The 288,358-nt window shown below is 46.2% G+C and overlaps 2 protein-coding genes, 1 long non-coding RNA gene and 1 other non-coding gene across 7 annotated transcripts; 2 read left to right on the top strand and 2 right to left on the bottom strand.

Annotated features, from left to right (window-relative positions):
* Positions 1-2,168: 2,168 nt before the first annotated feature.
* Positions 2,169-2,275, top strand: LOC121490327. Its single transcript, XR_005987632.1, has one exon. It is a non-coding gene; the product is annotated as a U6 spliceosomal RNA (small nuclear RNA).
* Positions 2,276-131,767: 129,492 nt separating this feature from the next.
* Positions 131,768-132,913, bottom strand: LOC121489817. Its single transcript, XR_005987431.1, has 2 exons — positions 132,397-132,913; positions 131,768-132,032 (listed from the first exon to the last, which is right to left on the bottom strand). It is a non-coding gene; the product is annotated as an uncharacterized LOC121489817 (long non-coding RNA).
* A 100-nt stretch (positions 132,914-133,013) lies between these two features.
* On the top strand, positions 133,014-258,822 carry STX18 (syntaxin 18). 4 transcript variants are annotated; one of them, XM_041753174.1, is made up of 12 exons: positions 133,142-133,276; positions 147,662-147,763; positions 211,468-211,535; positions 222,791-222,906; positions 224,642-224,719; positions 224,883-224,949; positions 236,855-236,970; positions 244,235-244,323; positions 253,869-253,927; positions 255,313-255,382; positions 256,956-257,036; positions 257,809-258,822. In XM_041753174.1, the coding sequence occupies exons 4-12, from the start codon at positions 222,798-222,800 to the stop codon at positions 257,902-257,904; spliced, it is 765 nt and encodes a 254-aa protein (XP_041609108.1). In that variant the 5' UTR covers positions 133,142-133,276; positions 147,662-147,763; positions 211,468-211,535; positions 222,791-222,797; the 3' UTR covers positions 257,905-258,822. The 4 variants fall into 4 exon arrangements, with proteins under 4 accessions (XP_041609105.1, XP_041609108.1, XP_041609106.1 ...); XM_041753171.1 differs by lacking the exon at positions 147,662-147,763 and having other exon boundaries at positions 133,014-133,276; XM_041753172.1 differs by lacking the exons at positions 133,142-133,276; positions 147,662-147,763 and adding an exon at positions 133,284-133,454.
* A 213-nt stretch (positions 258,823-259,035) lies between these two features.
* Positions 259,036-287,996, bottom strand: NSG1 (neuronal vesicle trafficking associated 1). The gene is made up of 5 exons (XM_041753176.1): positions 287,833-287,996; positions 287,388-287,540; positions 284,157-284,273; positions 267,250-267,360; positions 259,036-260,522 (listed from the first exon to the last, which is right to left on the bottom strand). The coding sequence occupies exons 2-5, from the start codon at positions 287,514-287,516 to the stop codon at positions 260,319-260,321; spliced, it is 561 nt and encodes a 186-aa protein (XP_041609110.1). The 5' UTR covers positions 287,517-287,540; positions 287,833-287,996; the 3' UTR covers positions 259,036-260,318.
* Positions 287,997-288,358: the final 362 nt, after the last annotated feature.

Below are 288,358 nucleotides of genomic sequence, written 5' to 3'. Positions count from 1 at the left end.
GCATGTTTTTCTCTTTCTCTTTTTAAGTAATCTCTCTGCCCAACATGGGGCTTGAACTCAGGACCGGGAGATCAAGAGTCTCATGTTCTATAGACCAAGCCAGCCGGGGGCCCTGGAATGTTTCTCTTTTAATGATGCCAAAGCTCAGCAAATCACAGTAGGCCAGCCCAGCACCTGTTTTTGTAAATAGTATGTGTGGGGACACAGCCACCCATTTGTTTACATATTGTCTCTGGTAGCTTTTGCAAAGAAGACCAGATGACCCACAAAACCTAAAATATTTACTCTCTGTCCCTTTATTTACTTTCTGCCCAGAAAGAGCTTGCCAACTCCTGAACTATGCTATGAGCCCTTTGAAGAATTAGAACATCTTATTTATTTCCGTACCCTGTAAAGCCTGTGCGGTGCAGGTACTCTGTAGGTGTGGCATACATGTTTGCTGAGTCAACCGATGAACCCAAACTGCTAAACAGGCAGTGGTTCTCACAAGTGTATGTGCATCATATCTACCCTGGGCATTTGTTAAAATGTATGTTCCCTGCCAAATTTCTACTAGTCTGATTTGATCAATGTGGGAATGAAACTAGGGAATACACATTTATTCATAACACATTCCCGAGGTGACTCTGATTCAAAAAAACTTTAAACTAGCACTGTCAAAAGACGCTGATGGTAATCAGGCAGGTTTCTTGCAATGTGGTAGACTAGATAACCTGAACCCTCTGCTACTTGCTGGAAAGAAGCCTACAGAACTTCCCTGAAATGCAGAGCCAATTCATAAAAACCAATAAGGGAAATGTCCAGGGCACACACACACACACACACACACACACAAAGGCAGGAACTGACAACCAGAGCAATTGCACAGGTGCCCCGTGGCCACCCTGAGTGGACGAGGTGCAGAGTCTGGGCAATTAGAGTCTTGGGTGTTAGTAGGTAGCTGTCCACCAGACAGCTGGACTAACACCCAAAGGTTAGCCCCATGGGTGACAGCAAATGAGAATTGAAGGCCCCATCAGAAAGCAAGGACCCTTGACAGACTAAACTTCAGTGAAGGATCAGAAAAGCCCTCCCACCAGCACAGAGGAGCTGACCGACCTGCTGGTCTCTCTCATATCATCCTTTAAGAACTCATGCCTGTAGCTTGTCTGCACTCATACTCACTGCTAGCAGTTATGCTCCTCACAAGCTTGGAGAACCCAAAGTGGGAAAATTAACCAAAAAGGACAGGCTAGCTATGATTATGAGTCGGTATTTGTTGGTTGTTTTAGAAATTAAGTTGGTAGCCTAGTGTTAGTGGGGGTGGGTGTCTGGGGAACCTGGAAGCATCACACAAAGAATCCGCTTGGAAGGCATCCCTCAAGCCTGGTTGCAAATCTTGTCCACTGAAAATGAGCTCACACTCCACAATTACAAACCCACGAAAGTCACTCGGCAGACACAACCAAGTGCAAATAATAGGAGCACCAAATTCTGCTGTTTCTCATCACCTTCCCGACCCCACCAGTTCCCAAACCCCATGCTGCTTTGACCCCGTCCTCACTGCAGTATGTTGCCAACCCTGGCAATCAGGGTGAGCTTGTTAAAACATAATCTGATCATGTCTTTCCTCTGCTCAAAATCCTCCAGAGCTTCTTTCTCCATTTCATGCCAAATTAAAAGGTGAGGCTTAACATTTCTAGTCCCTTGCTGCTGTTTTTTGTTTTGTTTTGGTTTGGTTTGGTATTTTTTTATTCATGAGAGACACAGAGAGAGAGAGAGAGGCAGAGGGAAAAGCAGGCTCCATGCAGAGAGCCCAATGTGGGACTCGATACCAGGACTCCAGGATCACGCCTCGGTGGACAGCAGGCACTAAACCCCTGAGTCACCCAGGATTCCCCCGCCTTTGCTGCCTTTTAGATTTCTGCTCCTCCCCTCACTCTGGGCCCAAAGGCATTGTGAGTTCCTCAAACACACCCCCTAAATACTATGTATTTTACTTCTTCAACTTGTCTGTTGTATCTCGTCCTTGCTATACCGTAAGCATTAGACAGAAGTTTGTCTGTTTGGTTCCTATGTTCCTGGTGCCTAAAATAGTGCCTGGCCCATACTAGTTACTCAATATGTTTTGAATGAATGAATGATCAGTGAATGAATGAATGAATGAATACAATAGAAAAAAACTGTTGGTGCTCGCTTCGGCAGCACATATACTAAAATTGGAACGATACAGAGAAGATTAGCATGGCCCCTGCGCAGGGATGACACGCAAATTCGTGAAGCATTCCATATTTTTAGAAGTCTAACTCAATTTTGAAGGTCGATTTCAGATAATTTTCTCTTGGGCAACAAAACACACCTCTCTAAATGCCTTGTAATATATTTGGATCTGATTGTTTATTCCTCAATTTATGTAAAGAAAATAAAATTAATATATCATCTAATGCTAACACAAAATTTGTAAAAAAAAGAAAAAAAGAAAAACACTGTTGAATTTTAATAAAAGGAGTAATTTGATCATATTAATGTTTAGAAAAATCATTCTTCACATGAAAACCATGATTATCATTCCCCACCTATCATCCATGTGTATTGCTTTAGAGGCCATGGTTTCTTCCCCTTGTGAGGTCAAGGGAAAGGGAACCATTGTTATCACTACTTTGTAGATGAGTAGACTGAGGTCTGGAGACCTTATTGTCTTTCCCAGCTTCACACAACCAGCAGCCCCCACTGGACCCAGGCTTCAAGATACCTCAGTCGCCTTTCTTACCTGCCAGTCTTCTCCTAGTTTCAAGTTCCGGTGTGAAATCTCTCTTGACACATGAGGGATTTTAGAGCTAAAAACCCAAAATCAAGAGTTCTTAAAGAATAGTCCCAGAGATGAAATGTCATTTAATGAGGGGGTCTCATGGCAGGATTATTTGTGTAGACATTTGATCCAGGAAGGGTATGAAGTGGCTCTAAGTTATTAGTCAGAGGGAGAAGAGTTTCAACTGACTGCGCCAGTCAGGTGCCTCTACCCATCCATGCTAATATGGTTCAGTTGAGGTAGAAAGTCCACCGGACAGGATCAAGAAATCCTAGACTCCAGCCCCACCTCACCCCTAACCTCACCCCCCATTCGCTGACCATTCTGGGCATGTTTCCTCATCAACAAAGAAGCAGAAACTCAGACTGAAGAGACACTGTGTCCACTCCAGCTCCACAATCCTATATGTAAGGAGTTGATGGTTGAGCTTGAGAGACCCAAGGACTGGCTCCCTTTATCTAGTGGACACTCTTCTGACCATATCCATCTCTGTAGCATGAACCCAAACACAGCTTTTGGCCTCCTTGGTGATCCTGGTAACTCCCAGAAGCCAAAGCCTGCTGTCACTGGAAGATGTGCTAAGGTAATACCTTAGGAATGACTTGCCATTTACTGACCTAGCATAGAGGACCTGCTTAAAGCTCAGTGTCTAAGGTCTGAGTTTGAATCTTGGCTCTACTTCTCACTGGCTGGGCACCTTCCACAGGTCAGCCTTCTACCTCTACTCTCTCATCTGCAGTCACAACCAGGTAGTGTCACAAAGGGGGCTCAGTGAGACCAGCACCAAAAAGCACCAGGGACCCAGAGAGGGCAAAGTCTCTCTATGAAACGAGCATCATTGAGATTATCTAGGAACTCACAAGGGCTTCAAAAAGACCTTCACTGGCTCACCCTCTGTTGTGCCCTTGCTCACAGTCTTTGCCACCTGGCCAGAGCCCACCAGGACCACAACACATCTGTGCTTTTGGCACAAGATATCACAACACAGACTGCAGAGAAATGAAAGGACAATTTGCAAACACCCACATCCAAAGTCCCAAGGGGATATTGCCAGCCACACCCATCAGAATAAACAGTTTTGGGTTTTATTGGGGAAATGTGGTTTATAAACAGAGACCTATCCTGAGAATGCTTCCTAAGGTCTGTCATGCAGCACAAAGGCCCTGCCCACCTGCCCTGCTCTCCCTCAGCCCCTGCTCCCTGTCACCCATCTCTCAGGGCCTGGCACAGTCTGACCACCCTCTGCTGGGTACCTCTACCCTGTCAGTGCCAAACTCCCCTCAACATCCAGGTCGGTCTCTGCTTAAATATGACTTTCTTGGGGTACCTGGGTGGCTCAGTTAAGCAACTACCTCTTGATCTCAGCTCAGGTCTTGATCTCAGGGTCATGAATTCCATCCCCATATTGGGCTCCATACTAGGCATAGAGCCTACTTTTAAAAAAAACAACTGACCTTCTTAAGGAGGCCCTCCCCCAGAGGAATTCCCCATAAGGCAAGTTCCTCAGGTTTGCTTTCTCAGTCCCCTAATAGTACTTATCATACTGGCAACTACTAAATAATTAGTGTAATTTCTTTTTTTAAGATTTATTTATTCATTTGAAGGGGGAGGGTCAGAGAGAGAAGGAGAGTTTCAAGTAGACTCCCCACTGAGTGTGGAGTGTGACTTGGGGCTCGCTCTCACGACCCTGAGATCATGACCATAGCCAAAACCAAGAGTTGGACACTTAACTGACTATACCAGTCAGGCACTCCCTAAATTATTAGTTTATTTTAGTTTCTGTCTTTCCAACTCACTGCTCAGCTGCCAGGCCTGGCATCTAGCAATTTCCAAACTCTTGAATGAATGAATGAATGAATGAACGAATGAATGAGTGAGAAAGAGGGGAACCAACATTTTCTGAGCTCCTACTATGTGCCATCCTCTCATCTCCTGCTTCTTACTCTTGGGGGTGGGGTTGCGGATGAGAAAGCATAGACAGGAAAACTGCACAGGGTCTCCTGAACGAAGGAGTGGGGGCCACAGCCCAAACACAAGGCTCCTCTGTGACCTCTTGCTGCTCCATCCCCTGGGGTCCCAGCAGAGCCCCTGAAGTCTCTAGGGTCACCCTGAAAGGGGTCCCCACATGGCAGCCAAAGGATAAACTCTGGTGGGAATAAAGTTGTTGGCACATGGGGACATTTATGGAACATGAGTTCCCTTTCTGTCTTGACTCTGTGTGGCTTAAGTGTTCAGCGCACTTACCAGTGTCTTGGAGGTTGTGGGGTGCAGGGTGGGGAACCTCATTCCACTTCGCCAGACCTGAGTGAGGCTGGAGGAGGCCAATAGGGGCAAGGCATGTCTGGCCAGGCCTGAGCACAGAGGTGATTTGCGGGGCTCTCATGCGAGCAGACAGGGCTTAGGCATGTGAGGGCCCCCGCCTGGTGCAGGGAATTTGATGGAGTTACTAGGCTTCAGTGTGAGCACAATGGCGTCCCAGGAAGCCAGCTGAAGGGAAAACAAGATTACACAAATCCTGCCGGCTCATGGACTCATCGGGTTAATGAGGCTTGATGCCTGCCACTCTGCAGTAAAAGAAATTAACTGTGGTCCCAGTGCTCACCTCACATGACGGGAGATGGAGCCTCAGACTGCACATTTGTGGACCAGCTCTTAACACACTGGCCTTGACTGTGGCCTTGAGGGGGAGCCCTCCTCCTTCCTTCTGTCCATCCCTCCCATCAAATACTGAGCAGTCAGTCCTCTCCTTAAAATTGACCTAGGACCTGTCTGGCCTTGACAGGTAGTATATGATAGGTAAACTAACCATGATAACTGATAGTTGAGTGCTTTATGTGTCACTCACTTGTTTTACACCAGATAACACCCATACAGTCTTTAAGATGGGGACTAATTATTATTCCTTTTCATAGAAGAGGGCAGGAGGGTGCAGAGCCAGGATCTGAACCCAGTGTGAGGCTCTCTGTGCAGGGCCCAGAAGGGCAGAGGCCAGCTCTGTGAGAAGGCACTGGGACAGATATCACAGAGGAGGCTCTGGGATAGCTCTTCACCTCTCTGAGCTTCAGTCCTCTGCCCAGTTAACAAGTATATGAAGCCCTGCCTCACAAGAGTGAATAAGGATGAGAAGTGGAAATGCATGTGGGATAGGGACCCCAGCACATGACAAAGAGCAGAGCAGAAGAATGGTGAGAACCCACAGCCATTGTCTGAGGGCCCAGGAAGGCAGAAAGGACCACAAGGTCAAGTTACAGTGAGGCTAGTGACTCTGAGAATCAGATAGCCCTGGGATTGGAAATCTGGCCCACCGACCAATTGTGGAAAGTTGGACCCAACTATAAACTAACTTCTCAATAGTAGGGCCATGGCTATAGGCCCCTTCATCTGTTTAGTAATGCCCAGCCAGGGCCTGCATATAGGATGTTGGATGGAGGGTGGATGGATGAGTGGATAGATGACAGATTGATAGTGGATGGGTGGGTGAATGGATGGATGATGGATGAATGAATGAGTGGGTAAATGGATTAATGGATGCACACATGCATGAGTGGGTAGATGAGTGGGTAGATGAATGGATGTTGGATGGAAGAATGGATAGATGATAGGTAGATGGGTGGATGGATGGATGGATATGTGGATGGATGCTGGATGCACAGGTGGTTGGATGCACAGGTGGTTGGATGCTGGATGGATGGGTGGATGGACAGATGATGGATGAATGGATAGATGAATGATGGATGGTTGATGGGTGAATGAATGGATGGATGGACGGATGGATGGATGGATGGATGGATGACAAATGGATGGATGATGGATGATGGCTGGATGGACAGGTGGATCAATGGATACTGGATGAAAGGGGAGTGGGCAGATGGGAAGCATGGACACAGGATAGGATTGGGTGGATGGGAGATGCCTGGGTGTTTTCTTGGATAGACATGGATAGAAGGATAGGTGGGTGGATGAAAGGGTGGATGGACAGAATTTCAGAACTAAGAGGGACTGATCAGCTCAATGCACCTTTTCTTCTTCAAGTGAACAAAGCCCTGAAGTGAGGAGACGACTTGCTCAAGTTAGTTAAGCCCTCAGTGTTTCCATCCTGCTCCTCCTCTCTTCAAGTTTCCTGGGGTTGTTTATCACTGGGTTGTGACTTAACTTGTAGCAGAGAATGTGGATCATACCACCCATGGTCCCTGGCCTGTGCCATCATGGTCCTGTCTTGTTTAGCCTTCATGGGTATATTCTCACCAACTCTGAAGGCCACACTCTCCCATCTCCTCTGGGACAGCCACCCCACCTGGGGGACCAGGAAGCCAGTTCCAGGTTTAATATTGCTATGGGCAAGAATAATCATCATTATTATCAGTATTGAGCCTCTACTTGATGTCACCTATAACTGAAACTTCATGGAGATGTCAAATAACAATGATGACAATGTCTGTAATGGCCACAGCTAACATTTACCTAGGACTTAGGTGGCCCAGACATTGTGTTTAGCATCAACTCAGTGGGGTGACCATCATTCTTTTACAGATGAGGAAACGGAGGCAACAATGGCTAAGTAACTTACCTAATGCCATGCAACTTGAAACTCAAGAAACTTGGATTGGAACCCTTCCGACGGCAGGCTTGTACACCTCACCTTTCTCACACCGGCTCACACTGGCTCCCAGATTCCACAGACAAATAAAGCCCCTGATCACAGTCAGCTGCACCTCTGTGGGAGATTTCACAGCATTTTCTACTCAACTCCTCATGAATCCTCACAAAGGTGGGAGAGTGGGTGCACGTGAGTCCTGCCCTCCCCTGGACCCTAAAGCTCTCTCACACCCCTTGGTCCTGGAGGACTTGAAGTCAGCAAGCTTGGGTTCTCCTCCCCTGAGTTCTGCAACTAACTACACAACATAAGGAAAGACACTGAGTTTCTCTGAGCCTCCTAAATAACAGGTAAGGCTCACTCTGTCTTTTAAGGTTATGTTGCTGGGGAGAGAGACCAAATCCCAGGGCCAAGGTTTTTCAAAGTCACCCTGGGGGCTCGGGTCCCTTAACACCTAAGTGTCAAGGAAAGGCCATTTAAAAAGGAGCCGCCTGCATAAAAAGGAGGAGAGTGGGAAAGCTTGAAGTCTGCTGGAAGATTCCTCACCTATAAAGCTTCTGCGTGCGCTGAGAGGAACTTTACAGGCAGCTCCGGATGCTGGGCGGCCCATCCGCCAGCCACAGAAGAGGAGGCGAAGCAGAGATGCAATCCCACTGAGGCTCTTATTCAAACAGCAGAAGAAACTGTCTAAACATTGGCCAGGCCGCCAAGGCCACCAGAGCCTCCTGCAAGCTTGTCATTCCAGGAGCTGCGAGGAGAGAGCCACCCGGCCCCACAATAGCAGGGAGCTCTGCCAGCCAGGGCACTTCAAAGACGCTGACGTGTCCTTGTCTGGGGGCCACTGTGACTCCTACAGCCTGTGCAGAACAGATGTTGCACCCTGAAAGAGCCGCTGGGGACAAGGAAGTGCACGCAGTGTAGCAGGAGCCGGGAACTGGGGGAAGCCCCCAGGCCAAGGTCAGGGTCCCACTGCAGGAAAATCAGTGAAGCAGCAGAACCCACCAATCTTGCCTGTCGGACTCAGAGCCGGTGAGCTCTTTCCTTAGTTCTGCTGTTTCTGCTGCTGGCTGCTCAGTGCCCCTCACTGCTCACCAGATGGGGCGGGTAGGTAGGTTACCTCAGGCTGCTTGCACCAAAGGGGAGTCTAGCCTTTGAGACACCAGAGACAGCCCCTGGCACAAATGACATCGGTGCCCCACCGGAAAACCTGGCAGCCCAGAGGCCACTACAGACATTCTCAAAACACCACAAAGAACATCCATCTCTCCGCTGCAGGGCTCGACTGGCTTGGCACATGGGACAAGCCAGGAGCACTGGAAAGTGACATTCTAGGAGCCACCCTCAGCCAGTGAGGACAAAAGATGGAGGATAAATCCCCTGGGGCCCTGCCCACAGTGGGGCAACTCTGGGGTGCCTTGTGCATGCTCTCAGAAGTGCTGGGGAACGGAGTCCTAGTTTCCCACAATGGGCTCCTTCCTGCTCACTTCACTCTCTGCATCACTTCCCTTTCTCTTCTGCTTTCACTGCCCTCCCCTGGGATCACCGTCCACATGAAATACTGGAATCGGGTCTTCATCTCAGGATCTGCTTTGGGGGAACCTGTGCTTAGGAACAACCTTGTAAGTAAAGGATGCCATGCCAAAGGGGAACCCCAAGATACCCCTGTCCATAATGCCCATTTTCAGCTCGTCCTGTCCCTGGATTCCGCCTTGTTTTAATTATCTGAATACTCACCTGGTAATACTGCTGTCCAGTTCCAGCCTTGCCTGATAGTGGAGATTAGAGCTTGGGCTCATTTTCCAGGCTCCCTATGTCAAGTTCTCTGCCTGGAGTCACTCTGATGGATGCTGTTCTCTGGGCCCTGGATGCAGGTAACTCCTCCTCTGAAGCCACCCTTCTTGTGACAGAATCACCAGTGTGACTCGTTCTCATTTATCTTGCATACTGTCATGAATTTTCTACAGCACATCAGTCCCATGAATGAGGTAGGACCACAAAAGGAGAGTCAGTGATGACCCCATGTGTCTGGATTGGGCCAGTGGGTGGATGGTGATGTCATTCAACCAAAGATGGCCCCTAGAGTGAAGAGAAGGTTAAGTTTAAAGTGCCAGAAGATGGGACAGCTGGGTGACTCAGTGGTTGAGCACCTGTCTTTGGCTCAGGCTGTGATCCTGGGGTCCTGGGATCGAGTCCTGCATCAGGATCCCAACAGGGAGCCTGCTTCTCCCACTGCCTATGTCTCTGCCTCTCTGTGTGTCTCTCATGACTAAATAAATAAAATCTTAAAAAAATAATAATAAAGTGCCAGAAGACAACCTAGAAGTGATGTCCAAGAAGTGGGTAGAGCTTTGGAGCTCAGAGATTTCTATCACAAGGTTGGTGGGCTAAACTATAAAGTGGATGGGATTCCCCAAAGCCAGGGCCTACATCTAGGTTTCAAGGGGCCAGGAACTTGTACAATTTCTGAGGAGGTGCTGATTAAAAAAACAAACAAACAAACAAACAAACAAACAAACCAGGGTGCCTGAGTGGCTCAGTTGGTTAACTTTGTTAACTGTCTGACTCTTAACTTCTGCTCAGATCATGATCTCAGGGTAATGAGACCAAGCCCCATGTCAGGCTCTGTGCTTAGTGTGGAGTCTGCTTGAGATTCTCTCTCCCTCTCCGTCTGCTCACATGTTCTAAATAATTAATTAAATAAAGTCTTTAAAAAATTTTTTTCAAAATATATGTGTTAAGAAAAGGACAAAACACCCCACAAAATTATGAAAACAAAATCACAAGCCTTCTCTTAGAACCTTGGAAGGGACCCATGCAAGTGAAAGATGCTCCATCACTAGCATGTGGGCATATTGAGGTCTGGAATTATGTCAGGTTCACCTGTGGCCCCAGAGCCTTGAACAGTGAATGATTATATCAGCCAAGTTCAATGTAGGGAGCAGAAATATGTCTAAATATTTTTTGTGGGAAGGTTTTCAATATGAGGACATGGATGCTTATAAAACCGTTGGATGAGCTGCAGGTGTAGAAGTAATGGGCTGTTGCTGGAATTTTGGCCTCAAGGTCACATCACCATTGCTTTGATTCTGAACTCAAGAAACTGCAGGAAATCTCTGCTGATGCCCCAGCATCCCCACACCCTGGAACTGAGAAGCAGAGAATGGGACACAGAGTGTGGCCATGGCAAAAGTTCAAGTCTGCCAGAGCCTGCCCATCAACTGCCATTGCCACAGAAAAAAAATCGGCTTTCTAAATTTTTTTTAAGATTTTATTTATTTATTCATGAGAGACACAGAAAGAGAGGCAGAGACACAGACAGAGGAGAAGCAGGCTCCATGCAAGAAGCCTGAATTGGGATTCAATCCTGAGAATCCAGGATCATGCCCTGAGCCAAAGGCAGACGCTCAATCACTGAGCCACCCAGGCATCCCTGCTTTTTTTTTTTTTTTTTAATTAATTTTTATTGGTGTTCAACTTACCAACATACAGAAAAACACCCAGTGCTCATCCCGTCAAGTGTCCACCTCAGTGCCCGTCACCCATTCCCCTCCACCCCCCACCCTCCTCCCCTTCCACCACCCCTAGTCGTTTCCCAGAGTTAGGAGTCTTTATGTTCTGTCTCCCTTCCTGATTTTTCCCAACATTTCTTTTCCCTTCCTTTATATTCCCTTTCACTATTATTTATATTCCCCAAATGAATGAGAACATACACTGTTTGTCCTTCTCCGATTGACTTATTTCACTCAGCATAATACCCTCCAGGCATCCCTGCTTTTTAAATTTTGCACAGGTTCATGTTGTTTGCAGAACCTAAATTACCTCCAGAATCCTGGAAGCAAGGGAGTTTGGGAAGTGTAGTCTTTATCCATCTATCCCCTGGAAGTAGCTGGGTGGGGAAGATCATGAAAAGGAGCACCAAGTGATATAAGGTGCCTGCAGAAAACATTGAAGGCAATGGCATAGAATGGGCGCTATCTTAGCTATGATTGCTACTTAGCAAATTACCCCAAGGCTCAGTACCTTAAAACAGCATTTATAATCTCATGGTTTCTGTGGGTCAGGAATTCAGGCACAGCTAAGCTGGATGCTCTGCTCCATGGTTTCCGACTAGATGCTATCAAGGTACTGGCCCAGGGACTGTGGTCTCATCTGAAGGCTCCACCAGGGAAGGGTCTGCTCACTCAGAGAGTGTTGGCCACACTCAGGTCCTTGTGGCTGTTGACAGAGGCCTCGAATCCTCATTGGTTCTTGGCTGGAAGTCAGCTTCTTTCTTGCCAGATGGGCCTCTCCCATGTGCTAGTCAATGTCATCAAAGGCTGCAAGCCAGGAAGTTAGTAGAAATAATCCACTGGCAAAATGAAAATCAGCCTAACAGCAGAAGTAACATCACATCATTTTTATCATATTCTTTTTAAAAAAATATTTTTTATTTGTTTGAAAGAAAGAGAGTGAGCAGGGTAGGGGTGGAGGGAAGGAGAGAGAGAATCTCAAGCAGACTTCCACTGAGTGCAGAGCCCGACTCAAGGCTCAGTCTCATGACACTGAGATCATGACCTGAGCCAAAATTAAGAGTCAGATGTTCAACCAACTGAGCCAACCAGGTGCCCCCATGTTTATCATATTCTAATGTTGTCAGTGAGTCACTAGGTCCAGCTCCCACTCAAGTGGAGGGTCTTACACAGCACACAAACACTAGGAGGTGAGGGTCACCAGAGGCTGGGTTTGGAAGCTGGCTACTATGGGTGCTAGGCAAACACTGGTCCCAGAGGGAGGCCGTCTGGCTGCCCATGCACCATCCCACCTGGTCATGGTATCCTGATGGAATAGTCCAGCTCAAGGCTCTCAAAGGAGATCAGCCTGGGTGTGGCCAGAGGACAGACTGGGGACCACTTCACTGACACCAACACATATGATATGGGTGGATAAACCACAGGCAAGTGTCCTTTACGGTAAGAAAGCTAACTGCCACGTGGGCCAGGAGTCCAAATTGGTTGGATACATTGGCATACTTACCATTGTCTCACTTTGACTTCATTTTGCCTTCTCCTCTCCTAAAATATCTGCCTCCTTTTGTCTCTTTTTCCATTTTATGGCCCCCAGATCCACGCGGTAGACAGTTGTGACCATGGAGATTTATTCATTCTGACATGCCTACTACGTGCCTACTATGTCTCAGGCACTGTGCTTGGCAAGCACAGTACAGTGGTGAGAAAGACACAGCAGACAGGGGTCGGGACATGAGCGCACGCACTGACAATCAAATATGATCAGAGACCAGCATGGGGAAGGGGCTCTGGACTCCAACCTGGGGACACAGAAAGGTTTCCCACTCCTAAGATGTGTCTCAGAGCTTGAGTAAGGATTTAGTCCAAGGAGGAGGGAGCAAGACTCTCCAGGCAGAGGAGACAGTGTGGCAAGGTCTAGGGGGTGAGACACAGAGACAGAGCAAGTGGAAACACACAGAGAGATTCTGAAGGGAGCTACGTGTCTACAGCCTGTTCCCCAGCCTGTCCCCCTGGGATGTTTTGCATAAAGAATATAGTGGTTTGAGCACCTTATTTAATTTAGGCACTTGCTCTTAATGAAAGTTTGGTAGAGGAGGACATCAGCCAGTGGAAAGAAAAGAGTCGGTTCCTACCACTTTCCAAAATCAGAATGCAGTCTTCACCCTGGGAGAAGCAAACTGCCTCTCTGCACCTCAGTGTTTCCATCTGTAAATGGGGCTGACTCTATTTTACTCCTACTCACTCACCAGGGATTAATAAAAACTTGATTCCCAGGCACAGTCACTTTCTGAGAGGTGACCCCCCTCCTTTCAAGGGCTTTGAGTTCCTAGGGATGAAAGAAAACGCACACATAAAATTCTATGATTCTCTAAGAACAAAGTGCCCTGACCAGTTTGAGCTCTTATAGAATCGGTGGCTCATCACTCAAGGGGAAAGCAGAGCGGAGCCAGAAAGGAGGTTTATAAAGGCAGGAATAAGGGTGGGAAAAGATATAACACCACACACACTGGAATATATGGCTGTCAATGAAATTGGTGTTGACAAAGCAACTTTCACGATGTGAAACTATGCTCCGTGGAATATAGAAAAAGAGAAAAATAACAAGATACAAAATTGCATGCATAGAGTCATGAGAATTAGCCCAAAAATATATATATGCAGAGGGAAAGAAGTGCAAGGAACTTTGCTTAGAGAGACATCCAGGTCCTGCAATCACAGTTTTGTATTTTACCTGGGATTCTTCAAATTTGTGAAATTTTCTAGGGATGGTATCTTACGCTCTGAAGTCAGAAAAGAGAAATGTTTTGGGGGTCCCTGGGTGGCTCAGTCAGTGAAGTGTCTGCCTTCAGCTCTGATCCTGGGGTCCTGGGATCCAGCCCCGCATCGTATCACATTGCATCCATCTCATCTGGCCCCCTGCTCAGCAGGGAGCCTGCTACTCCTTCTCCCTCTGCTGCTCCCCCTGCTGATGTGCTCTCTGTCTCTCTCTCTCTTTCCCCCTCCATCAGATAAATAAAATCTTTTTAAAAAGAAAAGAAAAAGGTTTTGAAATGACAATAGAAGAGGAAATGGAGGAGGAGGGGGCAAAAGGAGGGAAGCTGGAAGAGAGGAATGAAAGACTAGAGTGAGACAGAACATGGAAGACTCCTAACTCTGGGAAACGAACTAGGGGTGGTGGAAGGGGAGGTGGGCGGGGGGTGGGGGTGACTGGGTGACGGGCACTGAGGTGGGCACTCGATGGGATGAGCACTGGGTGTTATTCTATATGTTGGAAAATTGAACATCAATAAAAAATAAATTTATAAAAATAAATAAATAAATAAATCTTAAAAAAAAATGTAAGGAAGCCAACAGAAAATAATAAGATGGACATACCACCCACGGAGTCTCAGTCTAGGGACAGGCAGCAAGGTAGCAGCCTATCTGAGTACCTGTGCTGTGTGCCAGAGCCAAAGGGAACACAGGGGCTGTGGGGAGATGAGGTCTAGGGAGATCCAGGAAGGCTTCCTGTAGGAGGCAACACTTGTGCTGACTCTTGATTGAGTTCTAGAAGATAGCCTGATACACGGAGAATGATGGGAAGGAGTGAGCAAGACGAGACAGGCGTCCCTGGGAAGGCTATTTGTTGATGTTTGTCACAAGAGACGGTTAAAAAGAGTGTCTCTTTAACTAGGCCAGCCAACGCATGGTCCCAGACCTCAGCCTGCACAGCCTCATCTCTGTCGGTTATAAGGTTTATTTTGTAATATCCTCATATTCAAACAGTGTTCTGTATTTTTTAAAAGATGTTATTTATTTATTCACGAGAGACACAGAAAGAGAGAGGCAGGGACACAGGCAGAGGGAGAAGCAGGTTCCCTGCGGGGGAACCTGAGGTGGGACTCGATCCCAGGACCCTGGGATCATACCCTGAGCCAAAGTCAGACGCTCAACCACTGAGCCACCAGGCGTCTCGGTGTTCTGTATTTTTATACATCCTCTCATCCTGTGCTCTCATACAGATAACATTACAGTTATCACTTTATATAGGATAAAATTGAGATTGAGGAAAGTGCCATGGGGTGGGGAAGGGGGATGTGGAACCCTGGAATCTGGAGCATGCAGTGGGGGCTGCTGTGGACCAGTTCATGTCCCCCAAATTCATATGGAGAAGCCCTAACCCCCAACATGACTGTATTTGGAGATGGGGCACTTCAGGGCTCATTAAGGTTAAATGAGGTTGTAAGAGGACTGGTGTCCTTAAAAGAAGAGGAAGAGATCCCAGCAGCCAGGGTGCTCAGAGAAAGGCCAGTGAGGACACAGGGAGAGAGCAGCCACCTGCACCCCAAGGAGAGAGGCCTCAGGAGAAACCAGCCCTGCCCACACCTCGGTCTTGGGCGTGCAGCCTCCAGAACAGTGAAGAAACACATTTCCGGCATGCGAGCCCCCTGGGTCGGTGGCAGTTTGCTGGGGTGCCCCAGCCGACCAGCACGGGTTCCTAGACCAGCTCCCCCACTGCTCACTGTGTGGCCTCAGGCAAGGCGCGGAACCCCTCTGTGCCTTGTGTCCTTGACGGTAAAACAGGAAGGGATAGTCGAGGGCTGTCGTGAAGATGACACGAGTTAATATATGGAAAGCATTAGATCACCTCTGGCACACGGTAGGCACTCCGGGAGGGTCACTGTTTTAGTGACCGGTCGGTGGTCAATCTCCGGTCCCTCAGCAGAAATTACGGACCTAACCCCCAGGTGCACCACTGCTCTCTACCCCCTCCCCTCCCGCCCTCCCCGAGGTAGAGGTCACTAAACCTTTTTGTCTTACAAATACAGAGGCTGAGTCAGACCGGGGAGGTGTCTGGAGGCGTCCCACCTGCCTGAGTGAGGAAGCACACCTGTGCCCCGAGGCAGGTCCTACCTGAAGGCAGGTCCTGACCAATGGGCACCAGGAAATAAATTCTCAGGCAGCAGAACATTTGGAGAGCTACCAGTGTCTCATCCATTTTCTCAGCAAATATGGAGCATCTGTTGTGTGCCAGTCCTGGGAAGACAAAACTGTGAGCAAGGGAGACGCAGCCCTGCCCTCACGGAGCAGAGGGTGTAATGAGTGGCGTGCACGTTCATTCAAGAATGATGCCTGGTTGTGCAAAATCATGTCACCAGAGTGTCGTGTGGACTCATGGGCTCCATCAGCAAGGTGGTCGTGGTTCTGTTTCTCACACTCCCTCCTGCCCACCTGCCCTTTATCCGCTGCCGGCGAGAACCCCCACCGTCCATACAGGGCTTCCCTGCTCCCTCCCATGAGGCAGGAAGTTCCAGAGCCCCCATACGTCACCACCACGGCCTCAGTTCGACACGGAGATGGAATCCCGGGGAATAACCAAACTTCAGAACTCACTTTCAAATTGGCCTTCCCTGCTCCCCAGCCTGGGCGGGCTCCAGACCCCGCACCTGCCCCGGGAAGGCGGGGCTCGTAATCACTTCTCTCCCTCACTCACTGACGCCCCTACTTGCTGGCTGCGTGTCCTGCCCCCACCAGAGCTGTTGCACAGTGAGGAAGAAAGCTGAGGGACAGGAGAACCTCCTTCATCACGGTTACTGCTGTCTCTGCCCTCTGCGTGCACCTGGCCAGGATGCTCTGCTCTGTTGCCCCAGGTCCCTTCAGCTTCCTCCAGGGGAGCAGGTGCTGATGCTCTGTGTCCAAGCGACCGGCACAAGCCCTCCGGTGATCCTTTGGCTGCCCTTTACCAGGTTTGGAATTTGAAGGCAGCATTCCCCAATCTCCAGCCCTCGGAGCCAACATCTCTCTCCAAAGACATCTTCCGATTTCTACTCTCTTGACACTTTTAATGTCCTTGCCTTGGAGTAAGGGTCCCAATAATCGTATGACCCATTCTTGAATAGTTCCTTTGAATGTGGTGGTGGCAGTGGTCGTGGCGGGGGGGTGGTTATCTTACGAATTCTATGACTATCTGATAAGCTCTGTCTTGGTGCCTCAGATATGAAATGGGACTACGGGGCCTACCTCAGTGCCCAACACAGAGCAGGTGATCAAGAATTACTTTTGAGGGCCCCTGGGTGGCTCAGTGGTAGAGCATCTGCCTTTGGCTCAGGGTATAATCCTGGGGTCCTGGGATCGAGTCCCACATCGGGCCCTCCACAGGGAGCCTGCCTCTTCCTCTTTCAGTGTCTCTGCCCCCCTCTCTCTGTCTCTCATGAATAAATAAAATTTTTTTGAAAAAATTACTTCTGAATGAATGAATGAAAAACATGATAACATGTCCGACCAGCCTAATGGTTCATTTCTTTTTGTCCATCAATTCACTGATAGCAGCACAGCGCGCTTTCAATTATGATTTTGGTGAAGGGAAGGACAAGGCATTATAACACCACATAGCTGGGCCACCTGAGGACCAGGTGATGGATCAGAGGAGAAGGGAAAGGGGAACAGCATGAGCAGGAATTGGGAGCAGCACACATGTGAGCTTTGCATACTAGTGAATAAATGAATGAAACTGGAATAAGGAGAAGAGGATGGTGATGAAAAAGCCCCCCTTTACAACGAGTATGTGCCCAAAAATTATCTTGTGCTGGGCTCTGTTCTAAATTCTTCACTGATGAGGAAACTGAGGCAGACAGAGGTAAAGTGTCTGGCCCTGGCATTAGAAACAGCCTACACATTCACCAACAGGGGGCCGATGATAAACTGCAGCGTAGCCAGCGCCGGCATCTGATGATGGGACTGCAGCAGCCAGAATGCAGAGGCTCATGCACTGGTATCTCTCGACGTCCGTGGTGGAGAGCAAAGTGCACAGGCCAAGGGGTGAGGGGTAAAGAGCACGCGGGCGCCTCTGCTGTGTGCACAGAAGGTGTCCCTGCAATGACCACACGAGAAGCTGGGAACACTGGGAGCCTTCCGGGAGAGGCTGGAGGGGCTGCAGAGGAAGTCCCAGGGAGTTTTCTCCGAATGTTTGTTTAGACCTTATGAGTTTTTGGGATCCCTGGGTGGCGCAGCGGTTTGGCGCCTGCCTTTGGCCCAGGGTGCGATCCTGGAGACCCGGGATCGAATCCCACGTCGGGCTCCCTGTGTATGGAGCCTGCTTCTCCCTCTGCCTGTGTCTCTGCCTCTCTCTCTCTCTCTGTGTGACTATCATAAAAAAAAAAAAAAAAAAAAAAAGACCTTATGAGTTTTGATTCATGTGACTCTGTTAGCTATTTCCACTAAAAACTTCAGGTTGAGGGGCACCTGGGTGGCTTAGTTGGTGAAGCATCTGCCTTCAGCTCAGGTCATGATCTCAGAGTCCGTGGATCGAATCCTGCTTCAGGCTCCCTGCTCAGTGGGGAGCCTGCTTCACCCTCTCACACTCCCCCTGCTGTGCTTGCTCTCAGTCTCTCTCTCCCTCTCTCTCTCTCTCTCTTTGAAATAAATAAATAGTCTTTTTTAAAAAGTTCAGGTTGAAAGAAAGGAATAAAAAACATAGAGGTCCTTGCCCCGTCTGTGGGGCGAGAGCAGAGCTGGGAGTGAGGTGTGGGTGATCAGGTCCTGCAGCCTGGGCCCCTCGCTCTCAGCCCTCCCGCCTTCCATTCTGTCGGGGGCTGGAGCAGGCAGGGCTGGTGGGGCCGGGCCAGGGAGGAGAACGCTAGCTGCCCGGATGGCTCACAGGAGAAGGGCAGGTCAGCACTCCCACTTGTCACCTCGTCATCCGACCGGAGGCCAGGGGCCCTTCTGTCCTGAGCGTGCAGGAAAGATGGCCCCAGATGATGGAGAAAGGACAGCTGGCCTTTCCGCCCCCAGCAATGAGCTGCCTGAAGGATATTCCCTGTTCTTCTCAAGGCACCAACCAGCACATGCCCTTCTCTGTTGCTCGTCTCCTGGGGGCTCCAAAGATCAATCCCACCTTTCTGATAGGGAAACGGGGTGCCAGCAGCAGAAAGGGACTTGTTCGAGGACACGTGGCTGATAGTGGCCTGGCGTCCTGGAGTCCTTCAGGCCTACTGTTAATGGGCTGAATCGTGTCCCCTGACACCTCCATATGCTGAAATCCTAACACCCGGGACCTCAGCTAGACCCCATTTGGAGGGAGGGTCTCTAAAGAGGCACTTAAGTTAAAATGAGCTCATGTGGGTGCTCATACCCAATCTGACTGGTGACCTTGCAAGAAGAGATCCGGCCACAGACACGCGCAAAGGGATGAGCCTGTGGGGACATGGAGAGAAGACGGCCGTCTTCTGGCCAAAGAAGAGGCCTCAGAAGGAACCCAGCCCTGCCCACATCCTGCTCTCAGACTTCAGCCTCTACAAACTTGACAAAATAAATTTCCATTGTTTAAACCCCCAGTGCGTGCTACTTTGTTACGGCAGCCTGAGCAGACTACGGAGCTCACCCTGCACGGGGCACACACGGGGCACACACTGTACTCTCTTATGTACCTTCGCCACAGGCTCGCAGGGTGGGCATGTTCTCCCCATTCTGTGGCTGGGCCAACTGAGGCAGAGTGAATTGTCAAGTTATCTTCACCAGCGCGGCCGTGGCTTTTGAGAGAGACAATCAGGAGAAATAGAGGGAAAGGAAAGTGTAAAACTTTAAGGAAATAAAGTGCTTCATCCTATTGTTAAGGTCACCCTGTCAATTGATGCCACACGTGCATGAGATTAGCACCAGGTGCTCAAGTCTGCAGGACTTTCGCAGCCACTGAGTCAATCAAATTTCTCGGCACCGTAACAGCCGTGCCGTCTGCCGGACTCAGTAAAGGGTAAAGAGATTTAGATCCCAAAGACCCTGCCCCTCTCCGCCCGCCCTGCTCGGAGGAGCCTGGCTACTGGCACGCCCATTTTACAGAAGCATAGACACCCATCAATATAGGTATGTCACACCTCCAGCCACCCCATCCTGGATGCCTCTCCGAGGGTCATGCTCCACCTAAGCAAAGCAGCATGATGGAATGTCCTACAGCATTGAGTCCCACAGACAGGGTGTGCGTCTGGGCTCTGGCGGTCCCTGGCCCTGCCACCTTGGTCAGGCCCCTTGCTAGGCTACGGATGAGGTCTGAAGGTGTACCCCGTGCTTCCACTTGCTTCCTGAGTACTTCTGCCAGCACCCTGAGGAGACAGTCCCTGAGGAGTGGCTGTTCCTTCAGAAACCACCAAAAATTAAGACACAAGAGGCAGAGCCCTTCCAGCCCAGCCCAGCTGCACTTATCACTGGAAGCAGGACCAGCTAGCTGAGTCTAGCCCGAGGGCACTGCCCAGATAACCCACACGCCCATGGGAAATAAATGTTGATTGCCAGCTGCCATGGTATTTCGTGGTTGGTTGTTACACAGCATCATCAGGCAATAGTTGACTTATACAAAATATCAGAGGACCCTAAAAAGTCACAAGAGTGCGTCTGATTCTTGGTTTCAGCTCAGGTCATGATCTCAGGGTCCTGGGTTCGAACCCCTAGTCAGGCTTCCTGCTCAGCCAGGAGTCTGTCTCTCTCTCTCTCCCTCTGCCCCCTTCCCTGCTTGTCCTCTCTTGCCCTTGTGTTCTCTCGTTCTCAAATAAATAAAAAAATATTTTTAAAAAATGTCATTGTGCCTCATCATACACAGGGCTTTCGCCTGGTGGCAAGTTATTCCTCGTAGAGCTTGGGGGTGGGGACGAGAGCCCCTTCCCTTTATGACTAAAACCACAGTAATAACAACAGTAGCAGCTGAAAAGCGGGGATGCACAATCACTAAAAATGCAGCACCTGAATTCAAATCCAGCTTTTACCACTCACTAGCTGGGTGATCTCAGGTAAGCTACTTGACCTCTCTGTGCCCCAACCACTAGGTAATAAAGGTACCTAAAATGGGGCATGTGGGTGACTCAGCCAGTTGAGCGTCTGCCTCTTGATTTCGGCTCAGGTCATGATCTCAGAGTCATGAGATTGAGCCCAATGTCAGGCTCCTCACTCAGCAGGGAGTCTGCTTGAAAATCTCTTTCCTCTGCCCCTCCTCCTTCCACTCACTCTCTCTCTCAAATAAAGAAATAAATCTTAAAAAAAATAAATAAATAATGGTACCTAAGTCATAGGATGGTGTGAGGATCAGGTCAGTTCATATACACAAACCCCTTAGTGCATGGATAAGTGTCAGCTATTACTATACCCTGAGCACCTACTGCATGCCAGGCTCTGAGCTGGGTGCCCTCCCTCTGCAACTGCTTCCCCTCTCAACAAATGTATCAGCCCCATTTTGTCAACTAGCTCAGAGAGATTAATCCCCCCAATTCTCTCCATCTACATTTCTACCCCCCCGTCCAAAGCCTCAAATGCTTTTCATCCAGGACCCTTCCTTATCTTCCTCAGCCCACAGCTCAGATATATCTTCAGAGACATTCTCCTAACTTCCTGCCCTCCTCTACCCAGCCCATTCCCCTATTACTCATCTTTAGGGCACCACATACCTATCTACCAGAGCTCTATCAGCCAGGATAGGCCAGGCTCTGCTGCAGCAAAAAGCAAGCCCCAAATCCCTGTGGTTTCTCAGAGCTTTATTTCTCTCTCACCCTGCATATTCACTGGCAGGAGGGTAAGAGGCAGGACTAGCTCATTGTGGTCACCTGAGGGCCAGGCCTCACAGAAACTTCATCCCAGACACATGCTCCCAGGTGGACCAAAGCAGTGGGGAGGGAACGTAGCAGATGGTGCACCAGCTTTTGAAGCTCCCACTCATCATCACTCAGATGCGTGACTCAGGCTCACATCTCATTGGCCAAAGCAACTCACGGCCACGTGTAACCTCAAAAGGGATGAGAAAGTGCAGTCCTATTATGTGTCTGACGATGGATGTGGGGACAGACTCTGGAGAGTATCATGGTAGCACTTACCTGAGGTGTGAATTTACCCGCATTTCTGTGACTGATTTACCTCTCTCTCCCTCTCTCACTATAGTTCCTGGGAAGAGGGTCCCTCTCTGGTTTTGCTTGTTATTGTACCCCTGATGCCTTGCACATAGTAGGCACCTGATAAATATTTACTGAGTATATTATTGAAAAGTGTCCCAATGTATGTCACCCTATGATAAGATCTAGATTTGATCCTACAGCTATTAAACATAAAGACTTGTATCCAAACCGATGTTTGAATTCTATTAACGATAGCCTAAATCTGGCACCTTCTCTGGAACTAAGTGTTGTTCTTTTGTTTTGTTTTTAATTCTAAAAGGCTTAAGGAAGGAACAATGCGATTAATTCATGTCTCGATGGGAATGAATTCAATCAGATTGTTTTTTTCTCTCAAAGCCTGGCTCAGCTCTACCTCAGAAACCGAGTCTGGGGCATAGGGTGGGAGTGGACATGGTTTTAATGAGATAAGAATGAACAGGAAGGAGGCAGGGCTGACTTTGGAATCTTTACCATCTGGTCATACGTTGAGATGGGATGACAATCTCGAGCTATTTCCTAGTTTTGTCCACAGTGGACTCTGGCTGTGCACATGATCCAACTCTGCTGGACAACACTGATTCCTTCCTTAGAAGGCACTAGCTCAGGGATGCCTGGGTGGCTCAGTGGTTGAGCATCTGCCTTTGGCTCAGGTCCTGAACCTGGGGTCCTGGTTTCGAGTCCTGCAACAGGCTCCCTGAAGGCCTGCTTCTCCCTCTGCCTATGTCTCTGTCTCTCTCTGTGTGTATCTCATGAATAAATAAATAAGATCTTAAAAAAAATGAAGATGCTAGCTCTAGGAAACTAAGCCCATAAAAGATGACCATATAAGTCACACAAGGAACGTGCAGGAATATAACTTTCTCTTTTCTGAACTGTGGTCCTAAGTAATTTTGCCAAGAATAAGCAGGCCTGGATATGAGATACTTGTACTAAAATTTACCCCCAACACCACCCTGTAATCCTGTTTGTGCAATGGGGTCCCAAAGCGCCCTCTTGTGTAGAACCTGAGAACTACCAGCTCGCCGAGGACCTCGCTGGCCAAACGCACCCCTTACATCTTGCACAGGGAATTAAGTGTTTTGCAAAGAATGTTTCCTAAGACTTTTTCTTTTGTTGTCAGCCACACACATAGCAAACTCCATGCGAAATGGCTGAGAGACTGACATCCGCAGTGGACTTCTAGAAGGGTAGGAAGAGTGAGAAGAGATTGCTGTAAATAGCTATGGGGCTGAGAATCCTATGTCCCCAGTAGCGAAGCTATTCTGATACTTTCAGTAATTACAGCTTTTCCTAATTGCCAGCTTGAGTCACACGAATGGAAGGGGAGGAGGAACCTCTTGTTTTTAGAGAAAAGTGTAGACATACTTGAGAAGTGACCAAACTTCGGGGCAGTGGTAGGGGTGGGAGTGTTAATGCAGCACAGACATTTTTGCTTGGAGAATCTAAAGAATTCAGCAAAGACTTTTTTTTTCCCTGGGAGTAATAAGCGTGTGTTAAAGTGATCTGCGATTTCCTCTCACATCTCGGTTCTCAAAAGCCTGAGCGAGAAGTACACTCAGGTAGGGCGTTTAACTTTTAGCCTGGGGATTTCCTGCCTGTGAAAATATATTTCTGCAGACTTTACTACTTGTGGCTCAGCAGCGCTAATATCAATGCAAGAGGTTTTTAACCTCAAAGGCAAAATATCCTTGGCACTTCTACTGGCTTCATCCTTGCGGCCGATTTAAACTTAAATATTCCCCCAGGAAAGCGCCTGCACCCCAAGCAGAGAGGGACCTCCTCTCCTGCCAAGGGGATCTACTGAAGGAGGTTCCAGCTCAAAATGCCAAGGAAATTCTTATCAAGCCAGAGCTTCTTTCTGTGGAGAGGGAGGCCAGACACTTGGAAAGACTTAAGACACACAGATATGATCCTACCTACAAGGAATCCACAGTTCCAAGTCACATTTATTTAAGAATAAGAAAAGAGAGAAAGAAAGTGGGAATTAAAAAGAACACTAAAGAATAGAACACTCTAGAGTTAAATTGCGAAAGAGATGAAAGAGACCAATGTGAAAAGTATGACCATAATGTGTAAGCGTGTTCACAAAGTTGCCTTTCTTGGCACGAGGCCACTGTTCAGGAGGTTGCATTCCTGAAGACAACTGTGACATTCGTCACCCGTGGAAGGCTGATAACTCCAGCTCTGGGAGAGAAGTTTCGTCCCCTGGAGAAGCAGTTGTTCGAAGAATTTCTGAAGGGTTAGCTGGGGGCCTTTCCAGAAAATTCTGGAAATGTTCTGCTGTGGTGGCCTGTCCCCAGTGGGATCAGGGAAAGATGTGGGTCTCAGAGGGCAAGCACTATCCCATCTCAGACCCCTAGGGTCTGAGTCAAATGACTCAGAGTTTATTTGAAAAAAGAAAATCCAAGTCAACTAAATTTGTTTTCCTTTTTTTTTTTTTTTTGATCATTGCCTACAGAAGACTGAAACAGCTCCAGGAAAGCCGGGCAAGAGCTTAGCAAAGGGAGCCTTGGGAGGCAGTAAAGTAGTGTTTCTAAAATATACACGCCCTGTGTGCAGCCTCCCGAAGCCAGGCGGGGCCCCACGCTCCAGGGCCACCAGTGCCTGCTTGTCACCAACAGAGGTAGGAGCCGGGATCTCCCTGCGCCAAGTGGAAGCTGAGAGGCAGTGCGGGCGCACGGCCAGTGTCTCCCAGGCCGAACCTCTCTAGTGCTATTTTCATCCTGGTCCTGAGCTAGATCTGAGGAAAGGACTTCTCTCCGACTGATACGCCTCCAAGTAAGCAACCAGCCAAGCGGCAGGGCTCCTCTTAGGTGGTGGACCCATGCACCCAAAGCCCGAGAACCCAGTCTCTGCAGGGAAGTCAGAATCCAGCAGCCGGGACCCACCAACCTCCCTGGGTCTCTGAAAGTGGCTGATCTCTAAGATGTGAACATCAGCTCAATAACCGCAAATATTTTTAGCAGAAAAACTCATTTTTTAAAACATCTAATTATTGGGGAACCTGGGTGGCTCAGTTGGTTGAGCATCTGCCTTTGACTCAGGTTGTGATCCGGACCCCTGGGATCGCGCTAGAGCTCCAGAGTTGGGCTCTCTGCTCAGCAGGCAGCCTGCGGCTCCCTCCACCCCCACCCCCACCTCATGCTTTCTCTTGCTCTCTCTCTCTTCCAAATAAGCAAAATCTTTTTAAAAAAAAAATGTCTAATTATTTGTTAAGCCAACGTTAGGATCTCGCTGTGATTGCTGACTTCATTTCAGATACCAATTAGACCTAACTCCAAAATGCTTTTTTTCTCATTACTTAACTCATTTATTTGGGAGGAGCTCTCTCTCTTCCTGTGTCTATTTTATTTTTTTTTAATTTTTTATTTATTTATGATAGTCACAGAGAGAGAGAGAGAGGCAGAGACACAGGCGGAGGGAGAAGCAGGCTCCATGCACCGGGAGCCTGATGTGGGATTCGATCCCGGGTCTCCAGGATCGCGCCCTGGGCCAAAGGCAGGCGCCAAACCGCTGCCCCACCCAGGGATCCCTTCCTGTGTCTATTTTAGAGTGGTTTCTAGGGAATTGATAGAGCTCTAAATATTACGGTTCTATATTCTTTTCATGGAAATGCCCCCCATGCAATACGGCTGTCATTTACATTTAGATGAAAACACACACAAACACCCTCTCTCCAATTCCCCTTACAAAGAGGGAACACTGCAGGATGTAAAACTAGCCTTAAGTCATTGTGAAATGCCTCCTAATTCTCTTAGTTCGAGGCCCAAGGTGTTGTGTGCCAAGGGGAGATATTTCGGGCTCAGGAACTCTTCTTGCAACATGCCCCCTCAAAGCCACCCAGGACCACAGGCAGCTGCCTCGTCACCCCTGCCCCCCAGCCTGATAAAGAACACAGGTAGGCCTGCACCTTGGTGAAGCTGAAAGTCCACGTTAACAAGCGAACATAGTTTCATAATGTGCTGGAAGCTGGGTATTGCAGGAGGGAGGGACGTTTAACTTCCACGGAAAAGATCCAGTGGAGTAATTTTGAAAAGACTGGAGGCCAGCGGTAAGGAGCGAGGGGGTGACTTAGAGCCTGATATGCATTATCTTTCAGGTGCCTCCGGAGGAATAAAGGACAGAAGACAGATCCTTACGTATTCTCCGGCTATTCTGTTGTATTATAAAAAGGACACGAGAGTCCCAGGAAGTCAGAACTGAAATAATAAATAGAATGGATGGGGAGGTGGAGGGATGGACAGGTGGGTGAGTGGGGTGGATAGGCGAGTGGATGGACCAAAGGACAGGTGGATAAGTGGATGGACAGATGGATGCGTGGGTGAGTAGATAGATGGAGGGAAGAAGACTGCATATGGCAAAGGAGTGGACAGGCCAGTAAGTAGATAAAAGCCTTTTCCTATTTTGATGTTAATTCCAGCACCCCCTTCAGCATTCACAGGTCTTTCATTTTAAAAATTGCCATCATGGGCGCCTGGGTGGCTGGGTGGTGGAGCATCTGCCTTCAGCTCAGGGTGGGGTCTGGGTGGGATCTGATTGAGTCTTGCGTCAGACTCCCCATGGGGAGCCTGCTTCTCCCTCTGCCTGTGTCTCTGCCTCTCTCTCTCTCTCTCTCTCTCTCTGTGTGTGTGTGTCTCTCATGAATAAGTGAATAAAATCTTTTTTAAAAAAGTTAAAAATAAAAATACTTTTTGATCTAGCAATCTCACTCCTGGGTATTTACCCAAAGAATACAAGAACACTAATTCAAAGGGATACACACACCCCTATGTTTACTGCAGCATTGTTTACAATAGCCAAGATATGGAAACAGCCCAAGTGACTGTATATTCACGATGACATGGATAGAGCTGGATAGTATAATGCTGAACGAGATAAGTCAGAGAAACATACATGTTATGTGTATGTTAACTAACTCGAATGAAAATAAAAACTTAAGAACAGGGCGCCTGGGTGGCTCAATGGTTGAACGTCTGCTTTTGGCTCAGGTCATGATCCCGGGGTCTGGGTATCGAGTCCTGCATCAGGCTCCCTGCATGGAGCCTGCTTCTCCCTCTGCCTGTGTCTCTGCCTCTCTCTCTCTGTGTCTCTCAAGAATAAATAAATAAATAAAATCTTTTTAAAAATTGCCATCAAATGCTGAATGTAGTAACATAGGTACGACATGCCCACGGTAAGAGGACAGGCACATTGGTATAACTTTTCCAGATGGTAAAGCTTATCATGAATGTTTAAAAGATTGGTGTGCACACAGTGTTCCCAGCAGCACAGCTCACAGGAGCCAAGAAGTGAACACAGCCCACACGTCCATGGATGCATGAATGGATAAACAAAATGTGGTCTATACGTACAATGGAATAGTCAGCCTTAAAAAGGAGGGAACTTCTTTTTTTTAAACAATTTTTTAATAGTTCAACTAGAAACAAGAATATTGATCAGCTACTGACCTAATGCTGACTGCTGGTCTTCCACATGTGAACACAGCAAAGCTGACAAAATTTTTTCCCCAGGAATGGGACTAGATTGATCCTTATCATTCCTCCTTGTTATCAAGACGTTGCTTTCAGTTTGTTTTGTGTTGTTTTGCTTTGTCTCTCCAGCTTCATCAAAGTATAATTAACAAATAAAATTGTATACATTTAATGGCTACAATGTAACAATTTGATATATTTGGCAAAATTCTTCCCACAATCAAGTTAATGAACACATCCGTCACCTCACATAGATACTGTGTGTGTGTGTGTGTGTGTGGTGAGAACACTCAAGTTCTACTCTTAGCAAATTTCAAGTACACGGTACCGTATTGTTATTTTTTTATTTTTTATTTTATTTTATTTTTTTCGGTACCATATTATTAACTCTAGTCACCATGCTGTGTTTTGGACCTCAGACTTTATTTATCTTATAACTGGAAGTTTGTACGCTTTGACCAACATCTCCCCCATTTCCCTAACCCCCAGCCCCTCGCAACCACCATTCTACTCTTTCTTTCTATGAGTTTGACTTTTTTTTCCCCTTTAAAACTTCACATTAAGTAATACAGACAGTATTGTTTTTCTCTGACTTATTTCACTTAGCAGAATCACTCTGAGTTCATCCACGTTATCATAAATGGCAGGATTCCTTCTTTTTTATGGGTGGAAAATATTCCATTAGATATACGTATATATATTTATATATATAAATCACATCTTCCTTATCCATTCATCTGTCTTGGGCACTGAGGCTGTTTTCATGCCTTGGGTACTGTGAATAATGCTGCAATGAACCTAGGCATGCAGATAGCTGATACTCACAGATTTCATTTCCTTCAGATACCTACCTAAACGTGGGATCTCTGGATCGGATGGGAGTTCTATTTTTAATTTTTTGAGGAATCTCCATACTGTCTTCCATAACAGCTGCACCAATCACACTCCACCCAATAGCCTACAAGGCCTTCCATTTTCTCCCCATAAAAGGGAGGAAATTCTAACACATGCTATGACGTGAATAAACCTTGAAGATATAATGCTAAGTGAATTAAGCCAGCACAGAAGGACAGTGTATGATTCCACTTACATGAGGTCTCTGGAGTAAACTCATACAGACAGAAGGTAGACTAGTGGGTGCCATGAGTGAGGAATAGAAATAGCATTCGATATTTAATGGATACAAAGTTTGAGTTTGGGAAGGTGAAAAAGTTCTGGATCATGGTAATGACTGCACAACAATGTGAATGCACCTAATGCCACGGGAGTGGACATTTAAAAACAGTTAAAACGGCAACTCTCATATATATTTGACCACTACTGAAACATAAAAAGACTGGTGATCTCTCACCTTTTGTAAGGCTGCTTAGAGCAATCAATCCTTAGGGAATCTTTCAAAACTCAGGCGAAGAATTATGCACAGTTACATCATCACCCCAGTGTTTATTGGAAACAAATCTCCAAAAATTGAGAACTAGTTAAGAAATGATGGAACATCCACACTATGGATTATTATGCATCCAATAAGAATGAGATTTACAAAATTGTTATAAAAATGGATAATGTGTAAGATCATTTATTACAGAAACAGGACACAAGGGGTGCCTGGGTGGCTCAATCAGTTAAGCCTCCAACTCTCAGTTATGGCTCAGGTCATGATCTCAGGGTCCTCGGATTGAGCTTCGCCTCTGGCTCTCCACTCAACCGGGAACCTGCCTGTCTCCCCTCCCTCTGCCCACCACCCCACCTCCAGACACTCTCTATCTCAAATAAATAAATAAAATTTATTTGAGACAGAATTATATATGTAAACTACTACTAAGCTCATAAAGAAAAAGAATAGACTATTATAAAGAAATAAGCCAAGGTGTCTTGGTGGCTGAGCCTACCCAACTCTTGGTCTCAGCTCAGGTGGTGATCTCAGGCTGGTGGGAGTGAGCTCCACTGGGGCTCCATGCTCAGTGAGGAGTCTGTTTGTGATTCTCTCTCTCCCTTTCCTTCTGTTCCTCCCCTCCAAACTCTCTCTCTATATATAAAATAGAATAATAAATCTTTTTAAAAAAGAAGAAAAGGAAGAAGGAAGGAAGGAAGGAAGGAAGGAAGGAAGGAAGGAAGGAAGGAAGGAAAGGAGGAAGAAGAGCACCAAGCCAACTCAGTCCATAGAGCATAGGACTCTTGATCGTTGAGCTGTGAGTTATAGCTCCACCTTGGGTATAGAGATTACTTAAATTAAAACTTTAAAAAATAATAATAAGGAGATAAGCCAAAATATTACCTTCAGCCCTCTGAGTAGTGAAATGCTACATAAGACCTGTTTGGCGTTTTATATTTTTATGTTCTCTCCCAGTTTCCTACATTATGCATGTGTTCCTTTGATGATGGTGGGTGGAATGAGGTAATGATGACAGCAAGAAGTATGGGGAATCTAGTGTCTCCTTGGGCAAGCCGTTTGCAGATTTATTTGATGGTAAGGGAACTTGGTCTAAACGGGCATGAGGATTCTGTGTGCAGAGAAATCAATCAAATGTCCATGCAGGGAGTTGGGAGCCAGTGAGCCCCCCAACACCCTCCTCAAGAGGAAATGGGCATGGCCATGAAGCAGGTGTGGGGATGGCACGAAAGAGCAGATGTGCGTGGTCAACACAGGACTTCCCAGCAGGTGAACCAGGGGTTCTCTAAACCATATTCCCTAAATATTTAGGGATAGTTGAAAGGGCTCAGAGAGGGGGTGGAGTCAATTAAGAGCTTTCCAGGACATGAATTACCAGTGGGGCTTTTTATGCTGTAGAGATGGGGTTGGGACGAAGAGCAGATTTTCCAGGGACCGTTGAAAATGAGAGGGGCTGACATAAACGTTCTGGCCATGAAAGCTGCTCTAGAGTTACTATTAATTTTACCTATTCATTCGACAAATATTTATCGAGCGCCTGCTATGTTGGCGCTGCTCTAGACTCTGCAGACACATTCGTGAGCAAAACAGACATTGCTGGAGCTTACATCAGTGGGAACAAATGACAGTAAACATAAAGACCGTGTCTGAAGGGGGCCGCACCCGGCTTGCCAGGCAGGCACCATCCCAAGGTTGGGATTCAGGAAACTCGGATGTTTGTCTTCTCATGCTCGGCTCTGCCTCCCCACCTGTCGATCCTGTCCTCACTAGGGTCAAAGCACAGCATTCAAATGATTCAAATGATAAAAAAAAAAAAAAAGGGCCTAACACTTGGAATATTGTCCACGGACTGATGGAGCAGCAGCACGGGGCAGGTGCATGGTACACTTTTGCTGAATAAATCAATGCACTAAGTGACGAATGAATGCATCTACTAGTTGCTGATGAACAACAACATTCACTTGGAGGGTGGCAGGAGGAGGGTTCTAGAAAGAAAACTGTACCAGGAGGAGGGGCTTATCATATGAGGACCTACTGGGTTCACATAAGACCCCACCCCCACCCCTGAACACTCAGAGGCACAGCCAAGGGTAACTGTCCTGCCCACTGTCCGCCACCTGTGTGTAGGGAACCAGGGCTCATAGCTGGGTCTCTCTGCTCCTTCCACTCCCCTTCTCAGGGGTCCTGGCGGCTCTCCTGAGCTGCCCTAAGTAACTGAACCTGCAGAATTTTCCCAGGAATCCAGACATCTCTGCGGCAACCGTGGCTAACAGCGGTGCCTCAGACTGGCCTTTTGTGCTTTTTTTTTTTTTTTTTTAAGATTCCATTTATTTATTCATGAGAGAACCAGAGTGAGAGGCAGAGGCAGAGACAGAGGGAGAAGCCGGCTCCCTACGGGGAGCCCGATGTGGGACTCGATCCCGGGACCCCAGGATCATGACCTGAGCCAAAGGCAGACACTCAGTCACTGAGCCACCCAGGCAACCCCTGTGCATCTTTATCTAACGAGATAGAAGTCCCTTCTAATTGGGTTTGTTTATGGGTTTGTACCAGGGCCTACAAATTACTGTCAGTAAATTCGAGGGCCTGCTGCAATCCTGGGGGCTATGTTTAAATCCCATCTTGGGTGGAAGTTGATTAAGAGCAGCCTCAGGTCCCCTGGAGGGGCCTGGAAGGTAACTGGCAGCACAGCAGACCCTCCCCTCACCCCTACCCTTAAGATGCCCCACCCTCTCCCTGCCCAGCCGACAGCAGGTATTTATGCTCTGGGACCTGGAGACGCTGTTCTGCTTATAATGACCCGAATGGCTGCTGAGCCGGTGCTGCTCAGGGGAGCCATAAATTAGGCCTGGAATTCTCAGGATAAATGTCTTCAGGATTTATGCCTGAAGCTGCTCTCATGAGGGCTGGTTTCAGAGTAATCACAAATGCACTTTTTTTTTTTTTTCCGCAGCCAGGGTGCTGGAGGAACCTACAGGCACCCTCCCCAAAGCTCACCGGAGAGAAAGGCACCCGCCCGAAAGGATGGAGACTTCCACTCTGGGAGTTTGCTGGCTGTGAGGAGGTGGGTGTGTCGAGTGTTCTCCTGGTCAAGCTCCCTGGCAAAGCCATTACCCTGCCTGCTTCTGCTTCAGGACCCAGCTCTAGCCGTGACCGATGCAATGCAAAGGGCCTGGGGGTTGGGAGCTGGATGGGGCTTGGAAGCCAGTGGGGGGATCACTGAGCAGTTCGCTCATCTCTCCGAACCACAGCACCTTCATTTGTAAAATGGCAGCTCAATAAATAGGAAGTCAGCCCACTCATGTTTGTGGCTCGTACCAGGGTGCTCAGGTGACCATATCAAAATCCCAGACTGGAGGCTTAAACAAAGACATTTCTCCTCTCATAGACTGAAGGCTGGAAGTCCAGGATCCAGGTGTGGGCAGGTTGGATTCTCCTGAGGCCTGTGTCCTTGGCATGTAGACAACCATCTTCTCCCCATGTCCTCATGTGGGATGTGTGTGTGTGTGTGTCCTGATCTCCCCCTATAAGGACACCAGTCAGATGGGATTACGCTCACACTACTGACCTCATTTAACCTTAAATACCTCTTTAAACACCCTATCTGCAAATATAATCACACTTTAAGCTGCCGGGGGTTAGGGCTTTAATATATGGATTTAGGGGGACACACTCAGCCTGTAGCAGGTGCTCACTGAATTGCCTCATTGGCGGTCTCAAGGGCCTTAGACCATTCTTCCTTAGCAGTCGAGCCCAGCAGATGCATTTCCCAGGGGAAGGAAAGATGATCCATGTTTTTGAGCACCTGCTATGTGTCACGGTGCCACACGCTGTATGTTGGTGAATGGGACACCCGGTGTGTTAAGGGGCTTCTCCCTTATGTATTTTGTGTCCCAGTGGGAGAGCTGAGCAAGACTCAAGGCAGGGAGGGAGTTAGCCAAGCAGATATTCAAAGAAAGAGAATTCCTGGCATAGGAAACAGTCAATGCAAAGGCCCTGTGGCCAAGGCATGCCTGGTATGATCCAGGCAATGGCAGAGAGGGCAGTGTGGCTGGACAAATGGAGCAAAGCTGAGTCATGGGAGGAGGGTTTAGGGAGGTAGTGAGGCCCTCCGGAGGTCAGGCTCTAGCAGGCCTTTTTACCTTTCCCCTGGGAAGCATTGGAGGGTGAGGATTTATTTTTTTTTTTAAGATTTTATTTATTAACGAGATACAGAGAGATGCAGAGACATAGGCAGAGGGAGAAGCAGGCTCCTCACAGGGAGCCCGTTGCAGGACTTGATCCCAGATTCCAGGATCACACCCTGAGCCAAAGACAGATGCTCAACCGCTGAGCCACCCAGGCGTCCCTGGAGGGTGAAAATTAATGAGAGGAGGAGTCAGAGTTGGTGAAATTCAGAAAAACAGGATGAGAAGTCATGTCAAGAGCAACACAGATCTGCTGGCAGATCACCGAGCACTAACTGCGTACAATGTTAGGTCTCTAGCCCATTCCTGGGGAAGCCAGAAGCCAGTTTAAAAACTGGAATACCAGCATTTAAGATCTTTTCCAACATAAAATAGAGTATTGGGGCACCTGGGCAGCTCAGGTCATGACCCAGGGGGTCCTGGGATGGAGCCCTGCATCAGCTCCCTGCTCAGAGGGGAGTCTGCTTCTCCTTCTCATGCTGCTCCTCCCCTCGGCTCGTGCTCTCTCTCTTGCTCTGAAATAAATACAAATCTTTTTTAAAAATAAATAATACATAAAATAAAATAAAATAAAATAAAATAAAATAAAATAAAATAAAATAGTATCGACCAATAAGAATGGTGGTATCAGTGTGGATTAACACAAAGAGTCCTGATAAATTGTTTACAAAAAAAAAAAAAGAAAGAAAGAAAAAAAAAGTCACAAAATAGCAAATGGGAAGCAGTGCAGTAGTGGTTAATGTTGGGTTCCAGAGGCAGACTACTGGAATCCCAAGGCTGCTGCTTGCCATGTAACCTCATGCCATGTAGCTTTGAACACACGATCTTATTCTTGTCTCTAAAAGTGAATTTAGGGGCAGCCCAGGTTGCTCAGCGGTTTAGTGCTGCCTTCAACCCAGGGTGTGATCCTGGAGACCCGGGATCGAGTCCCACGTCGGGCTCCCTGCATGGAGCCTGCTTCTCCCTCTGCCTGGGTCTCTGCCTCTGTCTGTATCTCTGTGTCTCTTATGAATAAATAAATAAAATATTTTAAAAAAATAAAAGTGGATTTATACACGTATGTACACCTCTGGGCATAGAACTAATGGTCAGGAAGGATGCTCACCAAACCAGGAAGGTGGTCGTGTGGGGCGGAGGGTAACAGGACCTTGTTGCCCTTGGGCCCCCTCTCTGTGGACTCCAGAGCCTTGAGACTAAGAGCCTCCCCACTTCTAGACACACTCCCACCCCCACCCCTCACCCCCAGCCCATCCTCTGCAGACAGATAAGGAGACTGTGTTCTCCCAGAGAGCAGTGGGCAGTAAACTGAAGATTTACAGGAACTCCTCGAGCTACTCACCCCTGAGATCCACACAGGACTTTTTCAGATGACTTAATGAAGGTGCTTGACCCAAAGGCTGTGGAATAATAGGGGTGAGCAGATACAGGCACTGAGGTGAGGCAGCCAGACATGCAAGAGGTGGGGTAGGCGGCCTCCATCAAGGCCTCCACGCACAGCCTAGAAAGCCCTGGGGGAATGGAAGGCTGCTCTCCTGCCAGGCAGCCGATTGCACCCACAGCAGGACCCAGCAAACAGCACCTTCGGCACCCCCCAGATTCTGACTTTTAGGACAAAGTGCAAATTGGACAGGAGAATCAGCTCACAAGAACTAGCCGATTTTCCATGTCTGGACCTCAGGACCCAGACAAACATGTTTCCAAGGACTCACTTCAGACAGGAGCCACGGATCCTGATGTGTGGTTCAGGCTGGGTTTCCATGACCATTTGCATTATGGACCATTAAGGGCTGAATTATGCTCCCCAAGTTCACATACTGAAGTCTTAACTCTCAGTACCTCAAAGTGAGACTATATTTGAAGATAGGATTTTTGAAGAGGTATTTAAGGTTCAGTAAGTTTATCGGGGTGGGCCCTAATCCCATAGGACCAGTATTTTGTTATGGCAGCCAGTATTTTGTTATACCAAACTCATATCGTGGCTAATTTTTTAAAATGTGGGAATTGCAGGTAGAACTCTAGATTTCCATTTTCTCTTTAAAAATTGGAAGTGGTGGGAGCTACCAACTCTTGGTTTTGGCTCAGGTCATGATCTCAGGGTCCGGGAATTGAGCCTCAAGTCAGGCTCCGTGTTCAGCAGGGAGTCTGCTTGAAGATTCTCCTCCTCTGTTCCTCCCCCTACTCTGTTTCTCTCTCTCTCTCTCTCTCTCTCCCTCAAATAATAAATAAATACATGTTTTAAAAAATAAAAATTGGAAGTTGTAAAAAAAATAATTGGGGAGGTATCCCTGGGTGGCTCAGAGGTTTAGTGCCTGCCTTCGGCCCAGGGCGTGGCCCTGGGATCCCAGGATCAAGTCCCAGGAATAAATAAGACTCTTATTTTCTGGCCACAATCTGTCCATGAGTCTGCAACCCTAAATAGAAGACTGCTGATCCTGGGTGCAACCTTTAGGACAGAGATTTTATTAGACATAGATGCCCCAGACCATTCAGCTAGTGAGACATGAGACCTAATGGCACCATTTCCTGCCTACCCAAGAGAGTTATCACCGATAATAATAATAATGTCTCTTAGGGTTCCTACTAACACTTGCTATATGCCCACCCGTGTTAAGTACTTTGTACAGATTGTCTTATTTCATCCTCAAAACTACCCAATAAAGGCTTAATATGATCTCCGTTTTCATAGATGATGACCAGATCTGAGCGGCAACCTGCCAAGCCGGCATCACACAGCCCCAAAGTGGAAGAACAGCTACCCAAGGCCATGTCATTTGACTTTCCTGCTGTGTTCTCATCTATAAAGAGATGGGCCTTTGATCTAAGGAAGCGGCCTGAGATGGGAGGCAGGAGTCAGGAACCCTCTATCTCAGAGAGGCCTTGACTCTAAATTAATATAGATGCCCACAGGGTCCCCACCATGTATAAATGGACACACAAGGGCCTTGAGCGTCCCCTTGCACGTTGATTGGGAGGATCAGACACCACCAGATATTTCCAACAGGAAAAGAGATCTTTTCCTAAAGAAAGAGATGTGATTCTGCAGCCCCCAAGTAAGCAAAACATCAACAGTAGGAAAAACCAGCATTAAAAAAAATGGGGGAAGGTTTAAGCCCTTAACACTGGGGCTTCTGTCTCCAGAAACCAGGCTCCCGTCTCCCTCCCTCTGGATCTTATGGACTAGCCCTGTAGATTTTCTGTGCAAATCTACAGAAGGGGAAGGGTGGGGTGAGAAAACCCGAGCCTGGGCATGACCTGGGTGTGCCTCTCCCTGAGCCTCTGCCTCTCGCCTGCGAAACGGAGCTGGAAGCTCGTGCCTCCCACTGCTCAGACAAGATGCGCCCTCATACTGCCACCCCTGAGGCCCACGTGAGCCAAGATACTGTGGTTTCTCTCGTGTTCAAAGAGCCAAAAGGGAGGGTTTTGGAAGGACTGGGAGCCAAATGTCCCTGTGGGCAACCAGGTGCAAGACACAGCATCCACTCCTGGTGGATGAGCAGGGTTCCCATGACGAATCGAGAGGGCCTTCCGCTCATCTCTCAGAGGGAGGGTCCTTCTGTGGTTTGGCAGGACCACCTGGGTCCCAGGCTCACCCTCCACCCAGCATAAGCTCTACAGGGTCAGCTCCCTGCGGTCCCTGGAGCCCACTACCACTTGTCTATACTTCCTCCCTTCACCCACGATGATAACAATGAAGACAAGAGCTAACATTCACTGTGCGCTTGCTAGACTGAACCCCATGTTATAAATCGGGACCCTGAGGCACAGCAAGTGTAAGTGACGTGCCCAAAGCCACCTGTCGGTGGCCCAGGATTTGAACCCAGGCACTCAGGCTATAGGGCTGCTCTCTTCTTCATCTGTCTGCAGACCCTTTAAATTCAAATTCAAGCTCCATCTCCTCTCAGAAGCCTCTCACGGCCACTTCTAACCATGGCAAAATTTGAATCTATCCGTCTCTGTGCCTCTTCTGTAGCTCCCAAGCATCAAGCGTCTCTACCACACACCAGGCACTTTACACAGCAGGTCACAACCCACCACCCAGAGTCACCATTAGTATCTTCCCTGTGTAGTGGTGGGGACCTGAGACTTGAGGATATTTAAGTGACTTGCCCAAGGCTGCAGTGCTAACCTATGCTGCAGCCAGGATTTGAACTCGGGTTCACCTGAGTCCAAAGCCCTGGGTCTGCCACCGTTATATGCAGCGTGCTTCTCAAATGCTGCAGTCATCACTTGTCATGAGGAGGTGCAGCTTGCATTTACAGGGCTGCTTCTGGGGTGGGCTCGTGCCTGACCCATCCCGGATGCCAGGGGCCAGCCCTGGGCCTGGGAAGAGCCAGCCCTGGGGGTCTGGGTGCCATATGCCCATGGCAAGAACGCTGAGTGAGACTCACCTGGCCAGCTTCGTTCGTTAGTTCGTTCATTCATTCATTCTTTCATTCCACTGACAAATGTTTATGGAGTGCCTGCAGGAGGAGGTCAAGCCCTGTCCTGGACACCAGGACAAGAGTAGAGAACAAAATAGAAATATCCCTGCCCGCACAGAGCATGTATTCCACTGGGCAAAGTCAGTCATCCAAACAAGGGACAGCTATGCCAGCTGGGTGGTGGGGAGCTCTGGGAAGGGGAAGAAGGAGGTGATGTGATGGGTACAGGGGTCAGGGAAGGCCTTCTACTCAGGGTGTGTTTGAGTAGAGACTTGAAGGCAGTGAGAAATGGGGGGGAATGGGCGAATTCTGGCCAGGGAGCCCCAGCAAAAGGACATTTGAAGACGGAGCAGAAACAGGCCACTGCAGACAGGACAGAGCAGAGGCAGTTCCCAGGGACGCGCATTATCATGGTGGGGGGGGGATGCCCCCCAGAACTCAGCCTGGAAAAAACTGAGCCCAGGGCGAGAGAGTCCCTCCTTCACCCAGGGATGCTCGGGGTCCCTCATGGGCTGGTGCAGCCATGGTGCTCGCCTGTGTGCCTGACGCCTGAACTTCAGGAGGAGAAGCACCAGCGGGGAGAAAGCAATGGAAGGATGGAAAAGCGATTGTCTGCAGGAGCTGTTTTCTTTCTTTTTAAAAAATTATTTATTTATTTATTCATGAGAGGCACAGAGAGAGAGGCAGAGACACAGGCAGAGAGGGAGAAGCAGGCTCCCTGTGGGGGCCCGATGCAGGACTCGATCCCAGGACCCAGATCACGCCCTGAGCCAAAGGCAGATGCTCAACTGCTGAGCCACCCAGCCTCCCCAGAAGCTGTTTTCTGAGCTAGAAAGGAGGAGATGGCCTCAAACCCGAGAGCTGTGGTCCTGGGGAAATCAGACCCGGTCCGCAGGTAGGGACACTTCCCGGCCTCCCGAGCGGCTGCCCTCAGAGGCAAAACAATGCCTGTGAGCTCGACCAAGTACCTGGGCCTCCCCAAGCCCCAGCTCCAGGGCGCTTCCTCCACTGGTGAGGCTTCAGTGACTCAACCAGGGGGAGACTCTAGTTGCTGAGCGAGTATGAGTCAGTCTCGACTCTTATTAAGACATTAACTTTCTCAAAATACATATACATGTTAACAGGGCACCTGGAAAGGCAAAACCTTCATCGCAGGAGTGACTTTAAGGATTAAAAAAAACAACCCAAAGGCAATAATAATGATGAATAATAAAAACATCAAAAACAACAAATGTGGGGCCCCTGACTAGTCCCTAGTCACCTAGGGAAATCACCTAGTTGTGATTTCAAGTGCCATGTTGGGCACAGAGATTACTAAACAAACTTTTTTTCTTAAGTGGCTCTTCACTTACCAGTAGTCTGCCTGGCATGTTTTCAAATATTATGTCCATTAGCAGCGACCCTGCAGGGCAGACATTAGCATCTTTATGTTACAGATGGGGAAACCAAGCCTCAGAGAGGTTAAGCAACCTGTCCAAGGACACACAGCAGGCAAGCACGCCCCTGGGAAGATATTCATTCATTTGGGCAGCATCTGCTTCCTGCCTTCCCTATCCTGTCCCCTGAGGTCCCCCAGAGGCCGTGCCATCACTGCAGGGATGGCGTGACACCGAGATGCAGAAGGTGCTGGCAGACCAGACTTGAGCCCAAGGGAAAGGAAGGCTGCCTGGAGGAGGCAATCTTGATGCTGAGCTTTGAAAATGAGCGACTCAGGAGGAGAGGGAAATGGGAAACGGCTTGATACAGCAGCCTAGGTGCTTCGAGTCACACCTGTCTTCTGTCCTAGAGCTCGCCCATTGCTGGTGCCTGCACAGCGAGGGGTCCCCGGAGGAAAATGAGCTCACTCTTCTCCCTTTGAAAATGGATAGAAAGGCGAGTGCTGGACCAGAGTGCAGGCTCTGCCACCCAGGAGCTGTGTGACATCAGGAGGGAAAAAAAAAAAATCCCCCTGTGCCTCAGTTTCCCCAGAGACGGCTTGGTTTTTGGACAGTGTTTTTCAAGGTGCGGTCCCCAATCCAGCAGCATCACCTGGGAACTTACCTGAGATGCACATTGTCAGGCCTCCCCTTGGGTCAGGAACTCTGTTTTAACAAACCCTGGGGGGGGGGTCGGTTTCTGATGTTTGAGTGTTTGAGAGAGGAGAGCTACCACGAAGAGCCAAGGAGCGGGGGCCTTGGGACGAGCAGCAGCCGCCAGGCCAGGGAGCCTGTGAGAAATGCAGAGTCCCAGGCCCCCATCCCGGGTGGAGCCCGGCTCCCCAGCTCCCAGAATGGGAATCTGCCTCTCCCCAGAGCCCCGGGGGCTCGCGTGCCTATTAACATTTGAAAAGCGAGTCCCGGATGACACCTCTTCGCAGCTGTAAAACCCTATCAGGCCCTCCTGGGAAAATCTCCCAACCTTTTATTTCTCTTTCTGCAAAAACTTCCAGGCGGGAGGGAAGCCGTCGGGCTCAATTAGGGCCTCGGGTCCCTTTGATCCTTTCCAATCTCCTGATAAGAACCGGGGTGGAGGGGGACAAGGGGCGCGGGGGCAGGAGGGAGGCGGCCAGCCCTCCCGCGGCCGGGCGAGCGCTTTCCTCCAGGAGGCAGGAAGCCCCACCGAACTCTTCTGCAGCTCGGCCCAGGAATGTCCCCTCACCGAGCTCTGGAATTGGGAAGAAATTCTCTGCGAATTCCACGGCCATCCCAGGCCAGTGCGAGAACGCGAGAGCGGCCCAGTGTGGTGCGGCCCGGCTCGAAAGCGAGTTCAAAACAATTACCAGCCAACATGTGTTTCCTATGAATGGTGCAAGTGTTAAAACGGATTTAATTTTCTTTTGTAAATAAAGAGGCCCATCCAGACCAGCCAGTTTATCTCCCTGGGAGAGATGAAAGTGTTTCATGTGCCAGTAGCCCCTGCCCGCTTTGGAGGTGGGGGGCAGCTATCTGGACCCCATGTGTTCTCTATCTTGTAATCCAAAATCATCTTTCCCATGTGGGACTGTTTGGGCACCATGGGGTCCTTTCTCCAAGCCTTCGTCCTAGTTATCTAAAATGCTACTCCCTTTCTTGCTTTCTTTCTTTTTTTTTTTTTTCTTCAACATATTAGTGATTCATAAACAGTAAAATTAGTCTGCTAGGGGCTAGTGGAGGTATTCATCCTGGTGGCGCCTGCTTTCCTGGGTTAGTAGTTAAAATAAATCATTGCTGTCACAATGGAATTCAGGCCTAAAAATCACCTGTAGGAATCCCCACCCCCTCCTGCTCCACCTCCCCCAGGCCCCCAGAGCATCCAGGATCAAAGCTACCTTCCCCACTCCAGCTGAGGGGGTAAAGGGGAGAGGGGGAGGGAGGGAAGGAGGGGAAGGGGAGGAGGAGGAGGAGACACAAGGGAAGAAAAGCCCCAGAAGTTACACCAAACCAGGAAATTAATGTCTCTGCTCTATTGTTGAAGCTGGAAGCACAAAAGTATGAGGCCAATTCATGATATTAGGGTTTCTAAAGCGAAATATGATTAACCACTTCATTATGTAAAGTTATGTTTCCACTTAACCTCCTCGTGCTGGCATCCAGAACTCTGTTCTTGGTTGGGTTTTTTTGTTTTTTGTTTTTTGTTTTAACTGCAAATTTAATAAATTCCGACATGCCCGAACTTCCTGACTTCCACTGTCCACCGCTGGTATCTCTGGAAACCTCAAGAGTGGGAGATAACTCGTCCAGGCTGCTCGGCCCACCTTGGCGACCCATGCCATAATCCGGGATCAGGCAAATAAGCTTTCATCTTCGGAGCACTTAAGTTAATTACATGGAGGCTGGTGGACGCCCCGAGCCGGTTCTGCGCACAGCCCTCCTGAAGCCAAACATCATAGGATCCAGATGCAAACCCTTGGCAGCTTAAGCCCAACAAATTTCCTTTGTCAAGAAATGCAAACAGCCAAACACTGCAGCAGAGGCTACTTCAGTGAGTGGGCCTGCTTCTGGGGCGCGAGGCCTGCAGTACAGAGGCCAGAAGCACCGACCAGGACCCGTTAGAGAGAGAGAGCGAGAGCGGTCAGGGCCGAACTGGTTCCCAGGCGTATGAGGAGTTGCTTCATTTTGTTTGGGATCAAAATGACTTGTGCATCCTTGAATCGAGTCCACGGTTATTTTGATGACTTGGGGGATCCTTCGCAGGAGCATGCATGGGGGTTTCCTCCCACCCCACTGACTTTCCCAAGTCAGCTTCTGTACCCATCTCCCCTTTCTGGCTCCTTCCAAACTCTCCTAGCGTTTGTAGCTGCTTCAGATACATGCCTCCCACCCTCGTATCCCGTGCTCTCTCCTCTCTGGGCACCACACATCCCGCCCTTATCACGTGGGATCTTCATCGTGGGGCAGTCTTCTTCCCTGGCCTCATGTTCTATGTTCCACCAGAGAGACATTTGTGGTGCTCTCCATGCCCCCTTCTCTGCAAGCTGGCTTGGATGGGGGAGGAGGGGCATGATTCAGAGGGGCAACCCCCTGGGCAGCATGAGCAAGATATGTTCTCAAACACCACTTTTATAAGCCATAAAGCTGGCGGATTCAGAGCTCAGGTGCAGAGCAGAGAGGTGAGCTTGAATGGCTTCGTGTTGTGGGTTGCACTGTAGTCCCCAGGAAGCTGTGTTCAAATCCCAACCCCCAGGACCTGTGACCGTGACCTCACTGACTTAGAAATGAGGCATATGCAGATGTAATCAAGGTAAAATAGGAGCATACGGCATTAGAGGGGGCTCTAACCCCAGTGACCAGTGTCCTCGGAAGAGGAGAGAGATTTGGACACGGAGGAAGAAGACCACGTGAAGATGGAGGCGGAGAGCAGGCTGTAGCAGCGACAAGCTGGGAACACCGAAGATTGCCAACAACCATCACAGCGGGAAGGGGCAGGGAGCATCCTCCCCTGGAGCCTTCGGAGGGAGCAGACCTCCCCACCTCCCACCCCCGACCACACCTTGGCTTTGAACTTCCAGCCTCCAGAATAAGGAAAAAATGTCTGTTGTTTCAAGCCACCGACTTTATGGTCATTTGTGACAGTAGCTCCAGGAAACTGGGACGCCTCCTAAAACTTCAGCACAAGGCACACTTGAGTGGCTCAGTGGCTGAGCGTCTGCCTGTCGTCCCGGGTCCAGAGATCGAGTCCCGCATTGGGCTCCCCAAGGGGAGCCTGCTTCTCCCTCTGCCTATGTCTCTGCGTCTCTCTCCACATCTCTCATGAATAAATAAATAAAACCTAAAAAAAAAAAAAAGACCTCAGCACAATCGCCCGTCTGTGCTCCCACCCGGACTCAGCGCTCCTGCAGCTTGGCCGGCTCTCTTCCCCCGCACAGTAAGGCTCCCGTAGGAGCAGTGACGCCTGAAGCACTCAGCTTGTCGCATGGTTACAGCCCTGCCTGGCCACCCTGCCGGCCTCCCTCCCCTGTTCGCTGGCCGCACGGTTCCCTTCTCTGTGCCTCTCCACCCGGGGTCTCTGCAGCTCCCTAAACTGGCTCTGGTTCTGCTCTGCCAGCCTCCAGGCCTCTTCTGTCCCTGCTGTCCCTCCCTCCAGCCTGTCCCTTTTCAGGCCTGACTAGCTCCCACCAACTTTCAAGACACAACCCGAAGCTCCCTTCTCCAAGGCTCCGAGAGAGATCCCCCGACGCCCTGCAGCCTGGCTCCAGGTGGGGGGACCTCCCTCTGTGTCCCCACAGCTCCTTGCTACAGTGCCTGTCACTTGACTGTCATTGCCAACCTGAAGGCAGGCATCGAGAATCACGCACCTCCGCACCTCCGCGCACCGTCACTGCATGTCACATGAATACAACAGGTGGATGCAACACACTCTGCAAGCATGTGCTGCCCACAAAACACAACTTACCCTCAAAAACCACAGCCCCCCCACCCAGGGACAGTAATAGGAAGGGAAACCGCAGCATGGCCTGCTCTCCCCTAAAAGGGAACAGATAAGTAAAGACGATACCCTCTGAATTCCTTAGGTTGGCCCATGTAAGACAAACTTGAAACATATTGCTTGAGCCCTTGCGCTGGGTGTGCGTGTTTTAAGAAGTCATACTTCGTCTGTTTGGAGAACATTTCCTCTCTTTATGGGTTCCCAAAGCCACCTTATCAGCCTGTATTTTTGATTGTTTGCTTTCTTCTGAGGGAATATTGCTGCTGGCAGAAACAGAGATACGATTAATTAATTCCTTGAAGGCAATTAGCTTGCGAGGACCAAAGGAGACGCGTGCACTGGGGAATGTCACAGCGCTGACACCAGGAGGGAAGTTCCAGATGCAGGTTGGCGTTTCGTTTACAGAAGGCGATCTCGGAACCCTGAATCTAAGAACTTTCTAAAATTTCAACAGCCACTCACTTAACATTTTCCTGATGAGCACAAGCCGTCAGAAGGGGAGTCAAATAAGCTGTCTTTCCTCCTTGTGAAAGTCCCACTTTCACACTAAACTGCTGGGCCTCAGATATGCTGCTTTCTATTGTTCCTTCTGCCTGAAACCCCACCCGATCTGCCTTGGCCCTACTGCTTCTTGCAGGTCTCAGCCTAAATAGCACCTCCTCAGGGAAGCCTTTGATCCCATCCCAGCTAGCAACCCCTACAGGCTCATGTGTATGAGGGTCCCTAGCAGAAATTAGTATATCCGCCCTGGCCACACTGTACCCCAGCACCTGGCACAGAGGGGGCCCTTAATATCCCAAAAGATAAATGGCTTGGCCAGCTCCCCACCGTTCCTGTTTTAGTAAGGGGCACAAATATAAGCAACCTTTCAGGTGTGCAAGCTGCAACAGAAATCCAGAATAATAGAATCTTCACAATAGAGATTCCTCTATTATCAGGGATCCAAGCTCCCTCTTCTTGCTCTGCCTTAACAGGAAACTTCCACCTCATGGCCGAATATGGCACTCCTTGCTCCTGCCCTCACATCCACTCTCCAGCCAGTGAGAAGAAAGGGGACAGAGGAGGGTATGCTCCCACATTTAAGGGCATGCACGCCCTGGTAGTTGTACACATCACCTCTGCTTGCATCTGATTGGACAGAACTTGAGCCTATGGCCACACTTGTCAGCAAGGGAGACTGGGAAAGTAGTTATTATATGGTCACAGGCCCAGCTAAGAACTCATTTACTATAGAAGAAGGCCAGAGTGCATATAAGGGGACAGTGGGCCAATTCTTCCTCCCCTGGAATCATCCTGAGCCACCTCCCCGTCCTTGCCTCACAGAGAGTCCTCTACCCCTCACCGAATCCTTGACTTTGGTTTTCACTTGCCGGATGTATTGTGCTCCCTGCCCCCTACTGTGGCCTCCATCTGGCCACCTGCATCCCTCAAGTGGAATGCAACAGGGGCCTCCTCCCCTTTCTGGTCCCACCACCTCTCTGTGGCCACACCTCCCTCCCCAATCTACCTCTGGATCTGAGTGTCTGTCTGGCAAATTCTGTGATGGGCAGCCTGGAAGGATCTATCAAAAGTGAAAATTCATACCGTCTTTTACCCCGCACTTCTCTGAGAATTAACCCTACCATGGTCTTCCTCCGTGCTTGCTGCTGCAACTGAATACCATAAACGGGGGGGCTTCTAAGCCATAGATACCTACTGCTCCCCATTCTGGAGGCTCAAACCACAATCAGGGTGCCAGCACTGTCGGTTCTGGTGAGGACCCTCTTGGGACCTGCAGACAGCCCACTTCTCTCTGTGTCCTCACATGGTGCAAGGGGGGGAGCTGTGAGGGGCTCCCTTTGTGAGGCACTAACCTCAGTCATGGGGGCTCCACCCTCCTGAACTGATAATCACCTCCTGAAGGCCCCACCTCCTAATACTGTCACCTGGGAACCCCCTGGAGGGTTAAGATTTCCACTAACAAACTTTGAGAGGGACACTTTGAGACCATAGCAACCATGTTGCTTGTGAATTGATCCCACAGGGTTGCTTGGGTGCAGGCAAAATGCTGTTACACATTGCAGGACAATGTTATTCACAGCGGTGCCCTTTCTAACACGGAATGATGGAAAGACCCCAACTCCACTGATGGGGGATTGTGAATTAATCGTGGCAGGAAGGCCTGGGAGTGACGGCTAACTGGTATGGGATTTCTTTTGCAGTGACAAAAGTCTTCTAGAATTAGACACTGGTGATGGTTCCACAATTAGGTTAGTACAGCTGACTCTTGAACAACACAGGTTTGAAGAGTACAGGTCCACTTAGCCACTTTTTTCAATAAACACAGTACTGTAAATGTATTTTCTCTTCCTTATAGTTTTCTTTTTTAAATTTTCTCACTAACATCTTTTCTCTAGCTCACTTTATTGAAAGAATACAGCACATAACACATACAACATACAAGATATGTATTAATAGATGTGTTTATGTTACCAGTAAGGCTTCTGGCCAACAGTAGGCTATTAGTGACTTAAGTTTTTGGGGGGAGTCAAAAGTCATATGCAAATTTTCAACTGCATGGAGGATCAGTGCCCCTCATCCCTGAGTTGTTCGAGGGTCAGCTGTATGCTAAAGACTCACTGAACTGTACACTTTGTTTTTTGTTTTTTTTTAAGTAGGCTCCACGTTCAGCATGGAGGCCAACACGGGGCTTGAACTCCAACCCTGAGATCAAGACCTGAGCCAAGATCAAGAGTAAGATGCTTAACTGACTAAGCCACCCAGGTGCCCCCAAACTATATACTCTACTTTTTTTTAAGATTTTATTTATTTATTTGAGAGAGAGAGAGAGAGAGAGAGAGCGCACACGAGTTGGGGGAGGGGCAGAGGGAGAAGGACAAGCAAACTCCCCACTGATTCTGGAGCCCAGATGTGGGGCTCAATCCCAGGACCCCTGAGATCATGACCTGAGACGAAATCAAAAGTCAGACACCTAACCAACGAATCCACCCAGGTGCCCCCAAACTATATACTTTAGAAGAGCGAATTGTTCAGTCTCAAATGAAAAAAAAGCCAGGTACAGTAGAGTGCCAGAATATTTTGTGTGAAGAAGGGAAACAAGAATCTTTGCTCACAGTTGTTTGCCTGCCCCTAAACTCTGCAAGGCTGCACAAAACCTAACTGGGGAGAAGGCTGGGGAAGCGATGGGATGCCTTGGCCTTGGACTTTGGAGCTGATGTTGGAACATGTCAAGACATCTTTGGGATCTGGGTCCTTTGGGATGGAATGAATGCATTTGGCATGAGGGCAGGACATGGGTTTTGAGGGGCTGGTATAATGCTGTGGTCTGAATGTCTGTGTCCCCCAAAGTTCACATGTTGGAACCTCTTCCCAGGAGATGGTATTAAGAGATGGGGGCCTGGGGGAAGTGATTAGGTCATGACGGTGGAGCCCACATAATTGAGATCGGCGCCTTCGAAAGAGGCCCCCCAGAGCTCCCTCTCTTCCACATGAGGGCACAGCTAGAAGTCTAGTCTGCAGCCCAGAAGAGGGTCCTCGCCCGACCAGCCCTGCTGGCACCCTGATCTCGGAATTCCAGCCAGTACAACTGTGAACAATACGATCCCGCTGCTAAGCCCCCCAGTTTATGATATGCTGTGAGAGCAGCCCCAACAGACGAAGACAGGCAGTGACTGCACGAAGGTATGGGGGGTCCTGGGGTGCTGGGTACACGGATGTGCTCAAGTAGTGAAAATCTAGCACACTATATACTTAGGATCTGTGCACCTTTCAGCGTATATTTTAGTGAAATTCAAAAAAATAAAAATAAAGCCTGCATGTATAACATGGTTACAAGTACTAAAAACATAAGGTCGACATGGAGATAGGAAGACAAGGAAAGGAAGTGGATGTGATGGGGTGACGAAGTCATGGGGGCTGGGTTTCTTTTCACTACCCTTTTATGCCATGAATTTCTCCGTTCCTTTTGGAGAAGTAGCAGGGCTAGAAGCCTGAGGGGCAGTGAGGGATGAGCCAACTCTCCTGCCACAGAGCCGTGGAGCAGAGGGAGGGGACGTCTGCTGGCATATGAGGTTCAGCAGTCAGTTTGCTCACCTGATCATGTCCTGTCCACGACACTATAAAATTTGGTTAGCCCCATTTTACAGATGAGGACATTGAGGCTCAGAGAGAGAAAATGATTTTCCCCAGTTACGCAGCAAATGAGTGCGGCTATCAGACTTCAAACCCATCTGTCTGGCCCCCAGGCTGCGGCGTGCTCCTCTAATAGAGAGCGAGCCCACTAATCCACCTCAGCCCATCTCCTGTGCCCCTTATTCTGTGCAAGACAGAGAAGGGAATGGGACTTCTGGGGGTCACACAGCCCATCATCAGCCAATGGCCACTCAGAGAACCCAGAGCCAGGAGCTTTCATTTGCTCCTCACCCAACAGCAAATGTTTCTCATTCAGCAAAGGTGTTGTGAGCATCTGTTCTAGGCGCTGCTGTGGGCACTGGAGGTGTCAGATTAAATCATGCAGACAGGGCCCTGCCCCTGGGAGGCTGCCATTCTAGCGGAGAGAGATCAACAGTGGACCGGTGAGTGACCAGGACGGGGAGCAAGGGAAACAGAATGAGTGCTCTGATGTAAAATGGAGCAGGATTGGGAGGGATGCGGTGTGGCTGCGTCTGTCAGGTGGCCAGGGAAGGCTCCTCTATGGCTGTGACTTAGAGCAGGGGCCACCCCCGCTGTAAGCAATGTGGGTCTCTGGGAATGATCATTCCAGGCAGCTGGAATAGCATGTGCAAAGGCCCTGAGGTGAGGGTGCATTTGGGGTCTGTGTGTCTTCCCCTTCTTCTCTATGGATACTTTTCATCAGCTTTGGGGTACACCTACATGATCTCATCTCAAGATCCTTAATTTTTTTTTTTTACTTTAAGTAGGCTCCACACCCAATATGGGGCTTGAACTTATAACCTCAAGATCAAGGGTTGCGTGTTCTACCAACTGAGCCAGCCAAGTGTCCCTCAAGATCCTCAACTTAATTACATTTGCAAAGGGCCCTTTTTACAAATAAGACCACATCTTAGATTCTGGGTGGACACCTCTTTTGGGGGGTACCATTCAATCCACTGCCAGGGGCCAGAGTGGACACAGGGAGACCACGTAGGAGCAGTGACGGTGGCCAGGACTGGTCTGGGGAAGCGGAGTGGTGGCAGGTTGAAGATGTATCAGGAGCTGGAATCCAAAGCACGTAAGGAACGACCAGGTGCAAGCTTGAGGAGCAGGAGGTGTCAAGGGGGACCATCAGGTTTTGGCTTACACAACTGAGTGGGTCATGATAAAAAGACATCTTATCCAATACCATACTTTTCCCCAGACCCAATCACCCCAGTTCCAAAAGGGAATGAACTCAATCTCTTTAAAGCCAGGTCTTGTCCCAAAGACATTTTTTAAGGCTATAGAGCTTCGGGAAACACAAGAAGACCTCCATGTGATTGCTAAGTAATTGCTTTCCAACTATAAAAGTAATTAAGAAATGGCACCAATTTCCCTAAGTGTAATGTAATTAAATCCACTGGCTTGGAAAATCATCTGCGATAAACTGAAACAGCAAAAGATCAGACCATGGGGAATTAGGGAAACATCTGACACGAGGGACAGAGTGTTCTCTGGGGCTTCTCCCCCGGAGGGGTGGCCTTGGTAGGCTCCGCGTGTGGCTGGCCAAGGAGGGCAGGTGGAGGATGGGCAAGCCAGGCACAGGGCTCTTTTTAAATGATTCTACCTGCAGGTAAGGAGTCTGATGGTTATGGGAGTGGGGAGGGCCCCATAGACAGATTTCTTTTTTTTTTTTTAAGATTTTATTTATTTATTCATGAGAGACACACAAAGAGAGGAAGAGGCATAGGCAGAGGGAGACACAGGCTCCTCGCAGGAAGCCCGATGCGGGACTCGATCCCAGGACCAGGATCATGCCCTGAGCCAAAGGCAGACGCTCTAACCGCTGAGCCAGCCAGGCGTCCCACAGATTTCTGATATACACTGAAACTAGCACGCTGTTCTGGCGATGGGAGAGAAGTTAGCAAGGAATTTTGAGTCAGGCAGAGAGCTCTGGGTTCCGGTCCTCACTTTGTTATCCTGAGCAGCTTGTTAAGCTCTGAGCCCCTGTTTCCTTTCCCGTAGGAGAATAGTCATCATTTCTAAGAGCGTGCTGTTAGGAAAGTGTGTACGTAACGCACACGGTGTGCTGTAGAAACCCTCAGGCCCGGACAAGGTCCATGGGGATTACTGACAGAGGGCCCACCCGCCCCGCTCCCTGAGACCTCCCTCCAGCTGGCTCGTCCCCTCCCTCACCATATCACCCTCCTCCATCCACTGGCTCCCTCCCCTTGACCTTTGACTGAGGCCCATACACTGGGACCCTCAGTTTCTTCAAATATAAAAAGAAGAAGAATTAAAGTCCCTCCCCTATGGGAGGGATGGGGTATTGTTAATACCCCCATGGGGTATTATGAGGATCCAAAGAGCTAATGCATAACTAAGTGTTAGGATGAAGCCTGGCACAGGCTCTAGGAGTCTGAGGTAGTGCATAGCTATTATTACGATTATGAATGGCAGGGGCCTGGGTGGCTCAGTTGGTTGAGCATCCAACTCTTGATTTTGTCTCACGTCATGATCTCAGGGTCCTATTATAGAGCCCCACATCAAGCTCCTGCTCAGCAGAGTCTGCTTGGAATTCTTTCTCTCTCCCTCTGCCTGCCCCCCACCCGGTTCCCTCTCTCTCGAATCAGCAAATAAATCTTTAAAAAATATATTTATAAATAAAATCGAAAAAGAATCATAAATAAATATAAAAAATATTTATTTCTAAAAGAAATCTTTTTAAAAGATTTATTTCTAAATAGAACAAACATAAAAAGATTTATTTATTTATTTATTTGTTTGTTTGTTTGTTTGTTTATTTGTTTATTTATTTATTTGAGAGACACAGAAAGAGAACAGAGCAGGGGTGGGCGGAGGGAGAGAGAGAGAGAGAGAGAGAATCCCAAGCAGACTCCCTGCTGAGCACAAAGCCTGATCTGGGGCTCCATCCCAGGACCCTGAGATCATGACCTGAGCCGAAATCAAGAGTCAGATGGATCCCCAACCAAATGAGCCACCTAGGTGCCCCTAATTAAATCTTTAAAAAAAAGAAAAGAACAAGCAAAAAGAAGAAAAAAAAATCACCCCTATATGCTCTCACCTAGCAATAACTATTGTTAACAATTGGAGAATAATCCTTCTAAAAAATACATATATTTATAAAATATAAAAAATACATATATTTTTTTAATTTTTAGGAACTGCTTGTATTGTGCACACTGTTTGGGGGACCGATTTTTGTCAGATAACAGTATGCCAGGAGCAGCTTTACATACTACCACGCCTTCTCGTCCACCATCCTTTCACTGACTACCGTTGCCCCTGGTGTCATCACACCACTGTCCATCGGTGAGCTATTCAGGGTTCCTCTCCAGCCAGCCCCTTCCCCCCCGTAACTCTGGCCCCAGCTCCCCCTCTCCTGTTCTCTGTACAGATCTCCAAGAGAGTAAAATACAGTCGTGAGGACATCACATCACTTTTGCACTCACAGCCATTCACAACTGAAATTGTATCTTCTTCTCTCCCTGGCATTCAAAGCTCTTTACGACATGTCACCACAACTCTGCTTAGCTCCTACATCTCCTTGTCATATGTCACATGCCGCCTCATCCTCACCCGTGCTGTCCCGGCCCCCCGTGCCTCAGGTCTGCCTCTTTCCAAACCCAACCCAAGCTGGTTCCCTTCCTCAAAGTGTTGTCTGCTGTTCCCGCAGTGTCACTCAGGATCACGTCCAGCTGGGAGGGAACAAAACTCAGTGTAAATAACAGTGACCTGACCAAGATAGAAGCTCAGTCTCTGTGGCACAGAAGATGAGCTGAACTGGATGATCCAGGAGTGGCCCCAGAGCTCTTCAGTCTTCTGGGTGGTCCCAATCCTGGGGTGTATGCTCCATCCTCAGGCTCTGAAGTGGTGACTGGAGTCCCGGGCATTCTGTGCATGTTCCCAACAGAAGGCCTCTGTAGCAGATGGGGGAAGAGTGCCCACTCTCTTTCAGGAGGGCTTTTCTAGAAGTACCACACAAGACGTCCTGTATCTCTGTGGCCAGAACGTGTTCGCTTGGTCGCCTACAGCAAAAGAGGCTGTAGAATGTAGTAACATGACTGTTCCGAAGAAGGGGGAATGGTCACAGACAACCCAGCCTCCTACACCCAGAACAGACAGCCCTCCCCCTACCCCCGAGCTCCCCCTGCATCCCACGAGAGGCCCCCAGAACATCCAGTACTTAGCCCACGAGGCAGCAGGTGATAACGAAAGATGAAAGACACAGGGTTTGGAGTCAAACAGACCTGGATTTAGATCCTGGCTAGTGCTCTCTAGCTGGATGATTTAGGACAGTCGCTTAAACGTTCTCAATTTCTGTGCCTTGGAAAGAGAGGAAGGAAGGGAGGGAGGAGAGAGAAAACCCTCCTAAGAAGGTTGTAGAAAAGTAAGAGCCGATTAATTGTCCCAAATTCCTGGCCCTTCTGGTTTACACGGTCACCTACATCCGTGCATCCTATCTTCTGCGAGACGGTGAGGGCTTCCAAGCCCAAAACCTGGCCTATGCAAAGGGCTATTATTAATATTTGCTGCATTCAGCTGAGTCCACCTGGGCTGTCCCTTCTCTGGGGTTCAGTCTTACCCTGCCTTGGCTCGTCAACTCATGACCATCAGGGTTCTGGGTGTGAGGCTAACTCAGCTGGTTTGGGAGTGGGATTTTTCATCTCCCCTGGGGAGAGAACGACTGGTCCAGAAATAAAGCCCCTTCCACACCAGACTATAAGCTCTTCACCCAGCATTAAGCATACAGCAAGGGCTGCATAAATACTAGCTTATATTCCCACGGTTGTTGTTGCTCTAGCTACTGTTGGTGGAGTCACAGATGAACTCTAAAATGTAGCGGCATCAACCAACTATCTTCCTAGATCCATGGTTCTGTGGGTGGGGAATTTGGGCACGGTTTGTCTGTTCCCCCCACCTGGGTCTGAAGGAGGAGGCTCAAACAATGAGGGCTTGAAAGCTGGAATTATCTTTCAGAGTCTTCACTCCATGTTTGGCAGCGATGCTGCCTGCCTGCCACTGAGCTATGGGACACAAGTGGCCTCTACCTGTGGGGCTGGGTTGAGCTTCCTGACAGCATGGCAGCTGGTTCCAAGAGACAGTGACCCAGGACAGCGCAGCAGATGCCCACGTATTCTCATGATCTAATGATCTAGCCTGGGAAGGCACATGGTGTCACTTGCACCCTGGTCACCAGCCCACCCAGGGTCAAAGCGAGGAAACAGAGACCCTACCACTCAGTGGGAGGAGCATCAGTCACATAGCCAAGATTGTTCCCTAATACTAGGCATCATCACAACAGCCACAATACAACAATGACTATAACAACCACCAACAACCACCACAACCATGACAGTTGTAAGTAGTGGTGACAGTTCATCCCTCCCAAGACTGCCGTGTGTCCAAGTGAGAGAGCACACAGAGCTCCCCAGGCCTGGGCTGGCTGGCTCGCCCCACGGGGAGGTACAGATTTTCTGTTCAATCCTGCATCTCAGGGCTGGACAGGGGCCGCCCTCCATGCTGCGGACACTTCTGCGGCCCCAGGAGGCACTTGGTCAGGGTCTGAGACCATGGAAGCCAGAGCAGCAATCTGTCTGGATCACCTTTTTCTTTTCTTTTCTTAAAGATTTTATTTATTTATTCATGAAAGACACAGAGAAAGAGAGGCAGAGACACAGGCAGAGGTAGAAGCAGGCTCCCTGTGGGGAGCCCGATGTGAGGTTCCATCCCAGGACCCCAGGATCACACCCTGAGCCAGAGGCAGATGCTCAACCGCTGAGCCACCCAGGTGCCCCTCTGGGTCACCTTTTTAAATGGACTTGTCATGGGCCTTTTAAACTGCAGCTTCCTGGATGACTTTCCTTTGAAGCTGCCCACGCCGGTTTGAGTCTCTCTGGGAGACCATTTCGACTCGCCCCAGTGAGGTTTTGGTTGGTGATAGGGCTGGAAAGATCCGCAGGAGAGTCATGTAGTATCTTTCTTCCCTAACTTCCCAGTCCTCGAAGGAAAGGCCATGTTTGGTTTGAAAACACAGCAGCTTTATCACCAACCAGGACCCTGGATGAAATCTTTCCCCCTAAAGCTGAATAAACAGCCCTGGGCTCTGCTCACACCCTGCTCTCATCTCAAAACCCACTGGGCTTATCTAGGCCCTGCCTTCTACCCTGGGCCTGCCGGGAGCCCCAGAACAACCCCAGGGGCTGGGGGACATGCATTCTGCTCCATTTCCTCCTTATTGGAGGAAAAGAGGACCAGATTCAAGTATCTTCCTCCCCCGAGGTTCAGTCTTCTTGTCTGCAAAGTGGGGATGCCATTGCTGGCCTCACCTCACTGTGCCAGGGTCAAATGAGATTATTTGAAAAGAAAGTGCAGGCATGCTAGGTGCTCAGGGAGCCCTGCTTCAGTCTGAAGAGAATAGGGCGGAGTGGGATCCAGAGTCAAGCTTGGTTCAAAACCCATGACCACCACCGTAGCCAAGTACATGCTGGGTGACCTTGGGCAAGTTCATCAACCTCTCTGAGGCACAGCCTCTTTAGCTTATAAATGATCTTGTGATAATGAAGTTGCCATGGAGACTAACACAGAACTGAGCATTGCGCCTGATGTGCAGACACTTACAATTAATAGTGGTTATTTGTTTTTATTATTTATTAATCCATCACATTTCTAGGCAAAGACAAAGTCTTTTAACTCATAGATTCCCCACATTTCATATATACCCAATGAAGCTCCTCAAAGTGATAGATGAAAGTCTATCATTGTTTCTGTTCATTTAAATTTTTTATTTGAAATTTTGAATGTGATCATAGTAGGCTCACATGCAGTTGTGCGGAATAACACAGATCTCTCGTACGCTTCTGCCCCCCATTTTACAAAACTGTAGTACAGTATCACAACCAGGACGTTGTCACTGACGCCATCCACCAATCTTATTCCGGTTTTCCAGTTTTACTTGTACTCATTTGAGTGAGTGAGTGTGTGTGTCAAGCTTTATAAAATTTTATTTACCTTGTAGCTATGTGTATCCACCACCACAGCCAAGATAAAGACCACAAACCCCACTTGTGTAGGAATCCTCTTATTTTAAAGCTAGGAAAGCCCCTAGTTTGAATTTATGAGTTAACATAGCATGTAGATTTGGGGGCCCAGTGATCTGCCCACCTGGGTTCAAATCCCAGCCTCTGAATGGCTGTGTGACCCTGGGCAGGGGAGGGAAAAAGAGGAGAAGGGGAGGGGAGTGGTGCACTTCTGCCTCAGTTTCCTCGTCTGCAAAATGGGAAAATCACACCTCGCAGCACGCAACAAAACATTCTGTGACTGCAAGCTGTACTAACAGCTTGGCTGGTGACAGAGTCCCCAGAAGCAGAACTACTTGCCCAAGATCACACACCAAGCTGGAGGCATAGCTGAGAGGGGGACCTGGGCAGCCAGATTACAGCAATTACAGCCGTATCCTTCCACTGGACCAGGTGAACAAGAGGGCAAGCTTGCATGGTCTGCAGGCGTACCAGAGCCTTCCTTCCAGGGTTGACCACGCAGGCGGGCCGCCGCCGAGCCCAGAGGCCAAGCAGCGGGCCCTGGAGACGGCATGCCAGGCCAGGGATCCCAGCTAGGGCATCTGCCTGCGACAAGCGGCCTCAGTCTCCCCAGATTCACTTGAGCCTCATCTGCAGAGTGGGACTGGCAGCCCGGCCTGCTGAGGCCTTCAGGGATGAAGAGGTTAACAGACTCAGAGCCAGGAAGTGTCAGGCTGTGAATGTTCAGCCAGTGGCTTTCCTAGGTAGCAGCATTGTGTTAACCAAGGTTTAAAATCAGAATGATCGCACAGGGCTAGGATGGTAGCAGAAACGTGTCGAATCACAAGATCAGATAAGGGAGTCGAGGAACAGGACTGCAGAACCCGAGTATCTTGTCTTAGAACCTCGGTTATTTTTTTTTAATTTTATTTATTTATTCATGAGACACAGAGAGAGAGGCAGAGACACAGGCAGAAGGAGAAGCAGGCTCCATGCAGGGAGCCTGATGTAGGACTCGAACCCAGGACCCCAGGATGACGCCCTGGAGCCGAAGGCAGATGCTTGACCGCTGAGCCCCCCAGGGATCCCTTAAAACCTCAGTTAACACTTGAAACTGAAGACCTTACCCAAGGGAACAGGCTGATCCTCTCTAGCCGTTCACAGGGAGGCTCACATCTCATTCCTCCCAGCAGAAAGCAGAATGTCCTTTTTTGTGGCTGGATTAGCTGCTCAATACCAGAAACTTCTGATCCTGTGCTCTGAGCCTGTTGTGAATATGTCATTCCCAAACAAACACAGGTTACCATCTTTTCTTCTTTCTCTCTCTCTCCCTCTCTCTCTCACTCTCTCTCTCTTTCTTTCTTCTCCCCAAGATCAAAGAAGGCATTTGGGCCTTTAAGATAACATTCATCCAGAGAGATGGTAATATGCGAGATTAATGAAAATTAACATAATCCCTCTGAATAGTGGAGAGCTTGCGTTCAATCGTTTGTCCTGCTGTTAATTATGCGTTAGGTGGTGATAAATGCTTTAAATCAAGTGATGCCTTGAAAACCATTTAAATGATTTTCACCTAATTAGTTTCCCTGCCTTGTTCTGAGACTGGAGGACCCCTCCCCAGCCTGTCCCCCCTCCTTGGGATCTGTAATGTGCCGGGGGATCAAGGAACCCTGAGCTCCAGAGGAACGTTTCCTGGCTTCCATCGGCTCTGACCCACCCCGGTGGGCCCCGGGTTGAGATTTATTTTTTTCTTATTGGCTTTGCAGATCCAAGATCAAAAGGAAATTTATCAGTTTCTGTCTTCCTTCAGCCTACTCCAGCCAGCCTTCATGACAAGACCCTATCAGCCTTAGAGTTGCAGAGGCCCTCGGAGGGGAGCAGAGGGAAGGCCCCACAAACGGTCACCGTCAGAGTAGGGGGCGGAAATTGCTGCGTGGCACCCAGCCGGCCTCCGGAGGGTGGCGCAGAGGCTGGACAGGAGGAATGCTGGTCTGTGCAACTCAGAGCCCCAGGGGGCAGATTCAGAAAGGCTTCCCCACTCTGCTGCCCCCTCTGAAGTTGAAATAGCATCTGAGTCCCTTAAAGAACCTGGTTAAAGGTGAACTGGGCAGGGTGCCTGGGTGGCTCCGTGAATGAGCATCTGACTTTGGCTCAGGGCATGATCCCAGGGTCCTGTGGTGGAGTCCCTGCAGGGAGCCTGCTTCTCCCTCTGCCTGTGTCTCTGCCTCTCTCTCTGAGTCTCTCATGAATAAATAAATAAAATCTTTTAAAAAAAGAAAAGAAAAGAAAAAGGGTGAACTGGAAGCCCTAGGGAGGAAGGGTTGGATGGGCCTGGAGGAAGAGAAAACCTTCCCGGAGAATGGGAACCTGTCACTGGAGGCTTATGTGTGAACCCAGAACTCTTGCCACCACAGCAGGAGTTTGGCAATCAAATGGCCTCCTCCTCCTAGAAGCCCCCAGGATTGGAATCCAGCCCCCTTCCAGCTCTGGGGGGGGCCCATGTCTCCTCAGTCACCACCCCTCTCTCTTGCCAGGAAATACAACATTAGGTCACAAATCCTGTGGAGGCCTGGCTCTCAGCAGCAGGGCAGCACAGGGTAGGCCCCTGGACCTCCCGGAGCTCCTTTCCTCCGCAAGGCAGGAGGAGGAGCGCCCCTGGGAGATGCTGCCCTGCTCTCCCGCCTGGCGGCCTGGTGGCCTGGCGTGAGTCTCTGATCCCAAGAGCATCGTGATCAAGGCCAGTATCCGCCCCACGTCCCCAAGGCCCTGGTATCCTTCCTTCTGTGTCCAACGGGCCGAAAAACCACAGGGCAGCCGCTCCCCCTGGATCATAACCCCTTGCCCCTGACTCGGAAGCCAGAAGATACAAAAAGGAAAATGAAACAAAGTACCTCCAATTGATCCCTCTTCTGCCTTAAAACAAAACAAAACAAAAAAAGGCGGAGGGGGGCGGGGGGGGGGGGCGGGGAGCCGGTTCACATTTGAAGTTAGAATCCTGGTGGGGCTCTCCCTGCTTTCATCCCGAACCGTCCTCCCTACTTTGCAGAGGGCTTCAGAACCCCTGGAGTTGCAATTATGTGGACATTTTTGGAACATGTCTGTTAATGATTTGTGATCCTGAGGACTTATTTTGAATTAATTCCTTTTTTAAAGGGCAGTTTGGTCTCCCAATAAGGGGCAGACCCCAAATGCCACAGCCTCTGCCTTTGTGCTAAATGAACTTTTTAGAGGTTCCAGATGACGCCTGGCACCGGACAGAAGGGAGCCAGCCAGAGAGGTCAATTCTCTGGGACAAGTTCCCTGGACGATCCCGCCTTGTCCCTGCGGCAGGAAGTGGTGCCCTCCCGAGCAAGGCATTTCAGAAATGCCTTTGAGACAACAGGCCAGCCGGAGCTGGGCCCCGTGGGCTCCCAGCAGGAGAGAGACAGGAGAAGACGTCCCAGGGCAGCCGCGGTGTCCCTCCTGCTTGTCAGACCCCACCCTCCACGGCCTCACAAACTCCGTGCTGCAAAGGGCAGCACGGCCTTTCCAAAGGCTCTTCCTTCATCATTCTCCACTCCCTTCTTTATGACGGCCAATTATACATAAAATAAAATTTACCATTTGAAACTATGATCAAGGGCAGCCTGGGTGGCTCAGCGGTTTAGCGCTGCCTTCAGCCCGGGGTGTGATCCTAGAGACGGAGGATCGAGTCCCACGTCGGGCTCCCTGCATGGAGCCTGCTTCTCCCTCTGCCTGTGTTTCTGCTTCTCTCTCTCTGTTTCCCATGAATAAATAAATAAAATATTTTTTTAAAAAATAAACTATGATCAAGTGGCATTAAGTACATTCACATTGCTGTGCAACCATCATCACCATCCATCGCCAGAACTCATGGCCTTGGCAAAGCTGGAACCCTGACCCCATGAAATAGCTCCTGGCCCCTGCTCCCCCCAGCCTTGGCGATCACCATTCAATTTCCTGTCTCTACGAATTTGACAACGCTCGAGACCTTATATACACAGAATCATACAGTGTTTGTCTTCTTGCGACTGGCTTATTGCACTTAGCGTGACGTCTTCAGGGGTCATCTACGTTACAGCATGTGACAGGATTTACTTCCTTCCTGAGGCTGAACAACCGTCCACTGTATGGACGGACCACATTGTGTTTATCCGGTCATCCATCCATGGACACTCGGGTCACTTCCACCCGTTGGCTGTTGCTAATCATGCTGCTAGAGACATGGTGTCCAAATACTCATTCAAGTCCCCACTTTCAGTTCCCTGGGGAGTGTACCCAGAAGTAGAGTTCCTGGATCATCTAGTAATTCTGTTTATAATTTTTTGAGCAGTCACCATACCATATAACACAGTGGCGATACCATTCTGCATTCCCACCAGACATGCATGGGGATCCAAATCCTCCACATTCTTGCCGACACGTGTTCCCTGTGTTTTTGGCAGCAGTCATCCTAACAGGAGCAAAATGATCTTCAGTGTGGTTTTGATTTGCATTTCTCTGATGATCGGTGACATTGAGCATCTTTTCTTGTGCTTATTGACTCTTTATCTTTGGAGAAGTGTCTACACAAGTTCTTTGCCCACTTTTTAATCGACTTGTTTGTGTTGTTGTTGTTGAGCCATACACACTCTATATATTTGGATACGATCACATACGTGCTTGCAAATACTTTCTTCTGTTCATGGGTTACCTTTTCACTCTATTGATCGTGTCCTTTGATGCACAGAAGTTTCCCATTTTTATGCAGTCCAATTTATCTGTTTTTCTCCTGCTGTGTTCCTTACTCATTCTTGCCTCTAAGTCTTAGGGAAAAAGGTAGTTTCGTCCACCTAGCATGCATTTCTGTCATCTCTTAGCTGGGCTCATTCCACCTGACTGTCGTGTCTCAATTCGGGTGCCACCTTCTCCAGGGTCGCCAAGTCACCAGTAGCAGGAGAGCACTAGCGTGTGACACCAACTAGGACATGTCTGCACTGGGTCAAACCCCTAAGATTTCTGGTTAATTTGTCACCGTGGCACCACTCAGCCTCTCCTGACCAATGCGATGCCCCATGACTGAGTGTGTCTGGCTAGGAAAGTGCCTCACATGCTGGGAAGTTTCAGACTCCCAATCCAGTGCTCTTCACAAGCACATGACTTCTCCCAAGTTTATCCAATATACTTAAATGGGAGGCAGGGATGAGTGACACCTTGCCCGGTCCCTGAGGGCTTCATAGTGTGCAATTCAGGAAAGTGACAAGCAAAGCAATTTCCAGCAGGGGACATGGGTAAAAGGTCCAAGTTAGTGACACGTGTTGGAATGCGAGGGGAGTTAGCAGGACCCACTCTCTTTATGAGGCAGGTAACTCATGAGTGCCGAACCGGCAGGAGAAAATGCTGAAGATAACTTGGTTTCTGGAGTCAGACAAATCTGTGTTTGATTTCTCCCTTGGCCATCCGAACAAGTCACTTCACTTCTCTGGGCTTTAGTTTCTTCACTTGTAAAAGCAGGAAACTAATAACTACCAAAAATGAGTGAATGAACCAACTTGCTGGGAATGACAGAATGAAACATCACACACCCACGATCATGGATGCAGTGCACATGGCTCTTATTATTACCACTATTATTATAAAAAGGCTTTGCAAAATCTGAAGTTCTGTACGTAACCATCTTAGTCCATGTAAGCTGCTACAACGAAATACTGTCCACTGGTCGGCTTATAAATAATAAACATCTATTTCTCACAGTTCTGGAGGCTGGTAAGGACAAGATCAAGGCCCCAGCAGATTGAGTGTGTGGTGAGACCCTTTCCCTGGTTTCTCCTTGTGTCCTCATGTGGCAGAAGGGGGGCTCTCTACCCCTCACCTACCTCCTATACAGCACATCGTGGTGGTTTTGGTTTCTGCTTTCGTTTCCTGCCATTTCAATATAAGCACTGTTGAGAATTCTGGTGCGTTATAGTCACTGTCTCCCTAATATTCAGAACAGCTCACGACATGTGGTAGACATGCAGTAAATATTTTATGAATGATGAATGGATGAAATAAAGATGAATGAACCATTAGAGAAAGACTCTTGTCATCAGGCAGGTCCTGAGCTGGCTTCACAGGTAAGCAATGACACAGAAAAGCTATGGATTGACTCAGTGGAGCCTGTCTCTGTTCAAAAGGACACTAGAAATCCATCCTCTGGGTGTGGTGAGTACATTGGATCTTCCAGCACGCTCTACCCCACTTCCTGTGGCTGGTGAGCTTGGGTCCTAGGTCCATCGGACGGCTCATCCCCAAAGGACCTACTTAAGGCTCATCTTTTACGGCATGAAAATAACGTCCCCAAAGTGCTGAGTTGTCTCGTGGCAAGCAAACTAGGTGGGCGTTGTATTTGGACAGGAATATTGCTTAGAGGCATTATTTTACACTACCTGCTACCTAAAAGGAAAAGAATGAGATGCAAGAATCCAATACTTTCTGAGAAGAACGTGCACATGGGTACAGAAGTTGATTCGAGGCTGGGGAGTCTCTTTACAATGTAAGTAAACAAGCTACATCTCCTACAATAAAATATTAGCCTCATGTGCAAATAAAATACTTAATAACTTAATGTGTAGTGGTGGGCATGCTTCTAGACTGACAGTGACATCATGGAGAGATTTAGTAGGAATTCTAAATTTAAGGATGATGAAAATCCAGAAAGAACTTGTAGTTCATTTTCTCACTAGGAAGTTTTTGCTGCATCTCAAAACACATGGACAGGAGGGCTCCACTGGCCTTTTCCCTTCCTGTCTGGGAAAACTCTATTTTCTGGCTTTCTTTGGCTGTTGGAATGTAAACAGCCTCACCTTTCAAAGCAAGACACTGTGAAATTGTAAAGCGCTCATCAACATCGAATTCTTCTGTCCCAGATTTGTTCAATTAAATTATGACACAGTTCCATTTCGTTTTAACCTAAGCTGAATCAAAGTGTTCCTAATTTCAATTTCTGCCTTTGAGAAGATCATTGTCACGTGTGCTGCAGAGTACAAAGTCAATCCTTAACCGAGCCCAAGGGACAGGCTCCCTTAGCAACAGCACATGGTTACAAAGCCTTTGTGATAGTCCCAGGCATCATAATTCTCAGACAACTTGACCAGCGGCACAGAGCTCTCTCCTGCAATACTGCATGCGATCCCTGTACACTAACTACAAGGGAAGCCAGGCAAGAGGTGGTTCTGCCCATTTTGCAATGATTAATTCAAGCCAATTCATATTTACTGGGCACCTACTACATGCTAGGTCTCTGCCTAAAGTGATTCACTCATGGTTTAGAGCAAATAATAGTGATGCGGTGCCAAGCTGGTATTTGCCAAGCACTTGTCTGTGCAGGCACTGTTCCAAGTGCCATACACATGTTATCTCATTTAATCCTCATGACAGATTTGAAAGCTGGGTTCTATTAGGACCATCTCCATCTGGCAGCCTAGAAAAGAGACTTAGTGAAGCCCCTTGAAGTCACTACCCAAGCTCTAGTAGTCATACACACCATAGAGGGAGAGGAAGAAGATTTATTTTGAGAAATTGCCATAGGAGGCTGAGAAGTCCTACCATCTCCCATCTGTGAGCTGGAGACCCTGGAAAGCTAGTGGTGTAATTCAGTTCTTGTCCAAAGGCATGAGAAGCAGGCGATCAATGGCATGAATCCTAATCCAAAGGTTGAAGAACATGAGATGAGATGTCCTAAGCTCAATGAGCCAGGAGAAAAAGAAGGGGGTGAATTCCTTTCCCCTCTGCCTTTCGGTCTATTCAAGCCCTCAAGGGATTAGACGATGCCCACTCACAGCGGGGAGAGCAATCTGCTTCTGGAGAGCCCACCAATGCACATGCTAACCTCATCTGGAAACACCCTCATAGACTCACCCAGAAACAAGGCTTAATCTAGGCACCTGGTGGTCCTCTCAAGTTGATACTGCAAGTAACCATCACAGGGGTGCCTGGGTGGCTCAGTCGGTTGAGCATCCCACTCTTGGTTTCAGCTCAGGTCATGATCTCAGGGTCATGAGATCAAGCCTGGCATTGTAGGGCTCTGCACTCAGCAGGGAATCTGCTTGGGACTTTCTCTCTCTCTCTCTCTCTCTCTCTCTGTCCATCTGCCTCTCTCTCCACCCCCAGCTTGCAGGTGTTCTCTCTCTCTCTCTCAAAAAATATAAATCAGTCAATCAATCAATCAATTAATCCTGTGTCCAGAAGACATAAAGAGCTCTTCCAACTCAACAATGAAAAACAATTTAAAAATGGGCCAAGTATCCGAGCAGGGAGTTTTTCAAAGAAGATATACAACGGCCACTAAGTTCAAGAAAAGATGCTCAACATCACTCATTACTAGAAAATGCGAATCAAACCTCAATGAGGTTTCACATCCACTTCACACCCACCAGGATGCCTATGCTCAAAAAGACAGACAGTCACAGAGTGGCTGAGGACGTGGTAAATCAGCAGCCTCCTCACCCAGCATGGGGAACGCTGAAGGCTGAAGGCACAGCATCAGTTTCATCAGGTGAAACACAGGGTAGCCATGTGATTCGAGAATACCACTCCTAAGTCTATACCCGAGAGAACTGAAAACGTATGTCTGTAGAGAAACTTGTATTTGAATATCCATTGCAGCATTATTCACAACAGCCCCAAGGTGAAATAGCCCAAGTGTCCACTAGCGGATGAATGGATAGACCAAATACCACATATATGGATAATGGATACAATGGATAAACAAAATATCATCTATATCATATATATATACACATATATAAATCCACACAATGGAATATTACTCAGCCATAAAAAAGGAATGAAAATCTGATTCTACAGCGTGGATGAACCTTGAAGCCATACTAAGCGAAAGAAACCAGTCACAGAAAGTCACATATTGGGACTCCTGGGTGGCTCAGCGCTTGAGGATCTACCTTCAGCTCAGGTTGTGATCCTAGGGTCCTGGGATCAAGTCCCGCATCAGGATCCCCGCAGAAAGCCTGCTTCTCCCTCTGCCTGTGTCTCTGCCTCTCTCTCTGTCTCTGTGTATCATGAATAAATCAATAAAATCTTAAAAAAAAAAAAAAAGAAAGTCACATGTAGTACAATAGGAATTATAGGAAATGTCCAAAATAGGCAGATCGGCAAACACAGAAAGTCATTCTTGGGGGGTAGAAGGGGGAGAAATTGGGAGGGACTACAGGTAAAGGGGTTCTCTCTGGGGTGATGGAAATGTTCCAAATTAGTGCTAACGCGGGTACACAACGTGGTAAATAAACTAGTAAGTACAGATTGAGTCATGGGACAGCCTGACCCTCAAACTCAGGAAACTTCTAGCAGAAGCTTCTGCCTACCTGTCAATCTTACCTTTTAGAAACAAGCTAATGGACTGCTGGGACAGGAAAAGACACATTTGAGGAAGACTGCTCAGATGAATCAGAAAGTGTCAGAAGTACCTGACAATTACCTGGGCCTCGTTATAATGCTAAATCCCCGTCTGAATATTCATCCCAGGCCTTATTGGGCATCAAGGCTCTGGAGATCATTCCTCTTAATCTTATTTGCGAGGCAACTGCCCAGTGTAGTCTCTTGTCTATAACTCACCAGGGAGCAGATCCACTGTGGTCCAGTAACAACTGTACACTTTTTTTTTTTTTTAGGATTTTCTTTATTTGAGTGAGAGGGAGTGAGCACAAGCAGGGGGAGGGGTGGAGGGAGAGGGAGAAGCAGACTCTTTGCTGAGCACGGAGCCCAACATGGGGCTCGAACCCAGAATTCTGGGATCATGACCTAAATCACCCAGGCGCCCCCAAAACTGTACACTTTAAAATGGTGAAGTTCCTGTTTTATGAATTCTATCTCAATAAAACTTATTCTAAAAACAAACATGAGAAGCTAATGAGAGAGACAGAGGATAAACAGGTCAGTTATGATACAGTGTAATCAGCGCAATGGCAGTCACACGGGGGAAGGGACAGCAAAGTGTAGCAGCAAGAGGGCAGGATGCATGTCCTGAGCCGGAGATACCTGGGGTGAAGGCTGACGGCTGCGCAGGCGGTTGTCCTGCAGTGAGAGCAGCCCAAGCCAAGATGTGGCCAGCTGTTTAGTGTGATCGAAACGGGGAGTGTACACCAGGGGAGCCACAATGAGGCCAGCAAGGACTGTCCTGCATTTCTGAGACCAGAAATGTATCATGCAGCCACTGGCCTAGCCTCTTACTTGTGACTTGCATTTAATTATTTGGGTAACTCTGCAATCGGGGGGCTTCCTGCTTGACCGTCCGCTCCAGGAGGGCAGTGGATGGGGCTGCCTTGCTCAGCGCCCATGGCCCAGGAGCCAGGCCAGTACGTGCCGCGCCGGGAGGAGGCCTCTGGAGCTCACATTCACTGTCTGCATAAACGACATTTCGGCTCGGCCAGTGGCCCTGCAGCCCAGGGCACCACGCACAGCGGGTCTGGACGTGCCAGACGGAGCATCATAAAAGGACGCTCATTCAAATGCAGGAATCCAGCCACAGATGCCCAGGGCTTCCAAACGTAGAGGCAGGAAGTGAAATTCAAATGAGATGCAATCACAATGCAGATGCAGAATTCTCTAATTCAAGCCGACTGCCTCTCCAAGGTCAAGATTCCACTGTCCCCAGACTCTGCAGCCACCTCCTGTTGAGCCAGAGTGGAAGGGGGTGTTCAAATACCCCAGACTTGTTCATGCAGAACAGATCTGCCTCCTAAACAAATACCAATCAGCAGAACAGCCCAAAGTCAAGTAGACTGACCTCACAATAAACTTAAATAAATTGTTATGTTTGCGCGCATGGATGGGGGGCACTCCCCAAGCTATTTCTTTCTGGAGGAAGAAGAGAGGGCCCCAGAAGGTCCTGCCTTGATGGATGTTTTGCCAAGGTCACCGTCCACACCCTGAACTTCTGGCTGAGAGGCCTGGTGGGCTGACAACTCAGGAGGCCCCCACCTCCTGGGGCAGCCCAGAGCACTGGGCTCGGCTCAGGGAAATGGAGCACTTTCACCTGCTTCAGTCCTCCGCCTCCTGCTCAGGTGTCTTCGAGCTGCCCAGTGCATCAGCTGTCCGAGCTCCCCAGGATCTGGTCCTGCTCCGGTAGCTTTCAGCCCTTGTTGGGGGCAGGTCCCGAGTGTGGTCCAGGGGAGAGTGCCCATGGGGGAGCCTGGCCCACGCTGCGCTGAGGTGGGGTTTATAAACAGAAGCATCTCAGGAATGAGGTGGAAGGGACTAGGGGTGTCTCCTCAGGGGCCCCCGGCACCCCACAGAGACTTCTTCACATAATGACAGTAACAGTGATGCAGGAAGGATGTTAGGGTTCCAAGCTGATGGTCAAGAAGGAATTCTTGAGACGTCTTTGGTGCAAAAAAGGTGGTTTTATTCAAGCATGGGGACAGAACTCATGGGCAGAAGGGCAGTACTGGGGTGGTGAGGAGGGGCCCATTATATACTTTCAAGTTGGGAGGGGGTTAGGGGTAGCACAAGTCTATAAGGAATTTGGAAGCAAGGTTTTCAGAACCTTGAGAGGGCTAGCGGCAGTTAGGAAAAGGTCATTTATGACCGTCTAGGAAAACCCTAGTCACGAGACCCTTCAGATGCACGTCAGGGGGTCATTCGCTTGGGGGGTGATTGCCAATATATATCTTGGGGGGTAGAGATGAAGGAAGCTCCCAAAGGAATATTTATTTATTTATTTATTTATTTATTTATTTATTTATTTTTTAAAGATTCTATTTATTCATTTGTGAGAGACCCACAGAGAGAGAGAGACAGAGAGGCACAGACACAGGCAGAGGGAGAAGCAGGCTCCATGCAGGGAGCCTGACATGGGACCCATCCCGGGTCTCCAGGATCACGCCCTGGGCTGAAGGCGGCGCTAAACCACCCGGGCTGCCCTCAAAGGAATTTTTATATATTCTAGTAGAGTCACAGGATCCGGGGGTCAGGCTAGGATTGCCTTTTGCCCTCAGCACAGTATTAACATGGAGGCAGTTGAGTCCCTAGAGGAAGATCACTCTGCCTGTTTCAAGGACTTGTCACTGGGTTATAGGTAGTAAGGAAATTTAGTTTTACTTTGTTTCACACGTCAACAGTACCACTATTCCACACATTTTTGTATTTAATCCTCTTACCAACCCTCCAAGGTACTTGTAAGTGGCTGCAAAGAGATTCCAGCCCCGGTCTGTCTAACCCCCATAGCCCCTCTACTAACAATTGACATGATGCCACCTGCTTGCATGGCCAACAAGCCAGTCTGCCTGGGCCCGGGGGGATTTCCAGGGGGGACCTTCAGTGCTAAAACTGGTTGTCCCAGGCAAACTGGATGGCAGGTGAACTCCCTCCACCCAAAGGTGTCAGCGTCCTAATCCCGGGAACCTATGAATGGCCAAAGGGATTTTGCAGGTGTGATTAAGTTAAGGACCTTGAGATGGGGAGATTGTCCCAGATTTTTAGGGTGGACCCAATGGCATCACAAGTGTCTTTATCATTGGGAGGCAAGAGGGTTGGTCAGAACAAGGAGAAGCAGAGTGTCAGGAGAAGCAGAGTGTCATCGCTGACTTTGATGGAGGAGGGCCCCAAGTCAAGGAATGGGGGTGAGCTCCAGAAACTGGAAACAGCAATGAATGGATTCTCCCCTAGAACCTCCAGAAAGGAACCAGGCCTGCCATCACCTTGACTTTAACCCACTGAGACTCACAGCAGACTTCTGACATCCAGAACTATGAAAGAATAAGCTTGTGGTCACCTGTTTCAGTAGTAATAGGAAGCCAACAGTCACCCGGCTGCCTCCAGGCACTGGCAACCATATTTTATTTTCTGTTTCTAGGAGAAGGGACAAATGTTTGCTAGCATGTACAGTGTCAGGCCCTGGGAGAGCCCGCACTTGCTTATAAGCTTCTCTGGACAATAGGTAGGGCACGTCTTACTGTCACGATTCTCCATTTACAGATGGAGAAATGAGGCAGGAGCCATCCAAGTGAGTCTCAGAGCCTTATGTGGCTGAATTAGACAGTCTGCCCACTTCACTTTGCTCAGCTGACCCAGGCCCAGCTCCTGAATTCCACCCCTGAGCCTAACCCTAGACCTCAGGTCCTGTTATTCATGGATCTGACTCATTCATTTGTTCATTCATTCATTCATTCAGCAAACTCCAAGTGAGCAACTTTTTGGTGTCAGAACAGCCCGAGACACTAGGGATTCAGAGATGAACAGGACTTAAGTTTTGTCCACAAGAAGCTCACAGCTCAGAGCCTGCTGATCTCCAAAGTGGCAAAGATGCATGTCAGGAGATATGCAAGATGATGCACTGGGTGTAAGAAAATGCATAAAGTGGTGCACCTGGGTGGCTCAGTCGGTTAAGTGTCTACCTTTGGCTCAGGTTATGATCCCAGGGTCCTGGGATCCAGCCCTGCATCAAGCTCCCTGCTTAGTGAGCAGTCTGTCTCTCTCTCTCCCTCTGTTGCTCCCCCCACCCCCCACCACTTGTGCTCTCTCTCTCTGTCAAATAAATAAATAAAATCTTAAAAAAAATGCATAAAAATTTCTGTTTCTATTTGTTCTTACCTCACAATTAGCAGGAGTTGGGAAATCAAGCTAGCCTATGTCTAACGCATGGGTTAATACTGGTGCCCAGGGGAATCCCTGGGTGGCTCAGCGATTTAGCGCCTGCCTTTGGCACAGGGCGTGATCCTGGAGTTCCGGGATCGAGTCCCACATCAGGCTCCCTGCATGGAGCCTGCTTCTCCCTCTGCCTGTGTCTCTGCCTCTCTCTCTCTGTGTCTTTCATGAATAAATAAATAAATAAAATCTTAAAAAAAAATAAAAGTTCACAAAAAAAATACTGGTGCCCAGGAGCTCACTGAGTCTGGTAAGTCCATGTGAGCATCTGGCTGGAGGAGAGAGAGTCCTCACACGGTGGGAGCAGCAGGGGTGCCCACTCCTCCCTTAGCTTGTTCACTGTGGTGCATTTATTTCTCCCCTGCCAAGTACTTATCTCTCCTCCATAAAGTGGGTTTACAACTTTATGTTACCTCACTAGTTATGCAAACTCTTGCAGACACACAGTTGAACAAAATTCCTGCAAAGAATCCACGGATTGAAGATAATACCAAAGGCATAAACCCAAAGGAGCAAAAAACCCAGCAAATTTGACACATCTCCTCCTCCAATTACAAGCTCTTTGTCATCTGTTGGGTAAGAACCCTGACATCCATCACAATTGCAATGGCAATAGGAGAGAGAGACAGATAGAGAATTCATCAAGAAAATGAGCTAAGTATGGATTCACACCCACTACCATTAACAACAAACTTCCCTGAATGATTATATATTGTGCCTGGAGATATTAGTTACAGATCATATGAAGTAAGATACATTTTTTAAGCCCTTAAAAGATTACTAATAATTTTTGTCTCAGTACTGTGAATGAATAAAATAATCTTGTTTGATATTTTTAAAAACCCATTTTGGAGTTTCTATTTTGTATCAGGTTTATAGCATTCTCAATATACTTATGATTTTTATACACATATAACTTATAAATACATATATGGAGCACATGCTGTATGCCAGTAGGGTACATTCTTTAGGGGATAAACAGTAAAAAAAAAAAAAAAAAAAAAGATACAACAGTGATAGGAGATTAAAGACTTGTCAATCACGAAGTTGATAGAACCTTACGGTTGGCTACTCTCTACCTGTTCTTTTCTTCTTTACTAAAAGAATCCGTTTTCTCTTTCCAGGTGACAATGTGCCTGCTAAAGACACACACGGCCTATTTTGCAGTTAGAGATGACCATGTGACACCCTCCTGGCCAGTGGCATGTGTTCTGGCCATCTATTACAGAGAAAAGACCAATCTCAAACCTAGTGACTTACACATCCATTATCTATCTCCTCTATGATCTGAATGCAGGCCGGGCTCATCTAGTTCTACGATGGTATCACTGGGGCAGCTCAGTGGAGCTGGGGGATCCATTTCCAGGATGGCGCACTCCCATGGCTGGCAAGCTGGTGCTGGCTGTGGCTCGAGCCTTCTCTACAAGGTGACTTGCCTCCTCGCAGCACGGCGGCTAGGTTCTAAGAGCAAAGGTTTTTGCTAGAGAAAGGGAATAGAAGCCTTCACTTCCTTAACACCTCAATCTGGAAACTAGCCCAGCACCACTTCTGCTGTATGGTGTTGCTCAAGCAGCCCTGAGGCCACTCAGAGTCAAGGTGCGAGGACACAGACCCTGCCCCTCGATGACAGCGAGTGCCAAAGAATTCCTGGCCATCTGTTATCTGCCATCATGTGTGAAGAGAGCTGGCTAGGGATTGCTGGGAACGCTTCTACATCCTTCTCTACTGATGCTTCTTCCTTCTTCTTCCTTTACCTGCACCTCAGGTGGGAGACTGGCCTGTAACCAGGAAGTGACCTTGTGAATGACAGGTGGCCACACGCTATAGATGTGGAGCAGGAAGACAAAAGGAGCCGGAGTGCCTGGGAGCATCACTGAGCCACTGTACCGGCTGAGACCTCCGTTTCTAGACTCTCTGTGATTTGAAGAAACATAAACCACTCCTTGGTGAGGCCCCTCTAGTGCCATTCTGTTACAGACGGCCAGAGCCAGTTCCTAAATCAGTACTCGGGGCTCGAGAGGTGCAGAAAGGGAGGGGATGTGCGAGTCTAGGGAGGTGGCAGGAGTGGCAGCGATTTCCAGAGTGAGAATCTCCACAGCCAGAGTTTCCACACCTGAGGGTGGTGTGATGGCCACTCAACCTGGACCCCTCACATCTCAGACCCCGGACACCAAGAGTCTGCACGCCCACTGACAAAATGAAGCATCCTCACCTTTACTCCTTGGCCTCCTCACCTACTTCTCCTCATACCCAGGCTATTTGAATGGAATTTGTTCTGGACAAGGAGGTACTAGCACAAGGGAAAGAATAGAAACTAGGCATCTACTAGGAACCAGGCCTTGGGATCTGTGTTTCATGCTTGTTAACTCTTGAAACGGCCCTGAGATAAGGACACATCTCCCCATTTCACAGGGCCGGGGGTAGGGGCAGGGGTGGGAACTGAGGCTCAGAGAGGTGAGCAACGTAACCAGGGTCACACAGCTTGCGAGGCTGGTAGCTTGGCATGGAGTTCAGCCCTGCCTATGTCCCTTCAAAACATGTGGTCAGTCCAGTCCCCCAATCTGCATCCAGGGGCCTTGAATTCAACTCCCAAGCCAGATGCCCACACTCTAGGTGGCTTAAAGAATTTATTTCACTTCCCCGGGCCTCAGTTAATGCATCCTTAAGATGAGAGGTGCTGAGGGATGAAGAGGAGCTCTCAAAGGAGACTTCCATCTTCAGTATCCTTTGATCTTACATAACTTTGGATAACATCAAGGTTTATAAAAACAAAACATCATCAAATGAGCTTGTAATAAAATTGCAAAGCAATATGTCGGGGGCAAGGGCTATAAATCCACAGGATGTCAGTTCCAAGTTGAATACAATTTACAAGAATATGGTTCAAATATCACAAGGTCAAAACAATTTTGAGCTTTCCAGTATTTACAAACATACCTCACTTCATAAACCTTTCCAATACACACTGCACAATATATACAGGACCGCTTTAAAATGACTCTATCTAATTTGATGTGGCTTTAAGTGAGCTCTGTTAGAAATGTGCTACTAATTTTGGACTTTTGTGTTTAGGGGAAAATGCGATTGAAGCTTAATCCAATTTTCTAACACCCGAAAACAGCTACAAGGAAATAGACAGGCATGAAGGAACAATGGCAGATTTTGCCTCAGAAAAGTCTTGACTTGCCACTAACTTGCCCTGCTGGAATGTTCCATACCAATAAAAGGCTAGCCTTGCAGGCACGAGGGAAAGTCAAGCCATGAAGATAGCACATAATGAGGCAGGGAGCTTACGAAGAAAAGTCAGCTTGGCTTGTATAACTCCATCAGGCTCCTGCCCTGCTTGCCAGCCAGAGCCAGAGCCAGAGGAGGCTGCAAGCTTCTAGACGAAACTACACATTGCACGTGGTGCCGCATCCAACATAGCGGCCAAGGGCAACAGTGAAGCATAGACAGAGGAAATGTCTAGATATGCGATGCTAAGGAGGCACTGCTCATTCTCCACAACCAGCAGAGCATTCAAACGTTCCCACCTGGGGGAACATTCCCAGCAAGAGGGAAGAGACCAAAAGAATGACTGGAAGCCCATGTCAGAAGGAAGGAGACACACAATGCAGGATCTTTGAGAACAGAATGAAATAGGCAAGGTCATTTGCCATGAGTGCCCAGACGGTGCCAGAAGGCCAGCATGGCCCAGCTGCCCCTCATTAGATCTCACACAGGGGCCAGGGACCAGGGACCAGATCAGACCCAAGTGAACATGCCACCAGAGCCAAGCATGGGGTTATGGAAGCCTTACCTGGCCCTCATGGATGCCAAGAGAGAAAGAGGAACCCTGAAAATTTGAGCACTTACTTGAAAAAGACTCTGTGACCCCTAAGGAGACTTTAAAAAAAAAGATTTATTTATTTGAGGGAGTAGTAGGGGGAGGGCAGAGGGAGAGGGAGTCTCAGACTCCCCATTGAGCACAGAGCCCAGTGTGGGGCTTGATCCCATGACCCTGAGATCATGACCTGAGGTGAAACCAAGAGTCAGATGCTTAACCCACTGAGCCACCAAGATGCCCCCCCAAGAAGACTTTTAATTATGGGAGAGGTTGATTTGTCATGACCATCAAGCTGTAGGTTCCTTTCTCCTTTGGGTTGGTGCCCAACCACACAGGTCAGGCCATTCACAGAAAACGCAGAAGCTACATTCTGTTACCTGGTTGAGGGGTAGGGCATAAATATGCAATCCTACTCTGCTTCTTATTGTTCCATTTTCTTATCTCTGTTCTGTTAAAAAAGTCCTCTCTCCAAAAGGAGGACTCCTAAGAAAACTCATTATTTAAATTCATTTAGTTACTTATTTATTTTTAAGTAGGCTCCATACCTAGCATGGAGCCCAATGTGGGGCTTGAACTCACAACTGTGAAATTATGATCTGAGCAGAGATTGAGAGTCAGACACTTAACTGACTGAGCCATCCAGGTGCCCCAGAAAACTTATTTTTCTTTATTTTAGTTTTTAAAAGATTTTATTTTTAAGTAACCTCTCCACCCAGCATAGGGCTGGAACTTACAACCCCCAGATCAAGAATCGCGTGCTTTAGGGACTGAGCCAGGCAGGCTCCCCCCAGAAAATTCATTCTTTTTTTTTTTTAAGTTTATTTTATTTATTTTTTTTTTATTATTTATTTATGAGAGTCATAGAGAGAGAGAGAGAGAGAGAGGCAGAGACACAGGCAGAGGGAGAAGCAGGCTCCATGCACCAGGAGCTCGATGTGGGATTCGATCCCGGGTCTCCAGGATCGCGCCCTGAGCCAAAGGCAGGCGCCAAACCGCTGCGCCACCCAGGGATCCCAGAAAATTCATTCTTAAATGGAGGAAAGAAGGATAGCTGACAAGCTGAATTCTCTTCTGAGACCAGTGGAGACTCATTGGTGTTTTAAGCAGGGGAATGGCTGTGGGGATTTGTGATTTAGGAAAACCTAGAGGTGTCCAGGTGAAGGAAGAAGAACTGAAGCCCAGAGTCCAGGATGTAGAATGGTCCAGAAGAGTGATGACCAAGATGAGGCCTCAGGCAGTGGCCCTCAGAGAGCAGTGAAGGAGGGCAAGGAGCAGTCAGACACAAGTCCTGCCTCTGTCACTTACATACGCCTGCCCTGGGGCAGGAACCGTACCCTCTCTTCTTCTGTCCAATGAGGGTAGTAGTCCTATGCAGCGGAGCTGTCGGGAGCGTTGATGAGATCATAGCTAGCGTACCTGGCATGATGTGTCCCCTGCCACGACCACTATTTTCCCCCATGACATAAGGACCCTCTTTCAAACAGCAGTGGATGTGGCAAAGAGAGGTACACCTGTCTCTACTCCTGTTAGGAAAACAAGCAAAAAGCCGCCGACCTCCAGTTGGAGGGGGAAGGGGGGGTCATCTCTGAAAGGGCAGGCTGGTATCTACAAAGCACAAGAGAATTTCATCACAAGCCTATAAAAAGGCACTCTAAACGAGAACCCTCCCCACGTGGGGCCGTGGCCAACCATATCCAGATGTGTCATGAGAACGCGCCCTGCGGGGTTAGGCGAGACCCGACATCACCACTGTCTCCTTCCACTTTCCGTGAGAAGTCAGGCAGGCTCTTCTCCTGGGAGGGGAATAAACACCCCCCACCCCCCCCACCACCACGTGACAGGGTTGCCACAAAGCCTATCCGGCGGCAAGAGGAAGAGGAGAAATCCTGGCGTGGAGTCGCCCAGATGACCTTGGCGGATCATCGTCCAAAGCCTCCAGCGTCTCTCCCGGTAAATGGGCATAGTGATCCCTGCCTCACAGAATCTGTTCATTCCTTCCAAGTCTGAAGAATGGAGCTGGTCCCTGCCAGGTATGAGGCTCAGCGCTAGCTCGCAGGAGTGCCACTAAGGCCAACAGACGCAGTGGCTCCTGTCATGGGGCTTACAAACGAGGCTAGGGCATCCATGAGAAAAGTGCTTACCACCATCCGATGGTAAGAACTCATTGGAATAAAATGTGGAAGGCTCTTTGAACAGGTATCTATGTGTCCTTTCTCGGGATCTTACTTCTTAGTTGCAGGGGACGGGGGCGGGGGGAGGGCTGGGCTCTATAGAACCTGGCCCCTGCCTCGCTTCCCAATATTTCCTCACCATGTACAGTTACCCCAAGTCTAGCAACACCGAGCTAGTCCCGGGTTCCAACTCTACCAACGTCTTGGTCTCACTTGGTCTCACGCTTCGAGCCTCCAAAACTGTGAGAAAGTACATTTCTGTTCCTTAAGCCTCCCGGACTGTGGTACTTTGTTATGGCAGTCCAGGCAAATTAATAAAAATCCACATATAGAACTTTTTAATTATTTTTTATGGCATTGCATAATTCACATTACTGGCCAACTTGGAGGCGGTTTTTTGCGTATTTGGTTTTTGTTTTCTTACTTAGCAATGAATGTATCGAGGACAGCCCTCCAGATAATTACGTAGACATCTAATTTTTAGAAGGCTGATGTTCCCAAAAGGCATGTATCATAACGTACTCAACCTTATTCCAGTCCTGATGGATTTTCAGATTGCTTCCAGGTTTTTGCCACCACAAACATGCGACAATAAACATCCTGTTCCTATGGCCTTACATTCTAGGGTTTTCATTTCTGTGGGATAGCTTCCCAGAAGTGGGATTGCAGGATCAAAGGGAATGTGTGTTTCCACATGTTAATAGATACTTACAGATTACATTCCCAAGAGGCTTTGGCAATTCACAGGGACCCAAATGTAAACTTCTGGCCCAAAAAACAAAATACAGTATCGGAAAAGATTTTCCTCCTCCCTTTCCCTACTTAGGGAGGTAGCCTGCCGTCTGGAGAGGAACCCTCCTCCTCAGAGGCCAGCTGGTCAGGTTTCCAGACAATTCGAGAGGAGGCTGACAGGGCCCGATTCTCAGCTGAGAGCCACCAGCAGGTCACCTAACCTGAGCCTGGTTCCTCGTCTATAAAGGACCAAATCCTTCCCAACTCATTCTGTGAGCACTTGGCTGGGGAGGCCCAGGACGGAAGGGCCATGTCCTGTGTCAGGAACAATCGTCCCACCCACTGAGTAGGTCTGCCTGGCCAGACTGCTCTAGAAGGCCGCAGAAGCCGTGCCTTGGGCCACCTGAGGGCCAGGCGCTGTAGGCCCCCCCTTCCCCCCCCATCTGCCCTTCCACCCTCCCACTCACCAGGCACACCCTGCTCTTCCTGCAAGGCCAAGCTCTTCTGAGTCCTCCTGGTCCTTCCCTTCCCCTGCTTCCTCCCCACCCACCCCTTGTGGAATCCTCCTGAAGCCTGGACTGCCATGCTGGGCATGGGTCTATATTTACAAGTAAAACAGCTTTCCTCCAGGATACAAAGTTAGAGATTCTGAGCACCTGGGTGGCTCAGCAGTTGAGCATCTGCCTTTGGCTCAGGTTGTGATCCTGGGGTCCTGGGATGGAGTCCTGCATCCAGCTCCCCACAGGGAGCCTGTTTCTCCCTCTGCCTGTGTCTCTGCCTCTCTCTGTGTGTCTCATGAATAAATAAATAAAATCTTTTTAAAAATTAGAGATTCCTCTTCATTTGTTCAGCAAAATAATGATAATAATGGCTCATATTTGTTCAATGCTTACCAGGTGCCAGGCGCTGTGCTAGGCACTCGAGTTGGTGTGTATTTCTTATGTTCCCCCACGATAACCATTGGTATCCTCTTTTATAGGTGGAGAAACTGGGCCTTAGCAACAGGCTTGGGGTCCTTTGTCTCCTGCTGCCTTGGTTAACGTCCTGTGGAATTCTCCAGACTCGGGACCTGCTAAATTCAGTATCCATGTGCCTGGGGACTCACCTTGGTTCACATGGTGAGGCCTGATGTTCCTGGTGACCAGGGGGGCTTGCTCCTTCGGTCCCAGGTGGTTCCTCTCTGGCCCCCAAGTTCCAAACAGAATCAGTCAGCTGCAAGTTTGGCCACATCAGATGCCTCCAGCGAAACATCCATGTGCCCACTCGTCTGTGCATAGATTTGGCCACCCCCAGGAATGCCAACGATAGATATGGTGGGTGGCAGAGGCGGAGTTAAGCTAGTGCCTGCCCCCAAGGGAGTCCAGAGATCAGCGCTTCAGGAGCTCAGAGGGGCCCTGGCCTTGCCCAGGAGCAGTCGGGGACAACTTCCAAGGAAAGTGAGGCTCAAGAGACAAGGTAGCAGGAACGTTGTTCCTGGAAGAAGGTGGCAAGAGCAAAGGCCCGGAGGTCCTCGGGAGAGGCCCCCGTCCATGCGGCTGCCCGGCACACACCAGGAAGCCCCAGGTTCTGAGGAGGTCGCCGTGATTCCTCGGTCCTGGACACTTCCCACTCCCGGAGCCTCGAATTAGAATTACGGTCACGGCTGCATCTGACATCTGCTCAAGCCAATTCATTATCATTAGGAAATGAATCCCTAATGAATTTCTGCAGCCATTAAGTCTGATTTACAGTAACGGTAATCACCCTTGGAAGCACACGCTTTATCCCTTTAATTAATAATCCCCACTTATCAGCAAACCTAATGATCACGGGACAAAAATATGGAGGAAAGCCTCCCAGCTCCAGCCCAGCTTCCCCACGGCACCTTTGGGAAGGGGTGAAGGGTCAGGTCCCAGGAGAGGGCCTGGGAACCACGTCGCCTGCCTGTGAGGGTATTAACAACCCCCGAGACCCCGATCCTTAGCTGAAACTTTGCAGTCATCTCGGCCAGCGTTCACCAGCCAGGCTCCCCGTTTCTCTGCAGGCTCCCCCACGCTGGGAAATGTCCCTGCTGCATTCAGGGCTCCTGCCTAGACTTTAGCAAATCTGAACCAGCCTCTCTGCTCAAAACCTTGCAGGGGGACACACGTGTGCCTGGGACAGTGCCCAGCTCTCTGCACCCCCTGCTCCTTCCAGCACAAACGGCACCCCTCCCCGCCCTCTTCCTCTCCTCCCAGACACCCCGGGCACCGTTGTGCAACCTGTCAGCCTCTTTCTGAAATGACTTTCCTTCCTTCTGTCACCTGACATGTACCTACAGCCCTTGCCCCATCCCTCAGCTTCAACTAGAAGCAGTGTGTACCCAAAGGATCCATCCGTGAATCTGGAGGCAGGTGGACAAGTCAGCAAGTAGTTTGAACCTAACTGGAGAAGGAGCCCCCATCAACACGGGTGACAGACAGAGGGGATTGAGGGGAAGAGCTTCCAAGATGAGGGGAGGCCTGAACTAAGTATCGAAACGGGAATTTTTATTAACATGATACCCACCATATATTAAGTATTCACAGGCTCTGGGCCTAGGATATCCCATGGAAATGTCACATCAATGGTGACAGGTAAGTATTCTTACCCCCCCTTGTACAGTGAGAAGATCGAGGTCCAGGGACTTCTGATATGCCTGAGACTATAGAGTCTGTAAGAGGCAGAGCTGGGTCTGGTCCCTGAGCATCTGTGACACGGTGCACACTTTTGACAGGACTATGTGTCATGGGATATTAACCCTTCATTCCAAAGCAGGACACGGTGCAGCACCGCCCCTGTCTTGCTGTGGCTTACACGCACACAGATCACATCAGATGGCTCCTGGGGACCGCAAGTAAGCCAGAAGCAAGGGTGCCTGGGTGGCTCAGGTGGTTAAGCATCTGTCTTCGGCTCAGCTCATGATCCCAGAATCCTGGGATTGAGCCCCTTGTCGGGGTCCCTGCTCAGCTTCCTCTGCTTCTTCCCTGGCTTGTGCATGTTCTCTCACTTTCTCTCAAATAAATGAATAAAGTCTTAGGGGTATCTGGGTGGCTCAGTGGGTTAGGCATTTTCCTTCAGCTTGGGTCATGATCTCAGGGTACCAGGATTGAGCCCCGCATTGCTGAGCAGGAACTCTGCTTCTCCTTTTCCCTCTACTACTCACCCCCCCCACCCCTGCCTATGTTCTCACTCTCAAACAAATAAGTAAACTTAAAAATAAATAAACAGGGCAGCCCTGGTGGCTCAGTGGTTTAGTGTTGCCTTCAGCCAGGGGCGTGATCCTGGAGACCCAGGATGAGTCCCACGTCAGGCTCCCTGTGTGGAGCCTGCTTCTCCCTCTGCCTGTGTCTCTGCCTCTGTGTGTGTGTGTGTGTGTGTGTGTGTGTGTCTCATGAATGAATGAATGAATAAATAAATAAATAAATAAAATTATTTAAAATTAATTAAATCTTTAAAAAACAAAAAAGCCAGAAGCAGCCAGCAGGTGTGCATCTCTACCCACCCTGATGGCTATTAGATTCAATATCTCGGCTGACCCTGTCTTAGTTTGCTCTGGCTGCCATGAAAGATATCCATAGTCTGTAGCCCTTAAGCAACAAACTCTTATTTCTCACAGTTCTGGAAGGTAGAAGTCTGAGATTAAGGTGCCATCACGGTCAGATTTTTGGTAAGGACTCTTCTTGGCTTGCATAGACAGCCTCCTTCTCCCTCATTCCTCCCGTGGCAGAGAAAGAGGGGGAGTGAACTGTCTGGGGCTCCTTTAATAAAGATACTCATCTGACCCTAGTTACTTCCAAAGGCCCTATCCCCAAATACCATCACATTGTGGTAAGGGCTTCAACATATGAATATGGGGGAGGGGGCACGCAGTTCTGTCCAGAGCCCACCTGAGGCCAGTGACAATAACCCATTTCCCGTGGCAATAATCCATTCATTAAAGAATGGTGGGCTTGGATTATAGAGCCATTTGCCTGGTTCAAATCCTGGTTTGACCCCTTCCAGGGCCAATGTGCAGAGGAAACTCCCTGTGCCTCAGACTGGCCTATCTGACAATGGGGCACCAATAGTGTCTACCTCGTTGAGTCCTGGTGAGGACTAGAAGAATCAAAACATGTAAGATCTTAGCAGTGATGTTTGGTGCACAAGAAGCATTCAGGTGCGCAGGCTGTTACAGGCTGTTACTGTTATGGCAGCACGAACACCCTGCTTTCAGCAAAACACTGGTAAGATTCAAACTTTTGGGGTTGACACCTGAAATAGATACAAATATATCTTTTTTTACAAAAGGACTTTATTTGGGATGCCTGGGTGGCTCAGTGGTTGAGCATCTGCCTTTGGCTCAAGGCGTGATCCTGGGGTCCCGGGATCGAGTCCCACATCGGGCTCCCCACAGAGAGCCTGCTTCTCCCCCTGCCTGTGTCTCTGCCCCTCTCTCTGTCTCTGTCTCTGTGTCTCATGAATAAATAAATAAAATCTTAAAAAAAAAAAAAGAAGCATCCACATTGCTCCTCATGCTGACCCCTGCCCACTTCTCTGGATGAGTCTCTGGATGCTCTTACCCACGATGCGGGTCCAGCAACACCCAACACAGGCACATGGGTGCACATGGGTGCACACACAGAGCCATTTCGAAGCTCAGGGATGGCGCTCTCTGGTCCTCTCTCTCTTTCACCAGACTTTGCCCCAGTTCCCTGTAAGGATGCTCTTCCAAGAAGCCATCCCTGGCCTTCCCAGACCATGCAGAGGTGGCACTCCTCTGCTGACCTATCGTACTGAACTTAGCCACTGCACTCTACCTACCTCCCAGGACAGGGGATGTGACCCCTGACTTTCTCCCTGCTGGCTGCAGGATGGTGGGCAAATGATTTGGACCTCACCATACCTCTGATGTCCCATCTGTAAGTGGGGGACCCTGTTAGGTCATGTGAGTATGCAAAGCGCTTAGATTGGCACTCCACATGCACCTGGCTGAGAGATCACTATTAACTTATGACACTGTACCCCCACCAATGTTATCCTTAGATCCCCACTGTCCAGCACAGTGACTGAGACCTAGTAGGCACTCAATAAATACTTGTTGAGCTGAATTACCCCACAAAATGGAAACAGAGCTTGGCTCACGAAGGAGGCAATCACTCATATTACATATTAGGCGATTTTTCCAGAGTGCATTATGCCAAATATTGTACATTCTTTATTATAGTGAGGGTGGTGATGTTCATTAAAGGGTAGCGCGGTTTCATTAGAAACCCTTACTTTCAAAAAAAAAAAAAAGAAAGAAAGAAAAGAAACTCTTACTTTCAGAATTTTATAACTCAGCCACAAAAATTCACCCCAGGCAAAATGCTAACTTTCGTCTGGAAGTAAATGGGTTTATTTTATAAATTTTTATGCATTTTCCACACATAAACAAATGGCCAGATAAACCATTCTTTAAGGGAAGGATTGCAAGAGGAAAACTTGATATTCTGGCAAATAAAAGACAAAGATTCAAAAAGACTGGCAGGGCGGGGGTTTGGGGGGACGCCTTGCTTGGCCAGGACTTGTGCTTCGTTGGGCATTTACATATGATCTTTCCTCTGAGTCTTTTCAAATGCCCCTTGCGTTATAATGACAACGAACAAGGGGTGGTGGAAAGGGAGGTGAGGGGGGGTGGGGGGGTGACTGGGTGACAGGCACTGAGGGGGCACTTGATAGGATGAGCACTGGGTGTTATGCTATATGTTGGCAAATTGAATTCCAATTTAAAAAATATGTAAAAAAAAAATTAAAATTAAAAAAAAAATGACCACAACTAGGGGGACTTAATTGGACCCGCTGCTTTTCTAAGTATTTTACTTTACTAAGTCCCCAAATTACATCTCCACCTGGAGGAGTGTATTGGGTTGAGTAAGTGTCCCCCAAAATGTATGTCCACTCAGAACCTCAGATCAAGACCTTATTAGGAAATGGGGTCTTGGTAGATGTAATCAAGGTCAGATGAGGCTGTATTAGATTGGGGGGGGGGGGGTCGGCGCCAGGATGGAGATGCACGGAGGGAAGAAAGCCACATGGAGAGACACAGCGGAAGCCCAGGGACGCTGAGGATTCCCGGCCACCCCTGGGGAGCTGGGAGAGGCAGGGAAGAATTCTTCCCTAGAAACGCAGGAGGGAGCACTTTGATTTGGGACTTCTATCCTCCAGAACCGCGAGGGAAGAAATGTCTGTTGTTTCAAGACAGCCAGGTTTTTGGTAATTTGTCACAGCAACCCTGGAAACCCAAGGCGGACAGAGATGGGGAAACTTGCCTAGTGTATTCATCCAAGTGGGCAGAGCTGAGAGTTCAGTCTAGGCCGTGGGCTCCAGGGTCAGGGGCCTGCCCACCGCCCTGCCTGCTCATCAGCACATCAGGCACAAGCAATGTTTGGAGCCTGCTCGACAGTAAGCAACAGGCTTACCTATGACTGAACGCTTCCCCAGGCTCCTGCAGGAAAAAATGGGGGAACGAGCACCCACCCTCCCTACATGGTGCATTTCAGGACATTTAACTCATAATCCAGAGTTTTATCTAATGGCCTAAAAACTACCCCTTATTTTTTTCTGCAACACCGTCGTGAGATCTGATTCGGGCAACAATATAGATCCTTTCATGCGTTTAACATCTAGGAAAATGAAGTCTCAAAGGAAAGCAATTTCAGGGCAGCCTGGGTGGCTCAGCGGTTTAGCACTGCCTTCAGCCCAGGCTGTGATCCTGGAAACCCGGGACCGAGTCCCACGTCAGGCTCCCTGCATGGAGCCTGCTTCTCCCTCTGCCTGTGCCTCTGCCTCTTTCTCTGTGTGTCTCTCATGAATAAACAAATACAATCTTTTAAAAAAGAAAGAATTATATCTTCAAGCTAGGACATGGGTCTTCTGCCTTTGGATTTAGACTCCTATGGGAACTTATACGATCAATTCTCCTGGTTTTCAGGTCTTCAGATTTGGACTGGAACTCCACCATGGGCTCTCCTAGGTCTGGACTTCTCAACCTCCATGGCTGGGTGAGCTAATCCATATCTATATCTCTATATGTATATAGATATCAGTAGATAGGTAGATGATAGATAGATAGATAGATAGATAGATAGATAGATAGATAGATAGATAGATGATAGATAGATCATATTAGTTCTGTTTCTCTGAAGAACCCTGGTTAATAAACTCCAACAGGGGAGAGACAGTCAGAGGCCATTGTCAAAGAACAAAGGCAAAAATAAGACTTAAAATAGAGAAGAAGAGAGATAAAAACCTATAGAAAACTTGGGCACAGTGATTCTTGTTTGCACATTTTTGGGGTAAACGGATTGGCTGGCTTCTAACAAAGAAGACAGTCCTGGGGCACCTTGGTGGCTGAGTTGGTTAAGTGACTGATTCGGTTTTGGCTTAGGTCATGGTCTCAGGGTTGTGAGATCAAGCCCTGTATTGGGGTCTGTGCTGGGCATGGAACCTGCTTAAGGTTCTCTCCCTCTCCCTCTGCCTCTGCTCCCCACTCCCAAAAAGGAAGCCAGTCCCAGCAATCTGGGCCTAAGTAGACAGACTAGGGGTGCCCAGCAAACCACCACATCAGTGGGGATCCAGAGGTTTGGCTGGGTAGCACATGTGTTGGGCTATCCTGTATGTGGCCTCCTGCTCTGTCCTTCTGCCTGAGTTGGATGAGCCCGTTCTTTTCACGGACTAGTTTCTAGTCTATGACAGGCCAGGTGCTTGGAACACGCAGCACAGCCCGGCCAGCCTTGGGCACCTACCTTCTCGTGTCTGGATGACACACACTCAGTCACCTAAAGAATAGATTCTTGTCCCAAGTTAACAGCCTTAGGAGGCCAGGTCGCCTGCTGAGTCACCCCTGGCATCCTCCTCTCCTCCTGCACATCCTTTGACGTGTGTGGTAGAAGCAGAGTGTCTGGCCTTTGGCACCAGACTGAGTTGGCTCTGGCACCTGCAGTTGTGGGAAGGTTCCCTGAGAAGCGGCCCGAGATGAGGTTAGCACACGGAGATGCCCAACTCATCCCGCCTGGACGTTCTGGTTTTAGCACCGAAAGTCTCGTGTCCCAGGAAAGCTGTCAGTGCAGCTGTGCATGGTGCTTGCTGCGGGGGAAGGGGACAGAATCAGGACTGGGCAGGATGGGAAGCTGAACAGCCATGCGGGCCCATCATGGCCTCAGATGACCCCCAGGGGCATCTTCAAATTTACTTTAAAGGTTTCCCTTTATTTCAAGTGATAGAACCTAGGCCAAAGCACACGACTTAAAAGAATAAAAGTCAGACAGCAGGGACACCTGGGTGGCTCAGCGGTTGAGCATCTGCCTTCAGCTCAGGGCGTGATCCCAGGGTCCCAGTATCGAGTCCCACATCGGGCTCCCTGTGAGGAGCCTGCTTCTCCCTCTGCCTATGTCTCTGCCTCTCTCTGTGTCTCTCATGAATAAATAAATAAAATCTTTAAAAAAAAAAAGTCACACAGCATCCAGAATATGTAAAGAGCCCTTAACAACTCAATAATAAAAAGACACGCAATCTAATTTAAAAATGAGCAAAGAGGGGCCCCTGGGTAGCTCAGTTGGTTAAGTATCTTTTTTTTTTATTTTTATTTATTTATGATAGTCACAGAGAGAGAGAGAGAGGCAGAGACACAGGCAGAGGGAGAAGCAGGCTCCATGCGCCGAGAGCCTGATGTGGGATTCGATCCCGGGTCTCCAGGATCGCGCCCTGGGCCAAAGGCAGGCGCTAAACCGCTGCACCACCCAGGGATCCCGGTTAAGTATCTTGATTTTGGATCAGGTCCTGGGATCAAGCCTGCATTAGGCTCTGAGCTCGTTGGAGAGTCTGCTTGAGATTCTCTCTCCATCTCCCTCTGCCCCTCTCCCCACTTACACATGCATGCTCTCTCCTTCTCTCTCTCTCTCTCTCTCTAAAATAAGTAAATAAACGTTAAAATAATAAAATAAAAATGAGCAAAGAACTTGAGTAGACATTTCTCCGAAGATCTACGAAAGGCCAACAGAAACATGAAAATATGCAGTGTCATTAGTTATCAAGGACATGCAAATCAAAACCACAATGAGATACTACTTCACATCCACCGAGGATGGCTTTAAGTTTTAAAAAAGAGGAAATAGCAAGCATAGGCCGGGACGTGGGGAAATCCGAACCCTCATACACTGCTGATGGGAATGCAAAATGGCTGTGAAATGTGGCTGGCAAAAACAGTTTAGCAGTTCCTTGAAAGCTAAGCATTGCATTCCACTCCCAGGTATACCCCAAAGAACTGAACACAAACAAGAATTGTTCGGACAAAATCTTGCACATGCGCATTTACAGCAGCACTATTCACAATAGTCAAAAGATGGAAAAACCCATGTTTCTTTCAACAGGCAAATGGATAAACAAAATGCTCCTTGCCCAGACATGGGATTTTGAGCCACTGAAAAGAACACTGTACTCATACACAGAAGAGCACGTACTGTTCGATTCTGCTTATATAAAATGTCCAGAATAGGTAAATCCACAGAGATAGGAAACAGATTAGCAGTTTCCAGGTGCTAGAGGACAGGGAATGGGGCAAGGCTGCCTGATGGGTACAAGGTTTCCTGGGGGCGCGATGAAATGTGTTGGAACAAGCTCGGGGTCGTGGTTGCACCACACCGAATGCCCCCGAACTATACATTTTTAAATAGTTAACTTTAAGTTAAGGGAATTTGATCTTAATGAAAAAATAAAAGTCAGGCAGCAGACACCAACTCCAGCTGTGACCCTGGGTGTCCCCACTCCCACCCCATGGGACTATAGGTGAATTAGAGGTGCCTTGCATGGGGGACCATTGGGAAGCCAGGAATTAAACTGCGAAGAGAAAAGCATCTGGCTAACACAAAGCCTCTCAGCCAGGGCCCATCATGGTTGTCCAGGCTGTGCACTGCACAATAGGAACCCCTCAGGAGACCGCAATCCAGCCTACATACCATCCCCAAGCCATATGCCCTGAGGTAAGGCTGCATTGGCCCAGAGCAGTCTCCTTTCCTAATTCTCACAGAACCACCCTCCCATCTGTGGCAGCCCTTCTCAAAGCTAACCAGACCTTCTCTGCCTCCCCCACCAGCCCAACAGAAAGACCCCTGGTGACCTCCAAAGTGAATAGCCTGTGTTCTGAGCCCTTTGGCCTCTTCCACCTCCCACTCTTTATTTATCCAACCAGCTGTTCTGTGCCTCCCCCTGGCCTTTTAGATCTGACAAATGGTCTTGCTCTCCTCAACAAGGCCCCTGGCTCACCTCCACGCTTACCTTCCACACTGCCTCTCAGCCTTTGCCAGCCACCTGCTCCTCAGGAGTGGCACCTCGTTGGGACCCAGCCCAGCTCTCGGCCAGCTCCTCATGCAACACGGGCAGGAAGCCCACTGCTGCTTTATTTTCATTTTATTTTTTTTTTAAAGAAAGGTTTTAGAGAGGGACCCATACTTTCATTTCTAGTGGTTTTTTTTAAAATTTTTTTTTTATTTATTTATGATAGTCACAGAGAGAGAGAGAGAGAGGCAGAGACATAGGCAGAGGGAGAAGCAGGCTCCATGCACCAGGAGCCTGACGTGGGATTCGATCCCGGGTCTCCAGGATCGCGCCCTAGGCCAAAGGCAGGCGCCAAACCGCTGCGCCACCCAGGGATCCCCCACTGCTGCTTTAATGCAACCTTTAGTCCATCCTGGCAAAGGCAAAGTGTGTTTGAGTCCATGGTTTAAAAGTGGGTTGGGAGGGGGCACCTGGGTGCCTCAGTTGGTGGGGCATCTGCCTTCACCTCAGGTCATGGTCTCAGGGTCCTGGCATGGAGCCCTACGTTGGGCTCTCTTCTCAGCAGGGGGTCTGCTTCCCCTTCTGCCTCAGTCACTCCTCCTACTCATGCTCTCTCTCTCTTTGTCTCTGAAATAAAGAAATAAAATCTTAAAATAAATAAATGAAATAAAAGTGGATTGAGGGACCAGCAGGGTCTGGACAGGAGGAGCAAAAGACCAACACGAGGTTGCTTCTGCTTTTTCATTTTACTTAGGGGGCTCCTTGGCCAGAGTGGGATTTGATCACTGTCTTGTTCCTCCCAGACCTCTGTGGCTACCATGTGGCTCTTCTTTTGCCTTTGCTGGCTGTGTGTGTGGCACCTGAATTCCGAGGGCATGCACGCACAACCGGTGAGGTCCCTTCAACGTCTAAAGTATGTGACGTTAGGGGAGTTGCTTCAATACTGTCAGCACTTTTTGACTGTCTACTCTGTGACATTCATTTGTCAAACATTTATTGAGCAGCTATTGCATGCCTGAGCCAGTGCTTAGTGCTGGGGGCAGTGGGACGGTAGAGAATTCAAAAGGGTCTTTTATTTATTTATTTTTTAAATTTTTTTTTTCTCATCAGGGTCTTTTAATTCCCTGGCGGGGTGAGCATACAGAGTTACAGGATTTTACAACTTGGCATCATGGGCACACAAAGGGTTCTTGATTAATTAAATAAATAGCTCCACCAGGCTTCCGATTACTACCCAAGCCAGAGCTTGAATCCCAACATACTAATTTTGGGGTAACAATTTTATTGAGATACACTACACAGAACCATACAATTCACCTATTTTCAAGTGTACAATCCAGTGGTTTTTAGTGCATTCGCAGAGTATCACAAGACAATTTTAGAATGTTTTAATCATCCCTAAGAAGATACTGAGGAAGGGAGATGAAGTATGTATATATCTGACCCTTAGGAACCCTCTGGAGACCCCAAAGAAATTCTCATTTGAAACTAAAGGGACAAGGGATTCTTTGAAGCATCACTTGTGGTAGGGGAATTGGAGGGGATCTAAGTATCCACCCATCGCTGGGAGGATGGATGAATGAAATGTGGCAGGAACACACTTTGGAGTAGATGGGTGCTAGATGAACCAAATGAGATATAGAGCAACATCCATATTTAGTTCAATAACTTCCATGAAAATAAAAAATGTATAAATGCACAAAACAACACTACATATTTTCCAAATATGAGTGAAAGTACAAGGATATCTGTTGTTTTAGACTGAATGTCTGTGTCCCCCCAAAGTCAGTATGTTGAAGCCCTAACCCTCAATGTGATAGAATTTGGAGGTGGGACCTTTGAGAGGTGATTAGGTTTGGATGAGGTCATGAGGATGGGGTCCCACGATGGGATTAGTGTCCTTATAAGAAGAGGAAGAAGACCCAGAGCTCTGTCTCTCTCACTCTGCCCTGTGAGGTCTGCCCCTGTGTTGTCATTCCCCATACTAAATCACAGATGGCCCTTTGTGACCAATAAGCTATCAATGACATAGAAATGTATGGCTCCTGATGTTAGACAGAAGGCACTCCAGCTTCTGCAATGATCGCTTCCTCTACGGAAAGCCAGCTGCCATGCTCTGAGGATGCTCAAGGAGTCCTGTGGAGAGGCCTTCTGGCAGAGGAGCTGAGACCCCCAGCCAATACCCAGAAATAACTTGCCAGGCATGTGTGTGGACCCTTGGAAGTGGACCCTCCAGCCCCAGTCAAGCCTTCAAATGATGCAGCTGTCCCCCACCCCCTCCCCAGGCATAAGTGCAGCCACATGAGATCTCAAGTGAGAGCTTCCCATCGAAGGGTCTCCTGAGTATAATAAGTGTTGGAGTTATGCCACCATGTCTGGAGGTCATCTGTCACACAAAGATAATTCATACAGCTCTTCCCAGTTCAGCCCTTGCAAGTTGTTTACTTTCTCTGGTCTCACTGCACTTAGATCACTTGTGTTCTTCCTTGCAGGGAGCCACATACTGCGAAAGTTTCTCATCTCAGCTTAGGAAAACCAAGGAAAAGGGATTTGTTTGCAGTTAGGTCAGAGATTTGCAAGAGAAACAGGCTCCCAAAGGAGAGGGAGCGAGAATGCCACAGAAAAGAAAACCCAGACAGAGGCCATGTGGCAGTTATTGTTATTGGACTAAATATGGATGTTGCTCCATATTCTACTAGGAAGTTCTCCTGTCACTGCCGACCTGGGAAACTCTTGGTTTTATTTGATCAAGTGGGCGATAGCGTTGCTTCCCCTGTATCTTTGGGCTTAATACTATAGCAATTGCAGGACTAGATAAAGCAACTCCAGGAAGACGGGGTTTCCAGTGAGCAGAAGCAGAGAGCTGAGCCCTGGGAAAGGGTGGCGATCAAGGATTTAACTTTGGAAAAGGATCCGGGGAAGAACGTAGGGCAGGCCAGGAGGTAGGAGCAGAGCCAGGGCTCCAGAGGCTCTGGGAAACAAAGGGGAAAGTTTTAAGAAGGAACACTCTGTGTAACAAACAGACCAATGAGGAAGAGAACATATTTTCTTTTAAAAAGATGATAAGGGGGATCCCTGGGTGGCGCAGTGGTTTAGCGCCTGCCTTTGGCCCAGGGCGCGATCCTGGAGACCCGGGATCGAATCCCACATCAGGCTCCCGGTGCATGGAGCCTGCTTCTCCCTCTGCCTGTGTCTCTGCCTCTCTCTCTCACTGTGTGCCTATCATAAATAAATAAAAATTAAAAAAAAAAAAGATGATAAGGAAGGTGTGTAGAAGATGACAGACATGTCCAGGGTCCCAGTGAGACCCTCCACAGAGCATCTCCTCTGGACCCAAGTGACTGGGACCAGCGCCACCACACATCCTGTGAGCACCTGAAACAAGGTAGTAATTTCCCCGTGTGTGTTTCTCGTCTTCAGACAAGGCGCATCCCTCAAAATTGCTACGTACATGGTTCCAGCAGAAAGATGGGTTCTGTCTGTGGCCACCATTTTCCCAATTGATGTTCCCTTTTGTTTCTGCCCACTCCGTCTTTGTGTGAACGCTGAAATCTCATTGAACATCCCCAAAAGAGGGATTGCAGAGCGACTCAGCACTGTGTGCTGAAATGTCCCCGGAGGCAATACACAATCATCGTCAGTGAGTAGAGGACAATGAGGAGGTGTCCTGTTACATAATTGAGGAGACAATGTCTTTTATACTCAGTCTGGTTCACTTTTCACACTAAATTAATCTCAATAAGCATCTGCTTTGAGTAAAGGAAGTTTTGTGATAATTCAACCATGACCTCTGTAAAAAGTCCAAATGATTCCACGTTCGTCCCTCAGTCCCGAGTATCCTATTGAAAGGGTCGGTCTTTATTTCATGATCATCAGCATGTTAACATGAGCTGATTAATCCCATCAACTTAACTACACAGATCGGACACAGCCCAGGGCAATGACATCATTAGCTTTGGGATGTGAGCACACAGGATCGCAGGCTGGGCCGGTCCACTGGTCCCACAGGTCATTTGATCCAGTCTCCTTGTTCCTGAGAATTAAAAGCAGATACTCCCTCCAGCTTGTTCTCTTGCTCCAAAATCCAGGTAAGCTCGTCTCAAGGGCATTGCTGAGACCCCGTCCACAGGGGCCCACTGAGCCTGCATCTCCCTGGGAGTGCCTGTGGCCAGCCACGGACACTCAGCCAGGACTTAGGACCCAGCACCTGTGGGTCTCCGTGACCAGCGTGATCTCTGCCGCTCCCCTTTATCCTCAGGTACTTCTGAACATACTATTCTCGTGGACTGCATCACACACTTTCTCCAGAGCAGGAGGCCCTGACTAACAACCTGGACACGTGTGCCCCTGCCACCAGGCAGCCACCTCCCCCAGCTCCTGGATCCCAATGACCTTTCAGGAACTTACTCTTCCCATCAGACAGAGACAGGGTGAGGAAGGTCAATAAATCTGGCCTTCTCTTAGCCCAGTGGCTCTTAAAGTATGATTCTGGGGCCAGCAGCATCCACATCACCTTAGAATTCGTAAGAAATGCAGATTCCAAGGCCCCTCCCCAGGCCTGCTGCTGAGAGAACAGCAAAGTCAGAAGAGCAGCAAAGTTAGAATCGGCACTCTCAGCCTCACTGAGAAGGTTCAGGAAGCTTTCCTGGCAAGTTTAATCACCAGTTGGAGATCTCTTTTTCCATGGAAAGTCATTAGCTTTGTGGCACTATTGTTCTTCTATCCTGGAAACCAAAATACTTTTTTTTTTTTAACATTTTAAGAAACATTTCACTTTTTTTATTTTAAATTATAATTTGGATATGAAGACATGAACTAATTTGGCTTTCCTTTCATTTGGGATGAGGGCCGGAAAATTGTAGCATTAGATGCAGAGACACAGTCCAATTTTCCAAGTTTACACTCACACACACACATATGTGCACTTGCACGCGCGGGCGCACACCCACACACCCACACACCAATGTCACAAGATGAGGTTGTGGTTGGTGGTAGAAAATCAGGAGGATGAGCAGATCAGGCTTCCCCAGGGCGACCCTGTCTCCTGGCCTCAGCCCCACTACCTACCCAGCCCTTTCAGAGCGCTGTGAGCCCACTACACACACATGGCTTAGATTTCTCTTCCTCTGCTTGGCACAGAGATTTAAACACAAATATCCTGTGAGAGGAAATGAGTTGGTGCCTACTCCCCAACTCACAGATTTGCTCCCTTTTCTCTGATTCTAGCAGGGAGTGAGGGAGTGGAAGAGGCCTGCCTGGGTATGGGGAGAAAACACTGGGCATGGAGGTAGGAGACCTGGGCTGTAGCCACCAACTTGCTGTGTGATCATGGGCAAGCCATTAACCCTCTCTGGGCCTCAGTTTTTACATGAAGGAAGGGAAAACTATACTGTACTGATAGGATATCGCACTTAGAACTGCTAAGTTTGCTTCATAAGATATTCATTGGGTATCACCACGTGAGATCCAGAGGCCTGAGACAGGACAGGACATGTTCTTACAATGAGGACTCATGACTGGGGGGTCCAGGGAGGCACCAGGGGATGTCTCAACTTCAGTTTCAGTTTTATCAAAGACTGTAATCTTGGGGAGCCCTGTTAGGGCTGATATGTATGACTCCCCTAAATTCCTATGTTGAAGTCCTCATTCCCAGTGCCTCAGAATGGGATTGTACTTGGAGATAGGGCCTTTCAGAATGTAATCAAGGTTAAATGAGGTTATACGGGTGGGGCCCTAATCCGGTAGCACTGGTGTGTCCCTATAAGAAGAGAAAGGGATGCCAGAGAATTCACTCTCTCCATGCACAGACAGGAAAGGCCAGGTGATGATGTAGCAATGAGACAACTGCCTGGAAGCCTGGAGTAGAGGTCTCACCTGAAGCCAACCTTGATGGCACCTTGATCTCAGACTTCCAGCTTCCAGACCCGTGAGAAAATAGATTTCTGTTGTTTACACTCCCAGTATGTGGCCCTTTGTTATGGCAGCTGAGCAGACTAATACATCTTCCTCTCTGGAGCTGCCTCGGTTCCTCAGATTAGATTATTAGATATTTTCCCTTTTGTCTCCAGGTCCCTGGAGGAACTGAATGAAAGCACACTTGCTGGTAGACACGATCATTGCTTGCAATTTCCCCTACTGACTAAGGAACAACCATGAGAGGGTTCCTGAACCCTAGCTGCTCTCCATACTTCCTGCCCATCTTAATGCTTGCACGGCCTGGGCTTTCTGCGCTGACATGGGACAGAGACTCTCCCCTCTTCGTTCTCAAATGTCAGTATCCTTTCAGGGCAATTAGAACGATTGCATGTCTTAAAAAAAAAAATCAAAGAATACTGGAGTCTACTCCTTACTGTTCAGACAAACCATTAACCCTTTTTCATCTGGGAAGAGAGCCCACACTGAGTTAGAAATTTCCTATATGCAAGTCCTATACAAAACTTAACTCGGACATCTGCTGCTGGCTGTACAAAAGTAGCTGGTATTATATTAAGCATTTCACTGAGAACAACTACGAAAGCCAAAAAAAAAAAAAAATCTCTTTAATGCTGTTTGAAGGTATGAAAAAAAAATACCCAAAGCAGTCCAGGCTTGAGGGATCAAAACCCCAGAGAAATGCACTGAAGTGTGTGTTGCATCGTCTGCTGATTTTAGCTGTTGGTATATTTTTCACAGTGTGGGTCACAGAGCCCAAATGGAAAGTAGTGATCTAAAGCATCAAGCAGCATATTCCTGAAATTAGAAGGATAAAGAAAAAAAGCTAGAGATCAGGGGTAATAAGCACCTATGACTGAGAAAGACAAGATGCCAAGGAATGGGGATCCAGAGAGAATATGCAGTTCTGAGGAGAGGTACAGAGACCCCAACTAGAACGCAACTGCTAGGAGGTGAATCATATCACTCAGCAGTCCCATGGAACTTGGGAAGCAAAAATTGGAGTTCAGGGAAAATCAAGGATGAAGGTTCCTAATAAACACCTCAGGCTTTTAGGTGAGAACCTAAAAGAACAATGTTCTAAGAATATGTGTAAATGGGAAATGGGCGCCATTAAAGATGAGCAGCTGTTCTTTATCTGCCAATTAGAAGAAAATCAAACTTTCTAAAAGACTATGATGTCATCAGAAGCTCTACAATTTTTTATTTGTAATTTTCAGCAGCAATAAAAGTTACTAGGGACGTCAGGCAACCAGAAGAAATACTAATCAGGAGAAAAATAAAGAGTAAAACCAGACCACAGAGAAACCAGATATTGGAGTTTTCAGACATAGACTCTAAAGTAACTATAATTAATATGTCCCCAAAATAGAGGAAATGATGGAGAAAAAATGCTAGAAGGTGGCATCTATCTTAAAAAGAATCAATTGGATATATTAAAATTGAAATATATATATATATATATATAACAGAAAATAAAATTCCAATAGGTTAATAAATCTATCAAAAGACAGAAGTGGTGAACTGAAAAATAGGAGTATAAAAATATTCAAACTAAAGCTGAAAAAAAAGAGAATAAATAATGTAGAAAATTAGCTGTGTAGGAGACCAAGCAGAAAATATTGAACAACTTGTAATTGGAGTCCCAAGAATAGAGAAGAGAAATAAAAGGGCATCCGATGGTAAATTTATGTGTCAATTTGAGTAAACTACAGCAACTCACTATTTGGCCACTGTCCAGGTATTTTAACAATTGTAGTCAGTTGACTTTGAGGAAAGCTGATCTGATTGCCCTATGTAGTGTGGGTGGGCCTCATCCAATCAGTAGAAGGCCTTAAGAGCAGAGAGTGGCATATACTGAATAAGAAGGAATTATGCCTCAAGATTGCAACAAAGAAATTCTACCTGAGTTTTCAGCCTTTGGACTCAAGACTGCAACATCAACTCTTACCTGAATCTCTAGTCTGCTGGTTTGCTCTACAAATTTTGGACTTGTCAGCCCTCACAACCATGTAAACTAATTTCTTAAAACAAATCCCTCTAAATAAAACTCTATCATCTATCTATCTATCTATCTATCTATCTATCTATCTATCTATCTATCTAAGATAACAAACATATATATGAAAGACAACACATTTTCTCTAATCAAAAAAAAAAATCCAAAGAGGATTTTCATTTTTATGAAAAAGATATTATCATACTAATGTAGGTCTTTCCTAAAAGTGAGTGATGTAATACGAACTTTCAAAAGACATACAATTCACTTTATGCCATTTTGGCTTATAAAGGCTTTCGTAGAAACACTCTACTTTCCGAATTTGGGGAGACCTGTACATAACTAGGTATGTTGTGTTCACCCTACAGATGTGAATGGACCCCCCATGATCTTAAGTACCCATGTACTTAAGATTTGGTTCTGATGCCGAGACTAATGATGTTACACATGCACCAATAGGATAGGAAAGTATTTATTGCTCACATAATGAGGCTTTTTGGGGATAGCAGGGCCAGCTCCCCCTAGCAGGTCCAAAAAGAGATGGAGAGAGCCAGGAAAAAAGACTGGTTTGCATTTTTATGGCTATTAGGGGGCAGAGCTGGGATGAGGATTCCCACACATGACTCAGGCTTGTGTGGTTTGAATTTCCCACTGGCACCAATGCAGGGAGCAGCCAGACTTTCTTAAGTTGCCCAGAGGTGGGGCAACAGGGGCAGGAGGGGGGCAGGGCTTGAAGGCTGTCACCATCAAACATCAAAATAAGGAGGCAGACTCCAGTACAGCAAATTACAGTCAAACTGAAAACTAAAGCCAAAGAGCATAAACCAAATAAATAAAATAAACTTCTGAAAACTAAGGGACAAGAAAAGAAACTTTATCTTCAAAGGAGAAAGAGTAAGACCCACACCAGATTTCTCAAGAGAAATGATGGAAGCCAGATAGTGGAATGACATTTAAATAGCCAACTAGAATTCCACACTCAATGAAAATACCACTTTTTTTCACTTTCTTTCCTTTTTTAAATTTTTATTTACTTGAGATAGAACGAGAGAGAGAGCACAAGCTTGAGTGGGAGGAAGGACAGAGGGAGAGGGAGAAGCAGACTCCTCGCTGAGCAGGGAACCCAATGTGAGGCTCGATTCCAGGACTCTGAGTTCATGAACCAAGCTAAAGGCAGATGCTTAAGCAACTGAGACATGCAAGTGCCCCACTTTTCTTCCTTAAAGACTTTATTTATATATTTATTTTGGAGAAAGAGAGAGAGCATAAGCAGGGGGAGGGATTAGAAGAGGGACAAGCAGACTCTGCACTGAGTGCAAGCCCATTGAGGGGCTTGATCTCATGATCCTGAGACCAAGACTAAAGCCAAAATCAAGTCAGCCACCCAAATGTCTGAATCACCCAGGCACCCCAAAAATAGCACTTTTAAAATGAAGGTAGAAGAGGGGCATCTGGATGGCTCAGTCAGTTAAGCATTTGATTCTCGATTTCAGCTCAGGTCATGATCTCAGGGTCATGAGATCAAGCCCCACATAGGGCTCCATGCTGAGTGTGGAGCCTGCTAAGATTTTCCCTCTCCCTCTGTCCCTTGCTCATATGCTCTATAATAAAATAAAACAAAATAAACATGGAAGAAACACATTCTATCCAAACAAAAACTCAGAAAATTTGTGGCCAGAAGACCATCACTACAAGAAATATTCAAGGAAAATGATCTGAAATCAAAACACAAAAATGTTCGATACAGTTACTTCTTCATTACAATAATGGTGCCCCCCACCCTGCTGTGTTTAGGGTTAAGGTATTGTTATCTTTTCTTCGAATTATTTGAATATTCCCAAAACAAACCCTTAGTGCTTCATAGAATAATACTTAGTTTTCTCTGGAAAATACTAGATGAAAGGTTTAATGTAGGGCAGAGCAGATATACAAAGGCAATGTAAATTTTAACAGGGCATGGCAGATCAAGATTAAAATGAATTAGTGACATTTACTATCCTGCATGGCCAGCCCTCTGGCCCACCTGAGTCACAGCACCTAATCCCTGTAACAACCTCAGGCTAGGATTTGTTACTCTGCATGCATCAGTCTCCATGCTCAGTGGGGAGTCTGCTTGAGGGTTCTCTCTGTCCTCTCCCTTTGCCCCTCCCCCTGCTCACACACACACACACACACACACACTCTCTCTCTCTTTCTCTCTCTCTCTCTCAAACAAATAAATCTTTAAAAAGAAGAAAGATAAATCAGACAAAAATTCAATAAAGCTAGAGAAAATTTGGACAACATGATTGATGAATATGAACCAACAAAAATATACAAAACACTTCAACCAACAACTTCCTGGTACATATTCTTTTCAAGAATACATAGCATGTTTATAGAAATAAACCATACTGTGCAATAAAGCAAGTCTCAATGAATTTGAAAGGATTATCATCATGCAGATATATTCTCTGACCACAGTGAAATTAAGGTAGAAATCAATAATAGCATAACTGGGAAATCCTTAAATGTTTGGAAATTAAGATACACTCTTCTAAACAATTCGTGAGTCAAAACACAATGGAAATTTTAAAGTATATTGAGGTGAATGATAATAAAAATGACACATTAAAAACTTACAGGATACAACAAACGCAGAATTTACAGAGAAGTTACAGGGAAATTTATAAACTTAAGTACAAATAGTAGAAAAGGAAAAAAGCACTAAAAATCAATGATCTGATCCAGGAAACAATTAGCAAACTTCAGTCCATCAGCCAAATCTATCTGCCTCCCCAGTTTGGCTTTATAAATAAAATTTTGTTGGAATAGAGCAATATCATTTGTTTCTGTGTTATCTATGGCTGCTTTTTACCGTAATGCTAGAATTGAATGATTATAATGGAGACAGTATAGCCTTCAAAGTCTAAAATACTATTTGGCTGAAAAAAAATTTGCTGACCTTTAATCTGAATTTTCAGATCCAAACCTGGAAAATAAACAGAAAAATAAGCCCAAAGAAATTAAAAGAAAGAAAACAACAAAGACAGAGTAGAAACCAATTAAATGGAAAGCAAACTTAAAGGAGAAATTGCAAATCCTAAAGTTGATTTTTTTAAGATTAATAACTGATATATGTTGATGAGAAAAAAGAAGACACATTTCTAATATCAAAGAGATAACAAGTCACCACTATGAGAGTATAAGGCAAGCTGCAGCATGGTAAGAAATACAGATAATCTGTAAAATGTTCATCTTCAAAATATATAGATAACATAAATTATTAAGAAAAATATAGTTCCACTTCTTTTAAATGGATAAAAACTTAAATAGACATTTAGGAAGACATCCAAATGGCCAGTTGGTTGAGCATCCAACCCTTGATTTCAGCTCGGGTTGTGATCAGGGTTGTGAGATTGAGCATCATATTGAGCTCTGCACTGAGCTTGGAGCCTGCTTGGGATTCCTTCTCTCCCTCTCCCCCTCCCCCTGCTTGCATATGTTTGTGCTCTCTCTCTCTCATTCTCTCTCCCAAATAAGTAAATAAAATCTTTAAAAAACAGTTTGGGAAACTGTTTAATAGAATCTATGAAAGCACACCCTAATACCCAGCTGTTCTACTCCTGAGTGTCTACCCAACAGGAATGTGTACATAAGTGCACCAATAGACACCGTCAGAGTATTTATGGAAGCATTAACCATAACAGCCCCAAATGGAAAAAAAAAACCACACATCTTTCAAGTGGAGAAGAGATAGACAAGTGGTAGTATATCCAAGCAATGGAAAACAGCACATTAGGAAGAAAGAACCAACTCCTGCTCTATACAGTAGTAAAGGAAGCCAGGTGCAAAAAGGGAACACACTGTGTGTTTTCATTGAAAAGCTAGCAGAACTAAATCTATGGTGACAGAAAAGCTAGCAGAACTAAATCTACGGTAAATCACTCCAAAGAGTGATTCCCTTTAGTGGGAGATAATGATTGGGCGTAGGCATAAGGGAGACTTCAGGATCAATCATGCTCTGTGTCTCAGTAAGAGTGGTGGTCCCAAAAGGGTAGTCATCATTTTGTAAGAATTCATAGAGCCATACACTTAAAGTATGTGAAAGTTGCTGGATATATGTTTTTCTTCCAAAAAAAGAAAAAAGAAACTTAATTCCTAGAAAGGCAGAGTAGTGCTTAAAGAGACAGACCTGGAGTGACACCACCTGTGTTAAAATTCTGGCATGGACATTACTAAGCTGTGTGTCCTTAGACTATGTAGCCTCTCTGCACCTCAGTTTCCTTATCTGTAAAATGGGAACAATACTAGTAAGCCTAAGGTTGTTCTGAGGACTCATGAGTTGATCCATGCCAAATATTTATGGTAGTGCCAAATATAAAGCAAGATCTCAATAAATGTTGCTTTTTTGTTGGAGGTGGTGTTTTTGTCTTTGCATCTAATCTGGAGGGCCACACAAGTTGGAGGTAAGAGCAAGGACTTTATACCCTAGGGCATTTGTCCCAGAAAATGAAAACTTCAGTTTACATGATCATCTGTACACAAATGTTCATAGCAGCTTTATTCCTGATAGAATCTAGAAACCAGAAGAAAGCACATCTACCTTCAGTGGATGAATTGTGGAGTCATGGTACCTCCATACCACAGAATGCCACTCTGCAGTGAACAGGAAAAAATGGTGGATACACACAACAACATGGGTGAATCTCAAGGAAACCGAGCTGAGTGAAAAAAGCCAACCCCCAAAGTGTATAAATGTATGCTTCTATTTACAGAACATTCTTGAAATGACAAAACCAGAGAGATGGAGAACAGGATTAGTGGTTGCAGGGATGAGAGCTGTAGGGTGGGAGGGGAGAGAAGGTGTGGTTATATTTGGACAACACAGTGGTCATTCTGGCGATGGAGCTCTTTTTTATCTTGACTGGTGGTAAATGCACACACCTGCACATATGCTAAAATTGTATAGAACTACACACACACACACACACACAAGTACGAGTAAAACTGAGGAAATCTAAATAAAATTGGTGGATTGTATCAACATCAATATCCTGGTTGCAACACCATACAATACCTTTGCAAGATGTTACCACTGGGGAAGACTGGATAAAAGGGGCACGAGATCTCTCTGTATCATTTTTTACAACTGTATATGAATCTACAATGATTTCTGATGTTCACCAGCCAAGATTTGATGTCCTGACTTTATCACCGACCGGCTGGGTGGCTTTGGGCAGGTAAGCTCCATAAAGTCTCAGTTTTCCCATCTGCTACTTTCTCACTTTATGGCAAGGATGGAGTCATGAGCACAGTGTTCCAAACAATATGAATCCTCAATGAATGCCACCTTCAGGAAGATGATCATTGTTATAAACGAGATGAGTAGGACTGATGAGGTGATGTGCCCTGGGTCACCCCAAAAATGGGCCAGGATTCCACCCCTGAAGCTGAGTGCTATTTGGTCAGAGAGGAGAGGATCAAAAGTGGGAAATCTGGGGGTGGACACACTGGTTTTCTCCCCCTGACACTGTGTGCGTGTGTTGGGGGAGTAGAGAATTAGGACAGGGAGGAGGTGTAGCAGGAGACAAAAGAGGAAGGGGTCAGAGAGCAGGCACCAAAAAATTGCTAAGAAAATCAAAGGGCCACTGGGAAACAATAGCTTAGGGTCTATTGTTCTCTTGCCCAAATCCTCTGGCTAGGACTGAATAGATTCCCCAGCCATGTCCTCCTCTCGCACCAGGGTGCACGCAGGGGTCAACTGAGTTCAAGGATGTGACAGCTGCTCTGGACAGCAAAAAAAGCACGGCACAAATGTTTGTTGCTGTTGATGATGATGATGATGATGAAGACCATGATTTTTGTAACCACTGGTTGAAATGACGCCTTGGAATCATTTCATATTCTGTATCGCCCTCACTGGCCCAGATCTGGGCAACACTTTCTTTGGCATTCTTCTTGTGCCTGCTGCCTGAGTTCAAGGTCTGGCACATCAGAGCAAGGGGTGATCCCAGAAATCCTCTAGGTCCTTGCTACTCAAAGGGGGTCTAATGTCTGGCAGGAGCCACACAACACCTGAGAGCTGGTTAGAAACGCAGATTCTCTGTGCCCCAGACATCCTGAATCAGATGGCATTTTAGCAGGATTCTCAGCGGATGTGTTCAAAAAGCCCTCCTTTAATCCATACTTTTGCTTGACTACCAAGGAAACAAAGGTGCAGAGAGGAGTGGGACTACTCGGAGCTGCAAACCATGCTTGCACCAGAGCTGGAACCGGAACATAGGCTCCAGGGCTCCCAGACTACTGCTTTGGCCCGAAAGCTTCAGTGAAGATGGGTTGATGTGAAATGGGGGATGGTCTTCCTAAGTAAGGCGGAAAGTTCTCTGTCTTTTCTCCTGAAAGCTGTCCTGATGAGAAAGCAGTGCCCCTCGCTGACCTCTTCAGTTTGTGGTTTGGGTACAGTTAAAGAAGAAAGTCTTCAAATTTGCAAACATATAAGACCCTTCTTCTTGCAGGGAAAGTTGTGTAGATACATCACAGCAGGGGTGCTTGGGTGGCACAGTCATTTGAGCATCCGACTCTTTGTTTCAGCTCAGGTCATGATCTCGGTATCATGGGATCAAGCCCTGTATCTAGCTGCACACGCAGCATGGAGTCTGCTTGAGGTTCTCTCTTTCCATCTACCCTTTTCCACCTCACTCTCTCTCTAGAATTAATAAATCTTAAAAAAAAACAAAAGGAAAGAAAGAAATATAGCAACAGCTGCTTGTTTTCAAGATAGCTGCTTCCTGTCCACCTCTTTGTGCCTCAGCTTCTCTCATCTGGAGAAGACAGTCTTCCCTGACAACCATGCATTGAGTACCTGCCATGCATCAGGCTTGGCACCAGGATTTCAGTAAAAACTCACATGTGCTTACAGCCTGGTGGTTGCACGTGCTATAAGATACAGGAAGGCTGGCCAATGTTTGCTACAGATTTGAGGAAAGGAGGGGGCAATAGAGTGATTTCTGCACCCAGAAAACAATGCAGATAATAACAAGCCACCACTGTTGGAACATCTATGGAACCCATTTGCCAAAGCCAACCTGTAGAGCCTTACCTTCTCATAATGCTCATTCAGATGAAATCAAAATGTGTCTTCCATGAACCCATATCTGCTTGGAGATATGATAGTCCCGAAAGGGGCAACAGAATAGAAATCTCTTAGTCCATCTTCATTTCCCAGAACAGAGAACCAGAGAGGGGCAGAGACGTCCTTGGGGACACACAGCATTACTAGTAGCAAACAGGGCTCTCCAGCCCTTTCCTGGTATACTCTCTGCACAACCTTCCCCAATATCTATAATAAAGTCACAATTCAACCAATATTGACAGGTGCCCTCCCTCCATCTCATAGGAGGGTAATTGAAACATGGTTACAGTTAGAATCTGCTCTGGAGCAGCTCACAGCTTAGCAGGAGCTTGACCAAAGGAGGTTCTGCTTCCTTAAAAGTCACAACACTAGAATGATGGGAGGTAAACTCCCAGGTAAGCCCCCAGGTAAACCCCCTAGCGCAGGGGCTGGTGGAGGGGGGTGGGAACCATTCTAGGAGCTAGCTACCCTAGGGGAAGTACAAGGAATCATGAGCTGCTAGGAAGGCTTTCCAACAAAAATGCTGGAGACTTGGAAAAGTAATTTTTGGCTTCACCATGAGAAACGCAAACTGCAAAGTCAAAGCTAATAAATGTATAATTAAATGTCTACAGAAGGTAGCACCATGTCAACATCATTAAATTGCTAAATTAATTATTCCTAAAATTTTCATTACATGTGAAAATGATTTAGATTTTCTCACTTTGCAAGAATTTCCCGTTGTGCCCAGTCAGCCCTAAGAAAGAGCAACCATTGTAAATTAGAGGCAGCCAAATAAAAGCAAAATTAAAATTATAAAAAATCCTTCCAAAATAATGTAATAAAAAGGCTATATGTAATGTATGTGATGTTGCTTTTCTTAAGAATTTGCTATGACGAGGGCTGAGCCCACCAAAACAGAGGCAGCTAACCCAACTGCCCACAACTTACCATAACCTGGTACCTTAACCAGCTCAGGGCTGGTGTCAGACTTGCCTGCCAGAAATCTTTGGACAAGTCACTTAGCAGCTTTGAGCTTCAGCTTTTCCCCTTCTGAAATATCCTGGGGAGTCAGTAATCCCAATTGCTGGGAGCTGAGAGAATGCAAACACCTCCAATGCCAGGCAGAGAGGAGTGGGCATTGGCTGGGCAGGATCTTACTAGGCTGGCACACAAAATTTACAAGGGTGCAAAAAACCCTTCAGTATCCAAGATAAATAATATTTTAACGCAATTTTTTTAAGTTAAAAAGAAAAGATAGATGAGCAAAACACCAAATTAAAAGGATGATCTGTCAGGGACGCTGGAGCCAGCCAGCCTGGGGCACCGCTTCTACCTGTGTAATCTGGAGCCTCAGTCCCAGCCTGGTTCCTGGATCTGGGCCATGAGGCTGACCATCCCACCCACCCTGCAGAGTTACAGGAGCCAGAAACCGGTTAATAGGAGCTAAAGGATTTAGAAGAGCGCCTAGCCACTGGGCGCTTTAAGTCATCATTACAGTGCAAGGAGACTGGGAGCTTCGTACGTTGTAGGAAAAAACCAATTTTGTCATAAACAAAATTTCTCTGGGGCTAGGGCTGCGCAAGGGCGCGTCCGGGTATGGCCTGCGCTGCAGTTTGCGGGGCAGCGGAAGGGCTCGGGGGACTGGGAGCCGGCCGCGGCGCGGAGCACCGGGACACTGGGGACCAGGCTGGGGGCGGGAAGCCGGGGCTTGGGGGTGGGCAGGGGCACGGGGGACCAGGCGGGACGCAGGGGACCAGGCTGGGCTCGGGAAGCCAGCGCACCGGGTTGGGGGCGCAGGGGCACGGGGGTCCAGGCGGGGCACAGGGGGCCAGGGTGCAGGGGACCAGGCTGGGCTCGGGAAGCCAGCGCACCGGGTTGGGGGCGCAGGGGCACGGGGGTCCAGGCGGGGCGCAGGCGGCCAGGGTGCAGGGGACCAGGCTGGGCTCGGGAAGCCAGCGCACCGGGTTGGGGGCGCAGGGGCACGGGGGTCCAGGCGGGGCGCAGGGGGCCAGGGTGCAGGGGACCAGGCTGGGCTCGGGAAGCCAGCGCACCGGGTTGGGGGCGCAGGGGCACGGGGGTCCAGGCGGGGCGCAGGGGGCCAGGGTGCAGGGGACCAGGCTGGGCTCGGGAAGCCAGCGCACCGGGTTGGGGGCGCAGGGGCACGGGGGTCCAGGCGGGGCGCAGGGGGCCAGGGTGCAGGGGACCAGGCTGGGCTCGGGAAGCCAGCGCACCGGGTTGGGGGCGCAGGGGCACGGGGGGCCAGGCGGGGCGCAGGGGGCCAGGGTGCAGGGGACCAGGCTGGGCTCGGGAAGCCAGCGCACCGGGTTGGGGGTGCAGGGGCACGGGGGGGTTGCCGGGGCACGGGGCAGGCGGGGCACGAGAAGCCGGGGTACGCGTGGGGGGTGCGGAGGCCAGGAGGAGACCGGGCGGGCTCCGGGCGCGAGGCTGCAGCGGCTGCCCGAGACCCCGCCGCGCGCGGTCGCCGCCTTTGTCGCGGCCCGCGCCGGGAGGTGGCCGGGAGGTGGCCGAGCGCCCTTTGTGTGCCCCCGGGTCTCGGGGCGGCGCTGCCCCTTGATCCCCGGCCCCCGCCGCACTTCAAAGTCCGTCCCCGCCCGGCCGCGCCCCACGCCGAGGGGCCACGGTTGACAGCGCGGCGGTGGTGGGAGATGGGGGGACGCCTTCCCCGGAGCCGCCAGCACCGAAGCGCTCCCGGGCCACTGCGGTCAAGCTGGGTGCGGGATTGGCCTCGGTCTCCTCTTTTCGGAAATCAAAATAGGCCCTGGGCGCCCTGGCTGCTTGCGAGACCAGAGGAATCCCCGGGCGCCCTGGGAGAAGTGACATAATGGGAGTAAATCACTGCACAGACGCTTGTCTGGGCCTGGCTGGATTGGCAGGGGCTCACAGCTTCAGGACAGCGATGTGTGTATGCCTGTGGGGCTGTGGGTGTGGTGTATGTGTGGCATGTGTGCTGTGTGTGCATGGTGTGTGTACGGTGTGTGTGTGGGTGTGGTCTGTGCGTGTGTGTTGTGTGGGGTATGTGTATAGTATGGTGTGTGTGGTGTGGGGTATATATATGGAGATGTGTGTGATATGTGTGTATGTTGTATGGATGTTATATGTGTGGGATGTGCACAGTGTATATGATGTGTTGGGTGTGGGATGTTTGTCATGTATGGTATGTGTCTGAGGTGTGTGTGTGATGTGGGGGTGTGTGGGGTGTAGCATGTGTGTATGTTATGTGTGTGGGATGTGCGTGGTGTGTGTGATGTGTGTTGTGTGTGGTATGTAGGGGGGAGATGCATGTGTATAGTATGATGTGTGTAGTGTGTGTGTAGCATGTGTATGTGGGCATGGAGGAGGCGGTCTCTCTCAGCAGAGGCATGATGGAGGAAGATGGGAGGCCCAAGCCAGCACCCTCACACTTCACCTTTTCCAGCCTTTTCCTGACATGCCCACTGTCTCTATGTTCCTGGATCTCTTACATCAGCCCCAGTACTATTCCCTCCTCTGGAAAGGCTCTTCTTGCATTGTCCACCTTGTGAATCCTAGTCTCCCCGGAAGCCCTGCCGGACTCACCCGAGGTCTGCTGCCTTCGGCCCTCCCGGTTCGGCACAGCAGTACTGAGCCACCCTCGGCTGCCTGGAGTCCCGGCTGGCCCCTGGCCCTGGCCCTGTGTGCAAGGCCCAAGGAAGAAGCATAGGGCCTGGGGAAGCAGTGTGCCGGATCAGCTTCCCAGACACCCACCCTAGGAAGAGAGTTCACCAGCTAGGGATTTAAGAAGAAAGTGGTCCCAGGAGAAAGCAGCAGGGGAATAGAGGAAGCAGAGCAGAGCAGGGGAGGAGGGCGTGCAGGACACCATGGCAGGTGAAGGCCCAGCTTCAGTCTGATCCTGCCAGGAGGGGAGAAAGATGAACCCTTCTACTCTCAAACCTGTCAATCTCAAGCTTCTGGGGGCAGGAGGGACAGGGTGGAGAGAGACATATCCTCTCGGATCCATTTGCTGACTGTCACTGCTGGTGTAGGAGTGGCTTCGGCAGCTCAGGATAGTCCTCTGCAGGTGTGAGTCTTTCCGAGCAAAGCATGCAGAAACTTGGCTGGTGGGCACTCAGAGCCAACAGAGTACCCGCCACATGCACCGCAGGAGCTCATAGCAGGTGAGCTACATCATGGCTGGAAAACACTCTGTTCTCTTTGGATATGTGTCTCCATCCAGTGAACAAACAGCTCGGTGAGGGCAAGGGCAGTGCCTTAGTCCTCATAGCATCCCAGGCACCTGCACATAGTAGGTACTCAGGAAAGACTGTTGAGTGCTACGTGAATGATACTAGACGGCAATGAGAAAGATTGGAAGGCAGAGTCGTGTTTGAGGGCTCGGTTCTGGGGTTAGACTGCCCCCATGGGAATCGGTCCTACTGAGTGACCCAGGCACCCCTTCAAAGCATTTTGGATTTGAGATTTATAGTAGGGTATTAAAGGCTTAATTGAGAGGGGGTTATAAAGATTATTTGAGAAAGTCCATAGCAAGCATTTTAGCCTGAGGCTCAATATACAACAACTCTTGGATAGATATTATTAGATGTTGCTGGTAATAGTATTATCACCGGGGGAAAAAAGACTCATTGGAAAGAAAAGCTGCTAGAGGACCATATTCTATACTCTTCAGCATGCCAGTCTTAAGAAATTTCAGTACACATTCATTGAACATCTACCATGCATCAGGCTCTGTGCCATTATGGACTATGATTGCTTGATTACTCACTGAGGTCTCCTGTTAGACTACAAGCTCTTTGAGGGAAAGAGCTGATTCTTTCTCCTGTTTCTTTCCTAGTACCTAGCACAGAGCCTCAATAGATATTTGATGAATGGATGAAGAATGACTTATCTCAGGAAGGTGGAGTTCACAACTTAATAGGAGAAGTGGACAATATATTAAATAATTTTAAAAAACAGCTAAGTATGAAAATAGTAGCAGAGAAAAAAATGATTAATTAAATTTGGGATCATGTTTAGGGATCAAAGAAAGTTTTACATAGTCAAACCCCTTTGAAATGGAGGGATTTATCAAGCCTTGGGAAAGCATTCCAACCAGAAAGATCAGCATGTGCAAAAACAGAGTGGTGTGAAAGAACCAGGCAGGTTCTGGGAATGGGGTCCTTCGGGCTTCAATGTCAAATAATAACTTAATTAATTAATAATTAAGAAAATTAATAATGATATAATGATTTCAAGGAGGACCAGAGAAATGGGTGCTTTTTGTTTTCTGCTCAGATTTCACTGTAGCTCTTGAAAAAGGCAGAGCTACAGACTATGAAAATAGGTACAACTTTCCAAAGGGAGGGGCCTGCACTGCCCCTGACAACTCTGAGCCACATTCCTGGTTTTCAGTTGGTTAGTATAGCACACATTGCTGCAGAGGTCAGAATGAGCCTATATGGTGGGTCCAGCCCCTGCACTCTGGAGCCCTCAGCAGAAGGAACATGTGCTAGAGTCCAGGCTCCAGCTCTTACTGGCGGTGTGCCCTTGGATAGGCACCTGACTCTGAGCCTCAGCATCCTAACAATATTTACTGAGCATTGCCTGCATGCTGACCTTTCATTTCTAGGCACTTGGGATATTGTAGTAAATGGAACAAAGATCCTTGTCCTCAAGAACCTGAGAAAAAAATAAGTATTATAAATAAGTAAAGTACATAGCAAGCAAAAAAGCAATACATTAGGATAGACTACTGCAAAAAAGGTGGAAAAAAGAAACCGAAAATAAGAAGTGTTAGAGAGGGTGTAGGGTAATTGGAACCCTCATGCACTGTTGGAAGGAACATAAAGTGGTGCTGGGCAAAACAGTCTGGTGGTTCCTCAAAAAGATAAACATAGACTTACCATCTGGTCTAGCAATTTCATTTTGGCATAAATACCTAAAATAATCCAAAGAAGGGACTCAAACATATTTGCACAACCATGTTCACAGCATTATTACTCATAATGCCCACAAGATGGAGGAAACCAAATGTCCATAAACATATGAATGGATAAACAAGACCTGGACCATCCATATAATGGAATATTATTCAGGTATAAAAAAGGACATTCTGACACATGCTACAACATGGTGAACCTTGAAGACAGTGTGCTGAGTGAGTTAAGTCAGTCATAAGAGGACAAATTCTGCATGATTCCACTTATGTGAGGTACCTAGAGTAATCAAACATATAGAGACAGAAAGTAGAATGATGATTGCCAGGGGCTAAGGGAGAGGGGAATGGGCAATTAGTGTTTAATAGATTTGGCAAGATGAAGAGATGGATGGTGGTGATGGTTGCACAACAATGTGAATGTTGTTCACTTAATGCTACGGTAGTGATAGATTTCACAGCACCGCTGCCAGGTTGTTGTCTCTTACACGGGTGTACTTGAAGGTCGTAAGGCTCGTTTTCAAGGCTGCCACACATTCCTTAGAATGCAGTAAGGGGTGGCCCAGTGTGGGGTATGGCGACCCAAGAACAGCACCATGTATGAAGGCTGCCCAGTGTGAGTAGTTAGAGCTCTGGCTAGATGGGAAAAGCCTCCATCAAAAGGGGCGGCTTAGAGCTAAGTGTTGGATCCAGGTGTGGCGGGTAACCCTGGAGAGATGTCAGAATCCAAGCAGGATAAGGAGACCATCCATGCAAGGAGAATGCCTGGCACCAGGTAGCAGAGCCTCGGTGTAGTAAGAAACATCCTTGTAAGGAGAAGGTGGCCATGGAGAGCAGGATTAGATACACACCAGGGGATTGATCAGATAAGCAAACATATTAAAGGGAGAAAGATTTCTCATTGTTGGAGAATCAAGTTATAAATATGGGAAGATTCCTGTAGGTTAGATTGTAATTAGAAGTGTTGATATGAAGTTATGGTTTTCAATAACTACATAGATACAGAAATAATTACAGTTGACTTTTGAACAACACAGGGGTTAGGGGCACTAACCTCCCCCCACCTTGCCTGGTTGAAGATCTGTATGTAACTTTTGACTCCTCCCAAACTTAATTACTAATAGCCTAGTGTTGACTGGAAGCCTTACCAACAATGTAAGCAGTCAATTAACACATATGCTGTATGTTGGATGTATTATATATTTCATTCTTAAAATAAAATAAGCTAGAGAAAAGAAAATCACAAGAAAAATTCATTTATGAGTATTGTACTATATTTAACAAAAAAAAAAAATCTGCCATAAGTGGACCCTGACAGTTCAAACCCATGTTGCTCAAGGGTCAATAGTAAACATATGTGTGCATATATGTGTGTTTGTTCCACATATATATTCGACATCACTAAGAACATGAGAGTAATGATATTTCAAAAGCAATAGGCACTCAAAGCACTCAGATTTTGGCTTCTAAATACCATTTTCAACAAAAAGGAAGCAGGGACTCACAGAGAAATGGTTAATTTCAGGGCTGTGGAAGGTTTAAGTCTGGATTATCTTGGTACTCAGAAGTTAAGAGCTCAAACAATGATGGGGACACATCAGAACACAGAAGTCATATCAGGCTATATCTAAAACAATGTAAACATTACAAAATAATGGTAAGGAATTATAGCCCATAGAATAAATAGGAAACCAGGAGGCCCTACTGCTATAAATAACTGAAGTAACTTGAAAGTTTGGTGAGAAACAGGACATTTACATACAAAACCGATCAATTACAGAAGGAAAAGGTAACAATAGTACAATGGAGAGGCCCAGTGGACACCATCTGAACCAGGTGATCCAAGTGAATGAACATTGTCAGTTGCGGGATACACTGAATTCTTGTGCTATCTCATGGGAAGCAACAACAAGAAAGCAAAGTCATTTCTGTGATATATCTACCAAAGATGGATGTCCTCAATTTAACAGGATAAAACATCAGACAAATCCAGACTTTCTATAAAACAATTGGCTTACAATCTTCAAAAGGGTCAAGGTCATAAAAATGAAGACTGAAGGAGTCTTCCACACTGAAGGAGACAGAAGGACTTGATATCTAAAGACAACATGTTATGTCTAAACTGGATCCTTTTCTACAAAAGACATTATTGGGACAAAGGGTGAAAACACTTGAGTGTGGCCTGAGGACTGGATGCGGGGATGCATGGTATGAACTTCCTAATTCTGATGATTGTTCTCTCTGCTTGTTAGAAATATACACTGAAGTATTCATGAGTGCCTGGGTATCGTACTGGCCATTTACTTTTAGATGGTTCAGGAATAGATTACTTGCACGATATTTCAAGTTTCTGTAAATTTGAGAATATTTAGAACACATACGCACATATGAATAATCAGATCACATCACACTACTGCCCAGCCCCCCCCCCTTTTTAAATATTTTATTTATTTATTCATGAGAGACACAGAAAGAGGCAGAGACACAGGCAGAGGGAGGAGAAGCAGGCTCCACACAGAGAGCCCAATGTGGGACTCGATCCCGGAACTCCTGGATCACGCTCTGAGCTAAAGGCAGATACTCAACCCCTGAGCCACCCAGGCATCCCCTGCTCAGACCCTTTATTGCTTCCCTCTCATCTTTGGAATAAAAATAGAGTCCTGACCCTGGTCAGTGAGCCCTACATGTCCTGGCCCACCTCCCACCCATGTCCTCATGCTTCATTGTGCTTCAGCCACATTGGGGAATGTGTTTCTCCCAAATCCATATGGTTCTCTCCTCACTATATCCAGGATCTCTGCTCACATGTGTCCCAGGAGAGGCCTTTGAAAATAGCTCCTGGTCCAGGCCAGTCACCTGTGTCCTTTACCTGTTTCTTTTTTTTCATAGTACTTTTCACTAGGTGAAAATTTAATATAGGTTTCCCTGTTTATTGTCCATTTTCTCACTAGAATGTAAAGTTTTCTGTGTACAGGGACTCTGTTTTGTTTTTCCTTACACCCTAGGACCCGGAAGTATTCTAGTGGTTGGTCAGTATGGAGAGTTTTGTAAACTCCCCAGCACAGTGTGTGGTCAATAAGTGGAAAGATTTTTAAAAATTGATCATCGAGGGGCAGCCGGGTGGCTCAGCGGTTTAGCGCCTCCTTCAGCCCAGGGTGTGATCCTGGACACCTGGGATCCAGTCCCAAGTTGGGCTCCCTGCATGGAGCCTGCTTCTCCCTCTGCCTGTGTCTCTGCTTCTCTGTCTGTGTCTCTCATGAATAAATAAATAAATAAATAAATAAATAAATAAATAAATAAATAAATAAAATCTTTAAAGAAAATTGATCATCGAGGGGCACCTGGGTGGCTCTGCTAGTTAATCATCCAACTCTTGATTTCGGCTCACGTCATGATCTCAGGGTCTTAAGACTGAGCACCCTGTTAGGCTCCATGCTCAGTGCAGAGTCTGCATGGGATCCTTTCCTTCCCTCTCTTCCCCTCTCCCTGTTTGCGCGCTCTCTCTCTCTCTCTCTCTCTCCCAAATAAAATAAAAATAAATAAATAAATAAATAAATAAATAAATACAAACCATATCATTGACCAGGTTATGCAATTGTTCGCCCACATTTAGGAGCCAAAGATTCCAAGTGGTGAAAGATCGGGAAGAAAGAAAACAGCCTCTGCCTTGAAGCCCAGAGAGAGAAGCCCCTGATGATGGAGGCTTGGATTCCCAAGTGCTTCCTCTCTGCTTTTAGTGCCAGTCCCTGTGGTGTTTTATATCTAGGATTTCTCCCCAGCCCCTGGGGACGGTGCCAAGTCTCACAGGGTTGGTGTGTCTCCCTCCTGCTCAGGCTCAGCCATGGCTTCATATGACTTCCTAGAGACCAGCTTTCTCATAGGGTAGCTCTATTTTTAACTTTTTGAGGACCCTTCATACTGTTTTCCAGAGTGGCTGTACCAGTTTGCATTCCCACCAATAGTGTAAGAGGGTTTTCCTTTCTCCACATCCTTACCAATACCTATTGTTTCTTGTGTTCTTAATTTTAGCCATTCTGACAGGTGTGAGGTGGCATCTCATCATGGTTTTGGTTTGTATTTTCCTGATGATGAGTGATGTTGAGCATCTTTTCACGTGTCTGTTGGCCATCTGGATGTCTTCCTTAGAAAAGTGTCTATTCAAGTCTTTTGTCCATTTCTAAACTGGATTATCTGGTTTTTGAGTTTGATAAATTATTTTTCTTTTTAAAGATTTTATTTATTCATGAGAGACAGACAGAGAGAGAGAGAGAGAGAGAGAGAGAGAGGCAGAGACACAGGCAGAGGGAGAAGCAGGCTCCATGCAGGGAGCCTGACATGTGACTTGATCCCAGGTCTCCAGGATCAGGCCCTGGGCTGAAGGCAGCGCTAAACCGCTGAGCCACCCGGGATGCCCAGAGTTTGATAAATTCTTTATAGATTTTTGATACTAACCCTTTATCAGATATGTCGTTCACAAATATCTTCTCCCATCCCATAGGCTGCCTTTTAGTTTTGTTGATTGTTTCCTTTGCTGTGCAGAAGCTTTTTATCTTGATGAAGTCCCCGTAGTTCACTTTTGCTTTTGTTTTCCTTGCATTTGGTGACATGTCTAGTAAGAAGTTGCTACAGCCAAGGTCAAAAAGGTTTCTGCTTGCGTTCTCCTCTAGGATATTGATGGTTTCCTATCTCACATTTAGATCTTTCTTCCATTTTGAATTTATGTTTGTGTATGATCTGAGAAAGTGGTCCAATTTCATTCTCCTACATGTTGCTGTCCAGTTTCCCCAACACCATTTGTTAAAGAGACTGCCTTTCTCCATTGGGTATTCTTTCCTGTTTTATCAAAGATTAGTTGACCATATAGTTGTGGGCTCATTTCTGGGTTCTCTATTCCATTCCATCTATTTCTGTGTCTGTTTTTGTGCCAGTACCATACTGTCTTGATGACTACAGCTTTGTAATATAGCTTGAAATCTGGACATGATGCCACCAGCTTTGCTTTGCTTTTCTAGGATTACTTTGGCTATTCCATACAAATAGCCAAAGCTATTTGTATTTGTGGTTCCATACAAATTTTTAGGATGGTTTGTTCTAGCTCTGTGAAAAATGCTGGTTGTATTTTGACAGAGGTCGCATGAAATGCGTAGATTTCTTTTTTTAAATTTTTATTTATTTATGAGAGAGAGAGAGAGAGCGAGAGAGAGAGAGAGAGAGGCTCCGTGCGTGCGGGGAGCCCGACATGGGACTTGATCCCGGGTCTCCAGGATCATGCCCTGGGCTGACGGTGGCGCTAAACCGCTAAGCCACTGGGGCTGCCCAAAATGTGTAGATTTCTTTAGGTAGTATAGACATTTTAACAATTTTGTTCTTCTAATCCATGAGCATGGAATATTTTTCCATTTCTTTGTGTCCTCTTCAATTTCTTTCATAAGTGTTCCATATTTTACAGATCTTTTACCTATTTGGTTGGCTTATTCCAAGGTATGTTATTGTTTTTGGTACAATTGCAAATGGGATCAATGCCTTGAATTCTTTTTCTGCTGCTTCATTATTGGTATATAGAAATACAACAGATTTCTGTATGTTGACTTTGTATCCTGTGACTTTACTGAATTCATATATTAGTTCTAGCAATTTTTTGGTGGTGGCTTTCAGGTTTTCTTTTTTCTTCTTCTTCCTTTTTAAGATTTTATTTATTTATTCATGAGAGACACACACACACAGAGAGGCAGAGACACAGGCAGAGGGAGAAGCAGGCTCTATGCAGGGAGCCTGACCTAGGACTCAATCCCTGGTCTCCAGGATCAGGCCCTGGGCTGAAGGCGGCATTAAACTACTTAACTACCCGGGCTGCCCACAGGTTTTCTACATAGAGTATCACGTCATCTGCAAATAGTGAAAGCTTGACTTCTTCCTTGCCAATTTGGATGCCTTTTATTTCTTTTTGTTGTGTGATTGCTGAGGTAAGGGCTTCCAGTACTATGTTGAAAAGTAATGGTGAGAGTGGACATCCCTGTCTTGTTCCTGACCATAGAGGGAAAAGCTCTCAGTTTTTCCCCATTGAGGATGATGTTAGCTGTGGGTCTTCCATATATGGCCTTTATGATGTTGAGGTGTGTTCCCTCTGTCCTTACTTTGTTGACGGTTTTTATCAAAAATAGATGCTGTATTTTGTTAAATGGTTTTCCTGAAGATGCATTATTATTAACTAAAGTCCATAGTTAATACATTTAATGGGCTTGGACAAGTGTATAATGACATGTGTCTACCATTACAATATCACACAGAGTAGTTTCACTGCCCTAAACACCCACTGTGCTCCATCTATTCACTCCCCCCTCCTCCTAACCCCTGTCCACCACTAATCATTTTACTGTCTTCATAGTTTTATCATTCCCAGGATCTCCTATAGCTGAAATCCTAATGGTGTACCCTTTTCAGATTGACTTCTTTCACTTAGGAATATGCATGTAAGGTTCCTCTATGTCTTTTCATGCCTTGCTGGTTCATTTCTTTTTAGTCCTGAATAATATTCCATTGTCTGGAATGGACCGTTTCTTTTTTTACTCACCTCCTGAAAGACATCTTGGTTGCTTCCACATTTTAGCATTTATGAAAAAAGCTGCTATAAATATTTGCAGGCTTTTGTGTGGACATAAGTTTTCAATGTCTTTGGATAAATACCAAGAAGTAAGATTGCTGAATCATATGGTAAGAGTATGTGTAGGTTTGTGAGAAACTGCCAAAATGAGGGCTTAAATGGCTGTACCATTTTATATTCCCACCAATGCTAAACAAGAATTTCATTTTGCTCCTTTTATTTCATCTGTTAACTCTTTTGTTCCCCACCACTTTTCCCCTGAGACCAGGAGCTACCTGATCATCTTTGTCCGTGTCCTCCAGTGCTTGGCACTGGAATGTTCATTAAACAAATTATTGGTTAAGCTTAGAACTATTTAATTACAGAGAAATTCCTCAAAATAAGAGCACAGAGCCCTGGATGCTACTTTGGCAGCGGGGAGGGGACTTAAAGACATGATGTTGTAGCACACAGAAGACACAGTCTGTGTTCTATATTCTGTTGGTACGTTGTTATCTACAGCATGCTAAAATTCAGGGTTTTTTTTTTAAGATTTTATTTGTTTATTTGAGAGAGAGAAAGTGCACAAGTGGGGGAAGGTGGGCAGAGAGAGAAGGAGGAACAGACTCCTCACCGAGCATGAAGCCTGATGAGGGGCTCTATTTCAGACCCCAGGATCATGGCCTGAGCCAAAGGCAGACACCCAACCGACTGAGCCACCCAGGCACCCCTAAAATTAAGTTGTAATGTTGAGAACTAGAGTCTGATCATAGTGTTCAAGTAACTTATTCTTCATGTTCTTTTTTTTTCTCTTAACTTTAGGTCATTATTATTTTACTGATAAGATATTAAATAATTGACCACCATGACCATGACAATCATGATTACCACCTCACCTGGACGAGACCACAACAGTTTTCCAACACATTATGGTACAAGGAATCCTTTTGCAACCCAAATCTGCTCCCGTTATACCCCCATGCCAGGGTTCCCTTGCTGCCTCCCAAATCAAGTCCAAACCAGTGTCATACAAGGCCCTACCATAGTCTGACTTCTTTCAAGTCTCTGAAGGTGACACTCAGCAACACCCTCTGCCAGGAACTTGGTCCATGTTGCTTCCTCCCACCCTTATCCCCAGGAATGTGGGGACACAGAGATGAGTAAGACAAACCTCCAGTCCTCTGATAGTTCTGTCTAGATAAACAACTGAACAGATAAGTTCAGCAAAGACAAATAAGCTGGAACAGAAAGGTATACTGAGGACCACAGGTGTCTGAGGAAGACTTCTAACCCACTTTTGAATGGGGAAGACATAATAGATTAGATCCTTAATCAGCAAATATTGGCTTTTCCTTCACTCTCTGTGGAAGGAATAATCTTCCCTGTCAGACTTGGCCTTCTGACTGACAATGGGGTATGAGCAGTTGTAATGCAAGCAGAAGCCTTAAATATGCTCATGCAGTTTGGTCTTGCATTCTCCTGCTCTGCTATGAGGAGAACATCCTTCAGGTAGCTGCTGCTCCTTCATGCAGGGGCCTGGAATGAGAAACATAAGCAGACCTGAACTCGCATCCTAGACCAGAGCCACTTCAGCTGATTTGCAGGCTATAAATGTTATTGACATTTAGGGGTTTGTATTACTCAGGGTTATCCAGAGACCAGAATTAATAGGATAGATATATATAGAGAGAGACACACATACATAAGAGGAGATTTATTTTATTATAGGAATTGGCTCATGTGAAAAGAGACTGAGAAGTCCCACAATTTGCTATCTGCAAGCGAGAGAACCAAGAAAGCTGGTTATGTCATTCAGTCCAGGTCCAAAGGACTGAGAAGTTGGGAGCTACTGGTATAAGTTTCAGAGTTTAAAAACCCAAGAATTAGGAGCTCCAATTTTTAACAGCAGGAAATATGGACATCCCAACTCAAGAAGAGAGGGTGAGAATTCATTCTTCCTTTGCCTTTTTGTTCTATTCAGACCTTCAATGGATTGGATGGTGCCTCCCCACATTGATGAGGACAGATCCTTAACCAATCAATTGGTAATTTCTTCTAGAGACATCTTCACAGACACATCAGAAATAATGTTTTACCAGCTATCTGACATCCTGAGCCCAGCCAAGTTGATGCATAAAATTAGCCATCCAGGGTGTTTGTTACACAGCATAATCAGCCACTGTGACTGATACAGAAAACTTCCTAGGGAATGAGGATGTCAGGAAGCAATATCCAATTGAAAGAAGGAGAAGGAGTAAGTAAGGAGGTTAGGAGAAAACCTGGTTCAGAGCAAAGAGCTGCAACTATAATGGAAAATATTCATAATTGGCACAAGGCCATCCAATAATTCACTACAAATGAAGAGTACTTGGATGGAGAGGCAGACTCAAACTAGTAATGATCACTGGGGGTAATCACTTTTAGTATCTAAACCCCCTACTTCCTCCTGGCAATGGCTTATTGCTGGTATGTCAGTCATGATTATCCTTTTCCTTAGATTTACAGTAGCTAGGGTGTTGCCATGTGATCCAGTCCTGGCACGGGTAACCTAAATAGAAGCCTTCTCGTGGGTTTCTGACAGCAGCTTTCTATTCCTCAACAAGAGATCAGATGTGGTTAGCATAGTGTTTCTCTTTTTTCCTGGCTTGAAGAAGGATACAACTGCTGGAGTTACAGCAGCCCTCTTGCATCCATGAAGGAATGGCCCAAACATTTCAGGGACTTTGGCCCCATCATCTTTGAGTTGCTGAACCATTGTCTGTGACTACTCTAGACATCCTACTGTATGAAGAGTATAAGTCCCCTCTCTGTTTAAGCTACCATAAGGAGGTTTTGTGTTAAGCATTGTATTCTGAATTCGGTTTCTTAGCTAGTAAATAGCTATAGAGGCTTACCATAAGCCTGGCACTGTACTAAGCATTTTACAGCCTTTAGGCACCTTAATCTTTGTAATAATCCCATGAGAAAGTGGTATTATTACCACATTAGAATTTTCCCAAAGTCTGGATCTGCTAAAGCTCTACTATCCAATTCTACTGAGACTCCTGAGGCACAAAACCTATCCATTTGCTTTTATCCTAACACAGAAAAACAGGAGTTTTACTCTAACTGTGTATGGTCTGGACTCAAGAAAGTCCTTTGCAAAACTACTTTGAAACCAAGTCCACCATCTTCCCCCAATAACAAGGAAGAAAGTTGTGAGTTGAAGCTGGAGAAAGATCTGAGGATGTTGGGGTTCTGAAGTTGCCATTACATTACTTTTTTTCCTTTCTTTCAAGATTTTATTTAAATTCAAGTTAGTTCAGTGGTGCCTGGGTGGCTCAGTGGTTGAGTGTCTACCTTTGGCTCAGGCTGTGATCCCAGGGTCCTGGGATTGAGTCCTGCATCAGCCTCCCCGCAGGGAGTCTGCTTCTCCTTCTGCCCATGTCTCTGACTATCCCTCTGTGTCTCTCATGAATAAATAAATAAAATATTTTAAAAAAATAAATAAATTCAAGTTAGTTCACATATAATGTGGTGTTAGTTTCAGGGGTAGAATCTAGTGATTCATCTGTCGTAAATAACATCCAGTGCTCATGATGTCAAGTGCCCTCCTTGATGCCCATCACCCAATTTCACCACTGCATTTCTGAGTTCAATGCAGTTTACAGGTGGGTAACTGGGATGAGCAGAAGGCACATTGATGATTCTCTGAACATTTCTAGAACCTGAGGGTAGCCAGCCTCCTTCTCTAGAAGCTCTGACAGAGAGGGTTAGGTGTTGTATTGAAAGGTATCTTTGTCACAGTTAGCTAAATGACATAATTTAAAAAAAAAACTCCACTTGTTCCTATTACCATGTGCTATTTCACCAATAAGGTTTTCACCTGTGTTAACAAGAAGACACTTCAGGGGTAGTTAGGAGGGTAAACACTCTCAATCATTCACTCCCTAATATAGATTAATTTGCTTCCATTTTCTTTGTAACACCTAGGCAAAAAATTCTCAAAGAACGATAGTTTAATTAGGGGATGTTGAACATATGTTGTAGAGTGAATAAATCTGGGTATGAATGAGCTGTATTCATGGAGGAGTGTTCTGAATCCTATGGGTGGGCTTCTCAGAGCTGTATACAGGTGTGTGCATGCAAACACACACACACTTTAATAGGAGATGCAGAGCTTTTGAAGTCTTCTTGGGTACCAGAAACAAGATTCAAAAGTTCAAGGGGCTAGAACAAGGGGACTAATGTAATAAGACCAAGTTTAATAAGGGCAGGTATTGGACACTGAACATCTGTCCAAAACTGCCCCACACAGGGAGGTGAAGGGGGAGGCGTGGCCTAATAGCAGCACATGAGACAAAGACAGAGCACCTGTGGCTGCCAGCTCCTGTGAGTCAGGAGTAGGGTCTGGCTGCCAAAAACATTAACGAGCTTCTGAGCCACTTTAATACAAGAACAGTCTTTAGCATGGGAGACCTGAGAGGTGCATGAGCCAGACCACACCTGAAGTCTGGGGCTCAGTTCTGTGAAGAAACATGGGTGTATGGTGACCAAACAAAAAGCCACGCAATAGGAAAGGGAACAGGGGAAAAGCACGGCAGAGGCAGTGGCCTCAAGGAAGCAAGAAGGCAGGGCTCCTGGGTGGTTCAGTCACTGAAGAGTCTGCCTTCAGGGTCCTGGGATCGAGCCCCGTGTCAAGCCCGTGTCGGGCACCCTGTTAAGTGGGGAGTTTGCTTCTCCCTCTGACTCTCCCCAACTCCCACCCTGCTCCTGCTCTTTCTTTCTCTCTCAAATAAATAAATAAATAAATAAATAAAATCAGAAGAAGGAGGAGGAGGAGGAGGAGGAGGAGGAGGAGGAGGAGGAGGAGGAGGAGGAGGAGGCTGGCAGCAGAGAACAGTGATCCCATCTGATTTATCTCAGTATTCTTGGTGCCTGGTACAGAACCAGGGCCACCTGGGAGGCTCTGTAAACATTCGCTGAAGGAACACATTGGAGCATCCCCAAATCCAAAGGGCTTTCCCAGAAAAGACAGGGCTCCTCACTCACGGGATTATTTTTGTCCAATACAGTCTCTTGCTGGAGATTTTCTAACAGATACCCAAGAACTCAATGAAGGCTTAGGGACAAATGCTAAATTCTAAGTCCTGAGAATTTTATTCCATCACTCTACATACTAAAGCCCTCACCATATCTACCTTTTAGACATTTATTCTCTTTTATTACTGACTGCCAAGGAGAAAGGAGAGAGAATGAGCAGAAAGAAGAAGGAAGGAGATATGGAAAAAAAAAAAAAAAAAGAATAGCCACTGCAAGGCTCATTAGCTCCTAAAGCCTTATTTCCTTCTCCTCCCACCTAAGGAGAAGCCCCACTGCCTGCCTCTGCTCGTCACATCTTCACAGTGGTCATACTTCTATAACAGACATGTTTACTGTCTCCATGTGTCTCTTCCCTGACACTTGTGCCCATTCTTTTGTACCATTTTGTCCGTAATATTTACAGAGTACTTGTTGAATGGTACCTATCAATACACATTTGTAGCATAAATGAATGAAAGAATCCTGTGTCTTTAGGCTTGGGTGGGGCTGCGTTTTCTATGTTGGCACATATTTCATTCCATATTCATAGGTAGGGTTTGTGTATATTATTCCATTGGAGTTAAAAGGAAGGCAGACGAGGGTGGGAGGGGGGACAATCTGGAGAAGTAAAAACTATCCTTGTGGGTTTCAGAAATGTCTGGGATATTATGCCTGAAGCTGAAACATCAGGTCCTATTTACTTTTTTTTCTTTTCTATAAACAGCCATAGATTTCTTAAAAAATGAACAACAAACACCAAAACCTCTTGTTATTTTTGTGTGTGATGAAGTCACATGAGCATGTGTCTGAGATTCTGGGTTTTGATACCTTTTCTTTTACTTGCTTTGGTTTCCAAGACTTAAGTGAGGGCAGGGCTGTCCTATTCTCCATCACAGCTCCTCCAGCTAGAGCAGCACCTGACATGTAGTAAATGCTCAGTAAACACATAGAGAGTGAATAAAACAGTTGCTGCCTGCTTTGATGACAGACATCACGTAATGAGCATATTTTTTTACAGGACTACTTCATATACTAAAAACCCAGTAGTGAAAGCGTGATTCTGATCTTAAAGACAAAGAAATAAAATGAAGGCACTCATCCGTGGGGGTAATGGTGTCAGGATGCCAAACCAGCAGTGCCTAACTCCAAAGCCAGTGCTCAGTCTTTGTCACAGGCTACTCAGGGGACAGTGGCCCCTGGTCCTAGGGAAGCTCATCTTGGGTATTTCCTACTGCCTGCCCAACCCGTTCTTCCCTTAGTTGTTCTTGCCTCCAGATCTCTGGATACCTTTTTCAAATGCTTTTGCAAATACAAGGTACACTATGAGTATTAAATAGTTGGGTGGAAAGAGAGTTAGCTAAGTGATACATGGATGGTGGGCAGTAAAATTAGCGGGTGGATAGCTAGTGATGTACAAAAATCGGGTCCTCCTTCCTGTCTGTACCTACAGTATCAGCCTGACAGTTTTAGGCTGGCGACACTTCTTAACAAAGCAGATTGGCCTCTAACTGCCAATTCCACCCCCACTGCCTGCCCTATCTGGGATGATAAATGCCCTGAAGTCTTGAAAGTGGAGTATGCTTTTGCACTACAGTTTTTGCCCAGACCTCATTAATTCAGGAAGATGATACTTCAAGTCAGTGGAAAGATATCGAATGTGTGCAAAAACTCCTTAATTGCGGGTTTCCTTTTGCTGTTTGCTCCCTTAATAAATTTGGAAACTATTTTATGTAAATTATACATAATTTAAGTGGGGCTATCGCATTTTCCTGCTCCATGAGCAGGAGCAGGAATGAGGCTGAACAGAACAGAGGAAAACAATCACCTGGTGAAGATGCTCCTTCTATTATAACTACGTCTGCTTTTTTACTCTACACCAAATCCCTCTTAAGGATGCTGTATATAAATGTGAGCTTTAGGATGCTGATGTGAAAAGAAGCCAGGAGTTTCATGGGCAGGCAATAGAACAATGGTGAGGCAGGACTCTTGGCGCTGGAGTAACTCTAATGGCGGAAAGTGTAAACTGAGCCTAGAGATGCTAGGGTGGGATTGGGTGGCTAAAAAGAAGAGCGCGTGGGAGAGAGTGAGTGAAATGGAGAAAAGGAGTGGATGTTGATCTAGCCTGCAAGGCAGAGCTGGCAAAGCAGCCCAGTGGAGAGGTCTAGCCAGGCCAGGAACCCAAGGGGGGAGATGGCCCCTAAATCTGCCTCTGGGTCCACCTCTGATCTCAAAACCAGACTTCCTACTGCTGCTATACATTTCCAGCTGGCTGGCCCACAGATGCTTCCAAAAAGACGTTCTTTCCGTGGGAGGCATTTCAGACAATGGGGTTGGGCTGCCTGGATTCCGCTCTTGCTCTACTATTTGTTAGCTGTGTGACCTTAGGCAAGTGTCTTAACTATTCTGTATCTTGATTTTTCATATCTATAAAATGGGAATGATAAAATTACATACCTCATAGGATTGTGTGACTTATTGTCCCTAGAGCACTTAAAATAGCTTTTGTAAGTAAGGAAGCCGGTAAGTACTGTGTAAGGACTTGCTATTCTTGTCATCATCATCCTCTGTGTCTAATAATGACAATTAGTCAAGCCAGAAACTTCAGCTAATCTACTTGTGAGGAATGAATGTTCTCCTCCACTCCCACCCTCCATTTCCTGGAACCTGTACTCGCCAAAGCTAAGATAATTAAAGGGACTACAGCTTCATGCAAAGCAGGAGGGAGACATGATGCAGAAGAGGTAGCAGAGCGGTACCCAGGTGGGGTAGTCGGTTGGTGTCCAACTCTTGGTTTCAGTTCAGGTCTTAACCTCAGGGTCCTGGGATGGAGCCCTGCATTGAGCTCCAGGAGACTCTTTCTCCCTTTTCCTCTGCCCCCACCCTTTGCCCCCTATGCACTCTCTCTCCCTTTCTAAAAAATAAATAAACAAATCTTTTTAAAAAGAGAGGCAACTGACTCATTTACACAATCAACAATCCTCCCCTTGGACCTAGTATGAGGAGTAGGAGGCAATATGAATGACAATTCAAGAAAGGGTAGGGCCCCAGGGAACCTCCAGGGCTGGCTTCACTACACCAAGGAGTGGGGAGGGAAGGAGAGAAGGAAAGTCTAAGGGAAGACGTCTCTCTGCAGATCAGAAGGGCAGCCACCGTGGGAGCCAGGGAAGGGGAGGGCTAAGGTCCTGCTTCATCCATGAAGTGGCTGCCTCTGCCTCTCCTCCTTTTGTCAGCCCTGTGTGGGTAAGAACCGGAAGGAAAGACTACTTGCGCGTTTTTCTGAACTCTGTGGGGGATTGACTGGATAAAAATATGTTCAGTTATGGAAATCATGACTCATCTATAACAAGGGATGGAGTGCTGGACTGGGCTTATTCGTAATCATCAATGGTGTTTGTGGGTCCACAAGAGGCATCTGACATATGAAAGCCCTTTGGTTACAATTAGGGATCTCATAAGTTAAATTAATGGATTGTTATAATGTATTTGACATTTCCAACGAAACACGTTGGGGTCTTTGGGGGCATATTTGGTAGCTGCTGAATGATTGATGTACAGATTCTTTGTTAAAAACCTGGTTTAAGTTCTAGCCACTCAACTTTAAATCTATTTTAAAAAACAAACCTAACCCACCACAGGCTACTTTTCAGGGGGGAAACTCAAAACTATTCCCACTGATGCTCACAACGAGACTTGCATGTTCAAGTTTGAACTTAGAGTTATAATTTGCCTGCCCTTTTAATGAACAATTATTAAAACCAGTGACTGGCTTAAAGGATTCCTAAATTAACCACGAGAAACTTGGCTTTCTCGGGAGAGTTGGGTAGAACTCCAGCAGTGCAGCCAATTCCTGGTTATTGATAACTTTTGGAATCCTGCTACGTTGGCCTGCCTTGTGTCTGCACAGCAAAGAAAGGTGAAGACAAGTAATAATGGAGACCTAAAAATATATCAACAAGAATAAATGTGTTGTGGGGAAATTCCAAGCTTTATTAAATGCACTTTTGGTGAAAGAAGCCCTACAGAGAATTTCTTAATAAATTTTCAAAGAGGGGAGGTGCTTGGTCACTGGAGTAGCCTACATAAGCAATTGTGGTATTTGTGGAATGTCAAACTGCAGATTGCCAGAGGTAATCATCCAGCTAGTATCACCATTGTTTCTTATGATAGACCAGAGTCTAGGACCATGGTTTGGGGTTGGCTGAGACTCATGTCCTTGTGTTGAAGGATTGTGTTGGTGTCATGGACTCTCCAGTTTGGAAGTAGCTTGAGCGTGTAGCCACCCCTCCATGCAGCCAATGCTCCCACGCTCAAAGATTTGTGGCCAGAAGAGACACTTGCTATTAAACACCTTAGTAACTCATTCCAAATCCAGTAACACCCACATCCAGGAAATTCTTCTTAAAGTTTAGCCTAAATCCCTCATGCTTCAACGTAAGCTCATTTCCTCTCATTCTGTCCAAAACAGAAATAGGGAACAGCTGTTCTCCATCCACTGGTTCATACACTTGAGGACTTTATTTCAACCATCCCCCTAAATCTCCTTCTCTTCTCCAGAATAAATACCCCAGCTCCCAGAAACATTCTCTGAGACTGACCCAAACCATGGTAGCCAATTATTTTCTAAGTGCTTCCTTTAATTCCAACATTGATCCAAGGTACTGTCTCAGCTTTCAGTCTTGAACAGCACACATTTAGTGGGTGATGCAGAGACCCAAAAGTGAAGCAAGGCTCCTACCAATATTTGAAGACTCTTTACCACCTACTGCTATCCCAGCGCCACCAGCTGTGAAGTTTAATCTATCATCAACCTCAACATCCTCATTGCTACAATAGCTTTATTTTCATTACTAGTTCTACACCAGATGCTGTGTTACACGTTTTATATAAGTCATTTCATTTAATGCTTATAATGCTGTTGGATGGAAAATTTAATCTTTGATTCCTAGATGTGGAAATATCTTCTAAAAACCTCACTACTAATAAGTGCCTGGGACTTGAACCTGACAGACAGCTGTCTGACTCAGAGCCTAATTCATGTTGATCTTGTCTTGTCCCCAGGGAGTAGGCTAGTAATACATAAGGTTTTAAAATTTTCATTCTTCAGTGATATCATTTAAAAACAAAAAACTTCATTATTACATTTATTATGTTTAATTGTAATTATCAATGTAAAGATATGTCAGCCCCATTAGGCTTTGACCTGTTCCAGGGTGGGGACCTCAGCTTTGTTTGCATATTTTCAGCACTAAACACAGTGCCATTTATTGAGTAGACACTCAAAATTTGTTTGGAATATGGCTGAAAGAATGGGTGGATGGATGGATGATGGATGGATGGATAAAACAAACACATATGAATCCACACTTATTGAGTACCCCAATTCTCAAATGCAAAAGTACTTACAGATTCATATGTATCCCTTTGTATAAATGTCAGTCTCCTATCTCTACCCCTACTTTCACAACAGAATTGGCTTGGGGTCATGAGATAGTTGGAAGATAAAGAATCTAGTCTCATTTTTCCCAGTACGTCAATGTGTGATCTTGGACAAGTCACTTGTTTTCTCATCTGAAATATGAGGAGAGTTGGCCTGGATAATATTTGAGGCCCATTCCAGTCCTACATTTCCATAATTCTATAGCTATCTACCTACCTTAATCAGGCTTATCTAAATAATCACAAAAACAGCACTTCATGCTGAAGAAACACAGTCATAATAAACTAAGCAAAACCAAATGCCCTTCAATATCCTGTTGTGAACTATAAAATGTCCCCCTAAAATCACATTTTCCCCTTGAAACAGGATGTAGGAAAAATATTTTCCTATTAAATCCTTTTAAAGTGCAAGGGAAAGCATTTATTCTGTGATTTGCTGTCCAACTCAATAAAAAGTAGAGGATTGCCCTTCTTAATTACAGAAGATACTGTCAGAAAAGCAAAGATGGTAGAAATTCAGGTTGGAAACCAAGATGCCATGCCAACAAAATGATGCATACATTTTCTGGAGGGAGTTTCCAAGTGCGCATCAAGCAGTTTATTTTTGCCATTATGTTGGGGAAGCCAGTAAATGAGTTTTTATGAGGTGCTTTATGAAACTTCTGGGGTGCATAAAGTGAGGGTGGGGAAGAAGTGGCACCAACTTCCAAACCTGTGGGGTGAGGGCAAAGTGGACTTGAACACCGGTGAATGTTGGTTACATTGCTGCAAGTCGAATCCTGGCAATAGGTTTAGCAGAAAGGGCTAGAAGATTTCAGAGGAACTTTACCTTGACTTAGGATATCTGAAAGCCTCCTGCTAGAGTCTATCCCTTAAGAGTGGCAGTCTTCTTTTCCTTATTTCTGTAGAGCCTGGGAGGGTTGCAAGGAGCAGACCTAGAAACATTGTTTGAGAAATGGAAAAGAACAGGTTGGTCTCTCTGTTCATCTAGGAAGACAACAAGGGGCACCTGCCCAGTTCATCATCATCCTACCTTTCTGTCACCATCCTACCCCTCTGGGGAGGGTAAGATAATGGTCCCCCAAAGATGTCTAATTTTGGCCCAGTGAGACCTGTTTTGGAATTTGACCTCCAGAACTGTAACCCAGCAAATTTGCATTTTTTTCAAGTGATTGTGTTTGTAGGTAATTTGTTACAGCAGCTACAGGAAACTGTTATACCCCCCAAAACCTCCAACCAGCAGAGTGTGTCCTGATTGCCATGTGTGAACCATGTGATTCTGGATGTTGAGCCTTAGATGATTGGGCAGGAAGTAGATGTGTGTCCCAAGCTGGACTAATTTTTGTCTGCATGTTCAGAATTTGACCTTGGTACAGCTATGACTATATAGCAGCATGACATATAAAATCAGCTGAGGGCAGGGGAGACTCATGTTCAGTCACATAAATAAATAAGTAGAGAAAGCTGGTTTGCAGAGATAATTATACTGCAAGAGAAAGAGGCAGGAAAGGATGGAGAGGTCTGATAGCACTCTAATTTCTAGCTCCCATCTGAGGTGAGGTACAAGTTGGCAGAAGAGACCTCTCACCCAGTTACTGCACACCACAGACATTTGTAAAAGAGCCAATGTCCTCAGTTCAGAAACATTGATAGATTAGCTCCAACCAAATAAAAAAATGTACACTGGTGGCTGTTGCCCATCAGCCAGATGACTAATACTGGCTCCATGGGGAGGTAGAAAGGGGGCTTAAGGGGAAATCCCTGCTCACAGAATCAGCAGTGGTTAGTAGGTGTGGTGTTCCTCCATTTTTCAGACGAGGCTCAGAGAGGTGAAGTAACTTGCCCCCAAATCACACAGCTCGTGAGTAGGGTAGCTGCAATTCAAACAACTCCAGTCTTTTAATTTCCAAATCTCATATACTTTTCTTTGTTCATTTGCTTTTCAACTATTACTTGTCCTCTGCTAACTAGTCCCTGGATTTCTTCTTCTTCTTCTTCTTCTTCTTTTTTTAAATTAGAAATAACTCCGAGATCTGATAAATGTCCCTTATGTACCCTATAAAAATTCCTTGGGTATTAAAACACTCACAGTTACCACTGTCCAGAGAGGAGAACAATGAGTATGTGATATAGCTGAGGCTGGTCCAGGCCTTACAGTGTCCAGGGGCCACAGGTCAGATACCAACGAGGGTTAAGAGAGCAGCAACTTCCCAGTCTTTCTTCCGAAGCTTTTTCTCACTGGGGTCCACATCTGTGTGCTTCCTGGAGAGTGCACACCAGCAGCCACTAGATATTGGCAGGCCATGGGCCTCTGTCTCTGCCTGATGTCCAGGCTTGCGAACCCGAACCAGACTGACTCTCAGCTTCAATGATCCTTCAGGACCATCCTGAAGAAACAGAGTAAAGGGGTACTGATGGAGTAGTCTTAACTCAGGGAGCTCACTGCCTTCAAAGACTCTCAGGTTGTGTTTGTCATGCTCAGCCTCCCTGCCAGCTGGACTTAGTACTCCCTTTTTTTTTTTTATTGAAGATTTTATTTATTTATTCATGAGAGACACAGAGACAGAGGCAGAGACACAGGCAGAGGGAGAAGCAGGCTCCCTACAGGGAGCCAGATGTGGGACTCGATCCCAGGACCCTGAGATCATGCCCTGAGCCAAAGGCAGACGCTCAACCACTGAGCCACCCGGGTGCCCCTGGGCTTGGTACTCCTGAAGATTTTTTGGTACCAGGAAACCATGAGAGTCTCCTGGGAGTTTGGAAGGTAAGGGGGTCTTTCTCAAGACCATTGCTGCTGATGAGAAAGACTATGAACTGAAAACCACTTAGTTAACCCTTGTATTTCACTACCCCCTTATACACACACGCACACACACACACACACACACACACACACACACACACACACCTTGTCTTCCTATATAAAAATCAACAGAAGGACTTAGTCTGAGATAATTTTCTGAAGAAGGCAAGCTCTTCTTGGTGACCATCTGAGAAGTTGGTCAGAAGTTCAAACCACAAAAATGCTCTACCATCCTTTTACTCTTTGCAACCTTGTCTCTTGAAATGTAGTCACACGGATGTGGTGGGAGAGGATTTTGGGAGCCTGCCTTATCTGCCTTCTCTCTGTGCCAGGCCCCTTATCAAGTGGTTCTTGTTCTTTTGCCATATGCTCCTTTCTTAGGATTGACGTCCTTCCAAACCACTGGGTTCTGGTGGCATCTTGTCATTTGTTGACCACCCCCCCCCCCCCCCCCCCCCGCTGGCTGATATGGCTGTGTGGGAAAGTGTCTCTTTCTCTTTCTGCGCTAATTTGAACTGCTCGAAGTTGAATGCTTTCACAGATTGAGAACTGGGCATGAACATTCCAGATGTTCTGAGCTGCTGCTAGATCCTCCAAACCAGCTCTCTCTCACATTCTGCATTCATATAGCTCCCTGGTATGAAGTTGGAAGTATGAGTTGAATGTATCTACCTTCTTCTCTGTGCCATATATTGAAGGTGAAGCATCTGCCCCAACCCGAGGACCCAATGGGCACCCATTTCACTGCAAATTTAGCATGAGGAAACTTTTGGTTGTTGTTTTTGTCAAATTCAGCTCGTTTTGGCCTCCAGCCCTCTGTGGGTGTGTGTGTGTGCACGCATGCACGCAGATGTTACTGTCCAAGAGTGGAGGACGGTGGTAGTTGAAAGAAGAGGCAACAGCACAAAAGTAAGTGGTTGCAAGACAATTAACATCAGGAAAGACATGGATGCACAGTATCTGAAGCATCCAAACAGTGACTTAGAACCAAGAGGATCAAATCGAAGGGGAAAGGCTCAGAGAATGGGTAATAAAGGACAGGAGGAAGTAGTCAGGGTATATCCTGTGGCTACAATAACAAATTACCGTAAACTTTGCGGTTTATAGTAATAGAAGTTTATTTCTCACAGTTCTGGAGGGTAGAAGTCCAAAATCAAGGTGTCAGCAGAGCCAAGCTCCCCAAGAAGCTGTAGGGGGAGTCCTTCTTTGAGCCTTCCAGCTTCTGATGGCAGTCAGCTTTCCAGGGCTTGTGGCTGCCTCATATCTCTGCCTCCATTTTTGTGTGTCTTATAAGGACACTTGTTGTTAGGTTTGGGGCTGGCCTGAATAATTTAGGATGATATCCTCATCTCAAATCCTCAATGACACCTGCAAAGATCTTTTTTCCAGATAATGTAAAATGCAGGGGTTCTAAAAATTAGGATGTGGACCTATCTCTTGGAGGCCAACATTTAGCTCATCACAGGGTGAGGATTGATAGAAAGTAGGAGGAAATAGGCCAGTAGGTCAGGACAAGGGGCTCAGAACCCAAGTCAGTAACTGGGTAAGAATGATGTGGCCACTCCTCTTTTATATACTCTGGTGGGGGAGTGGCGGGACCAAGGTAGCCCCTGGAACCGCTGGGCCACAACAGCTTTGTTTTCCTCCTGCCCCCTCCCCCTTTTTTTCTCCTGGGAGAGTGTAGAGAGCAAGATGGAGTCACTTGTGTCAAGCAGGGGCCTGTGTCAAGCAATGATGCAAGCAGCCAAGGGCATTGCCAGTACCAGATATGGCCGAGAACAGCACCAGCTGTTGACACACTCAGAATTGATAACCAGCAGACAGAGGAGGTCTGCAAAGGCCCAAGACTGATTAAATCCCTTTTAAAAGAGAGGATTTTTGGGATCCCTGGGTGGCGCAGCGGTTTAGCGCCTGCCTTTGGCCCAGGGCGCGATCCTGGAGATTCGGGATTGAATCCCACGTCGGGCTCCCGGTGCATGGAGCCTGTTTCTCCCTCTGCCTGTGTCTCTGCCTCTCTCTCTCTCTCTCTGTGACTATCATAAATAAATATATAAAAATACCTTTAAAAAAAAAAAAAGAGGATTTTTGCAGCAAACTGTCAGACTCCTCAGACACTGACCCCTCTATGTCTGACCACTTCAAAAAGTCAGCTGCCCCAGAAGGCTCTGCCCTACTGATCTCTGAAAATAACAGAGGTCCTTCACTGCTGGGACATAATACAGTAACTGAGGCCAGCTGACCCGGACCAGACGGAGGCCTCATTCAACGGCACGCTTATGGTCTAACTTCCTACCCCTGTTCTATCTTGTATGTTGTGTGACGTTTAAGAAGCCAAATCAAACACATGGTGAAATGCCATTGAGTTTGGAATCCTGAACCTGCTTTATGATCATGTTACCCTTGCTTTATGATGAAATAAAGCTGGCATTGTAGAAAGACATAACTCGTGTGTGTGCCTTCATAGCATGCTCATGACAGAGAACTTCTGGAAGAAAAAAGTGTTCATTTTATTGTGGTAAGAACACTTAGCATGAGATTTATCCTCTTAACAGATTCTTTTTTTTTAAAATTTTATTTATTTATTCATGATAGAGAGAGAGAGAGAGAGGCAGAGACACAGGCAGAGGGAGAAGTAGGCTCCATGCACTGGGAGCCCGATGTGGGATTCGATCCCCGGTCTCCAGGATCGTGCCCTGGGCCAAAGGCAGGCGCCAAACCGCTGCGCCACCCAGGGATCCCCTCTTAACAGATTCTTAAGTGTAAACACAGTATTGTTAGCCTTAGCAGTTTTGTACATTCATTTTGCTTAACTGAAACTTTATATCCATCAGCCAGCAACTCCTCATTCCCAAATTCCTTGCCCTTGGCAACCATTATTCTACTCTCTCCTTTTTGACTATTTTAGATACTTCATATAAGTCAAATCATGCAGTATTTGTCCTGCAAATGGCTCATTTCACACAGTATGATGTCCTCCAGGTTCATCCACTTTCTTGCATATTGCAGGTTGTCCTTCTTGTTTAAGGATAATATTTCATTGTACATATTTACTACAATTTTTAATCCATTCATTTGTCAATGGCCATTTAGGTTGCTTCCAAGTCTGGGCTACTTGTAAATAATGCTGCTATGAATATGGAAGTACAGCTCTCTCTTTGAGCTCCTGATTTCAATTCTTTTGGATATATACCCAGAAATGGGACTGCTGGATTATATGGTAGTTCTTTTTTTTTTTTTTTTAAGATTTTATTTAATTATTTGAGAGAAAGAGATAATGAGATCATGAGTGGGGTGGTGGGTTGTGCAGAGGAAGAGGGAGAAGCAGACTCTCGCGGAGCAGGGTACCCGACACTTAACAGACTGTGCCATCCAGGTGCTGGCCTCCCCCTTTCTGAGATTTTATTTATTTATTTTAGAAAGAGAGTGAGTGAGCAGGGGATGAATCAGAGAGAGAGGGTAAGGGAGATAATCTTCAACAGACTCCATGCTGAGAGCAGAGCCTGACACTGGACTTGATCCCAAGACCCTGAGATCATGACCTGAGCTGAAACCAAGAGTTGGACGTTAAGCGACTGAGCCACCCAAGCTCCTTTATGGTAGTTCTATTTTTATTATTATTATTATTTGATTTTTTTTAATTTTTGGTAGTTCTATGTTTAATTTTTTGAGGAACCTCCATACTGTTTTCCATAGTGGTTCCACCAATTTACATTCCCAACACCACAGCACCATACAAGGGTTCCATCTTCTCCATCACCCTGATTTTTTTTTTTTTTTTTAGCTACATTCCTTCTTAAGAACAAAAGTTTATTATTTGAGCTTCCCATCCTTACAATCATGGTCTATGAGAAAAAATTTTTTTCAAGAAATTTCTTTTAAAGTTCACTTCCTAATTTGAATATATGTTCTCCAAGTCCTCTCCTCTTTCAGGAGAACCATGGCTGGGTCTATCCTCCAGGGCCTCTGTTACTCTAACACTTTTGATTAGATCTAGATGTGAACTAATAGTCCTTCCTCTCCACACTTTACCCACTGGGAGACAACACTGTAATGAAGGTAAGTGAACAAAGAATGCATTCAGTAGACTTGTTTGGGCAGATATCTGGAGATGGGTTGTATCAATCAGAATAGGCTAATTTGCTACAGTAACAACAAGCCACAAATCTCCATAGACAGTAAGAACAAAGGCTGACTTAATGCCAGCATACATCCTTGATTGGCTGTGCTCCACGTCATCTTTACTCAGGGACCTAGCCTCATGAAACACCGGAACACTATGGATTGTCATGGCACAGGGAAAAGAGAGCACAGTGAACCACACGTTATCTCCTAAATTTGTAACATGTCACTTTTCATGGGGACGAATTACCTGGCCAAAATAGTCATCAATAGGTCAAGGAACTATTATCCTTTCCTAGAGAGGGGCCATGAATATGAGACAAATAATAAAACAAACTTCCACAGAGGGTCTTCAGTTACTATATTATTGTGGCAGGTCCATGATCCCATGGACCCAAAAACTCTGGTCTCCCTACACTGTCCTGCAAGAATTCATGCTGCATACAACAAATGCCTACTTACCATCTTTCCTCACTTAGTGGGGCTATAAAACCAACCTCTCTAGAGGATGTAACAATGACAAAAATCTCAGTGGCTAACAACCAGATTTTTTTTTCTCACACACAGCATGTCTGTCATGGGCTGAGCATTTGGATGTGCAATATATCCTCTATTTGATGGAGGCTGCATTTAATGATTTCTATGAGTCCCCAAATGATTCTAAAATGTCTACATCTATCCTGATTTCATGGACTGTGCTGTTCTAGGGAGCTACATTCAGGGACTCTAATATGGCTTATTTGATTTTTTTTTTTTTTTTTCTTTTTAAAGAGAAAAGCACCTGGCCTAATGAATGAAACATTATTGCTTATGAAACATAATGTATGCACTACATCAAACTGGAAAGTTTGTAGTTCACTCCCATGACATTCTGTTCTTCCTCCTTCTTCGCCACAGTGCCTCTCAGGTTTATGGGGTTTTAAATAGCTATTATCAACCTGAAGTCATTTTGCTCTTTGAGGTTAAAAGAGCAAAAAACACCCAAACACCAAAACCAAAAAACCCCAGTGAAATATCATAGTCCGGGGTCTGTGGGAAGCCTGAAAGCCTCCTCAAGATCTCTGTGACTTTTCTAGTAATTTAATGCACTTGTAGTCACTTGTGGTTTTAGTGCCTGATGTTTTGAGCTCACTTGGGTGTCATCTCTAGTCTTCTTTGCTCTTGCAGATGCAGACAGAAAACTTAGACCTTTGTCCCCACCTTTTTACCCCCCCAAAATCAACTGCCCCCAACACAAGATTCATACAAGGCACTACTGGTCTCTGAAGGTCTAGTATAGCTCAGCCCCCTCCCACTGGAAAACCTTTCCCAAGCAGCTACTTTTTCCTTTCCTGGCCTCCCTCTAGGATTCTGGTTTCCCCAGCTTTCCCCTAATTCAATCCCGTTCACTTTATTATGCAGAGAGATTTAATTCTCTTTCCTTCCACTCTGCCCCAGGCTTGCCTTTGCATAGCCAAAGATTCATTAATGTCTCCATAAAACAAAGGGCCATTTATGCAATACAGAATCACTGGCAGAGAGTAGTAATTTCTTTCTCATTTTCTCTTACTACGTGGGTGTAAGAAAGCTGTATGGACATTTATTTTCCTTGTACAGGAAGGCTGAAGTGACTACGGTTTGGGTTTTAAATAACATTTTCCCTCCTCCTTTCAGGTACATATGACATCTATTTATCATACTACTGGTCTCAGAACTCCTTTACACTCTTAAAAATAGTTGAGAACCCTAAACAAACTTTGTATATATGGGTTTCCTCTACTGATATTCGCCATATCAGAAATTAAAACCCAACCTAAAATATTCATTTAAAAAACAAAAATAATTCCATTACTTATTAACATAAATTAGATCCTTTTGTGGTGGGGAAAAAAAAAATATCTCAGAAACAAACCTAGTGCGAATGGCACGGTTTTACATTTTTTGCAAACCTCTTTAAAGTCTGGCTTAATGGAAGACAGCTGTTCTGCATTCGGCGTATTTGCAATGTCACAAGTCGCTCGGCTCCCGGAAAACTCAGGCTCCCAGAAAACTCGACCGTGTACAACTTGTGGGAAAAGGATAGTGGAAGGCAGAGAGCATCTTGGTGTCTGGAAGTTAATTTCTGTCTTGCTTACCCGGCTTCCACCAGCACTGTTTTAATGCATTCTCGTTGCGCATCCTCTTTGAAAAGAAAAACAAAGCAAGGAGTAGGTGGATTATAAATTGGAGCCTTGGGTTGAAATGTAAAAAGAATTCATTGGCTGACCTGCAGTTAAATTACTACAATTTGAGGGGTGGGGGGTGTCTCTAAGAACCCAACATCAGGAGCACCTGGGTGCCCCGGTGGTTGCGGGGCTGCCTTTGGCTCAGGTTGTGATCCCGGGGTCCTGGGATCGAGTCCCCCATTGGGCAACTAGCAGGGAGCCTGCTTCTGTCTCTCTTATGAATAAATAAATAAAATCTTAAAAAAAAAAAAAAAAGGAGAACGCAACATCCAGGATGAGCCTGGGGACAGACGCTCTTCTGCGCTTGTGTGCCTCCTCACCTTTCAGATCCGCCGTGTCTGGGAGATACCTCCGCGATAGCGCTCGTCCCCACCATAAATAACCTCCAGAACGAGTGTTCTCATTAACGGCAGCAACTGTTGCTGGCCACTGGGAGCCAAGCAACGCCAAGCCTGTACGTGTTACCTCCAGCTGTCACAACACCACCGCGGAAGGTGCTGCCTCGGTGGTGCAGACCAGGCGGCTGCAGGCCGACCTTGCACACCTGTGCGCCCCAGCGCCTGGTGCAGCCAGGTGGTCGCCGCCCACGTGCCTCCGTCCAGCCCGGCGGGAGTCCCTGAGGTCAGGGGTCACCTCCAGCGCCCCGCACTGCCGCTCCCGGCGCCGGGTCACGGGGTGAGCCCCGCGGGGGGGGGGGGGAGGCCGCCCGCTGGCTTCCGGATCCTCCCGCTGCCCGGGTCCGCACGCCCCCCCTCCCCTCCTACCCCCCCGCAAGGGCGACCCCTCCCCGAGGCCGGGCCCTCCGAGGCTTGCCGGAAGGAGAAAGAGGCTGAGGCCGGAACCTTTCTCCTGTCGCCCGGTCGCCCCGCGGAGGCCGGAACCTTTCTTCTCGCGTCGCGTTGGCGTGGGGGGGGGGGGGGCGTGCGGAAGCCGGAACGGTCCTCCCGCGGTCGGACGCACGCCGCGGCGGTCGCAAGCTGCTGACGTGGGCCGGCCGGGAAGGGGGCCGGGAGGGGGGTGTGGGTCGCCATGGCGGTGGATATCACGCTGCTGTTCCGGGCCAGCGTCAAGACCGTGAAGACGCGCAACAAAGCGCTGGGAGTGGCGGTGGGCGGCGGCGGGGTCGATGGCAGCCGCGACGAGCTGTTCCGCCGGAGCCCCCGGCCCAAGGGCGACTTCTCCAGCCGGGCGCGGGAAGTGGTGAGCGGAGCTGGTTGCTATGGAAACGGCGGACCCCGTAACCGGCGCGGGGAGGCAGAGCTCGGAGGGCGCAGTGGCCCGGGGTGGTCCCGGGGAGTCGCCAGCTGACTTGGGAAAGGAACAGCCTTGTTTCGGGGAACGGGAACTCGTCCGCCACGTTCTTGGGCTGCTTGGCGAGGTAGTGAGGTCGCCGTCACCGCAGACTTGAAACTCCCTGCCCCCCCCCCCCCCCCCGCAGGCCTTTGCTTTCTCTGTCTCGGCAGAGCCCGCGGGGCCCCTGGGCTTGCCTCCCTCCCCCTTCCCCGGTCCTGGCTCCACGGGAGCAAAGGTGACGTTCACTGACCCCTCCCTTCCGCTCGCCCGCCTCCTGCCGCGGTTTCGGGGCTCCTGCTGGGATCAGCAGGTCCCGAGGCCGTTTCGCACCGTCTTTCTCGGCCGCCGCGTGTTACATACAGCCGCCTAACCTGCTTTTCCCTTCCCTGAACGCAGGAGGCTTTGGTTCAGGAGAGCAGGGAGCGGCGCTGGTGCCCGACTCCTAGCGCTGCCACGGGGTGTGTTTTGAATGAATGAGTGAACGCGCAGGTCGGCTGGCCTCGTCCCCACTGAAGGGAGAGAATGTTTGTCTTGTTCACCTTTGTATCCTTGCCGCCCTCTCCGCCCCCAGGGTGGATCTAGTATTTGAAGAGCTCGAAGCTTTATCCGGTTCTCTCTGTCCTTTTTAAGAAGAGGAAACATAGAATCACAAGAAGAGGTTCAGAGCTTTGGAAGGGACAAGTGAGGGGCCCCGAAACTTAAACTCTTGTTAATTTTGTGGCAGATCCACTTCTCTTTGGCATGCAGGCCAGTGCCTGGTACTTTGTAGGCATTCAGGTAGCTTTAAAATGACTCTTTGTATGCGTGAATTAAGGTGTGGCAGTTTGCAGAGGAGGGTGTGCGATGATACCCTCTATCCTCGGGATTGGGCCAGCTGAAGACATTCAGTCCATCAATGAATATTGTCTAGCACCTTGTTAGAATAACACAGGATGTTTTGAACTTTTTTTAAAAAATATTTTATTTATTCATGATAGACACACACACACAGAGGCAGAGACACAGGCAGAGGGAGAAGCAGGCTCCTTGCAGGGAGCCGGACGTGGGACTCGATCCCGGGTCTCCAGGATCACACCCTGGGCCAAAGGCAGCGCTAGGCCTGGACCTTCCCCGGGCTGCCCAGAATAACACAGGATTTAAAAGGATTGGTGGAGGGGCGCCTGGGTGGCTCAGTGGTTGAACATCTGCCTTTGGCTCAGGTGGTGATCCCTGGGGTCCTGGTTTTAGTATATGCACTGCGGAAGTGAGCCCTCCCGAGGGTCCTGCAGGGAGCGGTCTTCTCCCTCTGCCTGTGTCTCTGCCTCTTTCTGAGTCTCTCATAAATAAATAAATAAATAACATCTTAAGAAAAAAAAAAAAAAGAAAAGGAATGGTGAGAGAGATAGTAACAAAAGTTACTATCAAAAGTTATCATACAGTCTCCTATACAGCGTTTCGGGTACACAGGTGAATGTGGTCAGTTCTGAGGGCCAAGAAAGGCCTTTCAGAGGCAATGATGCCTGAGACAAATCTTAAAAGAGGAGTAGTTGAGAGATGCCTGGGTGGCTCAGTGGTTTAGTGCCTTTGGCCCAGGGCATGATCCTGCAGTCCCAGGATCAAGTCCCACATCAGGCTCCCTGCATGGAGCCTGCTCCTGCCTCTGCCTGTGTCTCTGCCTGTGTCTCTGCCTCTCTCTCTCTCTCTCTCTCTCTCTCTCTGTGTGTGTCTCTCATGAATAAATAAATAAAATCTTAAAAAAAAAAAAAAGAGGAGTAGTTGATTCCAGTGCAGAGAGGGTGGAGCAAGGCATCTTGGCCTTAGAGAAGGGTGTGCATGAAATGGATCACTTTTATGCTCAATTTATGTATACTCCGTGCATGTCTGCCCATTAAATTGCAAACAAATTAGTAATGGTGTTTAAGATTTTTTTTGGAGGAACTTATGTTTTCTGAACCATTTCAAGTAATGATAAATATGCCACTTTGCAATGTTACTGAAATGTTTCCATAAGCATGGGAGTGTGGCTGGAATGTGGGAGAGCTTTGCTGTCTGCAAGCAGATGAATGTTATGTGGTCAAGAGACCAGGTTGTTGTCTTCATCCTGCACTTATTAGCTGTATGATGTTATTAGGCAAGTTTTATGGCCTTACTTTATTTAAGTGTTCTCTTTTTTCCCCCTTCAAACAGCAGAAGACTTTTAAACTGCATTGAGACCCTATTTATAGCAGATCAAAGGAGGAGCTTCTTAGGATGAAATGAGAGGAAAGGAAACTAGGACATTCCCCCTCCACCTGCCCCTAGTTTGGCCCAGGCTTTTCATGAGGTTCCTCCTGTGGAATTGTGGGGTGTGAAGGTTACAGTTTTGGTTTTGGGAGGTCCCTTTCTAACTCTGAAATCGCTGATTATTAGCACTGTGCTCATTTTGGGTCCTGTTCTGGAGTGGGGGATATGCAAGTAGTAGAGACAAGAAGCGGAACTGGGATGGCAAGCTGTGTGGAAGTTTAAGCCTTAGGCTTTTCCCTGAGTGTTAAGAATGTGCTTTAGGCTTTTGAATCAGTGAGCCTCAGGGGCACTAACTGGACCTTGGGGTGCTGAATTTCCTATCATTGGAGGTAATTAAACAGGGATGACTGCTTGGCAGAGATGTTTGAGAACTTTGCGCTTTAGCCAGAGGGTTAGATGGCAGGCCATTGAATATTCCAATTCTGATATTTGATGATGTGGGTACATGCTAAGGCTTGGAGAGTCTGTTGAGTAGGGACATAGGCTGCGTTGTTTAGGACCACTGCCCCTCCTGACATAGGGAAAACATGCCTTCTTTTGAGAAATTTTGATTTAATGTTGTAATTACTTTGTGTATTACTTCCTGTTCTTGCAACCATTCTCTCCACATACCCCTCTCCCCCGAAAATTTAGTATAGAGCTGGGGAGGGGTGGCCTGTACTCTTGCCATGATCACATGTGTCAGAATGCTGGCTGAATCTGTTATTGGCCTGGATTTCTTTTCATAAAAGTCTGGCCAGTACTAGGAGCACAGGGTCTGGTTCGGGGTTAGTTCTGGTCATTAGACCTAAGGAAATGTAGCAGGTTATAGGCCTTTGCTTGGATGTATTCCCTGAGGCTCTGTCATTTCTAGGACACACATTACCTAATTCGATTCTAGTTCTTCTCATTCCTTAGTTTGGACAAAGCATATTCCTGATGTCAGTGTTTCATCTCACTGAATTGTTGTAGAGGTTTTATTAAGATTAATAAAACTGTGTTGAAACTAGATTTTTAATTTTCCCTCATAGGTTGGTTTCTTTGGTGTCATTTCTTTAAATATTTTAACTTTTATGCTCAATTTTGCTGAATTCATGTGTATTCAGTGCAGGTGTACCCGTTACATTACAGACAGTAACAACGGTTCCTCTCTTGGGATGAGGAGCTTACTGTATCTGAAAAATACGCCTTTTTGCAATGGGAACTTGATTAGTTAACTCATTTAGACTGTGAGGTGAATGGGGACCTTGGGAGTAGGCAGAGCCTGGGGACTTGGATATAGAAGACATGGACTCAGGGCAGCCCGGGTGGCTCAGTGGTTTAGCACCGCTTTCGGCCCAGGGCCTGATACTGGAGACCCAGTATCCAGTCCCAGGTCAGACTCCCTGCACGGAGCCTGCTTCTCCCTCTGCCTTTGCCTCTGCCTCTCTGTGTGTCTCTCATGAATGAATACGTAAAATCTTAAAAAAAAAAAAAAAAAAAAGACATGGATTCAGATCTGGGCTCTGCTACCTAGAAGTGGGTAACTTGGGCAGGTCCTCTTACCTGAGTCTCATTTTCCACTTCTGTCACATGGGCGTGATCATATCCTACTGAACTCGTAGGCTAATTATCAGCATCTTCGGAGACTATGTATGTTAGAGAACCACACTGATTGTTATTGTTCCCTTCACCCCATGTAGGCCATTCAGACATTTTCATCAGTGGCTCTCAGCCATATTCCCCAAACCATTTAGCTTTCCTGTATTTTCCATCCTTTCTTGCAAAGGGGAACCAAGGAAGTGCACAAAGGAACTGGTGAAAATACCGTGCAGGTACTAGTAGCATCAGTAGTACAGAGCACAGCATTCCTCTGCGAAGGTGAAGCTCTTAATCAGCAATGATAGATATGTGGCAGCATGCAGCTGTTCCTCTCTTTTCTTCCCATGACAATGGAAGTCAGTGCTAATTTTCCTAGATCTAATTTCCTCAGAATCCTTTGCAGCATTTGTGGTCTAGGCAGCCATTTATTGGGCCTGTCAAGTTGAAATCTGCTTGACATCCTGCCTGCCATAGAGTAAAAACAGATCTGCATGCTTAAAGCAGAACCATGGACTTTTTTTGTTGAGTACTTAAAAGGATCATCTCAAGTTCATGTTGTTCAGGCTTCTCATTTTGTAGATAGGAAAATAGACATTCAGGTAGGTGAAATGACTTGCTCAGAGTCTTAATAGCTGAGTCACAGGACAGAGCCAGAGGGAGAAGCCAGGTCCTTTGACCCTAGTTAGGGCTGTTTATTTCCCATACTACATCCTCGTACCTTAAATTTCCACTAAAATTTTAAGCCAGGAATTCTTTGTCTTTTGAATGGCAGTGAGTTTCCTCTTGAGTGAATATGGATACTGAATGGGTTTAGAACAGAAGGACCTGAGTTTGAATGCTTTTTACTGTATGAATTTGAATGCCCATATTGGACTTGGGCAAGTTATTGACCTGTTTCCTCACTTCTAACATAGAATAATAATAGTCTTAAAAGGTTATACAGATGAAATGACAAAAGTATGAATGTGCCTACAGGAGTATGAGCTCTTTGGGTTGCAAGTAACAGTAACCTAATGTAAACTAACCTGAGCAAAATGGGACTGTGTTGGCTCATGGAACTGGGAAATGGGGGGATAGAGCTTCCTTCTTTAGCTCTTATCCATAAAACCCAGGAAAGGACTCTAGTTGGCTCTACTTGGATCCTGCCCCTGCATGATGGCCTTAGGGGGATAAGGTTCCTCATAGGGCCAAGTCCTATGTCCACCCCAACATGTGTCCAGACGTGGGTTGGATACGATGATTGTCACCTCTCTAGGACCTTGGAGGAGGGAATGCTCTGTGGAGGAGTAGGCAGTAAAGGCAGGCAGGCAATGCCAACTGAAATGTTTCTCACAGAGCCTGGCACAGGGCCCAGCCTGCCTTCTCCTTGGCTGCCTGGTTGTCTTCAGCAATGTGGGGAAGGGAAAACTAGAATTTTGAAAATTTGTAGTGACAGGCTTTCGGTGTGGGAGTCTGCGTGGAGGTGCCTTATGGTGTTAGCTCTTTGTTTTCTTATTGCTTTATAGAGGTTGCCGGGGCCAGGGAGAGCGCCATGTGGGAAACCAGGACACTGTGAGCAGCCAGGCTGGGCCCAGAGCGGCAGGAGCTCTGAACAGACTATCAGGAAACTTGTGCTGTAGTGCACAGCCTGTCACGAAGCCGCAGGCCACAGAATCTCTCTGGGCCTCAGTTTCCACTCTGGTCACACTGAGAGCTTAGACTATGGAACTAGAGTGATTTCTTATAAAACAAAGATGCTTATTCCCTATCCGGTGATAGTGACCCTGGGCTCTGGAAATCCTATTTTCAGGTAAGGCACACAGATGAAGTTTTCTTTGCTTATTACAGAGTGCTTTTATGAAAGCTGAATGTCTATTTTGAGTTTCTGGCTAAAACTCAAAGTTCTTTTTTCTTTTTTTTAAAGATTTTTATTCATTTATTTGTGAGAGACAGAGAGAGAGAGAGAGAGAGCGCGCGAGAGAGAGGCAGAGACACAGGCAGAGGGAGAAGCAGGCTCCATGCAAGGAGCCTGACGCGGGACTTGATCCTGGGACTCCAGGATCACGCCCTGGGCCGAAGGCAGGAGCCAAACCGCTGAGCCACCCAAGTGTCCCCAATTCAGAGTTCTTATAGTGGCCCAAAACCACATGCTCTGGTCTTTGCTCCCTGTCTGACCTCACCTCCTGTCACCTTCCTTTTGCTTACTCTGTTCCAGCTGCCCTACCCCTTTGCTTTTCTCACGTGAACGGATGGGTTCCTACCTTAGCTCCTTTGTCATTCCCTCTACGTGAGACACTTCTCTTCCAGATTCCTTGTGGTTTGATCTTCAGGTCTCTGCTCAAATATTCCCTCAGTGAGACCTTCCGTGGCTGCCCTGTATAAAGTAGCATCCTTTTCCTGTCCCTCATCCTGCTTTATTCTTTTCATTATCTGACATATTGTGTATCCATTTATTTGTTGTGTATCCACTGGAATATGTGCTTTGTGAAGACAAAGACTTTGTGTTGTCTACCACTGAATCCATAGGTTCTAGACAGTGCAAGGGACCTAGGTAGTTGATAAATATTTCTTGAACTAATGAATAAGTGTTAATCAGCTATGGTACTTTGCTTTCAGTTTTGGAGCTAGTTGATCTCTGTGCAAGGCTCCTTCCAGTTCTAGAAATGTGTGATCCTAATACGATTCCTTAATACTACACAATATATGTTTATACTTAATCCAGTATCTGGGGTAAACATTAAATAGTATGTTTTATTATATTATTAAGATTCGGTTCCTACCTCAAGAAGTTTAGTCTAGAGGAGAAGCAGACACATAGATGGTAACAACTTTTGAATTGACAACTATGAGTGACATTAATAATCTTCTTAGCATTGATTCCCCAGGTCCTCCTTGATTCCTTTGAAATCACATAATTGACATTATGTGCCAGTGTAGGGATCCAGAAGTTGAGCTGGGAGGGACCACCTGGATTATTATCCAGAGTAGCTGGAAATAAATCTTAATTCCAAGGACTGAGTATAATACTTCCTAAACTGGGGATTTCAGTTGAGGGAGCATGCTTCTAAGAAGCAGTATTAGGCATCAGGTGCCAGGTGTCAGTGAGAAGCTGGAGATAGAGCCACATGGGATAGGAATAGATCAGGAAACAGTGTAGGTTTAGGATGCAGACTGCAAACAGCATGAGTTTGTTGAATCATTTAGATTTTTTTCTTATTCAATACAGAGACCTTATTGCAAATAAAATAAGCAGCTTTGGCTAAGGCTGGAGTGCGGGGGCTGGAAAGAAAGATGTTCATTAGCCAGTCTGTCCCTCCGTCACCCTTCCCCCTTTCTCTTTGAGAAGTTCCTTGGGCATCAAACATAGGCCTCAGTGACACACATGTTAAAAACCACTACATTAATGTTTTCCAAGGCCTCTTTTTAGCTACACAATACTATGTTTTTATGGATCTTACTGTGTACTGTAGGCAGAACTCAGTGCTAGAGACTTCTGTGGTATTAACAGCCCTCTATATAGTTTGCACTTCTGAGGTTTTTTTCCAGAACTTATGAGGACTCCAGCTTTTGAAATTCTATTTATTTAAGAATTCATTGATTCCATCATTCTAAGAGCATTGAACAACCAATATGTGCCTGGCATTGTGAGGATGTCTCAGCTCTTGGAAACACAAATAAAGCATAAATTTCCTTGAGGGAGTCAGTGGAAGGTCATCCTGGACCTTGAAGGACAAAAACTGTGTCACCAGACAAAGGAAAGGTGATAAATGACATTCCTAGCAGAGGGAAGATTGTGAACAGAGGCCCTGATGCATGACAGCAGGGTGATGGAGTCAAGGTAGGACTGTGGCAGATGAGACCTTTTCTGGACAAGAACTCGGTGAGGGTCAGATGCCAAGAGAGAGGCCTTTGCATGACTGGTTAGAGCAGGTAGGCCAGTTTGGCCCAGAGGTCAAGTCTGACCTGACCTGCTGCCTGTTTTTGTAAATGAGGTTTTATTGAAATGTGACTGCCCTCATTTGTGTAGGTATAGGCTGCGGATGGTTTTGTGTTACCCTGGCAGAGTTGTAGTCCGTAGAGGCCTGCAAAGCCTAAAATATTTTCTTTTTGGTCCTTTAGAGGGAAGGTTTGCCACCCCTTTGAGTGAGAGCACTGTCAGCAGTGCTACAGAGCTTGGATTTTGTGCTCTGGTCTATGTAAGCAGAAGCTTGAAAGGATCATATCTGTTTTTTAAAATAATCAGCAATATTGAGGATGGGTTTGGAGCATACCAGGGCTGCCCAAAAGCTAACGAGGAGGCTGTTGCAGTCAGGAGAAGGTGGTGAGCTGGTGGTAGTAGAGTCGGATAGATGTGGATAGATAAAGTAGTTGTGTAGGAGGCAGTAATGAGTAGGGCTAGAGGAATAAGTAGAATAATTCCCAGCTTTTTGGTTGAGAAGTTAAATGGTAACACATCACAATAAATTTTTTCAAAGTTAGAATGCCAGTTACTCATGCCGCCTTCTTTTGATTCTAAGCAGTAGTGAGTATATCCAAGGAACCTGATGGACATCGGCATTTTATTAAGACAGCAAGTGTTGGATAAGTCCCCAATGGCAATGCTTTCTGGTAAACCTGAATTGGAGACTATAGCTGGAACCCAGTGGGGTCCTCCCACTTTGTCATATTTCTATCTTGGACACCATTGAGTCTACAAAATAGACACCTGGGACATATGCCCAGCCAACTGCATGGAGATGTGCAATGGGACTTATATCCGGCAAACACTGGCCTGGGGCTTGTGATGGTGAGAGGTGGAAGAAAGTGTCAGACTTACCAGATTGCAGATGAGGATAGAGACTCAGTGGGGCTCCTTTCGATGCCAGGTTCTTGTGCAGAGTTCCCCTCAGTTGTGCTTTCTTCATTTCGAGACTCATCTTGGTGGTGATGATTGTATCACATACTACAGAGGCATGGTTCTCAGGGATAGTCAGGTGGCTTTCTCCTTCATGCCAAGAAACATCTAGAATGGGTCAAACAGTTCTCTCTTACCTCAGTTTCTAGTTGGCGGGTCACCAACAGTTCAGTGTATCACCTACTAGGACAAGGCTGCTGAAATGAGTCCCCGTTTAGCACCGCTTTCGGCCCAGGGCCTGATACTGGAGACCCAGTATCCAGTCCCAGGTCAGACTCCCTGCCGGAGCCTGCTTCTCCCTCTGCCTTTGCCTCTGCCTCTCTGTGTGTCTCTCATGAATGAATACGTAAAATCTTAAAAAAAAAAAAAAAAAAAAGACATGGATTCAGATCTGGGCTCTGCTACCTAGAAGTGGGTAACTTGGGCAGGTCCTCTTACCTGAGTCTCATTTTCCACTTCTGTCACATGGGCGTGATCATATCCTACTGAACTCGTAGGCTAATTATCAGCATCTTCGGAGACTATGTATGTTAGAGAACCACACTGATTGTTATTGTTCCCTTCACCCCATGTAGGCCATTCAGACATTTTCATCAGTGGCTCTCAGCCATATTCCCCAAACCATTTAGCTTTCCTGTATTTTCCATCCTTTCTTGCAAAGGGGAACCAAGGAAGTGCACAAAGGAACTGGTGAAAATACCGTGCAGGTACTAGTAGCATCAGTAGTACAGAGCACAGCATTCCTCTGCGAAGGTGAAGCTCTTAATCAGCAATGATAGATATGTGGCAGCATGCAGCTGTTCCTCTCTTTTCTTCCCATGACAATGGAAGTCAGTGCTAATTTTCCTAGATCTAATTTCCTCAGAATCCTTTGCAGCATTTGTGGTCTAGGCAGCCATTTATTGGGCCTGTCAAGTTGAAATCTGCTTGACATCCTGCCTGCCATAGAGTAAAAACAGATCTGCATGCTTAAAGCAGAACCATGGACTTTTTTTGTTGAGTACTTAAAAGGATCATCTCAAGTTCATGTTGTTCAGGCTTCTCATTTTGTAGATAGGAAAATAGACATTCAGGTAGGTGAAATGACTTGCTCAGAGTCTTAATAGCTGAGTCACAGGACAGAGCCAGAGGGAGAAGCCAGGTCCTTTGACCCTAGTTAGGGCTGTTTATTTCCCATACTACATCCTCGTACCTTAAATTTCCACTAAAATTTTAAGCCAGGAATTCTTTGTCTTTTGAATGGCAGTGAGTTTCCTCTTGAGTGAATATGGATACTGAATGGGTTTAGAACAGAAGGACCTGAGTTTGAATGCTTTTTACTGTATGAATTTGAATGCCCATATTGGACTTGGGCAAGTTATTGACCTGTTTCCTCACTTCTAACATAGAATAATAATAGTCTTAAAAGGTTATACAGATGAAATGACAAAAGTATGAATGTGCCTACAGGAGTATGAGCTCTTTGGGTTGCAAGTAACAGTAACCTAATGTAAACTAACCTGAGCAAAATGGGACTGTGTTGGCTCATGGAACTGGGAAATGGGGGGATAGAGCTTCCTTCTTTAGCTCTTATCCATAAAACCCAGGAAAGGACTCTAGTTGGCTCTACTTGGATCCTGCCCCTGCATGATGGCCTTAGGGGGATAAGGTTCCTCATAGGGCCAAGTCCTATGTCCACCCCAACATGTGTCCAGACGTGGGTTGGATACGATGATTGTCACCTCTCTAGGACCTTGGAGGAGGGAATGCTCTGTGGAGGAGTAGGCAGTAAAGGCAGGCAGGCAATGCCAACTGAAATGTTTCTCACAGAGCCTGGCACAGGGCCCAGCCTGCCTTCTCCTTGGCTGCCTGGTTGTCTTCAGCAATGTGGGGAAGGGAAAACTAGAATTTTGAAAATTTGTAGTGACAGGCTTTCGGTGTGGGAGTCTGCGTGGAGGTGCCTTATGGTGTTAGCTCTTTGTTTTCTTATTGCTTTATAGAGGTTGCCGGGGCCAGGGAGAGCGCCATGTGGGAAACCAGGACACTGTGAACAGCCAGGCTGGGCCCAGAGCGGCAGGAGCTCTGAACAGACTATCAGGAAACTTGTGCTGTAGTGCACAGCCTGTCACGAAGCCGCAGGCCACAGAATCTCTCTGGGCCTCAGTTTCCACTCTGGTCACACTGAGAGCTTAGACTATGGAACTAGAGTGATTTCTTATAAAACAAAGATGCTTATTCCCTATCCGGTGATAGTGACCCTGGGCTCTGGAAATCCTATTTTCAGGTAAGGCACACAGATGAAGTTTTCTTTGCTTATTACAGAGTGCTTTTATGAAAGCTGAATGTCTATTTTGAGTTTCTGGCTAAAACTCAAAGTTCTTTTTTCTTTTTTTTAAAGATTTTTATTCATTTATTTGTGAGAGACAGAGAGAGAGAGAGAGAGAGAGCGCGCGAGAGAGAGGCAGAGACACAGGCAGAGGGAGAAGCAGGCTCCATGCAAGGAGCCTGACGCGGGACTTGATCCTGGGACTCCAGGATCACGCCCTGGGCCGAAGGCAGGAGCCAAACCGCTGAGCCACCCAAGTGTCCCCAATTCAGAGTTCTTATAGTGGCCCAAAACCACATGCTCTGGTCTTTGCTCCCTGTCTGACCTCACCTCCTGTCACCTTCCTTTTGCTTACTCTGTTCCAGCTGCCCTACCCCTTTGCTTTTCTCACGTGAACGGATGGGTTCCTACCTTAGCTCCTTTGTCATTCCCTCTACGTGAGACACTTCTCTTCCAGATTCCTTGTGGTTTGATCTTCAGGTCTCTGCTCAAATATTCCCTCAGTGAGACCTTCCGTGGCTGCCCTGTATAAAGTAGCATCCTTTTCCTGTCCCTCATCCTGCTTTATTCTTTTCATTATCTGACATATTGTGTATCCATTTATTTGTTGTGTATCCACTGGAATATGTGCTTTGTGAAGACAAAGACTTTGTGTTGTCTACCACTGAATCCATAGGTTCTAGACAGTGCAAGGGACCTAGGTAGTTGATAAATATTTCTTGAACTAATGAATAAGTGTTAATCAGCTATGGTACTTTGCTTTCAGTTTTGGAGCTAGTTGATCTCTGTGCAAGGCTCCTTCCAGTTCTAGAAATGTGTGATCCTAATACGATTCCTTAATACTACACAATATATGTTTATACTTAATCCAGTATCTGGGGTAAACATTAAATAGTATGTTTTATTATATTATTAAGATTCGGTTCCTACCTCAAGAAGTTTAGTCTAGAGGAGAAGCAGACACATAGATGGTAACAACTTTTGAATTGACAACTATGAGTGACATTAATAATCTTCTTAGCATTGATTCCCCAGGTCCTCCTTGATTCCTTTGAAATCACATAATTGACATTATGTGCCAGTGTAGGGATCCAGAAGTTGAGCTGGGAGGGACCACCTGGATTATTATCCAGAGTAGCTGGAAATAAATCTTAATTCCAAGGACTGAGTATAATACTTCCTAAACTGGGGATTTCAGTTGAGGGAGCATGCTTCTAAGAAGCAGTATTAGGCATCAGGTGCCAGGTGTCAGTGAGAAGCTGGAGATAGAGCCACATGGGATAGGAATAGATCAGGAAACAGTGTAGGTTTAGGATGCAGACTGCAAACAGCATGAGTTTGTTGAATCATTTAGATTTTTTTCTTATTCAATACAGAGACCTTATTGCAAATAAAATAAGCAGCTTTGGCTAAGGCTGGAGTGCGGGGGCTGGAAAGAAAGATGTTCATTAGCCAGTCTGTCCCTCCGTCACCCTTCCCCCTTTCTCTTTGAGAAGTTCCTTGGGCATCAAACATAGGCCTCAGTGACACACATGTTAAAAACCACTACATTAATGTTTTCCAAGGCCTCTTTTTAGCTACACAATACTATGTTTTTATGGATCTTACTGTGTACTGTAGGCAGAACTCAGTGCTAGAGACTTCTGTGGTATTAACAGCCCTCTATATAGTTTGCACTTCTGAGGTTTTTTTCCAGAACTTATGAGGACTCCAGCTTTTGAAATTCTATTTATTTAAGAATTCATTGATTCCATCATTCTAAGAGCATTGAACAACCAATATGTGCCTGGCATTGTGAGGATGTCTCAGCTCTTGGAAACACAAATAAAGCATAAATTTCCTTGAGGGAGTCAGTGGAAGGTCATCCTGGACCTTGAAGGACAAAAACTGTGTCACCAGACAAAGGAAAGGTGATAAATGACATTCCTAGCAGAGGGAAGATTGTGAACAGAGGCCCTGATGCATGACAGCAGGGTGATGGAGTCAAGGTAGGACTGTGGCAGATGAGACCTTTTCTGGACAAGAACTCGGTGAGGGTCAGATGCCAAGAGAGAGGCCTTTGCATGACTGGTTAGAGCAGGTAGGCCAGTTTGGCCCAGAGGTCAAGTCTGACCTGACCTGCTGCCTGTTTTTGTAAATGAGGTTTTATTGAAATGTGACTGCCCTCATTTGTGTAGGTATAGGCTGCGGATGGTTTTGTGTTACCCTGGCAGAGTTGTAGTCCGTAGAGGCCTGCAAAGCCTAAAATATTTTCTTTTTGGTCCTTTAGAGGGAAGGTTTGCCACCCCTTTGAGTGAGAGCACTGTCAGCAGTGCTACAGAGCTTGGATTTTGTGCTCTGGTCTATGTAAGCAGAAGCTTGAAAGGATCATATCTGTTTTTTAAAATAATCAGCAATATTGAGGATGGGTTTGGAGCATACCAGGGCTGCCCAAAAGCTAACGAGGAGGCTGTTGCAGTCAGGAGAAGGTGGTGAGCTGGTGGTAGTAGAGTCGGATAGATGTGGATAGATAAAGTAGTTGTGTAGGAGGCAGTAATGAGTAGGGCTAGAGGAATAAGTAGAATAATTCCCAGCTTTTTGGTTGAGAAGTTAAATGGTAACACATCACAATAAATTTTTTCAAAGTTAGAATGCCAGTTACTCATGCCGCCTTCTTTTGATTCTAAGCAGTAGTGAGTATATCCAAGGAACCTGATGGACATCGGCATTTTATTAAGACAGCAAGTGTTGGATAAGTCCCCAATGGCAATGCTTTCTGGTAAACCTGAATTGGAGACTATAGCTGGAACCCAGTGGGGTCCTCCCACTTTGTCATATTTCTATCTTGGACACCATTGAGTCTACAAAATAGACACCTGGGACATATGCCCAGCCAACTGCATGGAGATGTGCAATGGGACTTATATCCGGCAAACACTGGCCTGGGGCTTGTGATGGTGAGAGGTGGAAGAAAGTGTCAGACTTACCAGATTGCAGATGAGGATAGAGACTCAGTGGGGCTCCTTTCGATGCCAGGTTCTTGTGCAGAGTTCCCCTCAGTTGTGCTTTCTTCATTTCGAGACTCATCTTGGTGGTGATGATTGTATCACATACTACAGAGGCATGGTTCTCAGGGATAGTCAGGTGGCTTTCTCCTTCATGCCAAGAAACATCTAGAATGGGTCAAACAGTTCTCTCTTACCTCAGTTTCTAGTTGGCGGGTCACCAACAGTTCAGTGTATCACCTACTAGGACAAGGCTGCTGAAATGAGTCCCCCGAGGATAACATTTTTAATGAGTATTTCCTCTCCAGGATCTGGCTGTCTTACATGCTTGAGAACCAGATTTGTCAACATATTGAGGGTAGAACCATCTATTGGGACAGATATCAACCAAACTCACAACTTGTATAGAAGTAAGTTTGTTCATTTATTTCGAGCAGTGTAATTAGTACTCAAGAGAATATAAATTTTGGAAAATCAATCACTTTGGGGCTTCTGCTACAGGTTAGGAATGCTATTAAATGACTTTACATACCTGATCTCATGTAACTTTTATCTTTTGGGGAGGATAGAAATACAATATTATTAAGTGATTTTTACAGTATTGATACTATGAATAATATGATTCTAATAATAGAATTCATACAAACTTGATGTTTGAAGTTTCTTGTTACATGGAAATCCATATGGGCTCCCTCTGGTGGGCAAAGTATCAGTGATGTCTACAGTGGTTAATTATGGCTTGTATATAGACAACATATTCTGTTTACGACACACTAAGTTTAAAATTGACTTAACAAGAGGCCCCTTGGGATGCATGGGTGGCTCAGTGGTTTAGCGCCTGCCTTCGGCCCACGGCATAATCCTGGAGTCCCAGGATCCAGTCCCACATCGGCTCCCTGCGTGGAGCCTGCTTCTCCCTCTTCTTGTGTCTGCCTCTCTGTGTCTTTCATGAATAAAGAAAATAAATAAATAAGACGCCCCTTTAGAACCCACCTAAAAGAAAGCGAATAAACCAGAGGAATGAAAGAATGATGTGTTGAATGACCTCCTATAACTCAGATATGAAAAGCTTGCAGCACAGTTGTACTTTTATTTATTTTTTTAAAAAGATTTTATTTATTCATGAGAGACACACACACAGAGAGAGAGAGAGTGAGAGAGAGGAGACACAGGCAGAGGGAGAAGCAGGCTCCACGCAGGGAGCCCGATGTGGGACTCGATCCCAGGTTTCCAGGATCACACCTTGGGCTAAAGGCAGGCGCTAAACCGCTGAGCCACCTGGGCTGCCCACAGTTGTACTTTTAAATTCAGTAGTACTTTTTTTCTTCCTGACTTTCAGGTTCTCAAAGTGTGTAAATATTAGAGTTTGCTGGCTCCTCCTTGTCACAATCTACTGTATGGCTATTTGTCAAAGCTCTCTGTTACAGCACATAAGCTATACTTAAGAGAGCAAATCTTTTCATTTCATACCGTTGTACACATTTCTGTTCACTTTTTAGATGGATGTTAAGAAAAGCCTGGTAAATGAGCATTTGCCTTTTACAGTCTAAATAAATAGAAGTGACAGACTGCCAGGGTGCCTGAGTAGCTTAATGGGTTAAGCATCTGCCTTCAGCTCAGGTCATGATCCCAGGGTCCTGGGATCAAGCCCCACATCAGGCTCCCTGCTCAGCAGGGAGTCTGCTTCTTCCTATACCTCTCCCTGTTCTCCTCCCCTCTTCATGCTTGCGTGCATGCTCTCTCTCTCTCTCTCTCTCTGTCACACTCACTCTATACTTTCTCTCTCAAATATATAAATACAGTCTTTAAAAAAAAAGTGACCATTTCAGAGTACCTTGACTCCAGAATTGAGAAAGGAATACAAAGCATAGGTTTTGAATTCTAAATATTTTTGGACTTTGTCATTTATTACCTATGTGATCTTTGAGAACTCACCTAACCTCTTTTCTACTTTCTTTCTTTTTTTTTTTCCCTCATTATCTAGCTTTGGCTAGATAATCCTTAAGGATCTTTCAACAAGATGTTTCCAGGATTCAGTACTCTTCTTTCTAAAAGTCCTAGGATATATCTTAAAATGCTTTTTGCAGTGACGACTGCTCAATGTCTTGTGTTACTTTCCCCTTGAGTTCCTGTATACTCATAATTTTTCACCTAGATGAGAAAATGAGTTTGTTTTTCAAAGCTGGCAATTGGTATGTTTCTCTCTACAAGTGCATTTGATTTAATAGTGGTTCTGTACTCTTAGAATGGACTGCTATCAGCAGGATATGTTTTTGAAGTTCACTAATTAATTTAAAATCTGACTATAAAAGTAGTTAAGTGCTCACTAAACAGAATAAAGAAGAAAATAAAGTTCATAGATAGTACCATTGGTCAGAGATACCCCTACCACAATCTTGGTACATAGTTTCCAACATTTTTCCTATTAAACAAAGGGAATTTTTCTATACTGCTGTTAAGTAGACCCTCTTTTTTTTTTTCTTTTATTGCTTTTTTTTTCCTTAACAGTGTATTGTGAACATTTTTTTTAATGTCAATATATATTTTTCTGTGTCACCAATTTATTTGGCTGTATAGTCATTGAAAATAGTTTCACATGGGGTGCTTGGATGGCTCAGTTAAGCATCCGACCCTTGGTTTTGGCTCAGTCATGATCTCAGGGTCGTGAGATTGAGCCCCATATTGGGCTTCACTGGGAATAGAGCCTGCTCAGGATTCTCTCTCCCACTGCCCCTTGCCCCTTCTCTCAAAAGAAAAAGAGAAAGAGAAAGAAAGAAAGGAAGAAAGAAGGAAAGAAAGAAGAGAGAATAGTTTCATATAACTTATTTATTTGAACCCCTACTGAAAGATATTTGAGCTACTTTCAGTTTATCACTATTTTAAACAAGTAATACATTTTAACCAATTTTGTTTCAAGTTTATAATCTCTTAAAAAGGTAAAAAGATATATATAATTTCACTTGTTTTTCTTAAATCTTTTCTGAAGTATAAAAAAATTCACATTCTAATATTGATAAAAGGAAAATTATTCCTAATTTCCTTAAAGGGTTATATATATCAGAACTTATTAGCGCAGGAGGAGTATAGAAAAGGGATACATGATAGTTAGGGGTAGAGTAGTCAGAAAAGCTTTTAAGTTGGAGCAAAACCTTGAAGAGCAAGTGAAAGTGGGTGGATGGTGGGTATGAACATGGTGTATTTCCTTGACAGGAAACCAGCTTGATTGAGCCAGGGTGCTTCTTTGTGGGCAGCATGAATGAAACTGGGGGAGGTGCCTTATGGCCCTATCATAGAGGCCTCTGGAGTTCTTATTCAGCATAAATACATAGAAATCAGTGGCCATCCTAAATCTAATTAATGACCACTTAAAATCCCATGAAAACATTTATGGTAGTAACAAAAAGCATTTCTAGAAATAACCTTAATGAGAAATGGAGATGTCCCATTTGAAGAAAACTTCAGAATTTTGTGGAGAGATACAGAAGACATGAATAAATAGAATATTGTATACTGGAAGGGACGAAAAAGTATTGTAAAGATATCAATGATTCTTTTTTTTTAAAGATTTTATTTATTTATTCATAAGAGACACAGAGAGAGGGGTACAGACACAGGCAGAGGGAGAAGCAGGCTCCATGCAGGGAGCCCGATGTGGGACTCGATCCCGGGTCTCCAGGATCACGGCCTGGGGGCGCTAAACCACTGAGCCACCCAGGCTGCCCGGCACCAGTGATTCTTAAGTTAAATTGTGGGTTTATTATAGCTTTCATCAAAATTTTAACAGAACTCTTCTGAGAGGAACCTGCAAGTGGTTCTGAAATTCATCTCGAAAAAAAGACGTGTGAGAATAATTTTTGAGGAGTGGAAGGGTGTGTGTATTGGGGTAGGGATACTAGTTTTGCCAGATTTAAAACATTTTAAAGACAAAAAGTAATATATGTGTATATGGATTGATCAGTGAAGCATGTAAGACCAGGTGTGTGTGTGTGTGTGTGTGTGTGTGTGTGTGTGTGTAGCTTTTGATAAAAGAGGCATTGTAAATCAGTAAGAAAAAATTTATTCAGTGATGTTTTAGGGGGTAATTGGTTAGCACTTTGAAAAAGAGTTCTGGGTTTTTTTTTTTTGTACATATGTTACTGTACACACATTAAAATATATTTCTGATGAACTGAAGATTTCATTATCAAAGCAAAACTGAAGAAAATAAAAATGAATATGAATATTCTGTCTTCTCGAAGTGGGAGGTCTTTGAATTTAAATATTAGCAATAGTTTTAATAATAATGGTGATGATTTAGAGGATAATTGTGATGGCAACTATCACAGTTACTTTACAGAGAGACAGAAAGCAATATTTCCAAGTACAGAGAAATTATTAGGGAAACATGGCACACTGAAGAGTAATTCATGGCACGACAAAAATAGCTTATCTTATCATCTTAGGTTAAAAAAGCTACTACTAAAACCAAATATAATTAAAACTATGTATATGAGGGGTGCCTCCTTTTAGCATTCCCACTCTTGATTTTGGCTCTAGTTATGATCTCAGGGTCCTGAGAGCAAGGCCCATATCCAGCTCCTTACCAGCAGGGGGTCTCCCTCTGCCTCACCCCTCCACCCCCAGTAAATGAATAAATCTTAGAACTATGTATACAAAACAAAAAAACCTCTAGGCATGGAAATAGTGATCAGAAGGGAATCCATCAGTAGTTAACCATGGCTCTTTCTGGGAGATGGGACTCTGGGTACTTTCTTTTTCTGCTTCTATCATCCTGAATTTCTTTAATGAGTATGTTATTACTTTTGAAATGAAAAGCAAAACAGAAAAAGTAAAGCTCCCAGCAGATAAGTTTTTATTTGCTTTGGTAGGAAATGGAGAAGAATTAATATCTTTTGATTAGCAAGTGTCATGAGTAAGTAGGATCTGATTATATATTAAATGCACAACGGAGGGGGCCCTATTTAATGGAAGTCTGCCTTAAAACCTTTTGTAAAGGGAGTAATTTTCCTGTAAGTCAGCTGGAGTTTCAATTCAGACTTTTTTAACCTGTACAAGAAAATCATCCACAAATGTTGCATGGAGGTTTTACCTTTCTGGTTGTCATTCTAAAAACTCATAAGCAATAGTAATAGCTACCACTTGTTGAACACCTATTCTCTCTGGCACTGTACTAAAAACATTCTAATTTAGTCGACTATCCTTACAAGTTAGCTTCCTTTCCTTGTGAAGAAACCAAGGTTCAGAAGTTTAAGTGACCTGCCCAGGATGATGTTAAGGATGATGAGTATGCACTGGGTTCCAAAGACTGCCTGCTGCCTCTCCAGGTTCTCTGAATGCATGGCTGGCTGTGCACATGGTGAGTGTTATCCTAGGTCGTGCCATTCCCCAGATCACATCACTGGTGATTTCTCCATGGTGTGTTGTCATATCATCTGCTATATTCAGGAGCATATTTTGGTACATAAATCATGTATATTTCAAAGCCCTTAACCAAACATTTTGTTTCTTTTTGTTGACAATTACCTAGTGACCATACATTTCTTATAGGCAGTGTTGTGGTCTATTTTTGAGGAAAAGGGGAAGAGGTTTATGGTTTTAGTTAGGAAAATCACTGAGAGGGAAGGAGACCCAATTTTTACATTATAGATACTGGAAAAAGTGCTAATTTTGTTTTTTTGTCTGGGGCACCAGTTTGTTATTTTGTTTATTTGCTCAATAGCCTTGTGGAGAACTGCAGAGCCGAGATGACTTTTCAGAATTACCCAGGTGAGGCAAGGGGTCAGGCCTTTGAAACCACTGTGGTGGTCAGCCACTGGATTTGGGCTTCCCCCAGGGAAGCACCATAATAATGTTGGGTGAAGCAGCTTCCCTCTGCTGAGGGCAGTTCCTAAGAGAGACAGCTGGAGGCAGTCGGCAGGCAGTTCTGGAAGTTGGGAAAATGAGGCCCTTGATCCTGAAGGCACAGTTCTACCACAGTATCTTTTAAGGTGGTTGTGAGGTTTGAATGAGCTACTGTATGTGAAGCCCTGGATCACTGGATCTGGTATGTTGTAGCTACTCATTCAATGGCAGCTATTTTATTACCAGCTTTCATTGGTTGAGTATCTGCAAGTAGGGCATTAGGTTGCTATTTAGGATAGGAAAATGAGAGAGACTTTCATTTGGTCATCAAATGCTTACACTCTAGAAGGGGGCATTCATTCGTTCGTTCATTTAATACATATTTATTGAGCATCTAGTATAGGCTGTGCACTGTTTTTGGCCCTGGGAATGGAACAGAGATAATATAGGATCTCTGTTTTGTGGAGGTTACATTCTTTTTTCTTCCTTTCTGTCTTTCTTTCTTTTCTTTCTTTTCGTTCTTTCTTTTCTTTCTTCTTTTCTTTCTTTCTAGATTTATTTATTTGTTAGAGCAAGCACAAGGGGAGGGGGGCAGAGGGAGAAAGAGAATCCCAAGCAGACTCCATGCTAGGTGCAGAGTCCGATGCAGGGCTTGATCTCATGACCCTGAGATCATGACCTGAGCTGAAACCAAGAATCAGATGCTTAACTGACTGAGCCACCCAAGTGCCCCAGTATTTTAATGAGCAATTTATAGTAAATAGGTGAACAGATATATAAAATACTTGGGTAGTGATAAGTACATTCATAAGTATAAGACCTATTGATAACTATAGACATCTTTGATAGGGGAACTTCAAGAAATAAGAGGACAGAGAGATTACTACTTCTGGATAAGGTTGAGGGGAGACTTGGTAGAAGAGGTGATATTTAGGTGGGCCTCATAGATTTTCCACATGTGGAGATATGGAAAGGAGAAGTAGGACAGGAACACATGGCAAAGGCTCCAATGGTGGGAAATCACAGGATGGTAAAATCCACAGAGAAAAAGCTCAGTTTAATGGAAGGAATGTGAGCAATAGGTAATGGAATGTACCTTGAATTATCCTTTGGCCTCTCCAGATCCATTCTCTACCCTTTGCACTCTGTTCTTGCCCCTGGAGGCTGAGTTTTATGGAGTGCTTGGCTGGGTTTCCTTGTTCTCTGGCTTCTGATTGGGTTCAGCCAGTGGGAGGTCCAACAGGAGATTGGAAGGCAGTTAGAAGACAGATGGGTAGTTTTTAGAGTATGGTCAAGGCTTTGCATCCACAATCCATGGCTTGGAATGTCTGCACACCAGCCCTAGGATTTTTTCCCTTGTGTCTATCAGGTGTCCTGCAGGATAGGATGGGTTAGTCAGTAGGCTGGTACCAGCCAGCAGTACACAGGATTGCATTGGAGCCCCATTCAGGGCTGACCCTGAAAGGCAGTGTCAAGGGAATTCCTTCCCATGGACAGAACCTTGTACAATTCATCTCTACCTTATTATTTGAGGAGGTTTTCATAGGAGATAGATTTTTCTGTCTCCCCCTGTGTAGCTCAACAAAGCAATAGGGAAAAGTCAAGAATTTTAGCCTCAGACAGCTTTTCTCTTAGTGATGTGGCAGTTCATACTTCTCTTCCAAATATGACCTGAAAGGTTAGAGGTGGTAAATGGCTCTTATGGCATTTTGACTATAAATCTGAACTGGAAGAGAATCTGTAACCCATTATCAGATTCTGAATCAAGCTGCCTTGTCCTTCTCCTGTTTCTGTTTCAGTGGAAATGTGTGTTTTTACTCTGTCAGTGGACAGTTTACATACCTAATATACCTGATATTTAAAGGGAATTATATAATGAATAGTTGATGTGAAAAGGACTAGTTAAATACTTTAACTCCAAGGGATTCCATTAAAGTAATAAGGAAATTACATTTAATTTTAAATGGTAGAAAGATTTTTTAATGTTATTGCTATTAAGCATGTATTACACACACTCAACCCATTTTTTGCAAATGAATTCCCAAAGCACAATTCATCTTTATACAGGTGGAAAGGAAATATTCTTGCAAAATATATAGTTTGATGTCACCTTCTTCACTGTGGAAAGAAGCATACTTTTCCAAAGAATAGAATGTGATGGTTGATTGGAAACTTTTGGAGTTACAGGCTCTTAGCTCTACCTCTTGAAATAAGAAAATATATATAAATGGGTCCCCAGATGAAGGCGTGGTGGGGTACTTTATAGCCCTAATTGACTCCAGACATAGAGGCTGTGATTTGTAAGCAAGCAGTGACAAGAGGAAGTTAAATCAAAATTAAATTAAGGGAAGGAAGAAAAAAAAATAGATATCAAGGAGAGGTGATGAATTTTCTGAAAGCTTCTAAATACCTATCTGTGGGTAAGTGGGAAATCTATGGGTATATCTCAGTTATGTCAAAAGATGAAATCTGGAAACATTTCAGTCCTAAAAGAGACCTCTCTTTTTTAAAAGCCTTTTTTATATTCATTACTTGGTGCCGCTCAGTCAGTACAAGCATATTTGCTCTTATACTTTTCCATGACTCAAACTGGTAATAAAAATCAGTATCTCCCATGATGCACATGAAGTGATATTTTGGGAGGATTGGTTTTTCTGTTTATATTTTGGTATTTTGTTGTTGTTCCAGCTTGTGTAAATAAAATTCTCGGAATGAGAGCCTGCCACACAGAGCGCCATCTTTGCAGGGGTGTCTGTCAGTCTCCTTTTCCCTGGCCTTCCTGGCCAGTTAACCTCAGGCCCGAGAGGACAGGCACTGTGTTGCACTCCCTGTCACAGCACAGAGCACTGTGAAGAGTTCACACTTATTTGTGAAATGAATTAAGTGAGTAAATGCCTGGTGGTTCATTTTACTCACCCATTCCTCTGTGACCATGTGGGTTCAGACCCTCAACCATCATGAGCCTGAGCTGTGATGCGACTGTACTGAGCTCTCCCATCTCCTTTTGGAGTCAAGCTACTGGGCTGAAAATGCTGCTTTCGTCATGTTATTTTGCTCAGAAGCATTCAGTACTGCTCACTCATACAACGAATTCTCGGTGATTTGGCCAGCATTCAGAGGCCCTTATAAAGCTAGTACTGCCCACTTTTCCATTTTTACGCCCTATGCCTCCTCCATCATCCCACCAGCTTTAACCAGCCCAGTCCACTTACAGCCTCCTCCTTGTTTGGCTCCTGCAGTTTCTCTTGCGTGGATGGCTCACTCCCCTTCACTTACTCAAATTCTGCCCATCTTTAAAGGCACAGTGTCTCCTACACTAGTCTCTTTCTTCTGAATTCAGAGCATTTGCTACATATTACTTGCTAAGCAAGGAACTCTGGCTGGGACAGCCTTCATGTGATGGTTTTGTGTTCTCATTTAATGATTGCATCCTGGCTTAACTTTGCAGGCAGTTTTGTGCTGTCTCACAAACTGTATTGCTTACTTTTGGGTGTCGGGAGTGGAAAAGGAGAGGCAGGACTCTGATTTGGTGCTGTTTTCTATTTCCTGGCTGTGGCTCTCATAGCTATGAGCACTGTGGCCTTTGGACAGGGCAATCACTTCTCAGTTTTGTGTTCCCAGGCCTAGCACCATGCCTGGCCCACAGTAGGGATTCAGTACATGGTATGTGAGTAAATGAATAGAAGGCATTCTCAAATACGTGTTTACTAGTTTGACTCAAAACTAAATTAATCAACATAGGTGATTTTCCATCTTTTAAAAGCCATAAAAGTCCAGTTTTTCATTTTGCCTTTTTTTTTTTATCATTAACAGTTCTCCCTCCAGCACTTCTTCCTTTTGCCTGCCTCAGCTTCGTGCTGAAATGTAAATCAATTTCCTCTAATTCTTTTCCCTGTGAAATTGGAGAACAGCTGTTTAGTCACCTCCTTATAAATAACCCTTCACCAAGTTAAATTGCCTCGAGGACTTGCTTTCTCCAGATTAAATTATCCCAAAGCCTTTTCTTTTTCTCATAAAGGCCTTTTAAAAAGAAGCATTTGTTTTTTTATTTTTTTATTTCTTTTTCTAGCTCTTTATAAAACTTTATTCTTTTCATAAGTGGCCCACAGGCTACCCCTATGAGAGTCTGGTTAGTGCTGCCTGGGATGGCGGGCATCTTGAATCTCTCTCTTCCTTGTGTCGGGAGCACCCTGTTGACTGTTTTTATCGCCTATCAGGTTTAACTTGCTGCTGTCACCCTGTCTTTGTTCTGCCTCCTTTTTCTGCACATTTCTTCCAATGTGTAGTCTGATTTCTTCCCATAAACACGAACTTACTGGGCAGCCCGGGTGGCTTAGCAGTTTAGCGCCACCTTCGGCCCAGGGCCTGATCCTGGAGCCCTGGGATTAAGTCCCACGTCAGGCTCCCTGCATGGAGCCTGCTTCTCCCTCTGCCTGTGTCTGCCTCTCTCTCTGTGTCTCTCATGAATAAATAAATAAAATCTTTAAAAAAAAAAAAAACTCCCACGAACTTACTGCAGCAGCCCCATTACAGCTACCAGTTAGAACCCAATTCAGATGAACTGAAATGATCATGGGACTGTATTGATTTATATCACTGAAAAGTCTAGTGGTATGATTTAACCTCCAGCATGGCTGGACCCAGGGGATGTAGCAATGTCACCAAAGGCCTGGTTTTTCTCACGTTCACTGTTCTGCCATTCATGATGTTCACATCTCCCTTAGGGGACCTCCAGCTTTTGCTTCATGGTAGCCAAAAAGCTATACTACTTGCAGACTTTACTTTCAGGGGAAGAGAGAGGCCTTTCCTTGTAGTATCCATCAGAATCTTGGAGTTGATACATATGCCTATCCTTAAATCCATCCCTGTCTTGAAAAGGAAAGGACCTGTGCTTAGTTTGGTCTACTTAGGACCCAGCCCTATAGCCAGACCAGGGTCACTTTCACCCAGTACACGTAGCTGAGAGGAGGGGAAGAATGATTTCCAAAGGAAATTTGGGGGGCTGTTTCCAGAAGGAGAGCGGTGGCTGTGGGTGGCCAAGAATAAATGTACTTAGCATTCAAAATTTTGCCCTTTTGCTCTGCCTTGGATTACTGATGTCACTTTGAATGGAGGGTGCCTCTAAGAATGAATTATTCACTCACTATTTACTGAGCATGCAGCCTATGTCATGCATGTAAGTAGGCATTGGGCATACAAACATGAGTGAGACAATCCCTGACTTGGAGAAACTCATGGTCTAGTGAAGGGACAGACCTAGAGGCAAATAATTAAAGCATGTTGTAAAAGATGTTATCAAAGTACGTGTGGCTACAGAGATGGAAGTGAAGACTTCTTCACTTGGGGGGAGCTGAAAGGCAAAGGGCTTCACAGAAGAGGTGGGTCTTGAGCAGAATCTTGAAGAATAAAAGATATTCCCTAGAATGGGAAAGAAGGGGCATCATTCTGCAGGCCGTGGTGAACCATAACAAGTTTTGGCAGGGGACTGACATGATCAGGTATGGATTTTAGATCCTATTGCTGGCTGTTGACAGACCTAGCAGAGGTGAGAAGGACTGGCAGCAAGGAGGGAGATCTGTTAAGCAGCCTTCATGTTTACGCAAGAGGCGGTAAAGGCCTAAGCCAAGCTGGTGACCATCAGAACAGAGGACACATTCAAGATCTGTTTGACAGGATTTGGGACTTGTTAGATGTAGGAGATGAAAATCAGAGGTTCTAGATTGCTTCGAGGTTTTTTAATTGTGAGTGATCGAATGGGTAGTCAAAATGAGTCATTTTATAGTTATTTGAGGTGCCTGCTGAACAGCCAAGGGACACGTATTTGGCACTTGTAAATACAGAAGTGGACCTCAGGAAAGATTTCTGAGTCAGAGATGTAGATGGGCAGACATCAGAATATAGGTGGAGGTTGAAGCCTTAAGGAAGGAGCAAGATTGCTAGAGGGGAATTTCAGAGAAGAGAGCCTCACTTGGCAACATTTGAGAGGCCAGCAGAGGAAGGAGTCAGAGAAGTTAGACAAGTGGGTCCATCCAGTAATGGAGCTCTTACCTTGATAAAGTTAATGTCCCCTGGATGGCTTGTGGCATGGTGGTTTTGAGCATGGACTCTGGGCTCTCCTACCTACTGGTGGGTGACTAGGAGATAAATTATTTAACCTCATTTCCTGATCTATGTAATGGGAATAAAGTGGTACCTAATTTGGAAAATTGAAAGAGTGAAGCACTTTGAAAGTGCTTGGCACATAGGAAGTGTGATAAAGTATTTGATAAATAAACACAGAAACTTAGAAACACATGTGCATGCCCTGCATTGTGTATCTCTGTCTTTCACATATCACACTGACCAGTTAAAAAACTAGTTAATTTGGACTCAGTTTATTTGTCTGAAACTCTGGTAGTTCCAATGCAATAATGCAAGTATCAGACTTCTTAAAGGTTTTCTGGATTATTTATCAGATTACTTTTCCTATTGGCTATTAATTTTACTTCCAACTTTGATGCAGCTTTGTTTCTTCCACAAATGACATATTTTTAAGTTGTTCCTAATGCCTTGTAGCATACAACTCCCGCCCCCCCGCCCCCCCCCCCCCCCCACGGCCTTTTTAGCTTTCCTTCCTCAGAGTCATTCCTAAAGTTCTGGAATGCTCTGTTAGTTGCTCCCCCGCATTTTGGTCAGTTACTGGCATGTTACTTTTAATCAGGCTGCTTTTCTCATCCATCTGTAGGAATTGGCAATATTTTCAGCTCCTCTCCATTATGGTCAGGAATATGAATTTGCTGTCTTTTCTTCTTCCTCTTCCATTTTCCCACGTAAATGTCTTGAACCACTGATTAGATCTGTGTGCCCACAATAACATAAGCAGGCACGAAGCTTAAATCTGATTTAAAGGAGTATGTACAGACTCTGTTACTCTATGAAAGTTTTTTAGAGTCTAGATGAAAATAGAACAGTATCCAGGGTGTAAGTTGCTGAATTTTAACACTTGTTGAACCAGACGTCGTGTGTGTTCATTTTTAAATAACTGGGTGGGTCACTTTTTTTATTTATTATGAACACAAACACTGATGCTAACAACCAGCATGTGAAAGGAAAACAGGCGATAGTGATGAAAACCATTTAATGATTAGTGAGGAAACAAATATTGTTTAATGAAAATAAAAACCATGTCTAAAGGGCCTAATGCTGACTTTTGGAAATATAACTATGTTGCGGTCTGTTGTGTACCCTCTGTCCTGTACAGTAGATATTGTTTAAAATTGCTTGGGAACTGGAGCTTGCAATTGTGAGCCTGGAATGTCCTGCAGATAATTAAGTTGTGGTCAGGCTTTGGAAAAATAAAAAGTTCTCGAACTATGATTTTATAAACATGCTACAATAACATTTCTTTATATTTAACAGTTTCTTATAGAAAGCTGATACTCTCATGAGGCATTGATTAAAGGTAAAAACATCAAGAAAGAAAAAATATTAAATTAAAACTTCACTTAGGATGTTGACAGTTGGCTTGTAATATTAAACAGATGTGTATGTTCCTGGGGATATTCTTCTTTCTGAACTGAATTGCTAAGTTGTATTTTTTTTTAATGACAACTACAAATTTTTGATCAGTTAATAATTTTAAATGCCCCTTCTACAATCTTCTGTATTCTAACTTCATCTGTAGTTTGAGCCCTCTCAATGATATAATGATTGGTGAAACCTTTGCTGCCGCTTCTAAAGTCTTTCATTTTCTTTCTTGACCCCCCCCACCCCCAACACACACACAGCTTAACTGGGCTCTTCTGATTTCATGATGCATTCTTGGAGATTGATTCCTTGAAATAATTTTAGGATCATTGGGTGGAATTCTACCCTTTCAGATTTATGTCTATACTTCCATATAAATTTCACGTTGGTATTTGAGTGCACAAGCTGACCTACATTGTGGTATTGTGTTTGTGTGGTCAATTGTAAAGGCTTCATGAACCGTCTGTATAGCCAGCCATGCAGATCGGCTCTACACCCATGCTGTGCGGCCACAGAAGTGTCAGTGAGGGACCTAAAGGAAACCAGGCCATGGAGCAAAAAGAGTAAATTCTTTTTGCTTATAAGAATTTTGCTGTATTAGGCAAATAACATAGAGTCCAGTAAAGACAGGGGAATGGGGTGGGGTGGGTAGACTTTGGCAAATGAAGGAGTCAGGTTGGATTTTATAGGATGAATTGAATATATTTCACATCTTCTCAGATTCTTCAAATCGATTTGTAAGACTAGATAAATTGTTCATTGTGTTTGGGCTGATGAAAAATTTTAAATTCTGAAGATCATTTGAATTGTAAGTTTTTGACGTGTGGACATCTCGTGTTCTCAGAAGGATAGATTTTGCTAGGCAGGAGTCTTTGATTAACCTGGAAGAACAGTTTAGTTGGTTTGGATAGATTTATTTATCTTGGAACTATGTATTGTTTGCGCAGTCTTCTTTTTTGGAATCAGTGTTTTTTTTCCTCTGCAGATTGCATTTGGGAAGCTCTGATTTGGAGGCTCAGTATATGGAAGGCATTTCCAATAAACACAAACAAAGGCCCACTGGACTGTCCGAACAAATATGATGACTTTTTATCATTAACAATTTTATTTAAACTCAAGAATAATGAATTCATTTTTAATAGCATGTTATTTAAATGTGACTATTCTTTATATCTAATAGTATAAATAGTTTTTAAGTGTCCTACTAAAGTTTGATTTAGGAGCAAAAATATTTTATATGAAAGGATTTGACAAATATGCATTTCTGGTGTATTGTTTTGTTCTCTAGCTCATTGTTTTATTTTATGTTTTGTGTGGCTGTGGAGGGAAGGATAGTTTTCTGTGTACAGTGTTTCAGTAGTTCATGGAATCATTGCCATGTTCTCCTAGAAATATGGAATGCAAATTAACACTGACCTTTTGGAAAGAGTTGGGAACTTTGAACTGTGTACAAAAATACTGTATAAGTTTAGCATAATTTGTTACTCTAGAAAGAGCCATCCATTTTAGCTAAGAATCTAACAAGTAGTAAAATATATGTAGGGCTTTATACTATTTCATTCCAATTCTCTCCCAGTGTTTTGCTCTAAAGGAGTGGTGTAAATATTTTAAATAGTTCTCTCTAACCAGAATTAATAATAACAGATTTCAGTAGAAAATGTTGTTTCATTTTTACCATGATTATTGCATCCTAAGATAACTCTCTGTAAATGATATTCTTTTATAGATATTTTGGCTTGGCTTACCGATCCTAATTTCAGTATTATGCCTGATTTAGCAATAAGCTGCTGTGATCAGCTACAGTGAATCGTATTAGGCAGGCTTTATTTTCTGTTTCAGTGTGGTACTGCCGTTTCTCCCACCTCCACATCAGAAAAGCATTTATATTCTTTTTCAGTTTTAATGTTTAATAATTCTACCATGGAAAAGGGAAAGTGGGAAATTTTTTAGGGTAGATGCTGATTGAAGAATGACACCATTTGAGCAACTTTCATATTTTAAAAATTTCGTGCTCATGCCCTTTTTTTCTGTGTGGTGTTCAGGTCTTCTCATCTGTTCTACAGATAATTAGTGTGGTTCTGGTAGGGAGGAGGGTTCTGCTCTTCCTGTTGGCAGCCTGCTGGTTCGATTAACTGAAGTTACTGATTTGGGAGTGGAAGACACTTCGGGTCCCTAGTGGTCTGAAATTGGAAATGCATCTCCTGAAAATTTCATTAGAACTCTCCATAAAGTTTAACATTTGATTAAAAATAAAAATGTTAAGAATTTAGGTAGGTTGGTTGGCTTATTTAAAGTGTTCTTTGAGCTACAGTTGAAGTTACTTATTTTTCTTAATCTCATTGAAAACAGATGAATTACACATAAAAACTTGAGTAGTAGATTAGCACCTGTGTTTCAAGTCATTGAGGAAATGGAGGAAAATTCTGTAAAGGCTGTGTAAGTGCTAAGTAGAATGAGAAAAATCTGTCAGAAGTTGTTTCTTTGTCATCTCTTTGTTAGCTTTATCATGCTTAATTTTCATGCAAATAATGTGTTTGTTACTGTGGTCACACCGTGATTTAACATTGGCTTATGTATGATATTTTATTGTCCCTGTCCTGGAAAATTATAGCAGTTTTTATGAGGAGTGGTTTGTGGGTTCACACAACCCACTTGGAGTGCCATTTACTATAATTCTATTCTAAAAGGACCATAAAACATCATGTAAATTGTTTAAAAAGGGAAAGGCCTTTTTTGAGAAAGGCTAGGAAGAAATCTTTCCAGGCTTTTGTTCTTATAGTCTCATGATTTTAAGCTTGCAGTTTATTTGAAACATTAATGTCAAAAAGTGAAGTGCACATGTATCTGAGCAAAATGGTTGTGAGCGAGAGCAAGGCTAAACTCGGGCCTCAGTGCAGAATAATACACATCAAATTCAGCATGTTGTAATCTTTCAAAATATGTTTTCTGTGGCTTTGGAAACGAAATTACGGAAGAAAGGAAGAGAGGGAGGGAGGAAGGAAGGAAGAACGGAATTAATTTAAAGCATGTATATCTTTTCTCAGAAAAACCTCTTAGGAGCTTGTTGCGTGTTTGTAATTGACATGAAAGCACAGTTTTTTGGTAACTGGTCTTGTGAAACTCCCGTTTAAGTTCACAAATAGATTTACCTAAAGGAGCTTCCCTCCTTGGCAGTTCTACCATTTCGGTTGGCTTGTTGCTCTGTTTATGTACACCCTTAGGAAGAAAGTATGAAATACCCAGTAACAATGCTAGAATTCTCTCATGGCCCAAATGCCTTATTCTGATGTTATCTTGGTTTTGTGTCTGAGCTCTATGGAGAACACGGATGGAAATTGTTAATAATTTTCTACAGCATTTATGTTACTCTGAGCTTTAGTCATTCAAATACAGATATATCTTACATTTAAGCAAAATCCAAATACATGTGAAATATAAAATAGAGGCAGCTGTTTGACATACAGATGTAACAAATATGTAATAGATTTAATTTTTTTATAAAACACTTCCTTAGTACAGGTCAGATCATTATATCTGCAACAACATATTATAGAAGTACTTATAAATGAAATGACAGCTCTGTTCATGTAAATAGTGATATAAACATTTGTCTCTGCACAACTTTCTTTTTTCAAGTCTGTGATTTTAAAAACACAAGCTTATCTGTGTGATTTAGAAACTCCTTGGCTTTGTGATAAGAGGAGGTTAAAAGTAGATCACATTCATGGATCTCACAGAGGATCAGTGAGTTTATGACATGGCTGTAAATCTTTGTCTAAGTGTAAATGCTTCCTGCTTGCATGTGTGATTTCATGGATTTCAATTTAGAAAATATTTTTATTATAAAGTTCCTCCTTTTTGTAAAGAACACAAAACTAACTTTCTAAAACATAAAAAAAACTGTTTGGAATTATTCCTTATTCTACATGGTCCATTTAATTTTCCTGTATTGGTACATTTATTTCTTTTCTTTTTTTGGGGGCGGGGGTATTGGTACATTTCTATTCCAACGGGATTACAGAAGTGTATTTAGGGACTAGAAAATGAAGCTATGATTGGAAAAGAGATTTTTAAAAAGGTAGGAGAATCTAATATCATCCTAGGATGGTAAGAAAGGTGGGAATGAAGTGAAGAATATTCTGGCAGCCTTGTTACTGTCGGCACAGAACAGTTCTTGGAATTCTATAACTCTTCCTGGGGGTTGTGTGGTGGGGTTGGGGGCTCCTTTGACCGATCCTGTAGCCTGAGAACCTGCTGTGGCTAAGTATACTAAGCAAAGAAGACTTTTTATAGCATTTTAATCCAAGTTGTTGGATATGCCACAGATTTTCATAACTAAAAATTTTATATCCAGCTCTATTGAATAAATTGTTTTAATATGAGATGTTTGGAAATAGGGTAGACACTACCCTAAAGGGACCCAAATTCCCAGTTCTCCAAGTTAGATATTATTTTCCACTGTGACTTTATAATACATTGGTATATAATGATGTCATTAATTATGATATAGAATGCCATGTGTAGGGGTTTTCTCCTTGTAGATTAGGAAATGTTTTTCTTTTTTGTGTTAGCACAGATAACCTAACTCCTAGTCATTTATAGGTACTATATAAAAATGCATAGGATTTGAGTCAAGTATGTGTTAATAATGTTTTACATATTATTCAGTTGCAAGAAATCTAATCTTTTTTCTTACAACTTTTATCCAGAATGTTAGTGTTTCCTTGTCTCTGTTTTTCACTTGAGTCAGGTAGAAAAAATATTTTTCATGGTCTTTAGATGACACTAAACCATTTATTTTCAAATAGCTGGTTTTTTTTTTTTTTCCTTCTCTTGGAAATCTCCATCAACATGACCAATTCCTGTCGGAAAAGGGGCACAATTTTTCAGTTTTTCCCCCAAAACTGCAACTTCAGAAAATATGTAAGAGATGTAGCAATTAACCTACATGCACATTTATAATACTAGAAAATGGGCAGCTAGTTACATTCAAAGACAGGATCTGATAGGCCCAAATTGCTTAAAACATCACAGTTATTGAAGATATACCCCAGGGAATTTGAGAAACCATTTAACAGATGAAAGTACATTTTGAAAAGTCTGACCTTACAGGCAATCATAAAATGAATCAAAACAGTGCTTTTTTCCCCCTGAAATGTACAGAGCCCATCTGTGTCTAATCCAGTAATTATAGACTGTGTTCAATTACCTTTTCAAACTTGGAGCAGACTGGAGACTAGGCAGTGAACAAACATAGGGTTTTGTCTAGACCTCAATTGACCACAGTCTAAAACTTGAATTTATATCTAATTTTATTTTTTGTTTGGTTTGATAGTTCTTAAAGGATTCATTTTTGCTACTTGGTGTTTTACCTTCTTAGATTTGAGATATTGCTTTTTCTTGTCACAAAAGCTTTTGTATCAGCAGTAGCTTATGCTATAATCAGGTGTTGTTTTCTGAATACTTTTGTGTGCAAATCAGTAATTTGCACTGGAGAAAAGACTGCATAGGGCGGGGGAAGGGATCATACCCTGAGTAGTATTTTTTGAAATAGCCCTTAAAATATTGCTGCTGACAGGAACTCTTTTTTATGTGCTAGGAAAAATAATTTATTTTCCTCTTACACTGAGAAAACTACAGCTAAGGTAATTTTCAGTTGCTTTGTACACTTAATAAGATGTTTTTAAAATTGCAGTAAACTGCTATAACATCTCTCTTTTATGAAACATATCTTATGTTTTGTTTTTCTTTACACATTTTTGTTGCATTTGCTCATCAGGCTGGTATCCATTGTGAGATTCAGTGTGTCATATTAAAAAATCTCCTTCAAACCATTTCTCTTGGGCAGCCCCGGTGGCTCAGTGGTTTAGCGCTGCCTACAGCTCAGGGCGTGATCCTGGAGACCCGGGATCGAGTCCCACGTCAGGATCCCTGCATGGAGCCTGCTTTTCCCTCTGCCTGTGTCTCTGCCTCTCTCTCTCTCCTCTCTGTGTATTCTCATGAATAAATAAAATCTTTAAAAAAACAAACAAACAAACCATTTCTCTTAAGTCCACTTATGATTTGATGAATCTTCGGGTGAGAATGACCGTAAACTGCCATGGCCAGTTAAAAATATTTAAATTTTATTTAGGAACCTTGGCATTTCAAGTTTTTCTTAAAACACATAAAATGAGAATGCTTATGCAGCAGTCAGAGCCCCCCCCCCCCCATTAGTTAGTATTCAGGTCATACACATTCCACTTAGCATTGGCAACAAATGTTTTGAGGTATTTATTGGATTATAATCATTGCATATTAGACCATGAAGTTTTCTCGAAACCTTGTGGCCATTCCCAGTATCCGTATTATTTTTTAAAGTTGTGTTTGTTGAGGTTTCACTGTCTCTGGGAGTTTTTTTTTTTTTAATATTTTATTTATTTATGATAGAGAGAGAGAGGCAAAGACACAGGCAGAGGGAGAGACAGGCTCCATGCCGGGAGCCCGACGTGGGACTCGATCCTGGGGTCCCAGGATTGCGCCCTGGGCCAAAAACAGGTGCTAAACCGCTGGAGCCACCCAGGGATCCCCTTTGGGAGGTTTTTAAGGATTCTGTCATGGGAGAGAGAAGTGGTTCTACCTGGTTGCGTGAATGTACTTTCTGAGGATTACACAGAGAAAGTGAAATTCAAAGATTACAGATATCCTTAATATATTTATGAGATTATTTGCTCAGGATATTAGGATAATATGATAACTACCTCCTTCTTATCCCCATGCTTCTTAAGGATCCTCACAGAGAAGGTGAAAGATTAGTCTTCCTAAGTACGAAATTGAGAGGCCCTTTGGATGCTCTCATTTACTCCCTTACCTAATTCATTAAAAACATTCTTGCTCTTTCTCCACCCAGCTCCTAGGCCAACACTCCTCCTAGGTCCTTCATCACAAACATGTGGGCTACTGATGCTACTTTCTTCATGGTGCTTAGGGTGGTTTGGAATTTTGTATTTTTTTTAAAAACCTGTTTATGCCCTTCCCACTGGACCATAAGTTTCTTTAGATCAAAGGCTGATTGTGTGTTATGTTCTCCTATTGTATTCCAGCATCAAACACAATGCCTGATTGGGGGCATGCACTGGCTCCTTGTTGGCTGCATGATAGCCGCACTGTCTACCTTTTGCCCTCTCTCCCTGGCATGGTCACTATATCCATATTTTTTTCAAGATTACCCAAGCCCTTCTTAACCCAATGCTAGTCCTTCTCTCCCTTTCCTTTTTTTTTTTTTTTTTTTAAAGATTTATTTATTTATTCAGAGAGAGCGAGAGAGAGAGGCAGAGACACAGGCAGAGGGAGAAGCAGGCTCCATGCAGGAAGCTCCATGTGGGACTGGATCCCAGGACTCCAGGATCACACCCCAGGCTGCAGGCGGCGCCAAACCGCTGCGCCACTGGGGCTGCCCTCTCCCTTTCCTTTTATGCCATTTCACCATACAGATCTTATTTCCCTCACCAGAGGACTCTAGCATACTGATACCCTGCCCTGAACACCCTCCCTTTTCCTTTCAGCCAGCCAGTTACTCTTCCTTTTAAAAAAGGATCCAGCCTTTTGAGACCTTACTGCTCCATATTACACTTTCTTTTTAATGTACTTGTGCGATTATTTGTAATTAATTGAGCATAGTCTTGGAAAAATTGTTTTTATAGTTGAGGACATTGCCTTCTGCTCTGCTGATAAAGACCAGTGTAGTCTTTTAAGTCATGCTGTTATGGGGCTCATGTGAGGTCTCAGCATGTGAATAGTAGCCAGTATTTTTTCAGAATGTTCCAGTTTGCCATTTTCACTTGGTTCTAACAGTCCTTTTAGGAAGGCCTCTGTGTTTTATAGATAAGTAAAAGACCTGAGCTTCAGAGAACCCAAGTTGACTTGACTGGAGCCATTAACCCCAGAGTGGCAGGACAAGAATTCTTATCAGGGTTTTGTCAACTCTAACCCCTATGTTCTTTCTGGTACATCAAGATTCTTTGTAAATATTTTATTAATTTCATTTTTATATACATTCTGGGCACATAGAAAATTGTACTAGTTTGTTCATTGGTTGAAATGACATAGCCTGTAATTGTATCTGTTAAAACTGCAACCACTGACTGTAGTTTTCCCTACTTCAGGGCACTGGCCATATCCTGTCTGGTTTTCAGCCTACAGTGCATGGTCGCAATAGAAATGCAAAAAGCATTTGTTGAATGAATATAGTGAATCAAGTGAGAGAAATAAAAGAACTGCAGTCAAAGTATAAATCCCTAAGTGATATAGTTAACATACCTTATTTTTGTCAGAGCACTACCCTGCTGGCACAGAAAGCATAGTTGGGAGGAAAACAGTGCTTGACTTTGACAAGTACATAACTTAAAAGAAGACACTTGGGCCAGTGTAAAGGCCTGCTGTGAGTGTGGTGATGAAGAACGGAGGTGCTGGGTTCCAGCCTGCCTACATTTCAAGCCCCAGTTTTGGTACCCTATAGCTGTGCAACTCAGGCAAGTTATTTTACCTTTCTGTGCATCAGTTTTCTCATCGGTGAAATGGGTGAAAAGAGTCAAGAGTACTTGACTCTTAGGGTTGTGTGTGTGTGTGTGTGTGTGTGTGTGTGTGTGTATGTATGTAGTGTCTGCTCATAGTAAATGTTTAGTAAATACCAGCTTTTATTAACAGAGACCACAGAAGGCCACTGGCCCATAAAGCTAGGCATTCACACATAAACAAATGTCAGCATACCTGATTGTATGTAATGATAACAATAAAAATAGTACAAAACACTAAGGAGTTGCTGGAGTAATTTGGGTGGCTGAAGCTGAGTAAGGTCAGTGTGAAAATGCTGAAGATTAAGTAGGGGAGGAGAACATTCCCAAGGCAACAGTGCATTCACTCAACAAAACTTATGCACCGTTTCCTGCATATGCTGCTTTGTGGCTTTCATATGAATTCCACAGGTCAAGTTTAGGGAGAAAGGTGCTAAGAAGAGCTCCTTTAGCCCGAGATCCAGTACTATTCCTGGGGTGTACCTTCAAAGAGTAAAGGGTATGGATTGGAATACCATGGATCCCTGGGAAGAGAGAATTTGGATTAAATAATTGGTTAAGAATCATACAGTGGAGAAAAGATCAGGAGTTTTGACCAGGTTAACTGGTTATCATGTAGAGATATAGTTTCCCCATGTAGAGAATAGTTTCAGTGAAGAGTTGAGAAGCCATGTCCTAAGAGAATAAGATTAAATAAATGGATGTGTTGAAAAATGGAGACAAAGTGGATCATCCATTCAGGGTTCTTAACATTGAAAGTTTGGGAGTGAAGGATCCTTAAAAGTTAATAGAAATCATATCTAAATTACATTTAAATTTGTTCTCTCTCTTTACATAACTAAGTAGCTGAGAGAACATTTTTATTTTTTACTCTAATTTTCAAAAATGAGAACAATGATAAAATAAATTTTACTCATGAAATCTATTTTCCATTGAAGTCATGCTATTTATTGCTGTGCTTGACAAATTGATTGTTTAACTTATGATTTATGCAACTGCTTTCCCCATTTGCAAGGAGAAGATTGAGTAACATTTCTCTGATTTGTGTATCTCCAGGTCTTCCTCACTCATAGAGAAGCCTTGCAGAAATAATTAGTTGGTATGTAGTTATTGAACACTTTCAGGGTGCTGCTTGATGCATGAAGTCCTAGCGTACAGGTCCTGGCCTCATGGTTTTTGAGGGTTTTCTCCTAAGTTGAAAGAAATCATGTCATTTGTTTTTTGTTTTGTTTTATTTTTTTAAAGATTTTATTTAAATCTCTATTTGTGAGAGACACAGAGAGAGAGAGAGGCAGAGACACAGGCAGAGGGAGAAGCAGGCTCCATGCAGGGAGCCTGATGTGGGACTCGATCGGGGGGCTCCATGATCACGCCGAGCTGAAGGCAGATGCTTAATCGCTGAGCCCAGAAATCATGTCATTTGTAAAAGCAATGATTGAACGTCAATCTTTTATATAAAAAAAAAAATAGAAGTTTGTGGTTGTTTAATCACAGCCAGCTAGCATGTTATTACTGTTTTAGCAAGGAGACATCCCAACCTCTGGCTTTGCAGTGAAGCTGGGAGTAGGGGGCACTTTTTCTCCATTAGAGGATGAAGAATCTTGGTTATTCCTTTTTGCTGGGTATCTGTTTAAAACGGAGGAATGTGATTTTTTAGTAACATTGGGATTTTAGAGATTTCCAAGGTGCCATATTTAAGTAATCAAGTGATGGACTTTAAAAATATTACTGTTTTTTTTATGTTGCTCACTGACGTTTGTAGCCCCTAAAATCAACTATAACACAGATCTAAGAAGAGAGAGAACTGTGACCATTAGACCCAATCTCACAAAGCTGACCGAAAAGACTTCTCTACTGCTTCAGACTTTTTTCTATGTCCTTCCTTTGATTATGATGGACTCCTGGCCCAATAACAGGGTGCTTCTTCTGAGAGAAGGTTGTAATCAGGTGTTTGAGCCTGCTGTAGAGAGCGCAGGTGCATGGGAAACCCCTTGAGTTCTGGCTTGCCTCAGGCAGAGCTGAGATTTGTGATCTAGGCCAGAGCTCACCTGCTTTCTGATCTCCACTGTCAGATCTTGAATGAATGTGAATGCTTCATGAATGAATGTAAAACATAATTTCTGGGATTTGCTAATGAGAGAAGCAGAAAGGATTTCCTCTGCCCTATCTCCTCTTCATCTTTGGGAAGGTCTTAAAATTTTTTAGCTTAGACTGTTTTCTTCATTAAATTCTGAATTGAATGCTTCATATCCTTTTGATGTGTATATTATCATATTCCTGGATTTTATTCTTGAACCCAATTGGAAAGTTTCAAGGCAAACATTTGGTTTTCTGTTAGCCCACAAATTGGGCAATGGTTGTTCAATTATGGTCTTCCGTTGACTTAGGCAGAGTCACATGTTAAGAGTGTATTTTGTTAGTAGCCCACAAAGCATACCAACTCTCAGTCCTTTGTCATTTCTGACTGTGGGCAGTAATATTATAGTAATAGTAATATTCCCAAATTTCATCGGTGGAGTACTCAAATTTACTATCCAGAAATTCACCTTAAAATACATCAATGACAAAATAGCCAAGCATAGAATAGGTATTAATGTACCCTGCTTGTCCACTTATCAAAAATTAATAATGGTTTCCCAGTAGGCTAAAATGCTTCCCAGAGCACCTTACTCACAAATATGCCCCAAATATAGTAAAGCAAATCCAGTTCAGTATTATGAAGAACCATTTAATGTCCTGGCTATTTGCAATGGATATGCTTATTACTCAATATTTGCATAATGGTTGTGGTACATACCTATTATTTTTTCTTCGTCCCCAAACGAACCTTTTTTCAGTCCCCAAACCAACCTTTTTTCAGCAATAGCGCCTTCTTCCTCTTGGGAACTGATCTCACTCCTGACTTCAAGTTGGTGGTTTCAGCAGAAGCGCTGTGTTCCCAGGTAACATCTTCTCCTTCCAGGTCCTAGACCAGGGGTGGGTACCAGATTCAAATCAGAATAATCAGAATCCTTTCCTAGGAGTATTTAAAAATGGGGATTAGGAAAAAGACTCCTTCTTTGTTCAGAGGCCTAGATTGGTTTTTTAAAAGATTTTATTTATTTATTCATGAGAGACACAGAAAGAGAGAGGCATAGACATAGGCAGAGAGAGAAGCAGGCTTCATGCAGGGAGCCTGATGTGGGACTCGATCCAGGAACTCCAGGATTATGCCCTGAGCCGAAGGCAGACGCTTAACCACTGAGCCACCCAGGTGTCCCTAGAGGCCTAGATTTTAAAGAACAAAACTCAGGAGCTGTTGGTGGCCATGTTTTCATTGCCAAGACTGAACAGCTAAAATGTAGAGAAAAAGGAGTTTCTGTTCTCAGCCTTCAGTGGTTTCAGAGGCCCAGCTCCATTGTTGTTGTTGTTGTTGTTGTTTTAAGATTTTATTTATTCATGAGAGACACAGAGAGAGAGGCAGAGACACAGGCAGAGGGAGAAGCAGGCTCCATGCAGGGAGCTCGACGTGGGACTTGATCCCGGGACCCCAGGATCACGCCCTGGGCCGAAGGTGGTGCTAAACCGCTGAGCCACCCGGGCTGCCCCCAGCTCCATTGTTGCTCTCCTGGTGTTTTATTCATAAAACCAGTGCTTCTCAACTGAGGACAGTTTCATCTCCTCCAGAGGTTATTTGGCCTTGTCTGGAGACATTTTTGGTTGTCACAGCTCAGGGGCTGCGGCTGTCGTCTAGTAGGTAGAGAGCAGGCATTCTTCTGAACCATCCTATAATGTCTGGGACAGCTCCTCTAGAACACAGAATTTCTTGACTCAAAATGTCAGTGAGGCCGAAGTTGATAAACCCTGAAATTTAATCCATCTTTCAGATACGTTGAATAACCTTAGTATCCATTCAGTACCTCTCTCCTTTCCTACTTTTTGAAACCTAGCTAGAATTAATTTCTGTTCAAGAGAACCTCAACTAACCTGGCAGTTTACATAAACTAACTGTGAGTGTTGTTTTGTTATTGGCATACATTTCAGTCCCATATTTAAGATTTTCCAGCACATAGCTGACCTAATATGCAGACATGCTGTCCCTCAGGTTTAGAGGGACTGTTAATTCACCTGCCACATAGGTTCAAATGGACATATGTCACCTCTCTTAGATATCTAAACAACATATATTCCAAACTCTAGAACTTTTGAAGCAGAGCCTATTCATGAGTTGCTGTTAGTATCGCATCAAAATTATGCTGCCCTCCCTAAGATATCTTTTGAGGTCTACATTCAGCTCACATATGGGGGATGAAATATTCATTTTTATGAATAGCTATGATAAAAATCAAATGTTCAGCTATGTGGAACAAAACTTAACAGTGTCTTATAACAGCCTTGATCTCGCATTGCTGGTACAAGGAACAGCCAACATCTGCATGAACATGGATGGGCTGGGCAGACAAAATTCCTCTTTGAAATTGACCAGAAAGAAGGTACCTTTGATTCATCTTCTGAATCCTGTTCATGGATTTCTCAATGGGCAGATTGATGAACAGAGTGTCAGTGATGATCTGAGACATTGAGCATAGTCCTACAGTTTATCACCTAGCCTAAGAATCCAATTTAATACTACCTGCTTTTTACTTAGCGTGAAATCTTTTCTTAAACTTTCTTTGGTATTTCTTGGTTTCTTTACCCCTGGCCTTCCCCATTACTCTGGTTAAATTAGAGTTGAACCGTAGAGTGTTTTGTGAGGCTGAGTTTCTCTTTCTCTCTTTCCCCTCTCCTTGGCATGGAGTTGACACACAAGCACTCATTAAATATTTGTTCAAATAGTGATTGAATGATGATCTCATCCCCAGCCTTGTCACTTTATTATCTGAATCCCAGTAATTCCCCAGTTTTTATTCCTAACTTAGACTTTTCTCTAAAGCTCTGTTTGACACCTTGCTTGGCATCTCTGCTTGGAGGTGTCCAGTGGACACATACTGGAAATTCTGTCTTTGGCTTTTACGGGACCTTAGGGGACTTGCCCTCTCTACTTGGAATACTTTCCCCCAGATCTCTGGCTCTTGCCTCGTCTCCTTCAAACATGTCCTTACGTGGCATCTTCTCAATGAGGCCGTCCTGACCACCCCATCTAAAATTATAAGTCCCCTCTTTCTCCACACTCTACCTAGATTTTTCCTGCACTCTACTTGAATTTGTCTTCACTTCCTTTACTTTCTTCCCCCTCCCCGATAACGCTCACTACCATTTAACACGCCTTATTAACACTTAACTGTTCGTTGTATGTTTTTAACATATTATGGTTATGGTTTACTATCTGGAATCTGGTTTGATTGTAAGCAAAGCCATGATCACTCAAATTGGGGTCTTTGGACTCCCAAGTTCAATTTAGTTTTTTAAGGAGCAAACCAGCTCCTTCTTGTTGACTTTAGAATGATGATTCTGACATTTTGGGAGGTACTAACCCCGCCCCCACCTCCTGAAGTTTTGGACTCAAGTCTTTGCTTCAAAGTAATAAACTTCATCTATAAAATCAAGAAAATTAAAATGTTTCCTTGTGTTTCTGACAGCAACCCAAATGAAACCCTGGATTTTCAAATTTGGAGGTTGTGTTTGGTATCATCTGAAGTTAAATATAGGTCATGTGGCACAAACCAGAGGCAAGGAGGGGCAGTCCAAAGAGAGGCTGGTTTCTTCTAGAGCAGCTGAAAAATGGGAAAGTATGACGAGGCCTCCATGACAAACTGCAGAGACATTGTGAACGCGCAGAAAACAGAAGCAAAACAACAGTAGTTTGGGATATGAGCCCCAATTTGAAAGTTCTAAAGCGGGTGCTTTTCACCTAGGCATCTCTATGTCCTGTGCTGTAGGAGGGGTGTTAACCAGGATTGATTTATATAATGATGATTCATCATTCTCCCAAGCAGCCATGATCAGGGGGACATGCTAGTACTTAAATGAACAAACACTCTGTCTTTGGCCTCAGAATACCTTGTACATCTGGGTTAGGATGGCCAGAGTCATTTTTTCTGAGATCAGCTCTCTGGCACAGTGACTGGTGGGGTGATAAGCATGTACCTTTAAAGGCTGGAGCATAAGGTGCCTGGAGAGTCCATGTCTGTCTTTCCACTTAGCTGCTTTTTTTTCTTAACCATAGTTTTATTTTAAAATTAACACACAGTAAAAGTGACCTTTCTGCTGTGTTCTTTGGATTTTGACTTCTCTCTCTCTCTCTAACCATTTCATAATCAGGATCCAAAAGAGATTCATCACTCCCAAAATCTGCCTGATGTAATTGATCCCTTTGTAGCCATAGGTCTCCCCGCCCCTCCCCCACCTGGTCTTCCTTGCTATAGTTATGTATTTGCAAGAATGTTTTGTAAATGGAATCATACAATATCAAACTCCTTTGAAATGGACAACTTTTAGCTAACATAGTGCTTTTGAGATTCATTCTGGATGGTGTGTATCAATAGTTCCTTTTTTATTACTGAGTAGTATTTGATATGGAGTTACTATGGCCATTCATCATCTGTTCAAGGACATTTGGATTGTTTCTTGTTTTTGGCAATTGTGAATAGAGCTGCTACAAATATTTGTGTACACGTTTTTGGATCAGCATAAATTTTAATTTCTCTAGGGCAAATATCCAATAGTGGGATAGCTAGGTCATATAGTAAGTATATATTTAATGTCATAAAAAAAACTACCTATGCACAAATGTTCTTAGCCACATTATTCATAATGGTCAAAAAGTGAAAATAATCCAAATGTCTATCAACTGATGAATGGATAATAAAATGTGATATATCCATTCAATTTATTATTTGGCAAGGAGAAGAAATGAAGTACTGGTACTTACTACAACATGGATGAACCTTGAAAACATGCCAGGTGAAAGAAGCTGATCACTAAGGGCCATGTGTTGTATGATTCCGTTTATGTGAAATGTCCAAAATAGGCAGATCCATAGCAACATAGATGGGTAGATGTAGAGAAGGTCGATTAGGTTGCCTAGGGCTGAGAGGGATTGGGGAGTGTGACTCTTAGTGGGTATGGGGTTTTGGGAGTGATGAAAACGTTCTAAAGTTTATTGGAGTGATGGTTGTACAACTTGTAAATATACTAGAAACCACTGAATAGCTTTAAATGGGTGGGTTATGTGCTGTGTGAATTCTATCTCAATAGGCTATTATTTTAAAAAAATTAACTGCTAACTTGTTTTCTCCAGTGGTCATACCATTGTGTATTATCAGCAATTGTGGGAGTTGTAGATGCTCCATCTCCTCATCAGCACTTGGCACTTGGTATTTTGGGCGTTTTTTATTTTAGCAATTTTAGTAGGTATGTAGTGATACTTCATGTTAATTTGCATCTCCTTAATGGCTAATGACGTAGAACATCTTTCACGTGCCTATTTGTCATCTTTAGTGAGGTATCTGTACAAGTCTTTTGCCCATTCTAAACTTGAGTATTGTTTTCTTAGTGTTAGGTTTGAGAGTTCTTTATATGTCATGGAGATGAGTCTTTTGTCAGCTGTGTAATTTGCAAGTAGCGTTTTCTCTTAGTCTCTTAGGTGGCTTCTCTTTCTACTCTCCTAGCATAAATCCTTATTGATGGGTTGCAGGTTCTATCAGAGCTTCATTGTCTGTTTACTCCTGTATCCTAAGTGCCCAATAGAGTATCTGGCACAAAATAGATGCTCAGCTAATACTCGATGGATGGATGAATGACTGAATTGCTTCTTGTTCCTGATTAGCAATGATTTTTTTTTTCCTGAGTGATGATAAATATATAAAAAGTAAAACTGATTAGGTCACTTCCCTGATTAAAATATTTCCTTCCAGTTACCTCTTCAGGAAAAAGAAAATCTCTAGTATAGATTTTAAAGCATGGCAGGATCCAGCTTGATTCATTGAACATTTCATGTTCTCTGCCTCATAGCCTTTACGTATGCTGTTCCTCTATCAGAAACTGTTTTTGCCAGGCCAACTCCTTGTTTTTATTTATTTCTTAGTTCGAACATCATCTTCAGTCATTTATTCTAGACCCTGGGCATATAAGAGTTATTAAGACCAGCACAATACTTATCCTATTGAGGCATACTTTTTGTGGCCTTCCCCCCAGACTAGGCTGGGCACCTCTATTTTATTATTTTTTTAAGATTTTATTTTATTTATTCATGAGAGAGAGAGAGAGAGAGAGAGAGAGGCAGACACACAGGTAAAGGGAGAAGCAGGCTTCGTGCAGGGAGCCCGATATGGGACTTGATCCCAGGTCTCCAGGATCACGCTCCAGGATCACGCCCTGGGCTGCAGGTGGCGCTAAACCGCTATGCCACCGGGGCTGCCCTCTATTTTATGACCATAGTTTCCCTATGTTCTTGCTTCACAGAACTTTAATTATCTATAATTATTTATATATGTTCAATCTTTCGCCCCATCAGACCATAAACCAGGGACCTTTAAACATTTTTGTTCATTTATCCTTTAAAAGAATTTTGAGGGACACCTGGGTGGCTCAGTCAGTTAAGGATCTGCCTTCAGCTCTGGTCAAGATCCCAGAGTCCTAGAATGGAGGAGACTGTCAGGCTACCTGCTCAGCGGGGAGCCTGCTTCTGCCTCTCCTCACTGCTCCTGCTCTCTCTCAGTCTCTCTCTCAAATAAATAAATAAAATGTTTTAAAAATAGAATTTTGAAAAAACTAGGTAACTTTTCACACATAAATATATTTGTGTATGTATATACATATATATAGTGACATCTGTAATTTTTCACTATAAATTTAAATAGTGGCAAAGGATGTAACTTCCAGTACACTATAAAACTTGACATTTTAAAGTGAAACTTTTGGTCACTCATTTAAATGTATCCCATAGAATCTAAATACTGTATTTGATATTAACCCATCATTTGTTGAAAAGAATCCTTGAAAAAAACTTTCTTATAGTCATAAATTTTACAACCTTTTTCTCCTTGAATTTGTATTTTCATTTCACTTCCCCCACATATTATCTTACCTCTGTTTATGCATGAAAGTCCTTTTATTGTATATTTTTTATTGGGAAAATCTTTTATTGATCATTCTCATACCTCTATGCAATGAAAATGTGTATGCAAATTGAAATTTAATTTTTGTCTTGAAACTTAGTTTTTCAAAAAATCTCCAGCAGTGACCAAGATGCTGTAATTGTTCTCTGTTGAGTTACCTTTGCAATTGCTATTAGTGTTTATGGATTAAAATAAGTCACTTCATTTAGGAAACCTCTTAAGGCAATGGATTTTTTTTTCCTAATCAGATCATGTGCAAGTGGGTGAATATTACTTTTTTGTGGGCTATGACCATGTTCAATATCAACTACATTCTTAGTTTCCATTTCCTATAACGTAAGAGCTAAGAAACTTTGTTTGCGTAAAGAAGTGGACAAGAATGGAAGGAGTTTGTTAGGCGCAGCCACTCCTCTCAGTCTTGAACTTCCTCTGAGTTACAAGCCAAAACTGCCATCAAAACTTTAAAAATAATTTGTCAGTTGACATCCCAGTTAGGCCCTTCCTTCATTTTGTTGAGTGAAAAAAACTGGATGCCCCATAGACTTGGGAGGGGGTTTGTTGTCCCGTCAGGAGCCGTTCCCTCTGTCATCCGACCCAGGATTTTCAAGTGTTCCTTTGTTAGAGGTTTGTACTTCCAGGACAGTGTCCCGTGGTAAGATCCAGGTGTGGTGAGGGCTGTGTCGTCCTTGCCTCTTAAGAAGTGGGAGAGGTGCTTGTGAAGGACATGTGGGAAAGTAGAGCCTGGGGGATGTGGGTTTCAGCTGACTCCCAGGCAGAGCCGCTTCAGGAGGGGGCTGGACATCAGTCCCCTTAAAGGTGTATGTGCCAGGTGTGCCTTAACAGGTCACCTTGCACCCCCCCAGGGGTGCCTGCTCCTGCTTTGCACACCATGGCTGCAGCCTGCCTGAGTGCAAAGAGCTGTGTCCTTTTGTCAAGCGCAGTTTCCTCAACTCAGGACGTCTCATAATTTTTACCAAGATCCAGGGACAAACTTTTTATGTAAAATTTTATGTAAAACTTGACTCCAAATCTGTTAACTTTTTCAGTTTCCTTTGAAAAGATATAAAAAGGAAAATGTTTTTGTTCCTCAATAGTATTATATTGCTCGAAATTAATTTTTAAATTTCAAGAATAAGAATTTTTTTTACAAGTTTTTGACTTAGTAGCTAGCTTGCTGACTTGATAATAATACCACTTTCCCTATCTTGTTTTTCTGTCTTCCTAATTACGTTGTTTTAGGTAAATTTTACTGTTTTTCAAGTAACAGGGAGCTGCTTGAATTTGCTGCTAAAATAATGTTTAGGGTGTTTTTGGTACTTTTTATCCTAATGTAATTTTCATGGGATTAAAAAAATAGTTGTCATTTGTTTCCTTTTTGCCTGCAGTGATTTTGAGGATCTGGCAGATACTTGTAAGCGTGTTACACCTATAGGGTAACAGAGTCCTGTGTGCGTGCATCAAATAAATGTGCTGTGTTGCTGTTAAGAAATGTGAACTGCAGATTGGCAGCTTCGTCTTTCTGTAATGTACAAATTCTTAATGCTTAGGAGTATCCTGGAGATTTCTGCTTTTCTGCAGAAAATCTAATACAGATTTTCGATCGCCTCTTAAAACGCTGTACTTCTCCAGGAAACCTTATCTTCAATAGAGCATCTGGTTTTCTGTGAAGTCATAATTTTGAATCAGAATTTCCAGCTGTTGCATCTAGTTTTATAGAGCCTGAATTGAGGATCAAAACTAAGTTAGGTATTTAAATACCAGAAGTAAATGTTATCTTTCTTTTTATAAAACAGGATGGCAATTGTATTTAAGTATTTCCAATTTGCAGAGTTATTGTTCGTGATTTGCTCCAGGAGAAATAAGATGAGTAACAGCTGAACAACTTCATGTGACTAAGTTACATTTTATTCTTGTGTCAGTGTCCTGGCAGCTCCAGCACACATGGTGTCTGCATGATGACAGATAAGATCTTAGCCTGTGGGAACTCATCGCAGCCTTAGAGGCCATGCAGCCTGACTCTCTTCATTTTCCAGATGAGGAAACTGAAGTCTTACTCTGCCTTGTAGTATAGAAAATTATCATTAACCTGAAGCAAATGACATTGGGCTTAGTGATACTAGGATAATCATGTTGTGTACTGCTTTCAAATGCGGTCATTCTGCACCAGTGCCCAGAGGGATGCCAGCCTCGTCGGGCAGCACTGTTCACTGCTGCATGCCTGGGACTGGGATGCCCCAGAAGGCAGAGGCCCTCTTCTGTCTAGGAAGCAGTTTGGTGGTGTATGTTGATATATTTAAAGCTGTTAGTAACTTTTGCCTTGTCATTCCCTTCTTAAAACTCTATCTTAAAGAATTACCGAGTCAGATAAAGATTCATTATATAAAAATATTCTGTTATGGTTTAGCAAAAAGATGTTCATTACAGCATAATTTATCCTTTGAGGAAAAATTTGAGGAAACAATTCAGTCATTCAACAATAGAGAAACAGTCAAATTATGGTGAATTTAAACAGTGAAATGTTTACATAGCCATGACAGTAATTTTTAGAAGAATTTTTAATTACATGGGGAAGTGTTCATCATGGTATCAATTAAAGTAAGAGTATAGAATTGTATACATATGATGGTTTCAGTTATATAAAGGATATGTGCATAAAATGAGTCCTAATACATCAGAATGGTAAAAGCTTATTTCTGGGTGATGATATTATGATGGATTGATTCATTTTCTTCTTTATATTTACATTTTCCACAAAAAGCAGAAAATAAAGTTATTAAAAAAGAAATTTAAATATAGTTGAAGAGGCAAATATTTTTGTAATACCAAGTGATGAAAAGCCCACTTTAAAATCCCTTTGAGGTTAGGATCATACATACTCAGTCTCTGATGCTTGTGCTCAGATAAGTTGCACACGGCTGCCGTCACCCTTTCACCCCCGCCGCCCACCCCCACCCACAGAGTCCTAATGGTGGGGGGACAGGGACCCATCTTGAGTATGGGCAGTCGGGTGAGATCCACGAGTAACTGCAGTTTTAATGAAGTCATTTTATTGGGAAAAAATAAATTTGAAAAGCCATTTCCCCCATTGAACGAACATTCCTTTAGTCTTTCATTTAGCAAACATTTTTGAGTGCCTGGTAGTTAGTTTTTCTGACTTGGAGGTAACGTGCTGCTGTGATTCTTTGCCGGAATTTTCATAAATCTGCTTGCCACAGTATTCCATTTTACAGGTAACTTGACACAGTTCCTGTTCTCACCTGGTTCAGGTTTAATAATTAAATTGGATTAGCTATTAAATAATGAATGTTTGTGTAGAAACCAGTCAGTGTAATATGTGTGAACCTGAAAACACAGCTTCAATCAGTGTTGGGCTTGGTGGGACCCATGTTGCTGTTGCTTTGCAGTACATGGTCAAGCAGCTGTGCACACTGAATGTTGTTTTTCTAAAAGGTAAGCTTTTCCAGAGCATGATACGGTTTTCTTTGCTTTCAAAATTCTTTGAAAAAAAATCTATAAATATTTTGAAGTCCTCAATTCCACTTTATAATTTCAAATTAATGACTTCTTACTACTGTAATTTCATACGTTTTATACTACCCTCTAGGAAAAAAAAGTATTTACTTACTTCAAATATCTTACATTGATTTCAGTTGGTCTCATTCCACATTACAATTATGGCTTTCCATTCCACAAGGTATGGCTTAGAGTTGTGTTTCAGATTTGAAATGGGTTGTGCATTAATAAAGCTACTGTTTTTAATTTAAAAGAAAAGATCTTTTAAGGAAAGTTTGTTAGGCACTGGGGTAAATTTTTGAAATGTTTGTTTTATGTAAATTTAGGTAGGATAGACTCAAATTGTCCCCTGGCTAAGAAAGTGGCACCATTTTTCTTCATTTCCCAGTTTGGCCTAGTTGTGTATTTTGTTTCATATGTTATAACCAAGGGATTCTGAAGCTGGAATATGCTATCTAGGTGGGCTTGCTGTCTTCTTGCAGAAATAGCCCTAAGTCCTTGGAAATACATGATGTCTGAACTCTTTCTCAGAGGCTCTCAGAGAAGTGCCAGTCTCTCCAGCGTTCAGTCTCTTGTCATGCACATCTTTTTCTCCCTCTTTTCTTTTCATCTAATATGAAACAGATCTTTTTCTTAAGCTGCTTTGCTAACATGCTTAATGTTTTAGGATACTAATTTATACCTATTTGAATATAAGCTGATTGTTCTTATTATCTTTGCTAAATGTCCTGACTGCCTTTGTTTTATTAGTTAATTGTGTTGTCTTAACAATGGTATTATATATCAGTGAATTAACATCACAGAACTGTATTCCTTGGAAAGATTATGAGGTCTTTGATTTTGGATTGGGCCACAAGTGGCCCAAACACATGTTCTTCTACTAAAGCAATTCAGTAAATATTGATGGACATCTGAGACTGTGTGCCAGTCATTGTGCTGAGGATTGAAGATACCAAACACGTGGGTGAGATGAAGTGTTTCAAAGTACAGCGAGTCTAGGAGGGAAACCTTGCTGATATACTGGCAGTAGTGTCATCATTGTGTGGGGTTTATTATCTTTATTGGTCTTGTTATCCACTCTTTGCAAGGAAGTATAAGAGTCACTTTGACCCTTTTTGCTTTTCTTTACTTTCTGCAAGTGGTTCTCTCCACTTTTTATTCTTTCAGAAAAAGAAAAAAAAAGCTTCCAAATTTAGAGAAGATGTATATAAATGAGTGTAACTTTACGGTGACAAACAGTATGCACTGAGGTTCTATGGAACCAGAGTTAAGTTTGAATTTCCTTGTTAATATTGTTTTTAAACTTGTAGGTGACTTTTTTTTAGTAAGTAGAAAGAACCCACAGCATCTGTCCAGTTCCAGGAATTAGTAATCATACCTCTCTTTGACACATATCCTATACCTTCACATGTAAACACCTAGAAATATGCTCTTGGCTGTGATGGTATATTGACTTCCTATATTCTTGTGTCTAGAAGAGAAAGTGAATCTTAGTTTAACTCAGCAGGGACAATATAAATTTCATTCTAGGCACAGGAGATTTATCTCAGGATGGTATGACAAGGTGATTCTGATGATCAGTGGACACCTCTTTTATTGGCAGATTTTATAAGTTCTAGTATGATAGGCAATATAGACAGTACTTAAGAACAAAGATTCCGGAGCCAGATTAACTAACTGGGTTTTAATCCAGGTATGCTGCATGTTAGCTAAGTGACATTGGGAACAGTATTGAAGTCTTTGTGCCTCAGTTTCATCATGTGTAAATGGGTAATAGTGCTATTTACCTCATAAAGTTGTTAGAATTCAGTGAGTTAATATTCGTAGGACAGTAAACACCACCTGGTGCATAGTGTTCTATGAGCGCCCTTGAATGAGTGTTCTGTTGTCTGTTGATGCTTTTGGCATTAATAAGAGAATAACAAAGAACATTTCTGGTTCTGGGGCCTTATGAGTCAGTGCTGAATACGTTGAACAGTGACTTCATTTTTTTCTAGGTTTCTTTAGCACTTCCCCTCCTCTCCACTCCTCCTTAACATATTGCTCCACTGATAATGTGTTATAAACATCTTGAAATTAGAAATCTGTGCTGTTTATTGGCATATTGTTTGATAATCCTGGCAATTCAGCCTGAGCCTCAGAGCTAAATCAGAGGTCACACTATCATAAACCTTAATGAAAGAGGCCTTCTTGTATAGATCCTGGGGGGCTTGGGTGGGGGTGTCATGGCTTCTTCACAGCTCCCCTGGCTCTGTGGGGCCTGAGAGGGAGTCTGGGTGATTGTTCTCTTGCGTGTCTGTGATCATGCATTCATACAGCCAGTCTGGGTCATAGCGGATCCGGGGTGGCAGGCCCAACCACAATCCTCAGACATTGTGCTGCTCGACACGCTGGTTTTATGCATTTCATTTATGTGTAAAACATAAAGAAGCCAGTTCTCACATTGGCCAAGCACTCTGTGAAGCCGTCTCGGATATAGACTGACTTGCCTTGGCGTGGGAGGGGACCTTCTCTCTACCTCCTGCAAAAGGCATGTAAGTCCCCGCTTCACACACCCTTCATCTAGCTCTTTGAGCATCTGTTCTTTGCATACCGTAAGTGCTCAAGGCTTATAGAATTGGAGTCTTCACACCACACCATGGTTTAATGTGGCTGGTGGTCAAGTTTTTAAAATTCCAAACCCATGGTGGTGCTACAGTTATTTAGCATGGAAAGGGTTAGAGATAAAACGTCAGCATTTCTGCCCACTGTTGTGTAGGGCAGCATCATGTGAGGCTTAGAATGACACTCCAAGCTGATTTTAAAATAGCACACTTACCCCAGGCCCAGCTCCTCCTCCCCGCATGAGGCTTGGGCTCGCTCCGTGGGAGGTGTGGGAGCATGGACATTGGATTGCAACCCAGCAAGCCTGCAAAAGGATGGCAGTGAGGAGTTGCCGTGGGTGAAGCTGATGGGATGACTGGCAAGGGCTGCATTTAGGAGCCACTCAAGCTGAAGAAACTGCAGGACTTGCTGCTGGATTGGCTGGAGTAGTTTAGGAGGAAGCAATGATGGATCAGCGATGGGCTTTCCTAACCACTCCCCAGCTCATGCAGGAACGGGCGGCCACCACAGGATATCCCCAGGCTGTGTTCTGAGACGAGGGATGACCGGGATGTGAGTGGGATGTGAGTGGCCTCGGCGGGTTTTAGATGCTGCTTCACCTTTTTGCTAGGTCTCTGTTTTCCCCCAGACCTCACTGCCAGGGCTGCTGTTGAAGAAATCAGGGTTCATTTCAGGTCAGCGGTGGCTTCGGGCAGGCCCTCTGGCTCTCAGTTTCTTCATTTTGAGAATATAAAGAATAAATGGGAAAAAAAGGGGAGAAATCTTGTTTTTGAAAGTATTACAAAGATGTTGATGAAGGTGCACTTATTTAAAGAAATGTAATTCAATTATAGGAGTTTTTAAAACCACATAATCTGATTATCACAGATGTCCTCCTTCACCATCCCAGTGTTTTAGATGTATAGTTTTCAAGCCTGTAGTGTGTCTATTGACAGCACCACTATGCTCTGTCATTTTTTTAAAAGATGTATTTATTTGAAAGAGAGCGCATGCGCAGGGCAGGGAGTGGGGGGGGGGGGTTGCAGAGGGAGAAAGTAGAACCTCAAGCAGACTTCCTGCCAAGCAAGAAATCCGTAGCAGAGCTCCATCTCAAGACCCTGAGACCATGATCTAAACTGAAATCAAGAGTTGGACGCCCAACCGATGGAGCCACTCAGGCGCCCCTGTGCTCTGTCATTTTATTTTGAACTATTGTATCTGTTTTGACTTGTTCTATTTCTTTCCACTAGGGTACTATGAGAATCTCCTTTTAAAAAATTTTTTTACTTGTTACAGTTTATTCAACAGATTATTTTCCCTAAAAATGAATTTTATTATTATTGTTTTCCTATTTGTAAAAGGTTACCATTTTTTTTTGCATTTAAATATACGATTTAAATATGAAAGGAAAATGGGCAGCCCGCGTGGCTCAGCGGTTTAGCGCTACATTCAGCCTGGGGGTGTGATCCTGGAGACCCAGGATCCAGTCCCACATTGGGCTGGCTCCCTGTGTGGAGCCTGCTTCTCCTTCTGTCTGTGTCTCTGCCTCTCTCTCTCTCTGTATCTCTCATGAATAAATAAAATCGTAAGTAAATAAATAAGAAAGGAAGAAAGAAGAAAAGCTGTCATCTTCTGTCACTTCTGTGTAAGAGAACATTTAACACTGTTGGCTTGCAGCAAGTCCTTTGCTGGGCATTTAAGGCCTTCCAGCATTTGCATAGTATTTGTTAATATGCCAGGCATTTTTCTGAGCCCTTTGCAGAAAATAACCCATTTCATCCTCATGCACTCTGTGTGGTATGTACTATTATTTTTCCCCATTTTACAAATGGAGAAACTGAGGCAAAGATAGTTTAAGTCATTGGGGAACAGCCGCAGAGCTCATGACTGACTCCGAAGTCCTCTTTCCTATGCTCCTACCATCAGTGGTTCTTGGCCTTGCTCGTACGTTAGAATCATCTGGATAGCTTGTGGAGAGAGACATAAATTTTACCAGGTTGTATCTAAGGCCAGTGAAGTCTTTTCCTCTTCTCCCTGTTTCCCAGTTCCCAGGTCACCCCCTCCCTGTTTTTCCCGTCCAGTTTATGATTTCATGGCAGGTGTAGTGTTTTCAATGGCTTGTTATAATTAGCCCCTAAATGGGACCAGGGGAGAGGGACATGCTTCTCGCCTGTGTGCATCCCACCTGGCACAGTGTTTTATACACACAAAGCACTGGATTACAGTTTCTCAGTGGGAGATTCAGTATATTGTTGTTTCGTGGCAGAGGAGAGCCCATGATGTATGGAAAGAGCATGAGTAGTTAATTGGACTGATCTAATTTTACATCTCTAGCTTATCTGAGCCTCAGTTTTCTTACTGATAAAATGACAAAGGTGATAATATTAGAGGATTGTTGTGAAGATTAAGTATGTGAAAATATAGAATGCGTATAGTAGGTTACTAGAAATAAATGCCGGGGGTACCTGGGTGGCTCTGTCAGTTAAGCGGCCCACTCTTGATTTTGGCTCAGGTCATGATTTCAGGGTTGTGGGATCGAGCCCCGAGTTGGGCTCCGTGCTCAGTGTGGAGCCTGCTTGAGATTCCCTACCTCTCCTTTTGTCCTTCCTCTCCCAAAAGATATTAAAGAAATAAATGCAAAATTATTTTCCTTGTATATTAAATTCTAGTTAACCATAAAACTGGGATGTGAACACTTGCTTGAAAATACACTATTCAGTTTCTAGTCAAATTCAAAAAATCATGGAATTTCTGGAGCTCAAATAGACCTTAAGGATTAGGGAATGCAATCTTGTCCTTTTTCAAGAAAGGGAACTGAAGCATAAACAAGTGACTTGACCAGGGGCATGGAGTGAGCCCAGATCATGCTTTGCATGGAACACTCCTGTATCCCGGTATACAAACAGGTGTTTAACAAAGACTTTCTGACTGCTGGGATTATTGCTCCTTTTTACTTAATAACATTTGCATTATTGCCTCCATCCATTCTTGTTTGTCTTCTGTAACCTTTCAAAACAATTTTGCGGGCCTAGAATATTTGATCCAGAGGCAGAGTTTTTGGCTGTTAGGTAAAGTCCTAAAGGAAGCTGCCATGGGACATGGAGTTAAGGAGGTAGGAGAAAGAGCATATATTACCATGTTGATTTTTCTTACATGAGAGAGAGAGAAGAGCCAAGAACATACCAACAAAACAGTGGTTAAGCCCACGAACCTCTTTCCAGTTCTTGTGTATTCTGTGAAAATGGGGTTCTTGTTTCTTTCATAAGTTCTTGCACGTGTAAGGTTAAAAGCAGAGGGGAAAGCAAGGTATTACAATTCTACCTCAAGTAGACATTGAGATTTTGTCTTTACTAATACTGTTAAAGCTTCAAAATGGCATTATGCTTTGAGAATATTTTTAAACTGAACATAATTTTCTACTGATACTTTAGAATAGATGTTTAGATTTTCTGTCCTTGTCAATGACTGTAATTTGAATTAAAAGTGAAACCAGTTCATTGACGCATACTATATATTATTTAATTTGGGGCCTGGTTGCTAGAGGGGATGTCCCGCCTTCAATGAAGATGGTAAAATGTGTCATTTTCTAATGCGCAATCAAAATTCCTGACCCCTGTGCCCATTGCTGTGCCCCGTCTCCCTCCCCTACCGTTGACGCACACCCCCCTGCCCTGGAAAGAGTATTTAGAATCCCCAAGATGAACGCACTCTGGTGTCCAATGCAGTGGAAACCACCTATCCATATCATTTATAATTCCTTATCATTTTCTATGCCATTTTGCAACCTATTACCTATACAAGACATCTTAACTCTCTTAAAACGCTTAGGGGATTTTTCCCTTGTAGGACTGTGAAATTAGCTATGAACAGCTTGGGGAGTAAATGCCGGTGTCTTTTCCAAAAAGTGGATTGCTTAGAGAAAATAATACATGTTTAGCATCCTTAGCAGTGCCTAAACTCACTTGGAGAGACACCTATTCCAGATCTATTCAGAGACTTTGATTGTCAGCAGAAGCGTTTATAGCTTGCACTTTACTTGGTGTTTACAACATACTGTATGAGAACTTTACAAATCTGTTTTTTGACGTGATCATTGATAATCTGTTTCCTGATTCTACACTAAGCTCTTAATCTTTTCTGTATTTATCTTAGTTTTCTAAAATAAAAAGTCCAAATGAATGGGTTTTAGAAAATATAGTGGAAACAGAATGTGGCTTACATTTTAAAAATATTCATTATGCAGCAAAAACTTTGAAGCTATAAAATTTAAATCTCGTTGAAAGTTCACCAGATTTCTTCAAAACCTGAGTTTCATAAACCTTGAAACGTTTGACATTTTACAAAGTTTGTGGAGCTTGTCTTGACCGTCCCTCAAAGGCACACGTTCTCTCAGGGGGCTGGGGAAGAAAGCATCCTGCCGGGGAGAACACTGCCGTCTCCCCAGACGTCCCTGACTGGCTTCTAAATCTGAGCTAAACTTCGTAGTCAGATGGTGAAAGAATTCAGAACTTATCTCTATTTCAGTGCGTGTGAAATAGAGTGATAGTCATCACAGGGTGAAGTTTGAGTTATGAGGTGTTGATGAGTCTTCATATGAAGGCACAGCGAGTAATATTTCCAGTTTCCTGATGAAAACAGAGCGAGTTCTGCTGGGAGTGGTTCTCCTAATTTTTCCTGTTAAATTCTTTGCTTGCTCTTTTTATACCCACAGTTAGTAGATAATATACAAATAGGGTTTGGATTCTATGTGTTTCACTTTCTCTTCTTACCAGAAGTTTTTAGTGGATATATTCCCTGAGCAAATCCTTTCCAACAAAGTATTTAACTTTGTATGCACATGAATTCGAGAGCCAATTAAACATGTCTTTGATTAATTTATCACAAAGAATGCTACCTTGAGTTAAAACAATTCTACTCTATGGAGAGAGGTCTTTCTGTTCAAAAGAGGGTCCTTATTTCTAAAGAGCAGAGCTCTGATTTTAATTAAATAAGGAGCATTTTATGCAATTTTTTTCTAAAGCTTAAGATTAATTTCTATGGTTACTAGGGATATAAATCTCTAGATTGCTTTAAAACAAAGATTTTTGTTCAGGAGAGAATTGACAGCTCCCTTTAAGAGAAGCTATTACTTAATTTTACTTTCCTAAGTTTAAACACATAAAAATATTTGTAATGATACCCCAAAGGCATCATAAAAATGTAAAATAATTGTACTCTAAAATATCTAAAATTACAGGAAATAGACCTCATTTTAAAAAATGAACTGGGATTCATGGCTGGGGAACTGGGGTGTGACATACTTCAAACCCAGAATCTCTTGTCAGGAGACTTTTTTTTTTTTAATAGTAAAAAAGTCTTTTCTGTTGCCAGTCATACAAACTTTAAAATGTGTTCATTCTATTAGGAAATATTTCTTTATAGTTTTATTACCTTTAACATGTATTACTGTATTACATCTATGAATGCCTTAGATCCCCTTGGAGAGACAAATTTCTGTCTCTGGGATTAAATGACATCACTTAGCTTGTGGATTAACTATATCACAGCCTTTAGACCGTTTTTAATGATGATTTAAAAAGCACAGGGCCCAGTTTTCTAAACAGCTTTGAACAAGGGCAGCACAAATAGTTTCTAGTATTTTACTTACCTAAAGTATACTTCCTCTCTCATAGATACTGTTAACTGATAAAGTGTTCCCAGGCAAAAGGTATGTCATATTTTGATAAATGTAGTGTAAAATCTATAGTAGAGGTGCTTACCGGTTAGAGAACCCCAAAATTTTAAGTAAATGAATTCATACTTTTCCCTCTTTCCTCCTTTAGTATTGTAGCATCAGATTTTATTTTATTTTATTTTATTTTTTGCTATTTTCATTTACTAAAATTGTAATTGGGTCTTGCAGAGCAAAATGTGTTCTGTTTATTAGGGAAAGTAAAATTAGATTTACAAAATATTCAGACTGAAGTTTTCAAAGAAATGGCATTTCATATGTAATATGAATGCTGTTGAGACTAGATATGCTTGTAGTTTAAAACATGCCTGATTCAGGAATGCTTTGCATTAAATGAGTTTATATTTTGAGAGCAAAACGGGGGAGATAGAAAATGTTACCTCCTTTTTTTTTTTAAGCAACAAGAAAATTAAGTTGAGTGCAGATACTGAAAGTGCTGTAAGCTGAGTGAGCAACAAAAGTAAACACTGATTATTGCATATGTACATTTGGACCAGTTTACTTTTATCTTTCAAGCGAAACATTTCCCGCAGTTTTTGTGGGTTTTTATTTAAATTGGGAAAACTTTGGAAGTTTGTGTAAAAGTATAAATAAGTTTGCGAAAGGCATGATTAAGAGTCTGATAATAAACACGCAGGAAGTGAATTGGGGAAATTGACAGTCAGATGTGACATTTAATAATGTTTTCTCCCCAGACGCAGTTGCCGAGAGAGGGATGCAGGTTTCTGTGGCTCTGAAACAAACCTTTGGCTATAATTGAAAATAAGGGTTAAAGAGGAATTCTTCAATATGGATGACATTTTGCATTTTTTAAAGAGCCTTAGTGATTGTTACAGGAATCCCCAAAGTGCTTGTTTTCAACGATACGCACAGGCACAGAAATTACATTTGTATTTATAGATTCCAACTAAAAAACAAAATACATACTTAGTTGCCAGGAAAATTTAAACAGGTTTTTGGATTTTTACAAAATAAGCATTACATTATTTATTAGTATATATGGAGATTCTTAATTTTGCAAGGAGGAAAATTTTTTTAGTTGGTTTAATTATTGAAATAGACCACAATCATAGTGTATAAATTTAAAAAAATTAAAAACCGTAATCTAAAATTTGTTTTAAATCTAATTATTAGGACATTGACCTCACAACTGCAAATTGGGCATTTTATTTTCAGTTGCTTATGCCCCAGTTCTCGGGGAAATTTGTCCATTTTTTTTATTGTAACAAAACTTTAAGTGTAGAAAGATAACACTTTACCAATCATTAATCATTCCGTATAGACACTTTTGAAATCGTACTCATCAGATACTAACGCGTAGTATAGAGTTTTCGAAGGGTTTCTTGAACACTATGAAGTTTTACTTTCCTTTTTTGGGTACACTGCTACATGTGTCCCTTTAGAGTGTGTATCCGTGTCTTTGGGGGACAGTTTGCGTTACATTTTGATGACAATTTTATCGCTTACAAATTGTTATGTGATTTTAACTGAAATTTGTGTCTATGGTAAGAAAGGAAATTTGTATGTATGTGGTGTTTCAGATGCTTTACCTAATGATCTCAAAGACTGTTAAAAGGGATTTAAATAGTATATACCGGTTTTACTTTTAAAGCTTTCAAACTGAGTTCTGAATATAACATTCAGATATAAGACTTAAAAATTTTTGTGTACAAGTAAAGCAGTAAATCTTAAAAGTAGGATGAAGAGATACAATTTGATTTTTGAAATAAAAATCGGTAATACACAGGTTAGTATCTAACCATTAGTTTTCTAGGTTTTTATACATAGATTTTTCTCTAGCAAATGATTTCTTAGGAACTAAATTATTTTATGCTATATTGCACATTTAAGAATTTTATCAGGCTAGCCCCCATTTTATAAAACTTTGCAGTTAGCAATTTGTTAGTTTTTTTCTAAATCCTAGAAACAAGTCTATCTTATTTTCATTTTTTTCAAGCAAAGAATTTTTGAATGTTTTGTAACTACTTGAAATAATATTTTCTGCCTTTTTTTGTTTTGTTTTTTTGCACGTGTACAGAAGTGCTTTAAGTTTCATGCCTTATTTACTCTGAAGAAGACCATAATGAAGGAAAGGAATCTATGCTTTTTGGAGGACAGGGAATGATGAAACAGGCCCTGGATTTTGCATGGAATTTGAACATTTATATTCTTGGTTGAGGCCAGCACGCTCTGCATTTTATTCCTCTTCACTCAGTTGAAAGATGACTTTGGAGGAAAGGCGGGGTATCTTGTTACCAAACCCTCTTTCTCAGAGCTTCTTGATAAAATGCACATTGAGTCCTTTGCTTTTGTTTTTACCAACAGGGGGAAAATGTTTTAGTAAAGCACTTACACTTTTGGAGTTTGAATATTATCAAGCAGTGTTTTCTGTTGAATGTAAATTATTGACATCTATCAAGTGGTATGGAAGTACAGTGTATGTTCTCCCTTTGTACTGCCCATCATTGATTTCACTCTTCTCTTTGCTGATGTGAAGCAGAAACTGGACAAGGTAACAGTTTTGATGATGAGATTAGAGGTAGCCAGGCTGACTGTCTCCTGGCTTTTAGAGAACCTTATAAGCTCAGGGCCACCCCTTCCCCTTGTTTAGATATTACTTGCTCTTTTGAGTTTCAGATTACAGGAGCAATTGATCTGCATGACCTATCTTAAGAACTTCAACTTTGCAGTGGAAACTTAAACCAAATGTATATCCTCAAGAGACAAATCATCTTAAAGCCAGGCTGTTGTCATTTTGACGTACTGTACTATTTGTGGAGCAACAGTGTGGTGCAGGGCACCACCTGGTGGACGGGAACAGTACTTGCTGTGATGGGTGGAGGATTTGGAGAACTGTTCTATGTTGATACAACTCTTGCCCTTGGCTTGCAAATAAGGGGTTTTATATCGTTCCCAGAGCATAATTTCTACCCAGAGCTAGGATCCCAGGAAAATTAAATTGAGATCAGGCTGTGATATGTCAGTTTTATTTGTGGTTTCCCACCCTCTGTAGGTGTACGTGCTGGTCCTGGTCATGTTCACAAATATTTTTTCCTTATAGTTAATATTATAATTCAAATAAGATTATTTTTAAAAAATGTCAGTAGGGCAGCATTTCATGCTTTTGAGTGCATATGTTTAACCTGAATAATAAAAATCTGCCTTTGGCCACAAACTCTATGCCCTTGCTAATCTGTTCACCTTTTGTGGAGCAGGTTGCTTTTGATTGCCAACTGTGTGCAGTTACTGGCTGGGGTGTGCTTCTGGTGTATACCAAAACATTTGTAAAAATTGTGAGAAAATTCACTAAGTTTTTTTAAAAAACTTCTAATACATCATAACCATCAGTTGTAGGTGTAGCTGTTCCTTAATGTTTATTTTAGAATCACACATTCTTGATAGAATGTATCACTCATTCTGCAGACATTTGTGGAGCTAGGAGCCTTGCTAGGCTTCGGGAACCCAAAATGAACATGACACAGTTCTTTTTGGTCACACACTTTTAAAAAATCTTTTAGTTTTCACCACAAAAAGGAGTGACCTGGGATGGGGAATGCACTGCAGCAGAGTATAAATGTGTTTTATGTGCTGAGTATTTTCTGCCAGGGACTGGAAGAATTTAGAAGACGTTTAGCACCTGCCTTTGAAGGAGCTGGTAAAGGAAACTGACAAATTGGCAGCTCTGTTGCTTCGACCTTGGTGTGTGGCCACTGGTAGAGGGCTGCACGACAGCTCTTCTTTGGTCTGGTTCCTCAGGTTGAGTTTTAACATGGAAGAGCCCAAGTTTGCAGGTGCAGACTGACGAATTTAAGAGCATAGGCTTTCGAGCAACTTTTGGAGTACGAACCTTGGCTTTTCAACTTGCTAGAAGTCTGACATACAGCAGGTTCCTTGATGGTTCTGTGCCTCAGTTTCCTCAACTGTTTTTCATCTATTAAATGTAAGGGCTTAACACAGCGCCTAACACATAATAAACACTAAATGTTTATGACGCTGGTGACAACGATCCATTAGTCCCATCGCCACTTTTCTACCTGTTGTATGGCAGACAAGTGGGTAGCTGTCCTGTGTTTCGTCCTTCACACCTGCAGGTCTTAGGGCCCATGCTGCCTCCACCCATCCCTTGGCTGACTGGTTAACATTACCATGCTAACAAATTCTGCAGAGCACCCAGCCACTGTGTCCTCGTGCCGAGCTGGAAGTGCTGCTTATGTGCATGATGTCTGCAGAAAGTTTGTACCCTTCTGTGTTTGAGTCTGTTGTGCCGTGTTTTATCATCAGAGGTTTTTAACCTGAGTTCCTGTGAGCCAAGACCCTCTGGAACTCAAAATGGTAAGCAGAAAATCTTTTTATATCTATATTTATTTTCTGTAGGAAAGAGACCAGATGCATAGCTTTTGTCAGGCTCAAAGGCATCTGCACCCTGTAAAAAGATAAAGAACTATAAATATTCATGATTCTTTCTGGGAGGGCAACTCAAGAAGTTAAGACTATAACGCCACCCACCCCACCACACCCCCCCATGAAACACAAATTTGAATTTTACACCATTTGTTTTGTAAGTTACATAAATAATTTTAAAGATAGAGTTGAGGTTTTAATTTGAGGAACTCAAATATAAATGGAGTGTCTTTTCCTCTTAGGCCTCTTGTCAAAGTTCCAAAGAGAACAGTAGGAGCCAGAAGTTAGGAGTACAGCTGTGCCACATACTAGTGAGGCCTTGAGCCCATCAGTGGCCTCTCCCATCTAGAAGGAGGGAATAACAATGATTCCACCTCAGAGCATTCTAGTGAGGATTAAGTGGAATCATCTGAACAAAACCCTGGTAGCTCTTCTTGGAGTCATAGTAAGTACTGCATGTTTGCTCTTACCATTTTGTTGCACATTTACCCAACAACATTTATAATATGTACACATGAGTTGCCTCTTCTAGTCCCTATTTTACCTACACCTTACTGAACAATTATAAATATTTCTAGTTTCTTATAATCAGACTTTCCAAGGTTCTATAGCTGAATTGCCCTGCGTCAGAAAACCTGAATAAATGAGGATCCCAAGGACATAAATCCTTAGAGCTGAGAATCTGGGAAAGCATAAAAAGAGTCCAGCACACCTGCTCACAAGCACACTGGGTTTTCCAAAAGAGCAGAACAGATATGGGCTGTCTGTGGAGTGCAGGTATGCATGGAGGTTCCCAGAAAAAGCGTGTGGCCAATCAAGAGATGGCTCTTGGAGGATAGTACCTGTGTGGAGGAGCATACTGGGATGCAGGCAAGGGGCAGGCTGTGTGCTGAGGGTGCATTCCATGTAGACGGAACTGACAGGAGGGTAACCATGTGCTTGGCAAGAAGGAAACGCCGATGTCAGCCATGCCTGTTGTCCTCTCTCTATGTGGGTGCCATAGGTGAGGAGGGTAGATGGGGCCTGGCACCTACTGTCCCTGAGCTGGTTTGTTTCCCCAGTGCCTCTTCTAAGAAGATCACCTTGCTCACTGCCTGGATTCTAGCACCTGGATTCTGGCATCTAAGCGTGAGCATTTGAGTTCTCTTCATGGCCCCTAAACTCAAACCAGCCGCTTCCTCTGATGCACAGCTGAAGAAACAGCCATCTATTCCAACTCTGGGGGGAAACGAGCTGTTTTGAACTTATTGGGAAAATGTGTGTTGGAACCCACTGTGGTCTCTCCTGTCATATGGAGGGTGTGTGCCTCTCACCATATGCACTGAAGCTAAGCTTAAGGTAAGGTGCAGTCTGCTGTGAAGATGGTTGCGGGACAGCGGCATGAGGCCAAGTTCAGCCCTTTTCAGAAGCTGCTTGTATCCAGGTGGGTTGTCCCTCAGCCACTTCTCAGAAAGGCTTTTCCAGATGCCCCCCAGTACTGGCCTGGAGCCCACATCAGGTCGCCTCTGCCACTACACTCTGCTCTTTGCTCTGTGCTCTTGCCTGCCTTTGCTCCTGACCCTGGAACATGTGGGGGCCCCCATTACCTTGGAGGCAGGTCACGGTGGGCTCTGTAGCCAGACTCTCTGGGACCACGTTGTGCTATGTCAGTGACCTGTTGTGGACCCTCTCTCCTGGCCTGTTTCCTTCTCCTTCCCTGGGGGCAGTACTGGTACCTACACCAGGGTGGTGATGTGAGGGTTAAGTAAGTTAACACATATGTCCAACTCCTAGTCAGGCCTGGCATGCAGTAAGCACTCCAGTAAATGGTGGTTCCTAGTGTGACTGCCACTTGTCCTTCAGTTATGCTGGATTTGTGCCAGATCCATTTTATTTTTCCTTCTTCTGATCCTTTAGTTTTCCTCATGCCTCAGTCCTGCAACTCTGTGAGATGTTCTAGTCCACCAGCATGACTTGGGTCTCCATAGCAACCCTTCTCTTCCCTGCCGCATGGCGGTCCACAGTCCACACTGACCTGGCATCATGGCTGAGACCCAAACAGGGACGAGAGGGAAGCAAAAGAAGAAAACGCAATGTTTAGGCAGGACCAAATGCCTGACCTTTACGGCATCAGACCCTTTACGGACACTGCTTTCATCAACAGCTGTGGTCGCCTCTAGAGTCGTTATTTCGTTTATACAGCCAGAGGTTAAGGCTTGAAGAAGTTACGTCACTAGCACGAGACCATATCAGCAGTAACAAACAGAGCTGTGGCAGAGCTGGGATCTGAACTCACATCTATTTTGTCCATACTTGGATGACCAGGACTGGGGGAATGCAGCATCCATGCACTTTCTCCATGCACACACTGCGCACATGGTCTCTGTACACAGGAATCTACACACACTATGCACACACTCTACACACACGCAGTCTCTCTGCATTGTCCATACTTGGGTGACCAGCACTGGGGGAATGCAGCATCCATGCACATTCTCCATGCACACACTGCGCACATGGTCTCTGTACACAGGAATCTACACACACTATGCACACACTCTACACACACACAGTCTCTCTGCATATGCTGTACACAGTCTTTGCATACACAGTCTCTCTGCACATGCTCTAAACACACAATCCCTGCACACATTCTATGCACAGTCTGTGGCCCAGACGGGGTTGGATGGGATCTGAAAAGCAGTGTGAAGCCATGTAAGATCCTTGGGTTGGAACTTCCTGTTCTGCTCACCCTCCTCCCTCACTCTCTTCTTCTTTATTACCTCTTATTGTGCCTCGTCCATTCTGAGTCTTACATATTTGTCAGTGGAATGAATGAAAGGTTTCCAGGCACACAGAAAAGAAAGTGATGATTAACTAGCATAGGCTCCCAAAGCAGGAGCCATACCCACCCTGCAGCCTCATTTGTGTGGGGTTGCTAGGCAGATAGGTGAGGGGAGGACCTGCTTTCAAAAGGCAGTTAGCAAAGTCTGTGTGATATTTTTGTGGAGGAAACATTGTTTTAAATGGACTAAAGATTTGGACTGTTGGGGCATCTGTGGCTGGTTGAGCAGGTTTTCCACAGGATGAGGAACTGTGCTTCTCTTTCAGCCCTGGTTTAAAAATTTTATTTATTTATTTATTTATTTATTTATTTATTTATTTATTTATTTATTTATTTATTTGTTATAGATGTCTTTAATGGCAGAATGATCAGAGTGGCGAATAACAGGAAGCCAGGGGAAAATAAAAATAAAGGGAAGGCATAGATTATCGGCAGCAGTCATGGAAGAAATAATTTTAGTTGGTATGAAGTCAGCCTGACTCAGTGATGTGAAAGTGAGCATGCCCTCGGGTGGCATTAATAGAAGCCCAGAAGCTAGAAGAAGGAGGTGATACTTCTGCTGTCTTCTGCATTTCCTGCTGACGAATAGAATATTGAATATGTTCTGGGAACCACATTTGACTTCTGAGGCCCATAAATTGCAACATTCAGAAGAGATTAAAGAAGGCTTGAGGGGATTGGGAATGTTTAGCATAGAGAAGACTCAGAGGGGTGGGGGTGGGGGGACATGATAGCTGAACATGGTTCACCGTGAAAAAGAACTTTGCATCGTTCCCACAGGAGACGGTGGGCTCCCCGCTGTCAGACAAAGCAGGTAAGTGTCGTCCAGGCCCTTTCTGGTCTTGAGAATTCAGAAAGGGAGAGATTTACATGCTTTTTTTTACCCTGTGTATCATGTAGCATGTGTGTGGCCCAGAGAAAGGCCAGACGACCAGGAATGAATAGAGTTCGGAAATGGGAATGTGCCAGCAGTTCCACATGAGTTTGGGGAGCCAGAAGAATGGGCATTAAAATGTTTAATTAGGATGAAGTGTGATCACGAAGACAAGGAAATGTAAAAGGGAAGTTGGGGCCAGAGAAATGAGAAGAAAGTAGGGAACATGATAGGCTTCTGCTGTTTTTTGAGGTTGAAGGAACCTAGACCTGTTTGAAAATGAGAGGTATACTGAGCTCCATGGGTCATTAAGCTCTGTATGGTGCTCTTCAGGTTTTGAGATTAGGTCCTGAGTTCTTTGATTGTCTCATTAACAATAAGAATGTAAGATTTTATTTTTTTTAATTTCTAAATTTTTTAAAGGAAAAGAAGCTTAATATTAGAAGAAATGCTTTTTCAGGTTACTAATATGAGAAATTAGTCCACCAAATTCATCCCAACAAATGTCAATCATCTTTGTCTCCTAGTTTAACTATCCCCACTGTCTGCTACTCAAGACTGAAGCCAGAAGGGTGGAAATAGAAACATCAATCTATCTGCACTTTTGTGCACATATTTCTCATTCTCCATCTTCCATGTGTCTGTTTGTCTGTCTCAACACATTGCTAAATTCTGGAAACTGCAGTCCAGTAAGGTTGACATTGGTTCTCAACAAGAATCCAGAACACATTATTTAGCTACTGGTTACAGTTTTCTGTAGGTCTTGGTCGCCTGTGTCTTCTTTCTAACGAAGTTTCGAGACTGATGGAATATAGTACTTTATATATTGAACTAATGTTTACATATTCATATATTTGTATCTACATATATAATGTATATAACATATACCCATCCAACTAACATTTATGACATTTAGTTAATAGACACAGCGCACCCCAAGGAAGGTTTCATGCAGAGAAAGTGGGAGTGAACCGAGAATGCCATGTGTTACTACCTCCTTAGGCACAGCACACTGGAGTAAAAGATTGGTGGAGGAGAAAGAAGACGCTGCAGGCAGAGAGAGCAGTAGGTGCCAAAGTGCTGAGGCAGCAAAGGGGAGGCTACATCAGGGAAAGGCTCTGTGGGTCCAGAATGTGGGGTGGCTGCAGGAAAGGCCAGAGGAGAGAGCGGTCGTTGGTTCAGTTCCTTTGGCAGATGTTGAACAAGCTAAAGGGATAGGCCTGGCTGACTGGTTTAATTTGTGGGGTAGAAAAGAGGGAAGAATCTGACATGACCTGAGACTTTCTAACTTGAGGACTTGAGAGCAACTCTTTCTCTTTGGGGGAACAGGAGCAGGAAGGACTGAGTAAGTCTGGAGGGTTGAGTGTGAGTGGTTGGCTAGTTGACACTCAGGGAAGCGCCAGCATGACTCATAGTGGAGGCTGGACACACTCTCCTGGAACATAGGGGCAAGGCAGAGGCTGGGGGCATGTGTTCTGTGGAGGGTAACTAGAGCTGTGGATGGGCATGAGTGAATCTAGCTGTGGTGTGTGAGGTGTTTGAGGGCCGAACCTAAGTACCTTTCCTGGGTTAGCAAAGTCAGAGGAGGCAGTGAATAAAGCTAAAGAAAATTTGCCAGAGTAAAGTTAAGAGAACCTGGCAGGAGTGGGGTCCAGGAAGCAGAGGGAGGATGATGTTTCAGGAGGGGCGGAGTGGGGGTGGCATCAGGGTATGTGAGGATGGGCAGGGAGTGGCCAGAGCTCCTGCCATGACTGTCATCCCCGACCCCCCAGTGCCCCACAGTCACTGAAGGGTGGAATCCTACAGTAGAAATGGGGGGGGGAGGGTGTTGGGGGAGTGCTGGGAGGGGCCCAGCCCATGGCGCTTGCTTCCTAAACAGTTGCTAAAAGAAAGAAAGAAAGCAAGAAAGGAACGGTTCATAGAGGCGGTCCCTTAGACCAACAGACCAGCTGCTGTGACCCAGGGGCGCCAATGGAATGTCTGTGGCATTGCCAGGCTCTTTTGTGGGTGACTAGTCAGTGGGGGAGCTTCTCTCGTAGGGACCGACCAGGCTCAGACAGCCCCTGCTGTGACTGCTGCAGAGTCACGGTGCTCCAGAGGCGCCTTGGAGCTGAACTTTCAGCTGTAATTGGTATTGATGTATTTTCAATTATGACTGAAGGGCGTGGATTCAGAATTTAGTTAGCGGGCCTCCAAATGAAACTTGGGAACACAGTCCTTGTGAAAAATCATTTTAGCTTATCGGTAGTTGGCAAACATTTATACAGCAGTGGTTGTTCTGGCTGTGCCTTTGGCTGCATACTAAACTCAACAGCAAGCTGTGTCCACTGATTGAATGAAAAAAAAATAATGATTTTGTGTTACAGGGAACTTTTTACAATATGCCAGAGGGACCTACTGGAGTCTCTTTAATCTTGAACAATGGTTGTTTCTTGCAGAGGCAAATTATGCAAATCGGTACTTAGTGTTTCATAATCAATCAGGTCTTTGTTGGAAGTGTTGTGAGTGCCAGCAGAACAGAATTCCTATCACGGGGCGGGGGTGGAGGGGGGGCTTGCAAGTCAGACCACTGCTGTGACCAGCAAAGGACACTTGTGACCGCTTTGAACTCTCCCTACAGTTAAAAGGCAGTCATCCTTTGAGAAGAATTCCACCATTTTGTACCAGGGTTTTGTTTTACAGTTTATCTTGCTCTGGGTAATTTACAAAACACCCGGGAAGGAGCCACTCACAGGACTGTTCTGTGGGTGACACACGTAAACAAAGCTGTGCCTGCCGCCTGGGGTGGCAGATGGCAGCCGTGCTTCTGGAGCTCCCTTTGCGTCCAACCTGCCTCAAGTGCAGGACTTTCAAGTCTTCTTGGACTCTTCCAAGTGCATGTGTATATTTTCAAACAATGTCGTTTCAGCTTCGCTCTGCGAAGAATAATTAATCTTTAATAATCCTTTGATTCTAGATCAAAAAACAAAGAACTAGAGAAATCTTAAAAGCCCTTGGGGGAAGAAAGGATGATGTGTTTCAGAGTTCCTGTTATTACTACAGCTGCGGTGCTCGTGTTGCCATCTAGTGGACAATGTGAAGTATGAGCTAACTGGAATTTTACCCTGCTCTTAGGTTTTGAAAGGGAGAATCAATACAGTTCAGAAACTGAATCATTATTGAGGAACGGCTTTGGGCTGGGCTAATGCCTGAGCAGCTTACATCAGATAGACGTGAAAATGTTTCACAAGATGGTAAGGTCTCCAAAAGAGATCTGCTTGCAGGAGGCCAAGCCTTAACCAGGCCTGGAAGTGGCAGAGAAGACTTTCAGGATGTGTCTCACTTGAGCAGAGGAGTTGAGGCAGAAGACTGAGATTGAGTGGGGGGGTGGGGGTCGGCTTCGAATCTGGAGATGTCCACAGGGAGAGGGACCCCAGGCCTCAGGCTTAAATTGGGCCTGCTTTGTCGATAATGAGGAGTCCGTGTATACTTTTAGTCGGGAAGTTGGTAGGGAGATTTGCTTTTTAGTTTAAAAATATTTTTGATTGCAAAGGTTATAACATACTAATTGTAGAAAAATGTTGAAGTATAAAAAGATGTTAAGAAAGCGAAATCTCCAAATCTCACCAGCCAGACAACCATCAGTATTTTGATGAGCAATCTGTTAGGTTCCTGTCTGTGTGTATACAGCTTTAGGTGCTGTTTCCCATCTTTTCTGTAAATGGATCAGGCAGCGTGTGCTTCAGGCAAGCTTGTTTCCCTCCCCATCACCCCCCAACAGTATGCTTGTGGGAAAACAAGCCATGTCAGCAGCTCATACTCACCCAGAGTACCTCACATGATCTTATAGGTGTGCAGGTTGGGATGTTTTTGGTTTTGTTTGGTCCCTCCTAATAAAACCTTTATGTGTAAGGACAGGTGACGTGAACATCTTTTTTTCCCCTGTCAAATGCATCTGATTTAGAAACCACACTGCTTTTATGGTAGATGAGTTTGGAGAATTTCAGTGTCTTGATGAGTTGGGTAATTAGTCTTATTTAAATGTAGCCACTTAAAAGTGAACTCAATTTATGTTCACTTGATCTTAGCCAAAAGGCCAAGAAGCAATTGTACTCAATTTATGTTAAAAAAAAAAAAAAAAAGGAGTGAAGGAATCAGATGAATATCTGTAGTTTAGAATGCCGTTCAAATCACTTCCTCAAGAAGCCAGATCCTGACTGATCCTGGAGTATGGCCGTTAGCTCTGTGCTGTCCCATAGCTGTAGTCCGTGCCTTTAACCCAAATAACTCAGTTCGGCATTGGGAATTTTTTATTTCAAAATGTCCCATCTACACTCATGGTAAAAGCAAATCTCACAGACCTGCCATGCTCAGATGGGCTGGCAGGGTCATCTGTGTGGGTGGATTTGCAGAGACTACAAGCACACCACAGGCTCTTGGTTTGGGAGTCACAATCTCCCATTTCTTTTAAACCATTTAACGTGGAAGGTATACCTCCATATCTTCTCATTTGCGAGTTGGGATTATAATGGAACCTATCCTATAGGGTTGCTAGAAGTAAATGAGATAATGGGTGTATGGCATTTACATTGGTGGCTGCCACATAGTATGCACTCAATAAAAGCTGGCAGTTAGCTCATGCTACTACTGTTTTTTAGAAATAATGTTTACCACCCTCTCTTTGTAGTGAAGCCCAGGGAGATTAAACAACTTGCTCAGAATTTCAGTTGGCAAAGGTTAAGAGTTTAGGGGAGTTTATAAAAGCACCTCTTTCTTCTCAGCCCAATTTTGGAACCACCTGAAAGAGAAATATAGGAGTCAGAACATGAAAAAGCCACATGGGAAACCTGGCTTTAGATTTATAGCCAAATACAGGGTAGCTTGGGTCAGAATATATCCTGTCTGTTGCCTGGCTGATGTGAACAGAGGAGAGAGCAAGGTGGAGCTGGACATGCTCATTCCTTACGATTCTCCAAATCATAAACCAGTTAACTTGCTCCTCCTCTCTCTGAGGCCAGGAATATTGGTCCCGCTGCAGTTCCTGCACTTGAACCCTGAGGAGTGGGGAATCAGAGTCTCCTTCAGCAGTGGGTGGTAAAGCAGAGGTCAGAACCCAAGAATCTCTGCCAACTCCCTGGATTTCTTACCCACCTCTTTTTTACCCAGCCCTGCACAGTCTTTTGCCCAGAGTCTGTTCCTTTGCCCATACCCTGCCTGAGCTGAAGATGGCTGTAGGAGAACTCAGATGTGGGGAAGGCAAGCACTCTGGGAGGTTGTCTTCGTTGTTCATTTAAGCCATGTTTTTGAGATAATTTGATGATTTGATAATCAGAATGAACTGAGCACCATTGTACTGCTGGTCTTCCTGACCAGCCTGTCTCCTTGCTCATGTTTGTGGGCCTTCTCCTCCACATCTGGGTAGCTTTGCCGGCACCAAGCCTGCCATGCTGCGAAACACAAGGCACGGCAGTTGGCCTGGGAGGAGACAACGTGAGCCAGTGGAAACATTCTCTTTAGATAGATGAATATTCTCCTACTTTAGCATATAGATGACTTTTAAAATGAATACTATGTGTGGAAACCTTTCTTGCAGATCTTCCTGTATCCACTGTAGTCAAAAACATTTTTTTTTAAAGATTTTATTTATTTATTTGACAGAGAGAGCAAGCAGGGGGAGCAGCAGAGGGAGAGGGAGAGGCAGGCTCTCTGCTGAGCAGGGAGCCCAATGCTGGGCTCCATCCCAGGACTCCAGGATCATGACCTGAGCCAAAGGCATACGTTCAACCAACTGAGCCACTCAGGTGCCCCCCAAAACACTTCTAAAATCAATATTGTACACAAATACTCTCACATAAAACCCAGCTTATATTGTGAAGAAAAACCTCAAACTTCATTAAGCTAAATATTTGTAGTCTTACTAGTCTTTTGACAGCATAATACAGGATAAGTAACTTCACTTTTGAGTCACACAGACCTGTGATCAGTTCCAGTTCTGCCTCTTGCTTTGCCAGGTAGGATATAAGAATAAAGGATGAGCTTGACATTGCTCACTAGGACAGATGCTTCTCTTGGTTCCCAGTCATTCCCTTAATGGATATTATACTGGATGACCACAGTTGTGACCTGCCCACAATCTGTGCTTCAGCTTGGAGGTCGAGACCTCAGGCCTGATCCTTAGAATGCCTGGGCTCCATCCAGACTTCACTCCATGTGTCCCTAAACACATTATTTTTCTTGTCTCTGACTCCATTTTCTTACCCATAGGATAAGGCGTGATGGTGTTACCTATGATCATGCCTGGGAGAATTAGGTGAGCTCTGGGAATACTGCCTGGCACACCATCTCCTCTCAGTGAAGATTTTGTGGTTTTTGCTTTTTTGAAGGGGCATCAAACCTGGTAAATGGAACTTTAAGCAAAGATTGCAAGTACTTAGAAATAAAGTAGGTAGAGATTTTGCAATTTAGTTTTTGGTTCAAGTATGGATCATTACTAGTTTGAGAGCAGAAAATCTATACTTCCAAGTGACAAAGCATTTGGGGAAGAAAGTGCTAGGTGGGAGATTTTTAAAAATAGTGTTTTTATTAAGGGATATTTCAAATATACACTAAAGTAGACGGAATGGTATAAGGAACCCCCATGTACACACATGCTACATTTCCCAACTCATGACCCATCCTTCTTCATCTGATACTCCTTCTCTGCCATATTGTTCTGAAGCAAATCCCAGGTATCATATTTGACTTGTAAATTTTTCAGGATATATCTCTAAAAGGTAAGAATTTTAAAAACAAAAATGTAAAAGTAATCATAATGCATACTATTATCACATCTAAGCAAAAATTCATTGTAGTTTCTTATTAAGTATTAAGTGGAGTCGTTTTTTTTCTAACTGGTGAAATAACAGTACATAGTAGGCATTAGAGAACTTGAGTGAAAATAGAAAACACCAGCTTGTCCATTAGTTGAATGGTTCCGAGGGAGCCCGTGCAGGTTCAGTGTAGTCAGGGATTCCAGCCCTAGCTCTGTCGGCAATACCACCTCTCAAGAAAAATAACCTGTTTCAACAGGGTTGTTGTCAGAATTAAACAAAATGACCCGCTAAAAGTGACTGGTACAGTGCAGATATTAAATAAATCTTGCCTTCCTTTCTTCTTTTCTCTTTTAGCTACAGTTCAATCCTTATTTTAAACTATAGTTTAGGTTGGAAATGAAGGACACATTTTGTAGAGTAAGTACAGCAGTGTAATAAAACCACAGCTCACAGCCATAAAGACTCTCCCATGGTGAGCTGACCGTCAGTCAGATGGACAATGACCAGCTGTGTGAGAGCAGGTCATCCCTCGTGAAGTGTGTTAGATCGCACATCTTCAGTAGATTTCACCTTCTGAACACACGCCACTGACTTTCCAGGAAAATTATTTGCGCAGCTAGTGTGATCCTCTTCCTTTGTTCACAGTTGTTGATGTTTAATTTTGTGATACCTTTGATACCTTTTTGATCCAACTCGCATGTCAGGAGTTATCAGATCTTGAAGCCGTTTCTGTTCTATTCTCAACCCCCACAAACTTTATTTTCCCCTCCTTTCCTCATCCAACATTTATTCACTACCGGAGATACAAAAACAAATAGGGCATAGATCTTGACCTCAAGGAACTCAACTGACATCTACAGATAAATGCTTCTAATGTTCTATGGAAAGTGCTGATGAGTATCTAGAAAATACTAAGGAAGATGTTAGGGAAGGCTTCGTGGAGGAGGTGACATTTAAGTGGAACCTGGAAGGATGAACAAGCTTCTTCTGGTGGCATGGGGTTGAAATAAAGCTGTTCCAGGCAGAGGAAGAGCAATCAGGAAGGCACAGAGCTATGAAAATTATGGGTCCCTCATCTACTCGAGGCTGTGATGTGTCCCACAACATGGTTCGGCCCCTAGAAAACTCCCTGTTTTTAGCCCTTGCATTTTGTCATCCACTTGGTCCCACAGAGACTTTTCCAATGACCTCTTGCTTCTTCGCAGGACCTCTCCCTAACCTCCTCCCGCGTCATTCAGTGATACCAAAAAGAAATTGACACTAGTTGTAGATCTTTATGGGGCAATAAATCTTTCATTTTTCTCTGATTCCTTGTCAGACTTGACATTCCAGTGAATGGCCTTTCTCCTTTTAAGAGTAAGAGGCATTCTCTTTGGATTACACACATACAGGTGGTTCTTTTCAAGTTAGCACTGTGTGTGGAAGCATTCAAAATTTAAAGCATACAAATACTCAGCCTCTAAAACTTTGAAAACTTATGGGCCATATCAGAATTGTATGAAATATAATATACTATCTTCAGCAGTTTATTCAAAAAATAGGACCAAGCACAACAGTAAACAGATCAGTTTGGCCAAGAATCTTTACAAAGATGATGGTGGTAGTCATGTGATTAAATTGCCAAATTGTTCATTATGAAGATAGCCCTATCATATAATGCTATTTGGGGCTTAAGGGTATCTATTTAGATAAATCAAAGACCTATTGAAATTTTTTTTCTTATTGATTTGTTGTGACTTTTTTGTGTGTATTTTAGGAGTCTAATAGAATTTCAAGGCTGCCGAATACCTACAGAAATTTTAATGCTCATGTATTTCTTTTCATTTATACACTTGAAATATTTTGTTCATTATACTCATGTTAAGTATTGAGTTATTAACTCATGTTAAGTATTGAGTTAAGTATTGAGTTACTTAATACTAAGTAATTACTTAGTATCTCTTAATTTATCAAGAATTCCATTTAATACTGAACAAGCTTTAGTTTGTTTTAATAAACTCATTTCATAGAAATTTGCCATCACAGAACACAAGAAATTGGGATCATATTTATTATACTTTAAGAGAAACCTCTTCTAATTATGGTTTTTTTTTTTTTTAGAAATAGACTCTTTTTTTTTTTTAATTTTTTTTTTTTTTTATTTTTATTTATGATAGTCACAGAGAGAGAGAGAGAGGCAGAGACACAGGCGGAGGGAGAAACAGGCTCCATGCACCGGGAGCCTGATGTGGGATTCGATCCCGGGTCTCCAGGATCGCGCCCTAGGCCAAAGGCAGGCGCCAAACCGCTGCGCCACCCAGGGATCCCCTAATTATGTTTTTTGAGATGTCTGTGGGGCCTTCTTGCTCCTGGAACTCATCCCCTTGCACCATTCCATCCTGGTAGATTATAGCTAGCTAAAGGTGGGGGTAGAGGGCAATGAGGGATCCAGCCTATGTGTTAGATTCCTTTGGACTTGTTAAAAACTTTTTGTGGAAAGCTTTATGACTCCTAACAAAAAGCCTGTTAACCTACTTTGAATGTTTATGTCTCCCTACTACCCCCGCCCCCGCCCCGAATGCATATGTTGAAGCCCTACATCCCAGTGTGATAGTGGTAGGAGGTGAGGCCTGTGGGAGGTGATTAGGTTGTGAATGAGATTAGCGCCCTTGTAAGAAGAGACATGGGAGAGGTGACACCTCTCCACCTTGTGGGATTGCAGCAAGAAGGCAGCTATTTGCAGACCAGGAAGAGGGCTCTCAACCACATCCCAGGAAATCTCCTGGCCCTTGATCTAGGACTTTCCAGTCTCCAGAACTGTGATACTGTATTGTCCTGTAAGCCACCCAGCCTGTGGGATTTTGTTAACAGCAGCTTAAACTGAGACAAGGTGTATGAGTTTCTTCTTGCTGCTGTAACAAATTACCATAAGCCCAGTGGCTTAAAACAACAAAAATTTATTATCTTATGATTTTGTAGACAGAGGTCTTTCTTCCTAGGCTGAAATCCAGGTGTTGGCTGGACTGTGTTCTTTTCTGGGGAGACTGTAGAAAAGAATCTATTTCCTTCCCTTTCCTAATTTTTAGCAGCTGACCACGTTCCTTGGCTCTTCCCCTCTATCTTCAAAGCAGGCAGCATTAGATTGAGTCCTTCTCCCATTTCATGACACTCCCTCTGTCGCCTGCCTCCCTCTTCCATGTTTAAGGATGCTTGTGAAATTACAGGGCCTGCAGACCTGGAAAATTCAGGATAATCTCCCTTAAAATTTTATGATCAACCGACAAGCAACTGTAATTCCATCTGCTACATTAATTCTCCTTTAGTCTGTCACATAATACATCCACAGGTTCCAGGGATTACACCTTGGACGTCTTTGGGGGAGAGAGTGGCATTACACTGCCTACAACAGTAAATGTAATCCTTTGGGGGTTATTTGGTACCCATTGTTTATTCAACATACAATGAAAGTTTTTGAGGCTCTGCTTTGCTCTAGAATCTGTGCCTGACGAATTGTGGGTAAGAGAAACAGCCTCTCACCTTCCAGGAGCTGGCCGTCTGGTATAGGGAAATCTGTCTAAAGCTAGTCATTGGGGGCAGCCCTGATGGCCAGCTGTTTGGTGCCTCCTTCAGCCTGGGGTATGATCCTGGAGACCCGGGATCAAGTCCCGTGTCAGGCTCCCTGCATGGAGCCTGCTTCTCTCTCTGCCTGTGTCTCTGCCTCTCTTTCTCTGTGTCTGTCATGAACAAATAAAATCTTAAAAAAATAAATAAATAAAGCTAGTCATTGTGGTCCCCTGAGGAAGGGTTGCTGAAATAGGTACATGTGCCACATTCTGTAGGTGATGAGGTCTGGCTGTGCCTGGGGATGCAGAGTTGGGAGGAAAAGAGCATCTTGAAAGAGGAGACGTTTGCGAAGGAGGGAGGTGGGTCTCCAGGGAAGGGGAGAGCCATCTGGGTGTGTGTGTAGGGGAGCCCTGGGACCTGGAGCCTGGTGGGGAGTGTGGCCACATGGGATCTTTAGAGCCAGACTGTGAAGGGCCTTGAGGGCTTTATGGGAGTTGGACTTGACCCCATTGTTTAGGCCTGGAGATGACTGCTGACAGAGCTACTTCCTTTGGCTGCAGCGTATTTTAAATCCAGAATCCACCACTGCCAAACGTACTAAAGCCATCCACTTGACTCCTGTGTACTGTTTACCTGGCCCCTTGTCAGTACGGCTTGGGGAAGAAGATAGAAACACTGAAAGTTTAAAACAGGAGAATAACAAATCAAATCTTATATGTGGTACAGTAAACACCTTGTTTGTACTCCCTTAAATATTTTCCTCACTGTCTTAGAAATCAGATTGTATGATGCAGTTTAAGTGGAAAATAGGAATAAGGGTGTGAGGAAGGCAGCTATGTTGTCCAGGAAAACATGCTGAATTTGAACTCGGACTGTCCTGAGTTTACCGTTAAGCTCTGCCACGTGCTCTGTGTGTCTCAGTTTGGATGAATCACTTAGCTTCTGTGAGGTTCACTTTCCCAAACTGGTTAACATTGGAGAGCAGTGCTGCCCGTGCTCACAACAGGGCCCTGGGGGAGAGAACGAGGTTGTGTGAGTGAGTGTACCTCACGGGGCCAGGGATGTCAGGCAGACTCTAAACCCTTGTTTGTTACCTGGTAAATAAGTGAATTTAAGGCCATACTTCATTTTTAGTTTGATTCCTGCTCTTCAGATGCCTGAAGGTACTTTTCTGAACCATATTTATTATTTATCTAGAATTTGTGGAAAATTTAACGGAACCCTTATTGACTTATCTCCAGACAAACGCTGAATGTTTCCCTTGTGATAAATACTGTCTTTGTACTTAGACATAGACTGGTTCCACAGATACTTAGTGACCACCCCTGGATCCTATGTTGTGCTTAGAACTTTGGGGAAGCAGCCCCGCCTGTGCCCACATGGTTCATCGTCCCACTGACAGAAAAGCCAGAAGACGTGGCCATGTGTAATTTAGTGCCATGTGAGTGGTATACAAGTGATTTCAAGTTGAGAGCAAAGTGAAACTTAGCCTGACCTGGCCTTGACAGAAAAACTTTCATGGAAAAGATGAAAGTTCAGAGGACCCTTCGAGGCTGGGGTTATATATGTTTGGAATAAGTACAAAGAACATTAGGCAGAAGCTAGTGTAAGCAGTGGTCAAAGGACAGAGCTGGCCACTGGTTTAATCAATCATTCTTTCCTTCTGGAAACACTTTTGTCTTTGTCAACCATGGTTGTAGTTTTATTCCTACCTCTTTTTATTTTATTTTACTAATTTTTTTTAAAGATTTTATTTCTTTATTCATGATAGTCACACAGAGAGAGACAGAGACGCAGAGACACAGGCAGAGGGAGAAGCAGGCTCCATGCAGGAGCCTGACATGGGATTCGATCCCAGGTCTCCAGGATTGTGCCCCGGGCCAAAGGCAGGCGCCAAACCGCTGCGCCACCCAGGGATCATCCCTTATTTTACTAATTTTGTAATCCCTGTCTCCACATGTAGTACCTGACACATGGGAGGTGCTACTGAGTGGGGTTTTATTATACTAGATACCAGCGGTCACAAATACAGTCCTTTGTACCTTTGTGTTTGTTCATCTGTGGAAGTTGGCCATTGGGAAGATGGAGGTTTGCTGTGTAGGGATCTGTCATTGCCCCTGAAGCTTTTAACTGCTGCTCTGTGGAACCCTGTCTATAAACTTGACATCTTCAGCCTTAGAATCCATCCTCAGAACACTCTCAAGGAGGAATATCTATCTATAAAATTTTAGTTATGACACTTAAAAGGAAAGGAATTTGTCTTTACTGAGCACATGCTATATAGTTACTAGACATGCATTATCTCATATAATCTTGAAGTTCCATAGAGATCATCTCTTCCTAACGTCTTAGATCCTATCACAACACTTATGGGAAGAAGGAACTGTCAATGAGAGACCAAAGCCCAGGAATTTGGGAGTTAACCAACTAGTTAATGATGACAGATGACCCTTGAACAATATGGGTTTGAATTGCATGGGTCTACATACACGTGGATTTTATTATGTTAAATGCAGTACAGTCCTGTAAATGGATTTTGTCTTCCTTATGATTTTCTTAGTAACATTTTTTTTCTCTAGCTTGCTTTATTACAAGAATACAGTATATAATACATATACAAAATACGTGTTAACTGCTTAGGTTATTGGTAAGGCTTCCAGTCAATAGGGTACTAATAAAGTTTTTGGGGAGTCAAAAGTTATATAAGGAATTTTCTACTGGTAGGGGGAGTTGGTGCCCATCACTCCCACATTGTTGAAGGCTCAACTATATATGAGAAGCCCAAACCAAAGTTGCCCAGTTTGTAGCTTCAAAATTTGTCTACAACCTGTATTCTATCCTCTATTAATTTAAACTTTATTGCAGGTAAGTGTAACATGCCTATCTATATAAATTATTTGCTTTCTTTTAATTCTAGATTTCGCACATTGGCAAACTGAGAGATTTTCTTCTGGAGCACAGGAAAGATTATATTAATGCTTATAGGTAAGTGCATACTTTTTACCATGGCTTTGGTAACTGAGTTCTTTCCCATACCTATATTCCTTTTGAGCCTTTTGTCCTTACTTTTTACTTGCCCACCCAGAGTTGTAGAGGGGAGGGTCAGTTTAGTGTTGGTTTCTGCAGAGCAGAAAGGAGCTCATGTATCCTGGGTAGGCTCTGCTATCCTGCACACCCTTGAGGTCACGATATCCCCACAGCATAATCTAATATGCTGATGCCCCCCACGTTTGTATCTCTACATGTACTGTATACGTTGTGAAACACATAGACGTGAATAAGACACAGTTTCTCAGTATGTGCTTATTGAACAAGTGATAGGATGATGCAGGTCATATAAATGTGCATGACAAGAACTCTTAATCTAGAGAGAGTTTGGTTTGGATGCTTTTTCAAAAGACAGAAAGCATTTTGATGGAGACTTCTAGAATAGTAGGAGTCCTACGGTAGACGGGCTGCACCATCACCAGGTGCAAATGAAGGTCCAGGAAGCCCAGGCGACAAGAGATTTCCCTATAATGCTCCTGCATCTGTTGAGAGCTGGAGTCTTATTCTGGAAACTATTCTAGAAGGGTACTGTGTGAATTAATGAGAAGGTTGGGTGGGATATATGAAATGTCATCATAGGCAACTTTATACTTCTAAGTGTATTTCATTTGTATAATTTTGGAATGTAGTAAAATTATTACTCTTAGTGCATACTGCCAAGATGACCTTATTTTTAAGTTCTCAGTTAAAATAATAGCTCAACACTAGATGGCAGTGTAAATTTCATTTCCAGAGGTGTGTATGTATCAAGGACTAATTTTATGGTTCATGAAAATGGAAGCTATAGTCATTTTGGAAAACTTAAACAAAATTGGCATAAACCTCTCTGTCCAGTTCCTTCCTTGAGTAACTGACAACTTAGGTTACACCAGTGGTTGTAGAGGCCTTTCCTGGAAATCCATGGTTAACTTCCCTTTGCCTTGAAAAGGCATCCAACAAGGCAAGTGTGTTAAAGGTCGGTTTGATTCAAGCCACCCCACTCCCTCCTTAGCCACTTGTGAGCCTGAGAAAGTCCTTAATCTGTAAAACCGATGTCTTCTCCAAACCAGGGGTTTAACAATGTCCCCCTTGGCTGCCTGTTTCTGTACAGCCTGTGAACTAAGAATAGTTTTTACATTTTGAAATGGATGGGGGAAAAGGGTAAGATTTTACTACATTTGAAAATTACATGAAATTCACATTTGAGTGTCCATAAATAAATTTTATTGGAATACCACCAAACCCTTTCATTGACATATTATCTCTGGCTGCTTTTGTACTACAGCAGCAGAATTAAATGATTGTGACAGACTACATGGCCTGCAAAGTCTAATGTATTTACTATTTGGCCCTTTTCAAAAAAAGCTTATAGAGTTCTGCTCTAAACAGAAGGGTTGATAATCCCTCACCAGCTAGTTGAGAGATTCACATAAGACAGTGAATTTCCATGCATTTGTAAGATTATTTTATAAGGGTGCTGTTCTGTAACTTTGCAGTAGTTTTAAACTTTTGATTATAATAGTGATATGGGCGCGGGCGCCGCCCCCGCCCCCGCCGCCGCCGCCGCCGAAAAAAAAAAAAAATAGTGATATGAAGGCATTTACTTCTCGGCTCCCATACACTGTGTGTCTGTGTTCCCAGACCACTCTGAGTTCTCTTCCTGATGTTACCCAGTATAGCTGGCTGCTGGCCCAGGGCTTCCTCTTTCCCAGGTACCTGCAGCAGACATTCAGACTGACATTTGGGGTCTCCGAGGACTGGTGCTGCTCTACCATTTAACTGGTCATGTGTCTTTTTGAGCATCAGATAGAGCTTTAGCTCCTGAGGCTTTCTTAGTCTTGACAGCTCTATTACCTTGTTATGGAAACTCAGTGTCCTATTCTTTAAAGCTATTCATTGCCAACTCATGCATTCTGAGTTCCACTCCTGCCCCTGTTAATGGTCCCTTTGACAGAGCGTGAGCTTGCGGGGGGCAGTCACACCTAAGTTCAGCCCTACTTCTGCCAGGTATTAGTCATGTCAGTGTCTAGAGCTCACTTCACATCTCATGCTTGTTTTCTTTTTTATACAATGTGGATGATGCCCTTATGAGGATTAGATGAGATGTGTTCAAGTTCCTAACACAGAGAAGTCCCTTGCTATGAAGAGTAACTGGACTGGAACCCCATGTGATCTGTGATGAAGTTATAGGGGTGGGCAGTTAAAAACTCACCTCTCCTTCCTGCCAGAGAGAGGTGGGAGGGAGGTGGGGGAGAAAGAGAGAGAGAACGAGAGAGAGAAAGAGAGAAAGAGAGAGTGAGAGAGATGGGATGATGCATGGTTAAGTCAACATGATGGAGATGAACGAGTTATCAGCTTGCTCACTGATAAAATCTAGGGTGGCAGAGCTTAGGTCTGAGAGTGAGCCACCTTATTGAAAGCTCCTGAATTAGACAGACTCGCTCAGCCATTATACCCACTGAATGGTTGCAGTCCCTGGAGCATGGAGAGCCAGGGGCAGGCCCGTATACAGCGTATGAGAGAGAAGAAGATCCCAGGGCTTCTGCTTTCTGTAAGCAAGCAGATTCCAGAGAGGAGAGAGAGAGCAAATAGCCATGGCTGGGTGCATGTGCATGTCCATGTCTGTGCCTGGTTCCTCTGCCAGCTTCCTGATCGTAAAAGGCACCCTTCTCCCATGGGAGGGGGCTGGGGCAGACACTTAGGGTGACACTAGGGAAGCTGATTGACACAGAAACACCCTAAGTGACTTGCATTCTCTCTGGATGGAGGATGGCTGCCCTTACTGGCCCTCATCAAGTCCCCCCAATCCCTTCCTAGACGGTGGTGGACAGTCTGCAGCCTGCCTTTACACCACCCCTGCCCCCAGTGTGCTATGCTGGCCATGGCCAGAACATTTTGGGTGGAATATGAACGTGGAATTGAAAGAAAAATTGCCTTCAGACTCATAAAGCTTTGTTAGTTTGACATAATTAGGAAGCTGTAATTTTTTCCATAATGTAGAGCTCAGACTTTATTGACCCATTTCATTTTTTTTTTTTTTTTTTTTAGTAATGACATTTTACTAGAGCAGAACAGCATGCAATGGAGGTAGCCTCTGGCTGGATGTCTTGAATGATTTTAATTAAAAATAATGTCTCCACTTCTGGTAGATGTACCTTTTCTGCAATGTCTTGGCAACAAAACAATACTACTTGGGAGGAAAACTTCTTTGGTTTCTGTTTTTACTAATAGAATAACTATACTGTCAATTTCCAGCTTAAAAGGTTAATGTATAATGTTCCTAAAGGAACATCACCTTTTAATTGAGTGATCAGTTTTATCAAATTAACCTTTAGACCTTTTCAGTTTCACTGAGCTGAGTTTCCATTAAATCAAAATCTAGAGTAGGAGGATGTTAATCTAATGTTCTTGGAATTGGTCATTTGTAGGTCCATTCTGCCCACAGGGTGTATGTTCACTCGGAAGTGAGTACCCTTCTTGTTGATGTGTCCCTGACCCCTCTGGCCTCCCTTTCTGATGAGACTGGTTCTATGAGGAAGAAGTACAAGGCTGGAGCCCCCGCTCCTCCCTGCTCTCCCTCCCATGCTCTGATGGGAGGAGGGATGGAGCACACACCTTTTGGAGGGCACATTCTGTTAGCATTACCAGCATTACCATGTTAGGCCAAACTAGTTCAGCAAACAATATGCTGGGGAGTGTTGGGATAGCAAACCACTTGTCTCCCTTCCAAGTTCTCCTGAGGGTGGGGCCATCTATTTCTGAGAACCCCAGGGGCTTCCTTCTGTCCTTCCCAGCTCTCCCCCAGAAAATGAGCAGCTGGGTTTGGGGAGTGGGGAGGTGCCAGGGAGAAGAGGGGACCTACCTGGTAGCTGGGATGGAGAACTCACAGCTAACTCCTCCCTTTCTCTTGGGAGGGGCCTGCCATCAGGATGGATGCAGTGGCTTTTCCAGGGAAGGCTCTGGAAGAGCTTTGCAAGGGTGCCTACAGGTCTGGGGAGTGGGCTGAAATTGAGGGGGGAGGGGCCTCCTAAGGAGCATAGTTGCAGCCATGTATCAAGCCTGCTCTGCAGTCAGCCTCATGGATTGAGTCAGACTATTCAAAAAGTATTTGATTATGATGTACTGATTTATCAGCCTTGCAGATCCTAAGCATTGCTCTTGATGGGGACACAGCAGTGAACAGACAAAAGTCCTTGCCTTTGTGGAACTTACATTTTTGTGGGGGAAGACAGACAAAGAAAAAGTAAACTATGTGGAATGTTAGAGTTAGGTAAGGGCGAGGAGGAGGGGAAAGTGGCTAGAACATGTCAGAAAAGAGTTCTATAAAGGTAGGTTAGGGAAGGCCTCCTTAAGAAGGGGACACTTGGTAATCACCTAAAGGAAGTAAGGGATCAGTTTATGTAGATATCTGGGGGAAGAACAGTCCAGAAGAGGGCAGCCAGCAAGTATAAAGATCCTGATGTAGAAGCATGTCTAGAATATCACAGGAGCAGGCAAGACGACAGAGGGATTGGGGTGTAAGTGATGATGAGCTCAGAGAGACAGCAGGAGCCAGATCTTGTAGGTCATCTTAAAGATCTTGTCAATTTTGCAAGAACCTTGGCTTTTATTACTAGGTAGGTCTTGTAGAGAGGAGGAAGAGTGATAGGACATGACTGAGTCTGTGACAGGGTCAGTACAGCTGGTATGTTAGGATAGGCTGCAGCAGCAGACACTCTGGGAAGCTATCGTTAAGTCCAGGTGAGGGATGTCAGTGCCATGACCAGAGACGTAACAGTGAGGAAATATTCTGAAGGTAGAGCCAAAGAGATTTGTTAATGGATTAGACGGGAGCTGGGAGAGAAAAGCAGGGAAGGGGAGGATGTGAGGTGTGAGGCCTGAGCAGCTGGGAGGAATGGGAGTGCTGTCCTCATGGATGGAGAGGCCTGTAGCAGGTGCAGGTTTGAGGAGAGCAGGCCCAGGGCTCAGTGTGGGGGTGTATTCCTCAAGGTGAGTCTGACGTCTGGCTGGAAGTGTTGGGTAGACAGTTGGATATTCAGGTCTCAAATTCCAGGAGAGGTTCAGGCTGAGATAGAAGTTTGAGACTTATAAGCATAAAGCTGGTATTTGTGCTGCTGAAGCTAGGAGACCAGACTACCTCACCCAGCGAGCAGTGTTGACAGCAGAAATTCAGGGACCAAGCTATTAACTGACCATCTTTAAGTGTTCAGGGGGCTAAGAGGTGTCAACAAAAAGCCTGAACACGAGCAGTGAATGAAGTTGGAGGAAATCAGGAGAGTGGAGTCATTGAGGGCAGAGGAGGAACACAAGGCCAGGAGTGGAAGCCATCCACTCCCTCTAGTGTGTTTAGAGTGACTGGGTAAGGGCTCAGCCAATGTGGGGGCCCCGGATGTCCCTGGGAGTGAGGATGGTGGTGGAGTGAGGAGAGTGAAGCCTGTTTGGATTGGGTCAGGAAAATGGAGAGTGGGATGCAAACTTGACAAGAGTCTTACCCAAATGAAGGGAGAGATTAGCAGTAGCTGGTAGGAGACATGGAGTTGAGAGGTTTGATTTTGTTTTGAGTTGAGAGAAATGACACCATGTTTGTTGGGAAAGATCCAGTAGACAGGGAAAAAAATGCTATTAGTAACGAGTACAAGCAGTGCTCACTATGTGCCGGCACTCTGGGCACCGCGTACATACCGCCCTCCTTTAAAGGTGGATGGCACAGGGGAGGGAAGTAGCATTGCGGAGCCGACCTGGGCCAGGGGGATAGCAGAGCCAGGAGGTGGGCATTTAGCCGTGGGCAGCAGAGAGAAGGCAATGTCCACAGGCCCAGAGGAAGATGAGAGAGAGACTGGGGCTGTGCTCAGAGAGCAGGAAATGGTAACTACTCACCCTGAAGATGGAGCATAAGGAGCTGGCAGTTTGAAGAGCACAGAAAAGACCAGGAACAGCCAGCCAGAAGCGTGAAAGGGCATGTGTGGCCGGGACATGCAGCACACTCGCCAAATGCCATTGGGGACCACCTGAGTTGAGTCTTATGATCAAGCCTATATTTTGATCTCTGTCAGTCCGATCCCTGCTTGTTCCTGAAGTCAGCTAAACAGTGAGTGGTTGACTGGTGGTCCTCCATGCCCATGGCCTCTGGCTTTGACTCCACACAGTTCTGCTCTTGTGACTTCCCCCTCCTGGCCTCCCTCCTGGAACCAGACTTTGCCGAGTGGCCCTCTGGAGATTGGGATTAAAGTGGTCAGATCAAGTCAACAAAGATCCATGCAAGCAAGTCTTTTCTGAGGGCCCATCATGTGAAAGCAGTCAGTACGTGGGGTTGGTAGATGGCACTGGTGTCTCACTCTCTGTTGGGCTGTACCACGTGTCACAGGGACTCCCCTTTTTCCTTAGTAGATCATAGAATTTAGAGAGCCAGCCTTTGTTACTTAAAATTTCATTTCTCCAGATTTTATCACCAAATGGTTTGAAAAGTCCATTTGCCCTGGTTTCTTTTTTCAGAATGAAGTGTCAGTCATGGAACATTTGGTCTCCAGAGCATTACTTCTCTCCTTCTAAACTGCATTGTAAGGATAAGTGTTAATAGTGGTTTCTTTCAAGTGTTAATAGTGGTTTCTTTCTTTCATATTTCCAGTTCATTTTCTCTTTTTTACGTGTCCCTTGTTTCTATCGATGACTGCTGGTGTCTCCAGGATCTGATGATGCTGTGCCGTTTCTGAAAGTTTTATGTCTCAGATCCATCCCTTCTTTCCAGTCCCAGCTGACCACCACCCAGGCTCTGCCCTTGCTCCTTTCTTAAACTTCAGTCTAACAGAAATGCAACAGCCCCAACCCTTTACACAGCAGTTGGGAGACAGTTGCCTCGTTTTGGTACCCCATTGCCTGATCTTTCCCCTCTACTCCATCTAATGAGATTCTGCCATATTCATCTTCATCAGGCTCAGCCCTTCTGTAAGCTACAGAATGAAATTCCTTCAATGAGCTCCAGAGGCCCACCATTGCTGTCTGTCCTGTGCTCCGGCCAGGTAGAACCACGGACTGTTCTCCAGATAGGCTTCTCTCTCCTGATTCCAACCTGTTACTTACTAAGAGTGTCTACTCTTGTTTCCCCATGGCCTTATCCTGCCTTTCAAGATTTGGTTCATAGATCACCTTCCTCTCCATTAACTAGGGGGAAAAATCATTCTCTCTTTTTCTGTACTCTGTTTCCTTTTTGACATGAGAGATCCTCTGGGTGGTGGTTTAAGAGCATAGACTCCAAAGACTGGATGCTTTGGTTTGAATTACAACTCTGCTAATTACTAGCTGTATGACCTTGGCAAGTTACTTAACCTCTTTGTACCTCAGTTGCTTCATATATAAAATGAGAATTGTAATAGCACCCACGTTGTAGAGTTGTGAGAATTAAATGGGTAAATGTCTGTGAAGCACTTAGCACAATGGGAAGTGTTAATGCACAGAAGGCTTTATTAACATTTAGCCTTTGTGGTGTAAAAGAATCTATATAAGCCTGTGAATGATCTCTATTGTGATGCAGTTTATTGAGAACAGGGTCTGTATTTGTTTGTATCTGTAGCCCAGACATTAACAGGATAATTCCGTGCTATTGGGCTTATACTATGGACAGGTACTCTACTTGCCCCTACGTAATATTTATAGCAAAAATAAGATTGTAGCCTTTAACTTCTGTCCATATCTTTTCAGTAACTTTTGAAACAGAGTACAAAATCATTTACACTGGGGCACCTGGGTGGCTCAGTCGGTTCAGTGTCCAACTCTTGATTTCAGCCTGGGTAGGTTATGATCTCAGGGTCATGAGATTGAGCCCTGTGTCAGGCTCTGCACTCAACGAACAGTGAGTCAGCTTGAGAGTCTCTCTCTCTTTAAAATAGATAAATAACTCTTAAAGAAAAATCATTTATACTATCCCTTCTCTTCTGTATCCTCAGGAAGCATCTAACTGCATATTAAAGTAATAACAGTGTCAATGGCATTTTGCAAATTTGAACTTGCCCCTTTATACTGGTCAATCAAATAACTAAAAAAAAAAAAAAAAAAAAAAAATCCTTTGTATTTCTTAACCAGTGAATAAACTTACTACCCAGTCTTTTCCTCTTTTCTCACTGAAGTAAATTGACTAATCTAGACCTATACCTAACTTGGTCTCCTTTAATTGAATAATATTTTGGTAAATTGAGGTCTGTAATAAAATTACCCCTCTGTACCTCATAAAGGAAATAAAATTAAAGTTTGATGAATTTCTACATGCATGTCCTGTGAGGATATATTTTTTTGGAATTTATTTGCCAGATAGGTAATCTTTTCCAAACAGTAATAAATTTGTTATTGTGATACTTAATTTTAAGGGGCTATGTCACCAGCAAGCCTTCATTACTTTTGATGACTGTATTTCAAGTGCCCATTATATAGCTGGTGCTGTTTTTAAATTATTGCAGAAAAATAAGAGTTTGAACTCTCTTTCCAGTTGCTCCATTTCCTCCTCTGTCATGTCCTAAGCTTCATGTGTCATCTCTGACCTGACACCTGAACATCTGTCCTTCCACACCTCTGCCCTCCATGCTCTGGACCCGGGGCCCTCATTTCCCTTCTTAGCCAGCCAGTCCTCGTTACCTAGTACATCTTCCCCGGATCTGCTGCTGAGCCTCCTCCTCACTGACTTGGCCTCAGCCCAGAGTTTCTTCCCTTAGCTGAGACTGAGACCACCCAGCTCCTGCTTTCCTCTGCCCCGAGGCCAGCCACCACAGGAGACCCCACGCAAAATGCAGACTCCTCTGCTTAACATCCTCCAGTGGCTATACCAGCAGTCCCCAGCTTCTGTACCTCAAGGGCGCCTCTCCAATTGACAGTGCAATATTTGTGCGATCATTGTATTTTTGGGAAACCTATTGAGATTGGAGAAATAGCTGTTACAGTTACAGATTCAGTACAATTTTAAATACATGTATATTTATCACAATAGCATTTACATTCCCTTGAAAAATAGAGTAGACATATGCTAGACATTCAGTGTGGAGACACTGACTGTGTGCTGGTGGTATGCTCCCCCTTGCAGTGATTTGAAGCCCTGAGAGCACCACAGTGTGGATGCTCAGTGTGCAGGGACCACCTGGTGCATTCCTATTTTCCCCTTCATGCTCAGGATTATCCTCGTATGGACCAAAAATTGTGTGGTCATTCCAACAGTGACCTGCAGGTTGGACATTTGTGGAAGGTCTTTTCCCACTGTCCTCTGTGGGGAATGTCTCCCTCAGTGCCTGCCTGGCACCTCCCCTGCATGAACTGACCTCTCTCCCCATGGGTCCCCCTGTCCACCTGCAGACCAACACTGTCCAAAGCAGTTCCTTGTGCTTCTTGTTTCTGTATCAGTTTCCCCTGTGGTTTGGTACCCGCCCTCTGTGGGGATTAGAAATAAGTCTTGTTCCAACTTTGGAATCCCAACCCCTACTGCAGTGCCTGATGTATGGGGGTTCTGTATTAAAAAAATTGAACAAATGGATGAATTGCAAGGATTAAATAAGTGAATGAAATACATGTAAGGCATTAAGAGTCATGTCTGGTGCAAGCTAGATGCTCAGCTAATGTTAGCCCACCTACTATGTGCTGGACACCACTTTATGTTTTGGGAAAACAGAAAGGAAAGAGGATAAAATCCCTGCTTTCATGAAGCTTATGTGCTCCTGGGAGACAGACATCAATATTTCAGGGAGTGGTAAGTGCTGTAAGGAATATGAAGCAGAGTGAGGAACAGATGGTAGTAGAGTAGCAGTATGTTGGAGTGTCCCAGTCCTTGTATCACACACCAGAGTGAAGGTGACTTTGGATCTCAGAGGCAGTGCTGTAACATCCGGCACAGGCACTTAAGAATCAGTGACAGTGGCAGTGCTGGGGGCGAGCGCAGGGGGTACTCAGGGAAGCTGGCTGTGATCAGAGATCTGAATGAGGAGGAAGCATGTAGACATCTCTTGGAAGAGCATCTGCTAGAAGATGTTCCAGGCTGTGGCAGGGTCAGGAGTATGTTTGGCTAATCGTGGGTAGCAAAGCAGCCAGTGTTGTTAGAATGCCAAGCAGGAGGGTGCATGTCAGGAAGTAGGTCATATGTCAGGTTGGGGCAATCCCGACTTTGTAGTTGGTTTGTTTTTGTTTGTTTTTTTTTAAGATTTTATTTATTTATTCATGAGAGACACACAGAGGCAGACACAGGCAGAGGGAGAAGCAGACACCCTGTGGGGAGCCTATTGCCAGGACTCTGTCCCAAGGGCCCCGGATCACGACCTGAGCCAAAGGCAGGCACTCAACCACCGAGGCACCCAGGCACCCCAGGACTTTGTATTTTATTCTCAGTGAGGGTGAGTAGCTGGCAGGGCTAGTATATATGGGAATGGAATGAGTTGAGTCTGTACATTATTAGAGGTCCCTTTTAACTTGATATTTTGTGATTCTAAATTTCGGTTATAATGTCCAGAGTGTTTAATTATACTCGGCCAGCATCCCTGTTAATAGTAATGTTGGCACATGTGCCCAGCTTGTAGGATGATAAGCAAGGCATTCTAACTGTCGTATCTTGAGCTTCAGAATGGTGCGTTAGTGTGGGTGAGCACCCTCACTAGCTCAGTAACATTAAAGTTTTCTAACTTAACATCAGGAGAAATGAAATGTTTCTAAAAGCTCTTTTATTGTGAGTCTTGAAGACCGCTTGTCAACATGGAAAAAATGAGCCTGAAACAGTTTCTCACATATATCTCAAGAGCCTCCAGATAGAATCTCCCATGATTCTGCGTGTGGCACCCAGAGCATCTTTCTAATATTAATCCAGGTCTGTCATTGGGTGACGCTAAGAGCCTTCAGTAGCTGCCTTGTTGTTCTCAAAGTCAAGGGCCACATTCCCACTTAGGCCTGTATGCCCCGGTGCCTAACCCCACTCCCTGCTCACCTCACTGCTGCTGGACTGGCTGCTGCAGGTTAGTCTGCACAGAAAGCTTCTTCTGCCTCATGGCCTTCATATCCGTTGGTTCTGCTATTTAGAATTTTCTCCCACCTCTTAACCTGCCCAGTTCCTCTTCATCCAGTCTCAGCGTAAATGTCATGTCGATAGCAAAGCTTTCTCTTCCCTCCAGGCTCCACCCAGACAACATTTGTGGTCATTTCCTGCTGCGTTAAAATTTTGTGCCCCTCCCCACTTGTTTTTTTTTTTTTTTTTTAAGCCATATCATGTCTGAATACGGAAGGATGACAGACACAGAGCGAGACCAGATAGACCAGGATGCTCAGACGTTCATGAGGACCTGCTCTGAAGCAATTCAGCAACTGAGAACACAAGGTGAGGTGCTCTGAGGGACATGGCCGGCCTACCATGACTTTGTGAAGCCTCAGACAAGGTTCAGAGGGCATGCCCAGCTGGAGGTCTCTTGTGTGTTTCTATTCAGATTTAGGTCTCAAAACTTTAAAATTCCTCTTTTCTCAAGATCAGCTATAAAAACTAATGAAAAGGCCATGATTCAGGCTATGGGTGGGATGCGGGAGGTGAGGAGGAGTTCTCCATACACAATGAGACATTTCCTAAGGATACAAGGCCAGAGCAGACAGATTGTGCACACCCCTGTGTTCTGTGTGGCAGTTAGGAGGTGTGGACAGGAACAGAAGAGGGCTCTCTCAGCTCTCTACCTGGAGTATGAAACTTGAGGAGCAGACCCGCACGCTGAAAAGTTGGGCTCTGGACCCTTGGGTGCTCTGGTGCCTTCCCCAGCTCCACCACATTCTACCCATATGGCTTTGGGCAAGTCACTCAGTCACCTTGGACCTCAGTTTCTCCATCTGAAAAGTGGACACAATTATAGGGTGTATCTCTTAGAGTTAGGAGAATGCAGTTGTGTTCAGTGCATGCTTAGGGCCATAGCTGGCACTAGGGTTGTTAGTATCACGTCTCCTTCACTGCTGTCTCATTGTTACTGGGGCAGTGAGATAGCTTCCCAAGTTGCATATCTTCCTTGACCCTTTCATAATGTGCTTAGGCAGATAGCTGTTACATTAAATAGCACAGAGCTCAGAGTGGCCAGATGCTGTTGTGTTCTTGACTCCAACTTGTATTTGGGAAGCTTCTGTCACAGCCCTGATGGGCCACTTAGAGTCTGATGAAAGCTATAGACCTTCTTGCCAGAGAAATACACACACTCACAGAATTTTGTGTACAGTCTCGTGGATCTGCAGAATGCAGAATGATCACGTGATCATGGGTTAAGCTGCCCAATAGTAAAACCATGATTCATGTCCTTAAGGCCTATACATTCATTGAAATAACCTAAAAATACGTGTTTATGACTAAAATCAGCATTTAAGTCACCAAACCATGTGACCTCGGGCTTCTTATTGAATCTGAACCTTTAGTTTCTCTTTGTGTAAACTGGCATCCAGATTGCCTTTTGTATTAGCAGTAATATATGTAAAGTACTGTAGAGTGCCTGCCTGTAGTAGATGCTTGGCCTCTCAGTAAATGGAAGCTGTCCTCCCAAAATAAATGGCACAGACCTTAAGCAGATATGATAGTTTGCAGAAGCAAGGCATCCTTGTGGCTAAAGAGTCGAGGAAGGTTTCTTTGAGAAGAAAGGTTTGACTTGGTGTGTAAAGGGCCCTTAGAATGGGGGTGGCTGAGCGGGGAAGACAGGGCATTCCAAGCTGAAAAACAGCCCAGACAGGCAGGAGGAGCGTGGGGCTTGAGTCTGATTTAAACGTGTTACTTGAAGGTCAGCTTAAGCATTGGATGCTGTTAATACAAACGGGGTCAGCTCTCAAGAAGCAGCAGCATCCACTATGATCCCTGCGTGCTGGAATAAACCATAAATTCTTTGACTATAGTTTTCTGCAGGTTTAATCTTTTACTCTTGTGAAGTCCAATAAATCTTCCTCTTTAAAAAATGTAATGTCATTTGACACAGACTTGTTTTATTGCTGTATTTTTACAAATACTTTCCATAAAGAAACTGTTCTGAGGAAGCTGATGAATTGTTCCTTTGTGTAATTGAACACAAACGTCTGACTGCTGTCCTTTTCTGTTCCAGCCCACAAGGAGATACACTCCCAGCAAGTGAAGGAGCACAGGAGTGCAGTTCTGGATTTCATCGAAGATTACTTAAAAAGTATTTCGTTTTATCTTAAAGGTCAAATGTGGCATTTCACGATAGATGATAGAACATTTAGCTTTGCTAGCTGAAGACGGTAGTGTCTCCTTAAACTTAATGACACCATTGCCTGAGAAGCGGTTTTAAATGGTCTCTGTTCTGGTGTTTTCCCCTACAACAGGAGTATGTAAACTTTACTCAGAACAAAGAGCCATCCGAGTTAAACGAGTGGTGGATAAGAAAAGACTGTAAGTATCGTCTCTGCTGGTGTTCCTTAACTAATAATAGTAATGATAGCAACTAATGTTTATAGAGTCCTTATGCTTTACAACATATGGTACTTGGATTTTTTCACAAAATGCTGTAGCTAGGACTTATGGAGCACTGCCTTTGTGCCAGGCACAAAGATTTGTACTAGATTTGTCATTAGCTCCCAACCACCCTGTGGGGCAGGTACCATTCTTATCCTCATTTTCCAGATGAGGAGGCTGCCACTTGGGAAGCTGGGTAACTCACTCAGGGTCCCATAGTCAGGAGGTGACGGAGCTGCACTTGGGGCCCAGGTTGCTTGTTATTTCAGAATCTGTGCTCCAGCCCATCTCCTGTTAATAATGCTGGGTGGCTGGCAGTTTTAGCCATCCTGTGTCTTTCTCTTTGCCCCTGCTTCCTCTCCTTGCTCCTTCTTCAAGTGTTTTCCTGAGGCAAAAGCTGGGGCACAGCAGCCAGTGCTCCCCTGGGAGGCATTCCTCAGGTCATCTTCGTCATGTGCCTCCTTTCTAACAGAGCATTCACTCGATGCCACGTGCTGTTGTCAATCAGGTGAGGACATTAAAACCCCAGGAGGTTAAGTGACTTGCACAAGGCCCCCACAATCAAGAAGCAACAGAGCGAGACTTCAGGATCTGCTGGGGCATGTGTCTGTTCCTGACCCATCCTCCCCTTGGGGGAGGTGCATGCCAGCTTCTAGAACATAGGGACTCAAAACTACTTCCCTTACAGCTGGTCAGCCAGCCTGAGATAGGATTCTTAAATGAGCGGGGAATGCTGGGTCCAGGCTTCAACTCTTGACCACTTTTAAACTGGCCTTGGAAAGATTTTAGGGCATCCTTTCAGTAGGTAATAGAACATACTACCTGGGGACCAATTTTCTTAATTCTTATTATGTTGAGATCTCCAGCACCACCCTAGGGGCAGATGGTGTGCTTAGAGGACTTGCGGGATTCACGGCTGAGATTTGTTACAGTGAAAAGGTGCAGAGCAAACAACAAAGGGGAATGGGGATGTACAAAGGAAACCAGGAGTGGGCTTCCAAGCGTCTCCTCCAGTGGAGTCACACAGGATGGTTACTTGTGACAACTTGTGTGAAATGCCCACTGGGAAAGCTCTTTGGAAACTTACCAGCCAGAGGCTGGTCACAGGGTCATCTTCTAGTTGGCACATGCACAAATTCCATACTTCGCAGAAGGAAGGCAGGTGTTCCACAGAAACCACACTACCCTCCTGAAGTCCCAGTTCCCAGACGCCAGCACAGAGCTGAGCCTGCACACAGGCCCTTCCCCGGGAGGGCAGTCTTAGGCCTGCTGTATTAACTCTTCTGTGCACTAGTGAGACAGATTTGAAATTGTAATGCCAACAAATAGAAGCATTTGTGGGGGGATAGTAAGCTGACACATCATCTGTCAGCAAATAATTATTACACAAGACGATGAGGATAGATAGATAAAGAGATAAAGTTGCTGCCCTCAAGGAGCTTAGAGTCAATCTGGGTTGCTGTGGAAACATGAGAAATAAGCCAGCTTAAGATCTGTCACAGCCCATGAGCAAGTTCGGGAGGGGAAATGGTGCGACGGAGCAGCATCTCACCATGCCTCAGAGCTCACACTCCATGGCTAGAAAGCCAGTGTTTGAGACCTGCCTCTGCCACTTACAAGCTGTGTGACTTCTGGCGGTTTCTCTATACTCTAGTTTTCTCCCTTGTAAAATGGAAAAATTTTAAATACCTATTTTGTTGGGTCCTGAGAACAAAATGCACTGGTATAGGGATGCCTGGGTGGCTCAGCGGTTGAACATCTGCCTTTGGCTTAGGGCATGATCCCAGAGTCCTGGGATCGAGTCCCACATTGGGCTCCCTGCATGGAGCCTGCTTCTCCCTCTCCCTATGTCTCTTTCTCTCTCTGTGTGTCTTTCATGAATAAATAAAATCTTTAAAAAAAAATGCACTGGTATAGATACAGTGCTTGCAGTGAATGTTAACATGTTAGTTTGGATGGTTATCTACAGTTAAGCATTCATCCTGTGTTTGCCAGTGTGGTAGTTTCATTTGATCCTCCCAGCTACTCTGCTAATAATAAATACTAATATCTGGTTTGATAGAGGGCATCGAGGCCCAGAGAATCTGGGTTACTGGCCCAGCCTCACACAGCTGAACCAAGGTTTGAATGGCAGGGTAACACGGCAGACTTCTCAAACAGTAGCCTTTGTGTTGGACACAGAAAGAGGAGAATCTGGGACAGGGATGACAGGGAAGAATGCTGTCCCCTCTCCGGGAGGAGTGCAGGTAGAGGGGTGCCCAGGGTCCATCCTGAAGGAGAAAGGCAGGCTCTGGCTTCCAGTGACTTACCATCCACACAGGGTAGAGGTCACCTGCACCACCAGTGGGAGAGGTGCCCGTTTCTGCTTCCTCACCCAAGCAGACCCTGACACTTGAGACCTAGCAGGTACCCCAGGTAAAAGTGGGAAGAGGCTTTGGCTGCTGCCTCTTCACTTCCTCATTCTCAGCAGAGGTTTTGACAAATTAAAATCAGTCAGATGGGAGTTGTTCTCATTTTGACAGTCAAGTACAGGCTCGTCTCCTGCTGAATAGCTGCCCTGTGCCAATTACTTTGAGCAAGAGACCTTGGGGGAAATAACTATGTGACCCTCACAATGTAGTCCAGCCTCTCCTTAGTTCTTTCCTCACCTTGTCCCAGAAGACATTGGCCTAAAACACACATAGAATTTTGCCACTCCCTTGCTTCCCACATCTCACAGAGGCTGAACTTCACAGCATGGCAGCCAAGGCCTGCAATGACCGGACAGCAGCCTCTGCTTCTTGATCAGTCCCTGCAGATCCCTGCTGTGACCATATGTGACTTTGTGTTCGAAAGAGGCCTTATTCTCTGAAGCCCTCATGCCTTAATCCTTGCTGATGTCTCTGCCCAGAATGCCCCCTCCTGTATCTCCATATTTTCTGCCCCTTTCCCACTGTTCCTTTGGCAAGCAAACTTCTATTTGTCCTCCCAGGCCCGATTAAGATGTTGCTTGCTCTGTAAAGACTTCCTGGCTCCTGCAGGCCATGCTAGTAGCTCCTTCTGTGTGGCTTTCATTGAACTATCACATGCCCAACTGTGTTGGGGTAACACATGTGCTCTTGGAGAGCTGCCATTGTACCACCCGAGCCTGCCACGCAGATGATACCCGTCCTGGGCTGGGGAAGCCATCACTGAGGGCTGTTGAGTTAAATAAATGACTGATTGCCTGAAGATAAGTTGACTCTCAGAGTTTTTATTGTCAAGTTGGATTTGTAGGTTGTTTTTGGATTATTCTGTTTTGATTGGTGATAGTTACTGATAAAAAATCATTCTCATAAAATAGATTTGAGAAACCCAACTGCTCATGTTTTATGGCAGAGTTGCTACTGTCATGTTTCTTTTGTTCTTGACTGAAGTAAAGCATATGTGTTAGTGAAGAACTGATGGTTTATTCTGAATTTTTCATAATGTAGGAAAAAAGATTCTCTCTGTTGGTGTTCATTTTCTTACAATGGTGACAATACACTGATCTCTCATAGCAAAGGGTGCTTATTCCAAAACGGGTGAAATGTTTTGCTTATTAAGCCAGCAGTAGTCTCAGCTACTCCTTTCTCTATGACTGTGTTTTCTTAGAAGGGTAGTGCCGTTGTTAAAGGTGACTTTTTTCTCTCCTTCCCCTAGTAACTGTACTATCTTGAGTTGACAGTGGCACCTGCTGCTAGTTGTCTTAAGCTGGACATGAGGGTGATAACTTTTATTGGCGTCACATATCTCTTCTTTCTCCTGCTAGAAAACTGTGAGTCCTTTGGAGGCAGGGACACTGTGTCTTCTATCTCTGTGGTCCCAGCACCTTGATCAGAGCCTGTTGCAGGGCAGGTGCTCAATTAATGGTTCTTGAATGAAGGAAGGACTGAGACATGGTCACTCATTCCTGGCTTCTCAGATCTACACAGTGAGTTTGTAAGTTGGAAGATTGTGGGCCACCATTGGACACAACACTGGCACAAGTGGCCTTGTCGTCCCAGAAGAGTTTGAAATATCCCCATTATCCTCCCAACTACCTTAAAGCACTAATATTTTGGTTATAATTGAACTATCACATGCCCTCCCAGGAATATCCTCTAAAACCATCTGAATTAATCAGAAACATCTCTCCTTTTCAGAAAGTAATCAGGTTCTGTATTACTGGCTTGTTCTTGGGGAAGAGGTTTAAGGTGGCAGTCTAGAAATCACTACAAACCTCTGATAACTCTTTTCTCTGTGAGTTCAGAGGATTGTCTGTGGAGGCACAATAAACTCTATAGGAGTCCTGGAACACATTCAAACTTTAAAATATAAGACCTGTCTTTTTAAAGCGCTATTTCTTATCTGGGGCAGGGGGGTGGCATCTGGTCCTGTGTCTGCCCATTGTGACCTCACTTTAAAGTTTGCTGGTTTGGGCCCATATTTGAACACATTACTTTCAGTAGTACGAGGATGTTCTTAAAGTGGGAACTTTGGGCTATTTTCTCCTGTCTCAAGGGAGAGTTGAGAAGGTTCAAACATCTGAGAGATGGTTTTTTCTCACTTTGGGGGAGATGAAACATTACGGAGAAAGGGCTAGGCACCTCTATAGCACTTTCTGCATTATTAGTGTAGCTCCAAGTTAATTTCCAGAATATTAGCACATCTGCTGTTAAAATTCTAATGAAGAATAATATAAGTGAGAATTTCCTAAGGTATCTGAGAAGATCCTGGTGACCTAAGTAAATGTTCCTCTCAAAACAGTTTCCGTGGTCAAACAAGCCTGAGGAACACTTAGGGTAAAGAGTTTTCCAGGTCCCTGCGTTGCCTTGTGCCTTGATTACATTTTCCTCAGCCCTGCTCACTGTGGAGCCATTCACTCCTGAAACAGGCCAATACCCTTCTGAAAATACTCCCTAATCCCATGGCTGGGCACATGGCCTTGAGTTTATTATTTATTCCCTTAAGTTGGTACAAAAGATCAAAATTTCACTACATTTCATTTTTCCTCCTCTGCTTAAAAAGAAAGGCACTGGTACTCTTGCAACACATACTCTCAGCATACTTACTTGGTACTTGCAGAGTATACTCATAATATTGTTCACAGTTAGATTCCTTCATCCCAGCTAGACTGGAAGCTTGATGAGGGCAGCATTGTGCCTTTTGCCTTTATATATCCAGGCTCTAACCCAGTACCCTGCATATAGTAAGAGCTCAAGAAATTTTGCTGATGATGGGGGAGGATAACGATGATAACAAAAATGAAGGAAAACACAAAGTCGAATGATATGATATGAGGTCCATAGCAGTGATTTTGTCCCTTTTAAAAATTTCAGAGTTATGTACATATAATTGATGTAGCACTGGAAAATATTGAAAGTGTGCATTGTGGTAATTTGATACATGGGATCACTATGGAAGGGCTCCTGTTCATCTAGTTCAGTAACACACCCATCACCTCCTATACCTGTCGTCCTCATCTCCTCCTCTTCCTCCTCCTCCTCCTTTGGTGAGACTGTTTCATTCCTACTCTCTCAGCAAGTTTCAGTTTTACAGTCCAGTGACATCAACTGTAGTCAAGATGTTATTCATTAAATCCTCAGATCTTCTTTATCTTAGAGCTGACAGTTTGTGCCCTTTTACCAACCTCTCCTTGTTTCCCCACCCATGATTTTGTAGTACTCACTGTCTAGAACAGGGGATCAGCACACTGTGGCCTGTGGGCCAAGTCTAGCCTTTGCTTGTTTTTGTACAGCCCTCGAGCTGCACATGGTTGTTACATTTTTGAAGGTTTGCAAAACAAAAAGAATGAAAAAAGAATACAAGATGGAGATCATATATGTTCTACAAAGTTTAAAATACTTAACCATCTGGCCCTCTGGATGTGACCCCCAGGCTCACAACAGGCTTTCTGAGGCAAAGGACAGCTTGTTTGTGTTTGGTGTTTGCAGCCCATTGTGACAGATGTGTATTCCACTGTGCAAGTCAGGTTCACAGCTCCTGCCACGAGTGACCCCGCCACCAGAGCTCTATCTGAACTGAACCCTATACGCTGGTCAGCAGGACATGTTTCTGATTCCGTGGCAATATCAGATGGCTCTACATGTTTGCTTACTCTTGGGTTTTATACTTCTCTCACAGCAGACCAGTAACAAACAGCTCAGTCTGGTACCAATGTGTGGACCTCACTTTGTGCAGCAGAGGCTCGATGCCCAGTAGATATCTGTGTGGGTGTGAAGATGGCTTACTCACGATAGTATAAGGCATTTCCTGCTCTGTGGAATGCACAGTACCTGTGCCAGAGTGGATACCTTAGTCTGAAAGCCACTTTTGAAATGATATTACTATAATAATGTATACCGAAAATACTTCTTTCTACCAAGAGCCTTTGTTGGGGCAAAAGAAGTGAAAGAGCCATACTTCACTCTGGAATATTTTTTTTTTCACTCTGGAATATTAATCACTTTCCTCTTAACTTTTGTGTAAGCCTAAGAATTTCTTTCATACATTTTTTTGTTTCAGAACTGAAAAGTTTGATTCCCTCCCTCTTTCTGTCTCTTTCTACTCTTCTTAAATTTTAAATCGAATCCCAAGGTTTCCAAATGAGGGACCTGGAGACAGATGTTGGCCAGGTGGAAACTGTGTTGATTGCAACTGTGAAATGCTCAGCCTTCAGTTAGAAAAATCAATTTAAATAAATCATGGGGCATAAACTGATCTTTCTGATGACTTTTTAAAAATTACTTTTTTCCAAAGTGCCTTCAACTAGTTAATTTGTAATTTCCCTGAGGATTGCAATAGACATTCTGTGTATAATGAGATCTGTTTTTATCGCTTAAAAAAAAAAAAAAAAAAAAAAAACCTCTCAACTTCGTCTGTCTACTGCATTGCAGTCTTTTATTCATTTTAAATTGAAAACTGGCACATTAGCATACTCTCGACACAAAGGATTACAGACATTACAGGAGCCCTTTATTTAAAAGTCAATTAAGCCCTTCTTCCTGAACAATTGAGTATTGCAGCCCTGGAGTAGGGCAGAGTAGGGTGGATGAGTGCTGTGGGGGGCCAACATTTCCCTGAGCAGGTCAGAGCCTGAGTAAGGAGAGGGGCACACCCATGTGGGGGTCAGAGTGACAGTGGAGTTGATAGGTTGGTTATATAGGGGTACTGGTCAAATAAGTAAACATATAAGGATGATGCAAACCAAGATTCACAGTCCTCGGGGAAGTGAAAAGGAAAAAGCCAGAATGAACCCTGTGGTGTTGGATTGGAAGGAGAGATACTGGTGTGAACTCATGGGTTGCAGTTTGCATAGGTAGATAGAGAAATAAATACAGTTGGAAATGAGTAGTATGTATAGGTATGCAAACGGACCTGGAAGCGGTGATACCCCAGTAGCAATAAGCCTACTTTGCATTCAGATCTTGGCTTCTCCATAGCGGTTTCAGCTTCTGGGAACCAGAGCTCCTTGTGGAAACAGCTAAGTCTGGGGTCGGGACACAAAGTATAAAATGAGCCTGGAACATTTTGTCAGAGCAGACAGCAAGGAAGAACTCAGAGGATGACAGGAAAAGGACACAAGCCACTTTGAAGGGGCTTCTACTGGTCAGGTTAGAGACAATTTGAGCATCAAATAAATGATAGTGGCAGATGATGATCCACTAAATAGGACATCATGAGTCCATCTGTGGAGGAATGTAGAAGTGAGTCATTGAAGGTTTGAAATTGATAATTCCATAGTATCAAAGCACTCCCTCCACCGTAACTTAATAATTACAAAGAGGAAAGAGTAACTTTGCAATCAGGAAGCCTGGCAGCTACCACCTTAGTCAAGTGATCAAAGTGAAATTAGGGACAACCTGACAGGATGCACAGAGAAGACTGTAAGTAGAATATCCCCTTTTTATACTGAAGATACATAACCTGCATCCAGCCTCAAGGGAGGTCAGACAAACTCAATTGGGGGCTATCTTACAGGATAACTGGCATATCAATTCTGTATCAAGGTCATGAAACTCAGGGAAAGACTGTAGACCTGTTTAAGCCAAAGGAGCCTGAAGACAGATGACAACTAGGTGCCATGTGATTCTGAACTGGATTTTTTTGTTATAAAGGGTGTCATTGAGACAACTAGTCCAATTAGAATGGGATCCAGGGAAAGTCCGGAAGTAGTGTATCAACATGATTTTGATGGTTGTATTCTGGTTGTGTCAAAGAATGCTCTTGTTTTCAGGAAATCCTAAAATACTCAAGAGGTGAAAGGGCATTGGGTTGGCAACTTACTTTCTGATGATTCAGGAAAAAGGGCTCTTTGTATTGTACTTAAGATTTTTTCGCATGTGATTGTTTCACTACAAAATGAATAAAAACACAGGGTACCATCTCACATTTATTAGAATGGCTAAGATAACTAACAGATGTTCGGGGTCAGGGGGTGTGCCACCGCTGGAACTCTCATCCACGACTTGTGGAAATATAAAATAATTCTTTATTAAAATAGGCAAATAATTCTCCAGCATACAGGGACCATCCTATGACCCAGCGGTCGCAGACCCAGCTTCCCAGTGCCTGCCATGCCCTTCCTGCCCTTGTGTGCCTGGCAGAATGTTGCCTCTTTATAAGAGCGCGCCCAAAAATTATCATGAAGCCTTCATAGTAAAAACTTTCAGCAGACTAGGACCAGAAGGTGTGCAGGAGAAGGTTCACCCAGCACGTGTGGGATGTCCCAACTCTGCACATTACAAAGAAACTGGCTCTGAGCCAGTTCCTGGAGATAACTTCCAAGCTCTGGGAATATCCTGCTTGACAAAGAGTGTTTTTTGTAGACCTGGAATCTTGGGCCACACTGGCGACTTTATGCCAACAGTATAATTATGATGGGGGCCCTAGACCAAACCATTTGATTTGACCTGTGGGGGAACTGGAGACTGAGCTAAGGTCAGCCACTTGGGTGCTCCATGCTACATGACTGACTCCCGATGAAAACCCTGGATGCCAAGGTTCCAGTGAGCTTCCCAGGTTGACAGTACTCTGTATGTGAACAGGTTCTCGTTGCTGGAGAATTAGGTACTGTCTGTAGTATTCATTGGGAAAAGACAACTAGAACCTTGTATCTAGGCTTGTCCTGGACTTTAAGGAGTAGAATTGAGTGATTCATCACTTATATACAGCACCTGGTGTTCATCACACGTGTCCTCAACACCCATCACCCATTTAGTCCATCCCCTGCCCACTTCCCCTCTAGCAACTCTCAGTTTGTTTCCTGTGGCTAAGACTCTATTCTGTGGTTCACCTCTCTTTCTCCCCCCCCCCCATGTTTAGCTGTTTTGTTTCTTCAATTCCACGAGAACTGACATCTTAATGATAGCTCTTTTTCCCATCTAAGAACATATCATCTGTTTCTATTTGTTATAGGACATTTTTGTATCTTTTAGGAGTGTCTTTTAGTTTTTCATACATGGGTTTTGGGGTTTCCTTGTTAAGTCTATGCTGCAATAGTTGTTGTGGTTGTTAGTTTTTTATCTTTTGTTTTGGCTGTTATAAATGGGGTCTTCTCTTTCCCTGAATCTTCTCACTGTAAACCTGGCATTTTTGATGAACCTTTAAGTCATTGTTTTGTTATTATAAGCAGTGCTGTGATGAATATCCTTATAATAATATCTTGGTGTATTTGTGATACTTAGGATAGCAGATGTATTTTCCAAAAATGGTTGCATCCAGACATATCCCATCCCACCCCACATGGTCTTATTAAAATCAATTTTGAAAATAAAATAAAATAAAATAAAATCAATTTTGTTACTGCTCCATTGAGAGGAAAATGTGACATCTGTATTCCCTTCCCTTGAGCCTCAATGGACCATTATAACTGCCTTGTCATGGCGTAGGGCAGAAATGGCAGTGTGTGACTTCTGGGCAGTTATAAAAGGCACTGATGCTTCTGCCTCAGAGACTGCTTGCTTTGGGCCCCTGACGAAGGAACAAGGCTCCCGTCTGTCACCTCCTTGGCAGCCATGTGAATGAGTCTTCTTGAAAGGGAATCCTCCTGTGGCATGCCTTTGGGTGATGCAATCCCAACTGCCACCCGACTGCACCCTTACAAAGGACCTGGAGTCAGAACTGTCCCACCAAGCCACTCCCAAATTTCTGGGCCCAGAAACATTGGTGGATGGTAAAATGATTATCGTTTCAAGGCACTAAGCTTGAGAGTGATTTGTTTCCCAGCCATAGTCACTGGACACTTAGGAAGGCTGATATTATAGTTACTTTTGAAAATTCTTTTATGAATGTTGTAGAAAAACATTCCTAAACAGCCTTTCATAATACATTAGTCTTCTCCCAAAAGCCCCATGAAAATTGTTTCTGCAGTCAGATTATTTGGGAAAGACATCCATCTTGGAAATTAAAAATATATTATTAGCATCTTGAAAGGCTCTAAAAAGTTGTAGAGTAAAATACCCATCCTAGCTTGGACTCCATTTTTCTCAGAGTCATTTGACCAGAAGCCCCTTTTCATGGAACACGATGGGTAGAATCTACTTTCCATGGAGCAGCCGTTAAGGGATGCCTCTGAGGTAGGTTCCCTAAGTCACGGCCAGCCCAGCCAGGTACTGACTGTGTAACCTGGGGGGAGTTTCCTCCCAGGATACTAATTTCCATATAGCTCTGTTTCCTCCTCTATAAGAAGGTCTTTAATACCATTGCCTACTTTATAGGGATGTATGGCATTAAATAAGTTTATCCATATAGTGTGCTTAGAAAAATGCCCAGTACATGATATGCCCACAGTAAATGTTAGTTGGCATCAACAGGGTCATCCTAATAAGTATTTACATTATTCTTTTTCATTTATAGGCTTCCTGGCTAGTAATATGGAATGCATCATCGATCATTTTCGCAGTCTGCCCATAATTTTTGTAGTGCTATACGGATTCCAGGAAAGCTATTATAAGGTTTATTGTTTCATAATCAACAAGTTCTTTCTCTTACTAGTTACTGACCGTTACAAGGTATCCATTCATTCAACCTGTATTTATTAAACACTGAATGCCAGACACTCATCTAGGACCCAGGGCTGTGCAGTGACCATGGCCCATAGCTCAGGACCCTGCTCTGCAAGTGTGCCCTCCAGTAGAGCAAGGCAGGCAATAAACAAGTGAACTAGCAAGTCATCCGAGACTCTGGTGACTCTTAATAGCTATGAAGAAGATAAGGGCTACGGCACAGTGTGATGTAGGGGAGCCTGCTTGAGATCGGAAAGTCAGGGTAGGCCTCTTTGAATAGGTGAGATTGAGCGTAGACCTGAAAGTAGAAACTAGTATAGCCAAAGGAGGACCCCTGAGGCAGATGCCAAGGGCAGAGGCTTTGGTTCCTGAGACAAGTTGCTTCCATCTGGTGGCTATTTAAAGACTTGTACTTTCATAGTTAACTTATTTAAGATATTACTTATATATACTACATAATATGTGTGTGTGTGTGTGTGTGTGTGTGTGTGTGTGTGTGTGTATTTAGCAACACTTTGCACTGGTGTGAAATAACCAGCTTCCTGGACTTGTTCAACAGTCAGCCTTTGTCACACACCTGTTAAGTGTGGCATCAGTATGTGGGGCAGGTGTGTGCATTCTTTCCTTCAGCACCTACTGGCTGCATTCTCCTCCCTTCCCCTACTCCCTGCAGGTGGTGATACTGGTTCCTTCTAATAAGTGCCCCACTGGAGGTGTGTTGGGATGGCCGCTGGTTAGCAACTCTGCTCTTTGGTAGAGGGCACAGGACACATGTGCAGGGGTCACATGTGACTCCCTCTGTTGTCAGAAAAGAATCTTGTGTCAGCAAAGTATATGATTGCTAATTATTTGTTTAGATCTAAGTTGGAACCAGAACCACATACAAAGACAAGAGAATCCACGTCTTCTGAGAAAGTTTCACAGAACCCTTCACAAGAGTCTGAAGAAAAACCTGTCACTGAAGAATGTCCAGGTATGAACTGAAATAAAAATCTTGCCTTCCATCTCTTGCTTATGACGTATTGGCAAAAATACAAAGCAGAAAAAGGAACACAGTCCTAGACATCTTATGTTTGCACTTTCATAAAGCAAAGGAAACACAGAAGGGGAAACCTTTTTTCTACCCCAGTTGGAGCTAATAACTGTTGGGACAGAGCAAGAGGATTCCTCCAGTCACCTAAGAACAGCAGAGTCCAGGGAGAGGGCCTGAGTTGCTGTTTACCACTAGGGTGGGGGCTGGGGACTCAGAACCAGGAGCAGTGTAAGAGCTTTGTGCTCGGGGAATCTTGCCTGCTGGTCTCAGGAAAGGTAGGGCACTGCCTTCCCTGCCCCCACGTGGTGCCCTATCCCGTGATCTCAGCATTCTGTTAGCACCAACCTGTGTTCCACCCTGTGTGGGCCTGCACATGCCTACTTTGCTGTGTCTCAGGTGTAACAGGCATAAGATTTCACTTTGCGTAAATCCCAGGATGACAGCATGCTGAGGCCTCAGGGGCCGGGTGTCTTCCTCAGTCCTCTTGTCCATGTTACCACAATGGCTGTCATTTACTGTGCATCTCCCAGATGCCAGGCACTGCCTTGAATCTTTACAGACACCACCACCACCATCCTTAGAGCAGCCCTTTGGGATGGGTTTTGTGGTCCTGTTTTTGATGAGCCTTCTGAAAGGCTTTGAGAGGCTGGGAAACAAAAACTCATGAATTGCAGACTCGGATTTATATGCAGATCTGTACTGCCTCTCCATCTGATTCAGAACACAGTGTAGGAATGAGCACCTGAAAGATGCCAGGGGCCCTCTCCATGGTTGGGAACTGTTGTCAGTGGGGAGAGGTGGGGAGACCAGGCTTGAGCAAGCCCTGCAGTGTGCTGGGCTCATGCAGGGGCTTCAGCAGCAGATTGGGTCTCATTGGGTCTTTTGAGGTGGTGCTATCGTCATTTTACATGTGAGGAAATTGAGCTTGGAAGAGATTATATAACCTGTTCAAAATCAAAACCAAGAAAGGGGCAGTACCTAGGGTACTTTTTTGGGGACTGAGCCTATCCTTTCTGCTGGCTACTTTGACCCCATGGGCCAGAGGACTGGCACAGATATCACTCATGACCTAAGGGAGCCCAGCTTTTCATAAGATAACACATAGGGATATCCTGTCTCCCTCATTTACTCCCAAATTTACTCATGGCAGACACAGCATATTCGTCCACTCACTCATTCCAGAAATACTGGTAGGGCTGATGAGAATGGAGAGAAGCCAGTACAGATTTTTCAAGGCCCAGCTGAGGGTAGATCCCCTGTGAAGAACTCTCCCCTTGCTGAGCCCTGAGCCCATACTGAGTGTTGCTGTGCTAGGCATTGTGCTAGGTGCTAGCGACAGTAGTGAGTAGAAAATAAGACCCCTCTGCTCATAGTCCAGCAGATGCTAATAGAATAATCACACAGATATATACAGTCATTGTATGTGCCATACAATAGAGGGTCCCGGTTGTAGGAGAGATTTGGCCTGTCAGAGAGGTTGGAGAGCTTGGTGTTTCAGTAGAGACCCAAGGGCAGTGAGGAGTGAACCCTATGCCTCTCTGGGGGAAGAGTCAGAGGCAGAGGAAACCAGAAGTGCAGAGGCCCCAAGAAGAGAGCCTGCCTGGCCTGGTGGATGAGCAGCCTGGAGGCTAGAGAGCAAGGGGAGAGGGCAGAGGAATACCAAGTAAGGAAACACTAAGGTACCAGGATGCTTGAGGACTGTGGCTTTTATTCTGAAGGACGTGGGAAGCCATGGGGGTGGTTAGCACAGAGCACTTCACAGCCAGCTGTGTTTGAGCAGAGCCCCTTTGGTTGCTCTCTTGGAGAAGAGAAGTAGAGACAAGAGGCTGCTCAAGTCACCCAGAAACAAGATAATGGTGGAGCATGACATGCCTGGTAGCAGGGCAGTGGAGGGAGAGTGCTGGAATTCTGGTTACATTTTAAAGTAGAGCCACAGCATTTGCTTCCTGTATACAGGACAGGCAGGAGGGAAGGGCCAGGGAAGGCTGTGGTGGTTTTGACAAGGGAGAAGTTTGCTGTCCTTCACTGTGGTGCAGGAGATTGGTTTGACCAGGGACCCAGTGCCAGGCATATTAATTTTGAGGTGCCTCGTAGAGATGTTGAGCAGGGAATGGTGTTTACAAGCTGGAGATCAGGGGGCAGGTCTGTAGGCAGCATCGATCCCTGGGGTCCCTCCCCCCTTCCCCTTTCCCCGAGTGAGGAATGAGGGTGAATAAAAGGAGGATGAAGGCCTGAGGCTCCCAGTTACTTTCTGTCTTCCCTGCTTTTTCCTTCTTCCTGGCATGTGCCAGTACCCTTCTGTTTGTTTTACTCGGGTCTATCCTTTGTGATCTGTCTACCCTACTAAAATGGAGGTCCCGTGAGGACAGGAATTTCTGTGTTTTGTTCACTACTGTAACACTGACACCCAGACAATGCTTGACACATAGGACGTGCTCAGTAAATCACTGAAAACAGTGAAAGGAAGGAGGAGAGGAGGGAGGCAGGGAGGTGACCTGGAACATTGCCTTCACTTGCCGTGGAAGTGTTTCCTGATATAAAAGGAACCTAATGCCTCTGGGCAATAGGAAATATGCCACCAGAGTGAAAGAACCCTTTTCCTCACAGTTTAAATTTTTTTATTTTAAAGTCAGTGTTTGCTGTTTTATAATCAGTGTTATCTCCTGACGAAGCCAGCCCACCAGATATTGAAAGCGAACTCTCCAGTTCAGCTCCTAATTCCTGTATAGGAGACAGGACGGTATGAAGAGAGTCTCTTTTGAGGCCATCATGATCCCAACTCTAGCACCACCTGGCACCTGTGAGCACCAGTTCCCTCATTTTTAAAATGATGAGACCTACCTTCCAGGGGTGTGGGGCAGAGGGTGTGGGTTGTCATTAGTGTTGCCTTTGCTTCCTGCTCTCCTTGCATCTTGAGACACTGCCCCACCTTGGTCTGTCTTGGTCCTCAGATGTCTCTGAGATGCCCTGTGGCCTGTCCTGTCTTTTCCCCTGCACCCTGGCACCTGCCTGCTTCTGCTGGCTTGGCCTCCCTGTCCCCCTCAACTCCACAAACCACCCTTGCCTTTCAAGGTCATTTGGTGACGCTTGTTATGTAGCCCTCTCTTCCTTAGTTACAGGAATCCCAAAGACTAGTAAAATCTGAATCAGCACTTACTAAAAATGTACACGACTTAATCTACGTACAAATTCCTGCATATGTAACAAATTGTTAAATACTTCATTTTGTTGTTTTTTACCCCAAAGAAAGCAATTACCATTGCCATGTCTCACCTTTATCTGTTTCCTGCTTGTGGGTCTATAAGGGAAGAGAAGAAATATGGCTGCAGCACGGAGTCATGGAAGGGACTCGGTCAGCCTAACCTGTTTCACAGTTTGGCCTCTGTCCTGAGACTCTGAGCCCGTGCTTTCTTGTGGTATCACATGGCCGTGGTTTATCGTGAGCATCACGTGAGGGGGCATATGAAGCTAGCAGCATCTGGCATGTGGCATGGGCAGGAGGTATTCCACAAATCCCGTCTTATGTTATAGTTTGTAGAGCTGGCTGTGGAGAGATCCATTGCTTGATACCAAGAACTGGGCAGTATCCTCCTTCAAATGTAGTCAGTAGGTTGGCATAGCTAGCAAAAGAAGTTAAAATCTAGCTTAGAAAGGAAGTTTTCTCTATGCATAAACTACCTGGTGATGTATACAGAACATTTTAAGGAATCCAAAATTTAAAAAATATCAGTAAATGAGTTTATCAAGGTCGTAGGATAGGATCTACCATAGTCCGGATGCCAAGTGGCAGCGTTACATGTCAGAGCAGTGGTGGAGATGGAGATGGTGGTCCAGAGAAGCGCCCCATCTCCAGCCATAGTAGTTTGGAGCTGCAGATGAACTCATAGGTGGGATAGGAGATGTGAGGGACAGAGGGACAGAGCACCAAGGCTTGGGGCGTGAATGGCCCATTGGACTGTGAGGAGAAGGCAGGAGGAAGAGGAATCTGGCAGCAAAGCTGGGAGAGGGGATGGGGGTAACACCAGAATTCTCGTCTATGCGGGCTAGGTCCAAGACACCTGGAGGATTTTCAGCTGGAAACTTGAGCTGGTTGTGGCAGTGAGCGGAGAGCTCAGGGAGGGCCTCAGGACTGGAGACACTTGGGAGCTGTGGGGAGAGGCCCTGCAGAGCCCCAGACCTGCCTGCAGGTGAGCGAGTGTGGGAGGGCAGAGGCAGCCGCCCACCTCTGTGCTGCTGCCCTGTTTTCTGGGGGCCTTTGACATTTCATCTGTCCCGACCGGCCTCAATGCTAGCGGGTCAGTGTTGTTCCCCCAGCCCCAGCTGCTCCCTGTGAGGGGTTGCACATCTGCTCCTGGACATTGCGCTAATAAATTAGAATGTCTACAGTGAGCAGAAGGACTTTGTCAGCCTGGGCTATGTGGAATCCTTTGGCCTAACTATTCAGTTTTTCATTTCTCTTTTGAAACAGGAGCTGTAACTTAGACAAAAAATACTTCAGAATAGGACTAAGTGGCATAGTTCTAGGTAGAGGATGGTTTCTTGGTTGCCACACTCCTGGTTTTTTGTTTTGTTTTGTTTTTTTTGTTTTTTTATTTTAAAGCCATTGGTTTGGTTACTTTTCATTTAGCAGTATCAAGCAGATCTGTGGTCACGCAGCCCTTGTCCTCATCGTATGTTTTGGCCTTCTTCCATATTCTTACTGGGCCAGCACGAGGTCTGCATGGACCTGTTTTTTTTAAAGATTTTATGTACATATGTATGTTTGAGGGAGCGAACTAGCAGGGAGTAGGGGAAGAGCAGAGGGAGAGAGAATCTGAAGCAGACTCCCTGCTGAGCACAGAGCCCAGCACAGGGCTTGATCTCAAGACTCTGAGATCATGACCTGAGCTGAAATCAAGTCATACGCTCAACCAACTGAGCCACCCAGATGCCCCCCTTCATGTACCTGTCTATAATTGTTACCCTGGTTTTCCCTAGCATTAAGATGGGTATGGTTATTTGTGAATACTTCTACACTTTTTGAATGAGCCATGGTTCCTGCCCTCAGGGAGCTCACAATTGATGGGAAGGACAAGATTTCAGCCCCTGAGAAAGTGAGTAGTGCCCTAGGAGAGAGCACAGGCGAGAAGAACAGAATTCACTCAGAGGAGACTTCAGGAGGAAATGCCCTGAGAAATGAGTCCAGACCTAAAATGGAAACTTTTTTAGATATAGAGGAAGAGCATGAACACAGAGGCTAGAAAGCATGGAGTGGTATGGGACATATTCAGTACGGCACATGGAAAGAGGAGGAGTGCAAGGACTCAGGCTGGCAAGGTGGGTGGGGCCCGGCCACGCAGAGGGCCTGTTAAGCCACCAAGGAGCCTGCACATGGGTCCTGGCGCTGGGGTCCCTGGAGGTCTGTGCAGAGGATAGTTTGAAGAGTGCTGTGCTTCAGGCTGATTCTTGGGGTAGCAGATCAGAGTGGCTCCCGGCAGTGACCAACAGGGGCAGGTTGTAGAGCACGCATCCTCTTAGCAAATTTTACATTCCAGCTTAGAGCATTTATTCTTGGTGCTGATGTTAATGGTGTTTCTGTGTTTCTAATTTTGACATTCTTATCCTTAACGTCAAAGTAAAAGCTTGACTTGGAAACCATGATGAGGTTAAGTAGGAAACAGAGGGCTCTAGGGGTGGAGGTGTGGTGAGGTAAAAGTGCAGAGGTTCCTACCCAAAGATGTCCTCTCAGAAAAACACCTTACCAGTTTCTAAAGGTGCTTTCTCCCTCTCTTTTATATATAAATTATATATGTTTATTATATTTACATGTATATTATGTATAAATCATATATAAATAAGTCTTTTACAAATATTCTAGCAAAAATAGCCATTTATTTTAAACATCCACAATGTTCTGGACGACGTGGAGGTTTTTTGCGATGATGCATCTGAAATAATAGTACCTTGTGTACAGGGTCTGCCTAAACTGTTTTCTCTAAATTGGTGCTGTGATATGTTCTTTTCCCTGATCAGTCTCAAAACAAAAACTCTGGACTTTTGCCTATCTTGTGGGGCTGAGATCAGCTATGGGAAATTTACTGAGGTTAAGGAAGAAAAAGCAGCAGTATTTAGCAACCTGCTGACAAGCCTAGAGCCCCACTGAGACACCAGAACCTAAGTCACCTTTAAATACCCCGTTACAGTGTCCACCAGGGATAGATCCTTTCCATCCACTCCCCTGTTCCCTCCACACACTCCCTTTGAGCCAGGCAGGCCTGTCTAACATGGTCCTTCTAGGTGGCACAGCCCTTTCTAGGAGCCTGAGCTGTTGGTTTACTTCATCAAATGACCATCACCTGTTTGTGTGGTTGCGGTCCAAAAGTTCTCTAGAAGGCTCATACACCTCTAGTTAGCAGTTTGTGCTCAGATATCCATCCTGGAGCACACCAAAGAGTGCTCTAAGGATGGACTGGCCCATGGTACCAGTATACCTGTGAGAAATCCAGATAACCAAAGGTTTATCAGTTGGGGTACAGCTACACGAGGAACATTCCCTACAATGGAATATTATGCATCAATTTAAGAGAATGATACAGATCTTTGTGACTGATATAAAGATAATCTCTGAGATATGGGAAGTTTTAGAATAGTGTGCTAAAAAGAAAGCACTACACACAAAACTACGTATTTCTAGATGGAAGTAGGGAAGGCAGGGAGTTCGATATCTGCATGTATGTGCATAGGCTGTGTCAGGTTTGTGAGGCTACATCAAAGTACTGGCAGTGGTTACTTCTGGGACAGGAATACGATTAGGGAGTGGCATGTCACTTCCTGCATTTTTTTTTTTTAACAAAAATACTGATCTATTTGGCAGTATTTAAAAAGTAGAGGGAGTGCATGAGTGTGTGGGTTGTGTTTTGAAGTAAAATACACTTGAAGACTGTCCCTTTGGTTTGGTTTGCAACCATTGCTGAGATCACCATAGCACTGAAATGCTGTGCGTGAGGCGCCTTCTTCCCCTGCACACACACATATACGTATGCACACACATGCACACATCAAAGCATGGTAGGAGAACTGTGGAGGCGTGCCTGAGTTAACCGGATGTGAACAAAACTATCACTGTCTCATGTTCGTAACATGCCTGCATCCGAAGCCAGCCTCTTCTAAAATGAATTCCTTTGCCTTCTGCTTTTCTTCTTCTTCTTTTTTTTTTTTTTAACAGAAAATATTCCGGCAGAATCACAACCTGAATTAGGTACCTGGGGAGATGGGAAAGGTGACGATGAATTATCCCCAGAAGAAATACAAATGGTAAGGCTGTTCTCTGCCCAGTCGGGTGTTGCTAACTGGTGTTAGTTAGGAGGTCATCCTAAATTCCCTTGCCCTGATTATTATACTGAGTTCTCAAAATAATATTTTAGATACAACTTTTCCACTTGATTTCCTAATTCTTAATATGCTTTTCATAAGTTTTAAATTTGCAGTAGCATAATTAAAGAAGAAATTGCCTTGGAATAATTTTACTAATATTAGATTCTTTTCAGCTGCAGCAAAATAGTCCTCCAGACTAAATGGGGCTTCTATAATTACTACTGTGGTGCTTTTTAATTGTTTGAATTGCTGGTGTTATGCTAATGTGGAGAAAGCATAAGTAAAGACTGAAAAATGAATAGTAACACGTTAACTGCTAAGGTTGAGTTGCCAGTTGTAGGCTATCCTCCCTGGGTGAGTTTCAAAAGGAAACTGATAGGTCTGGCAAGAGCCCCTGCCAACTCATTTACAGCAGTGTCTGTGTACAGTTCGTCCGGAGGTTGGTGTGACCAAGCCAAATGGAATATGTCTTCCTGTGGTGGGGAGCAGGTGCTTCCTAGCACTGCCCTGTGCGACACTGTCCTCTGCCTAAGGAGCTGGGAAACTGCTCCCACATGGCATATACTTTCAGTGGCTCTGACAGATGACAGCACCTTAATTTGTGCAGCAGTTAGTGGACAGAACTTTGCTGGTACTCATTTTCTCTGTGATACTCTGGATGGTCACTCTCAGAGGTGGTAGGGCATCACCATCTCCTTTTAACTTTGGCAAAAAGCAGTAAGGTGTCTGGCCCATGGTCCTCAAGTTAATAAGTGATAGAGCTTATTAATCATCAATTCACAGATTTCTCACCTAAGTCTCCTCTTCTAGAAGTAGTAGAGTTTTGAGCCAGAGCTCTGTCAAATAAGAAAGGATTCAGTCTCATCCCAGCCTTGAGCCTCTTGGACGAGGTTCTTTCTCTTTTTTTTTTATACTTTTTTTTTTTTTAATTTTTATTTATTTATGATAGTCACAGAGAGAGAGAGAGAGGCAGAGACATAAGCAGAAGGAGAAGCAGGCTCCATGCACCGGGAGCCCAACGTGGGATTCGATCCCGGGTCTCCAGGATCATGCCCTGGGCCAAAGGCAGGCGCTAAACCGCTGCGCCACCTAGGGATCCCAAGTTTCTTTCTCTTAACTCTTCTCCTCATACCTTGCAGGTCTCAAATGTTATGTCCTCAGAGAGTCCTTCCCGACCACCCAACCTGCAGTGGCCCCCAGCCACTCTGTCCCTACACCCCACTTTATTCCTTCATCCCTCCACTAGAATGCAAGTGTGACGAGAGCAGGAACTTGTCTGCTTTTATTACCATATTCCCGGAGCCTAGAATGGTGTTTAGATGGATGAGTGCCTTTGATGAGTGTAGTATAGAAACTGTGGACAGGGGATCCCTGGGTGGCGCAGCAGTTTGGCGCCTGCCTTTGGCCCAGGGTGCGATTCTGGAGACCCGGGATCGAATCCCACATCGGGCTCCTGGTGCATGGAGCCTGCTTCTCCCTCTGCCTGTGTCTCTGCCTCTCTCTCTCTCTCTCTCTCTCTGTGTGTGTGTGTGTGTGTGTGTGTGACTATCATAAATAAATAAAAATTAAAAAAAAAAAACTGTGGACAGGATCATCAGTAAGCACTACTAGAACATTCTAACTTTAAGTTATTCTTTTTTTTTTTTTTAATTTTTATTTATTTATGATAGTCACAGAGAGAGAGAGAGAGGCAGAGACATAGGCAGAAGGAGAAGCAGGCTCCATGCACCGGAGCCCGATTTGGGATTCGATCCTGGGTCTCTAGGATCGCGCCCTGGGCCAAAGGCAGGCGCCAAACCGCTGCGCCACCCAGGGATCCCCTTAAGTTAATTATTGTTATTATGTATACTCACGAGCACTTCCTATATTCCAAGCCTTTTACATATGTTGTCTTATATAATTTTTTTAACAGTCCAGTGAAGGAGGACTATACGTTTGTATATTTGAAAAAAATAAGGCACAAAGCCTCTAAAGCTGTCCAAGGTCGCAGGGCCAGTAGAGCAGCCAAGCTGTGTCCAATGCCTTGCACCTTGGCTCCAAACCCTGCACTCCTTCCTGTATCACAGTTCACAGGTATCCCTGGTGGGATCTGTGGTCTAAGGGAGTGTAGCCTGTGTGGCAAATTAACACAAGCAGCCTGGGAGAGGAGTCATCCTCCCAGGACCCCCCTGAGCATTGTTACATGGGCAAGTCTGCAGGCTGGGCCCCGAGGGTGGCCAGATGCATGCTTCTGCTCTCTTGAACTTTGGCTGCCAGGGGTAGAGCCCTGACTCAGAATCTTCTTGCTCTCCAGACTTCCTGTTTCTTCTCTAAGCCTGAATAAAGGACTGACCCACCTGTGGCCACTCCCTGGTGGGGCTAATGACTGAGTGAGCTGACTAGGAGGGTCACGCATCATGGTGCCAGGCAGACAACAAGAGCTCACAAGTTCCCTCAGCCTTTCCTCTTCAGAGTGGCAGGTAGTGCGGAGAGGCAGGACAGCGGTCCACTGCATGGGGTGGAAGAGACTAGGCAGCGCTCAGGCTCCCAGGTCACAACCACAGGTGTGTGCAGAGAGGACGCCGGTGTGTGTGCCACACTCAGCAGCATCAGGGGCCATGCAGGCGGCAGCTGGAGCTCAAGGAGTTTCATGCATCTTTCATAAACAACATGGTTTCACAAGCATTTACCCCCCACCCCCCCAGACGAGTGATTTCCTCTGGAAAATCATCACCTTAGAAGCACAAAACTGATTGCAGAGATAGTACCGTTAGCCATGACTCTCCTAGGACTTGCTTTGGGTGTTTCCTCGGAGCCTGTGGTAGTCTCTTTGGAAGAGTAAGCAAAGCTATCTTTCTTCTTTACAGGCAAAAATAATTCTGAGGTTAAGTGACTAAGTCAAACAATTTCAAGTGGTTTGCCAGGTCCCTGCCTGCCTTCAGGTTCTCCCTGGTTCCAAAATGCACTCTCTGACTACTTTGAGTAGCTCATTGCTCCTCAGGCCCAGCAGACACGGCAGCCGGAAGCCTCAAATGTGTAGGGTGGCTAGGAAAAGACTGCAGTGTGGATTCTAGTCAGGAGGTGATGAGGGTTTGATCAGTGTGTGGCTGTGGAGGCAAAGATGAGAGAGGTGTGGGGAAGTGTATGGGCTGGGGCTGGACTGGAAGGAGGATCCTGGAGCTTTGTGACTTGGGAAGACAGTGCTGGCAGTCAGAGGGAGAGCGGGCAGGGCAGAGCAGGGGATGCTGAATTTCATTTGAGACAAGTGTGAGGCACCTCTGGGATATCCCTGGGAAGTGTCTGGTGGGCGGTAGGATTTGAGGCTCAGGCTAGAGACATGAATGTGGGAGACGTCCCACTGCCGATGCAGTGCATACTGAGGAGACAGGGGTGCAGCCAGGGACCTCACCCTGGAGACGCTCCACAGGGAGGCAGGCCGAGGCAGAGGAGCCACCAGTGAAAGTGAAGGACAGTTAGGTCATGCTCCCTTCTTAGAGCCACATGATAGTTCATGATGGCAACATGAGGAACATGAGGTTCACATCATCAGGCTTTTCTTAGAGCCAGATGATGAGTTTCTTAAAATCTCATGTTTTTCTTCAATTTGTACAGAATTTTATTAGAACAGTGATTTCATATTCTCTCAAATAATGGAACAGGACTGCATTTTGTTAGAGAAAAAAATATGTGTAGCTGTCTCTTAGATAATTCACATGTATGCACAATTTACCTTCTGGTTAAGGCTTTTCTTTTTCTTTCATACACTTCATAAATGAAGTAACTAGAATAAGAGTCAGTTGTTTGCCAGAGACGTTTGTCTTCCTCCTGTAGGTAGTGGTGAGCACAGAAGTTTGTTAACCCTTGCTGATGCATGACCTGTAGAAGCCTTTGGACACATAGTGGGGAGGCCCAGAGGAAGGTTGGCAGCAAGGATGTCTGTAATCAACTGATGCTATGTCCCAGTGAGAGATGATGGCAGAGCGTGGGCCTGGGGACTTTACAGAGTCAGTTACAGATTTTCTTTACACCACTTACTATCTGTAATTTGGGGCAAGAAAATTAGCCTCACTGAACTTGAGTATTGGCAGGAATCACCACCCTATGGAATTGTTGGGAACACAGTAGCATGTGCAGGGCACATGGTAGCTGCTCAGCCAGTGTCGGCACCCATGTGAAGAGCTGTTGCTGTCACCGTGTACATCTGCACTCAATGTACCTCTCTAGAACATGAGGTTCACATCATTAGGCTTTTTAGTGCATAATGACATGCTTCCACTTCATTGTCCTGTCCTGAGTCACTGTCGAAAAATATGCTACTGACCATTCCCAGTAATGCTAGTTATTTCAGTATCCCAGTGTCAGGGACTAAAATAATCAAAACCAGGAAGACCTCCCTGATTTGTATCCTGTTCCTGCAAGTGGATTGGGCAGAATGTGATGTTCAGAACTTTGATGGCCACCTATGTAATGTCCAGGTAACCTCTCTTAATTGGGAATGATAGCTAAGTTCCATATCTTACAGTCTGGCTAGCCTAAATCTTACTTAACAGGCTCAACCCTGAACATGAAAGAAGTATGGCACTATTGGTTTTAAATTGGAAAGTGTTGTAGCAAATTGTGGTCATAATTCATAATCACTGTTTTGGAATTTTTCCTCGGGGTAAAATCATGAATTAAGCCCTTTAATATCAATTTAATTCATTATTTCGCCCATAGGAGCAGTTGTTACATGTTCCAAAATGGTTGCAGAGTGTTATGTGATTTGCACAGTAAATTTCCATTTATAACCCATGATGCAGGTATATTAACGTTGGAGTTAGTATAAGCAGATGTTTTGTGGTCAGGCTGAGTGAAACCAAATTGTTTTCTGATGTTACATGGAGAAAATACCTCCATTTCTAAGCCTGCATTCATTTTACTTGCCTCAAGTGAAACCACCTGCATGTATTGATGTATTCCTTAATTGTCCTGTCCTGAGTGCACATGACTTCTGTTCTTAAATGTGTATGAAAGGTGTCCCTAGCCAATGTCTCTTGTGGTAGCCCCCTGGAAGCTACAGGTGGCTGGCTGGCAGGGCTTGTGATCTGTGGCCAAGCTCACGGTAAGAATTGGTCGAATCTGGGCACCACACAGGTGAGAGCTGAAGTCCATACCGTGGGGAGTTTCCAGGTTCACAGAGTTAGAGGTAGGAACGGAGATGAGGGTCACAGAGCCATGAGCATAAAGCTGTTGGGCACAAATAAATCACATCTGGAAATGCCCAGAGAGGTCCTGGGCCTGCTTTTTTGGCTGAGCCCCTGTGGGTTCATGGGCTTTAGTTCAGTTAGCTGCTCTTGCCCCTTGGCAATGCAAATAACTTCTTCTGGCCTCATTTTATACTCAAAGGCCTTTGTACGAGTGATTTTCTTTTTAAAACTATAGTAAAGAGGATTAGATTAGAAAAGGATTTCTGTAACAATGTACTCACAGTGTGGATTTGTATCCTTTAAACCAGATTATAAACCCTTTTGGGGCCCCCTATTTAGAAATCTAACTGACTTCTGAATGGAATAAAGCAGTTAAGTAGTATTGCCTAACACACATGTAACACACACCACATGCCAAGTACTGCTCTGAGCACTTCAGCATTTATTAACATATGCCAACCTATGTGGTAGGGGCTGTTGCAGGCCCCATTTTATGGAGCATTCCCAAGTCTTAGACCTTTAAATGTGGTGCCTGCCACTGTAGTTGAGAGGTCAGGGGGAGGTTGCTGGGGACATCAGGTCTGTGCTGAGAGAGCAACCAGTGTGGAGTGGAGGGGGTCATGGCAGGAGGCCCACAAAGACAGTCTGGCTGCTACGATGCCTCTTGGGCCCTGCTTGCCCACCTTACCCATCATGCAGTCCTCATATCCCCCTTTCCATCCATCTCTGTGAATATGGGTGATGTGTATCTTGGACTAGCCGAATTTGCCTTCTCAGGCCCTGTCCTTGGTGCTGACCAACGGCGCTGACCAGGCCTCGTTGGCTGCTGCACCATGTGAAGTCCCCGTCCCTGTGGGGATAGATGCCATCAGCTGCCTGTGAGCCTCAATGAATGTGAGCGTTTCTCTTGCTTGAGAGAGAGAGAGAGAGGACCTCAAGTCACAGCAGCCCTCTAAAATTTGAAACCAGAGAAGTGAAGTGGAAGGGGCCTCCAGAGCATTTCATAATTCATTTTACATATCTGGAATCTCACTTCCAGAGAGACTAAATAATAATTATTAGAGGGCTTCCTGTTTCCCATGCACATTGAAGGCAACTTACATGTATTAGCATATCTTCCTCTTAACAACTGCTAATTAAGTATTATTATCATCCCATTTTAATAATGAAGACAGAAGCACAGACCAGTCATCTGCCCAAGGGCATACAGCTTAGAAAGTAAAGGAGCCATCCCTCCCTTGGGCTTCAGGCAGGAAAGGATGGCATCACCACCTCTGTTCACAAACAGGCCCTGTCACATAACAGGCTAGACAGAAGCCAGTTTCTGGTCCAGGGCCACCCAAGGAGTTGCCACAAGGCCACAGGGGCTGGCTCACTGAAGTCCCAGGCATGTTCATCACCTGCCCCTGCCCGCCAACATTTGCTGCTCCCTGTCTTACTCAGCAGATGAGAGGTGAGGTGTACAGGTTGGCCACCAAGACAGCATCGGAAACCATCCTGAAATCTAGTGTAAGTGAATGTTGTCAGCAGCCTGGACACTACCTAATCACCCTGAGTCCTGCCAGGTCTCATTAAATAACTGCCTTACACTTGGCTGTAGGAAACAAGTTTTGTTGAACTCCCACCCCCAGATGGAGTTTGCTTTCCACAAAGGTCCTGGCCATGGCAGACCTCCCTCCTCAACCCTATTGCTCCTTGATCCTTCAAGGCATTTGTTTTTCTCATTTCCTCCAGGGGCTGGATACTTCTCAGGTGGCCCTAAGAACTCAGGGGTTGAAAGGAAATCAGAGCCAGAATCTGATCACACTCCTGACTACTGCTCTCAGGAGTCCTTCAGAAGTAGCAGTTACACAGAGGCCTAAAAGGCAGGTGCCACATGCCCCAGAGTTGGGGAGGAAACAAAGAGAGCTTTGTTCCCAGGGGACATTCCAGTAATAAACCACCTCAAATCCCTAGTTAATCTTGCTTAGGAACAGTTTAAAAAGCATAAAAGAGCTGAGGATTTAAAAGGACAGGGCCAAATTTTGTCATTACAAAAATAAGAAAATGCCCCCTGCAAAAAAAAAAATTTTTTTTTAATCCTGAATAGTACCTGGGAGAATTAGTAAAAGTAAATTAGCAACTACACACTAATGTAATTGTATTTCTCCTTAAATACTGGACTCAAGTAACTGTTGACAGTTAACAGAGCTGATAGTTTCAAACTTAAAAGTGAAGTTTTTATTTCCTTAAATAGCCTGTTGCATGCATGAGAAGGACCTTCTAGAAGAGTACTGTCAGCAGCCAGCAAGGCAGCCCACCGCCAGGGATTGGGGCGGCCCTGTAGAGCGCTTCCCCAGCACTTCTGCCCTTCTGGAAGATGTGCCAGCCCGCCCATTTTCTGGCCCAGTGTATCTGGGGTGGAGTGGAGGCATCTATGTGTTTGGACAAGCATTAGGGCTGGGAACTGGTACCCTGTAGTGTGTCAGGCTCTGCCCTATGCTGAGAGGCCAGAGGAAAAAGCCCCGCCCCAGGAGGGAAGATGCATAAACAGGGGCAAGAAATGTAGCAAACCCCAAGTACAGAGGAGCTTTTTAAAGAGAGGAGATGATGGGAGGTGATTAAATCTGCATGATGTGTCTGGTCACTAGGAAGGTCCATAGGCCAGGTTTTTGAGGTTTTGAGGCCAGCTGGGGGACTCCCTCAGCTCTCAGCCTCTGCAGAGGTAGGGTGGCAGGCCACAGGAAGGGGCCACCCCTCTGTGCTGATCTGCAGGCCATGGGGCAGGGCTGGTGTGGTGCGATGTGACATGACTGGCATCTTAGATACTGTGACTGAGGCATGGAGGACAGACTGGAGAAGACTGCAGGATTATGAGGGCAGAGCGTAGGTGCCAGGGAAGGAATGGGTGCAGCAAGGGTGCAGGGGAACTGGTGGACGGGACAGAGGGCACCCACATGGAGGGGCTGGAGGGACATGAACGGAGGACCATTAAGAGGCCCTGCCCAGAGAAAGTGACCCTCCCTGTGTTTCCAGTGAGTGGAAGTGAGCAAGGCACAAGGGGAAGACAGAGAAGCACAGGGAGAAGCTTGGGCAGGTGCAGAGCTGAGTGAGCACAGCTCTTTCACTCCCCACGAAGTGGGAGCCAGACAGGGCAGCAGGGAGACTGAGGGTCCCTGCATGTGACATGCTGAGCACGGCCTCAGTGACCTTTGTGACTTCCATAAACATTATCTCTTCCCTCTGTTTTACCAAGCAAGTGGTAGCCAGAGCTTCAGTCGAACGGCAAAGCCTCCAGAGAGCCAAAGCTTGCTTCCATTTGTTCCTCACACAGCACCTGGCACAGACGGTGCCTCGAATGTATCTGTGGCCATGGCTGCAGCTCTAACAAATGCAAAAGGAAGAGTGTGGTTGGTACCTTTTCAGAGTCGAGTTTGACTTGGTTCCCACCCTTGGGCAGCTCATAGTCACCCAGAGAGTTTGGGACATGCACAGCTTATTACTAGGCCTAAAATGGCTCACAGCCTAAGAGATGTTCAGAAGGTGCTAGGCCAGGGTTAGAAAAATGAGAAACAGCATCAAGCTTGGGGACCCGGGATACATTGTGGAGAAGATATTTGAGCCAGGTCTGTGGGATGTGGCTGAGGAGCTAGAGGACCCTGCCCAGAGGCTGATTGTGCATTCAGGGAGTTGAGTGGGCATGTGAAGGCTGAGTGCTTGGTCCTTAAGGTGAGGGGGAGGAGATCTGGCCCCATACCAAGGCGAAGCTTCAGACACACCATCCTTTTTTTTGGCCAGAGTCAAATTGGCAGGAATAGTGGGAACAGCAGCTGTCTGCTCCATAGTCAACTTGGCTCTGATGAGCTCCCGGGTGTCGGGGTGGTATCCTTACCCACATCGAGTCCTGTAGCCTGAGTGCCAGGAATGGGGCTCCCCTGGCTTCTGGGCCTGTGTTTCTCTCACAGTGCATTGGCTAGAGCATGGCTCTGAAATCACACTGCCCTGCTCTCACCTTAGCTGCTGGACCTCACAGTTCCACTTAAAACAGATGGTCCCAGTGGCAGACAGCACAGGCCTGTGGGCGCCAGAGGAGAGCAGGGGGGGTGGGGGGACGACAGGTAACCTTGCACCTCCTCGGCTCACCTTTGCAGGCATCATGTTGGCTTGCAGACAGGAAGAAATCCAGCCATGGGGATGTCATGCTGACGCTGGAAGGAGGGACTCTAGTGATTCTCAGAGGGCAGATCAAAGATTTCTGTGCAGACGCCTTGCCTAGACACTTGCCTTTGGCTGTGTTGGTTTGAGTATGACATCACCCTTCATGTGTTTGTTTCCTCACAGTTTGAACAAGAAAACCAGCGCCTAATTGGTGAAATGAACAGCCTGTTTGATGAAGTAAGGTAGGTATCTGGTTTCTCTAGGCTTGATGGCCTATGTTATAGCTTTTCCAGAAACTGAGAACTTTATTTACTTTGGTGCCCCAATATACCCTGTGGCCCTGGCCACATGCATGCCTCCCTGGAGCCTTTTGGGGGTCAAGGGAGCTGCCAGCCCTACTGACTCCCCTTAACTTGTGGGTAGTCCCCATCTATGTGCTGCTGCCAGGCTCCCAGTGACTACAGATTGCACCAGGTACTGAGCATCACCAGGTGGGGGCTGTTTGCACTTCATCACTCCCAGGTGAGATGGGGGGGGCCTTTCGAAGAATGACTAGCCAGGGGCAGCCTCCTGCACTTGGCTCTGCCGGAGTCAGCCTGCTCCCTCAGCAAAAGGTTGGCAGCACCAAAGGCTAGTGGCTATGCTCACCCATTTGAACCATCACCAGCTGGTCCTATTGGGGAAGGACTTGGGGCCTGTTTCCTGAGAATGTCTGGGGCATCTGCACAGAAGGCCCAGGCTTTTGCAGGGCACTGAAACTGCTGCATTGTAGGCTCATCCCAAAAGCAAGCACATCCTGGCGCTGTACCCACACAGTCCCAAGGACTCCGAGTGCAGATACTTCCCTCTGACAGCACCTGTACTCTTCTGGGGGCCTCCTAGTCCTTGCCCCCACTGCCTCACTCTTCCCTCCTCAGGCCTAGAAGCCCTGGGGGGAATGGCAGCCTCCTGCCCTTACACTGCGGACCTCCTCGGCTGGGAGCTCAGCCCCTGCAGCCTCCATCTCTAGGGCCCTACTCCAGCCCCCAGACCACCACTGGGGGCCCCTGGCTGCCCCTGAAACAGGGAGAAGCTCAGACACTTGGTTGCTGAACCCAGATAGATATATTTTACAGATGGATCTAGCCAGAGTTTTTCCTTTCCACAGGAAGTTGGTTAGAATGGCAGTTATGCTGTCCCTCAGCCTACTGAGCAGTAACAAAGTTGAGTTGTCAGCACATTCTGGTGTTTTCTTTGGAATCCCCACCTCGTTACCATGGTTACAAGGCTGGTATAGGCCTTCTAGAAGACTCTCTTTTGTCACCAAGGGCATTGACTCCCAAGGCAGGGGCACTCAGGTCAGCTTACCGGGGAGAGCAGGCTTCTACACCGCCGTACACCGCCGTACACCCCCGTAATCTGAGAGACTTTGAAGGAGAGCTGGAAAGTAAAATGCCTGTCTCCTCCTTCCCTGAGCCGGACGTGGTGCCTCCTCCCTCTCTCTTGGATGACATGATGTCTCTCTCTCCTCCAGAGGCTTTCTCGCTTAGTTGATCCCTTTAGAAATGTTAATGTTCTTGTTAGGACTCCCGAGTACTAATGGTTGTATGTAACCTTTTTTTATTATTATTTTTTTGTTTTAATGAAGGCAAATCGAAGGGAGAGTGGTTGAAATTTCCAGGCTCCAGGAGATATTCACAGAGAAGGTTTTACAGCAGGTAAGAAAGAAAAAAATCACTGTTGAAAGTTTTAGCTTAAATGAATATACTGTGAAGTCCAGATACTTCTGAGGCTGCCTATCTCTGCGGCCATGCATGCAGAGCTGTGTACTTTGGGCCAGTGCACACTCACACGGCTCCTCAGGCGAGGGCCTCTTGCCTCTGTGTTGGCAAGCGCTCTGCAGCTGGACGGCATGGCCACCCCAGGTGTGCAGTGGAGCGCTCAGAGGGGGGAGTCAGGTGGATCTCTGTTCTGGAGGCCCTCAGGTCACCAGGGTAGCCTCTGAGCTATGGTTTACCTGTCTATAAAATGGAGTGGCCCTTGTAGGGCTGTTTTAAGGCTCAGAGATAACTCACAGGGAGCACCCAACACAATGCCTGCAGGATAGTAGCCCAGACCCGGCTGGCCCTCTCTCTGAAAGCCAGGTCCGTGCCACCTCAGGTGTCATGTCCACACAGGAAACAGGATTATTCTCACAAGTGGATTTTCACGTTACTCATACTTGCCTCCACATCTAAAATTCTTCCAGTCAGCTACTGGCAAAACTTTTAGAGACCGATCAATTTGTCCTTTTGTTTTTAGGATCCACAGACCATGGACGGGTTTCAAAGACAAAATCATTTTGCTCCATCGTGTTAAACTGGGCTAGTTGACTTAAGATACCCCCCTCACAAAACCTGTCCTAAGGCTCACAGCCAGGGTTGAATCGTACATCAGGTACATGAAACCTCACAGTGTGGAAGTTCAGGTTCATAAGAATTGTCCCTCTTTAATTGCGCACTAAAGGAACTAGGCAGGTATGTGCTGAGCCTTCACATCCCCCTCCTGACACCTCAAACAGCCACATCAGCTGTCTGTTAGAGCAAGCGGACTTGTTTCTGGAGGCAGCACGGCGCGGGAGGGGAGCTCATGGCTCTGATCCAGATTTCCGACGTGTGTCCTGTGACCTGGGGTGCCCTGAGCCCTGCCGCCCTTCACAGAACGGGGCGGGTGTCCCCTGCCTTGCCGTCATTGCTGGTGGAAGAGGCACTGGACACGCTCCTGGCTCATGGCAGGCTCTCAGTACATGGGAGGTCATGTTTATACATTTTAGCCCTTTACTTTCTTAGGTTACACATAAAATGGTGAAACACAAAGCACTTTTCTGAAGCTAGGGTATGTTTTAAAGCAAAAGCATTTAAAAGCTTACCTCTCGAACTTAATACAGGAGAGACCAGAGGGAAGGGCCCTGGCCTGTGGCAGCTACTATGTAACGGGAAGCTCTTGTGCTCGTCCCTTCCTGTCCAGCAAGTGGCACAGAAGGTGACACCTGGGGTGGCAGCGGCACAGGTACTGGGTTCCAGTCCTAGTCCTGCCACATGGTTGCTGTGTGGCTTCGGGGTGAAGTCTCTGAACCCTGTTTCCCTTTTGCAAAATGAGGATGCGGCCTACCCCTCAGGGCACTGTAAGGACTCATGGGCTCATGTTTATAAAGTCCTGGCCCTTCGTAAGGGGCAGCTGCTAGCTTCTGAGGTCTGTGTGCTTGGGGAAAGGAGATAGTGGTTGGGTCCACCTGTTACTCTCCTTCCACAGGAGGCCGAGATCGACAGCATTCACCAGTTAGTTGTAGGGGCAACTGAGAATATCAAGGAAGGTAATGAAGACATCAGAGAGGTGAGTACTCTCGGGCCCCCCAGGCCGTGGCTATGTGGCAATGAGTCCAGGCAGTAGGGGTGGTCTTGCTGGCAGGGCTGCAGGAGAGCCATGCTGGGGCCCAATCCCCAGGACTCACCTCCTGACTGTGCTGGACAGTCCTGTTCTGTCCACACCAAACCCTGGGCACCCGCTGTTACCAAGAGATCTGACTCACCCCCTTCCAAAGGAGCCATCTGAGACACGTGAGGTTACTCTTGGCAAGGGCTGCACCAGCTCCCTATATCCGTGGATGGGCGCCACTGGAGAAGCTTGTTGAACACCCCCTGCCCCAACCCTAAGGGCCAGGGCCTTGGTTTATTGGGCCACCACAGCGGACTCTTGAGTGTCCTCTGTGTTCTGAGTGCAGTCCCCGGGTTTGGGTTGATGGGAGGCCACTACTGCCACGTACTGTGGGGAGCCAGCAGCTGGGCCAGTTATGGTACTCGAGGTCGGCGTGTGTGGTTTTAACCCCAGAATGCACATGGGCAGTTGCTGGGTGTTTCCTGGGAGAAATATGCAGGAAGTATGACTAAGGGCCAGCCAGTAAGGGAAATAAATACCTGTTTGTTTTCTGATGGATTCTAAACCCATGGTTTTGTCTAATAATTCCAGTAGCACTGACTCTAGCAATACCCTGTTAAAGCCCAGTGCAGGGCGAGTGCCCGCAGACAGGTGGAGCATTTGAGGGCTTTTGAAACCAAAATCCTATGTGATGCAAATCCCTGTGCTACTGCCCTCCCCACCCCCCCAGGCTATTAAAAACAACGCTGGCTTCCGAGTGTGGGTCCTCTTCTTCCTGGTGATGTGCTCCTTCTCCTTGCTCTTCCTGGACTGGTATGACAGCTAGTCCACTCTGGCTGTTCCTGGCAGGCGGCGCGCTGTTGTGGGCTCCGGCATCAGAGCAGGGCTGTGAGCCGATTTATCACAGAGCCATTCGGGGGGAGGGGGCTGTGACAGATGTATACTCTCACAAAAGGGACACCCAGACCTGTGGTTTTAAGCCCATTTAGTAGCTGAGAAAATAATGAACACAAACTGAAAGTGACCTGTGTAGCAATCCTGATGCAAGGTGGGTGAGTTGGTGGGGGGTGGGGACTGTTACTGGCTGCACCTAAATTGGAGACCAATGTGGAAGGGGTGACCAGAGGTCGGGCTCTGGGAGGCTCCAGCCCTGCCCTTCTGGTGGCTTCGGGAGAAGCACTGGTTAATAACTTCTCACAACAGATGATCATTTCTTTGTTTCCTGTGACTTCTCGTCTGCCTGGGCCATGTGACAGAATCACTATATTATAGAAAACGCACCTGTGCCCTGTTGACCTAATAAATGCAACTATAGCTGCTTCATGTCCTATCGGCGGGTCCGAGTGTAGTTCAGTGGACGCCGGCCTGCTGGCTGCAGAAGAAGTGCAGGGATAGACTCTGGGCACTCAGCAAGGGGCCACTGCGCCCCTGGGAGCTTTTGGCCGGAGCAGGAACCTGGCCTGTGCACCTGACCCTCTAGGAAACATGAACAGGACCACCTGTTGGCAGTGGGAAGCACAAGTCTTCTGGAACCACGTCTGTGCAGGAAACAAGCTGGTGTTCATGCCCACCCCCACCCCCGGTGTGGGTGCGGACAGCTCTGCGTTGCTCCCTGCAGAACTGTGTGCGGTACAGTCTGTCACGCAGCCACAGGGAGGGGGTCCTGTGTTCCTTATTGGCACAGAGTGAAAATGTCAAAAGTTACATGTGAATTTACAGTCAATAAAATGTCTACTAGAAAGTACAAGGGGGTGTTGCCTTAGTGTGTTTCCTGGTGTGTCTGTGCAGGAAAGGTGCGTATGTGGTTCTTGCTCTCTCTGGATGCATGCATGCGGCCTTGTCCCACTCATTCCTGGCTCCGAGGCCACGGTCATGGTCAGAACACCCTTGATGATAAAATATGGTTTGGGAAGCACATTTCAGGAAGCAGTAATGGAGTCGGCCATGACCACCATGCTTGTTTGCAACAGATCTTGCACTAGTTGCCATTTATTTTTGATCTACTAAAAAACAGTGAAACTTTTGACATGTCCACCAGAAACAACACATTCAAATAACATGGAAGAAAACGTCTGCGAATGTCTTTTTTTTTTTTTTTCTATTTAATCGTCTTACACACTTAGCTTATCTAACTGGCAATTTTGTAAACATATACTTTAATGTCAAGATTCAGGTTGAGACATAATTTTCTTACAAAGATTGTGAATTGAAATGTCATCATTGGATTTGCAAGTTGCCACATGAGCCCCTCCCAGCCTTTCCTGCCTGCTTCATACATCAAAGGAGTTCTAGTTCACAAAATAAAAATTGATCTTGGCTTCCCAGCAATTACATTTTCACTTTTCCAACACAAATAAGTTTTTAAAAACTAACTTGCTAACAGGGCTGTTGATGTGAATATTATTTGTAACAGAAGAGAACAAAAAGGCCAAAGGGGTTTCGTTCCTATTTAACACATCACAGAGCAGACGGACTACCTACAGGGGGACAGAGTCCTGCGGCCCGGGGGCCGCTCTTCCTCCAGCCCCTCACCTCACATGCTGGGACACGGTCTGCATGCACTGGAGCAAAACATGGTGCGCTCTGCACCAAGATGCCAACTCCGGTGGTTGGGGGGGGGGGGGGGGGATACAGCCACCCAAGTGTGTCTGGCCACAGGACACCTGCGCACTTAGGAATGAGCACAGGGAAGGAAAGAGGGTCTGTTTGCTCTCAGAAGGCCTATTTCCTTCCTTCTCTGCGCACCTCACCACCATGCGGCTTGGTGGTGGCTCTGTTGCCGCCTGACTGAAGGTTGGAAGAAATCTTAAGTACAGCTTGCTCTTAGCAAAGTGGGGGTCACTCTAAATACAGCTGTGGAGTAGGATCTCAAACAGCAAGGGGAGGGGGCGTAAAAAAATCAATTCCACAAAATGCATCATTTATCTGAATCCAAACCCCTTGCATATCCAGTGTAAATTTATTTTTTGATAGCATCCAATAAGTCCCCGCAAAGTAGCTAAATTAAGACTCCTTAACATGAAAAGTGGTGTCAGAGCTCTTTAAGCAATGCTGATATGCACTTGGTTTTATGCCCATGAGTGGCCGGCAGCAAGTTTTATTTGCAAAGCAGCATCAGCAAACAGAAGCAGTTGCACCATAAATGAGTAACCTCTAAATTATTGGTAATTATATTTAATGAAACGTCCCTCCAAGTCCCTTTTTACCTTCAAGTGACTCATTGTGAGGAACCTGCCCACCTCACTGAGCTGACTTCTCGGCGGCTTCAGTCTCCTGCTCGGACAGCTTCTCTTCTGACAGAACGGACATCCAGGGTGAGACAGAACGAGTGATACTCTGCTTGGCCAGGTTGTAGTGGTTGATGACTGTGTAAAATTTCTCCCGGGCACTGGAGTCTTGCTCTGCGTAGTAGCTCTCCAAGCCTTCTGGAATGCACTGGGTGTTCTGAAAGAGAAGAGGCCACTGAGACACATGCATCGAGGCTGGAGGGACACCCCACGGATGTTTACAGAGCACCTTCTGTGGGCTGAGGGGAGAAATACAATGATAAGCAAAAGCAGACACGGGTCCTGCCATAGGCACAGCTCAGTGACCACCCGACAGATGTACATCGTGACAGGGTAGGCCTCTCTACCTCTCTAAGGTAGGCCATGATACCACAGTGCTTGGGTTCCAGGGGCATGTACCAGGACAGTGAGCCTGCCTGCTTCACTAGAGATCTTAAACTTGTCATTTATTTTACATCTCCCGAAAATATACTCAAATAGGGAAGAAAGGGAAGTCAGCAAGGCCTTCTGGGAGCTAGGTTTTTTTGTAGGCCTCATCCGGGGAGGGGGAGGGAGGCAGAGGAGACTGGCCCCACAGCTGTCCATGAAGGAAGAGGCTCTGTCTCTACAGGCATGGAACTCTGAGAGGTCAGGATCTGGTAAAAGGTCTAGAACCCCAAAAAGTTAAGATCCCATACCACAAGCTGCCTTTCCTTACCAGTCCCAGAACTGGCCTGAGCCACTGCCCCACCGCTGCTGCTGTGGCCAGCCCACACCATAGATGAGCTCAGCAAGCCCGTAAGAGCGGTGTGTGTAGGGCTGTGGGTCGTCTCCCACCACCTGTTCTCCCAGAGTGAAGCAGGCACTTGGCGCCCAGCTAGCAACTACACATCCCACAGCTCTCCTGGCAGCCAGGTGAGGCCACAGGACTAACTCTGGCCAGTGGGACAAGAGTGGGTATCTGTCCACTTGCTCTCCAGTGGCCCTTTCTCCGCTGGCTTTGCCCAGAGAAGGATAATACTCTGGGGGCTGGCAGGGCAGCATGGGACAGAATCGGGGCTTCAGGATGGCCTCCAGAGCCCCACTGCCTTCCAGCAGGAGCCTTCCATCTTGTGGAAGCCACGTTACCTGGTGTCTAAACAACCGAAGCAAAACACAAATGCCACAGCCTCCTTACCAGACAGTGAAGGGAGACTGCGGCTAAGACAGGTCCCTGGCCTCGGCCACCTGCACAGCCACCAGGAAGAGTGTCACAACCCAGATTCTCCACCCACCCCGAAGGGTCTGACTCAGCACATCTGTTCTGGAGCCATCTGTATTTTTAAACATCCCAGATGATTCTGAGGCTTGGCACACCGAGTGCTGTCTATCTTGGCCACGGCCACCCTGCTGGCAAGTGCACAGCCAGGGTCCGAAGCCCAAGTACCACCTACAGCACTCTGACTCCTGTGGCTTAGCAAGAAGTGCTAAGCTTAGCCAAGGTGTCCCTCCACCTCCCCCGGGCAAGCTGTGTGTGGAGAATGTGACGGGACCTTGATGACCACATCTCTGGGCACCTCAGGCCATCGCTAGGATGGCTGGCCACAGCTGCTGCACCACAGATGGCGCCAGGGGACCGCAGGGCCAGCCCAGCACGCAGCGGGGGAACCTCCTCCAGGAGTCTCGCCCCAGCCTGGGCCCAGGTTGTCAATGTCTGAAAGCTGCTCCTTGAGGTCTTCCTGTAGATTTGAGGCCCACCTGCCACTTCCTTGGCAGCAAAGAAAATGGGACTGGGGTTTTGCCTCCCACGCTGATGTTCTCCTCCTCCTGACCTTGTCTTTGCACCTGACAGCTTGACAGGTGCTTTCCACGCACCCTCTCTCGCTGTGAGGTAAATTCCATTTAGTCTGCTGTGACAGATGGGGCGAAGGAGGCCCACAGAGGGGAAGTAACTCTCCAGCCTGGCCTCCCAGAGTGCCCAGAACCCCACACAGTGTCCCCGTGCGAAGCCGCCAACAGACGACCCACTCAGCTCCGACACAGGCACTGTGAGGGGCAGCAGCAGTAAGCCCTGGCGCAGGGGCAGTCTTACATCTACATCCGGTGTTGAGGCCCCAGCACTCGCCGGGTTCCACGCCGGGCCTGCGTTACCAGCTCAGCCTCCGGCACCCTTGCAGGCTGGGCTGGGGCTCCCCTGGCAGCGCTCAGGGAGGCTGAGAGGCCTGCCCGGGATGGCTGCCGTGACCCGAGCCAGGTGAGCACCACGGCCTACGTGACCTCCTCTCGGACAACAGCCTGTAACGTCCTCCAACCCCAGAGAACTCCCCAGCACACGGGCCCACGTAGCCTGGCCGCCGTCATTGTCAGAAGCAGGGACGCCGACAGGGCTGAGCATGTGATTGTGAAGACACAGAAGGGATGACTCCCCAGTCACAGAAAAGCCCCCGTGTGCTCAGACTTGGAGGCCTCTCATGATCAGTCGAGGTCCCTCTCCCCCCAGATGGTTCTCCTGGGATATGGGCCACGGGAGGGTCATTGTGAAGTGAGGAGGCGTGGCTGGGGACTGGCTCTCCCACAGGGGGGCTGCCCACCATGTTCAGAAGCCACTCGTGCCAGGCCTGTACCAGGAGTACCAAAAACAACATGCCATTGCCCAGGCCATAGGCCCTCTGAAACCAACCCTGCTGGCCTTGTCCCACCCCATGGCCCTCACCCAGGAATCCCCAGCTCCGTGACTCAAACACCAGGAAGTGGCAGGCCTGGCCTCAGCAGAGCGAGGTCAGTGCCTCCTTGGCATGGCTGTTGACAGATGGAGTGGTGTCACACCTGGTCTGGCACCTGGCCCCCAAACTACCATTCCCTCACTGACGGGTCTGGAGGACAGTGAGGAGGTGAAGGACAGAACAGTCTTGGGGTAAAGGGACGTGTAGAAAACCCTGTGTTCTTGGGGGGTTTACAGCACATCCACACGCCTCTATTCCCCAGGCCAGAACCCATGACCCGGGTGAGTGCCATGGGTGGCCCTGAGGGGCTCACTGCCGCTGGCCGAGTGGCAACAGAAAGGCAATGTGTTCAACGTGGGCTTCCCCCTCAGCCCAGTACTGTCCACCCGTAGAGAATGGTCCCCCTCCTCCTCACTCCCTGATGCCCGAGATACCAGGGTCAGAACCCCCTGCCGACACCCCGGAGCACAGAGCGCCAGGAGAGGACAAAGGACTGCCCGTCCAGCACGTCAGTGGGTGAGGCAGCAGCAGCCGTGCTGCAGAAGGAGCTTGGCCTCGGAGGCCAGCCCTCGCCATGGCCACGGCCACCGCAGTTCCTTCCTCTCAACCTCGGCTCCCCCAGCTACAACATGGGGCTGGGGAGTCCCACCTCCTGCGTGGCCGTGAGGACTGAAGTCACTGATGGGCCGCTCAGTGAGAAGCCACATGTCCATGCTCACATGGAAAAGGAAGGAAAGATGGAAAGCCGCAGGGCCACCACCAAGGGGACACCTGTGTCTCAGCAGCAGCTTGACCCCAGCCATGTCTGGGTGTCAGGAAGCAGCAGCCCCCGTGCAGCAAGGCAGGCGGCCACCCCCTCCCCAGCCGGCACTGCCACCTGCCCTTTGCTCTCTCCTCTCCTCCTGCCACCCGCCAGCACAGGGTCCTGCTAGACGTCCTGAGGCGGCCGGCACAGGCTGGGCAGCTGCGAGACTCCACCCCAGGCCAGAGCCAGGCCTCCAGACATAACAGAACGGGGGCCAGGCCAGGGAGGACGCACAGTTCTGCCGCTGCCCACACCGCGGCAGGAAGAATGTGCCGGGGAGGTGCCCTGGGGGCTGGTGGCAGGCGAGAACCCCAGTTCCAGAGGGAGCATGGGGCCAGGGCCTCCCTGGAAGCTCTGACCCGGCCCCAATCAGGCCAGAAGTCACGGCCATGTGCCCCTCTGTCCCTCTGTGGATGAGTGTGAGGAGCCTTATCCCTCAGAGCAGAACAAAACGATAATTGGACCAGTGAGGTCATGCTCAAAAGCATGTTCCGAACAGCCGTGGCACTCGGCCAGCGTAAGTGTTCCTCGCGCATGAGTTCCACCGTGAGTACGTGGGTCTGCTAACGGTCTACCAGGGATACCCAGATGTCAACATGTGGGGTTTCAGCAGTTTCCAACACTTTTAAAACCTTTCCCTAATACTCCTATAATAAATCCAAGGTTTCAAGGAAAAGACGGAAACCTAGCATCCTCCCCAGCCCGGATCTGCCTTCCTAAATCCCCTTGTCAGACGCCTCCTCTCACCCAGAGCGTGGGTGGGCATGGTGGGCACGGGTGCCTGTCCTCAGCCTCATGCCAGGATCTCTGTGGTACCTGTGCCCATCCTCCCTGCCCACAGGGCCCCTTCTGGCTTTGGGGTCAGCAGAACCCAGCCCAGCCTGTGTCCTCAGTCCAAGCCTGGCCCAGACCACCCACTGGCTAAACGGACTCCTCATTCAGTTTGCACCCCAAGTGACCCAAAAGAGGTGACCCCCAGCACACATCACCCTGGTGTCTGCTTGCCCCTTGTCTCCTCCACTAGAATACAGGCAGGGGTAGGGCCTGGACTCCTGTCCGGCTGGGCACACACAGGAGGCACTTCATAAACACGTGCTAAATATATATGAATGAGCCACAGGGTGTGACCTTGGACACAATGACCATCGAGTCTGTACTGCGTCCCTCCCACTGGTACAGTGGGGGGCTAATGGTATATGCCTGTGAGGTGTCTGGGAGCGTGTGCAAACCGTAAACTGTCAGGGTCTGGTGTGACCTGCACGTGCACAAACGTGGGGGTGGGGGGGGACTCTGGCACACATACCTCCTCCCCCCCAGCTTTAGTCGAGCGCACTTAGGTACAGGCTGGCAGCTCCCTAGTCGTTCCAGCTATGTTTTCCGGGAAGGACACCTGCCCCCGATTTCACGGAAAGGCCAGTGGAAAATGCCAAAGTCCCAGGAGACACAGCTACAGAACAATCACTGGACTCCATTCCCAAGGCTGCCTGGGCAGCAGGCTCACCCACAGAGCCTTCTGCACACGCAGATACCTGCCCCCTTCCCTGCAAGGACTCTGAGAACCAGGGCTTCCTCTCTCGGACTCCACTTGCCTGGACCTGGTTTTCTAGCACAATAGGTCTTGCAGGCCAGGCCAGGTGGTTTTGGCCTACCCCTCTCCCCTCCATGCAGCCAGCTTGTCCTGGCCCAGAGAGAAAACCCAGACGCAAACCCTGCCCCCCTGATGACCAGGAGCTGCTGGCCCCAGTTGTTTGTGAGCAGTCTGTCCAGTCCCCAGGAAGCTGTCCTCTGCACACCCGGTTCCCATCAGGGCACCGCTCCCGCGTCTGCTTTGCTTCCTCTCTATGACGTCAGCCCCTCTGTGTCACCAGGCTCTGGACCAGGTCCTCCCCTCTTGTGTCCCCCACCCAGTCTCCATCCCCAGCACCCTGACCAGACTGGACCCTGGTCTCTCCCCAGGCTCCCTGCAGCAGCCTCCTGGGCCATGTCACCAAACTTCCAGCCTCCCCAGGCCACTGAGCGGCCATCCCATCATGTCCCTTTGCCTGGCACATGAAGTGTGGCACCATCCGGCCGTAGCTGGCTCACCTCCCACAGCTCCCAGTCCTCCAGGCCGACCATACAGGCACTGTCCTGCTATCACTTGTGTGCACTGCCACTCCCCCAGCCGGCCTGGTTCGAACCTGCCAGTCTCCAGTGTCTGCTATTGGGCTTGCTCCGTCAAAGCCAACCCTTCCCTCCCCAGCCTCACCCTGGCCTCAAAGCCCCCAAGCCCTTGGGGTTGGCCTTTAAACTGTGGTGCCTCCTGAGCTTGCAGAGCATATCCTCTGCAAGCCTGTCCAGGGGGCATTGAACGGATTTGTGGAAGGGGGGGGTGCCCCAGGTTCCTCACCCGCCCCCCACACACAGGTCCTCACTGGCTGCTTATGAGCTTTGCTCAAACTTGACCACCCTGTTAGCAGCTACAGTCCCCAGCCCTGCTTTCCTCTTCTGTTTTCCACTGCTTGTAACCAAACGCAGTATACGACCGACTTCACGTTTCTTTGGAGACCGGCAGGGAGCTTCCCAAAGGTGGGGATCTTCACCTGACTGGGTCCTGGCTGGGTTCCAGCACCTGGAGGAGCAGCGGCCGCGACTGGCACTTGGCAGGCACTGTGCTTGCCGAGCAGAGGAGGGCTGGAGGCTCAGAAGCGTTACGTACAGTGCAGTGTGCCAGGAAACGTGACTTCTGGCTCTGCCTGCCCACTCAAGCCAGGGCTCTGCATCCCGCCCATCAGCAAAAACCAAAGCAAAGCCACCCGGTGACAGCTGACAAGCCGCACCCGTCCTTGCGTGTTCTCGGCGTGGGCTTCTCCTGCGTTCACTTCGGCAACACCAGATCCTGGAAACGATCCCTTTCCCTCTTCACACTGGCTCTGGAGAGCTCAGAACCCGATGTGCCCAGGTGCTGAGTGTGTGGGAAATGGGTGCAAATCCGTTTTACTAGCTCCTGCTTCACCTCTTCTCCCTTCTTCTCGCCCTTTATTGTCACTCAGTCCTCTTGTTCCCTGTGTATGCTTATGTGCCACTTGCAGGCTTTCTGGAAGGCGAAGCATCACAGCAAAGCAAGCATTTCCACGTGCATGGAGAGCCCAGCCAAGTGGGTGCCGGACAGAGCGGGGGCCGAGGGCCAAGGGACACGCTGGCAGGAGTGTGGGGTATGTGCCCAGCCCTGCGGTCAGTTCCCCCCAACCCCCCACAAGCCCTCCTCCTTGGTGCTCCACACCCCCACCCCCCTGGGTTGAGGTCAGTTCAATTCCTTGCTTCCCTTCCCTGCACCCTTGCACAGAGTCCCTGCTGCTCTGGTGCCTGTCCCTCCGTGGGGGCATCTGGCGACCTCAGGGAGGCGGAGCTTTACTTACCTTGAGGACGAACCCATCCGGGCAGGCACGGTCATACTTGTACACCTTGTAGACGACCAGGAAAACGACACAGGTGAGGAAGGCCAAGGCAAAGAGCACCAGCACGGAGACCTGTGGGCAGAGGTGGGGCCCATCAGGGTGGCTGCTAAGACCCCATGTGGGGGCAGCCAGACGGACACACGGACGTGCACTGGTGCACACAGAGGCTGTCTCTGGAAAGAGACCCACACAAGAGCCCCAGGCAGCTGCCAGGGACGGCAGAGCAGATCACTTGTCACTGGGCAACTTTTTGTATCACTTTTCTTTCTCACCACAGGCACTTGCTACCTTTATGGTAAATGGCCTATTTTTAGTGTTCCAGGCCCTGCGTGTGGGGGACCTGGGGCTACAGACACAATTGGGCATCATGGACACTTGGAAACATGATGGAGTCACGGGTGTGGGATCACAGAGGTGATGCATCAGCCCAGATGTCTCCTGGGTCCCCATCACCTCTGCCCTCACGTCTCCTGCGTGCTCAGTTGTGTCCCCTCCCCAGAGTCCAGGCCTGCATCGTGGCAGCTGGGAGCACTGGCCCAGGGCACTGTGGGGCCTTAGAAGTGAAGCACACAGCCTGCCATGCTGGGGCTGGCCCCACCTGGAGCACCCTCCTTTCATGACACCATGCTGGCACTTGACACACTCCAGGTGACCCGTGCACCCTGGGGCCCACGAACACCCAGACTCTTCCCCTATCTCTCATGCCCACCCTGGCCACCTGCCTCCCCATCACTCCCCAGCTAATGCTCACTGCAGCCAGGTGACATATCCCCTGTTCCCCTTGCCCAGGGATGCCCCTTGAGGCCCCAGGCAGGCAAGAAGTCTCTGAATCACATCCCATGAGGCTCTTCCTCCCCGTCCCTATATTCTGTGACCTTGTGACACAACCTGGACTGTCAGGGCTGTCACGCTAAGGGCCAGAGAGACTCCAGTCTGCCTGGACAGCCTATACTGCATATGGAGCCCACGCCTGACACAGGGACACAGATGAAGTCACAGATGCTTTGGGGCCCCAAGTGCCTAGAGGAAAGGCATCACTGGATTCTGGTGGCAGCTATGATAGAACACAACCCCAGACGGCCCAGGGAGACTGCAGAGGTCAAATCTATGAGGAAGGAGAGGGGGCCGCAGCCCCAGGGCCATATGGCAGCAGAGGTAGCAGCTGGAACCCTCAGGCTTTCAACAAGAGTGGCAGCCTTGCTGGTGCCGATACTGGGGATAAAAGGCAGGCTCTGGGCAAGCTGCTCAGCTCCTCTGGGTCAGGCTCCTGCCTGCCAGTGGCAACAGAAGGACCCAGCTCCCAGGGTGAGTAGAAGGGCCAAAGACTCAATGGGATCCTCCTGAGGACAGCATCTGGGCGCAGTGCACACTGAGGAAGGAAGTATTTGCTCTTGTTGCTGTAACTGTTACACTGTCACTCCTACCCTCCTTAGGTCACACAGCTAGCAAATGCAGAGCTGGGCTCCCAGCCCAGGCCACGCAGCCTCCGGCACACCTACTGCTGCCCTGTCCTACCCAAGCCACCTCCCCACACTCACCCGGGCTACTGCTTACCCAAATCTGCCCTGCCTAGGACCCAGCTACCACTAGCAGGCCCTGGGGCAGCAAGGGCAACTTCAGGGGCTCTCTGAACAGTCCAGAGCAGCAGGGCTGTCTTTCCCAGAATGGTCTTTGGGAAGAGCTATCTTTAACTTAACTGGTTTCCTTCATAACCCTTTGTATTTTTTTTTAAGTAGGCTCCATGCCCAGCATGAAGCCCAACAGGGGCTTGATCTCCCAATGCTGAGACCAAGAGTAGGATGCTTAACTGACTCAGCCAGCAAGGTGCCCCATAACCCTTTGTATTTTATTTTAGATATTTGAAAACGTTATTCCAAAAAGAGGCCCATGGCACACAACAGGTTAAGAAGTCCTATTAGAGTATCTCAAGAAAATATTAGCAAACTGAATTCAGTCATACATTAAAAGGATCATACACCATAATAAAATGAGATTCATTCCAGGGATGCAAGGTTGGTTCAACACTGGCAAATCAATGATATGTTACATGAATAAAACGAAGGATAAAAACAGATGATCAACTTCAAGAGATGCTGAAAAAGCATTTGACAAAATTCAACATCCATTTATGATAAAAACAAAATGGGTACAGAGGAAATGTGTCAACATAATAAAGGCCATTTAGGACAAACCCACAGCTTAACAGCATAATGGTGAAAAGCTGAAAGCTTTCTAAGTTTGGGAACAAGACAAGGATGCCCACTAGCCACTTCTGTTCACCATCAGACTGGAAGTCTGAGTCAGAGCATTACAAAAAATAAAAGGCATCTACATTGGAAAGGAAGAACTGTCCCTATTTGCATGATGGCATGGTATTACGTATAGAAAACCCTAAAGACTGCGCCAAATGACTCTCAGAACTATTCAACAAATTTGATCGTTGTAGGGCACAAAAATCAATAGGCAAAAATGTGCAGGGTTTCTATACAAGAATAGCAAACTATCAAAAAGAGAAAACAATCCCATTTACAATTGCATCTAAAAGACATTCTATAAATAGATTTAACCAGGGAAGTTGGAAGACCTGCATGTTGAAAACTGTTAAGGCATTGATGAGAGGGGCGGCCCCGGTGGCGCAGTGGTTTAGCACTGCCTGCAGCCCAGTGTGTGATCCTGGAGACCCGGGATCGAGTCCCACGTCGGGCTCCCTGCATGGAGCCTGCTTCTCCCTCTGCCGGTGTCTCTGCCTGCGTCTCTCTCTCTCTCTCTCTCTCTCTGTCTCTCATGAGTAAATAAATAAAATCTTTATAAAAAAAAAAAGACATTGATGAGAGAACTTGAAGAAGACACAAATAATGGAAAGATATTCTGTGTTCATAGATTAGAAGAACACCGTTCACATATCCATTCTGCCCAAAGCAATCTACAGATTCAGTGCAAACCCTATCAGAATTCCAATGGCATTTTTCCCAGAACTAGAACAGCCTTCAAATTTGTATGGAACCATAAAAAGACCCCAAACAGCCAGAGCAATCCTGAGAAAGAACAAATCTGGAGGCCTAGTGCTTCCTGATTTCAAACTGTGTTACAAAGCTATAGCAATCAAAACAGTACATTACTGACATAAAATGAGATTAGAGAACCCAGAAATAAACCCACACATATATGGTCAATTAATTTATGACAAAGGAGCCAAGAATGGGGAAAGGACAGTCTCTTCAATAACTGGTACTGGGAAAAGTGGACAGCCACACGCCCAAGAGTGAAACTGGACCACTTTCTCACACAATGTACAAAAACTAACTCAAATGCAATTAAAGAAAGACTTAAACAAAGGACCTGAAATCATAAAACTCCTAGAAGAAAACAGGTAGTTAAGCCCCTTGACATCGGTCTTGGCAATGATTTCTTTAATCTGACACCAAAAGCAAAGGAACACAAGCAAAAATTGACATGTGGGACATCAAACTAAAAAGGAGACCACAAAGGAAACCATCAACGAATGGAAAAGCCGACCTCCTGAGTGGGAGAAAGTATTTACAACCCCCTGTGGATCTGAAAAGGGCTTAAAATCCAAAATACATGAAGAAGTCCTACAACTCAATAGCAAAAACCCAAACAATCCAATTTTTATATTGAGTCAGTGTTACAAAGCTGAAATTACCATAATGGTAGATGTCAAACAATTCTCAATACACACACACACACACACACACACCCCATCTCATATCCTAGGGCATTCTTAAAACTCTCCCTTGAATACGGAAACCACGCCTGTTTGGTTCACGGCATCCCATCTGTTTAGGTTTAAAAATAAGCCCCGTCTCTCGGCAGGGTTGTGGGAACCACTTCCTCTGGGGCTCTCCTCCTGGAACCTGGCCTGGGCCTTTCATCCAGGATTCCCAGGCCTGATGACAGAGGAGCTCACAGAACCAAGAAAAGAGAACATGACAGTTCCTGGAATAGTCAGGGGAGGGAGGCAAAGAAAGAAATCCATGGACAGTTAGGAGGGGGTGTCTGGTGTGGCAAAGCCCTTCCCCTGCAGGCTGGCCCCACTCTTCCCCCCCACACACACCTCTGCAAACCCTAAGCCTCTCCTGAGCCCCAGAGTCTGCTCAGACCTGGGAAATGCCCTGTGGTGGGAAGAGAAATGTGGGTCTCCTATTCACCATGTGGCATAGTGCACCCCTGTGGTTATCATAGCCTGAGGAGATAGCTGTGGGCCTTTCCAGAAAGATCCCCAGCTGGCTCAGAATTGGGCCCCATCTCTGCCATCTGCCAACTGTGTACCTAAGCAGATCACCTGCATATCTCCTCTCTAGAGAGGAACAGAAAGCCTCATGCTCTTACATGTTCATCAGGAGAATGACTAGGGTTAGAAGGTTCGAAGAGATGTCAGCCTCATGCACTAGGCCTGTTATGGGTTATATTGTTTCTCCCTCTCCCCAAAATATGGAAGCCCTATGCCTTTGAATGTGACCATATTTGGAAATAGGGTCTTTGCAGATGTGTTTAAATTGAGGTAGAGTGGGTCCTAATCTGACTGTGTCCTCATACAAAGGAGAAATTTGGACACAGAGGCCCACACATGGAGAACCTTGTGAAGATGGAGGGTTGAGGGATGCATCTGCAAGCCAAGGAATGCCAGAGTCACCAGCTGCCACCAGAAACCAGAAAGAGGTGAGGAAGGACTTCCCTCCAGGCTTTAAAGGGAGTACAGCCTGCTGACCTGAAACTGGGCTTCTGACCTTTGGAACTGTGAGAACATCACTTTCTCCTGGTTAAGGCCCTGACAGTGTTACAGCAGCCCTGAGTGAGCTCCCACAGCCCCAAATGCCAGAGCTCTTTCAGGAGGGCTCAGGGCTGGCTTGCCTCCCCTACAGGTGTTCTCCATCTACTTCATCCTTGTCCTTTCCCAGAAGGCCAGACTGCACCACCTTTCTGCCCTGCCGTTCAGAGCCCTGGCCAGGCCCACTGCCTCCAGGAAGGCTCTGGAACATCCCAGCCTCTCCCAACGCCAAGAGTACATGCAATTACCACATAACCCAGCATTTATTATTTCCCAGTTCAATTGAAGTGAAATAAAAGCGTGTCCCATCTTGGAGAGTTTCACAGCCTTCCCATCTCCCATGAGACAACTAGGCATATTCCAGAAAAAAGTGTGAAATTACCTAGCCAAACATACCTCTTTACTGGGAGCATTCTTCAGACTTTCTCTATGTTGATAGACACTGACTAGAAGCATCCTGGACAGCCCCAACCACCCATGGCCCCATCTCTCAACCAATCCAGAAATGCTGACTAGAAGACAAATCAGCCCCTCACTGCCCAAGTGAGTGTCAAGAGCCCTAGTGAGTGTCCAGGCCAGCTTGGCCCACATACAACAGTGACCCTGGGAAGGGCATCCACACCCTGACCTCTGGTTCTCTCTCTACCAGGAAATGGGCACACCAGCCCAGCACCCAGGTGTACAGTGAGGAGCCCAGGAGATGCATGCTGCACCCAGGGGTGCAGGGTAAGCCTTTGCTACACAATGTGAAGCCCATTCCCACACAATGTTGCAACCCTGGGGCATGGAGGGTCCTCGGAGGGCACCACATCTGGCACCTTTACATATGACAGAGGCCCTGGCACTGAGAAGACCACACCTTCAAGCTGAGCCAACAAGACACACAGTGGCGCTAGGAGCCCCAGGGCACATGCAAGGAGAGAAGCAGCAGTCATGTGCGGTGACCCAGCCTCGGCACAGTTAAGGGGCTCCACCACCAAGGGGCTGTGTGTTAGAAACCCAGGAGTTCCTGGGATCCCAACAAGGGGGCCCCACCTGCAGCACTGGCAGCAGAAGACTGGGAGCAACATCCAGGCCTTGCTATTATTTAAAACTTTTCAGACACTTCTTTACACAACCTAAGCTGAGGACCATGGGGTAAAAGGATGATCCCTTTCTGCACGGAACTCCTGGAGGCTGGGAGCTACTGAGCTCCCACCCCAACCTTGGCAACCTTATGCCAAAATACCCTATTATGAGTAGCTCGAGACTTCCACCACGCTCTCTGCTGTGACTGGCAGTTTAAATACAATTGTGTACTCACGACAGCATCCGAAGGCAATACTACTGACTGCATTTTACACTTGGGGACACTGAGGCTCAGCCACATAGGTGACCAACCTGAGGCTGGGTTAGCTGAGTAGTGTCTCCTAAAGACATCCAGGTCCTGACATCCAAGTCCTTTGCCTAATGTGCAAAAAGTGACTCTGCAGATGGAATAAATCAAAGTCTAGAGATGGGAAGGCCTCCTAGATTATCCAAGTGGGCCCAAGTGATCTCCCAGGGGGCCTTACAAGAGGGAGGCCGAGGGGGTGCCTGGGGTGCTCAGGCCCAGTTAAGTGTCTGACTCCTGACTTCGGCTCAGGTCATCATCTCAGGGTCGTGGGATCAAGCCCTACATTGGGCTCTGCACTCAGGGTGGAGTCTGCTTGTCCCTCTCCCTCTGCTTCTCCCCCTACTCTATAAAATAAAATCTTTAAAAAAAAAAAAAAAGAGGAAGACAGAGGAGATGGAGCAGAGACTGGAGGATGCTGGGCTACAGATGGAGGAAGGGGCCACGAGCCAAGGAATGTGGAGACCACGAGAAGCTCAAGGAGGTCAGGAAACTGATCCTTCCCTGGAGCCCTCAGAGGAGCACCTGCCAACACCTCAGTGTAGCCCAGTGACACTGATTCAGGGCTTCTGAACCCCCAGAACTGACACAGAATAAATGTGTGTTGTTCTGAGCCACTCAGGCAGGGATACTTAGTTACAGATGCCCTGGGGAGCTAACTGGCCTCCTCTTGAGCCCACCTCCCCAGGGCCCACTGCGGGAGTGAGGAAGTGAATGGATCCAGTTGGCAGGCAGCCCATCTCCATCTTCTCAGTGAGCACTTACAGAGCAGCCCTCGGGTACCTGAAGCCAACTCAGAGCGTCTCCTCCTCAAATGGAACATAAATTCAGTTTGCAGAGGTGCCAGTCTGTCTGGGTTTTATTAAGCAAAGGATCAGACACAGGAAGGAGGCGGGACCCGGGCCTGCTGCTCCCCCATGGGCTCCCGGGGGCCTGGAGCGCCTGGGTTGACAGCAGGTGCCTGCCCCCATCTGTGCTCTCAGGGGGGCTGTGAGCCCCGAGGCCAGGGAGCCCCCTGGGTTGGAGAAGGGCACCTCCTTAGAAGCAGGGCCATTCTTTCAGAGCCACTGTCCCTACTGGACACACGAGGCCCAGAGCTGGGGCCTATCATGCTTTCAGCAACCCACAAAAATGGTTTTTAATTTTGCTGGAAAGCCAGAAATAATTATATAATAATGAATCCAGTCTGGATTATATTCTTCTTTAGGCCAAGGCAATCCTGAGATAACATCTTTTTTTCTTTCACTTTTTAATTTTTTTTTTTTTTTTTTTTTTTTTTAAGGAGGAAGGGGCCCATAAGGGCAAAAAGCAAAAACTGTCCCAGAGCCCAGGGCCCTGCCTTCTTCTATTGATGGAATCCCCAATGGCCCATGGACATTCTCAAGACAAGACAGTGACCACCTTGGCGTGTCCTTGGCCCCACAGCATCAGCCCTGGTCTGTGCTGTAAGGTGTTAACTCTTCACAACTCCTCCACGGTGGTTGGTAAGACCCCCTCCTGTGCTGGCAAGACTTGGAGGGGGGATGTCTGGGTCTTAGAGAAGGAGGAGCTCATCAGAGCAGTAAGGGCGGAAGGGGTGTTCTCAGAGGAAGAAGGCTGCGCCAAAGCCCCTAGGCATGCCTTCAGCCAGGGTGGCTGGGGCATCACACATCCTGCAGGAGGTGACACAAGCCAGGTGCCAAAGGTCCCTGTCTGCCACATCAAGAAATAGGAACCCAGACAGTTCCTGGGCACTGTAGGATTCCAGGAGGCAGCTGCCCCTTGGTGACAAATTCCCATTTCTCGCCACACAGGGAGGTGTTGCCAGTTGGCTGAAGGACACATGTTTGTCATCGATCTGTGTGTATGTGTGAGAGAGAGAGGAGAGAAAGCAGATTCTACATAATCCAAAAATTTGTATCACTTTTGTGCAGCTGTCAATAAAAGCTTTGAAGCAGGAGACAGTGGGAAGAAATTACAGCTGCTATGCAGGAGTTGTACACACTGCCCTGTCCTCCGGCATGGGCTTCACGACGGCCCTTGGGGCCCAGACCCCACTGCTGTGGGCAGTGACCTTTAAGGGACAGTGTGGGTCCAGAACAGCAGGGATCAGGGGAGAGACCAGAGCAGGGTTTCCACCATGTCGGTGCCACTGACTCTCTGGAAGCCAGAAAAACCTATAACGCCCTCTCAGAATTGCACCTGATGTGCACAGGACACTATGTATACATAGGATTGCCCAGGAAACCAATTATTCTGAAATACTGTTATCAAAATATTGCAAAAACATAAATTTGTGATATGATGTATATATCACACTTGTGGTATTATATATATATTGCTTCTCTGTCTACATATATATATAATACGTAATATTTCTTTATTAACACATCAAACAACGGGACCTTAGAAATGTTGTGATTTCAAAGGAGGAAGGAGAATACACATTTCCCAAGATCCTGGCACCAGCTGCAGCATGATACAAAAACACCAGTGTGATCCACACTGGTGACAGTCACAGGTAGTGCTGATACTGCTATATTTTACTGCCTCCGGTAAAAAAGGGAAGGGACTTGAACACAGCAAACCAGAAAAGATTGCTAAAGGAAATTAGAGAAGACCCAAATAAGTGGAAAGGCATCCTGTGTTCACAGACTGCAAGACCTGATACTGTGAAGACAAGAATACTTCCAGACTGATCTGCAGATTCAGTGCAATCCCCATCAGAATCCCAAAAGCCTTTTCCGCAGAAGTGGAAATTGCAAGGGATCCCGAATAGCCAAAGCAATCTTGACAACAAAAAATAAGTCAAAGGATTCATCTTTCCCAATTTCAACACTTATTACAAAGCTACGATAATTAAAACAGTATGGTACTGCCATATGAATCACCATATAAATGGAATAGAACAGAGTCCAGAAATAAAACCTGATGTTCATGATCAACTGGTTTTTTAATCAAGTCGCCAAGACTATTCAATGGGCCAAGAAGTCTCTTCAACAAATGGTATTGAGACAACTGGCTATCTGCGCGCAAAAGAAGCTTGACACTTCCCTCACACCGTAGATGAAAATTAACTCAAGATGGAATAAAGACCTAAATATAAAAGCAAAAGCCATTAAATTCTTAGGACAAAACAAAGAGGTGAATCTTCATGACCTCAGACTTGGCAATGGTGTCTTAGGACACCAAACATACAAGCAGCAAAAGAAAAAATAAATTCTACCTCAAATTTTAAAAATTTTGTGCAAAGAACATGAGCAGACAACTGAAAAGGCACCCTACAGAATGGCAGCAAATATCTACAAATGATATATCAGACAAGGATGAAGTATCCAGAATACAACCAAACAACACAAAAACAACCCAATTAAAAATGGGAAAGGACTTGGATACATCTCTCTCCAAAGATACACAAACGGGCAACAGGGCATAGGGACAGATGCTCAACGTCAATAGCCATTAGGGAAATGCACGTCAAAACCACAATGAGACACCGCTTTGCACCCACTAGGATGGCCATCATTAAAGAGACAGAGAGTGACAAGTGGTGGTGGTGTGTGCAGATGCTGGAAGCCTCAGACATTGCTGGTGGGCATGGGTGAAGGTACAGCTGCTGTGGGAAACAGCAGCTCCTCGCTATATCTGACATAAAATGACCACATGAACCAGCAATTCCACTCCGGGGTACCTACCCAGAAGAACTGAAAACGGGTTCCAACAAAAAGTTGCACATGAATGTTCATGGTGGTGCTATTCACACTAGTCCAGAGGCAGAAAGAGCCCAAGTGTCCATGGATGGATGAAGGGATAAACAAAAGAGGGTCTAGCCATTCAACTGCGTACAACTCCGCCAGAGAAAGGAACAAGCACTGACCCGTGCTACAGCACAGATGACTCTTGGAAACACGCTCAGTGAAAGCAGCAGTCACCTGGGACATCCAGAGACAAAGTACCTCAGTGGTTGCCTGGGGTCGATGGGAAGAGGAAACAGGGAGCGACTGCTAATGGGTGAGGGGTCTCCTCCTGGGGCAATGAACTGCTCCAGAAAGCGGTGATGGGTGGACAACACCGCAAAACTACTAAATGGCACTGAGTTAAATGCTTTAAAATAAGGAAATTTATATAATGCATATTTGAGCACATTAAGGACAAATGGGTGAAGGGAGAGCGGACAGGTGAGGCACGGCAGGCACAGGCTTTGGCAGGGGCCCTGGCGAGATGGGGAGAGTCCAAGTGCCAGCAGTCCTGCCCCAGAGGCAAGAGGGACGTTTTCTGGAAAGAACAGCCAGGAATGGATGGATACCAAGTAGGACAGGGGCCTCGGGGTGAGCTACAGAAGGAGGTTACAAGGAGGGGGCTGTATCTCCTCGGTGCTTATTAGGACAGTCGTGGCTGATGGTTACTGCCCTGCATCCCCAATGCACAGTGTCCACTGTCCCTCTCCAGAGTGTCCCAGTCTGGGCCATAAATGACAAAGTCACTCAACTTACAAGGCCCTGGTCCACACACTAGTTCTCTACACACACACCCCATTTTATAGATGAGGGGCTCCAGCGGCATTTGAGTCTGCTTGGGGCCATCCACTCTTCCTGGCCCTGGGGCTTCTCCTCCTGCTGGGGGCCTCTGTGGGGGTTGGGGTGGGGTCACTGCCCAGCTGGGGTGGATCCAGGATGTCTGAAGCAGGGAAGGGCCATCCCATGGGTCCTGCGCAGCTGCTGGTGTGGAAGAGCTGCTGGTGTGGGCTCTGGGGTGTCAAGTGGATGTGGGTCTGAACTGTACTTCCACCCCCGGTTAGCTGGCTAACCTTAACCTCTCTGACCTTAATTCTCCACCTACAGAGTCAAGCCAGCAAGACCAGCCTTATAAGATTGTTACTAACCGAAAAGGAATAATGCTCACGAAGCTCAGAGCCTGAGCAGGCCCTGGGTCGATGGCAGCTAGGTTATTCCTCCTCCAACTCCCTCGGCCTTCCCCCCGTCAGGGGGAGGGGAAAGGAAATGTGTTTTCTGCTGAGTAATGCAGTAAAAAAAAAAAAAAAGAAGAAGAAAAAAATCTTGGAAAAACAGTATGAATTCTGACATCTTCCAGTGTGTGCAACACTAAATATTTTAGGTAACCCACAAAGTGAATGCACAGACACCCATCTTCAAGATGACTCAACCCTCTTATTATTGGATTCTGGATGAAGTCCCCACTCCACAGCTGGGCCAGCCAACCATGGGGCTGCCTGCAGGGTGCCCCGCCGATGGTGACAAGGGGGGTCTGCATTCCGCCCGCAATTCTCAGATCCCCAGCGCCACCGCCACCGCATGAAGACCGCCCCCGCTGCCGATGCCAAGGAAGTGGTGTTGCCGTTCATAAATATTTAAGGGACGCATCTTGAAACACACCGGGGGATTACTGGAGAGTGTGGAAAACAGACGGGCGCAGAGGAAGCTCAAGGTCATTAAGGATGTGAGAAAAAGATACAAGCCACCCACGGAATCACTTATGACAGGATGCAGAGGGACACCCCCGCTGCAGCAGCGACTGCCGACGCTGGGGGCCATTCAGACAAACTTGGTCTCTCCTTCAGGGACATCCTCCCTGTTCTGCGGGGGCCACGAAAGGCTTGTTCACGTGCCAGGCCCACCCCAGACCCTCTCAGGGCCCTGAGGGCAACCTGCTACCCGGTGGAGGGGGTGCAGTTTGCTCACCCAAACCCTTAACTCACAAAGAGGAGGTGTGTGAACCTCAGAAACTTCAGCAGCTCTCCATCAGGGCAGCCACAAAGCACAAAGGGCTCGGGAGAGCCAGGCTGGAACCTTCTCTGAATCTGCCTAACTATGGCCCCTCCAGCTTCTGAGATAGGGGGAGAGCGTTCAGCAGCAGCCCCAGCCACACCCCGACACACGGCTCTGCACCGGTGAGTGGGAACATGCAACTGGCAAAATGTTTAGGTTTACTTAATTTGAGAAACATCTCAGCCTGTGTTTATTCTCAGCATAAATACACCTCCAATTAATTAAACGAGCACTCTTCCTCGTTGACACTAACCTCTTCAGAAGCCTAGGCTTTTGGCCGCTGCTGGGTGATTCATCCAGCAATCCCAGTGCAGCGGAGTCTTACAGAACCCTCTCCCCATCACTGGTTACCTAGCAACCAGCCTAGCAACCTCGGAGCCAAGAGATTCATCCCCGAGTGATAACCATAAAGTAACATCCAAAAAGACATCTCGTCTCAAGGATGCCATCCAAAGGTATATAAAGAGGAGGCGCAGAGCAGCGGCTTCTTGCTCCTGAAGTGCACAAATTAGAGACAAAGAGGGACACGTTATTTACTTGTTGCTTCAACAGCCGAAAAGACGTGATTTTATCCTTGCAATTCACACATGGAAATGAAAAGGACAGAGGAACGGCAGGGCTGGGTGCCACGCAGAAGCGGCCCGGTCACTGGCAGGGTGAGGAAGAGGTTCTGTCCAGACCAAAGCTGTGACGGAGCCCCGAGCGTGGCGCCGGGTGGAGGCAGATCCTTTCTCCCCACCTCTTGTCACAGGTTCATCTCAGACACCACCTTTCTCCACATGCTCCCCAACCCTCAGCCAGCTGCCGCCTCACAGGAGAAGCGTGCCCTATTGTGTGCTCCGTTCAAAGATGCCAGACACATAATTGGGCAATAAAAGGCTGAGAGAACATTCCAGGAGGGTGAACGCCCTTAGCATTTCCAAAAGGTGCCAGCCCTCGTGAGCCTGCCCTGCCCCTGGGCTAGAATGTGTCTCCATCCACAAAGGGCCACATACTTAGTGTATGACCTGGAGGGCTCCTCACAGTGCACATTCCCAAGGTCCCTCCATTAAAAATCAAACTTCAGGTGATTCCAATGCAGGTGGTCCCAGAGCACACTTAGAGCAACAGTGCCCTGGAGGCCACCTCTCACGCCCAGGCCCCACAGCAGGTGCATGGGGAACCAGGTAAATCTTCCCTGTTCAGAAGGGTGTTGGAGCAAAAACCTGATGTGCCCACAGAACACAGGGTGTTCAGCTGCATAACGCCTGCAGGCCTCCTGGTCAGGTTGGCCTGGCCACCCGGTTCAGGTCACACTCTGCTACTGACTGTGACCTTGGGGGTCGTCTGCCCAACCGGGTGGGAAATGGTGAGTTAACACCTGAAAAGGGCTTACATCCACATATGGCCTAGAGCGAGGGCTCCATAGGGAGCTGCCTTACTCAATAAGTGAGGGTCCCACAGGCCGACCCTGGAAATCTCACCAGGTCCCCGCGCACTCTGGGCCGGCAGCATGGCTAGTCACCCGGTGACCTATGCCACCCCACTGGACCTCACCAGGACACCTGGTCACACCTGAAGAGAAGCACAGCCAAGAACAGCCCCTCAGAGGGGAGCCTGGACTCCGTGACATGGAAGGAAGACACCAGAATATGAGGCTCACACTGCAAAAGACTCAAGTGTGTGGCCTGCCACCTATCCCAAGGCTGCTGGGAAGGAGCGTGACTTGTGTTGCGTGTGGCTCGAGGGGCAGATGCAGGATCCCAGGAAGTGGTCATCAGGAGAGGTTTCAAATCAACAAAGGCAAAGGATTCTTAGAAGCACAAGGGGCACCTGGGTGGCTCAGTCGGTTGAGCAGCCGACTCTTGATTTTGGCTCAGGTCATGATCTCAGGGTGGTAAGATCGAGCCCCATGCTGGGCTCTGCATTCACTGCAGAGTCTGCTTGGGATTCTCTCTCTCCCTCTGCACTCACTCTCCTCTCTAAAATAAAATATTTTTTTTTAATGGAAAAAGCAGCACAAGAGGGCAACAGCACAATGGGCTGCCCGGAGCGGAGAGCTCCCCATGTAAACATGTGCTCCAGGGGCAGCCACATCGCCTTGAGTGTCCTAGCCAAGTGCAGGCTGCCCAGGGTCACGCTCTCTGCCTCGGTTTCCCCTCCACTGTGAAACGGAGACAATGGGGCACACTTCCTGAGGTTTTTACCGAGATCAAGTGAGATGAGAAGCCTGACAAGCCTGACCCCGAATCTGGCTCAAGGGAGCACTCCCTGTTTACATCCTGTTACTGCTCCTAACAAAGGACAGCGGGAACCCCAGGAGGGTGAGGGTAATCCCCGGAGGCTTCATGGCAGAGCTGGCACCACACTGAAGGAGCTGGAAGGTGTATGGCAGGCTGTGTGGTGAAAAGGCACTGGCCTCGGAGGAGGCACGGACTAGGCTGAAGGACCCCAGCCTTAGGGACTACCTGAGACTCCAAAGTCTCATCTGTAAAACCAGGAGCGCCTCCCCCTTCAGCGTGGTGGTGAACCCTAAGGAGGCCACAGATGCTAAGCTTGTGAACATGCCTGGACGGTTTCTGTGTAAGCCTGGAGAATGGGCGCACTGCAACGCAACGCCCTACTGAGCGCCTACTGTATGCATCACCTTCTTGGCCCTCCCCTGGGAGGTGGGAGCAGAGACACGGCAGGATGCTGCCACCAGAGCCCGGTCCACAGGGACAGGCTCAGATCTTCTGGGCACCTGGAGCCAGGTAACCACACAGGTGCTCAGCTGTGGCTGCCGAGCACCCTGGTGGCCAATATGCGTCACCCATGCCTGGAACAGGGGCCCTGGGGACCTGTATCAGGTGAGTGTGCGGGAGACACACAAATGAAGGACACCAGAGCTGGGAGAGGCTGTTGGTTGGGGACAGACTGTGGAGAGGGTTGCCTCTCTCTCTGTGATCTGTAAGGATGCCTTTTCTAAAGGGCCCATGAGGAATACCTGCCACAAAAATAGGTGTCCCTGGAGCCTAGAATATCAGGCCCTCAGAGAGAAGAACTCATACTGGGGCGGGGGGTGCTGGTACACCACAGCCTCAACAGATGAAGGATAGCTGTTCAAGTGCCTTGCTGCCAGGGCTGAGAAGGGCGAAGGTCAAATCAGGGATGAGAAACCCAGACACGCTCAGATATCCAGATGGTATCAGCCATCAGAATGACAGATTTAATGACCTTGAAATTGAGGTCACCTCTGCCTCAGCCAAGAGGTGATCACCAAAGCCTGGATGGTGCAGGTCGTTCGACTAGCTGCAGATGAGGACATGCTAAGCCGGCTGGTCAGAGCGGAAGAAAAGATGTTGACCCTGGGTCAATCCAACCCAGCCCCAGCCACGAACTCCGTGACACATATAAACTGCCAAGCCAGGAGCCACCCGAAGAGCATCTCAGCCCGCACACCGTTCCTATAAACCCCCAGCAGGAACCACAGACGCGGGGCTCTGCACCTCAACGCTGCCGCTGGAAAGTCGTTTCTGCTAGTAGGACCCAGCTCTCAGGGCAGATAAGTGACACAGGTGAACACCCCACAAACACAAAAGATTGTGACTCGGACGGGTCTGCTGGCCAGGCAGGCTCTACAAAGCGTTTCTCCAGCCCATGAGGCAGCCTGGAGCACGGGAAGGAGGGGTTCGAAGTCACATCATACCCTGGCTTCCCTGCTCACCCCGCGGAGCTACCTCAGCTCTGCAGGCTTCACATGCAGAACCAGTGCACAGGGTTTTCGTGAGACAGAACAGGAATTGCAGGGCATGTGGGTGTGCAAGCATCTGTGCACCCAGACACCAGCAGACTGCTCACACGGCCACTCTGCAAGGTCTGGACGACCCACTGGTGTCTCTGAAATCACCCCTTTGAATCTGGATGAGGGCCATGGTTTTAGTCTCTCATGTCTCTCAAAGAACAAGCTTCCAGAAGATCAACACTATAACTCGCTCCTCAACCAGTGCAGCTATTTCTATCCTCAGAGACCACAGGGACAGTTGGGGAAGGCTCCCCCCCCCCACGCCCTACCGCCGCCTGGCTGGAACCCTGCCCCTTCCAGCAGCTGTTCCTCCCTAGAAAACTGTCCAGAGCAAAGCATCCCCCTACACAAGTGAGTGTACAGCCCACACGGGCCAGCCGAGCCCCACACCTCCCCATCGTGCCAGGAGTGGTGAGGACGGAGGCGGAGCACAGGGCTCGGGAGCTGGGTCTCCTCCCCTGGCACCGCCATGGGTAGCCGTGACCGCTCTGCACCTCAACTTTCCCATCTGCACGATGGGTTATCCTGATGGTCCTGACCTGTGGGGAGGCTCGCTTAGCTCAGCGGGCAGGAGGCAGGGGCCCGGCCCCAGGTCTTGCAGGTCGTAAGTAGGCCACCTTACCTTTGTGTTAGCCTGCTTCCCTCCTGGACCCGTGAGGTAGGGATCGCTGAGTTTGGGAAGCGATTTTTCATGTGTCTGTAACCATGGTCTAAAAAATAGTTTAGGAGTGGGTTTTCTCTGTTTCTACAACCAGGTGAGACTCTTAACCCTGGAGAACAAACTGGTAGCTGCTAGAGGGGAGGGGCGGAGGGTGGTGAAGTCTCAAATGGGGTGAAGAGCACACTTACCCCGACAAGCGCTGGGTCAGGGACAGAATCGTTCAAATGCTACACTGTACACCAGAAACTAATGTAACACTGTATGTTAAATGTTAATCATGCCGCAATTAAAAAAAAAAAAAAAAAAACTTAAAAAGTTAAAAAAAAAAAAACTCTCCACAAGGTTATACGTGGTCATGTTGGAAGATAAAGGAAATAAAGAAGACATTTTAAAAGCCACAGGGTTGGCTCTTGGGCCAGATAAACGGTGTCTTATCCTGCTCCCATCACCCGAGGGGCCAGCCTGGCCTTCCCATCCTGGACATGAAAGCAACGCTGCCCCCCTCCAGGGTCACTCACCTTAAACCTCTCGGTGACCCCCTCCGTGATGCTGACGGTGAATTCAGCGATCTTGGGAGGACGTGCTTTGCCCTTCTTGCGGTCAGGCTCGTACTCGGTCTTTGTTTTCACAACCACCTTGTCCGGGAAACAGAGAAGCAGAGGCATCAGGGGTGCGGCCAGGTGCATGCACACACACCTGCCCAGAGAGGATGGCTGAGCGAACCCCCGTGGCCGAGGCACCGTTTCGCCAGCACGCATTTCACAAAAAAGGATGAGGACAGCTGTCGTGTGGACATCTCCCTGCCAGGACTTTGAGAAACTGCACATGCGTAACCGTGACAGCAGCCCCCAGAGGAAAATGAGGTTAACTCGGGGCCAGAGAAGTGAAGCTCATCGGCCGGAGGCCACCCAGCTAATAGGCGGCAGGGCTAACTCTTCCCTGCGCCCCCCACCGACTCCCGATGAACCCTGGCCCACCCTCCAGCCTCCCGCTTCAGAGGCTCACAGCCCATCCTCCCCACGCCTGTGGCCAGGGGCGGTTTACTCTTCTGTCTCCACGGCACGGGAGGCATCAAGGGGTCACACCTCTCTAGTCCCCACTCTCCACTGCAGTGCCAGGAGCCAGGAGCGGCTGCCGGACTGCAGAGGCCAGCCGCCACCACACTCCTCCTCCTCCTCCTGGAGAGAGAGGGTGGGACGCGGTGCAGGGGAGACAGCCGCTCTCCGTGACGCGGTGCAGGGGAGACAGCCGCTCTCCGTGACGGGGGCACCCAGAGCAGACCTAGCAGCACCCAGCAAGTCAGGATGGTCAGCCCCACGCTGGCCGTGGGGGGGGGCTCTCAGACGGAGCTGTGACCCTGGAGCCAGCGGAGGAGGTCAGAGTCAGGAGACAAAGCAGCCCATACTGGCTGCCACCAAAAAGTGGTCCAAGGGCCACAAAACCCATAATCACACACCTGCCGTCTTCATTCCCTGATGTGTGTGCAGCTCTTCCGACGCTGGGCGGGGGGGCACGCCTAGAGTGAGAGTCTGGGTACCGGCCGGGCTCTGGAGCAGCCTCTGTGCATCACCCTGTTGTCCTCTAGTCCCTACTGTCCCCTACTAGCTGTGTGACATGGAGCACACACCCTGCCACTCAGAACCTCAGACTCCTGGCTTGTGAAATGGGAGCAAGGCTGATCTCGCCCGGCTGCAGAGAGCAGACGGGAATCCACACGACGCTCGGCACCGTGGGAACCCGCTCAATATTCCAGCCGCCTGCGTTCGTCTGCATCTACCACTAACACGCCAGGTGACCTTGGACAAGACCCTCAATTTCCACATCTGTAAATCAGAGGCAATAATGGTAAAGAAATTTAAGCACATGAACAAATGCCTGGCACGTTGCAAGCATTCAACAAACGTCAGGTGAGACTGACCCTGACGCTGCTGCCAGCTCCGTGACCCCTGTCACTGCAGCACCTCAGCCCTCAGTGCACATTCTCAGGACAGACTCCACTTATGACCCTGACTGCGTGACCTGATCCCACAAGCCCCATCACCTGGGACAGGTGACATCGCCTCCCTGAACCCTGGCTGTGAGCAACACAGTGCTGTTGTTCGGGTTAAGTGAGGTCTTGTGTGAGAGAGAGGTCTTGTCCCAAGGAGGAGGGACCATGAGGCCCTGCCAGAAGCTTCTGTGTTTGTAAGGATTGTGGCCTTCAGCCGTGTGACCTTGGGCACATCCTGTGAACTCTCTGAGACTCCGTCTCCTCATCTGTGACCTCAGAAATCTTCTAGCCCAACCACTGGTTCCTGTGTCTGGAGCATCCCTGCCAGTTCCCTCCTTTGGTTTGAACACTCCCAGGGATGGGAGACTCATTACCTTTCAGACCTACCTAGGCTACTTCTCAGTGATCCGATTGGTTGGCCAGGACTTCACACCTGCCTGAAAGCCCCCTCCCTGGTATAAGCCAGACAATTCAGGAATGGAACAGACTGAGAGCAAAAGAGGAGGCTCAGGCTGAGCGGAGGGAGTCACCTGACAGAGGTGCTGCCTTGGGACACAGCGTTCCTGGCACAGGCCGCCACCACTCTGGGGCTGGGGCTGAGGTGGGAGGGGAAGGTGGGGGCAGTGGAGCGGGCTCAGGAGGGAAAGAGGCTGCACAGCCCTGCCCCAGCCCTTCCCCCAGCCTCCCCCAGCCTCCTTTGGACCATCAGTGCCCCAGAGTGGCCCCACGTGGCCGGGTGCACAGGTGTGCTCCTCGGGGCCTCGTGCTGAACTGGAACACCTGCTGCCCCCGCCCCCCCTACCCAAAACGGAGACAATAGAGTTGGAGGGATGGGAACCACTCTAGAGGACTGAGTAAATCAAAGGGTCCACATGGGAATAAAGGAATCTTCCAGAAGGAAAGGCCGCACCGTGGCGGGCGGAGATATTCCCCTATCCCCATCCGGTGGTCAGCCCTCGCCAGCATGCGGCCAGCACGCCGGAATAAAAGACAAAGACCTGAGTCAGAACCTCCTCACCAGGGCTAAACGAGGCAATAAATGTAAATGCGCTTCGGGGAATAGAAGGAGCTCAGTCGTGGCCAGGGTGGTTTTTAAGCAGCAGCAAGGTGGTCAGAGCGGCCGCCGCGCTTATTATTTTAGGTCTGAGTTCTGCAATACCATTTTCCAGACTTTCAATCATGGCATTTACCTTTGTAAACGCTAACTCTAGAAAATATCCTTAATGGGCAGAAACCACTTGATCGGATGCCGTACTCGAGAAAAGGGACTCTTTAAACCAGAAGAGAAAACCCCACTTCGGGGAAAGGATGCTGAATGGTTGGCCCCGGCTGCACGCACACCCAGCGCGCAGGGCGCCTACTTGAAGATTTCACAAAGGAACAAAGAGAGGAGGGAAGCCCGGGAGGAGCGGGCCTGCGGCACCCAGGCCCGGCCGGAGCGGCGGGGGCTGCCGATCGCCTCCAGCCCGCGGGGTGGGCAAGCCGGGGGGCCGCCCCGGCCCGCCCCAGACCCTCGGCGCCTGCTGCCCGGGCAGGGGCCCCTCTCGGACCGACTCCCTGAAAATCCCAAGAAAATCGAGAAGCGACCGTCGCCGGCCGCGCTCCCCTGCCGGGACAGGGCTGTGGTCCGGGCCCCGCCCGCCCCAGCGCACGGCCGCCGCCGAGACTCGGGGTGCGCCCCGGCCGGGTGCGGGGGTGCCGGGTGCCGGGGTGGGGGGTGCCGGGTGCGGGGTGCGGGGTGCGGGGTGCGGGCTCTCACCTTGTCCGGGGGCGGGAACTGCAGCTGATTGACGTCGAGGGGCGTCATCAGGGGGATGGTGTCGAAGCCATCCTCCAGCAGCGGCTGCTTGGTGCCCTTCTCCGCGAAATTGTTCCCCAACTTCACCATGGTTCCGGGAGCCGAGGCTGCCGCCTGCGGGGGGGGGGGGTCACCGCGGGCTCCGGGCTCGGGGCAGGAGGGGTCGGGGGACGCGGCGGGGGGGGGAGCGGAGGGGGCAGGGGAGGGGGGCGGAGGGGGCAGGGGAGGGGGGCGGAGGGGGTCCCAGCCGCTACCCCCGGGGACCCGCGGACCCGGGCTCAGGGGCGCCCCGCGGCGGCGGAGGGACCCGGCGGAGGGACCGGCGGAGGCCCCGGCCCGGCCCGGCCCGGCCCCGAGGGCGCAGCGGGGCTCGGGGCGGCCGCGGCCCCCGCCCGGGGCTACTCACCCCGCCGGCTCGCAGGTCTGGCTCGGAGCGCGCAGCGAGGTCCGCGTCGGCCGCTCCCGCGCGCAGCAATGGCGGAGGCGGCGCCGCGCGGGGCCGGGCGGGGGAGCCGAGCGATTGGGCCCGCGGCCGCTCCCCCTCCCGCTCGCCGCCTCCCTTCCCGCCGCCCCCGGGGCCGCCCGTGCGCTGAGTGCGCGCCTGTGGCGGCGGCCGCGGCAGCTCCGCCCTGACGCAGCGCGCGGGGCCGCACAAAGGGGCGCCCCCGGGGACCCGCGCCCGCCCGGACTGCGGGGGGCGCGCCGGGGCGCGGGGCTGGGGGGCGGGGCTGGAGCGACCCCCGGGGTGGGGGCGGGGGGGCAGGGATGGAGCGACCCCCGGGGTGGGGGCGGGGGGGTGAGGGATGGAGCGACCCCCGGGGTGGGGGCGGGGGGGCAGGGATGGAGCGACCCCCGGGGTGGGGGCGGGGGGTGAGGGATGGAGCGACCCCCCGGTGGGGGCGGGGGGGCAGGGATGGAGCGACCCCCCGGTG

This window comes from Vulpes lagopus, chromosome 4, assembly GCF_018345385.1.
Source record: "Vulpes lagopus strain Blue_001 chromosome 4, ASM1834538v1, whole genome shotgun sequence".
Lineage (NCBI taxonomy): Eukaryota > Metazoa > Chordata > Mammalia > Carnivora > Canidae > Vulpes > Vulpes lagopus.
Note: the sequence above shows the minus strand (reverse complement) of the source record. Positions and strands in the feature narration are given on the sequence as shown.

Bases quoted from the DNA above. Each gene is read 5' to 3' on its own strand.
- STX18 (XM_041753171.1), top strand. From the start codon at position 133,106: ATGGCGGTGGATATCACGCTGCTGTTCCGGGCCAGCGTCAAGACCGTG. The intron at 133,277-211,467 runs GTGAGCGGAGCT...TTTTAATTCTAG, and splicing joins CCAGCCGGGCGCGGGAAGTG to ATTTCGCACATTGGCAAACT. The intron at 222,907-224,641 runs GTGAGGTGCTCT...TTTCTGTTCCAG, and splicing joins TCAGCAACTGAGAACACAAG to CCCACAAGGAGATACACTCC.
- NSG1 (XM_041753176.1), bottom strand. From the start codon at position 287,516: ATGGTGAAGTTGGGGAACAATTTCGCGGAGAAGGGCACCAAGCAGCCG. The intron at 284,274-287,387 runs GTGAGAGCCCGC...TTCCCGGACAAG, and splicing joins AGTTCCCGCCCCCGGACAAG to GTGGTTGTGAAAACAAAGAC. The intron at 260,523-267,249 runs GTAAGTAAAGCT...CTTCTCTTTCAG, and splicing joins CGGATGGGTTCGTCCTCAAG to AACACCCAGTGCATTCCAGA.